Genomic DNA, 228,372 nt, shown 5'->3' on the forward strand with positions numbered 1-228,372 from the left:
TCACCAGGCTGTGATTCCTTCCAGGCAGCAAAGCAGACACCGTGGAGGCAAGACATCACGGACGTGCAATTCCAGGATTTACTGCCAGCAGCGGCAACCCAGGAGCAGGCCAGAGTCACAAACTCTTCTCAAAATTCTCCCCAAATCTGCCCCAAAACGGAGCTAAGAGACTGTATGTGAATCGTGATCCCTCTGGATTCTTGTTGCCACCTCTGACCCATCCCCGTTGCCACCTCTGACCCATCCCCGTTGCCATGGCAACCGGAGGGGGATTCTCCTGGGTTTGTTTTGTGTGTGTGTATGGATTCTCCCTTCATTCTTGGCTTTCCTCACTCTTTTTGACAAAAGAATGCAAACCAGGCCATCCTTCTGCTTCCTTTCTCTCCCTACTTTGCTTCTCTTTCCAAGGTCTGAATCTCCCTAAAAGATCAGATTGACCTCTGTCACCTCCCCCAGCATACTCACTTACATCTTTTAATTCCTCCAGCCAGTGGGTGCCTTTGCCATCTCCTGTAAACAGGCTCTCTCTCGGATTTCTCCTTTAGGTTCCTACCTCCCGACAGTGAGGAGTTTATACTTCACTTCCGGTGGTGAGGAAGTCGCAGGTGGGATTTGAGCCCTATCTGTTTTGGGAGGAGATTGATCTGGCACTAATGGAGGGTCAATAATCACAGCTACAATTTATTGGCCACTTGCTTTGTCATGTGTCTTACATATATTACTTCTAATGTTTTGAGGGAAGCTTTATTGTACCCATTTTACAGATGAGAAAGTTAAAGAGGATTAAGCCAGGTCCCTAGCTGATGAGTGGCAAAACCAGGATTCAACCCCACTTCTATTTGGCTCCAGCATCTGTGTCCTTCCTGTGTCCTCTCCAGAGGGGAAGCTCCTGGGGGAAATGGAGACCTAACTGAGGACAGCACAGTGGGAATCTAGTGCATGTGGAGGGGGCAAGATGTAAGTCCTCGGGAATGTAGTCTGGGTTGGCTGGTGATCCTCAGGAGGGACACACAGGGGAGGGGAGTAACTCCAGTAAATTATTTTTGAATAGCACTTTATAAAACACTTCCACAAATATTAACTTGTTTGTTGCTCTTCACAGATTTGGGAAGTAAATCCTATTATCCCCTTAAATTCAGGTATTCTGATTCAAAAGCTGATGCGTGTATTCCCACCTTCTCACCCTCCCACCCACTACCAGCAGCACAAACTGTAGGGAATAAACTCCTATAAAGGAGATCTGACTCTTAGCTGTGGTGTAATTTTGGGTAAGAGCAGTAGCAGCTATAACAGGGTGGGCAGGATATTTTCCATCCCCCAGACACACCCTCCACCCTTCTCCATCCTTCTCTGTGGAGTAGGCTGACCTTTAGGCATCACATCAGGAGGCTCCGTGACCATCTGGCTTCAGGGGCGTTGACCAATGGGGGGCACCAGGAAGTTAGCTCTTCCCTCTCCTGGTACAGCTGCCCTCATCAGGCCCAGGAATGGCACCCTCCTCTTACCCCTCAGGCCCTGGAGGTATAATGACTCTTAGTCATTCCCAGCCCTGGGGTACCTAGCAGCCTACCTGGCCCACACCTTTACAAATAGTCCCTTTACTAAGTTTCCCTCAAGGACCCCATTTTGAGTGCATCTGCCATCCTTTTACTCCAGGACCTTAATAAGAAAGGTAGACCTGCAAATCTCTTGACCCAATGAAAGGTTATTTCTTGATCATATCACAATCCATTGCGGGTCTGTGTATGTGTACACATGTATAGGAACTCTGGGGAGGAGATGGAGGAAGTTGGGTCAGACAGTATAGAAGAAAAGTTGTGGGTGGAGGGTTTGTTTCTCTGGAAGGCTTAGGGCATGCTGACCCAACTTGACGTTTGGCAATAGCTCAGAAAGTGACTTTGTAGGTCAATGTGCGTTCACTGTAATGAAGGTTTGGCAATCACAGAGAAATAGGAATCTCTTGTCAGCATTAAGCTGTGGAAATGAAAGAGTAATTGCCCTAAAGATGCTGATGTTTGCCCAAAGAAAATAACTTTGATTTAATAATCATTTACTTTAATCTGCAACTTCTAAGCGTAAAGCAATGTACTCACCTCCCTGGGAGTTATCAGTTTCATGTAGACATAGGGTCTACCCTCAAGAAACTTGAAATTTCTTCATACTTTAAATTTATTTTTAAATTTACACACAGGAAAATTCATTCTTTTTGGCCTACAATCCCATCAGGTTTTTAGTTTATTTTAAAATTTGTATTTTTTTGCACATATTTTCATTGCGATATAATTCACATACCATAAAATTCACCATTTTAAAGTACCCAGTTCAGTCATTTTTATTTTGTAATCATTTTTATTTTTAATTTTTATTTTTTTGGCCGCGCTGTGTGGCTTGTGGGATCTTAGTTCCCTGACCAGGGATAGAACCCCGGGCCCACAGCCGTGAAAGCACAGAGTCCTAACCACTGGACCACCAGGGAACTCCCTCAATCCTTTTTAGTATAGTCAGAGTTATGCAACCATCTCCACTAATTCTAGAACATTTTTATCATCCCCCAAAAGAGACACCATACCTGTTAGTACTCACTCTCCATTCCCTTCTGCCTCTGCCACCCCTTTGCAACCTCTAGTGTATTTTCTGTCTCTGGATTTGCCTACTTTGGGCTTTTCATAAAAATGGAATCTTACAATATGTCCTCCTTTTGGACTTGTTTCTTTCACTGAGCATTATGTTTTCAAGGTTCATCCATGTTATAGCATGTTTCAGTACAATTCTTTTTTTTTTTTTGGCTGTGTTGGGTCTTCGTTGCTGCGCACAGGCTTTCTCTAGTTGCGGCGAACGGGCTACTCTTCATTGAGGTGCGCGGGCTTCTCATTGCGGTGGCTTCTCTTGTTGCAGAGCACCAGCTCTAGGCGCACAGGCTTCAGTAGTTGGGACACGTGGGCTCCGTAGTTGTGGCACATGGGCTTTGTTGCTCCATGGCATGTGGGATCTTCCCGGACCAGGACTTGAACCTGTGTCCCCTGCATTGGCAGGCGGAATCTCAACCACTGCACCACCAGGGAAGTCCCAGTACTTCATTCTTTTTTATGGCTAAATATTTCACTGTGTGTACACACCACATTTTGTCTATCCATCCATCAGTTGATGGACATTTGGGTTGTTTCCACTTTTTAGCTATTATGAATAATGCTGCTATATACATTCCTGTACAAGTTCTTGTTTGAATGCCGGTTTTTCAGTTCTCTCAGGTTTGTACATAGGATTAGAATTCCTGAGTCATATGGCAATTCTACGTGTAGCTTTTTGAAAAACTACTGCTGTTTTCCACAGTGGCTTCAGTATTTTACATTCTCCCCAGCAGTGTATGAGGGTTCTGACTTCACATCCTCACAAACACTGTGATTTCCTCTTTTTTAAAAATTATAACCATCCTGGGGAGTGTAAAGTGGTATCTCATTATGGTTTTGATTTGCATTTCCCAAATGGTTAAAGATGTTAAGCATTTTCTTATCGTCCATTTGTATATCTTCTTTGGAGAAATGTCCATTCAGACACTTTGCCCAGTTTTTTAATTGGGTTATCTTTTATTGTTGAGTTATTTATATATTCTGGATACTAGACTCTTGCCAGATATGTGATTTACAAACTTTTTTTTCCCATTCTGTGTATTGCCATTTCATTTTCTTGATGGTGTCCTTTGACACATAAAAGTTCTTAGTTTTGGACTTCCCTTGTGGCACAGTGGTAAAGAATCCTCCTGCCAAAGCAGGGGGCACGGGTTCGAGCCCTGGTCCGGGAAGATCCCACATGCCGCGGAGCAACTAAGCCCGTGTGCCACAACTACTGACCCTGTGCTCTAGAGCCCACAAGCCGCTACTACGGAGCCCACGTGCCACAACTACTGAAGCCTGTGCGCCTAGAGCCTGTGCTCCGCAACAAGAGAAGCCACCGCAATGAGAAGCCTGCGCGCCACAACGAAGAGTAGCCCCTGCTCACTGCAACTAGAGAAAGCCCACGCACAGCAACGAAGACCCAAAGCAGCCAAAAACAAACAAACAAATAAATAAATAAATAATTTTTAAAAGTTCTTAGTTTTGATGACGTTCAACTTATCTATATTTTCTTTGGTTGCTTGTGCTTTTGATATGAAAACTAAGAAATTAGTGCCAAATCAAAGGTCACAAAGATTTACACCTATATTTCCTTCAAAGAGTTTTCTCCCATTCTGTGGGCTGTCTTTTCACTCTCTTTACAGTGTCCTTTGATGCACAAAAGTTTTATATTTTGATGAAGTTCAGCATACCTATTTTTTTTTATCTCCTGTGCTTTTGGTGCCATATCCAAAAATAACTGCCAAATCCAATGTCATGAAGATTTCCCCCGTGTTTTCTTCTAAGAGTTTTGTAGTTTTAGGGTTTTAACCCAGTTTGGGTTAACTTTTGTATATGGTTTTTTGTATAAGGATCCAGCTTCATTCTTTTGCATGTGACATCCAGCTTTCCCAGCATTATTTGTTGAAAAGATTATTCTTTCCCCATTGAATGGCATTGGCACTCTGTCAAAAATCAATCGACCACATATGTGAGGGTTTATCTATTATGGGCTCTCTGTTTTACACCACTTGTCCATATGCCTGTCCTTACGCCATACCACACCACTTTAATTACTATAGCTTTGTACAGACCATTCCTCATTCATCCTGCTTCCCTGTTTCTAATGCCTTCCCTGCCCTTTCAGACTCTCCCAATCCTTCCCCTCCTTCAAAATGATTTCTGTTGTTACCCTAGTCTTCTTCTCCCCCCTGGTTTTCCCCAGATCTTCAAGGGGTACCACAATTCATGTAGGCATTCCCCTTGACTTTTCTCTTTCTCTTACTCTGCGTATGCACTCCATCAGCTAAATCATAGGTGCCACCTCCAAATTATATTCCAAATCCACTTATTTCTCTCCACCTCGGCTGCTGTGTCCAGCCATGGTCATCTCTCTCCAAGACATCATTTTTTGGTTTCATTTTTAATATTTTATTTGTATTCAAGCATTTCACAAAATGACCATGATCATTAGTCACCATGGAAATGCAAATTAAACCAAAATGAATACTCCCCTGTATTGACAAAGATGTGAAGCAACTGGAACTCTTATTGACTGCTGGGGGGAGTATAAAATAGCCCAACCGCTTTGGAAAATGGTTTGGCAGCTTCTACTAAAATTAATTTTATGCTGGTGCAGGCTGGGTTTTCTGGGAAGCACATTCTGCGAGAGAGGTGATCACTTATTGGGAGAGCGCCCTTGGGGTCAGCACCTAGGGAAGGGAAGGAAGCAGGACTGGAGAGAAAAACTGGGGTATAATGCAGTCTCGGTGAAGGCCTCAGCCTGTAACCGAACGCAGGTTCGGCCCCTCACGTCACTAAACAGCCAATTAATCGAGGGGCAAACTTTGGTAGAGAAGAAAGGTACTTTATTCAGAAAAGCCGGCAATCTGGGGAGATGGTGGACTTAATGTTGAGAGACCAACTCCGAAGATTCTGCTCAGCCATGACAATTTTTGAAGGCAAAAAGGGGAAACGATCTCAGTTAATCATTAAGGCAGGAGGTCAGATTCTTTGTCATCTTTCCATTGCATGCAGACCTGCTGACTTCTCTTGGTCTTACTTGGGATGCTGTCTTGTTCGCGTGGCCCGCCTGCAAGTTTACTAAGGGTAAGCTAGGGGTAGAGGGTCAGTCATTCTTTAACTGCTTAATTCTTTATTCTTACTCCTTCTAATTCAGGAAAGGAAGCAACAGGTTAGGAAAAGTGTCATATATATTTTTTTTTCTTTTTTTTTTCTTTTGGCCACGCTGCATGGCTTGTGGGATCTTAGTTCCCCAACCAGGGATTGACCCTGGGCCACAGCCATGAAAGGGCCGAGTCCTAACCACTGGACTGCCTAAAATGTTGTATATATTCAGTAAAGCAGAAATCAGGAGCTAAATTTAATGTTTTCTAATGATCTCATCTCTTTGATTAATGTCTGAAGAAAACAGGGATGATCAAACAGAAAAGAGGCAAAGGAGCTGCTTACGAGTCGACCCCTGGGGAGTTTGAAGCTGCCATGATCCTTCAGAATTGTCACAAGTTGGGGTGAAGGATGCACCTTTATGCTCCCAGTTTATGTCATTGAATGTGGGCCACGCAGAAAAGGGTTGTGACCTCAAGCAAGGCAGCTCTCTTTAGCCTAGCCAATCTCCATAGAGTGCCCGTAGTGGAGGGATTTCTGCAGGTAGCATGCCTAGCAGCTGGGAAAATAGGCCTTTGTTTCTAAAGGGCGACCTGAACGGTACATCAATGTGTCCACCACTTACACCTGTCCTCCACTCCTAGATATAAATACCCAGTGCAGATGTATACACACACACACACACACACAAATCATGTATAAGAATGTTCATTGACGCTTCATTTATAATAACCAAAGGAAAAGAACAAAAAAAAAGGAAAACAACCAAATGTTAATCAACAGGAAAATGGACACATAAATTGTGATTTATTTATACAACCCAGTATTACACACAGCAGTAATAATAACAACAGGACAAACTACTGCTACTTAGAACAATGTCAATGAGTCTCATAGATAATATATTGAATGAGGGAAGCCATACATAAAAGCATACTACTATATGATTCCATTTTTATGAAGTTCAAGAATGGTCAAAATGAATTCATGATAACAGCTGTCAGAATAAAGGTTATGGGGGGGTAGGAGGGAGGGGAACGGCATGGAGTAGGGCAAGGTGGAAACTGAAAAAGGGCAGGAGAGGACCTGAGGGATGCTAGAAATTCTCTTCATCTGGGTGAAAGTCACATGAGAGATATACATACATATATATGTGTGTTAAACTTGCCAATTATACTTAAGATTAACTTTTTACTGTAAGTTAGAGATGCTTTCATTAAAAAAAATTGAGTAAAAATATTTCATTAATTTTATTTACTTTTTAAAATAGTATTACTTGCACATATGTCTTAGTCCATTTGGGCTGCTATAACAAAATACCATACGCCAGGGGGCTTAAACAACAGACACTTCATGGGATTTCCCTGGAGGTCCAGTGGTTAAGACTCCGTGCTTCGAATGCAGGGGGTGCAAGTTCAATCCCTGGTCAGGGAACTAAGATCTAACATCCCTCGGGGCGCGGCCAAAAACAAACAAACAAAAAACCCCAGACACTTCTTTCTTAAAGTTCTAGAGGCTGGGAAGTCCAATATCAAATTGCTGGCAGATTTGGTTCCTGGTGAGGACCCTCTTCCTGGCTTGCAGAAGGCCACCTTCTTGCTATGTCTTCACGTGATTCTGGTCTCTTCCTCTTTTTATAACAGTAATCCCATCATGGGGCGCCCACTCTCATGACCTCATATAAACCTAATTACCTCCCAAATGTCCCACCTCCGAATACCATCACCTTGGGGGTTAGGGCTTTAACATATGGATTTGGGAGGGACACAAACATTCAGGCCATAACAAAATTTTAAATGTACAAAAGAGATTATGAAAGAGCAAGCCCTCCCAGACCTACTACCCAGTCACTCAGTTCCTCTCCCTGGAAGCCTCAGAATTATTCCACGCAGAGTAAAGTGTTCTTTTCTCCCCACCTCTTTATATTTATGGTAGCACACTATATCCACTGATAATAACCTTGCTTCTCCACTCAACAAAATATTTTAGGTATCATTCCATATTGATACATAGCTTTCTCAGTTTTTTGTTTCTTTTTATGACTGTGGAGTATTCCTTTTGAAGGGATGTACCATCATTTATTAATCATTCCCGCAAAGACGGACACCTGGGCTGTTTCCAGTATTTACTATTGCAATCAACACTGCAATAAATAGCTTTTTACGTAAGACATTTTCCACGGATGCAAGTATGTCGGTAGGTTAAAATCCTAGAAGTAGGATTGCTGCATCAAAGATATGTGCATTAGTCATTTTGAAAGATGTTGCCAAACTTCCTTCTACAGAAGTTGTACCAATATTCAATCCTCTCAGCAATGTCTGATGGTGCTCATTTCCCCCACTTTCTAAACCATAAATGGCTGATGACACTCTGTCATAACCCCTCTAAACTTCCCACTTTCGTGGAATAACATCCGCATTCCTCACCACAGCCTGCAAGGGCTTCCACTGTTTGGCTGCTGCCAACCTTTCTTCCCAGACCCCACTGAAGCCAAGTTGGGGGAGATCCAAGGAGGATCATTGTAGAAAATGGGATGCCAGGCAGAAGGGGTCAGGGAACCGGCATTCCTTTCCCTGGGGGGATGTGTGTTTAGGCAGTGAGCTTGCTGCCGTGCACCCCATGCTATGAGTGTGGGAAAAGAGAGGTGGGGCGAGATGGCATGGCACACGAATGCCACGGAGGACTGAAGTTACATTGCTTTGGGGGTAGCCATCCAGGATTTTGGACCTACTCAGCTGTCCCCGAATTAAAACCATCCATCTAGATGTGGGCTGCTTCCCAGGACAGCCAGCAGGCGGGCAGTATTCTGCTTTGGGACGTGGCCTCTTCGCCAACAGACTAGAGGAACCCTACACAGGGTTGTCCACCAGGGGCCAGTAAGGACGTGCCTTGAAGGCTCCACAGCAGCTTATTGAAGCTGGACTTGGGAATTGGTTAAGAAACGTCATTCTGCACCGCTGCCATCCTCCAGGGAATGAGGAGGAAAGAGAGGGACTTACGGGCCAGGAAGGAGTAGCGCTGCTCAGTGGGGTCTGCCCAAGAGTGAACCCAAGGGACCTGCCCTCCTGCGCCTCTGGAACTGCCCTTGGGGATGGATGAGGTCCGGTTCCCACCCTACCCCTAGCCCCCCAGAGCCCTTCGGTCATTCTGTACCTTCTGCAGACATGCACTGGGGGTGGTGGGGGGGGGGGCGGTAAATCCAGGAACACCCCCGCCCCATCAAGTTGGGTGGTTGGCACTGGTCCCAGTGCTGCCTCAGCTGTGCGAAGTGAGACAGCTGGTGTTTGTTTAGCACCTCCTCAAACCCTCCACAGTCTTTCCTTCCCCACACCAGGGACACCAGCTGTGGAGAGCAGGGACTGAACAAGTATTTCTGGGTACCAAGTGTGTGCCAGGCTCTATTCTCAGTGCTGCGATATGGCAGGTCCCTGCCCTCAGGGAGCTTGTAGTCTAGTAAGGGTGACAGTTAGATAAGTAAAGACACAAACAGGTGAGTGCACTGAAAGAAGGAACAGGGAGAGGTGACCTGGGAAGGCCCTTACGAGGAGCAACATCTGAGCTGGAGACCTGATGGCTAAGAACGAGGCCACTATACTAAGAGCCAGGAGAGCATTTCAGCGATGAAAGAGCACGTGCAAAGGCCCTGAAGTGCCAACGGACTTGGCTTGTTTGAAAAACAGAGACCAGGGTAGGGAGTGAGGGAATGAATTCATTTCTTATCGTTGCCATAACAAATTACTATAAACTTAGTGGCTTAAAACAACACAAATTACCACTTCGCACCCATTAGGATGGTTACTATCTAAAAAACAGAAAATAACAAGGGTGGACAAGGATGTGGAGAAATTGGAGCCCTTGTGCATTGTTGGATGGAATGTAAAATGGTGCAGCCACTGTAAAACAGTATGGAGGCTCCTTAAAAAATTAAAAATAGCATGACCATACGATCCAGCAATCTTACTTCTCCGTATATACCCCCAAAGAATTGAAAGCTAAGTCTCAAAGAGCAGCATTATTCACAATAGCTAAAAGGTGGAAACAACCCAAGTGTCCATCAACAGATGAATGGATAAAGAACGTGTGGTCCGTCCATACAATGGAATATTATGCAGCCTTAAAAAGGAAGCACATTCTGACACCTGCTACAACACGGATAAGCCTTGAGGGCATTATGCTAAGTGAAATAAGCCAGTCACAAAAAGCCAAATACTGCATGATTCCACTTATATGGGGTACCTAGAGTGGTCAAATTCATAGAGACAGAAAGACACATAGTGGTTGCCAGGGACTGGGGCGAGTAGGGAGTGAGGAGTTCTCATTTAATGTGTACAAGATCCAAAGAATTACAGAGACGGACGGTGTTGATGGTTGCACAACATTATGAATGTACTTAACACTACTGAACTGTACACTTAAAAACGGTTAAGACAGTAAATGTTGTGTGTACTTTCCCACAATGAAAAAACATTGGGAAAAAAACCCACATGCATTTATAATCTTACAGCCCTGTAGGTAAGAAGTCTGAAATGGGTTTTACAGGGCTACTTCAAGGTGTCAGCAAAACTGAGTTCCTTCTGGAGGATCTAGGGGAGAATCTGTTTCCTCGCCTTTTCCAGCTTCTAGCGGTACCCTCATTCCTTGACTCGTGGCCCCCACCTCCGTTTTCAAGCCTCATAGCTCCACCCTCTGCCTCTGTCATCACATTGCCTTCTCTCCTTCTGACCCTCCTGTTGCCTTAAAAGGACCTTCACAATTCCATTAGGCCCACTCAGATAATCCAGGATAATCTTCCCATCTCAAGATCCTTAACTTAATCATACCCACAAAGTCCCTTTTGCTACATAAGGTAGCCTATACATAGAATCTGAGGATTAGGACGTGGACACATTGCTCGTGGGTTTGATCTAGAAATGTCCACACTGGTATGTGTGCCCCCTGAGAAGTCACCTGTCCCCCAGCCTCCAAGTCTGGCACGTGGAAAACTAGACACTCTCCAAGGAGGAGGATGCTGGTGGAACCATAAACAAAGGCATCTCCAGGTAGCACATTTGAGGCCTGGAAATGTTTGCAGACCAAGAGTGAAAAGATAGGACAAAAAAGATTCATGGTACTGGGTTGCCCCCTCCCCGCGCCCATCTGCTGAAGAAGGCTCTGCTTTGTTCATGCCAGTCCTCTGTCCCCCGAGCTGAAGAGAAGGTCTTGGGGTTTTCTGGGGGCATAATTGGAAAAAATGAGAAGAGGGAGGCAGAATCAGAGAGAAGGGAGACCATTGGGTGATCCTCTGCGTTAGACTACACAGCCCTTGGCTGTAGGATATGTGATGTCACCACAACTCTCATCCTGCCAGGAATCCAAATGCAATTATCCCCAACCCCCCGGTAAGTGGCAAATGTATCAACATTCCATATGCATTTGTTTGTTTATGGAGTCTCAGAACTGAAGGTCCAAAAAGATTTTAAAAGGCATCTAGTTCCACCTCCAAACTGATGTTTGAATCACTTCAGTATTCTCATCAAGTCCCCAGATTGCCTCTGCTTGCACACTGTAGTCACAGGGAGCTCACTACCTATTAAGGCAGCTCATGCCATGGATAGACCATCCAAATTGTCAGAAAGTTCTTTCTTTTTTAAAAAAATTAATTAATTAATTTATTTATTTATTTATTTATTTTTTGGCTGCGTTGGGTCTTTGTTGCTGCACACGGGCTTTCTCTCTAGTCGCGGCGAGCAGGGGCTAGTCTTCTTTGCAGTGCACGGGCTTCTTATTGCGGTGGCTTCTCTTGCTGTGGTACACGGGCTTCAGTAGTTGTGTCACTCGGGCTCAGTGGTTGCGGCTCACAGGCTCTAGAGCGCAGGCTCAGTAGTTGTGGCGCACAGGCTTAGTTGCTCTGCAGCATGTGGGATCTTCCTGGACCAGGGCTCGAACCCTTGTCCGGTGCATCAGCAGGCAGATTCTTAACAAGTGCACTACCAGGGAAGTCAGAAAGTTCTTTCTTAAGTCAAGTGTGTCGCCCTATCATTTCCAGGTCTCCCCTCTGGAGTAACACAGGATAAGTCTACTCCCCCTCTTCAGGAAAGCCCTTCACATAGTTAGAGCCAGTGGTCTGGACCACTGAAGCTTCCCCACAGAAGTCTCCCTGGTCCCTTTAATTGTCCCTCATCAAGTTATGATTTGAAATTCCCCCCTTTCCTCCTAGTCCTAGTCACTTTTTGTTGGACAAGCTCTAATTTTCTACATCCTTTTTCAGAATATGTGTCTGAAAGTAGACCCAGAACTCCTGGAGTGGCCTGATGGGCACAGAGGAGATGGGACCACCACCCCCTTCCTCCTTCCAAGGCCCAGACTTTGGTTCCAGCAGCCCAAGTCCCCACTCGCTATTTTTAGCTGCTCCACCACACTTTTGATTCCTGTTTTGCTTCCTGTTGAGTAAAACCTTAATTTTCATGCCCACTGCTGCGTCGTGAGCAGCATTAGTTTAAATATACGTAGCATTCATTGAAATATGTCCCATTGCTGTATATTTATATCCAGAAAATTACATGGTTATATTTTAGTACTAAACACAAAAGACGAAACGAATCTTAGGTTCTCTTCCTGAGGTTCATGGGCACACAGACATTGCCAGAACTACTGAGGGGGGTAGACTAGGGCTGGGAACGGATCTGAATGTCCAGCACAGAGAGTGAAGCATTTGTTTATTTTTCAGTAGTCGAATTTACATACATGTAGCAGTAGGCAGGATATTAGAGGGAAGTAGTGAAAAGGGAGGAAAATCGGGGCCGAGCAAAGAGGAATTCAGATCCTACTCCTACTGCTTCCCACTTGTGACCTTGGGCAAGTTACCTCACCTTCCAAAGCATCTGTAATCAGGGAAACAATATTCCGGTTGGCTACTTTAAACAACTGCTCTCTGGTGAAGGTGCTTTTCAGACTTTAAGTGCTGAAATAGGCCTTGGTTATCACTGTTGTTGTATTACATCCCTTCGGGGCCTTCAGTAGAATCCCTCCTTCCTCTCCCACCTCTGTTTCTCTAACCCCGGCACCTTGCCAGTAGCCAATTCCAGGCCATAGCAACGGGGGGAACCCGAGTTCTAATTGTCTTTGCCATTTAACTGCATTACCCAGACACCAGTTTCTTCATTGGTATAATGGGGGTAAACACAGAAAAGGGGGGTTGCTGCCGCCAGAGGGCGCTGTCCTACGCGCGGGGGAGACTGGCCAGCGCGACCGGATTGGGCAACTCTGCACGGGGCGGGGCGTCGGGGAGGCGGGGCTTCCGGCCACCTCCTCCGCTGTTGCCATGGGAGACAGCCGCAAGGAGGCGGAAGGAGCCGAGAACCTGTCGGAGCCGCCTAGGGGAGTGGGATCCTTGGCGGCCATGGCGGTCTCGGAGCCCGGGTACCGGAGCTGGTCCTTGTGGCCCGAGGTGCCATCCGCCACCTTCTTCACCGCGCTGCTCTCGCTGCTGGTGTCTGGGCCTCGCCTGTTCCTGTTGCAGCCGCCTCTGGCGCCCTCGGGCCTCTCGCTGCGGTCCGAGGCCCTGCGCAACTGGCAAGGTGAGCAGGGCGGGGCCGGGCCCCCGGGTGCCAGCCCTTTTCCTCCGACCTCGCCAGGCCCTGGGCTCCGCGCCACCCTGTCTCCGTCCGCATCATCATTCTGCCCACCTGGAGGACCAGCCCCATATTCCACGTCTTTGTCTGTGCAGAGCCCCATCTTCGTCATCACTGTAATGCTTCCCTACCCAGATTTGTTCCCTTCCCTGTCGCCATCCGACTGGTCAAGGCCCCCATATCCATTCGTAGCAAATAGGTTTCATTCACCCCTGCTCGATCACCAAGGAGGATTTTTCTCTTCCCCTCCCTTGTCACATTCACACCTACGTCTGCTTTAAGGCCCAACCCCCACTGAAGAAATTTTTTCTCTCGCCTTCGTCAAGACACTTGAGCTTTATCTGTGGCCACCCCTATAAGATCCTGGCTTCCTGGGGTTTAGAATTTCTTGTGCTTCTTCGTTTTTATCTTAATCCTCACTCCGATTTCCTGCTCATAGCGGGAGGGGGTATCTTGTACCTTTGGGAGAGGTGTGTGTTTTCTCGGGGAGGGTGAGAGATTTTGCAGACCAATTAAGTATAGACATCTGCTCACAAAAGATGTTCCTAGTCTCTGCTTCTTCCCCATTCTTTTCTGGGGAGGAAAATGGGAAATTTGTATGACTTGTTGTTTTGCAAAGCACATTCACATGCATTAATCTCATTTAATCCTCACGGTGATCCCATGACGTAATGTAGGCTTTATTGTTGCCCATTATTTAGATGACACTGAGGCTTAATGCGAAGACTCGCAGAGCTATTGAGTTATATAATTGACACAGGAACCCAGATTTTTCTTTTTATCGTGTGATGTGTTGGAACTGGAGCCTTGGGGTTTATGATCCCCAAATTATATAGAATTGCTTCTAGAATCTTCACATTTATACTTGGGATTTCAGTGTCAGAAGTACTCAACAAGCAATGAAGTACTCTTCAGATAATGAAGCCTTACAGAGATGGCCTGACTGAGGTACATGGTTCATAGCCTGCCTCCGTGCTCAAATCTAAAACTGGTCCCTCCCAACCCCACCCGAGATACACACAGCACATCTGTCTACAGAGACAGATGCAAAATGCCAGCCTAAACTGAGCTCCCTTTTTTTTTGTCTTTACTTCACGGCTTCTCTGAGCGTGGGGCTCACGGGCAATGTGAGTATTAGACATGTAAGAGACCCTTGAGGGCCTCGTGTGTATGCCTGTTATTATACAATGAGAGAAATGAAGCCAATAGGGCCTGTGACTTGACTGAGCTCAACCGGCCTTGATGTGATAGAGCCAAGATTCCACTCCAAGCCTTTAGGCTCCCAAGTCCAATGTTACTGCCACTTCACCGGTCCCCCTCCTTCAGTTTAGTATTTTGGCCTGCGGGGATGTAAAAGTACATAAGAGAGAGGACTGGTTCTAGAAAAATAAAAGTGAGATTCTTTGCTGTCTTATTGCATATAGAGCATGGCTCTGCCTCGAAGACTGGATCAGCATTTTCAAGAAAGACTTCTGAGTTCTGTATCTACATTATTAGTGATAGTTTTCTAATCTTTACAGGTGCAAAATAATTCATGGTCCCTTTTTTCTTCCTCTGAACAGCCACTATGGAAGGAGAGGTCAGGATTACAGCCGAGGAGACGGGCACAAAGAGTGTTAAGTGACACCCACCCAATCCACCTGAAGCCGTTACAATTAATTAACTCTCAAACTGCCCGGTGAGATAGGTCAGTATTAAAACCTAAAAAAGGATTATAAAGCACATTACAAATTTAAAGACCATCCCATGCTAAAAAGTGTTATTTTTTTCCCCACGTGGAAGCCAGTCACAGATAAGACTTGCTCCAGGTCTGGGAAAGAGCAAAGATTAGACATCCACGCCTCTACTTTGAGTCCTGGGTCCTTCGTTGTTGCCTCCCTCTGCTTATCCCACTGGCTCCGGGCTGATTTTCACTGGCAATGAGAGCCAGCTACTCCCCGTTTCCTAGGTGGGTTGTAACCTGGCTTTCCCTTCTTGGAACAACCCACCATTGGGCCTCTAACTCAGTTCCCTCTGCAGTTTACAGGCTGGTGACTTACATCTTTGTCTATGAGAATCCAGTCTCCCTGCTCTGCGGTGCCATCATCATTTGGCGCTTTGCTGGCAATTTTGAGAGAACCGTGGGCACTGTCCGCCACTGCTTCTTCACCGTGATCTTCGCCATCATCTGCGCCATCATCTTCCTGTCTTTTGAAGCTGTGTCATCGCTCTCAAAGCTGGGGGAGGTAGAGGATGCCAGAGGTTTCACTCCAGTGGCTTTTGCCATGCTGGGAGTCAATTCCGTCCGCTCTCGGATGAGGAGGGCCCTGGTGTTTGGCATGGTTGTGCCCTCAATGCTGGTGCCATGGCTCCTGCTCTGTGCCTCCTGGCTCATTCCCCAGACCTCTTTCCTCAGTAACGTCTGTGGACTTGGAATTGGGCTAACATGTATCCTTCCTAGAAGGTAATTGTAGAACAATGACATGCCAAAGGGTGAACCAAGTTGTAGGGCCTGGGAAGGGGTCAAGTAGATAGAGCTGTGGGCTCAGATGTAGGTAATCTGTGTGCTAGCTTCACCTTTGAAAACCATGTGGCCTCGGGCAGGTCACTTCCCTTCTTTAGGCCAGAGTTTTCTCATCTGGAAAAGATCACCATAGCTCACTCCTCACACTGACTCAGCACTGCCAGTTAGTAAAATATTCTGTATTGATTTTTTCCAAGGTGTAAACCTACATTTGATTAACTTTTTTTATTGGAGGAACCTGAAATACCCATGGGCTGGAGATGTTCCATGAAAGGAGTAGGAAACAGGTTTGTTTGTTTTTGTTTGGCTTAATCTTTTTCTCAGAAGAAAAAAAAAATTTTTTTTTATGGTAGGCTTTTACCATATGGGTAGTTAAAAACTTAGGATAAGCCTCATATTCCTTGTATAAATATTCTGGCAATTAGGGGAAAGTATTCTAAAATACAAAGTGGATTTTTTTTTTAAACATCGGAATGGTAGTGTTTGGAGTTGGACGAGGTGCATTCCTGACATATCTTACAATTTGTGATTCTATGAGCTGTTAGTGTGGGTAGTGTATAAATCCACATTGATAACATTGTTCTTATGTATCTTACTTTTAAATTCTAGTTTAATTTCATTGGTTTTAAACTTTTTTTCCTAACATGAAAATTTAAAGCTATGCACTCCCCATGTAAGCACTACTTCAGCTGTATCCCACAGATTTTGATATGTTGTGTTTTCATTATCACTCAGTTAAAAGTACTTTCTCATTTTCCTTGGGATTTCTTTTTTGATCCAAGGGTTATTTATAAGGGAGTTGCTTAATTTCTAAATATTTGGTGATTTCCCAGATTTCTTTTTGTTATTGATTTCTTATTTTATTTCATGTGGTCAGAGAAAATTCTTTGTAAGATTACAGTCCTTTTAAATTATTTCTGGCCCAGCATTTGTTACATCTTGGTGAGTATTCTGTGTGTACTTGAAAGAAATGTGCATTCTGCAATTGGTGGGTATAGTGTTCAGTATATGTCAGTTAGGTCAAGGTACTGTATTGTTCAAATCTTGTATATCCTTATAGTTATTCTATTACTGGGAGAAGACTATTGACATCTCCAGCTAATACTGTAGATTTCTCTTTTTTGCTTTCAATTCTTATCAGTTTTTGGCTTCAAGTGTTTTGAAGTTCTGTTTATTGGATACATACACATTTGGAATTGTTATATCATCTTAATGAATTTACCCTTTACTGTTATGAAATTGACCCTTTAAATCTCTGGTAATATTCTTTGCCCTAAATTCTTCATTGTCTGATATTAATTTACTTATTCCAGCTTTCTCCTTTCTTAGAATTAGGATTTACAAAGTATATATTTTCCCATCCTTATATTTTTAACATGTTTATGTCTACATTTAAAGCATATTTCTTGTAGATAACATATAGGTGGTTCTCTATCTGACAGTCTCTGCCTTTTAAAGGCTTGTTTAGCCCATTTGCATTTAGTGTAATTATTGATATAGTGAGGTTAAGTCTACCAGCTTGCTTTTTGTGTTCTGTTTGTCTCAAATGTTCTTTGTTCCTTTTTACCTCTTTTCCTGCCTTCAATTGCATATTTTTTTAGTATTTCATTTTATCTTCTTTGCTTATTAACCATACCTCTTTGTTTTATTTTTTAGTGGTTGCTCTAGAGTTTAAATATGCATTTTTAGTTTATCACAGTCTACGTTCCGATAATATACCACTTTGTATGTAAGAATCTTATTCCATTGTATTTCTGTTTTCCGTCTTTCCATCCTTTCTGTTATTGTTGTTATATGTTTTACTTCTACATATGTTATAAACCTCACAATACATTGCTACTTCTCTTGTTTTAAACAGTCAGTTATATTTTTTTAAAAAGCAACCTTTACTCACATATTTATCATCTCTAGTTTTCTTCATTCTTTCGTGTAGATCCAAATTCCCATCTGGTATCATTTTCCTTTAGCCTAAAGAACTTCCTTTAACATTACAGTAGGTATGCTGGTGAAAAATTCTCTCCATCTTTGGTTCTTTGAAAATGCCTTTAGTTCACTAAATATAGAATTCTAGCCTTCTCTGATCTCCTTTCACTTCTAAAGATGTCCTTGCATTACTTCTGGTTTGTATTGTTTCTGATAAGAAATCAGTAATCATTTTTATTGTTTCCCTGTATAATTCACTGTTTTTCTCTGGCTCATTTCACAATTTTTTCTGTATCATTGGTTCTTAGCTATTTAATTATCTTGTGCCTTGAGGTGGTGTTTTTGTGTTTACCTTACTTGGAGTTTGTTGATCTTGGATTTGTGAGTTTAGAATTTTCATCAAGTCTAAAAAAATTATCGTCATTATGTCTTGAAGTATTTTTTTTCTATCCTCTTTTCTCTTCTCCTTGTAGGTTACCAATTACATATATATATAAGCTACATGGTATTGTTCAGTGGGTCACTAAGGCTGTTTGTGTTTTTTTTTAATTTTTGCCTTTTTTCCCCTCTACATTTCAGTTTGGATAATTTCTATCACACTGCCTTCAAGTTCAGCAATCTCATCTTCCACAGTGTCTACTCTGCTGTTAAACCCATCCAGTTAGTTTTTTATTTCTCATGTTGTATATTTCAGTTCAAGAGGTTCTTCTTTATGGTTTTCATTTCTGTATTGAGATTCTTTATCTGTTTGTTATGTTTATGTTTTCCTTTAAACACATTCACTTACACATTTATAATAGCTGTTTTAAAATACTTGTCTCTTAATACCATCATCTTTGTCCTTTCTGGACCTGTTTCTTTTGACTGTTTTTCCTCTTGATTATGGACCCTATTTTCTTGCTTTGTCCCTTGTCTTGTAATTTTTTATTTTTTGATAAACATTGTGAATACTGTGTTATCAAGGGCTGAATATTGTTGTCTTCCTTTAAAGAGTATTTTTTTTCCTAATAGGTAGTTAATTTACTTGTTAAGGCATTGCCTTTTGGGGGTCTCTTCTGAATGTCCTGGGTGTTCAGTGAAGTCTCTTTACTCTGGTTAGAACTTGAGCATGTCCCTGTCCTGTGGGAGCTCCAGGAGTTGTTAATCTTACAGCTCTTTGATAGTTGTTGTTTCTTCAGTAGCTGTTCTTTGCCTGACTGGAGGAGTCTCAGCCTATGTACGTGTACATTAGTATTTAGCTAAAAACTCGGGGAACCTCTTTGGGCCCAAGGGACTTGTGGCCCCATCCAGAAGAAGAGGAGGAGCTTCCTCTCCCTCCTCTCCATTACTGACCTGTAAATCCCAGGCATTTTTTCCTCCCTGAACTCTTTGTCTCTCCAGCTCAGGAAAAAATACTGTACTCTGCTTGGATTCCCCGTGCTCGCTTTGGCAGCACATATACTAAAGTTGGAATGATACTTGGATTCCCCTTCCTGTGCTGTGGTTTAGAAAGTGCCTCTAGGCAGAAAGCCAGCTTGATCTTGAGGCTCACTTAATTTGTTTCCCTTTTCTTAGGTATCACAGTTTGGTAGTGTTTGTGGTCCAAAGTCTGAAAACAATTGTGTAAAATATTGTATTCTGGTTTATAGTTACATATGTGGGAGGACTAGTCTAGTATTATTACTTCATCAGAGTCAGAAGCAGAACAGATTCTTGAGATCATTCTGAAGTCATCAGCCATGACAACTTTTGACTTCCTTACAGCATTGGTTACCACCTGGAATCAGTATTTGGAAGCATACTGTCATCCCTGAAAGAATTTAGAAATAGCAAGGGCGTATTTGTTTATCACAATGACTAGGTACTACTACCGTTTGGTGGCTGGTGGCCAGGGATGCTAAATGTCCTATAATGAGTGGAACAGCCTAGCCCAGCAGAGAATTATCTTGCCAGTAGTATTCTAGTTAAGAACACTGCCTCAAGGAGCAATGTTCTTTTGGTGCTTCTGTACAGTCTTCTCTCTGTCAGCACCCCTCTTCTAGCTATTGCTACTCACAATTTAGGCTTCAGCATCCATATCACATCCTTAGAGAAAAATTTCTCAGATCTACCTAGGCTAGCTTAAGGTCCCCAGCGTGGTCATCCATCGATAAGCTTTTGCTCGTGGCCACTTATTCTACCCCAGTACTTGGTATACTAGATGTTCAATGAATATTTGTCGAGAGGACGGATGGATGGTTGGATAAAGGCTGACTCTTTTTGGCTGTCTAGGCAGTGATGGGCTGACACAGGTCGGATGACCAGAGTACCATCACATCCCTGGGAGGTGGTGACAGTGTGGGGGAAGGGCTGCCACAGAGGCCCACAGGAAGCTCACTTGGTCACATTGAGACAAGGTTCCTTCTATTTGGGACAAGGTACAAGAGGATGTCAGTCCTCCCAGAAGGTATTAGGACAGCCTCCTGCTTCATCCCACTGGAAAGACAGAGATGTGTGCTGGCTTCTGACTGTGATTGAAGGGGCCAGAGGGGCTCAGGAGACAGGATGGGTGTGTCTGGGGGCAGTTGAAACGTTAGCACCTGTCTGCCCTCTCCTGTTGCTGGGTCATGTTCCCTCTGAGGTACAGGGGATAGAAACTCAACTCTTGGTTTCCCCTGAGCTTGAAACTCCAGTCAGATATTATGGTGCAATAAGCACTAATTCCCCTGTACAATCAATGTGGGTACCTGCATCCTATGGGGAGTGTTCAGCCCTCCTCCCTTTAGCTGCCTCCAGTTTTCCTTAATATGCCAACCTCAGATGGCTTCACTTACTGCTACTCCATCGACCTCCCAGAGCGAGTTGCGCTGAAGCTCGACCAGAAGTTCCCCTTCAGCCTGATGAGGAAGATTTCGGTGTTCAAGTACATCTCCGGCTCTTCAGCTGAAAGAAGGGCCGCCCAAAGCCGGAAGTAAGTTATAGAACTCTGTGCTTTATTCCTAAAGCGATTTCTGGGCCTCTAGAGGGTGTGACTCATTCAGTGTCCTGGGGAATAGGGAAGAGGGTGTGGGCAGCCTGGGCCCAGAAAAATCTGTGCACAAATTTCTCCCGAGCACCCTAGATTCTGCCCAGCTGCATCTGAAGTAGGGACCGAGCTGGAAGGGGCTCTTGTACATACTCCCGAGTGACTTGTGGCCCCATCCAGTGGCGTTAACAGCCCTCAGCGCCGACAAGCACTCTATGCGGGTGGGATTGGGCTCCTGCGTGTGACGCTGGTAAGAAGCGCAGTCCACGCAACTGACTGGGAGCCTTAGGAGGTGGCACGGCCCGAACCTGAGAGGTGGGGTTTTCTTGGCCACCTGGCAGGAGAAGGCGAAGCTTACCGTTTCCCAGTCCAGGCACGTTAACTCTCAATGGAAAGTGCTGGGCAAGCCGCCAGAGCTCACGTAGCCTGACTCCCTCCTTTCAGAGAGAGCGCCCAAAGGGGACAAGGGTCTTTCTCCAGGTAACACAGGGTCAGAAGAGCCCAGTCTAGAGCCAGGGGCCCCTGCTTCCGGGTCCTGCTCACTCGCTGTCGCCGCGGCACACGCTGCCGGCCTCGGGCGGCCTTCACTGGTTTTTGCCGATGCTGACAGTTCACGATGGAGGAGGTATCCTTTCCTTCAAGTCCCTCCCAAAGAAAGGATTGAGTACAAAGTCAAGGTGCTTTGTCAGTGGCCCTTTTCTGCTTCAGCTGTGCAGTACATCTTGCCCCTGCGCTGGCCTGGAGGCAAGACTTTGGCTGAATCGGAGTCTGCTCCTTGTAGTTTATTTTAGGAGGTGGACACTCCCAGCCTTCAGCAGCTCAGAGCCCTCTGACCATTTCTTTTGTATTTTTATTTTTTTCACCAGGCCGCACGGCTTGCAGGATGGTCTTAGTTCCCTGATCAGGGATCGAACCCAGGTCCCCACAGTGAAAGCGCTGAGTTCTAACCACTGGACCGCCAGGGAATTCCCCACTCTGACCATTTCTTAAAGGCAGGGACGGGTACTGGGAAAAATAGAAACGCACACTCACCCATTTTGTTTCAGGCAAGTAATTCCTGGAGTCTAAATGGGTGGGAGGTGTTTAAATTTAGAATTAGGTGTATTGTGGCTTTTTGGCTCTTAATTGCTGTTCTCACAGAATCTAGAGAGAACTTAAGGACTTAAACTCCTCGTTTGCAAACGCTCTCTCCCCCGCCCTGTCCCGTGAAGGAATCCCCTCAAAGACAGCTGATGATGTTCACCCCTGGCAGCTGGGGGCTGGCTCTCCAAGGCAGCCCCTGATGAGAAAGGTCTTCCACGCTGAATCGCAGTTACCTCTCTGTAACTGTGACACCGTGGTGCCGGGTGATCCTGCTTCACCATGACGCGCAGATCTGGCCAGGGGCCATGGTGACTCTCTCAGCTCCTTCTGTGTCCCTTGCATGGCGTGGTGTTCGATCCCTCATTATCCTGGCCTGCTGTAGGCACCCGGAACAGCACGTGATGTTTCGGATGACCTGACAACGGGACACAGGTGGTATTACAACACGCATATTTGTTTCGGCAGCAGACCTGACTGCCTGGACAGCCTTGCCTCCCTGGAGGCTCTTGTCAAGCTTCTTATCGGCCAAAACCTCTATATTTTTAAAATGCCAGAAGTGCTGTTAAGTGTCCTGTATCTGTACTTAAGCAGCTGATTTGTAAGCTTAGGTTTGGATTGAAATGTATACAGGTTTAGTCTAGTTACCTAACACAGGTATCAGTGGTGTTGACATTTGTTCTTCATATTTGGAACTCTGCACGAAGGTCACAGGCTAAAACCCTTAGAATGTGTCCCCCTTTGTGGTCCCAGCCACACGTGTCTGTGGTGGGGTCTCCAACCTCAGCACACACAGCTCCCCACATCTGTCACGTCGGTTCCTGCCTGCCAGGACTTTGAGTTGTGAGTCTTTATTCCTGAAGACATGGGTAGAATATCTCCCAGCAGACAAGGCCTGGGCCCAAGCCCTGTGTTACCCGTTAGAGCCCTCCCCTCCTCCCTCCCACAGAGGTGGATCCATTCTCTCTGGGTCCAGCTGCTGAGCCGACCACAAACACACTGACTGCTGTGATCTGGTCCCCATCTCCATCCGGTCCATCCAGTTTGCAAGCTGCTCTTACACCTCAGGGTGTCTCAGGCATGGGCCCGATACCCCTTCTTCCTGCTGGCTTACTGCAGGACCGTGAGTGGGCCCTGCGCCCTCTGGGCATATGTTTTCTGTCCAGTTGAGATTGACCTTCCTCCCCACTTGGCACTTTTACAGCTGGTTATAGGAACCGTCCACAGCATGTTGTAATAGAAAGCAGTATAGTGACCCACGCTTCGCGCCTGCGGATCGACCGCTGGGGCTGCTGTGTGCCCCGGCATGAGTGGCTGAGTGACCATTTTCTCTCTGTTCCTTTCCAGGCTGAACCCTGTGCCTGGCTCCTACCCCACACAGAGCGGCCACCCTCACCTGGCCCCGAGCCACCCTGTGGCCCAGATGCAGCACACCAGCGGCCAGAAACTGGCCCCCTGGCCGTCCTGGGTCCCTGGGCACACGGCCAGCCTGCCTCCGTACCAGCCCACGTCCGGCCTGTGCTACGTGCAGAACCATTTTGGCACAGTCCCCAGCTCCTCTGGTGTCTACCCGGCTTCTGCGGGTGCCTCCCTGGGGGTCCAGCCCCCCGCCCCCCTCAACTGCCCCGGCACAGTGCATTCCGGGGCCCTGGCCAGTTCAGCGGCTACCGGCTCCAAGGAGTGCTCCAGGGTCCTGATCCCCTGAGAGCGAGTTTCCAGGGAAGCGATCTCCCATCTCGGCCTTCCGAGGAAGGTCCTCTCTGAGCTGAGATGTTCTTGACAAAAAGTTACTTTACTGAACACCTCTGTGTGCCAGGCTCTGTGTTGAGTATTTTGATCTGTGTCCCTATTTCAGTCTCATTCATCCTCATGACAACTTGGTGAAGTACAGCTTGTCGTCCCCAGTTTACAGATGCAGAAAGCGCAGCGCTCTGTGTGGACGTGAGGTCATGTGGCCTTGTAGTGGCGCAGCTGGGGCGCTTGGCTCCAGGCCCCGGCCCCGCCCACCCACTGTCCCGCCCCCCACAGGACACCTGGGAGAAGAGGGCGTTGGTGGTCAGCGGCTCGTTTCAGCTCTCTGTTTCCTTCCTGTCCTCGTACGTCGTGCCCATGGTTATGCCGTGTTCGTGTGTCTGCGCGTGCCCTTTGGGGGCTCCCAGCTGGTGTGCTCGCCAGTCCCCAGGCCTGTGCAGTGTTCCTCCCTTGCGGTGACCCCCCCCGCCCCACACCCAGACTTCTGCCCCGGAAGTGGTGAGACGGGCCAGCGTGAGCCGCAGCAGCATGCTTATGGATCCGTAGTGTTGATTACCTTTGTATAAAGAAACAGCCTCCAACCTGCCCTCGGTGTGTGGTGTCTCTGTGGTCTGGCCGAGCAATACAGAGGGCAGCGAAGAGAAGCACATCCAGGTCAAGTCAGGCAGACGACTCCCCAGCGGGCATCTGACGTGAGGGCGTGAGTTGAGAAGGTCCCCAGAGAGCTGAAAGGACAAACGGGAAGGTTTGGCACCCCTGAGATTGGCAAAAGCGGGGAGCCACCGTGGTGTTCCCAGGGCTCCAGGCTGGGTCACCACGAGAAGGGCTGCCTGCGGGACCTTACACCAGGGAGTGGCACAGGCAGCGGCCGCGGTGGCCTCTGAAGCAAGAGGCGGGGAGGAGAGCCCTGGCTTCTTTGTCACCTGATCTACCCGCAGGGTCTCCTGTGGGCCATATTAACCAGGAAACCTTTGGCAAGTGAGCCCAGGAAATGTAGTTTGCAGGGGTCAGGCCCCCCACACACCACTCAGGGCGGGACAGGGATGTGACTGAGCCAACAGGCGCCCGGCCAGGCCGAGGGGAGCCCCTGGCTCCTGATCAGCCTTCAGCTGAGCTCTTTGAAGTGGGCTCACGTTGAGAAGACACGCCACATGCAGGTGTCCTCACAGATACCAGCGCTCGCGGCCTTCGTTTACTCCTGGAGCTGGATGGCTTGCTCGGGGCTGGCTTTTTGAGAGGCCCTGGGTATTAGAGGTGGATAAGACACACCCACAAATCCGCAGCAGGGGGGTGGGCAGGGCATGAAGCTGAGAGGGTGGCGCCTGAGCGGGATTGTGAATAGGATTCACCAGCCAAGGAGTTGGGGGCCCAGGCTGCAGCTGAGACCCGTCTGCAGCCCCGGAGCCTGGTGTCTCCAGCCACACCCAGCATCTTTCCCGTAGTGTTCACTCGCTGAGTGCAGGCTGCTGCGTGTCCCTTAGACATTTTCCCTCCAGTCCCAGCCTGTATCCAGAAGCAGGTGAGGTGGCCACCTGCTCCGAGTGTGGCACAGTCACCTCCCTCACGTCTGGCCTTCCTGCTGGGCTGTCTGGCTGGAGCTGTGGAAGCCTTGGCCCTTGGGGATGGTCAGGCTCCAGGGCCCTCACGCGATCCCGAGTAGAAAGCTGAAGGGCCCTCAGAGGTCATTCTGTTCAGCCGTCTCCTTCACCCCTGCTTTCCCTAATGGGGTTCCAGGGAGGTAGGATGGGTCTGGCAGAGCAGCTGACAGCAGTGCCTGCCTTGGGCTGCGGCCACAGCTGCTACGCTGAGACTGGTTCTTAGTCTGTTCCCCTGGACTTTGCTTGGGCCGTAGCAGGCAGCCTGGAGCCAGGTCAGAGGGGGCATTTCTCCCCCGAACACGCATATGAGAGGACCTGGAGGGGCTCCCAAACCCCTCCCCAACTTGCCTGTTGAATGATCCGCCAGTGTGCCCCCTTCCGCAAACACCAAGTGTGTGTCAAGCCTCAGGCTGGGCCTGGAAACAGAAAGGTGAGCTCCGTGAGGGTAGAGAACCCCCCCTACACGGGGCTGACACGCCGTAAAGATCTGTTGAGCAATTGAATGAACTGGGATCCCTGCCCTTGGGGAGCTCAGTCTGGGGGTGGGGGGAGTGGACGATTAAAGAACTGTAATTCAGCAACGCTGTTCAGGCGCTCCCAGGAGGCGCCCAGACCAGCCTGGAGAGCTGGGGGTTGGTCTCGGATGCCCAGCGCACACCCTTCCACGGGGGCGGGGGGATGACTTTGGAGGGAGGGAAAGAGGAAGACCCTAACCACTGGCTGTTGTTAGGAGGATGAAGAATACAGCACATTTGGCAAAGGGAAGGCCATTATTCCCCACACGCCAGAAACCTCTCTCCTATCCCCAGGCCAGGCGGGAGCCACTGTAGCCAGAGAAGCTTCCAGACTTCATCCAGTTTCCCCTTTTTCGTCAGCAGGGGGCAGCAGAGAAGCAGCCCCTTGGCCACCTCTGAAACCTTCCCTGGGGCCGGCGCTGGGGGTACAGGAGGAAGAGGGATGGCTCCCGTCCTCTGAGGAGGCCCCTCCCGGGAGGGAACCAGCTTTGTGATTAACCGCGACTCAAGTTAAGGGCCTTGAGAGGCATGGACGCCCTGCCCTGCGAGGCCTCCCTCCTTCACATGCCTGCTCCTTCATTCTTCCGTTGAACAAATGCTTTGTGAGCAGCTGCTGAGTTCCAGGCCTGTGCTTGGCTCTGGGGACGAGAAGATGGAGAAGAAATAGCCAAGCCTTCAGCGCACTCACAGCCCATCGAGGGAGACGTGCTCTATGGAGAGAGAGAGAGAGGAGCCGGGTGCAGAGGTGAGGTGAGCCCAGCTTGCGGTGAGGGTGTCAGAGAGGAGACTTCCGGGAGCAGGAGAGTTAACCAGCAAGGGCAGGGCCCGGAGGAGGACGGGGGGTGACAGTGTGAGCCGAGACAGGAAGGCGCAGGGCGGAGATGTGAGCCCGGAGGCTGGGAGGGCAGGTAGGAAAGAGCTGGACGTGATGGGAGCCCGTCCTGAGGCCCTGGCCGAGGGGTGGGACAGGCAGAAACGGAGCCTAGGGCACAAAGTGACTTTCCGGGGTCACACCAAGCGTGTGGCCGAGCTGAGAGCATGTGCACAGCTCTCCCATCCGAAGTCCAGAGCTCCTGCCCTGCCTGAAGGCGCCCGCTCGCCCTCAGGTGGTGGGATAGGGGAGAGCCACGGGTAGGGGTGGAGGCAGGACAGTCCTGTAGGATGAGGTTCCCCCAAGCGTGGAATGAGGGGACTGGGGAAGGGCAGAGCTGGCCTCGGAGCTGGGTACTGGACCTTGGACTCCTGAGACCCGCAGGGGCACCTCCCCTAGTCTGCATCCCAGGATGCTCCCTGGCCTCTGCTCTGCCCATCTGTGCCTGGACAACCGCCAGCTGCGGGAGCCGCGTCCCCCCACCTGGACCCAAAGCTCGGCTCCTGAGGCGCCTCCACACCGTCTCCAGATCCCAGGCCACCCGGGATCTGGCTCTGTTTTGAGCCTGGAGCCCCTCCCCAAGAAAGGTTGCCTGTCCAAGTCACATCCCAAGGCTGCTTCCTTAATGGAACTCCTCCTCCTGGGGGCCTGGCTTCAGCACCCCCGGAGCCAAGGGTCTGGTGGGCTACCCGTAGAGGTGACACTGGGACAGCTCAGGCCTTCCCAGGGCCCGGGGCAGTTGGGACACAGAGGGCCCACACAAATATGCACACACACAAACACACACACGTACCAACACAGGCACATGTAAACACAGACACGACACTGAACTCACAAACCTGGGCCCTTACCCACATAAATTCAAGTTCAAATAGGTAGGTACCCACCCACAGAAATGCACACATATGTGGTTAAGCCACACACCTATGTGTATTCGCACCCGTACACGCACAAAATCACGCATAGGCGGGTCTGTGCCCCAGTACATGCTGTACAGACATGCGTGTGCACCTGACACGTCACAGAGCAAGGCAAGCCCTTGGGTGGGAACCCCTAAACCCCCCTCTCGACCTTACCCGACGTGACCCTAGCCTCCCTCCCCAATGTCATCTCCCACCACCCTCCTGCTTTCCCCGAACAGACTGTGCTGCTGGCACTACGTGAGGTGACCAGACAGCTGGCAGGAAGCTTCTGGAGACGAGTGAAATCTTTAGGAGCAGGCATGGGTGGTGAGCAGGGCAACAGGAAAAGCCCAGTGGGCTGAACCTCCCTTCCAAGCGCCCATCACACGCTGCCCGGAATTCCACCATCAAAGCCATTCCTGTGGATTCGGCTCCTCCGACATTGAGGCAACCCTGGAAAAGATCCTGAGTCCAGCCCTCACACTGCACTTGGGAACGTGAGCCCCAGAGAGGGGAAGTTACTTGGCTAAGGACACCCAGTGAATCCATGACAGGGCCAGCACAGAACCCGGGTTTCCTAACGCCTGTTTGCTCCGCTGTTCTGGTCGGTGGGTGGAGGAGTGGGCTGGTGGGCAGCTGAGATCACAAGCAGGCCCAGGCAGGGGCTCTCATCTGGCCCAGCTGAGCCCACTCAGCTGTGCTGACGCCAGGAGTGGTGGCATGGCGTCTCGGTCCTCACAGGGTGTCCTGAAGCCCCCTTCAATCAGACTCTCCTGCCGAGGCGGGGTGGCCTCGGTGTACGAGAGCTCTCCGAACCCTTCCAGGACAGTGGCACCTCTCCGGAGAGATCAGGCGCTCAGAAGAGCAGGTGAGACCCCTTCTCCCATCAGGCTGGGCCAGGCCCTGGAGGCAGGACACGCAGGACCCCTTCCCAGCCTCAGCTGCAGCCTGGGGTCTCCTGGGGAGAGGAAAGCAGAGAGTCCCCACCCGCCCCTACCAGGGCTGGACGGGACGGACCTCCGCCTCTCCTGCAATCCCATCCGCACCTCTAGAGAATTCCCTGGCGGTCCAGTGGTTAGGACTTGGTGCTTACACCGCCACAGGTCTGGGTTCAATCCCTGGTTGGGGGACTAAGATCCCACAAGCTGCAAAAAATAAAAAAGCTTACCATCCCCACCTCTAGCTCCCCTCGCCGGGACCACACCCCCGTACACTCAGCCTCCTGAAGGGAGATTTCGGGGGAGGCTTTTAGGGCACAGGAGAAATGCTCCCCCCCACGAACCCCAGCACGGCCCCTTGCCCCCTTACCCTCTGCAGTGGCCAGGCCTCGCCGGGCCTCACCCGGGAGGAAGCGGGTCAGGGTGACGAGGAAAGCCCCCAGCAAGGTGGCCCCACCCAGCACCCACACACGCGGCCACAGCAGCAAGCCCACCGCCCGCGCTGCACCCTGGAGCGCAGCTCGGAGAGCGATCGCCCCTCCCCAGGGCTCGCACCTCGGCCCCTACCCCATCGGGGCGGCAGCCTCCTGGCCCAGCTTCGGTCATCCCCAGGGCCTCCCACCCCGTCGTGCACCCTTTGGTTAGGGTCGTGGGTTGTAATGTGTCCTCCCCACCAAAATATGTTGAAGTCCTAACCCCGGTACCTGTGAATGTGACATCATTTGGAAATAGGGTCTTTGCAGATGTAATTAGTTAAGATGAGGCCATACTGGATTCAGGCGGGTCCTAAACCCAACGACTGGTGTCCTTATAAGAAGGCCACGTAAAGACACAGGGACACAGAGACCCACAGGGAGAAGACAGCCGTGTGAAGACGGAGGCAGAGATGGGGTGGGTGTGTCTGTCTATCAGCCAAGGGGCGCCAAAGATCACTGGAAGCCACCAGAAGCTGAGAAGATGGAAGAAAGTGCTCCTTCCTAGAGCATTCAGGGGAAGCATGGCCCCCTGGACACCTCGATTCTGGACTTCCAGTCTCCAGAACTGTGAAAGAATAAACGTCTGTGGTTTGAAGCCACCCAGCTTGGGGCATTTTGTTACAGTGGCCCTAGGAAGCTAATACGGGCAAGGGTGTCTCCCCAGATGGCTGCGTTCAGCACATTCGGCTGCATTCGGCTCTCTGCCGAACAGCTCAGAATCCCAGGAGCTCCTCACAGCCGGCTCCTCTGCCCGTACGCGGGCTCCCCGCCCCCGCCCCTCGCCGTCTCTCCACCAACAACGTGGTCAGTTGCACAGCATCCTGTTCTCATTCGGTGGCAAGGAACGGGGGGAGGTGAGTAGAAGAGAAACGACATTTTGAACTCAGGTGACTGAGTCCCTGCCGGAAACAGGGAGGCCGGAAGAGGGAGGTGGTCTGCGGGCAGGGGTGCGAGTGGATGTGCCATTTAGGGCCGTGTGATGTTGCAGTCACGAGGTCACAAGGCAGAGACGGCTTGAGGCCTTGGAAAGAGATGGTGCTAGAACCCAGATTCTGGAGAATATAGACTTCAGCCCTGGGCCCCAGGGAGAGGGAAGGGAGAGCTGGAATTATAAATTGAGCCCGAGGAAGGAGCTCTGATCAGAAGGCAGAGGGGGGCCTCCAGGCTCCAGCAGCCTCTCCTGGCTGTGAGGCCTTGGGCAAGTCACCTGCCTTCCCTGAGCTCAGGGAGAATTGCCTGCGCCACACAGGGAGATTATATAGGTAATAAAGAGGGAGGGGGGTTCAAACCATGCTTCTTTCTGGTGCTTGACCTGGGGGCAAGGCACACATCCTCACCTGAGCTTCCTTCCCTCACCTGCCAAGTGGAAACAGTCACCCCTATCTTCAGGGAGGTTGTCAGAGGCACCTGACGTGACGTGAATGCAGCTTCGAGGGGTGGGGAAAAGGCTTTTATCAACTGTGGCAAATTGCATCAATTCAGGTGGCCTTCTCCAAGCAGGTGCCTGTGTATTGCACCTCAGACTCCATGAAAACGGGAACTGTCTGGCTTGGGCCCTCATCCCCAAAGTCTGCGTTCACTCATTCACTGAACATCTACTGAGTACCTACTAGGTGCCAGGCTCTATTCCAGGTGTGGGGATGCAGCAGAGAGCAAGGTGGCCAAACGCCTGCCTTCAAAGAGTTTAATAATCTGTGTGTCAGGGTCAGGGAGGGAGAGAAAGACAATTAGCAAACAGAAAAATAAACAGAAAATAGTAGCTAGTGATAGGGTGGTGCAGAGCATTAAGACAGGACAATGAGGCATAGAGAGGGGTAACCTTAGATCAAGGAAGGCCTCCTGGAGGAGGTGACTTTTCTGCTGAGACTTGATGGAATCCAAGGAGCAGCCATGAGAGGATCAGGGTGCAAGCATTCCAGGCGGACAGAGGGACAAGAGCAGAGGGCCAGGTGGGAAGGGCGGAGCATGAGGGAGAATGACCTGGGGTGATGCACACAGTACGCGCTCAATCGATGCTTGTTGGCCTGGGAATCTGCATGTGGGCAGCCTGGGCTGGGGAGGCCACACCCATGCTCACTGCTTGGTTCTCTGAGCCCAGATGACCTGTCCACCTGGCCCACAGAGAGCTCATTGTCAGGGGCCATAGATCCTGGGAGCCTGAGCCTTCACAGTGCCCACCCTCACTCATTCATTTCTTTCATTCATTCATTCATTCATTCATTCCCTTACCAAATAGTTACTGAGCATCTGCTACATCCTGGGCCTCATCCCAGGGGCTGGGGCACAAAGAGGACCACGGTCCCCTCCCATCGAGGTCTGATGAGGGAGACAGAAACCACAGTAACCCCGGCAGGCCCCAGCTCTGGGAGAGACATCTGCTCACCCCCTGCAGAGCACAGACTAGGGAGCAGCCAGCCCTACAGCACCCAGGGAAGGTGTCCCAGAGGAGGTGATCACCGAACCTGGCCTGGAGGGCAGGCCTCCCAAGAAGAGAACGTGGAGAAGGGCATTCCAGGAGGAGAGGACAGCCTGGGCCAAGATACTTGGCCAGCCCAGAAAGTGTGGTATGGAAGGGCCCATGGGGCCAGGGCCGAGAGATCGATGTGGAAGGGCCGTGGTGGCCAGGGTGAGAAGGGCCCTGAGGCCCGGCCTAAGGCGTCTGGACCGGATCCTGTGGGCGGTGGAGACCTCTGTGGGTTTCCCTGCTTGCGTTACTGTGCAGGGGTCTGAAGGGAGCTGCACAAATTCACATGGCGGAAGCCGGGCTTCTCCCCTGGGGCTGCCCCTGCCTTCCTCGTGTACCCAGGGCTCACGGGGCTGGAGGAGGACATTCAGGGATGGGCAGAGCTGGCCCTTCCACGTGCCTGAGCTCTCTGCCGAAGCCGGCTCTCTGGATCTCCCTGGCCATGTGATGGGGCAGCCCCTCCCCCATCCCACCCCCCACGCCGTCAGGGCATTCCTGTGGCTGGCAGAGAAGAAATCTAAAACCCCTGAGCCTTCTTGTCTGTGCTTTGTTGTTCTCCACTCCCAGGTGTGGTCCCTTTTCTGTTAACGCCCAGGGCTCCAGGTGTACAGAAGTGTTACCTGCCATTCCAGGTGAGGTAGGGCAGAGCCAAACTCCCCACGTGGAAGGATGGAGCCCAGGTGTCCCACTCCCCAGATCCCACCTGCCCCAAGTTCTTCCCCTCTCCGCTGTCTGAGGAAGTGGGCAGATGGAGAAAAGGAGGGTTTTTCAGCCCTCACTTCCTGAGGGCTCTGCCAGGGTGAGGCAAACTCTCTGCCATCTTGGCCGTGGCTGCTGGGACAGCCCTGAGCCCACGTCCCTCCTGGTCCCCAGCTGTAAGAGAAATCAGCTGGCCTCAACTGCAAGTGTCAAATCCTGCTAATCTAGTATCCCTTCTCCTTATCTGGGATGTGAGGAGGGACAGGAGAGACCAGGGCCTCCCCTGGGGCCTGCGGGAGAGGGCGGTAGGCCCCAGTAACAGCATCCCCTCCCCGTCACTCTTCCTTCCCTGGAGGAGCCCAGGGATGGGCGGAGGAGCAATTGAGTGTGTGTACGAGCATGGCGGCTTGGGCAGGTGGAAGGTGGATGCATCGTCGTGTGTGTTCAACGTGGGAGCAGGTGGGTAAGTTTGAAGGTGCGGGCGACACTGCCTATTAGACATTTCTCCGGTGGAAAAGGTCCTTTCCCAGGCTGGTTCGGCCTAGGGCCACTGATGGTCGTGCGGAAAAGGCCCTTAGATCCCCTCTGGTCCTGAGAGGAAAGAAGCCTTTCCCAGGGCTGCACAGGGAGTAGAGGCAAATCCCACACCCCAGCATCCCATTCACCCCCAGAGACTTTCTCCCATGAGTGAGAACTGCCCGGGTCCTGCCCTGCCCTGCGTCGGCCTCCACCCAGGCCTCTCCAGCCAGGGTGGCTCAGTCCCCCTTGGTGTTCAGCCAGCCCTCTGGGATGTTTGAGGTGGAACTCTCTGCTTGGAGTCTAGCCTTAAGCCTTCATGCTGCAGTCCGAAGTCCTGATGGAAGAAGCCCGGGCCTCTCCGTAGGGCCTGGACCCCTCCCTTCTCAAGGGTGCCAGGCCCTTCTGGTGGCTTCTGCACCTGGGAGAGGGTCAGTTTTCCTGAGAACCAAGGTCTGACGGGGTCAGGTTCCGACTTGCACTGGGAGGCTCCGGGTGGCATTAGGTAACGGTTCCAGCCCTCTCCAGCCTTCGGGAGCCGGGCCCATCCCCCTTCACCTGTCCTGAGAGGCTGAGCTAGGTCAGAGTGAGGGCAGAGGACGGTGAGACCTGGCTTCTTTTTCCCCCGCCACCCTGCAGGGTCCCTGAGCCTGGCACCCCACACTGGGAGGCAGGGACTCTCGCTCGCATTTTATGGATGAGCATATCGAGGCTCTGGGAAGGAAGCCACTTGGCCAGTAAGAGCAGAGTCTTGCTGAGCACCCAGGTCTTCAGCCCACTGATCCTGCCCTGCTCACAGCCAGGAAGGGGGCTTGCAGAGAGGGTGGCCCAAAATGCCTGCTGGATGTGGCAGAACGGGCCTGGGTCTTCTCAGAGCTCTGTGTGTGTGTATGTGCAGGCATGCGTGTGCATGTACATGTGTTTCTGTGTGCATGTGTTTCTGTGTGCATTTGTGTACATGCATGTATGCGTGTGAATGGGGTGGGGGGCCGGATTCCTCCATGAACCCCTCCCCTGCATGGAGCCCACTCTCCCCCTTCCCCTCATAGAACCTCCCTGTCAGAGAACTCCCCTCCCCTCCACCCCCTCAGGAGCCCCTCCCTCGCACAGAACCCCTTCCCAACATATATATATATAAAGTTCCATGAGGGACTTCCCTGGCGGTCCCGTGGTTAGGACTCCGTGCTTTCACTGCCAAGGGCATGGGTTCCATCTCTGGTCGGGGAACTAAGATCCCGTAAGCCGTGCAACATGGCCAAAAAAAAAAAAAAAAAAATTAAGTTCCATGAGATCAGAGCCTTGGTTTTGTTCCCAACGTTATCCCCCGTGCCCAGAATGGTTCTTGTTCTCCCAGTCCTGGCACACGGCAGGCACTCAACAAATATTTGCTGGATAAATGTAGTAACTCGTTTAATCATTGCAACGCTCCTATGAGGTAGGAATGACTCTCATCGCTGTTGTCATATAGTAAAACCGACACGCAGAGAAGCAAAGTAAATCATCAAAAGTCATACAATTAAGAAGCGAGGATTGAACCCAGGAGGCAGACGCCAAAGCTCTGGGTTCTAACCTCTGTGCCAGCCCGCTGGGTACGGCCGGGGTCCACTCGGCTGCAACGTGGCGGCGCTGGGAGTGTCGTCATCAGCTGGGGACACAATTCCTGGCTGGAGCCCAGCCTGCTGAGCCTCTCTTGCGGGTCCGCGGGCCCCTCCTGGTCTCACCCCTCCTCTGCAGTGAGAGCCGAGCTGTGCTCCCCCTTAGAGAGGATAGGGCTGCGCCCAGATGGGGACACAGAGAGACAAAAGGAAAAGTCCTGGGGAGAAGTCCAGAAGGTTCCTCGCAAGCCTGTGGAAGGCAAAGGTCCAGCTTCTAGTACAGGACAGGGAGAACCAGAAAGGTCCGCCAGGGTGTCTGCTCCTTCTGCAGCAGAACTTGGTGCTGGAAGTGTGTGTGTGTGCGCGCGCGTGCATGCATGTGTGTGTGCGTGTGTGTGTGTGCGTGTGCGTGTGCGTGTGTGTGTGTGTCTTCTGTTGGGAGAGGTGGAGGAGGGGGCTGACCAGGTGGGGCTGAGCTCTGGAGAGGGAGGGACCACGGGGGTGCTGCCCGCTCTCGGGTGTGGGGGGCACCAGCATGGTCCTCAGGAGACCGGCTTCACTGTGTGACCTTGGCCTCCCAGTTCAGGTCACTCAACTGCAGAACGAAGGTCATGTTGCCCACCGCGGAGCCTGCTCTGGGAGCTGCGTGGGCTGTTACAGCGGCCAGGGGGGCCCAGCTGAGGATGAACTGGCTGCCTTGGAAGACGGTGTGGACCCGTCACCGAGGTGAGCAGACAAGGGGTGCTGTGGAGGCTGAATGTGAGGTGCTGTAGGGTCCTGAAGACCATTAACTCTCTGAGAATTTGGGCAGAATTGGGGCAGATCACAGTCTACCTGGGCCTCGTCCACATAATGGGCATTTCTCCCCACTGCTCGGCTTCTGTCTATTCCCTACTGTGTGAACTACACCTAGAGCCAGCCTTGTCTCTCCTCTCCTCCCTCCCCGCCCTACACCCGATGTGGTGTGCTCCAAGGACAAAGAACAAGGTAAACTCAAGGGGCCAATATTGCTGGAACAAAGATTTACAGGACTCCTATCACTCTGTCACAATGTGACCATTGCAATGTCCCAGAGCCCCCCCAAGCAGCATGTCCTGTCCCTTTCCCATCCCATATAAGGAAAGACATTTGCCGTGTTTTTCTCCCGCTCAGCACACTGAAAGTATACATACTCTGCCCAGTCCGCAGATGACTTGCAGGTTCCCTGGCTATAAAAACAGACCAGCAACCCATGCTCACTGTCGACTTTCCCTGGCTACCAGGAAGTCGGCCCGCTGTTCTTGCAGCGACCCTTCTCTTTAATAAACTCTATCTTCCTTACATTCTGCCTTGTGCCTGGAAATTGTTTTCCAACCCTCCGCTCGGACAACGACACCCGAGTCATCCTTTGCGGGCTGTACCTCCCTGAGGGCTCTGGGAGGGTGGTAGGTGATGGGCGCAGTGGTGTCAACAGACCTCACCTCTCCAGGGGTCTGGATCACTGCTCGGAAGCAAACACAGCTGCACGGTGCCACCCTTCTTCAGGCTCTGGTCCCTTGTTCAGGGCTTTGCTGGGAATTGCTGGGTCTTGAGGATGGAGAGTGGGCCCCACCCTGGACCGGCCGGTGCAATGAGAAAGCTGTGTACACAGGAAGAAGGCCCACTCGAAAACCATGCTGTCCCTTTCTCGGCCGCCTTTGCCCCAAGCTGGCCGGGGAGGGGGCGGCTGCATGTTACCATCCTCTTCCTGCAAGGAAGAAGCCAGGTGCCCAGAGATGAGAAACACCAGGTGGGAATCAGATCTCTTTTTGCCTCAATGGGGGCCCACCCGTACCGGTCTGGGGTCCTCAGAGGCAGAACCAAAGACCTGAAAGCATCCTATCTGGTCTCCCCTTTCCAGCCTGCCTGTACCCATCCCCCATTCCTGTCCCCTCTGATCAGTGGCCAACGGAGTGACTGGAGCACAAGGAAACAAGCCACAGCTCTACCCAGCTCACACCCCTTTGATGCCGTCCCCCTCCCCACCCACCCCACCCCACCCCACCCCACCCCCCGCCCCCGCCATCACACACATTGCCTTTGTTCATCAGCTCATTCAACAGATGTTCAGGAAGGGTCTGCTATGTGCCAGGCGTGGGTGCACAGGATCAGCTTACAGGCTGGAGGGGAGAAAGCCAGTAATCACACAGCCACACAAATGAGTATCTAATTACCAACCGCGGCAAGTGCTCTGGGGTAAAGGAACATGGTTCAGTGGGGCGTTTAAACCGAGGACCCTGGCTGGCCAGGTAGAGGAGCAGGAGTTCACAAAGGACCCTGAGCAGGAGATGAGGAAAAGAGCACCAGAGGGTCACAAGCCACAGAAGGCGAGAGTGGAGGGGCATTCAAAGGGGCCAAATGCCGCTGAGACATTGAGTAAGATGAGAGAAAACTGTTCTTGGGGTAAAGCACAAACTTCTTAGTATGGCCATCAAGGCCCTTCAGGATGGCCTCACTGAGAGCTCCATCCACCCCTGGCTGCAGCAGTCACTGTGCCTACCCTGCAGTTATTTGCACTGTCCTCCCTGCCTGGAATTCCCTTCTCCTCCTGGCAAATGCCCAGTGATCCCACAAATCTCGGCTCAAAAGCCACCTCCTCCGTGAAGCCTTCCCTGACTACCACCCCTCTGGTAGAGCATGTCACTACATCCTTGGGTGTTCCCTTAGCACTTAGTACAAACCTCTGTTGGAACACATGGCAGACCAGTTGGGCCTGCCCAATGCCCTCTCCCCTCATCTTCCTTTGGGGAAACAGTGGTCTCAGCCCCAGCAGTACATTGGGATGGATCTAATCCAATTATGATAATCCTATGGTCTACTTTTCCAGCCTCCCTTGCAGTTAGAGGTGGCCATATGACCCAATTCTGCCCAATAAGACATGAACATAAATCTATTGCAGCAGGCAGGGTTGGAAAACCTTTGCCTTCCACTCTGTTCCATCTTGAACACAGATATGATGGCTGGAGCCATGGCAGCCATCTTGAGACCATGAGGGAAAAGTCAAGGACATTACAGAAATCTTGGTTCTGATACTATTGAACTGCTGAGCCAAAGCTAGCAGCAGACATACTTGGACTTCTTGTTTTGTGTGAGAAACAAAGCCTTCTTCATTTAAGCCATTGTTGATTGGGTTTTCTGTTGCTGGCAGCTGAGTGCCTCCCTGATACCCAGTACTTTACAATTTATTTGGTTGCATGTCTCCTTTCCCTGCTTGAGAGAAGGGGTCCTGCCCCATTCGTCTTCAGGGCCTTCGACTTTAGCAGGGTGTTTGGCAGTGAGTCAGAGCCCGGTAAGGGTCCATTAACTTAAGATTTCTGAGGACCAAAGCCACTCCCAGTTGGAGGTGGAAAGAGCAGTGACTTCAGAGGCTTAGTACTAGAGTTGCCAGGTAAAATACAGGATACCCAGTTAAACTGAATTTCAGATAAATCATGAATAATTTTTAAGTATAAGTGAGTCCCTTGTAATATTTGTGATATACTAAAAATTATTTATTCTTTACCTGAAATTCACATTTAACTGGTAGCCTGTATTTTATTTGCTAAAGTAGTTAGGGCTAAGTAGTTTTGCCTAAGTAGTTAGGGCTATTTTCCACAAGGCACCCTCACCTGTGTTCAGCGGCTCTTCAGTGGGCGTGGGTGGCGGGGCCTTATCCACAAGGGGAGAGGCTATTGCTGGGGCCAGAGCTTGGACGAAATGGGATGAGATGACTCTGGGAGCCTCACCGGCTTTCTGGCTGCAGAATGAGTAAGAGTGAGGCTGGAGAGAAGCCCCACTGTGAGTAACAGCCATTACCAGGAGGACCAGTGGGATATATGGAGATGTTGGGAACAATGGAGCAGACTTTCCAGAAGGGCAGTGCTGAGACCAAGCCCTTCATGTCCACTGGCAGAGGCAAGCACGGAGCCCTCCCCACACTGGCCTGTGGGTTGGAAGTACTGACGAGTTGGTGTCGGGTCCACCCGGCTTCTCCCACTCCAGGGCCTCTCATACAACCCACAGCACCTCCTGTCCTGCTCGGCAGGCTGCCGGCTGTCTGCCTGTCTCCCTGTGTACCCGCAAGTCCCTTGAGGGTTCTTTCTTCGTGGCCCCCCCATCTGGTGTAGCATAAAGGGCTCTGTGATGAAATGTGGAACTTGAGGCCAAGGCAAGGGATGCAGTGCCAGCTTCCTTCAGCCCCAGCTAAGGATGCTCCTGGGCTCCCTCCCTGACTCCTTCATTGCTCATGCGGTTCTCAGAGGATGCGACCAGCCCCTCAGTCCCTGGCCTCAAGGGCTCCTAGGCCTGGAGCTGAGTCTCAGAAAGGAGAGGAAGCTGGGTTCCTTGAAGAGCCACCTAATAATACAGGGGGTGCCATCTGACCCAGGCAGGCCTTCCAAGATCATTGTAAATGCCAAGGCCACCACTGATAGAGCCACCATCCTGGAAATGTCCTGGGAGGCTGGAGCAGCTCCCTCAGCGCAGGCTCCTGTGGCTGGGCCCTCCAGCCTTTTCACCTGGCCAGTCAGGTCGCAGGCTGTGCTGAGGACCTACTGTGTGCTCACTGTTGACCAAAAGAAAAGCACACAACCTAAGAGTTGTAAGTTTCAGTTTTTTCTTCAGGGGGCTTACTGAAGACCATAGCCCGGGAGACAGCCTCTTAGTAGTTCTGAGGAGACTTCTCCAAAGGGGTAGTGGGGAAGAAGCCAGGACACATGTATATAGGATTCTGGCTGCAGAGTACATGCAATCAAGTATACCTTTCGGTAAAAGGTCACTGCTAGTCACAAGAAAGAGATATCTCAGTTAATGATTTTAGTGCTTTTTCTATGCATGGGAAGGTGCAAGAACCTGGGTCCATTAAAATTCTTCCTGAGATGTATCTAACTATCTAAGGGGCCTGTTTTTTCAAAGCACAGAGTGCCTCATCCTGTTCTTGGTGTTGAGTTCCTTTTGGGGTGCACTGTAGGTCAGCGACTGCAGTGGCTAATGACTTGATCCTTGAAGAACTGGATGGCGGGCAACGTTCTTTGTTTTACATCAGGTAGGATGTGGATCCTCTCAGAGCCTGGGAACAGACCTGGTTCTGGTCCAGGCCCTGCCGCTGACAACCTGTATAATCTTCAGCAGGTCACTCCAACTCTCTGAGCCTCAGTTTCCCCCTCTGTAAAGCAGGGATTATAACTACCTCCTGGGGTTGGTTGCAACAGTGAAAGGTTTGCTCATGTAAAAACAGTCTGTAAGCTGTAAAGAGAGGTGGATGAAGGCGTGGACCATGTGGGCTGGGGAGTGCCTCGCCCATTGATAGTAATAGTCTTCCCTCACTCTAGGAAGGACAGGTAGGAAAATAAGATCTTGATGGCTTAAGTCCCAATATTATCTATTGCTGTATAACAAATTACGCCCAGATCTAGCAGCTTAAAATAACAAATATTTATTATCTCACAGTTTTTGTGGGTCAGAAATTTGGGAGCAACTTCACAGTGTGGTTCTGCTCAAGGCCTCTCTTGAGGTTATAGCCAAGGTGTCATCTGAAGGTTTGACTGGGGCCGGAGGATCTGTTTCCATTTCCCACTCATATGGCTGTTGGTGGGAGAGCCCAGTGCCTTGCTGGCTGTTGGCAGAGGGCTCCATCCTGTAGCACCTAGGTCTCTCCGTGAGGCTGCTTGAATGTACCCACAATGTGCCAGCTGGCTTTTCCCCCAGAGCTGGTGATGGAAGAGAGAGTAAGGCAGAAGTTATGATGTCTTTTATGATCCAGTTTTGGGAGTCACAAATCATTCTTTCTGCATATTCTACTGGTCACGTAGGCCAGTCCTGGTACAGTGTAGGTGGGGACTACATAATGACGTGAATATCAGGATGCAGGATCGTTGGGGGCCATCCTGGAGACTGGCTACCACAGTCCCCTGCTCCACGATTTATACAACCACCCCTTCTCCCTCATATGCCAGGAATCTGGCCATCACGTTCCCCTCCCCCTTCACCCTCACTCTCTCCTTCAGTCACCAAGGCCCAGGATTGGGCCTCTACAATACCTCTTTCACCAGTTCCCCCATTTCTCCCCTCTGTTCCCACCCGGGTAAGATCCTTGTCACTTCACTCCTGAACACCCAGGCTCTTCTAATCCAAAATGTACATATTGCATAAAACTTTTGTTGGCTCCCCAGGATACACAGATTCCTGGGCGAGACACTCAGCCCCTGCTCACCACTCCTCAATGGACCTAACTTGAGCTTCACCAATGTTCTCTAAGCAAAGTGGTACCCCTTCATTGACCTTGTTAGCTCTGCCTGGAACACATTCTTTTTGTCTGTCTGTAAAACCCCTAGGCATCCTTCAAAACCCATATCCCATAACCCTTCTCTAACTGCCCAGGACAGTTAGTCTGTCCCTCCCCAGATACCCTCAGCCTCTGCTCACAAGCTTGCAACCATCTATTGATAATTACCTGCCAGGCTCTCCCTTCACAACTATGAGCTTCCCCAGAGGAGGCACAGAGTCTGGCTCATCTCAGGGTCCTTATAACAAAGCCCAGGACTGGGCACATCTGCTGACCAGTGCTGGGAATGATGCAGGTAGGGGCTGGAGAGAACATCAGGCAGGACACGTTTAGCTGTGAGTAACAAAACCCCAACTCAAATTGGCTTAACAAATGAGGACCTTCATTATCTCACACAGAGAGAAGTCCAGAGGCAGGTGGGCAGTTGGTGTGGCATGGCCAGCAGTTCAGGAACCCTCTGCTATACGATCCCCATCATTGGCTTTGTCCTCTGGCCAGTTCCCCTCATGGCCACAAGAAGGCTGCACGAGTTCCTATGTCACCAGTGGACATGACAATATCCAGAGGCAGAAAGAGGCCATTTCCTCTAGTATCTTTCTCTTGGGAGCCAGGAACTCCCTCCCTGCAGCCTCCCAGAAGACCTCCCCTCCTGCTTCATTGGCCAGAGCCAGGTCATGTGTCACTCCTAAGCCAGTCGCCATCAGGGAAACCACCTGGGCACAGGGGCTATTGGGAGGCAACCAGCCAGACCAAGAGGGAGTCACAGCCTGACCATGAGAGGATGTGGGGGACATTTATGGATGGAGCTGGGAAATGGGGAGAGACTTTGGCATGTTTGGATCAAGCAAGGTGAGATGTTGAAGAAATAAAGTTGCTAAGGATGGGTCTCCAGACCCCTCCCAACCTAGTCATCTTTCTATTCATTCATTCATTCATTCCTTCAATAGTGATTGAGTAGCTATGTGCTAGGTCCTGGGTCAATCCTATGAAGTGAGTATTATTATTTCTATCTTAGAGTGAAGAAACTGGGCCCAGAGATGGCATAACTTGTTCAAGCTCCCAGAGTATGTGGGAATTGTCATATCTGTCTGGCTCCTGATGCAGAGGTCTGAGTCCCTCCAAGACAGGACCGCAGGGAGCTGGGGAGGGTGTGTGTCCCGAATGGGCCTCACTCCTCTAGGCCCTGACCAGCCCCCCAGGAAGCCCGGGCCTGGCTGGATGGGGCTTCTGTGCTGTTTGTAAGGGGCCAGGGCCTCAGCCAGGGGAGAAGCTGTCTGGGAATCAGCTCCAGCCTCAGCTGCGGCTTCCAGTGCCTGGCAGGGGCACTCGGCGCGGGGGGGGGGGGGTGGGGGTGGGGGTGGGGGGTGGGGAGGGAGGAGGGGGAGGGGGAGAGGGGAGGGGGAGGAGGGGGGGATGGGGAAGGGGGAAGGGAGCAGGGGGAGGGGGAGGGGTGCATTTCTCAGGTACAGATACCGATACACCAGGCTCCACCCCTAATCCCTCACAGCACACCTCTCTGTCCCATAAAAGGCCACCATGGGCTCAAGCCCTGGGAAGGCAGGACGGTCCTCAGCCCAGGACCTGCCCCAGTTGTTTGGCCCTGCCCAGGGCGCCCACACCTCCAGCTGCCCAGGTAGGTGCTTTCTCAGCATGGGGCAGGGCAGGGGGGAGGGGGAGGGGGCCAGAGGCTAAGCACTGGAGGTGGCAGTCTTGCCGCTCCACCCCTCCTTGGCCCTCCTGGGAAGCCAGGTTCAGGGCAAGGAGGGCAGAGAGCAGGCTGCCCGTTCCTGGCAGGTCAACCCAAACTGAGACTGAGAGCAGCTGAAGGCAGGAGGCGTGAGGAGGCAGAGTAGCTGGCTGGGCTCTGCCCTGCCCTCTGTCCTGTCCCAGTCTGTGGCGGGGGGGGGGGGGGGGGTGGGTAAGGAAAGGGGGGAGAAAGGAGCTGGTGGGGGGCCTATCCCCCACCTGTGTCCAGATCTAGGGGTGCAGCAGGGAAAGTCCTGGGCTCTAGTCCCAGCCCTGCCATTCATTTACTATGTGACCTTGGGCAAGTGCTTCAACCTCTCTGGGCTGAGTTTTCTCATCTGTACCATGGGGAGGTTGCCTGTGATGATCTTGAAGACTCTTCAGGGCTGACCATCTCTGCTTTAAGTTCGTGGTGGGACTGGATGTGGGTGACCCGCCCTCTTCCATCTTCCGCCTCATCTGCTCTCACCCTCATCCCATCCTGCAGCCATTTCTGACTTCCAGCCTTGGGTCTCCAGGCCAAGGACTGGAGACTTTGGGTAACTTTTCAGGGCCTTGTGGGGCCCAGATCTTCATGGTCATCTTCTCTCTTCCCCGGAGGCAGGCTGGGCAGGCATTTTGATCGGAGAGAAGGGGAGCGGAATGCCCAAGGCTGCACAGCTGGGGAGGTACAGGCTTGGCCTGTGAAGGGCGTGGGGCTGAGTCCCTGGAGAACCACCCCGAATTTCTCTAGCTCTGTGCTTCCTGGACCACCAGCAGCATGCAAATGTGTGCACCTACCTGGCCCCTGGCCTCCTGAATGGGACTCCTTGGCATGCACGGTGCCTGGGGGATTCCTCTGCAGAATAGTTTGGAAGCCACTGCTCTGGAAGACCCAGGAAGGGGTAGGTAGTGAGACTGAGTCTCCTTTGCAAGCAGCCCTACGGAGATGGATGGGGGTGACACTTGCAGCCTGGGAGGCTCCTCGACTCTCCGGGAGGTGGGCACCAGCAGCATCTGGAACTGGGGGCCCCCAGGCACCCGGCTTAGGCCAGGAGTTAGGGTGTTCTCTGGAGACCTTTTAAAAAGGGGAGGAGGGGACTCCCCTGGCGGTCCAGTGGTTAAAGCTCCGCGCTTCCACTGCAAGGGGCGCAGGTTCAATCCCTAGTCGAGAAACTAAGATCCCGCATGCTGCGTGGCATGGCTGAAGGAAAAAATATTTTTAAAATAAAAATAAAGGGGAATAAGTGCTCAATAAATATTGATCGTAAAAGATAAATAAAAAATAAAGGGGAGGAGGATGACCTCGACAAAGGAGGCACCCTCTGCAAAGCAGGGCCGGTGGCCATGTGCAGGCTGGGCAGCCCAAGGCAAGGAGGGAGTTTCTAGGGCTCCTTCCTTCTCCTGCTAAACACTCATCCTTCTTGAAAAACACATTCTGGGGAAAGAGGCCAGAGTTGTTTTAATTTCCTGACCTACCACATCCTTTTCTCTTGGCAGACTTGGCAGAGCCAGTGTTGCTAAAATGATTAAAATAATCCTGTTATCATCCCCCTGGCTCCACTCAAGAGGCTTTCCTTCCTTGTGGGACATGACCCCCCAGAAGCGAAGGGTCTCTCACAGGCCCTGGAGAGCTACCTCTGGGGTTGAAAAGTCTCTCTGATCCCAAATGTGGGCAAAGCCCCTCCCCCAAGAAATTGCATTGAGGCCCACTTTGCAAAGAATCCTGTGAAAAATAAGCCTGAAAAGCAAAACCCAAAAACAGTGATGGGAGACAAGGGGATGTTCCATTGTCTTTTTCTAGAGATCTGTCCTCCAAACTCACTGGTTCTACTGGTTCTGTCCCAGAGCTCCAGCTGTGGTCTCCCCCAGGCAGAATGCTAAGCTGGGATTCACTTCTGCCCCTCTTCCCCTCAATAGAAACAATCAACCAGTTTCCCTCATACCCAGACTCCAAGCATTCATCTTTAGAAATCAGATAATATAATAATAATATTAATAACGTAATAATATCTCAGCAGATGATTTCCCCTTCCGTTAGCTTGTTTAATTCTCAGACCAACTTTGGAAGGTGGCTAGGTTCACCCCCATTTTACAGATGAGAAACTGAGGCCCAGAGTCAGAGGCAGATTTCCACGAAGCTGAAGTCGCTTAAGTTTCAAGATCCCCATTTGCTGAAAACAATAATATATGTGAAATGATCACTGAAGGTGCACTAAGTGAGTTTTACCTTTTCTGTCATTACAAACCATCCAACTGTGACTTTATTCAACAAAATGAAAGAAGTTCTGGAAGATCGTATTTGTAATATCGTATTCTTTTTCTCAAAGGGGACTCCTGTGAAAACCGCTGAGGTCCTGCCAGTGTCTCTTGGGGAGGAAGTGGCAAGACGGAGGCTCCAAGTCAGCGATCTTTCCCTCCACCACCTCCTGCCCTTCCTCCTGCCCCTTTCTACTTTCACCTCATCTTGTTGTTCCTACTGTTTTCAAGGTAATGGGTTGGTATGTTCTACCTGCCTTGTTTATCCGCAAAGGTGGGTGGTAGATTCATGGGAAATAATTGGGATAGATATTCTTACTTTAAAATAAGCCTGTAATCTCTGTCACGGGGGATTAGACTAACTCATATCGTAAAAGGTGGAAATTACACGGGGATGGATGTCAGCTCATTCAAAGGGAAACTTAAGCCCGTCAGAGCTTTCACAGATGGATGGGCTGCCTGAAAAGGCAGTGAGTGCCCAGTCATGGGATGTGGGCAAAGAGAGGCTGGAAGTCATTCGTTGCCGAAGAGGTGATTCCAAATTTAGGGAGGCGGATGTTCAGGCAGATGCTGTGTAAGAGGGCACCCTGAGAGTCTGTGGGGGCAAAAGCGAGGGAAGAGACCAACCTAGCATGCAGGTGAGTGAACACAGGAGAGAAGGTCTCAGGATTGGGGTCGGGCTTAGAAGCCTGGATGGCCTCGGCTGGGGGGCGTTATGTCAGCTCAGTGTCCCCACGTTTGGGGCAGGTGGTTGTCACCAGGGCTGCTGTTCTTTCTGACCCTACTCCCAGCTCTTCTCTGCTCCCGTTGTGAGGTTTTCATTTCTGCCTGCATTGTCACTCTGCCCCGACCCTGCTGGACACAGTGTTAAGATACCTCTATGTTTCTCCAGCCAGGATCCAGGAAAAAGTATATCTGCTCATTACTTTATCACAGGTGCTGCAGAGGTAGAATTTGACACCGGGAGGGACCTGAGAATCCAAACCCTTCATAAGCTGTCAGCTAGTCTGCACACAGAGCAGGACAGAGCCTCCGTTCCCTCATCTGTGATACGGGAACAACAGACCCCAGCTCTTGGGATTGGGTGAGGTTTTAATTAGATCTGTGGTCCTCAAACTTCAGCCTGCATCAGCGTCACCTGGGGGGCTTTTGTTAAAAGCCAGATTTCAGGATCCCCTCTCCCCCAGAATTTCTGATTCAGTAGACTTTGGAAGGAGCCTGAAATGTGGCATTTCGAACAAATTCAAAGGTAACGCTGATGTTCCTGGTTTGGGGACCACACTTTGAGAATCATTCAACTAGACCAGTAGATTCTCTACCTTGGCCCGGAGACCACCAGCCCCTTAAAGCCAGGGACCAGCTCTAACTCATTTCCATTTCCGCTAAGGCCCACGGTAGGTGCTCCCAGGCAGTGCCGTTGAACTGAATGTAGATGGAAGCCAAGCAGCCTTGCCCTCAGAGGCTCTTTCTCAATGGCTGTCACTGGGTTCTGGTTGCCGTGTCAACAGCTGGAGCTGCTGCAGCTGGGCGATATGGGGAACGTAATCACGGGGCTCTTTGCAATAGTGAGGAGAGGGGCGGAGGGCCTGACCTAGCAGTACGTGGACGAGAATAGGGAGGTAGGCAGGGAAGACGTGGCTTCCGAAACCTCCCGTTACAGAGTCTCCCTCCCATTGGCTTTGCAGCGGCCCCAAACCCAGGAATAATTTAAACCTTCGTTGCATAACAGAGAAAGGAACAAAGGGAAGGGGGCTGGGCGGGGGAGGGGCTCATATGTAGGAAACAGGAAAGAGGAAGGAACCCTGGTCCCTGAGAACCAACAGACACTTGGCTACTTCATGCCCACTAACCCATTTACTCCTCACCCAGACCCCAAGGGGCCGCATTACAAGGACCCACAGTACCCATCCAAGGTTACACAGCTGTCTGGGCCTTGGCGGCGTCCAGATTGGGAATCCGACCTGCTGTTGCCAAAGGCTATGTTTGTTCTTTCATTTCAGGGCCGCCTCTGAAATTGTTGAACTTTGGACGAGGTTAGAGGACCAGGAGCGTGGGGTGGCAGGGAGGCTGTGAGGAAGGTCTGGGGAAATTTTCACACCCCGGGGAGCCAGGCCAGTCATCACCTGAGCTTCTCCTTCAAAGCAACCACCCCCTCCTCTTTATCTGTTTTTGCGTTTGGGTCCACCTGAGGTGTGCCTTGCCGTGGACATGCCACCCTCACCCCTGTTCTGGCCAAGTGAGCCCCATAAGGCAGTGGTTCTCATATTCCAGTGTGGATAAGAGTGAAGCTTATTTAAAATGTCAATTTCTGCCTTGCCTCTGGAGAGTCTGGTCCAACAGCTGGGGGTAGGGATGCCCTAGGAATTGGCAGTTTTAATAGGCCCCATGATGATTCTGATGTATGGGGCCTGTGAACTGCCCTTTGAGACATCCAGCCAGGGCCTCCGCTATCTCCTGTACTTTCACCGTCCCTTCTGGAAGCCCCCAGGTTTCAGTGACTTCTCATTCTAGCTCCTGCTGCCCCTGCCCTCTCGTCCTCTCAGCTGTTCCCTGGCAACAATTCACGTCGTTGCCAGACACTGTCTCCAGACAGGATATCCACAGCTGCCCCCCGCTGGCCAGCTCACCCTGCAGCCAGCAGGCCCACACACACCCAACTGGCTTAGCAAGCCCTGCAGCCAGGGCCTCTGCTCTTTCTCATAAGGACCTGGCTCCTGACCAGCCAGGGAGCCTTTGGGCAGGCTGAGCCAGCTGCTCCTGAAATCAGAGGGAACTAGGATGTCTGCCCTTTGTAAAAGAGGTTTGGGCAGAGAACCATCCCATCAATGGAGAAAGAACAGACTTTGGGTGCACCAGCCAGATAGAGCTGCTTTATTTCGTTGCCTTAGTTTCCTCATCTGTAAAATGGGGGCAAGACCAAGTGCTCATCGGAGAACTTCAGGAAGTTCAGAGTCCCCCTAGGCCCGAGGTCAGGCATGAGGTTTGGCCAGAGGCTTAGAGGTCGGGGAAGTGTGTCTTCAGGCTCCTCCCCCTGCTCCTCTTTGACAATAAGTCTCACCTGCGTCCCTGCCTTCTGCCCTGCTGTCACAAATCCATCCTTTGGTCATCACCACGAACCTCAGAACACCTGGGAGAAGAGGTGGGGCGGGACAGGGTTTTTCTCCCCATTTTGCTGATAAAGAAACTGATTTCTTATCCAGGGAGGCCGTGCATCTGGTTAGCAGTCAAAGCAGAATTTGGCTCCTGATTTCCAGATGGAGGTTCTGTGCCTCTGTGCTCTGGTGACTGCCGCATCCCTGGCTCTATAAGTAGACAGGGCAGCCCCTTTCAACACACCTGGAGTGAGTTCCTGCTCAAGGCAAGGGGTTGTGAAGCGGATCTTGGAGACTGTAAGACTGTGCACCCGAGAAGGAGGAAGCCGGAGTCAGAGGGAGCAGGGAAGAGTCAGGCTGACTGGGACAGGGGCCCTGAGAGGCTGAACCCTCCAAGGCAGAACTGCCCTGGGTGGGGCTGGGGGGATCCTCCACCAGCGTGAGAAATGGTACCACTCCGAAGCAAGAGTGGCACAAAGCCCCCCTCCTAGGCTGGGTGAGTTCCCCCAGGGGAAAGGACGGCTCCCAGGGTTGGGGTGAAGTGGGAAGGGTTTGGATGTGCTTGACACGCTCACAGGTGGGTAGCAGGCCCCAGTCACAGTTTAAACACTTACTAGTTGTGGGATCTTGGGGAGCTTGGGACACATCCCCTCACCTCTCTGAGCCTCTGTTTACTCATCTGTCAAATGGGAATCATAGTGTATACTTTCGAGAGAAGATTTGCAGTAACACCTATAGACTACTTAGCACAGCGCTTGGGATCTAGTTGGTGCTCAATAAATGGTAATTAGCTCCTCCCTTCTGTCCCATAGCAAGTGGGAGCCCATTGCAAGTGCTCAGTGAACGTTTGGTTCTATAGAGCAAGGAAAGGCTTCAAGGGATCATGGCAATCAAAAGGTATGGATACAGGGTACAGTCCTTAGCTTTGTGGGATGTTATACGTGTAAAAGCTTCTGCTGTGGAGAGAAGCTTTGCTTTAGAGGTCAGTTTCTGGCCCCCCAGCCCCTGAGCTTTCTGTCTGTTGTAGGTGCTCTGAGCTTTCAGGTTGTTCACATTCAGAAGAATCTTGTGGGAAGAGGGTGTGGGACGGCAGAGAAAGGCCCTATCCTGATGGCCCCCATCTCTCCCTTAGAAGACCACATCTTCCTGATGAGTCCTTAATGCAGTGGTACCCGCACCTTCACCTGGACAAACCTTCTTCCATTCTGTTCAGTGGAAGGACACAGCCCTTCCAAAAGCAACAGAGCAGTGGCCTGGACAGGTCACAAAGTCCTTGTTCTGCCCTGACCGCAGTCCATTTCCCTGTCTCCCTCTCATTCCAGCCTTGGCTCTGGCACCCCTGCCCCTTGGACCCTCATTCTCGTTCACCCAAGCCCAAGCCCCTTAACTCCAGGCCGCCTTTCCTGAATCCTCTGTTGCTCATCCCGCAAATGCCTCCATGCTGCCTGCATCTGGCAGAACATGGGGGTTGGGAGGCAGAGAGAGAAGAGGCTTCTGAGACAGACCTGCCCTGAAGACACTTCAGACTGACAAGACATGATTTAAAGTAGGAAATCCTCTGGGCCTTGGAGAGCTGGACAGTAGTGAGGGAGCCATCACTTCTGGAGGGATCAGGGCAGCTTCCAGAGGTGGAAGCATTGGTAGGAGATGGACATATAAACATGGAAGAGAACAACATTCCTAGTGGCTCAGAGGAATAAAAATGCACAGCATGTACAAAACTGGATTCATCCAGTTTTGCTACAGTGTAGAATTTGTGGACGAAAGTTATAAAGATCAAGCTGGAAAGATACGTTGGGGCCAGATTTTGAACGCTCTTTCTGCATTCCAGACTAAGGCAATCCGTTCATTCCACAAACTGTTGTGCCCCTTTATGAGAACCGAAACACAGATAGGAATCAGCCTCGTCCTTTACAGTAACCAGTATGGATGGGGGCTGGGGTGTGCCTGAGAACCTTGGAGGGAGTCTCAGGAAAAAAGCTTGATACACCAGATCCCTGGAGAGATTGAGGATCTGTTTCTTTTAAATTGTGCCGGGGGGAAAAAAATGAACTTTCAGAAAGAGGACACACAGCACGAGCCCTGTAATCATAGGGGTGGTTGGTTCGGCTGTGCATCCCCTGTACAATGTGACAACAAAGTCAGTGCTGCTTGATGACTTGACTTTTAGGCTCAAGGGACAAAGCAAAGAACATATTATGTACAATGCAAATGTTGTCAAGCTCAATAATGAAAATATGGAAGTTCAGACAGCTAAGTGGGGAGACAGAGGCGGGGGTACAGAGCAAAGGGAAGGGCAAGGATGCTGAGAGCTTCATGGTACGGCATGAAAAGATACTGCTTGCGGTGGATGGCTCAAGAAATGAAGGTCCAAGGCTATTATTTCAATTATAAAAATGATTAACAGAGGAAGTAAAATAGGTATATAAATAATTATGTTGACATGTGGGCAGGGGAGGTGGGCTGTGGTTTTAATAACCTAGCTCACCATTAGCAGGACTCTAGAGGTAACACCTAAAATTTCGGACAACATGCAGCCACACAAACATTTATTTACCAGCATGGAAATAAGGACCAGAAGCAAGTGCGAAACGAGGTAAGAAGTGATTCTTTCCGGGCAGTGAAGATGAGGCGCGACAGAGGGGAGTTGGCAGGAAACTGTTGTCTGTAACCCCACAAGTGTTGAATTTTGATTTAAGAAAAATGAAGTGGATAGACACTGTTCTTTACCTATTGGGAGCCAGTCAAAGAGTTGGTTCTTTGGCCAGTGACAAGGTTGTTTGAGTATTTTTAAAAGTATTTACGTATTTGACTTAGAATAAATAAAACATTCATAAGGCACAAAATGTGAAAGATACAAAGGGTGTACAGTGACGCTTCCTTTGCCCTTGGTCCCAGTTCTCCCATTCCTCTAGAGACAACCAATGCTATCTCTTTTTTTCTTTCCACAGAGGTCATACACATACAACCAAATATATATCCACAGTGTGTACATTTTTTCCTCCACTTTCCCCCACTGCAATGCTTTTAAAAACACCAACAGTAGCATTCCCTGCCTATTGGCCATCACCTTGTATTTTTCGTTCATCAATTTATCTGAGAGATTGTTCTGTGTCAGCAATGAGCTTCCTTATTTGTCTTCTTTATAGCTGGATGATATTCATGTTTGGATGGGGAAACAATAAATGACAGTGTCTTTTTCCACACAGCTCCACCGACCCTGTGTCATCAAACTTTCAGATTTTGTCATCATTGTAGGTGGAAACCAGTATCTTGGTCAACTTTTAATTTGCATTTTTTCTACGTGTGGGGTTGAATAACTTTTCATATGGTTAAGGGCCATTTGTATTTTTTCTTCTGTGAACTGATGATTCCTATCTTTTGCCCTTTTATATTAATAAGTCTTTTCTTATTAATTAGTAGAGGCTGTTTATTAGACAAATATTTCCTCCTGGTTTGTCCTTTGCCTTTGGACTTTGCCTGTAGGTCTTTGTCACACATTAAGTTTTGATTTTTTTTTAATCTGTTTACCTTTTTTTAAAAATTTTGGCTGCTTTGGGTCTTCATTGCAGTGCGCAGGCTTTTCATCGCGGTGGCTTCTCTTGTTGTGGTGCACGGGCTTCTAGGCACGTGGGCTTCAGTAGTTGCAGCACGCAGGCTCAGTAGTTGTGGCGCACGGGCTTAGTTGCTCTGCGGCATGTGGGATCTTCCCGGACCAGGGATCGAACCCGTGTCCCCTGCATTGGCAGGCGGATTCTTAACCACTGTGCCACCAGGGAAGTCCCAAGTTTTGATTTTTATGTAGTGGTTTTCTCAGTCATTTATGGCTTCTAACTCAGAAAGTCCTCTTGGAGATTAACACAATTCTCCCATGGTTTCTTGTAGAACTTTTCCTTTTTCTTCTCTCTTTAAAACTTGTTTACATCTTTTATCTATCAGGAGTTTATATTAGTGTAAGGTGTGAGATGTGTCTCCAACTTACATTTTTTTCCCCAGCTGGCTAGTGAGAGTATGTTTTGAGGAGGAAAGTTTAAGGGACAGGAAGGTAGGGCACTGAGCAGAGCAGTATAAGAGGAAGTTTCCCTGGTATAGGTATAGAAGAAACTGGAGGTGGCATTCGAGTCAGGAACTGCTGAGATCATCCAGGTGAAAGGTGAACCCAGGTAGGCCTAAACTAGGGCAGGGAGAGCAGGAAAGATGAGAAAGGGGGAGGGTGGTCCTGGAGATAGAATCCCTAGGACTCAGCTACTGGTTTAATGGGAAAAAGTAAAAGAAGATGCCTGTCTCCTGCCTCAGAGATGCTATCAGCAGAGAGAGAGAATTCAGTGGTATGTGTTCTGGCTTCACAGAAGCAGGGTGCAAGGATTCAGAGGCAAAGTTTGAAGCCTCTCTGGGACACGCAGGGAAGATTGTTCAGCAAGGTGGTGAAAAGGCGAGAGGGAGTATCAGAGATCTGGGGGATGAATTTCCCTACTGCTCTCTTGAGGGCCTAGCATAGGAGTTACACATTCAGTCCCTTAGTTAGACAGAGGTACGCCCCACCCTGAGGGCTACTGCATTCATCCAACCTGTTGGAGGGACTGATTCAATGGGGTGAATCAGACATGTTCCTGACAGACTGGAAAGATGGAAGCCTAAAACTGGGGCCACGGGAATAATCCTCTCCTTATATAGGCCTTTAGTATTTTCAAAGTAATTGGTGGTCGTTGGTGGGTCCCATTTTTAAAGATGGAGAACGGGTTCTGAACGAAGTGAGTTGCCCACTGTTCCAAAAGGAATTCGCAGCAGAGCCTGTAATAACAACAACAACAACAACAACAACAACTTACATTTCTAGAGCACTTACTATCGCACTGAGCTAAATTGTTTATGAACATGAGTTATATCATCTAATCTTCATAATCCTGTAACATAGGAACCACGGCAGGAGGAATAGGTGGGCTTCTTACCCCCGACCAAGACAGCCTATCTTTCCAAACCCGAAGTGCCCTCTGCTCCCTCCTGCCTCTTCGGTCCAGTCCTCGCCCCCTGCCTGCTCACTTCCTGCCCCCCGACCCAAGCAGGCCAGCATTCCAGTCCCAGGCTGGAGGGACCCCGACACTGTTCATGCAGGTTCGCCATTTTCAGGCGAGGGCACTGAGGATCGTGGAGGAGAAAGAGTCGCGAACACATGCGAGCGGCGGCCGGCAGCAGGAGGCCAGACGGCGCGGCCCACGGCTACTGCCCCCACGGAACTGTCAAAGGCGTGAGGAGACTCCCACCCCCTCCCGGACTACACGCTGGGCTCCGAGGTCCCTCTGCTGAGCTGGGACGCTGAGGGGGCGTGGCCTTCAGGGCCGTACCAAGAGCGCAGATTCGCAGGGGGGAGGCCTGGCCCCAGAAACAAGCGCACGGCCGGGTTGGGCGGAGCGGCGCCGCCGTCGGCCACGCTCCCACCCCCGCAGCCGGCGCGGGCGGTGGTAGCGCCTCAGTGGTGTGGGCCTGCGTCCTCCTCAGGTGTCCGTACTGCAGCCGGCCGACCGTGGTGAGTACGTGCGTTCGCTGGTGCTGGATTGGCGGGGCCCGGTCGCTAGGACTCTGGGTGCCCGGGCTCCGGGGCCCGACGCCTTCTGGCCGCCTCGGCCGCCCGGGCCCTAGGCATGGGGGCGGGCTCTTGGGCCGGGTCGCTGCCCAATTCGCCCGACGCCGGCGCGGAAAGCGCGGCTCCCATTTCGGCCCTTCTTAGGGTGGCCCTTCCCCTCGAGCTGACCTCTCGGGGAGGCTTGAGGGTCGTCGTTTCCACGGCCGAAGGCGCCCTACCGGCCCTTCGGCGGAGGATCGGGTCTCGGCGTGAGAGGGCTCCAGCCCCCACGCCGCCACCCTTGGGCTAAGCCAGTTTTCCTCTCCGAGCCTCAGTTTCCCCGTCTGTACAGTGGGCCTCAGGAGGCGGCCAGTTATTGGGTTCACTCACGTAGGACGCGCTCGATGAGTGTGGGTGGGACCCGAATCTGACCCCGCAGCATCAGGTGGGCTTAGTCGAGCCCGCCAGCCCTGCCTCTCCTGGGAAACGTTCTGCGTGCCGGCGGCATCCCTGGGGGACAGTGCTCCTCGCGGGCAGGTGCCTTGGCAGGTGCTTTGCCGGGCTCTGCTGGGCAACCGTGATACCCTTAGCTCGTGGGAGCAATTGGGAAAGAGGTGGAGGTCTTCTGGGCGGCGGGGGCACTTGACCTCGACTTTTTGCTTTTCATTTCTCGATGAGAGTCACCACTGTGTGAGCCGGTGACCAGTACTGAGAAGTTTGGGGCCATTTCAAAGAACGTGGCTGCCTCCTCTCTTAGACCGACAAAATACAGCCTTCCTTCTGAGCTTGGCCGAAGTAGGGAATAGTGCTAAGACCAAGGGAGACAGGTCTGGAATGGGTAGTCCTCGGTTGGAACCTTGGCATCTTGGCAGGACACAACTTCTTGGAGCCTCTGTTTCCTACTCAGTAGCCCAGATAGTGATACAGCCCACCCTGTAGGCCCCCACAGGGTTGAGGTTCTGAGGCTCAGAAGAGAGGGTCTCGGAGGGTGACATTGAGAACTGTGACATTCCACGTAACTTGAGCAGTTAACTAACCCTCTGGGATCCAGTGTCCTCACTGTGCAATGCTGTAATTCACAGGCCCACCTGTCTGGGGAGAAATCATTGATTCATCAACCACTCACAAGTTCTGTCTACACAAGTCCCCTTTGAGTGGTTGTGGGGTTGGCTTGATCAGGAAAAAAGTCCAAAAGTCCCAGTTAGTAAAGCAGTGAACCCAGAAGAAATCACTTTCTTTTCTTTGTGTCCCTCTACGGAGTTCTCATTTTCCTTTTGAGAGAATGGTCAGTTCTTGAGCTTCTCATGATTTTCATACCACCTAGTTTAATCAAGTCTAAAAAAGTGGTCTGCATTTCAGAGAATAGAATATTGGCTTCCAGTTGGGTTGTAGTGTTGAAAACTTCAGAGTGATCGTTAACTCTCCCAAATCCTTCCTGTCTAGCACTTGAAAAAGTTACAGATAGGTTTGAGCACCTGGAAATAGCAACCTTGATTGCAGTCAGCATGAGTAAGGCAGGTGAAACTCCTGAGTGGTATGAGTTTGTAAACAATCATGAGGTGTATGAGGTGCTTGTTGCCAGACAAGCCTTAAATTTTAGGACATGCCAGTGACTCTGAATTGATCCTTCCTTAACCCCTTGAACATCAGGATCTGAGTTCAATAAAGTTCACGTGTACTTAGGAGATAGACTATTTGAAATCAGAACTGCTTGGCAAATCCAGAACATTTACTTGTTAAACTCATGGAACATTTCAAGTTCATAAAAATGTAGCTCTTAAGCAACTTTTTTTTTTTTTTTCCTAATAGAGGCTTCTGTAATTGTGGGACTTTTCGTGGTTCCAGAGGGCCCAGCTGCCCCGGCAACATCTGCTTCCTCATGCTTTAGGAAGGAGGAGAGCCCTGGATGGGGTGGAGGGTGGGGTGTCAGGGGACCTGAGCCCCAGCTCGGGCACTAGCACTGTGTGCCTTTCACCAAACCACCCCAGGCCCGGGGACCTCAGTTTAGTGCTATGGGATTTAACTTACATGTCAGATTCATTTAAAAATTAAAATGAGAAAAAAGTGAAATGGAGAAATGACTTTTTATAAAAATAGATTTTATTCTGTTTACAAAATTACTAAGTGCTCATTATTTTTAAAAATACTCATATCAGAAGGAGAAAAACAAATACCGTATGCTAACACATATATATGGAATCTAAAAAAAAAAAATGGTTCTGACGAACCTAGGGGCAGGACAGGAATAAAGACACAGACGTAGAGAATGGACTTGAGGACCTGGGGAGGGGGAAGGGTAAGCTGGGATGAAGTGAGAGAGTAACATTGACATATATACACTACCAAATGTAAAATAGATAGCTAGTGGGAAGCAGCTGCATAGCACAGGGAGATCAGCTCGGTGCTTTGTGACCACCTAGAGAGCTGGGATAGGGAGGGTGGGAGGGAGACACAAGAGGGAGGGGATATGGGGATACATGTGTACCTATAGCTGATTCACTTTGTTACACTGCAGAAACACAACATTGTAAAGCAATTATACTTCAATAAAGATGTTAAAAAAAAAACTCTTATAGAAGTACTCAATATAATAGTGAACATTCCTCGTAGCCTTACACTGAGACAAAAAAATTACTGCTAGTGGTGTAGTATATATTCTCCAGATATTTTTCTTCACAAATAAAAACATGTATTACCTAGATTTTTTTTTTTTTTTTTTTTACTTAATACAGCAGGAATTTTTTACTATTTAAATTTAAAACACAGAATTAAGATGAAACTAGTCATGCTGTTCTGAGTCTTGCTTTTTATTACTTAACATGATGTCTTTCTATAGCACTATGTAAAGATCCACCTCATTCCTTTTTAAAAACCTCATTCTTTTTAAAAATGACAATATCCCAGTAACCAATATTATTGAAAAAAATGTATGTTGTTTGCAGCCTTTTACTGTTATGAATTCTGCTACAATGATTAGCCTTGCTCTTTATCTTTCAGCGACTGGACAAATATTTTTGCATAATGAATTCTTAGAAGTGGAAGAACTGGAACATTTATGAGCTTTTAAATGTATTCATTTAACAGATGTTGATTACCTATGATATTATCAGGCACTATTTGAGGTGTCGGGCCTATAGCAGTGAACAAAACACACAAGTCCTCCACGGCTCTGACACATGGTTTGTCAAATGATGATATAATTTCAGATTTAACTTTTTACTATGTGTCAGATTCATTTGAAAATTGAAATGGAGAAATGACTGTTTTTTATAAAAATGTATTTTTTCTGTTTACAAAATTATTAAGTGCTCATTATAAAAAGTCTATTACAGAAATGTGCAATATAGACAGCGAATGTCCTTCATAGCCTTACACTGAGACAGTTTTCAGATGGAGAAAAATAGTACAGAGGAGTATGTGTGTTTGTAAAAATGGGGTGACTTTAAACGTCAATAGATATTGCCAAACTTCCCTCCAAAACTGATAATCTTGTTATGTTCCCACCAGCAGAGACTCATCATTTTTTTTTTAATTTTATTTATTTTATTTTATTTTTGGCTGCATTGGGTCTTCGTTGCTGCGCGTGGGCTTTCTCTAGTTGCGGCGAGCGGGGGCTACTCTTCGTTGCGGTGCGTGGGCTTCTCATTGCGGTGGCTTCTCTTGTTGCAGAGCACTGGCTGTAGGCGCGTGGGCTTCAGTAGTTGTGGCACGCGGGCTTAGTTGCTCCGCGGCATGTGGGATCTTCCCGGACCAGGGCTCGAACCCGTGTCCCTTGCATCGGCAGGTGGGTTCTTAACCACTGCGCCACCACGGAAGCCCAAGACTCATCATTTTTTAATTCATAATTCTAGGGCCAGTTGCTAACTGCTAATGGCAGAGATGCTTTTTTTTTTTGGCCACACCGTGAGCGGCATGTGACCTTAGTTCCTGGACCAGGGAATCGAACCCTCGCCCCCTGCAGTGGAAGCATGGAGTCTGAACCACTGGACCGCCAGGGAAGCCCAGAGATGCTTTTATTTCAGGAAAATTTATGTGAGACCCTGAGCTAAGTTTGTATTAGGTATATATATATATTATATTATATATATATATATATATATATATATATATATATAATACATAATATATATATATTTTTTTAAGTTCTTCTGATGACCCCAAAGGCTGGTGTTTCCGTGCCCACTTCACAGCTGGGGAGGCTGTCTCAGAGATGAAATCACTTGCTCAAGTCTATGAGGGTGAAACTAAGGCCTCACATAGGGCTGTCTGCTTCCAGAGCCCTCCCTCCTCTTTTTGTGCAATGTTATCTCACATTTTCTGACTGTAGAGGATTTTGGGGGGGGATGGGGGGAGGGAAATCTAATACATGTAATTGCTTAATAACATGACTGTTCCTCGCTTCCAGTACCGCAGTGCGCAAGGATGTCTATCTTGTATCTCTCACTGTACATTTCATCATAGCGTAAGAAACTTAAATGAGTATCTTATACAGAGATAGACAAAGCCAGTTCTTTTATTATTATTATTATTATTACCATTATTATCATCACCATGATTATATAAGCTACAGGACAAAACTTGTTATCTTGTGCAGTTATCTGGCATGTAATAGAAATGTAGGCTCACGGAGCAGGTGGGGAGAAGCTCCTGGGTCAGAGGTAGCTTTCTAGCTTATACAGGCACCAGCTTATAGTGGTCCACACCGGCCTTACATTCTTCATCCGTCAAGTGTAGGAAAGAATCCCTGCTCCACCTGCCTCCTGGAACCGCTCAAGAAGTATTTATTTTCGGTAGTGAATTCTCTTTGTTCTTGGAAATGTTTCCATCCCTGAGAAATGACATTTTAAAACACGTTTTTGGGCTTTAGGGTCTAAACTTCTGTGTTTAGGGCCTGGTTTAGCATTCAAGCACTCTGACGGGGAGAGGACCAAGCAAAAGTGAACAACGATGACAGAGTGTGTCGAGTTCCTTCTTGAGACAATGCGTGCGAGGCGTGTCCTCTCGGTGCTGAGCCTGCTGTGCGCGCTGGGGAGCACTCAGGACGAGCTGACTTTATTGGGGAGGGCAGGTCCTGCAAGGCTCCACGGAAGACGGGACATTTGAGTTGGATCTTGGAGGGTAGCTAGGAGTTCACGGATCCCACCAAGACACACCTGCTCTGGGGCGTGTACGGGTGTAGGTTGCCTGATGCTTGGAAATGACTGGGGCTTATCTGAAGGGGTCTTGTGAACCATGCTATGTGATGGGAAAGCTTTTCAATAGGTCTGTGATGTGACTAGCACGGAACAGTGTATTCTTTTCTTAGGTTTGCGGACTTTCTTACTTCTCTCTGGATGAATTCATCATTTAGAAATCTTACTCTGCCTAAATCTGTGTCATACCATTTCAGAGCTCTACATCCTGAAAGTGTTTTTCCTCCCCCAGCCCCCTCCCCAAGTGAGGTGTTTACATTAGTTGTGTGCCTGCTGGGATGTGTGTGTGTGAAGGTGGCGGAGGAGTCCCATGGCGCAAACCATGGCTCTTTGCGGACTGGTGGCTCCTGTTGGTTGGGTCCACTGGAGCCAAATCCATCAGCCTCTGTTATGCCTGATGCTGGTTGGCATGGCAACACGCTCGGGGATGTCGTGAACAAAGCAGCTGGGGGACCTGGTCCTTCTTCTGGGTGGCTTGTGGAGAAAGCTGCTGACATAGGGGGCTTACTTGTTTTACTTATAAAGAGGTGATGTGGTGGGGGAACATCTAAGAATTATCCTTTACTTGGAGTGCTGGAGGGTGAGGCATTCTGGTCTGTACGCAGCTGAGAGAATTGTACACGTGCTTCCCTGAAATTAATCTGTTTCAAAGCTAAACTAGAATAAAATGATGAGCCAAACTGTGGTGCCATCGGCCGTAGACTGTTTCTCAGAGAACTGGATTCTTTGGGAGATGTCCTGTAGTAGGAAAATAGGATGGAAAAAGCTGAGTTTTGTCCCCTGGTTGTAATCACGGAGGAAGATGGACTCTGTAAGGACACTCTGATGTGGGGTTGTGTAATCTGCTTCTAGGTGAAAATCAAGAATGGTGTTTAGTCATTTTTTTAAAAAATCTCCCCTAGTTTTGTCTTCAGTGCCTTTTCCTGTGGCCCTGTGCACCCCATTCCTTTTGCCAGAGCAGCCTTTCATATCACTTCTTCCTTTGACGCTTAGGTAAGAGCACTGTGACCGAGGTAACTTTGATCCTCATGGCACACACCATCGTTGCCCTGGGTAGGCTGGGTCTGTACAAAGGTTGGAGGACTGGGTAGGAACACATGAACTCATGCTCGCCTTCCCTGAACCCGGTGTGCTGACTCTGTATCTATAGGTCACTTGGGGTCAGTTTTCAACACTGAAAACAGGGCTGGCGGTTCTCGAAAACACAGGAGAATGGATCAACCAGTTGTGCCCGGCTTCTTTCAGAGGTGGGGTTTCGGGTGGGACTGTGGTCTTGTGAAGAAGGGCATTTGTTGGTTTCAGTTAGGGTTTCAGAACCTTTGCGATTAGGAAACCACATGGCATTACCTGGACATGTTGGACACAGTCCCTTATGTAATGTGACTTGCAAACTCTAAAAGGTCATTGAGCAAGACCATCCCGCCTATCTGAAACCCCCACCCTGCTGGTGACCTCACTGTCCCCTGGTCCCCGAAGCTCTAAGGACAAAAGACATTTTCCACTTTCCCCTTGTCTTCACTCTGGGGTGCCTCCACCACACAGTCCCAACAGTTTTTAGTCTTTGAATCTCCTTCCACTGCTGTGGTCTTATTGTGGCCCCTGTCATTTCCTGCTGTGCCAGCTCTCGAATTGGCCTCCCTGAGTCCATAATTCTCCCTCCCCGCCCCACCCCATCACTTCTCGTGATCTGTCCATGGTACCATTGCTCATGAAGCCCAACTCTTATCAACCCTCCTTTGCTCAAGAATTTACAGTCACTCTCACTGTCTTACTGTTTTCTGTTTATTTTTCCTTCTTCTCCGTCTGCTTCCACCAAGAATATGGAAGTGGCTTATATTAAAAGGAGTCTCATTCTCCCTATCCCTAATGGCAATATGGGGGTTGGAGAAGAATGTGGATTCACTGAGAACAGAGAATCCCCCATCATTTCCACGAGTGTAGGCCAGCGCATAGAATAGTGCCAGGCATGAAGTAGCCCTCAGAAACGCTACCTGGATGAGTGGCGGATGAGTTCTTATGGTTTCTCTCTCCTGAGTGTACTGCCGAGCTTTCTCCTGCATATTGACTGAGGTGCCAATATTGGGTCTGATCTGTGTTTTTTAAGATTATTCTAAGATGCAATATGAACTTTTTGTAGGATTTTAGTTTCCATCTAGGTGTGAAATTTTAAATGTTTCAAGTTCCTCCTGCCATTGATAGTTTATTCAATAATTATTTTTTAATTGAAGGAAAGAAATGACTTGTGTACTGCCCCTCCATCATAGTATTCTATGTCTTTCTGGATATTTCTAGATCAATTAACCTGGATGCCAAAAACATGAATAAATTTGTTTATTTAAAAAATTCTAATGAAATGAATAAAAGGGATCTAATCTAACCTTTGAGTGTCTGCTGTATGTCAGGTGTTTCATATCTCATGTGATGATCATAACACTGTGAGGATGGTCAGCAAGGAGACCGAGGCTGAATAAGCAATGTGCCCAGGGTCCCGTGGCGTGTAGGTGGCACATCTGGGGTTTGAACCAAGGTCTGTCTACCTACAAGGCCCATGTTCTTTTCATGGCTCAACGGGGTTTTATTTTACGTTTGTTGAATTTCAAGGCCCACACCCTCCTCAGCAAAACCAAGAACCGTGGAAAGAACCTAGTAATTGAGAGAAGGCCCCAGGAGGCAGGTAATTATACCAAAAGACAGTCAAGGGAAGTCATTGTGATGGAGCACAAAATTCATCTCAGAGCTTCGTGGAAGGCAAGGAAAGAAGGACAGGATTCACAGCAAACATGATGGAAAAAAGGAAGCGCATCAGTTTATCACAAGAAGCACTTGTCCTTGGGGCTTCATATAACGGTCACGGAGTAAGGCAGGGGGCAGCAGCCTCCGTACTCAGGAGGCGTTTGAAGAGCCCCTCGTGTGTACCAGGCCCCCTGTGAGGTGCTGGGACTGCACTGTGTGTGGACAAGATCGACAGGATTAGATAGATGGCTTAGGCCAGGGTGGAGGGAATGTTCTAAAGAACAGAGGAGTGTGACCACAGGTCACCCTTTCTGGGACCCACTGGGGTAAAGGCAGCGAACTTCACACTCCCTTATAATACTGTCAGGGCAGCTCTTTGGGGGATGGGAGCCAGAGAATAGACCCAGAGTGGTGTATTTTATCAGGCAGGGGTAGAGCGGGGGGATCTGGGAGAGCGAGCGCGGAGAGACCCTTTGCCAGAGGCGGAAGGCAGGCAGTCCACAGTGGAGGCCCTGGGTGCACCCTCCACGCTGTGTCCGGCTATTTTGCCATGGAAGTTGGAAAGCCTGGCTTGGCTTCTTGCCCCTTATCAGGTGACTGGAGGCAGAGCCGGGAGTTCTCAGAAGGCAGCACTGGTTGTGGTTCAGTGCTCCCGGCGGAAGGGCCAGCATCCTGTACCAGCAAGTGGGGAGCGAGAGAGATGCTGGAGCTTTTGTGGATTCAGTCACGCAGCGGGTAGATGGTTAGCTCTGTGTCATGCCAGGCCTCCTGAGCACGAGGGCTCCTGAAATGCAGGGCAGCCCCAGCCAGACACCAGCCCAGCAGTGCTGTCACCTGATGGTATAGTCAGGATATTAAACTGCCAGGTGAACCCCAGGCCAGGCAGTGAGGCGGCTTCTGTCTACAGCTTTGCCTTGTTCTACAAAGGTGGTGAAGGGCATGCAGGTGGATGATTGAGTGGCTGTGACGCCAGTGGGTCTGGGTTTGAATCCTGGTTCTAACGTCTATCAGTTCCCAGACTTTGGACAAGGCACTCTAATCTCTGTGCTAATTACAGCTCCTGTACCTCAGAGCGTTGCTGTAAGGAGGACATTAAGTAGTAGAAAGTCATAGTGTGAATGCTTCATACCTGGTAACGGCTGTTACAATTAGTATTTATTTAGAAAAAAATAGATACGATGGCAGATGGGGACCTAGGGATAAGATAGCGTATGGCTGCTCAAGGCTGTTTGGATTTGTCCTGAGTTTCCTGATGTCCAGAGCAAAGCGTAGGGGGGAGGCCTATAAGGGGTGGGAGTGGCTGCTGATGGGTACAGAGATTTCCTTTGTGGGGCGGGGGTGATGAAAATGTCCTGGGGTTAGCTAGTGGTGCTGCTTGTGCAATGGGTGAACATACTGAAAACCACTGAATCGTACACTTTAAAATGGTGAATTTGGGGTGGGGGGGGCGTGAATTATATCTCGATTTTTTTTTAAATAAATATTTATTTATTTATTTATTCTGGGACCCTGCGTTGGGTCTTCATTGCTGCGCACGGGCTTTCTCTAGTTGTGGCGAGCGGGGGCTACTCTTTGTTGCAGTGCATGGGCTTCTCATTCAGGTGGCTTCTCGTTGCAGAGCACGGGCTCTAGGTGCGTGGGCTTCAGTAGTTGTGGCACGCGGGCTCAGTAGTTGTGGCTCGTGGGCTCTAGAGCGCAGGCTCAGTAGTTGTGGCGCACGGGCTCTGTTGCTCTGCGGCACGTGGGATCTTCCCGGACCAGGGCTCGAACCCGTGTCCCCTGCCTTGGCAGGCGGATTCTTAACCACTGCGCCCCCAGGGAAGTCCCAATATATCTCGATTTTTTAAAATCAGGTTTATCAGTCTCAAGTCCTTGAGCAGCTAGACTCTCACTAGTTCTGCTACTGAGTCACCATCACCTCGAGCGAGTTGTGCACACCTGCGGCAGACACATTCACTGCTCACGGCCTATTTCTGTCCCCACCCTCCCATCCCTTAGCCCTCTGGAAGTTAACCTCAGCTAATGCCCTGTGTGTGGGAGCGTGGTGTGTCCCCTCTGCCCTGAAGCATTTAAGGTCTGGGACCAGTCCCCCCAAGTCTTATCCCCATCACAGAAGCCCTGCAAGTTACGTGTTGAGTTGGTGGCATCACAAGGAAAAAGCTGCTTGAAGCACCAAGTCCCCTTAAGGAGGCCAAGAGCCTGGCAGAGACACCTGGCCTCCACTGGACATCGTGAAAACTTATGCATTACATCACTTGGGGCATAGGGCAGGGCTGGGAGGGGGACACCTTTCCCCGGTGCTGTGGCCTGTGTCCTCATAGCCCCTCCCTCATGCGTGCTGTGTGAGGCGGGTCTTTTCTAACCGGAAGCCACAGCCGATGCACTGGAACCCGAGTGTGTCCCCACTGCTGGCTGCAGCCGAGTTCACAGCCCTGGCTGTCAGCGGGAGCATTCAGCTCAGCCTCTGGGAGCATGTCAAGTGATTGAGTGTACCTGCCCCGAGTGACAGCGTGGTGTAATGTCAGGCCAGCATTTTGTCTGCCTCCCCCCTAAGAGAACATGGTCAGGCAATCAAAAACTCTCAGCAGCTCCTGGTTTAGTGCGGGTGGCGTAATAATCGTGGACACTTTTACGGACGCCGTGAGACAGTCCTCTGTCCCCATGGGGTCTGGTTCTTACTGACTTGCTCATGCTGTTCTGTTGTGACCTTCGATAACCCCACTGCCCACATCCTACCATTTAAAAGCATGGTGTGACTCGGCAGGCAGAGATCACGGAGATGACCTTCAGTCGGTGCTCAGACACACTAGATTGACACCAGCCTTTAACGCATGGCAGTGGCCTAATGTCAAGGCGAAATGCAGGCAGAGCTGGGGATCAAAACAGTGCCATCCAAGGCCCGAGCCTGGTGGCGGTTTGGCCTGACCTCGTGATAAAAGCTGGCCCCTGGGAAGTGCGTGGCCACGTGTCTATCTGCCGTCCTCCGTCAGCGCCTCCATCACCGTGTGTAGCTGCTGCCCGCAGCAGCCTTGTGTGGCTCCTGTCCTCGCCCGCCCCCCGCCCCCGGCAGAGACTCCATCTTCGCTGAAGGGCACCGTCTCCTGCTGGCCAAACCTGGGGTGACAGGCCAGCCTGGGAACCAACCGGGACGAAGATGAGCCAGGAGTTGGGCCACCCCCTTGCTCGTCTGCAGGTAGATGATGACTAGAGCCGTGACAGGCAGTGACAGAGAGGGTCTCGTATGGCCCTTAAATCTCCCTCTTTGAGTTGCTGGCTGTGAGACCTTCAGTGATTTTCTGGTTCCTTAGGTCTTCAAGTCCGTGTCTGTAAAAATGGGTGAAATATTTATCTAAACAGGCTAATCATAAGAGTCAAAAGAAAGTGGTTGTGTAAAGCACCTAGCGCGGTGCTCAGCACGTGGTGGCCGCGGGGTCAGTGCTGTCCCCGTGCCCGCCCCCCACTTAGCGAGTAGGCAGCGCACGAGGTGCTGGTGAGGACTGCAGCCTCTCTCTCCTGCAGTGCTCAGTGCTGGGTTTTTGAGAACCAAGGTCGTTACTCAGGTGACGAGTAAGACATAACTTGAGCTTCAGGAGCTCATAATCAGGTCAGAGAAGCGGACGGGGAGGTAACTGACTATAACCCGAGGCAGAGGCTGCCAGGTGCCGGAGCTGAGTGTGAGCGTGAAGCCGGCAGCCAAGCTTTTATGGAGGACGTAGCATTCGAGTTAACCCGTTAAGATATAGCTTTGATGGCTACGGAAAGAAAGCGAAGAACATTCTTAGGAGGGAGAACAGTGAAGCAGAAACAGGCAGCAGTGTATGAGGTGTGTCTAGGGGGGCTGATAGGAAGGCCTCACAATAAGGATGCTACTGGATTTTTTCTTTTAAACTTTTTTTTTTTAAACCAATTTTTGACTTACAGAAAAATTGCAAAAATATTGGGTCGGCCAAAAAGTTCGTTCAGTTAGCGAATACATTGTTCAATAAAATTCTTGGCGAAAATGAAAAATGTGTCTTTTATTTATTTTTTAAATTAATTAATTTATTATTTATTTTTGGTTGCATTGGGTCTTTGTTGCTGTACGCGGGCTTTCTCTTGCTGCAGCGAAAGGGGGCTACTCTTCGTTGCGGTGCGTGGGCTTCTCATTGCGGTGGCTTCTCTTGTTGCGGAGCACGGGCTCTAGGCGCAAGGGCTTCAGTAGTTGTGGCACGTGGGCTCAGTAGTTGTGGCTTGTGGGCTCTAGAGTGCGCGCTCAGTAGTTGTGGCGCACGGGCTTAGTTGCTCTGCGGCATGTGGGACCTTCCCAGACCAGGGCTCAAACCCGTGTCCCCTGCACTGGCAGGCGGGTTCTTTTTTTTTTTTTTTTTTTTTAATTTTTATTTATTTATGGCTGTGTTGGGTCTTCGTTTCTGTGCGAGGGCTTTCTTCAGTTGTGACAAGCGGGGGCCACTCTTCATCGCAGTGCGCGGGCCTCTCACTATCGCGGCCTCTCTTGTTGCGGAGCACAGGCTCCAGACACGCAAGCTCAGTAATTGTGGCTCACGGGCCCAGTTGCTCCACGGCATGTGGGATCTTCCCAGACCAGGGCTCGAACCCGTGTCCCCTGCACTGGCAGGCGGGTTCTTAACCACTGTGCCAGCAGGGGAACCCGTGTCTTTTATTTTTACTTAAAAGTGAATGAACTTTTTGGCCAGCCCCAATAGTTCAGCGTTTTCTTACATTTCTCACCCAGCTTCCCCTAAAGCTGGGTTAGCTTGTTAGCATCTTGCAAAATTATAATAAAGTTAGCAAGAACAGGCAATTAAGACTGGTAGAGTATCATTAACTAGACACCAGGGGTCGACAAACTTTTTCTGTAAAGGGTCAGATAGTGAGCACTTGAGGCTTTGTGGGGCCAGAAGGTCTCTGTCACAGCTCCCAAGTCTGTTGTTTTAGCAAGAAAGCAGCCATAGATCATCTGTAAATGAATGAGCATGACTGTGTTCCAGTAAAACTTTGTTTTCAAAAGTAGTCAGCAGGGGGGCTTCCCTGGTGGCGCAGTGGTTGAGAATCTGCCTGCCAATGCAGGGGACACGGGTTCGAGCCCTGGTCTGGGAAGATCCCACATGCCGCGGAGCAACTGGGCCCGTGAGCCACAACTACTGAGCCTGCGCGTCTGGAGCCTGTGCTCCACAACAAGAGAGGCCACGATAGTGAGAGGCCCGCGCACCGCGATGAAGAGTGGCCCCCGCTCGCCGCAACTAGAGAGAGCCCTCGCACAGAAACAAAGACCCAACACAGCCAAAAATTAATTAATTAATTAATTAAAAAAAAAAAAAAAGTAGTCAGCAGGCTAGGCTTGGCCTGCAAACCATAGTTTACCAGCCCCTGAACGAAACCCTGCCCCTCATTAGAGTTTCACCAGTCTTTCCTCTCATCTTCTCTCTGCTCCAGGATCCTACCCAGGACCCCGCCTGGCACTGAGTTGTCATGCCTCCTGAGTCCCCTCCAGTCTGTATCAGTTCCTTCGCCTTTCATAACCTTGATGCTTTAGGAGAGGGCTGGTCCATCATTTTGTAGAATGCCCCTAACTTTGGGTTTGGTTTGGTTTTGTTTGTTTTAACATCTTTATTGGAGTATAGTTGCTTTACAATGTTGTATTAGTTTCTGCTGTATAGCAAAGTGAATCAGTTATATGTATACATATATCCCCATATCCCCTCCCTCTTGAGCCTCCCTCCCACCCTCCCTATCCCACCCTTCTAGGTCGTCACAAAGCATTGAGCTGATCTTCCTGTGCTATGCAGCTGCTTCCCACTAGCCATCCATTTTACATTTGGTAGTCTCACTTTGGGTTTGACCAGTGCTTTCTTGTGATTGGAGCGAGGTTCTGCATTTGTGGCAAGAACACCACAAAACTGGTGGTGTGTCCTTCTCAGTGCCTTGTCTCAGGGGTTCATTACAGGTGATGCCTGCCTTGACCTCTTGGTTAGGTTGGTGTCCGCAGGGTTTCTCCACTGCGAAGTTTCTATTTTTCCCTTTGTAGTTAATAAGTATCTTGGAGGAAATAACTTTGAGACTATGTAAATCCTGTCCTCCCCACCCTACCCCACCTCAGGACTTTTTGCCCACTGATTTTTAACACATCCATTGGTAGATCTTGTCTGCAACAGTTCTTACTGTGGTATTTGCCTAATGGTAATTCTCTATTTTCCTCTTTCCTTCTACATTTATTCGTTGGAATTCTACTGTGAGGAAGAGTTGTTCTTTTTCTCCCATTTATTTATTTCATTATTTATATCTGGACTCATAGATGTTTATTTGTTCTGTGGTTAAAAACTCCACTAGCAGTGAACAATTCAAAGAGGAAATTAAGAAAACAATTTCATTTATAGTAGCATCAAAAAGAATAAAATACTTAGGAATAAATTTAAACAAGGAGGTGCAAGACTTTTACACTAAAAACTGCAAAACATTGCTGAAAGGAAATAAAGAAGACTTAAATGGAAAGACATTCATCTTCCTGGATTGGAAGACTTAATATTGTTAAGATGGCCTTATCCTCGTGCTCCCCACCCCCACAAAGCAATGTACAGATTCAGTGTGATCTCTGTCAAAATCCCAATGGCTTTTTATGCAGAAATGGAAAAGCTGATTCTGAAATTCCTATGGAATTGCAAGGAACCCCAAATAGCCAAAACAATCTTGAAAAAGAACAAAATTGGAAGACTCATTAATTTCAAAACTTATTTCAAAGCTACAGTAATTAAGACAGTGTGGTACTGTCATAAGGATAGACAATGGATAGGTCAATGGAACAGAATTGAGAATCCAGAACTTAACTCATATGTATATGGTTAATTGATTTTTTTTCCACAAGGGTGCCAAGGCCATGCAACAGGGGAAAAAATAATGCTGGGACAACTGGATATCTGTATGCAAAATAATGAAGTTGAATCCTTACCCCACACCGTATACAGAAATCAACTCAAGATGGATCAAAGACCTAAATGTAAGAGCTAAACTATAAAAATCTTAGAAGAAAACATAGGGGTTAATCTTCATGACCTTGGATTTGGCAGTGGTTTCTTAGGTATGACACCAAAATCACAAGCAACAAAAGAAAAAAAAAAACAGATAAATTGGACTGTTATGGACTGAATGTTTGTGTCCCCTTAAAATTCATATGTTGAAATCCTAACCCCCAATGTGGTGGTATTAGGTGGGGCCTTTGGCTGGTAATTAGGTCATGAGCATGAAACCCTTGTGAATGGGATTAGTACCTTTATAAGAAGAGACATGAGAGTTTGCTTGCTCTCTGCTCTCCGCCATGTGAGGATACGAGAAAGCAGCTGTCTGCAAGCCAGACAGTGGGCTCTCACCACACACTGGATCTACTGATGCTCTGATCTTGGACTTGCCAGCCTGCAGAACTATGTAAATGTTTGTTGTATAAGCTACATAGTCTGTGGTATTTGTTATGGCAGCCTGAGCTTAGACGCAGACTTGTTGTTTCTGTAGCTGGATAACTTAGATCTTATTCATCGGTCTGCTGAACTGTTCCTTTTTCAGAAACATAGATACCATCCAAAAATTTTTCTGATATCCTTGTTTTTAACTGTTGTGGCTCGTGAATCCAAGCAGCCGACTTTGATACACGTTCACCGCCGCCTCCTTCAAGAACTAACTCATCTTCCTGGGCTCGAGATAGTGAACAGGCGACGCCTGGCCTCATCCGAACCCTGCGGATGTATTTTTTGCCCAAGAAATTTTGGATTTCAACAAGAAGGCTATTCTTTTGAATGATAGTGTGGACGGGGAAGTGAGGGTTCAGAGACCGCATCTTGTAGCGGAAGCCCAGCGTGACACCCTTGATCGTGTTCCGTATGTGACTACAGATAGTGCCAGCGATAGCCAGGTCCTTTCTGTTTCCCCACCATTCGTCACCCCGGAGCCTCTTTCTCTTTGCAGGGAGGCCGAGTTCTACATTAATGTGATTGAAGACCCTCCACAGGGTGCCCCTGGGGCCCTTCACAATAACCGTGTGTCCCTTCAGAGTCATGTCCACGTTTTCTGGAGTGTTAATAGTCTGCTAAAACTGGGCTTCATCCCCGCAGTAGATGCAGCAGAGAGGACACAGCTTTTTTTTTTTTTTTGGCCACACCACACAGCTTGTGAGATCTTAATTCCCCAACCAGGGATTGAACCCAGGCCCTCGGCAGTGAGAGCACGGAGTCCTAACCACTGGACTGCCAGGGAAGTCCTGACATGGCTTATTTTAATCTGCTTCTGCCCTGAAGAATACGAATGGGAGAGAGAAGTAATCCACCAAGGTTCTTTGAGTGCCTACCATGCATTCTGTGCAGTTTTACGCATATTATCCTCCCAGTAGCCCTTTCAGAGTTATCAGTGATGATGGTTCTCCATTTTAGACAGGAAAGCAGCTGAGGGACGTTGAGTGTTGCCCAAAGTCATGGAACTGTAAGTGGCAGAGCAATGTTGAACTCGTTTTTATTTTTCTTTAGACCTATGCCCCCATTTTCCCTTTAGGCCCTTCTGGATCCTCTTCTCCCCCCGCCCCCCATCACTGCCATTTTGCACCCTCTCCCATCAAGAAGCCATCCTAAGCCAGCCTCTGCCCAACCGTGAGCTGCGCTGGCCAGAATCTGTACTGTTCATTTTGGCAAGGAAGTAACTGTGTGTCTTGTCTCTTTCCATAGAAGGGCAGGGGACATCCCCTGACCTAGTTTGTCTTCGCCTGTTTAGCTGGCAGGGTGCTGGGCACGTGACCTACCTGATGGACGTGGAAGAGCCACTCTTTTTTTTTTTTTTTAATATAAATTTATTTATTCATTTATTTTTGGCTGCGTTGGGTCTTTGTTGCTGCACACGGGCTTTCTCTAGTTGCAGCAAGCGGGGGCTACTCTTCGCTGCGGTGCGCGGGCTTCTCATTGCAGTGGCTTCTCTTGTCATGGAGCCTGGGCTCTAGGCGCGCAGGCTTCAGTAGTTGTGGCACATGGTCTTAGTAGTTGTGGCGCACGGGCTTAGTTGCTCCGCGGCATGTGAGATCTTCCCGGACCAGGGCTCGAACCCGTGTCCCCTGCATTGGCAGGTGGATTCTTAACCACGGTGCCACCAGGGAAGTCCCAGAGCCACTCTTGATATGAGTGGAGTGTTTCTCCTCAAGACGATTTCACTTTGGACAGTTGTCTTCAAATCAACATCACCATCAATATTTCTATGGTACTTTGCGGAATGTTTCCACAAGCATTATTTGTGCAAAAGCCAGACAAGGATTAAAGGTCCACCTTGTGGGCTTCCCTGGTGGTGCAGTGGTTAAGAATCCATCTGCCAATGCAGGAGACACGGGTTCGAGCCCTGGTCCGGGAAGATCCCACATGCTGTGGAGCAACTAAGCCCGTGAGCCACAACTACTGAAGCCCGAGTGCCTAGAGCCCGTGCTCCGCAACAAGAGAAGCCACCGCAATGAGAAGCCCGCGTACCTCAACGAAGAGTAGCCCCCACTCTCCGCAACTAGAGAAAGCCCCTGCACAGCAACGAAGACCCAATGCAGCCAAAAATAAATAAATTAATTAAAAAAAAAAAAAAAGCCCACTTTGTTGGCTAAGGCTCAGTGAGAAGTAATTTGCTAAGGTGGTGGTCAAGCCAGTCTCCAAATTTGGTTCTCTGAACTGCTGCCAAGTCCCACACCCTTTTCACTATGTCCCCCTGCCCCAGTTTTTCTGTTTTATAATCCAATGGACTGGAGAGAAATCAGAGAAAAGATGGGGCTGTTTGGTTCCCCTCAATGTTATGGTCCCTTCTCTGTGAAACCACTTTTTAGAAAAGTCATGATTTTTAGTTGAAATTCGAATATTACTTTCGGAAAGTGGTCTTGGTTTCCTACGATATGACTGAAAAATAAGAGTCATATTTCCAGAGTCAGTAGATGATTAAAAAAAAGTAGTTACTCCCTTTCTCTAGGGGATACTAAATGGAGGCATTTGGAAATTTGATGTAATACTGTCATTGTGAAGGAATAAATAAATAAAGGTAGGTAGGTTTTTATTTATTTTGTTTTGTTTTATTTTCCTGTGAAGATGGTTTGGAACAAGGACAGGTTACTCTTCACGCCAGAGCAGACAGGTGAGTTTGGATAGAGGTGCCATCACCTTTCCATTCTGGCCGGTGGAAGTTGACAAAGACTGAGCTGACCTTGTCTGCTGATGGTAGAAAAATGCGGACAGAGGAGCACCGGGGTTTGGCAGGGGTTCCAAGTCCTAACCTGTGTGTTCTTAAAGCCCAGAAGTGCTGTTGCTGTGCCTTTTTGAGTCATTTCAGACCTTCCGAGCTCTCTTCTGGTCTGCCCTCTGCCAGGCACCGTCTCCTGTCTCCTCACAGTAGCGTCTGGGGCCTGTGTCCACCCCACCACCTTCCATCCCTTTAGTTAGAGGACTTGTATTGCATCAGATATAAGGACCCAGATGTAAGTCAAGGTGAGCCCATCAAGAATGGTTGAAAGATGATGAATTGAAACTCAACGTGCTCCTGTTGGCAGGGGTTGGGGGCAGGGCAGTGGGGGAGGGAGGGGTGGTGGTCCTTCCACTTCAGTTCAGCCTGAGGCAGGTCTCTGGACGAGTCCTCTGATGGCTCAGGTTCCCTGAAAGGCGGGACGGGGCAGACTCTGGGAGCTCTAGACGTCAGAACCTAGATGTTTACTTTCCTCTCAGTAAAGGTCGGGTTTCTCCAGAGCTTTTGGGTGTCTCCAGACCATACTTCTCTAAACTCTTAAGGAAATCCAGGAGTTTCTGGGAGTCACCCAGACTGGCTTCCAGGGGCAGAGCTGACGTGTTCTGGCATTTACCCGCATCCTCCTGGGTGTCGCACATCCAGAACACGAGGCACAGGACAGAACAATAGTTAACAACGTCTTTCCTTATGCAGGTGTCACACCAGGCACGTGTATTGTCTTATATAATTTCAGCAACAGCCCCTATGAAGTAGTAATATTATCCTTGTTTTACAAATGAAGTCACTGAGGCTCACAGAGATTTTAAGATTCGTGTGTGTGTGTGTAAATGTCATGACGTAAGGAGTTTAAACGTATGATCTGTTTTTAGACACAAATCATCTGTAAATGATTATTGAAATGTGCTTTCCCAGGACTCTGGTTCTTTCTTTCCGAGTCACCCACTGCCCTGCCTTGACGGTCTCCCCTCCAGCCTTCACACAGAGGCGGGCTTAGGGGACTAAGGAGCCGGTGATGAGTAACTCACAGCAGGAGGAGAGCTGAGAGGTGGAACTAGTGTGTCTCCAGGCTGTGGTCCCCAGGTTGGTGTGTGGTTGTGACCCTGGGCCAGCACCTCCCGCTGCACACCTTTCCCACTTAGTACCATAGAGGGTCTCGTTTACTGGGTATGGTTTCCGTGGTGGAGAGGGCCCATCTTGTCTGTATATCCATCTCTCCAGTTTCTTCTCTTTGCCCATCCTTCTGGGGCACAGGTGTTCTGGCCTCCCTGGAGTGCTTATTGATTCTTATATGTAGGGGTTTTTTTGTTTTTGTTTTTTAAAGAATGGATTTTATTTATTTTTGGGTGTGTTGGATCTTCGTTGCTGCATGCGGGCTTTCTCTAGTTGTGTTGAGCGGGGGCTACTCTTCATAGCGGTGCGCGGGCTTCTCATTGCAGTGGCTTCTCTTGTTGCGGAGCACGGGCTCTAGGCGCGCTTGCTTCAGTAGTTGTGGCTCATGGGCTCTAGAGCACAGGCTCAGTAGTTGTGGCGCACGGGCTTAGCTGCTCCGCGGCATGTGGGATCTTCCCGGACCAGGGCTCGAACCGTGTCCCTTGCATCGGCAGGCGGATTCTTAACCACTGCACCACCAGGGAAGTCCCCATGTTTTTGTTTTTTTACGTTACTTCCCTCCCAGCCTTCTGGGGATGCAGTGCTTTGTGGAGTTACTCTCACCTCCCCAGGTTAGCAATATGTCTTGCAGAGGGAAGGCTGCAGAGAAACGTTGAAAATAAATTGCTTTTTGGAAAATAATTTGACAGTGAGTCAAGAGTCCTAAAAATATTTATTCCCTTTGATTCGGAAATATTTCTAAGATATATTCAGAAACTCAATAATCAGAGGTGCACAAAGATTTATCTTGAAAAGATATCAGTCATCCTGTTTATGGTGGTGGTGTTTATAATAGTGAAAATATCCAGTAAGCTGCTCTATATTCATAGGCTGGAAGAACATTTGAGATTTTTTAAGCTTCACAATTTAATAAATGAAAAAAGCAGGACAAAATTATATGTAGTATAAAACCAATAATGTTAAAAATAAATATATTTTACAATATACACGTAAAAAATGGGTGGGACAAAAACAAATAGGTGTTTGGGTTATGTTTTCTTTATGGTTTTAAATTTAGCATATTTTCTTCAGTAAGCATGTATGTATGTATTTATTTATTTATTTTTAAAATTTATTTATTTTATTTATTTATTTTTGTCTGCGTTGGGTCTTTGTTGCTGCGTGTGGGCTTTTTCTAGTTGCAGCAAGCGGGGGCTACTCTTTGTCGCGGTGTGCCGGCTTCTCATCGCAGTGGCTTCTCTTGTTGCGGAGCACAGGCTCTAGGCGTGTGGGCTTCAGTAGTTGTGGCACGTGGGCTCAGTAGTTGTGGCTCGTGGGCTCAGTAGTTGTGGCTCACGGGCTTAGTTGCTCCGCGGCATGTGGGATCTTCCCGGACCAGGGCTCAAACCCGTGTCCCCTGCATTGGCAAGCGGATTCTTAACCACTGCGCCACCAGGGAAGCCCCACATGTATTTATTTTTAACTTTTTTATTTTGAAATAGTTTCAGATTTACAGAGAAGTTGCAAAATTAGTGCAAAGAATTTTTGAGGACTCTTTACGCAGATTCCCCAAATATTACCATTTTACCTTATACTCTCCCTCTCTCTGTCTTTTAAAATTGAAGTGTAATTGACCTACAGCTCTATGTTAGTTCCAGGTGCACGACATATTCTATACATTACATAATATTTCTATACATTACAAAATGATCATGATAAGTCTAATTACCGTCTGTCACCATGCAAAGACATTACAATATTATCGGCTCTGTTCCGCATGCTGTGCATTTCATCCCTGTGACTCCTTAATTTTGTAACTGGAAGTTTGTTCCTCTTAATTTCCCTCAGCTATTTCATTCATCCCCCCGCCACCCGCCCTCTCCTCTGGCAGCCACCTGTTTGTTCTCTGAATCTGAGTCAATTTCTGTTTTGTTTTTTAGATTCCACATATAAGTGAAATCATATGGTACTTGTTTCTCTGTCTGACTTATTTCACTTGGCACAGTGCCCTCTAGGTCCATCCATGTTGTTGCAGATGGCAAGATTTCATTCTTTCTGATAGCTGAGTAATGTCCATTTCATACACATACCGCCTCTTCTTTATCCATTCATCTATGGATGGGCACTTAGGTTGCTCCCGTATATTGGCTGTTGTAAAAAATGCTACAGTGAACAGAGGGGTGCATATATTTTTTAAAATTAGTGTTTTTATTTTCTTTGGGAAAATACCCAGAAGTGGGATTGCTGGATCATATGGTAGTCCTATTTTTAGTTTTTTAAGGAACCTCCATAGTGTTTTCCACAGTGGCAGCACCAGTTTACATTCCCACCAACAGTGCACAAGGGTTCTCTTTTCTCCACATCCTCGCCAATGCGTGTCTCTCTCTCTTTTTATCGTGTCTTTTCCTGACCTTTTTGAGAATAAGTTGTACATATGGACATATGAATTACTCTTAAGTACTTCAGTGTTTCTTTTCTAAAATTCAAGGGCACTTTCTTACATAGCCATAGTATAATAATCAGTATCGGGAAATTAACATTGATATACTATGTTGTCTAATCATAGCAGTTATTCAGATTTCCCACTAATGTCTTTTATAGCAAAAAAAAAAAAAGACCTTTTTTCTTTTTCTTGGTCCAAGATTGCACTGAACTGTAGCCACTCTTCAGTTTCCTTTGATCTGGAGCAGTTCCTCAGTCTTTTTTTTATCTTTCATGACCTTGACATTTTTCAAAAAGTCAGGCCATCTCTTTATAGAATGTCCCTCAGTGTGGATTTGTCTGATGTTTCCACGTGATAAGATTCAGATTATATGTTTTTTGGGGAATGTCACAAAAATGGTATTTTGTCCTTGTCCCAGTATTGGACTTTGATCCCTTGGTTATGGTGGTGTTAGCCAGGCTCTCCACCAGGAAGTTCTGGTTTTTTCCGGATGGAATCAATAGCTTCTCATCAGACTTTCACCCACAGGTTTTAGTACTCATGATTCTTGTCTGAAACAGTTATTACTATGGTGGCTGCCAACTGGTGATTTTCTAAGCCCTTCATTCTTTCTGCATTTGTTAGCTCACATTCTACTCTAAGGAAGAACTTTCCTTTCTCACCTATGTGTTTGTTTATTCATTTATGTATTTATATCAGTATTGACTCTTGCATTATTCTTTGACCATTTGGGTTATAGTCTGTCACTGACGGTATTTATTTTAATGCTCAAGTTGTCCCAGATTTCCCAGTGGGAACCCCCTCATGTAGACTCCTGTGTTCTTTAGCCATGTCCCTGTCATTCTTCAAGCCCTTCCTTACCCTTTGGCACAGCAAGGTGATCCAGGTTCATCCACTACTTTTCCTGCCCTTGTTCTCGAGTCAGCCATCTCTCCAAGGAGCCCTGGTCTCTTTGGATGGAGAATGATGTTTAGAAACCAAGATTTGGGTGCTAGATGGCTCCTTGCTCCTAGGGTATCATTACTTCTAGGCCCTCTCAGCAGACAAAACTAGGAAATACACACAAATCACATGCATTTCTATGTGCATCTTTATATATTAAGAAACCACTGTGTATACTGGTATCTCCAGTTTCAGTCCAGCCCCACAGCGTTCATTCCCCAGTCTCTCCTCCCGTATTAGTACCTCCCTCCTTCAGCAGTAAGAAATCCAGCTCCCATGTATTTAATTTCAGAAGTAACACGTGAATACCAACCATCTCCTTATAAAGAACAGACAAAGCAAAGGTCCCTTTAGACACCCCAATCACATTCTAGGTGTTTCCTAGAGGAAATCACTATTGTATATATCTTCCTGGATCATATTTCTGGAGAAATACCTAATTTTTCTTTTATTTCATTAATGGTTTCCTAATGAAAATATAACTTTCTTTTTTATTTAATATATTTTGTCAGTCTTGCAATGAGAGTACCATTAGCTCCGCTTAACTATTTTTTAACTGTTGCATAGCATTCCATTACTTGGAATGGAAAACGTAAGCATCCAGTTTGGGGCTGGTACAAGCAGTGCTGGGCTCAGTGAGAGGCACAGTTCAAGAAGAGAGTCACCAGACCCAAGGATCTGGGCATTTTTTTTTCCCCATAAGAAAACAGCTTTAAAAATATTTTTCTGATTAGGTAAATAGCCATTATTTTAAAAGAAGCAAGTAATACATTAAAAATAAAGTGGAAGTCTTCCCTGGTGGCGCAGTGGCTAAGAATCTGCCTACCAATGCAGGGGACACGGGTTCAAGCCGTGGTCCGGGAAGATCCCACATGCCGTGGAGCAACTAATCCTGTGCGCCACAGCTACTGAACCTGTGCTCTAGAGACTGTGAGCCACAACTACTGAGCCCACGTGCCACAACTACTGAAGCCCACACGCCTAGAGCCCATGCTCCGCAGCAAGAGAAGCCACTGCAATGAGAAGCGTGCACACTGCAACGAAGAGTAGCCCCCGCTCGCCACAAGTAGAGAAAGCCCCGCACACAGCAACGAAGACCCAACGCAGCCAAAAATAAATAAATAAATAAATTTATTTTAAAAATAATAATAATAAAATAAAAATAAAGTGGGGGATAAAATTAAAATCTCACCCCTGAGATAATATTTTGGTAATCCTTTCACATATCATCTTATGTATATACATACATAAATATTTCTACATCATTGGGGCATAGTACCTATGCTGTTGTATTGTGGATACTTATTTTGCAGTGTGACTTATATACAGTTATATACAGTACGATCTTTAATGATGAATTCTTACGTAGATAAACTCCCCTGTGACTACCACCACAGATAAGATACTGCACATAGTCCAGCATGCCAGAACCTTCCCTTGTGCCTCTTCCTCCACTTATGACTCTTGACCCAAAGGGAACCACTGTTCTGACCTCTGTCACCGTAGATTTTTTGCCTTTTCTTGAAGTTCAACTATAAATGGAATCCTACAGTAAGGTACTCTCCTGTATGCAGCTTCCCTTGTTCAGCGTTACGTCTGTGAGATTCATCTGTGTTACTGCGTGCAATAGTTCATTCTTTTTCATGTCTATGGGTACTTAATACTTCTTCTTGTTTACTTCTTGTCGTTCAAAGAATTTTTCATAGTAGTAACAGCTACATTTATTACAGCACATACTCTGTGCTAGGCACTGTTCTAAACCCTTTACAAGTTCAGCTTGTTTAAATCCTCACAATAACCCAGTGAAGTGGGTACTACTATTATTATAATAACATGTCCATGACTCTTTATCAGGTTGAAGAAGTTCCCTATTATTCCTAGTTTACTGAATTTTTTCATCATGAATAGATGTTGAATTTCTCCATCCATTGATGATCAGGTGGGTTTTTTAAAAACCTGTTTATATAGTGAATTACATTGATGTTTGGATATTGAACTAACCTTGTATTCCTGGAGAAAACTCCATTTGATCATGACATAGTTCCTTTTTACATATTGCTCAATTCGATTGACTAATATTTTAGATTTTTGTATCTGTGTTCACGAAGCATGTTGGTCTGTAGCCTTCTTTTTTGTACTGTCTGTGTCTGGTTTTGGTATCAGAGTAATACACACCTCATAAAAGAGTTGGGAAGTCTTCTATTTTCTGAAAGAATTTGTACAGAATTGGTATAATTTCTTCCTTAAATGTTTGATTTAATTCACCAGTGAAGCTGTCTGCTCCTGGAGTTCACTTTTGGTGAAGGTTTTAACTAGTAATTTGAATTCTTTTAGAGAGCTCTTCAGCTTATCTGTTTTTCTCAAATGAGCTCTGACAGTTTGTGCCTAAGAAATTTGTCCATTTCATCTAAGTTATCAAATGTTGACATAAAGTTCATAATTTCCCATATTACCCTTTAAATGTCTATAGAATCTATTGATGTCTTTTTCATTCCCTATATTGGTGATTTACGTCTTCTTTTCTTCCTGATCATTCTGCCTGAGGTTGATCTATTTGAGAGCAATGTATGTGTCAAGAGTTCTAAGAATTCAAATCTAGTCAAGAATTTAAGGATTTTTTAAATTAAATTTTTTTTTTTTTTTTAATTTTTGGCTGCATTGGGTCTTAGTTGCTGCGCGCGGGCTTTCTCTAGTTGTGGCGAGCGGGGGCTACTCTTTGTTGTGGTGCACGGGCTTCTTATTGCGGTGGCTTCTCTTGTTGCAGAGCACGGGCTCTAGGCGTGTGGGCTTCAGTAGTTGTAGCATGGAGGCTCAGTAGTTGTGGCTCGTGGGCTCTAGAGCACAGGCTCAGTAGTTATGGCTCACGGGTTCTAGAGTGCAGGCTCAGTAGTTGTGGTGCACAGGCTTAGTTGCGCCGCAGCATGTGGGATCTTCCCGGACCAGGGCTGGAACCCGTGTCCCCTGCATTGGCAGGCGGATTCTTAACAGCTGTGCCACCAGGGAAGCCCTAATTATTATTTTTTAATTTTTAAAATTTATTGATTTTGGCTGCACCGGGTCTTAGTTGCGACACGCGAGATCTTCATTGGGGCATGTGGGATCTTTAGTTGCGGCATGCAGACTCTTAGTTGCAGCATGCATGTGGGATCTAGTTCTCCGACCAGGGATCGAACCCGGGCCCCTGCATTGGGAGCATGGAGTCTTACCCACTGGACCACGAGGGAAGTCCCCAAGGATTTTTTTTTTTTAAAGAGAAAGATTTTTGTTTAAAGATACTTTTCTTAATATTATTTAGGGAAGAAATCAGAATGGACGTCAGTAACAGACACACATTTAATACAAACTGCACCCCTCACCAGCTGTGTGACCTCAGGCAAACCACTCAAACCCACCTGAGTACTGATGTCATCGTTATAAGGAGATAATAGTAATTTCCGTGTAGAGTGGCTGAGACATTGACGTACACCCCAAAAGTGCCAGGCCCCGTGCCTGCTTACATGGGCACCCGTGCATCTGTTACTCAGAGTGAGAAGTTGGAGACAACTCTGCCAAAATCACCCCTGTGTGCAGTGTGCCCACGTTTCCCTGGAGCAGCTACTCACTTCTCCCCTCTGTCCCCACAGCACTTTGTAAACAGTGATTTTATAGCATTTCTCACATTTGACCGCAGTGTCTTCTGTGTTTCCTTGACCAGATTGCGCACTGCTGCACAGCCGGGCCATGTTTTTCTCATCTTTTCTCTCTGGTGCCCATATAGATTTAAGTGCTCAAAAATATTTTAATAAACGCAGAATAGGAAAGTCATTACATAATGGTACGTCAAATCAGTGGACCATCAGGCAGCCAAAGAAAATATCATTATAAAGGATTCTTTAGCAACGTGAAAAACTGTTACAAAGTAGAATACGTTTTATCTACTTTTTTAATGAGTGTATGTAGATGCGTGTGTATAATGTATTTATATATGGAAAAAATGAAAGAAAAGTCTAGAGAGAAAACAGCCCTGTGGGTAGTCAACCTCTGCCTGACCTTTCATCCTTTAAGATAACCATTTGAGCGGGGTGAGACTGAGATGGGAGGTGCTGAGTCCCCTGTCGCTAGAGGCTATACAGGCACAAAAGGAATCACTGGAATCGCGGGGCACAAAGGGCTCTCGAGGTGCCTGGTCCAGGAGGCCTGAGGCAGGCATTCCTTCCCCGCCACGGTTTACCAAGTCCTTCCTCTTGGGGCCAGAAGGAGCAGTGAAGTCCCATCAGGGAGCAGCACTTGTGTCTGTGCAGAGGGAGTTGGGTTTGAAAAGGTGTCATACAGACATGATGGTGGTGTGCTTGGGGGCTGAGAGACTCATTTACCCCTGAAGATGCTCTTCCTTAAAAGCCGAAAGCCCGGCTCTGTGGGAAGCACGGACTGTTCTTGGGACCAGTTTCTTAATCGAAAGAGTTAGTACTTCCCCCTTTTTTCAGAGTCTGCCCTGTGCCTCCCGGTCTCTCTTCCTATTTCCTGAGTCCTTAGGATGTGCCGTGGATCACGTGTCACAGCTTCATTGTCTGCTTTCGCTTTCTATAGCTGCTCTTGTTTAACATGAACTAGAAGCGTGTGTATATGTGTGTGTGTGTGTGTGTGTGTGTGTGTGTGTGTGTGTGTTTCAACGCGCTCAGGGAAAGGAGATCCAGGAATCAGTGTTGAAGTATTAACTCAGGTCAGAGACTAGGGGTTTTCCTCCTGGCATCGTCACCAATCAGCCGGTTCAGTTTAATGATCATTAATTTGGCAGGTCTGTGTCCCAGGCCCCTGGGGTGGCAGGCACTCTGTCATTAAGCACAGTTTACCTAGCCTTGTGTTGACACATCTCCAGTGATGGAGGTGGGGGGGCCACGCCTCACAACAGCTCATTTTCTTTCTACATATTTTTGTCAGAAAGTTCTTCTTGGAGAGTGTGTGAACCTCTGTCCTCCGTTACCGCACAGGGTAAGGGCTCAGGCCCTCAAGACTGCTCCCCACACCCCGCTTCAGATGCCAGTCACAAGCCCAGGTTGTCACCTGTGCTTCTGACCAATCAGCTGTAAATGTGGATTCCCACAGCCGGCTACTCGGGTTTGATGAATTTGCTAGAGCAGCTCACAGAACTCAGGGAAACATTTACTTATATTTACCAGTTTATTGAAGGATATGATGAAGGATACAGATGAACAGCCAGGTGAAAAGATACATAGAGTGAGGTCTGGGAGGGTCCAGAACCCAGGAGTTTGTGTCCCTGTAGAGTGAGGGTCACTCTCCCAGCACATGGAAGCTCTCTCAGCCCCACACTTCTGGGGTTTTAGGAAGGTCTCCTCATGTAGTCATGATCAGTTATTCACTCCATTTCCAGCCCCTCGCCCCTCTCTAGAGAAAGGGGTGGAGGCAGGGACTGACAATTCCAAGCTTCTGTTCATGGCTTGGTCTTTCTGGTAACCAGCCCCTGCGCAGGAGCCTACCCAGAGTTGCATTTGAACAAAAGATGCTCCAAGTGCTCTTATCACCTAGGAAATTACAAGAGTTTTAGAAGCTCTGTGCCAGGGACTGGGGGCAGAGACATATATGTGTGTGTGTGTGTGTGTGTGTGTGTGTGTGTGTGTGTGTGTGTGTGTGTGTACATATATATATGTGTGTATATATATATATATTTTTTTCTGTTATCTCACAGAACTCCTGTGAAGTCTCTTGTACCCATAAATTGCCTTGTGCTAACTTCTAGTAGGGTTACTAAGTTATACCCTCAGAATGCCCCAGAGTACATTGCCTTAGGGGATCTGTGGGTTTGCCCCACTTGGAGTTCAGGCCAGGTGGCCGAGGCCCCAGAGAGGCTGATAGAAACAAGCCCACGTGGCTGTCCACGACCGGCTGCAGTTCCTGTGGTCAGCGCCTGTGGGGCTTTGTCAGCCCCATTTGTGCTGAGTGATGCTAGGTCTTCTGCCTGCTTCTCGCCGAGTCATGCTTTCACAGATCCAGCTCCCCTGGCTGCCTTCCTCTTTCACGTCATTGCATCAGACACAGTGCCAGTCATGCGTCTCCACATCCCACCCGTAAGCCCTGTTAAGTGGGGGAAAGGTCGTCAGCTGAGGCATTTGGGCATCTGCATGGAATGTTGAGAGTGTTCTAGTCTAGGATGCCTTGGTCATAGCTCCATGTCTGCATTGATCCTTTGGGTGTGACCACTGTTCAGGGTTACCACCCTATGACATGGTTCTAATCATGCCACACCCTCGCCCTGTCACCATCTCCAACCAGGGCTCAAAGACCTTAGACACATAGAGGGCTCCTGGGCCCTTTGCAAACTGGTCTTAATCTGTTTTTAAAGGTCGTTCTCTTCCTCACCAGCCTTTTACCCATACATACACATGCATCTCATCATACCACTCTTGAGTCACACTAGATTCTTGTAACTACTGCTCTTTTATCATTTACACCTTGGCATGTGCTTCCTCTGTCTGGAACGACTCTTACCTCCTTTTCTTTTTTTTTTTTTTTTTTGGCTGCATTGGGTCCTCATTGCGGCATGCGGGATCTTTTCGTTGTGGCTCACGGGCTTCTCTCTAGTTGTGTGTGGGCTCTGTAGTTTGTGGCACGCAGGCTCTCTCGTTGAGGCACGTGAGCTCAGTAGTTGTGGCTCACGGGCTTAGTTGCCCTGCGGCTTGTGGAATCTTAGTTCCCTGACCAGGGAACGAACCCATGTCCCCTGCATTGGAAGGCGGATTCTTTACCACTGGACCACCAGGGAAGTCCCGACTCTTACCTCCTTTACCTGACTGTTGGACCCTGGTCATTTTTCATCACCCGGCTCAGAGGTTGGCCCCTGGGTGACCCTTCTTTGACTGTTTGGACTATCTGACCTTCTTCTTCCTCAGAGCTCCATTTTCCCCTACGCCTGGCCTCCCCATGGTGTTGAAACCATTGGGATATGCCTACAAATCACAGCAATGAGTTGGTGCCCTCCATCTCCCACCAGCGCAACGGTGGAAGAGGCCTGACAAAAGAGAGAATTTAAATAAGATTTAGAGTGTTATAATACCCAAAATGTTCGGGATACAATTTAAAAAATCACCATACTGAGAACTAGGAAAATCTCAACTTGAGTGAGAAAAGACAATCATACAAGATATAAAGAAGAGCCAAACAGACATCTTAGAACTGAAAAATACTATAACAAAAAAAAAAGAAAAAAAGAAAAGAAAACCAAAACTCAGTGTATGGCACCACGGCAGAATGGAGACGGCAGAGGGAATCACCAGTGAGCTTGAAGATAGAACAATAGAAATTAACCCAGTCTGAGCCACAGAGGGAAACTAGACTGATAAAACTGAATAGATCCTCAGGGACCTGTGGGACTAATAACAAAACACATTTATGTCATCGTGGTCCCAGAAGGAGAAGAGAAGGAGGGTGGGGCTGAAAAAGTATTTGGAGAAATAATGGCTGAAGAGTTCCTAAACCTACAGATTCAAGAAGCTGAGTGAATCCTAGACAGGATAAACTTAAAGAAAGCCGCCCTGTCTTGTCTCGGTTTAGGTGATTGACGAGGTGGACACTGTAGCCAGAGGGGAATGTGTGCCGGCTGCAGCGCTCTCAGCAGGCTGCCTTGGGGAGGCACTTTCCCCTGAGTATCTCTCAGGCCCTGCAGAATTAGGCAAGAGCAGGCTTGGTTTCCCGGAGGATTTCCCCCTGTCTTAGAGCCACTGAACCATGGACGAGTTTTGTGACTCTGAGCAGACCCTGCTCCCACTGCAGCTGGGGGGGTCTGGGCTGCCTGGAGGTGGCAGTGCCTGTTCGCCTGGGCTCTGTGCTTGCTGAAGGGGCCGACTGACTCACTCGCTGGCTTCCTTCCCTCCTGTTGCTGCATCCATGGCCGGCTCGCTGTGATGTCAGTGCCAGCTTGGTTGATCAGTCATTTACTGACCAGAAGTTACGTACAGCGAAGGCAAAGCCACAGATACTCCCTGGAGGATGATTTTACGCCCCTGGTGTTGTAAACAGTCCGATGGAGAAAGAGCCCTTCTGTTCTTGCCTCGTTTGCCCTTTCAGAAGCTGGCGAAGCTCCCACCATGTTCTTGGCCTGGGCGGCCAGCAATTTGTCCGCCCTGCTCTGCAGGGTGTCTGGCTGCCTGGGGACTGGAGTGGCTGCCTTTGACCTTCAGCATCAGTGGGAACTGGCTAATTGGTGAAATTCAGGAGGAATAGCGCCCGTCTCTCTATCTATCTTAGGTATCTATCTATCTATGCCCGTTTCTGAATGTACATTGTCTTTATGATAAAAGTGAAAACTTACGTACAGACTTACTTTGTAATAAAAGATCGAATCAGACCTGCTCTATTTGGGGTGGGCGAGACCTACTTGGCTAGTCTTTTGATGTACCCCCTTTTTCTGTGTCTAACCTTACAGATGAGGACATGAACGCCTACTGCCAAGTAAGGGATTTGCACAGCTGGAGGCAGAGCTTTGGCAAGAGCCTGGTCTACTTAAGAACGTACTCTATTTTCTCACGGCCGTTTTGGGTTTTTTTGTTTGTTTGTTTTCTGTTGCTGACAAATGTTGCTTTTGGCCCCATGAGCTCTGTAGTGTTTGGCGTTCCTCCTTTCCACTAAGTGTAAAAGAATGGATGATTAATGGGCAGAAAGATCACACAGGGCTCCCAGAGGCTCCTTGGAGGGCCTGTGGGGACCTCAGACTGTCTCATGGTCACCCTACCACACCTGAAATGGAGGGACACTCACCAAGCAGGATGGTCAAAATTTTCCCATCAGAATATTTCACACAGCAGAAGAGAGTGATTTTATGTCACAGGGTCTTGTTTCCCAGACTGTACCGAGGTGCCTCAAGGCACCATAGCCAGCGCCCAGAGGTTCTCGGGGAAAGTCCACGTCTGTCCCCGTTGGTGCAGCTTGGGGTGATTCTCAGTATCAACGTGGGATCTTCTACATTCCTTTGATCTTCTACATTCCTTTTGATACTTTGTGTCTTTGCAAAGCTGGGTTTTCAGGGGTTGTTTGGATCCAACTACTCCTAAATGGAACGATTAGGTATTTCTCTTGGCCTAGGGATACCATGAAAATTTCACTGAAACGCCAGGGGTTCCATGAGCTGAGAAAGCATCCTGGAGGATTGCCACACGGGCACGCTCCCAGTCCCAAAGTTCTTTTCAATCTGCAGGCTTCACATTAGTGGTTCATGCAAATTTTACATTCTGTGTGTCGTAGTGAATTCACTGACTCCCTTCATTCATTCCACGGGGAGTCATGGAGCACTAGATTATGTGCCAAGCACTGTGCCAGGAAAGTGTGGCGCCTGGAAGTGACGGTCGAGCCGAGGTCTGAAGACTGAATAGGAAGCAAGTAGAGGGGGGAGCATGCCAGGCACATGTAAAGGCCCTGGGGCAGGGACGCAGTGACGCAGGCTGGAGAGATGGGTAGGCGTGTTCGTGTGCACTTCAACGTGACAATGATGGTTTAACAGCTTGTTCTCAGCTTCAGCCCCCACGCACGCTGCTCCGCTCCGAGTGGGAAGCGTAGGGTGAAGGTTTTTCCTCCCAGGTTGACTTCCTTCTTGCCAGCCTGCCAATCCTTCCTTCCCACCGTGTGCCAGATGCAGAGGTGCCTCTGACACAGATACCCGTGTCCACTCAGCCTCCCCACTTAAACGGGTAGCGAGCACAGCCCTCCCCTGGGAAGCTGGCGCCCCTTTCTGGTTTGCCGCTTGGGTGAGCTGCTTACCCCTTGGACCCTCCGACTCCCGGTTGTAGATCAGATGCTCTCCAGGGTCCTTTCCACTGCCCTTCTGCAGCTTTTGTCTGTCTGACCTCAGAGTTAATGCTGCTGGGGACATTCTCAGGTCTGTGGAGACCTCAGGTCTGAGTGCTGGCCGTGTCCAGCATGCTGGTGAGGGCCTGCTGCAGGGGGCCAGTCACATTCCCTGTGCACAGCGCCTTGTCGTCTCCACAGTGGGGCAGGAATTCGTGGTGTCCTAACTCTGAGCTCAAAGGGAGAGGCCTGGGATGCTGAAGGAAGCAGCAAGTCAGGTGTTCGAGACAGAGGGAGAGGGGAGAAGGGTGAACATAGCCTCACAAACTGCATTGTAATCACGTGTCTGTGTTGTGCTTTCCAGAATCTAAAACCGCTCCATAATTGTATGCCACGCTTTGCCAGCCCAGCTACTCTAGAATCCGATGCTCATTCATTGAACAGTTCTACCCAGTTGCTATACCTGATGCTCATTATCTGCCCTTGTGGGCTGACCCTGTAGTCAGGGAGATGGCCAGTGGGGAAAACGTATAATATGATGTCAGGTAGTGATCAGGGCTGCGATGGGGGAAGGGCAGGGAGAGTGACCAGATACTATAGCGAGGCCAGGTCTCTCTGAGATGGTGACCTCTGAGCGGAGACCCGAATGAAGCGGGGGAGAGAACCCTGCAGGTAACTAGAAGAGAGTCCAGGCAGCCGTATTAACATGTGCAAAGGCCCTGGGGCACGAGCAGGCCTGGAGACTTGAGGAGTAGTAAGGAGGCCAGCGTGACCGTGAAGTGCGCGGAAAGGGGAGAGCAGTGAGAATCGGGGTGGGAGGGGTACCCAGGGGCGAGATCGATTGGGACTAATTGACCAGGTTAAGGACGTTAGATTTTGTGCTGAGTATGACATGAAGTCGTTTGAGGGTTTTGATTAGGGAGGTGACAGAGTCTGACTTACTTTTTCAAAGCCTCCCTCTGGCTACTGTGTGGAGAACAGCCTGTTAGGTACCTCTCGCAGGGTCGGGCATGCGGGAAGGCCGCCGCGCGGCTCCCCTTGCTCTGCGCGGCGTTGCTTTAGACGCCTCCTCCAGGGCTGCGCTTTCTCTTCTGATTGCTGCGGTCAACTGGCGCGCGTGTCAAGAAACAGTCATTTCGTTTGGTGGGCATCAGTCCCCCCTCGGTAAAGTAAGGGGTCCGGGCGGCCTGAGTCAGAAAGGTGGCCGGACAGGGAGCGGGCGGTCGTTGCTGCGATGTGAGGGGCGCCAGCTGGCGGCTCTCCGGAGTCAGCACATCGGCCCTGCCCGGAACCCCCAGGCTTCCAGCTGGGCTCTGAGATCATGTGGGACAGGTCCCCTCCCCTCCGCTTCTCCATGGCAGTAGGCTTGTGGGCCAGATGACAGTGCCACCGCCAGGGTTGGATAGAAAGATGTGACTAACATTGAATAAGTATTCAGTGTGTTTATAAGTTAATGCTTAAATATAAACAGTACTCTCTGAGCACTAGATTGTCCTTTAACGTCAGATATCGAAAAGGGTAAGCTGAGATGACTCAGGAACTCAGCATGAGGAAAGCCCCTCAGATTAATAACGAAGCCAAGAACCAGGCTTGAGGGCCGTCCTGAACGGCCCGTTCCCGGCGGGTTGCACAGGTCAGCAGGGCTGATGCCCGGCCCTCCGATGACAGGGTGCTCGGCTGCAGGGCCCACCCTGTGGCTTCCTGGAGGCGGTGACAGCTAAGGGAAGTCAGATGTGAAGTAATCTCCCATTGCCCAAGTTGCCGAGCTGTGACTAAGGCATTCCTGACCGAGTCTGGAGCTGTGGTTGCAGTGAGGGCCACCCACTCGGTGACAGGGCACAATGCCGATTCCAGAGCCGAGCCCGGGCCTCGGTGATAAGAGGCAGAAATGCGCTGCTGGGGTTTTAGGTCCTCTCACCTCGGCCTTTGTTGACTCATATCTACATACCCGTCAGGTTTCAGTGGTGGAAGGACCAGTTGAGCACCTTTCAAGGGAACTAAGTAGGTTGGTGTGCTGGGGTCCCAAAGACCACCCTCTGGCTCAGTGATTCACCAGGACTTGCAGAACTCAGAAAAGCTGTTTTACTCCCAGTCACGGTTTATTACGGCAGAGGGAAACAGACTGAAATCAGCAAAGGAAAGACTCCCTAGGACAGAGTCTAGCAGGAGCCAGGCAGAAGCTTCCAGTTGTCCTCTGCCAGTGGAGTCACGTGACAGTGCTTGATTCTCCCAGCAGCCACGTGTGGAAGCCCACTCGAGCCTTGGTGTCCAGGATTTTTATTGGGGGTCAGTCTTGGAGGCAACGGGTGCCCAAGTGCCTAAGCTCACCTCCAGCACCCCAGAGGTGACACCAGTATGATGTGATTCAGAGCCCCAGGTGTTCCCCTAAATCACATCATTAGCATAAGCTATGTGCGTGACCCAAGGTCTCAGGTATATGGAGACATCTTATCAGGCGGCACATTCCGAGGCCTCAGGGGTTATTTCCTTGGAGCCATCCAAGGGCCAGTCCTGAAGACCTTTGGAATGTGCAGGGTTTAGGGCCTGCCGGGCCTGCCACACAGCTGGGGAAAGGGTTTGCTGTGAAGCGGCCCCTCTATCGTGTGGAAGCAGTGCCTCTGCTGTGTCCTTGTGGGGCCGGAGGATGCTGGTACAGGGAGTCTGTGGCTTCCGTTCCCAGTGTTCGCAGGAGGCCCAGTCCTAGTTCCAGCCTTAGCCTGCACCCAGGTGTGCCCAGGGCTGTGCAGGCACTGTGCAGGCCACGTGCCCTCTTAGTCCTGGTCCAAGGCTGCTCTGCTAGTTGCTGCAGCCCCTGGGGCGTGAGCCCTAGACCAAAGCCTTCAGGGGGCTTCCCAGCAGGCCTCAGATGGACCCTGCTGACGTCTGTCGTTCTGTCTCCCAACAGTTTCTTGATCAACATGGGAGACTCCAGTGTGGAGGCTGGCGCCACTGCATCTGACACGGTGGCTGAAGAAGTGTCCCTTTTCAGCACAACGGACATGATCATGTTTTCCCTCATTGTGGGTCTCCTGACATACTGGTTCCTCTTCAGGAAGAAGAAAGACGAAGTCCCCGAGTTCACCAAAATGCAGACCACGTAAGTGACTCACTCAGGATCCCTTGAGAGCACATCTCTGCCATCCCAGCAGTGCTTGGGCAGGAGCGAGCCGGCTGAGAGATGCAGGGTCTCTCGTATCGTGTCGGGCTGCGTCTTGGGTTTTGCCTTATTGATGGGCTCTGCTTTGGATCCACCTTCATAATCCCTTATGTTTACACTGCACTTCACAGTGTTCAGGGTCCTTTGATACCTGTTTCTTATTCAGGCTTCACAGGAACCATTCAGAGTAGAAGGCACCTTGCACAGACAGGTAACCTGAGGCTCAGGGCGTTAAAGGTCATCAGCGTAGGGCAAGGTGTGGGGAAGGGGCACAGAGCTTCCGTGCCCCCTCTGGGGTGCCACCCTCCCAGCACCTCCATGTGTTCGGCAACCCCGAAACTCTCCAAACCCCATCCTTTTGGGTTTTTATGAAGGTTTTGTTATGTAGGCTAATTGATTAAATCATTGACCATTGGGGATTAATTCAGCTTCCAGGCCCTCTCCCCTCCCCGGAGGTCAGTAATCCTAAATGAAGGCAGTGACCCTGCCCTCACCGGGCTCTTGTGGGTGACGTTTATGACGTCACCTAGCACTGGTCCTGCCGCAAGGCAGCTGCTTAGTGTTTGTGTCAGAAAGTATCTCGTACCAAGCACTACGCTGGGCGCTACAAGTATGCAAAGGTGGCCTTTACATTAAAGAGGCTAAGAAGTCAGGACATTGAAAGATACTTTTGAAAAATGGTTTATGAAATGCTTTCGCGTGTATGATCTAATCAGGGCCTCTGCGACAGCAGTGCCCACTCGGTGGTGGGGGGACGGCCTCATTGCTCATGATGGAGGGAGAGGCCAGGCAGCCGGGACACACAGGCTCTGGGGACTCCAAGAAGGAATTTCCCCTTGGAGGGATCAGGAAGGTGTGCTGCTGGAGGGGGGGCCACACCCCGAGGCTTCGAGGGCTTTGTCAGCAGAGGGCCAGAGGGAAGCTGGGAGGCTGTGCAGGTGAGCAGGGTCCAGCCTGTTCCCTCGGGGCTGGACAGGCCCATTCCTGGTGTGGCAAAGTAGTTTTGCTGAAAAGATAATGGCACTCGGGATAAGGGGACCAGTGTCCCAGGGCCCAGTTTACAGTAGCCCTGCGTTTCCTTGTCTGTAGGATGGAGGTGTGTCCCCACCCCCATCCCCGAGTGAGGCTGAGCCGCGGGACAGCGTGGGGCCGCCAGCCTCCCCGTCCCCAAGATCTCTGGCCTCGCAAGATGGACTTGAAACAAAACTCCTGGACTTGTATCGTGTGGATTCTAATTGTTTCTCTTTGCCAGGATGCTGAAGCGATATTTCCCTCTTCATAATCCTAAAATTTTAACCCTATATGTTTAAATCCCCTTCTCATCCCTTATTATATCATGTTGAATACCCCATGGCCAGGGGTTCTACGTGTACACTGTACAGGGAAACTGTTATAGTGCAGTGGTTAGGTTCTAGGCCCTGACACTGGGTAATGAAGGTTTGAGTCCTGACTCTACCATGTATTAGCCATATGACATTTGCCCTCACTTAATCTTTTGAAGTCCGTGTCCTCAACTGTAAATTGGAGATAATAATGGAACTTACCTTATAGGGTTGTAAAAATTAAACGGCATAAACCATCATAGAGCTCTTTGCCCAGGTCCTGGAGCCCTCCAGTGGTATGTATTTATGGTGCGCGGGCTTCTCATTGTGGTGGCTTCTCTTGCTGCAGGGTACAGGCTCTAGGGTGTGTGGGCTTCAGTAGTTGTGGCACGTGGGCTCAGTAGTTGTGGCTCATGAGCTTAGTTGCTCCGCGGCACGTGGGATCTTCCCGGACCAGGGATCGAACCCGTGTCCCCTGCATTGGCAGGCGGATTCTTAACCACTGCACCACCAGGAAAGTCCCTATTCTTATTATTAATACCATCTCCAGTCTTACAAGAGCCCTCCAAGGACACCATTATTACCCCATTTTGCAGAGGAGGAAACTGAGGCACTAGTGATTGAGGAGTTTGCCCGAGGCCACCTAACTCACAAGTAGCAGAGCTGCCTTTTGAACCCAGATCTACAAACTCCACACCCCCTGTTTTCCCCGCTTTGCCATGCTGCCTTCCGTCTCTTAAGAGGTAGTTAATATCCCTATTTCAAAGATGAGAAAACTGAGACTCAGAGAGGTCACTTAGCTGATACATCTGGGCCACCAGCTAGATGGTGGCCGCCACCTCCTGCTAGAAATCCCGCACTGTTGTCCCTGCCCACTTGTACTTTCAGTGAACACAGGTGGTTTTGGCCACGGCACGGTGCCTCCCTTACCCAACCAGGTCAGTGGAGGGTGATTAGTGTGGGGACTGGACGCGCCCAGGGTTGTACCAGGAGTTCTCACCACGACCCCCAGTGGCTTCTAGTTGGTCTTCTAAGGCCTTTCAGGCCTTCACCACCTGGGATGGTGAGTCCAAACCTTGGGGCATGGATGTTTTTTAAAAACTAAGCCAATGAGAACAATTGTGTCTGAGCAGCAAGCACAGGACACACACCTGCAGCCCCCTGACCCTGGACTTACGGGTGCAGGGGATTCAGAAGGAGTCCCTGTGTTCACAGGTGAATCTCCCAGGCATGCTGGCCTCTGGGGCCCTCACCACCAGGCCGGATTTGGCTTGAGAACCTCAGGACCCCAGGGAGGGCTTAGAGGGAAGGTCAGTTCTGGAAGGCCTCCTGGGTTTTTTTCATAAACGATTTACTGAAGTACATAACAGGCAGACATAAAAGTATACAGATCATAAGCACACAGTTTGATTATTTATCACAAAACGGATAGAATCATGTAAGAAACGGCCCCTCTTCCCCCTCCAATCCCACCACCCCCAGGTCACCCACTCTCCTGCCCTCTCGTGACATAGACGAGTGTTGTCTGTGTCCCGGGATGTGTAGTATTTGGCCATTCTTTCTGAGATTTCTCCATGTCGTGTGTAGTCATAGTTCTCTCGTTCTCATTGTTGCACAGTGTTCTGTTGTGGGAATAAACTGTAATTTATTCATTCCCATCATGATGGCCCTTTAGATTGCTTCCAGCCTGGGGCACTGTTACCAACAGTCCTGCAGGGAACGTCCTGGTACGTGTGGATGTGGTTCCCGTGTGGATGTGGCTCCCATGTGGACGTAGCTCTGTTGGGTATGTGTTGGGTGTGGAGTTGGGGGTCAGAGGGAAGGCTCATGTGCAGCTCTGTTAGATACAGCCAGTTTTCCAGCATCCAGTCCCACCCCCAGCATGTGGGGTTTCAGTTGCTGCCCATCCTCACCAACACTTATTTTTGTCAATTAAAAAATTTTAGCCATTCTAGGGAATTCCCTGGTGGTCCAGTGGTTAGGACCCCGTGCTTTCACTGTCAGGGGCCCAGGTTCGATCCCTGGTCAGGGAACTAAGATCGCACAAGCCGTGCAGTGCAGCCAGAAAAAAATTTTTTTAATTGAAATGAAATAAAATTTTAGCCATTCTAATGGGCATGTGGTGGTAATTGTTTTAACCACATTTCTCTGATGTCCAGTGACCTTTTCATATGTTCGTTGGCCACGGAGGTATCTTTTGTGACGGTACATTCAAGACTTGGCCCATTTTTTTCCTGTCGGGCTATTGGCCTTCTTGTTGATTTGTTACAGTTCTTGGTATATTCTAGATCTGAGTCCTCTGTTAGATATCTATGTATTGTCAATATCTTTCTGTAAAGTTGCCTTTTTACTCTCTTCATAGTGTCTTTTTGTGATCAGAAGTTGTGCCTTAAACTGGCCCCGTTTGTCAACCTTTTGGTTGGCCTGCACCTTTATGGTTAATGCTCTTGTGTTCAGTTTAAGAACTCTTATCTTATGGTCATGAAGCTTTTCTTTTGTATTTTCTTCTAAAAGCTTCACTCTTGTAGTTCTTATCCTTAGATCTGCCATCCAGCTGAAATTGATTTTGGTATCAGCAAATTGTCAAGGCGCTTCGAAAATCATTTTTTCCTGTGGTTATCCATCCACTTGACCCAGCACCATTTATTGAAAAGGGTTATTCTTTTCTCACTGCACTAAAGTATCCCTGTAGATATAAATCAGGTGACCGTATAGATGGGGGTTGATTTCTAGACTACTTGTTCTGTTGATCTGTTTTCTGTCCTTTTGCCAATACCACATGTTCTGCTTTCTATGATTTTATAGTAACTCTTGACTTGGTAACTGGTAGTCTAGGTCCTCCAGCTTTGTTCTTCTCTTTTAAGATTCTCTTGGCTTTTTTTGGGCCCTGGGCATTTCCATATAACTTCTAGAATCAGCTTGTCAAAGTCCACCAAAACAAACAAAAAAACCTTCTGGGATTTTAGTTGAGATGGGGTGGAATCTATAAATTAATTGACATCTTCCAGTATTGAGCCTTCTAATCAGTGAACATGATTTTATCCCCCGGGGAGGTCTTTTGAATGGTTTATAATAGCAATTAAACACTGGTTAAAGAGGAGCAGTTACGAGCAGCGCATTCTCTTAACCATAATCATTTTAAAAGTCGCTCTCTCATCTCTCCTCCCACTGGCTCCTCAGCCTTTGCTCAGCTTGTACCTCTGGGCAGAGCACCGGGGCCAGGGCAGCTCCTGATGGAAGGGAGCCCGGGGGGATGGTGGCTCCCAGAGGAGTCTGAAGCTCGGGGAACCTCTCCGTGCCCCCAAGCGCTTTGTTCGTGTGTGTAATGCAACACCCCTCTGGCTGGGTGGGAATTTGTTTCTATTTCTGTCTCCCATAATGCAGAGGGAGCACCCCATTCCTGTCTGGGTCCCTCGCTCTGTGCAGGGCCTGTCGGAGTGAAGATACTCAGAGAAAGGCCGTTGAATTAGTAAATGCTAAACCTGCATGTATGTCTGCCTCTAAGGCAAACTAGCTCACAGTCTGGGTGTGGCTTATGCTAAAAATTTTTTAATTTTCAAATTAGAACATTGAAAACCCTGGCAATTCCACGTAAAAGTCACTTACAGCTTCTTTTGGAAAAAAACAAAACAAAACAGAGGACCTGACCCCATGGAGCCCACCGTGACACATGCCAGCAGAGGCTGAGGCTGAGCGGGGCCACCCTTCTAGATGGGGCTGCACCGCAGCCTGTGCCCCCCAGCCAGCCCTAGCTGTGCTCCTCCTCGGCTCTGCTCACAGCCCCCCACCCCCCTGCACTCTGCTTCACTTGCAGCGCCTGAGTGCTTTAAAGAAAAACAAAGCTTTTTATTATGGAACACTGCAAGCAAACACCAAAGCATGGAGCATAGGAGAGGGAACTCATGCACCTGTCACCCAGTTTCAACAACTATCCACTCCTGGCCAGTCTTGCTTCCTTCCCCTTCCCCACTGTTGCTGGATTATCTCAAAGCAAGCATATAATTTCGTAATTAACCCTATAATTCATATGAATTATGAATAAAGAAATCATATGATTTCCTAGGAAATTGGAAATATTTCCTATGAAATTATGTGGAAATATGAACTATGAGAATATTTCAGTCCTCTCAAATTCAGGGACTCCCCTTTTTAAACCTAACACAGAGCTATCCTCCCACCCCTGTAAGTTCACAGTACGTCTCGGTGTCACTGGATACTCAGCCGCCGTTGTTCATAGCTCCCTGAGTGACTGATGAATTTTTTTTAACCTTTTTTTTTTTTTTTTTTTTTTTTTTTTTTTCACGCACACACACTGTATTTTATTTTTACAAGGGATAAATAGACTGACACCAAGTATTGTACATGGATGACCACAACAAAAGCAACAATGATTGCAATTACCAAACATGAAACACACTCATACTATGTCATAATATTGACATTCAGTCCAGTAATCCTCCACTGTAACAGCTCCTTTACTTTGCAGTGAAAATTGATTTGTATATTCTTTGCCTCTGAGTCCTTGTGGGATTTTTTTTTTTTTAAATTCAGACAGAAAGTCACAAAAATTATACTCATCCTCATCAGTTCACTCAGTCCCATGTAATTAATTTTTTTTTTCATCTTGATATTTTGTTAGCACTTTTATGAGTTCATCAGTTTTTCATTAGAGTTCTGAAAATGCTTATTCATTCAGTTCAGCAGTACAGTCAGTTACCAGAAACCTGTACTTGTCAGAGTCTTTTCCATGAATTTCTTGAAGATGAAACCCTTTTATAGGAACATATTTGCAAAATCATCAGAGTACACCCAGAACTGTCTGTAAATGACAAAAGACTTAAGAATGACCACGGTTAAAGATTTGACGAAAGTTCATAATAATTCAGTATCTAAACCCACACATTGCAATTGGCTACCAAATCTTTTAAGTCTCTCTTTCAGAGGTCAGGTCTATTGAAGTGTAATTTACATGCAATAAAATTCACCTTTTTAAAGTGTACAGTTTGATGCATCCTGACAGCTGTGTGCAGTTGTATAACCAGTGTTGCAGTCAAGATACAGGACGCTCCACACCCCAGAAAGCGCCCCCCCCCCGCCCAGGTCCCATTGCAGTCGCCACCCCCCAGCCCCACCTCTGGCAACCACCCATCTGATTTTTGTCCCTGTAGTTTTGCCTTTTCCAGACTGTCATGCAAACGGGGTTATGTCATCACAGCCTCTGGTGCCAGGCTGCTTCCCCTTAACATAATGTCAGGTCTCTCTCAGTCCGTGGGCTTCCTTCTATCCCTGTGATTCCCTCGCGGCATTTTCGTTGAAGAACCCAGATCATTTGTTTCCCAAAGTTTCCCACAGTCTAGAATTTTGCTGCCTGCATCCCACTGGGGGTTGCTTCTGAGAAGCCACAAAAGAGCTCATTTTCTTCCTCCGTGACCTTCGTTTGACGGCCTGCTCTTGCCAGGAGGGCCGGGAAAGCCAGGAGTCAAGGCTACCGGCATCATCTCTATCCATCTTTATCTCCTTTTTCCACACCCAGCTCAGGGCCACTCTTTCTAGAGAGGGGTCCTTGGCTCTGCCGAGCACGACGATAGAAACACCAATGGGTTTTACAAAGAGAAGAGCGCAAGGAAAGGCCCCTGTGGCCGTGGAGGGTGGACAGTGCCCCAAGTGTCCTGCATCCATGGAAATGGCGAGGCTGTGGGCTCAGGACATTCACGCCGCCCTGCAAGCACAGGCGTGGGTTTTCTGATGCCACCTGACCACCAAGGGACCTCTCCTGTCCCTTGATGAGACTGGGGTAGTTTTGCTGTTCTAGCCGGTGCCCGAAATCTTGAACGTGGCCTGTCTGGGAAAGAGATGCAGAGCCGAGTGTCATCGGACCTTCTGACCTCTCTGGGCATTACCAGGGCACTCGGTGCTGGTGGCTCCATCTCTGTGGGCCGGGCACCAGGGCACAGGGACATGCGGCATCCTCGGGGGCGCACATGCAGTTGGGGCACGTGAGGATGGTGCAGTGATGGTGCTCGAACAGCCCAGGGCGCCACCGGGGAGGGGGCTATGTCAGGATGGAGGTGCCCCCCGAGCTGAGTCTGGGAGGCTGAGTAGGAAGCTGGGCCCGGGCTGCGTGTGCAGAAGCCCAGGGCAAGCAAAGCAGGGCCTGCTCTGGGAAGGACGCGTCTTGGTAGAGCCTGGGTGTAAGTCGCCAAGGGAGTCAGGGGTCATGAAGGGAGCTGAGATAGAGCAGAGGCCAGAGGATGGATCTACAGGGCCTTGGGGTTTTATCTGACCCTCGTGGGGAGCCGACGGGAGGGCTGGTGCCAGGGCAGCCCTGAGACCAGCCATTCCTGCATGCAGTTTGGAGTGGATTGGAGGAAGGTCGTCGGGAGGCGTTGGCACTGACCAGGGACCACGGTACAGACGGCAAGCAGGGCACGGAGAGCAGCAGTGCCAGTGGCCCAGAGAGAGGATGTGTGCTGGGGCTTTCTAACACTTTAATTCTTGCGCCCCTGTTTTACAAGAGGCAAAGCTGATTCGGGGGGAGGTGAGTAGCTTACCCAGGGCTGAGAATGAATAAGCCCCGGAGCAGGACTTCACTCCCCATGCTGTTGCCCCCACTCCTGCTAGCCCCCCGCCCCGGCCCTGTCGTCGTCGCCCCTCCCACCCCACTGTCCTTTCAGGGCCACTTTGTCTGTGACTAGAGCCACGTCATCCCAGTGTCAGAGGACGTGGCTTTTCCTCTGTCCTGGACAGGCTGGGTGACCCTGAGCAGTTTCTTGGGCCTCGGTCTCTGCACGGTAGTGCTAGCCCTGCCTGGCACCCAACTGGCCCAAGAGAGGGCAGGCCACCCGGGCCACGGCACGTTGTGGAGTCCCGACGGGCACGGTGGTGAATACGTGTCGAAGGCTGTGTGGGTAGGGGGTCCACCAGGGGAACAGCAGCCCCCTCGAGCCTTGGAGCACCCTAAGTGACAGGGAGGAGGCTCCCTGGGAAGGGCAGGGAAGTGTGAACGGCGACTGCTGTGTCAGCCTCCTGACCGATGGGGTGGCCGGGCAGGTGCAGCCTTGCTCTGCACAGTGGGAGCAGATGCGAAGCCGCGGGGGCCCTGGGCTTTCACAGGCTTGGAGTTGCTGCTTCAGCCCCGAGCCTCACTCCCCTCCGCTGTCAAATGGGGTAGAATCCTTTGCCACTTCACAGGGTGGGGACAATTAAATGGAGTAAAATAAAAAGCATACAGGAGGCGCTCAGTAAGTCGTAGTTCCTATTCCCTTTTTTGTCTTTGACCAGCGGCCTCTCACACCTGCTTCAAGCTCCCACGTGTCCTCACTGGCCTCCATTGGCACTGGTTCCCATTCCTGGCCCCGTCAGTGGAGAGAGCTGCTGTTTTTTCTTTAAGCTCCAGCGGACCACTTTGTCTTCACCAAAGGCAGCTCTTCCAGACCATTAGCTTTCTGCCACGAGGCTCCGGGCCGGCTCTGCCCCATTCCAGCCGCCTGCTCAGCTCTCGTCCCCTCTCCCGTTGTGCTGCCCTGGGGACCAGAGAACTTGTCGCCACACGCTAGGCTCTGGAAGGGAGCCGTTCAAAAGCAACTGCCCTGTGTGTCGCCAAGGGCAGGGGAAAGTCTCAGAAGAAATCAGTTCCGCTCTGCAGAAAATTTAAATTTCAGAATAATCCTTCTGAGCCCTGCCTGGGACTGGAAACAAAGTGAATCACGCTGGGCCATCGTGGTTCATCTCTGTCCAAGTGACTCAGTGCTTTTGTCCACCCTCCCTCTCGCTTCCCCACCCGGCGGGCCGCAGTTGACTTCCGAAGCCTGAACCAGAGACACTCCTGCTCCCAATTTGGGAGCAGAGAGCCCTAATTGGAACCATTTGTGCTCCATTCTGGAGCCGCGTGGTCTCTGGGCTCCGTGCCTGGGTCGGCTGCGGCCTCTCCTGATGGGCCGTTTGTACTTGGATGCCTTCGAAGGGGGCTCCTCACTTGCAGACGTCTCAGCAGCGAATGCGGTGCCCACCTTGCTGGGCGTTCCCCGCGCTGCGCGACAGGAGGCCGACACGTGCTGGTTCCACAGCGCGCTCTGCCCCCAGGTGACTGGACCCAGCATCGTAGGCTCTGTTACCCACAGTTCTTTTGTAGGGAGGGAGGTGGGAACCAGATCTAATTCAATGTGATCCCGAGGCGCCCCGGCAGCAGGCTCGCTGCGCTCCCTTTATGGGGAAACGGCCCTGCCATAGCAACCTGCACCACCGCCTTCCAGTGTCCAGAGGAGCTTTGTTCCGCCTGCACGACTTACTTTTTTTTTTTTTTTTTTTTTTTTAATGGGAAAGGGGGAGGATGTGGGGAGAAAGGGCTCTGATATAAACAGTTACCAAGGAGACCCGAGCCGGGGTTGGAGAGGTTTCCTCCTTCCCTCGGTCCATACAGAAGGAGGAGGGGTGTGTGCCAGACGCAGGGGCTCACGGGAGGTTCCAGCCCAGAGTCCTGGTTCCTCCCTGCTGGAGCCGCCAGACGCAGCAGCTTTCCCAGGCTGCGGGGACCGAGGCAGGCAGGGGCTCAGCAGGGCTTCCGAGAGGACCGGGGTGTCCGGGAGGATGTTCGGTGTCCGCGGGCCGGTCTGCCCGCTGCCAGCACCGGCGGAGAATGGACAGAGCCCGACTCGCTAGCTGCTGGCTCCCCGCCCGTCTCCAGGAGAGCAGCACGCTGCCTTTTCCCTCCAGTCCAGAGGTGAGAGTAAGAAACCATGGGGTGCACGTACTCATCTCTGCAGGACGAGCCCATCCTGAGAAGGTCAGTTCCAGACAATGTCCGGGCAGACGGCGTGGAGGCCCGCGGGCACCCCTACTCAGTGTGGCTGGAACTTCTTCCCCGGGCAGGGATGCCCGGAGGCACGAGGAGGGCGCTGTGTAGAGTTGACCGCAGACTCGGGGCCAGTCCCGGGGGGCTCGCCCAGGCACGGCCACCCTGGCTCCTTCGGTCCCGGTTTGCAGGCTGCATTTCTCTGCTTCCAGAGGAAGGAGTTTAGACCGGAAACCAGAAGGGCCCCCATCACCCACTCCTCGGCCTGTGAAAGATCGGGTTCCGAGTGCACATCCGGCACGAAGCTGTCAGGAGGGGTGAAGCCAGCCGAGGGCGCCCAGGTGCGGACCTGCTCGGGGCCCGGCAGCCGGGCGTCGCGGTGGGCAGCGGCGGAACCCGCCTGGTGTAACCGGTGGGAACATGGGGAGCTGCCCCGCGCCGGGCAGTGACTAGAGGCACGGACAGTGTCTTCCCCCGCCTCCACGGGTTTCCCTTTTCCCTCAGGGGCTCTGGGCGTGATCCTCCTTTTCCCCACGGGCCGAAGCTAATGACGGGACCGGTGCTGCCTTCAGAAGTGCACGCCCTTCTCAGGAGCGCCCTTCCCCTGGGGGCGGGCGCCCTAGCACCTCCTGCCCGCCCTCCGACACCCCCAGCGAGACCCGCGTGGAGGGTCCCCCCCCCCAGCCCTTGCTGCCGGCCCGGAACATCTGCCCCGTGCAGCTGCATGGGCGCCCCCCGGCCCTCCTCCCCAGAGCTCAGCTCCCACCCGCTGCTTGGGTCTCATCCAGGAGCCCCTCGGCTGCCGCTGCCACGGCTTTCCCTCCTGGGAGCCGCCTTCCTCTCTGAGAACAGAGCGCAGCCCTTCCGCGGGGCCTTTGCTGGGTTCTGCGGCCACAGTGCCTCCTCCCTCAGGAGCCCCGTGGCATGGCGTCCGCTCCGTCCATTAGGTCTTCGCACACTTCACCCTGTTGAAATCACAGAGTGACCCAGACAGCTTTCTTCTGCCCTCCTTATCCTCGAGAGTTAGACAAGTTCCAGGTGCTGAGCGAGACCGTGGGGTGGCTGCAGACGCCGAGATGCAGTGTTTTCCATAGAGGAACCCGAGGCCTCAAGGGGCCCGACTTGTCCGGTCACAGGCCCATTTGGTGGCAGAACCAGAATTTGAACCCAAGTCCCTGCTCCTGGTGCGTGGCCCCTCCGCTTCCTCCGTGATTCTCCTAGGCTCTTTCTCCAGCCTGGCGACGGGCCCTTGGAAGGTAGAGGCTGCCTCGCGTTTAGTCTCACGCCCTCGGCACCGCCCAGAGCACACGTCACCCGGAGGTGGAGAAAGGGCAACCGGGCGCTTCCTGGGCGGTGGGGTCCCTCTGGTCCCTTTCTTCAGCAAGGCCCCAAATCTGCTCAGATGTAGCTTCTGTGGAAACCTCTGTCCTTTGAGAAAAGAGAGCTTCTCTACTGACGTCAGACCCTCTCAGGTGGGTAGGGGGGCCTCCAAAGGCCTCCAGGCCACCTCAGCCAACCTTCTGCTGGGCAGAGATTCAGGACTGACCTCCCAAGAAGCCCATAAAACGTCATGTGCTGAGTGCCGGGCATTGTGCTGATTGCAAAGAGATACACAGATAGCTCCCCCCAGATTGTGAAACCCAGGCCTCAAGTTGAGCAATGAGAATACGCTGAGGCAAGTGCCTGGACGGAGGCCTGAAGACGTACTGAAGACGGTGACAAACAACCTTATGCCTGAGCGGCAGGGAAAGGTGCTCTGGAGAGGAGCTTAGGCCTAGTGTCTTCAGGGATAAGCAGGAGTTGGTGGCAGAGGGTTAGAAGAAGGACACTCTAGGCCAAGGCGTGGTGGGTCCAAGGGCACGATGGAACCAGGGAACGGCGGGCTGGTCATTGTGGCCAGAGCATTTGGAAGGTGGAGGGGGGTGGATTCTGGACCGGTGGGCCCCTTTCTCTTACTTAGAATAGCTTCTCTGATGTGGGTCTCTACCCAGGGTGTAGCTACTCTAGTCATCCTCGCCAGAGCCTTCAAAATCAATCCATCTATATCCACGCACAGCGTTTCTTAAAATAGCAAGTAATTTGTATCTTCTTAGTACAAAAGCCTTACATTTTCATTGTAGGAAAGAAAAGAGTGGAGGAGTTGGGAATAGAAATTAGCGAGAAAAAGAAACAAAAAAGACTCATAATTGCTCAACCTGAGGACAGAACAGCTCTTAACACATCAGCATCTTCCCTTCTGTACCTTGCTTTTACACAAAAACGGGATTGTGTCACCTGTGTTACTTTGTAGCCTGCCTTTCCCATTTGACAGGAAGGTCAGGTGATGGTCTGTGCTGTTCGGTACAGAGCGGCGTGCGTCACAAGGCACTAGGCTGTTCAGCCTCTCCCCTGTCTTCAGACGTCTGAATGTGTATTTGAATATAAAATGTATTTTTAATTATAAAAGTAACAGAAAACAAAAATTTGGAAAATTAGGGAAACCCTCTCACCCGTTATCCTAACGCTCCCGTGTCCTCTGTCTAAGATGCTGGTGTGTTTCTCTTCAGGCCACTTTTCTATGAACAGTTAATCATGTGCGTTCTTCTTCTAAGGACACAGATTCTGCTTTTCCTAGAAGAGGGCAAGTGTGAGGGAAGATGCATTGGTTACCCTGCTGGCTTGTTTCTTGCTTGGCTTTGCGTCGTCTAAATTTCTCCCGGAGCGTCCGCTGTGACCCGTCCACACATGGAGAACTGGCAACGGTCAAGAAATTGACGAAGAAGAGTTCCATATAAGTGAATATTCCAAAACTCAAGCCTGGCCCCTTTTAGGTGTCAACTGAATGCATTTACTGTGTTTTCATTTTTTTAATTGAGGTGAAATTCACACCCCTTAAAATTCATGGCTTTCACCATTTTACAGTGTATAATTCAGTGGCTTTTAGTACAGTAATCGTGTTGTACAAGCATACCACTTACCTAATTCAAAACCTTTCATCACCCCAAAGGGAAACACTGTCACTCCCCTCCCCTCCCCCCAGCCCCTGGCACCACAAGTCCACCTCCCGTCACTATGGATTTGCCTATTCCAGACGTTTCCTATAAATGGAAGTTGCATTTAGTTTTGTACCTGCTTTTTTTCTCATGATTTTTCATCAGAAACATTTGTCTAGGTTGCTGGTATTTAACCATCAGTTTAAATTTACATCTGATCTTATGTTTAGTGGGTAATATATTCTCATGACTCAGAATTCAAAGCTACTCAGTGGTGGAATTCGTGTCATTGTGCGCCTTGCTTCCTTTCCTAATGGTGTGTCTTGGTGAGCACGCCGTGTTAGTGCTCATACAGACAGACAGGGTTGTAGGTTATGTTGTAGTTTAGGCTGCACACAACTAGAGGGTTAGTGAAGACGCGGCTGGGCGCGGGCAGAAGTTGGACATGTGGCCAAGATGCTAGACACAAGACCCCTTTGAAGTGCAGGTTGGAGCTGGGCGTGGGAAGATGGGGCCAGGCCTGAGCGCCTCTGCTCATTTGTGCTCCTGCCCTGGCCCTGCTGAGGTTAGGGATGGGCCAGCCCGGGGATGCCGGGATAAATGGGGAGTCGGGGATGGCCTGCTCTGGGTTCCTGTGCAGCTGGGCCCTCGCTGGGTGGGAAAGTCTGGGTGGCCAGCCCCCCGCTGCCTCCCTGCTGCCCCTCGTGGGGCTGTTGCACCGAAGGGACCTCGGGACGGAGGAGGGAGGCTGGAAGTGGCCAAGCCAGGCACCGGGCCTCACCTCCCCTTGCGGCCTACTGTGATGTTATTTAATGCTAAGACCCTGAAAATAGCATTAGTCCTGCACCTACTGACCTAGTGAAAAACCCAGCGGGGGCCTAGACATGAAACTGCTGATACCTTTATGTTTACGAAATACCTGTCTGAACAGCTTTGCAGGGGCATCCTTAAAAGAAACCTTCACTTACATAAGTTTTTCCACGGACTCCAGGCCTCTAGCTCTGACAGACATTGCTTCATGCTGTTGTGATGAGTGTGTGTGTGTGTGCGCGCGCGCGCGTGTGCGCACACACGTGCATGCTGGCACTTCACTCTGTTACACTCTACTGTGCACAGGAGGCAATGGAAAGAGCAAAGAATGTATGTCTTTCGCTCCCCTGGTATGAATGCAGTCTATGGGGCGTGTACCAGAGAGTGAATTGCTGGGCTGTAGAGTCACAGGAGGTACTGACTGCCAAGCCGCGTTCCAAAGTCGCCGTGCCATATCGCCCTCTCCCAGCTGCGTGTGGGAATTCCCATTGCTGCACAACCTCACCTGTCTGAGATCCTGTCTGTCTTTTCAGTTTTAGCCATTCTTACTGGGTGTATGATAGATCTCACTGTGGTTTTAACTTCCTTTTCTCCGGTATCTAATAACGTCGAGCACCCTTCCCTATGTTCTTTGGCTGTTTAGATGCTCTCTTTAAGAAGGTACCCATTCAAGCCTTTTGACAATATTTCTGTCGCAGTATGTGTCTTTTCTGATTGATTTGTAGGGATTTCTTATATTCTCAACCCTAGTCCTCGTCAGTCAGGTATGTGTGCATTGCAGACACCTTCTCCCATGCTGGGGCTTGCCTTTCATTCCCTTAATGGTGTCATTTTAAACAGAAACAGCGGTATTTTAGTGTTCAGATTTGTCGCTTGGTTTAGACCGGCCATATTTCAAACATCCTAAGTATTTACCATCCAGAGGTAAATCACCTTGCTGTCTTAGGCCTGAGAGTCCCTGGGGAGGCTCACTGGGTTGCTTTAGGTGGCTCTGCAGGCCTGGGGCAAGGACAGAGAAGGAAAAGGACCAGAAGTGGAGAGGGAGGGGCAGGAGGCCAGAGCTAGGAGGTGGAGAGTGGACGGGCATGCGGGGCAGTGGTGCCGCTCTCTGGAGGGGATGGGGTCCAGTTCAGGGCTTTAGAAGGTGACAGGATCACAGAGAGGGGAGAAGGTAAAAGTGGTTCCAGGGCAGGGGAGGACTGGGGGGGGGGGGGGTGTGTCTTGGGAATCCCAAGGGACTTGCTATTCAAGTGGGGCCTTGGTGGGGAACAGGGGTCTGTCAGGTGAGGAACTGGAGTGAGGACGCTCTGGGCGGAGACAGTGGTGTTGACAGAATTCTAAGGACCATCATGGAGGGCTGGTGTGTGGAGGGGAGTGGCAGGCGAGGCTGGGACAGGTTCTGAAGGGACTTGTGCACCCCTGGTCCTGTGGGTCATGGGAGCCATGGAAGGTTTCAGAGCGCAGCAGTAGCACGGTCAGAATCTTATTTGGGAAACTCCTGGTTGCCTTGAGGTGGGGACCATTGGCTGTGGATGGTGAGCGGCCGGGGAGTGAGCTTGACCCTTCGTTCTCGTGTTCTCATGTACCCGGGTGGGTCAGCCCTGGCCCTGCGAGGCGTTGGATTTGGACTTACCAGACCCCGGAGCCTGGGTCCTGCCTCTTCCAGCCCCGGCACTGGACCAGAGGCGGCTGCTGGCGGGGCACCACGGAGTGGAGCAGGCGGAGCTGGAAATGCCCCTCGCTGCTGCCATGTGCCTCCCGTGCCCATCAGACACTTTTATTTTTCAGGACCTCCTCTGTCAAAGACAGCAGCTTCGTGGAAAAGATGAAGAAGACGGTGAGTTTTCTCTTTGTGCTCGGCCCTGGTGGGTGTGCGGGGGCATCCAGAAGGCCAGCTTCACTGGACGGGAGGAGAAGCGGGCGGGAACCCGGCTCAGCTCCCTGTGTGTGTACTTTCTGGGCTAACCAGAGCCTCGAGGCTGCTCTGCTGTTGCTGGGACAGTTTACTCTGCTTTTTGAATGTTTACTTCTTGAACAAACCAAACTGTAAGAACAGACCCTCCCTCTGACTCGGATGCCGCCCCGTCTCCTCCCTCCCAGACCAGGCTGTGTCCATGAGCATATGTAAACCTCACATAGCTGTGGTCCTAGCACAGCTACAATTATTTGTGTTTGTTTCTTGTTTATTTAAGTGTTGAATTTTATGACCAGGTACTTCATTCACACGGTGAAAATCCAAAACAAACTATTTAGTGGAAAGCTTCTCTCCTAGCCCTGTCACCCATCACTGTCCTTAGTATTTTATAGATCCTTCTAGAGCTTCTTTATGCACATATAATAAAAACAGACTTTTATACTTTTTAAACACAAAAGGTGGCATATTACATACACTGCTATAGACCTTCATTTTTTTCCCATTTAATGATATGTCTTGGAGCTCTTTTCACAACAATTCAAAGACACCTCCCGCACTCTTTATTATAGTTGCGTGATGATTCCATGTGTGGCCACAAGTACTATAATTTGTTTTAACACTGCCTTGTTGATGGGCGCTTGGAATACTTCTAATCTTTAGCTCTTACAGACTGTGCTGCTGTGACCATGTAGGTCAGTTTGCATATTTGCAAATACAGTAAAATCCCAGAAGTGGAATTTTTGGATCAAAAGATATATGCATTTGTGATAGAAACTGCCAGATTGTGCCCCACCCCCGTAGAGGTCACACCGCGGGACCGTCACTAACAGTGTGAGAACACCTGTTCCCCACAGCTTTGCCGACAGAGTCTACTATCAAAGTTTGGGATTTTGCCAGTTTTCTAGGTTACAAAAAAGATATTTCTGTGGAGTTCTAATTTGCATTTTTCCTATGAATGAGTTTAAGCGAATTTTCATGTTATGCTGGCATTTCTTTTTTTTTTTTTTTTTTTTTACAGATTCTCTGTTCAAATCTTTTGCCCACTTTTCTGTTGGGATTGATCTTTCTCAAGGAACTCCTTAAACTTATTAGAGTGATTAACCCCTTGTCTGTGATATGAGTTAAAAATATTTTTCCCAGGTAACAGTTTGTGTATCATTCGGCTTATTGTGTGTTTGCTTGTTCGTTTTGCCATGTTAACGTTCCTTAGTCCATTTAACTATTCTGTGACTTCTGGACTTCGAGTCATCATTTGAAAGGCTTCCCCACTCTAAAGAGATAAAGGAATTCTTCCATATTTTTTTCTAGTATTTTTATGATTTTGTTTTCCATATTTAAAATTCAATCTGTTGGGAATTTATCCTGGTGTAAGATGTAAGGTATGGGTCCAACAATTTTTTACACAGCTGTCTAAATTCCGTGTAATAAAGTCCATCTTTTCCCCACTAGTTTTATCATAAATGTAATTCCCATGGGTATTTGAGTGTAGTTCTGTATTTTCCTGTTCTGGTACTTTGATCTAGCTGTCTGTGTATAAACAATATCATACTGTTTAATTATTTTAACGTTGTATAATTATTATAACTTGTTTTAATATCTGTAGCACTAGGCACTTCCTCCCTCCCCCCCATCACTCTTGTTTTTCAGTTTTCCTGGCTGTTCATACGTATTCATTTATTTTAGGTAACAGTTTTATTGAGATATAATTCATATTCCATACAGTCTCCAATTTAAAGTTTACACATCAGTGATTTTTAGTATATTCCCAGTTGCACAAACTATCACCACAATCCATTCTGACACTTTCATCATCCCCAAAAGAAACCCTATGTCCAGTAGTAGTCACTCCCCATTCCCCCACCCTGAGCCCTAAGCAACTATTCATCTTTTTGTCTCTATAGAGTTGCCTATTCTGGACATTTCATGTAAGTGGAATCATACAGTATACGGCCTTTTGTGGCATCTTTCACTTAGCGTAATGTCTTCAAGGTTCATCCATGCTGTAGCATGTGTCAGCACTTCATTCCTTTTTATTGCCAAATGATGTTCCAGTGGATGGATTCGCACTTATTTTTCCACAGGATTTTTAGGATCAAATTGTTGATGGAAAAAGAGCTGTTCAAGTTTTTATTAGGATCGTGTTACATTTCTGTATTGATAGAGGGAGAACTGACATCTTGTACACTGAGTCTTCATGTGCAAAATCAGTGCCTTTCCATTTGGTTGAGTCCTTTATCACTCGGTAGCTTCTCACATGTTTCTTGTATGGCTTATTTCTAGGTACTTTATATATTTTGATGCTACCATAAATATTTAGCTACTGTTTTATATCCTGTTTTGCTCCCTTGACATCATAAGCATTATTTTTAAATACCTTTTTAAATGATTTTTAGATGATTTGTAGAAAATTCAGGAAACGTAAAAGGTATGAGAACACTTTACAGCAATTGTAGTCCCTCCGTTTTATTTTGTCATTTGTACCTGTCAGTTAGGGCTCTGTGCCAGGCCAGAGACCCCTCTAGGCATTTTGGGCACTGGAAGGCTGCCGCAGAGAAACCTCATGTCTACAGAAAGGGACCGGGGAGGTGGCCTGTGCCTTGCTTCCACCTTCCAGATCTTGCAAAGCACATCCAGTTGGCTGGACCTAATTTGCTGCATCCCTGGCTGCAGGGAGTCTGGGGGATGGAGTTCCAGCTTTCCCAGAGCTGCTGCAGTGGGCACAGTAGGAGGGTGGGATGAAGAGCCTGTGAGCCAGTCTATATGGTACCTTTCCGCATTGTCTAGATTTTTATAAAGCATATGCGTTAACTTTTGTAAACATCCAGAAAAACTCACCCATGATTCCCCATTTAGAGACTCTTGGTTTATTTCATGCCATTCTTTTTCCCTGTGCATTTATATGTATAAACACACACATATATGTGGAGTGGGTATGTAACAAAATTGGATTATGCTATACATAGTCTTTGATCACTTTTTTTTTTTTTTTTTTTTTTTTACTGAATGTCATCTCTGCATTTTTACACATGTCCTTTAAAAATCTGCCCACAGTGTGACTTTGAGCAGCTTGTGTGTGTAGGATTATCTTGATGGCTCCAGCTGAAGTCAGCTAGGTGGCCTCTGACCCCATCCGCTGCAGTGGCTGTGGCAGTGAGATGCTAGCCCCAGAGCGACTTAGAAAGGACCTGAAGCAGGCAGGAAAGAGGGTGCCCTTGAGGGACGTGCCTGCCCCTGTGGTCACCTAGAGCCTCCAGTGAAGCCTGTGGCCCTTGGCCCCCCACTGATCCCGCGTGTCTGGCCGTCCCTAGGGCAGGAACATCGTCGTGTTCTACGGCTCCCAGACGGGGACCGCCGAGGAGTTTGCCAACCGCTTGTCCAAGGACGCCCATCGCTACGGGATGCGGGGCATGGCGGCAGACCCGGAGGAGTATGACCTGGTGAGCTCTCGCCGCGCCCTGCCCCCTTCCTCCCATGCAGCGCAGTCCAGGGCGTCAAGGAAGTCTCGTCTGGATCGTGGAGACGCTTAAAGGGCTGAGTTAGCCAAAGGGACAGACAGGAACAGGCGTCTCTTGCCATCTGTTCCAGCAGCCAGGTGGCCCCAGTTGTAAGGACATTAAGAACACCTGGCCCAGGTGAGCGCATACGCGCACTCAGCAGCGCTCACGCTCAGCCTTCCAAGCCCTCCACGCTGCAGGCTTTGCAAGTGCTGGGCAGGTGCCAGCAGAAGGGACTCGGGCACCTAGTGGATTGGTTGTGGCTTAAAAGATGAAAGGGTCTCAGCAAGTCAGGAGGGGAACCGTCTCTCATCTCCCCTCAACCCCCACCCGAGAACTGCAGTTCCAGGGGAGCTGGACCGAGGAGTCGGGGGGTCTGGGCTCTAGTGCCACTCTGCCCTGACTGCCCGTGTGACCCTGAGCGAGCGCCCACTGAGGGCCTTCCTTGACTCGTCTACAGAGAGGCGGTGAGGGTGTTGGGTGAGACATCTCCAGGAACCCTTCAGCTGGGCTTTGAAATGAGGCTGTAAAGCCTCAGCTTTACACATGCTCGCATGTGTGGGCTTGGGGAGGGCTCAAGAGAGCCCAGGAATTGAGGGAAGGGCCCCCATCTGGAGCTGCAGGATCCCCGCCTTCTCCTGTCAGCCATCCTTGGCACGGGGCTCCTCCGGGCCAACACAGGACTGTCTGCAGGACACGGTCCCCACTTCCTGGCCCCAGCTGCACCCAGCCTGCCTCTGAGGGCGGTGGGGACCCGCTCACCTTGCTATCTCTCCTCCGCGCATCGGCTCTTTCGCCAGTCGTGGCTCTCCAAGGGCAGGAAACTTCCAGCAGTCTGCTTGCCTGTTTCTGAGACAGCCAGGCCAGCGGCCCCAGGTGGACTCAGTGGGCAGGGAAGGGGGGAGTGGTCCTTAGGCACCCAGGAGGGGCAGGGCTGGCAGGGAGCAGGCAGTCCTGGGAAGATGCCCCAGGGAGTTGCCTTCCTGCTTCTCCCCTGAAGGGTCATTGCCAGACATCGGGGCGGGGGAGGCAGTGTCGGGCTCTTGCTGCTCCAACAACATGATAAATGAACTTTCCCTTAGAACCACTCTCTTCTGAGGGCCAGCTGCTTCCCACATGTGCCACTCCGTCTCCCAAACCAAACCATCCCCCACCTACTCCACGCCCCTGCCTTCGGTCTTGGGAACGAGCACCACTACCCATCTGTCTTAGGACCTGGGTTTCGAGTTGGCGGACAGTTGGTTAGGAATTAGCGCGAGCGCAGGTCCTGCTGTGCCCCAGGGACTTTGTGGGATGATGAGGTTCTCCGGAGGTGGCCCAGGGCACCATGTTCCAAGTGCCAGCCCGTGGCCTGGAACCCAGCATACTTCTCTCAACACCCCAGGCCCTCACCTGTGCTCTTCTGGGCCTGCTGTTCCCTTTGCTCTTGAAATGCACCCCGTCCACTTGAACCTTGGACTCGCCCATCTGCACCCCTGCTGGGAGCAGGCTTAGTCTTGGTTGCTGGGCCTGGCCCTGCCTTTGTCTCCCCAGGGCGACCTGAGCAGCCTGTCAGAGATTGAGAACGCCCTGGCAGTGTTCTGCATGGCCACCTACGGCGAGGGGGACCCCACTGACAATGCCCAGGACTTCTACGACTGGCTCCAGGAGACGGACGTGGACCTCTCTGGGGTCAAGTACGCGGTGAGTCACCCGTGTGGGCTCATGCAACCTCCGGAACCCCGTGTCCAAGAGGAACTCCTCCAGTTGTCACCTCGTTTGATCAGCTAGGGCAGGCCCAGGCGCCAGGACAGGGGCTTCGAGCTGAGGGCCTGGTAGGGAGCTCGTGGCAGGGAATCCCAGGAAGGCCGCTCATGGGGCGACCCTGTCTTCCGCCCGGGCCTGGCCCAAGAGCTCCCCCTCCCATGCCCCAGCCCCAGCCCCACTTTGCTCGGGAGCATTTGCTACTGGAGACTGAAGGCAAGAAAAGAGCGGTGGGCTGACCAAGATTCTGCTGGGCAAGGAGAATCTTGAATGGGCGGGGTGAAACCCCCCTGCTGCCGCCAGGGTCAAGGCCAAGGTGGTTGAGGAGGGGCCTGGACTGCAGGTCACCAAAACAAAGCCGCCTCTGGGGCCTCACAGTGCAAGGGGTCTGGCAGGGACCGCTGACCACTGGCCCCTCATCCACACAGGTGTTTGGCCTTGGGAACAAGACCTATGAGCACTTCAACGCCATGGGCAAGTATGTGGACAAGCGGCTGGAGCAGCTCGGGGCCCAGCGGATCTTTGATCTGGGGCTGGGCGACGACGACGGGAAGTGAGTGACCCCTCCAGGGCCCACGCCCTTGCAACCCAACCCCCCTCCGCCCCGGCTGTCGTGTGTCAGGAAGCCACAGGTTAGGGCTGGCCGGGGCACAGGAGGGGAGGACAAAGCCATGATGTCAGCGCAACTCCGTGACCCGCCTCACCACGGGGGAGGGAAGGCCATCCCCCCCATCGCCAGTCCCCACCTTCTTTGCTCATCCACACCCTCCCGGCTCACCCGGCTCAGATGGGGCCTCCCGTGGTTACTGCAGACCCTCTGGACGCTTCCTGACGCCCTGGGTTACATCACTGGGCGGGCTGGCGTGAAATGAACCCTCCAGCTTGGAGGGGTGATGGGACAGAGTCCGAGCTCTGCCGGCAGCCCCATCTGGAGCCTGGCTCATCCCCTCTCGTCCCCAGCCTGGAGGAGGACTTCATCACGTGGCGAGAGCAGTTCTGGCCGGCCGTGTGCGAGCACTTAGGGGTGGAGGCCACTGGAGACGAGTCCAGGTGAGTGTGCGCAGGTGGGCCGGGGCCTTGGGTGCTGCCTGCGGATGGGGGGACTGGCCTGGCGGGTGTGGTGGCGCTGGAGGAGGCTTCATCAGGGTGCGGGAGGGACGCGGCCCCAAGCGCTTGGGCTGTGCCTGCAGGTGACGGTCAGGGCGGGATTCCTGGCCTCCTCTGGGCAGAGCCTCGGGCCTGCTGACAGGCCGCCCCGCCCTCCGAGTGCCGTGCTGGCCCCTCCTGCCTCCCACGCTCGCGCATCTCCTTCCTCGTGGGTCACGTCCGGCCCCGCAGCCCTCGCTGCACGTCCCATCGCCTCACAGCCTCACTCCCTCCTTGGCACCCGGCGCCCTCCCGGCCCCCGGCCTCACCCTGTGTCTCCCTTTTGCAGCATTCGCCAGTATGAGCTTGTGGTCCACACAGACATAGACGCGGCCAAGGTGTACGTGGGCGAAATGGGCCGCCTGAAGAGCTACGAGAACCAGAAACCGTGAGTAGAGAGCGTGGCTGGGGCCGGACAGCTGGCCGTCCCGTGCGTCCCCACAGGGCCTGTCCTCCCAGGCCCCATCCTGTGGGGCTTCCTTACCCCCACATCCAGGAGTGGGCCTGGGTGAGGGCACCTACGTTTCCATCTCCACCGCACAGGAGAGGGTGAGGCCTGGAGCAGAGAGAGATGGGAGGCTGCTCTGAGCCCGGGGTCCTGGGGACCCCTCCCCTCCGCTCCCAGCGGTCCCTCCGCCCAGGGCGTGGCCTCGGGGGGACTGGCCCTTGCTCAGCTTGTACTTCATTTGCCCTGTAAATACCCTGGGGAGGGGGGTACCCACCAGTTCCTGGACCAGGACGGTGAGTTCAGCTCTGGGTCGAGGTGGAACTTGGGCAGAAGGGCTCGTGTCCTTAAAATCTGCCTCGATGTCTGGACGTTTTGTCCAGAAACATAGTGTTCCTCTCTGGGGTCCCTGACTTGCCCGTGGGTGCCACCCAGAATCCTGCTGGAGCCGCCCAGGAAAGACCTCCTAGAACCACCAGGCTTTGCGACCAGCAGCCCTGCTGCAGCTGTAGCCGGAAAGCCCGACATTTCAGTGACTTCACAGAGTGAAAGCGTCTCTCCCGTTCACGTACAGTCCTGGGCACCTGGGTGGAGGGGGCTTTGCTCCACACCGTCACTCGGAACCCAGGCCCCGTCCGTCTTGGGGAGCCACCTTCAAGGGCCTGGCCCTCCTTGTGCTCTGCTCACCAACGTGTACAGAGTGTGGGGGGTCCCCCAGGTTTTTAGGGACCAGCCTCAGTTTCCATGTCTGTAAATGGCGACACTGATAACCTAGCTCTACCCCCTTGCGGGGTGCCGGGAGCACCACTGTGGATTAGGCTGGGAAAGCCCACTACCTAATTGGAGAGGTTTCCTCGTGACCCTTGGAGGCCAGCTCTCATGTTTCCTGTGTCCTGTGTGGCCAGAAGTGTCCCTTGGGGTGGGAAGATTCAGACTGAAGGCCTGGCCAGTCACTGAGCTGCTCTCCCCACCCAGCCCCTTCGACGCCAAGAACCCCTTCTTGGCTGTCGTCACCACCAACCGGAAGCTGAACCAGGGAACTGAGCGACACCTCATGCACCTGGAGTTAGACATCTCAGACTCCAAAATCAGGTATCAGCTGCTGCCACCCCCCACCCCCTCAAACCTTTCACTCAGGCCTCCTGTTTGGGTGCAGAGCTGCCTTCCACCCTCCTCCTGAGCCTCGCATCTACCCCAGGTATGAATCTGGGGACCACGTGGCTGTTTACCCAGCCAACGACTCTGCCCTGGTCAACCAGCTCGGCGAGATCCTGGGTGCCGACCTGGACGTTATCATGTCCCTGAACAATCTGGACGGTGAGTCCTGGGATCCAGGCCTCCCTACCTACCTGGGCCTGAGGTGGCTGGTGGGAATGGGCCCCTTGGCAAGGTCCATAGGTTGAGCTTCTGCTTAGGACTAAAGCCTGGTGCCCTAGAAGCCCTCATAACCAAGACCCCAGTTACAGGTTGTAGAACAAACTCGGGGTCAGGGGAAAAGGTAGCTGCAGGGGCTGGCGCTCTCCCTTCTGGGGTTCCCCCATCCCCTCACTGCCATACTCCCTTGAGGGAGTGTGGGTGCCTGGAGACAGAGCCAGCCCCGTGTCCTACAGGGAAGAGAGCCACAACTGGCCACTGAAGGCCCTCTCTGGCTCCAGGGTCTCCTCACCTGTGAACCCAGGGATCCGAGTCAACAATCCTGACGGCCCTCCAGGTCCATTCAGGGTGCTCGGAGTGCAAGGGGCACTACCGTGGGGCAGGGCTGCCCGGCCTGTGAATGCCCCCAGTGCCCCCACTGTCCACTGACCTGGGGCCCAGCTCGGCCTGGCCCTGCCCCGCTCACTCTTGTCCTCAGTGACCTGAGCCTGGGCTGCTCCTTCTCAGCAGCTCGAGTCAGCCTTGAGAGGAGCTGCGTGAAAGGGGGCTGATTTCTATCAGAATTCATCGTGCCGGCAGTGGACGCACGGGAGTGCACGCGTGGGCCTTTCTTGCACTGGGGGGCACGGCTCTTGCGCCATCCGAGGCAGGACCTTGCTGGGGGTCAGGAGGGGTGTTGGTGCTCACTCTCCCCCAGGAGACTCCGGGCCCCTGTGAAGAGCCGTTCACTGCCAAGAGCTGCTTAGAGAGAGGGCTGTGGAGGCTCAGAACCAGAGGCACAAGTGGGGCTGCAGAGGAAGTGCCGCACCTGCCCCTGTCGTGCAAGGCCTGAGCCCTGCTTTCTGGGCTCACACAAGAGGGTGCCTGGGTGCAGGGAACACCTGCTGCTTGATGTGGTTGCTGGGTACACGAGGACTTTCAGTTCATGAAAATCCATCAAGCGTTGCACTGTGACTTGTACACGGTACGCAGGTCATACTTCAGTACCAAGGTCAAACCCCTCCCAAAAACAGACCCAAACCCCTAAAGGCCGAGCCGTCCTGGGCCAGGCCCTCTCCTCTCCATGTGGCTCGGCAGCCTCGCGGTGCCACGGGGCTCATTTGTGCGCAGGAATAAACGCCCCTGCAGTCACGCCTCTAAGAGATGGAGTTGCTCCTGGGTCCAGCCCAGCTCTAGCCTGCTTGTGGGGAGCTGTCAGTAAAGCCAGCCTGTTGACTGTGGTAATGGAAGGCCCCTGGCAAGGGCTGGCGGGGGTGTCTGTGCCAGTAGCTGCCCCTGAGTGTACAGGATGCTGCCCCCAGAGCTTGGCCCTTGGGTGACCCATGCACAGACCTCCACGTGTGTCCAAGCATAAAAAGTGACCCGGAGGGGGCTCTGCTGTCACAGCTGAAGGCCCGGTATTGGCATCGCACAGTCATGAGCCTGGAGCCCCCCCCCACAGTGGACCAGGTCCAGCCCGCAGCCAGGCAGGACACACGTGGGGAGCTCCCCCTCTGCAGCCGTCTCTCTGAGCAGCTCTTGGCAGGGGAAGGGGCCCCGAAGGGGCTGATTCTCCTGGGTGGGGCCAGCGACTGCCAGGCCTGCCCCGGCAACGCCCTGCCTCTGATGAAGACCGCCTGTCCAGCGTGACGCGCGAGGGGGGCCGAAGCCTGAGGCTTTGCCCCCGAAGTCAGGGAAGGACCAGAAAGAGCCGCTCTTGCTTCCAGTGCTCCCTGGGCTGCCCGCTTCCTGAGAGCAGGCCCGAGGCTTTGCCCACCCCATCCCGTGGCACCGCGCCCATCCCGGGGGCGGCCACTGACCCCGAACCCTGCCTGCCCTCTCCTTACAGAAGACTCCAACAAGAAGCACCCCTTCCCCTGCCCCACCTCCTACCGCACGGCCCTCACCTACTACCTGGATATCACCAACCCGCCACGCACCAACGTGCTCTACGAGCTGGCCCAGTACGCCTCAGAGCCCTCGGAGCAGGAGCAGCTGCGCAAGATGGTCTCCTCCTCGGGCGAGGGCAAGGTGGGCCTGCCACTCACACCCCAGCACCCCCAGGCCATTCCCCAAGCTGCCTGGGCCCAACTTCAGCCCTGGCCCCTAGGTCCCCGTGTCTCACCTACGTCTGCCTCTCCCCAGGAGCTGTACCTGAGCTGGGTGGTCGAGGCTCGAAGGCACATCCTGGCCATCCTGCAGGACTACTCGTCCCTGCGGCCCCCCGTCGACCACTTGTGTGAGCTGCTGCCTCGTCTCCAGGCCCGCTACTACTCCATCGCCTCGTCCTCCAAGGTGTGGGCTCCAGGCCTGCCCGCTTATAGAAGACATAGCGTTGGCTCCTTGGAGGGGCCGGGGTCCCTGGGCCGCAGCCCCAGCTCTGCTCCCCGTGGCCAGGGCAGTTCACTTGAGACTCCTGGGCTGTGTGTCCAGAGCTGCAAACTGCTCTCCGGCCCCAGTGCCGAGAGCCAGTCAGGAGAGCTGCCAGGAAGGGGCCTTTGAACAGGTTTGGGCGCCGCGAAGCGTGTAAAGAGGCGCTGAGCAGGGACCCCCGCGGCAGGGTGGGTGGCAGGAGGGAGGGGGGCCTCCGGCACCGCCACATTCACTCCGACCGTGCCGCCCCGCCAGGTCCACCCCAACTCCGTGCACATCTGTGCCGTGGCCGTGGAGTATGAGACCCAGTCGGGCCGCGTTAACAAGGGCGTGGCCACCAGCTGGCTGCGGGCCAAGGAGCCCGCCGGGGAGAACGGCCGCAGGGCCCTGGTGCCCATGTTCGTGCGCAAGTCCCAGTTCCGCCTGCCCTTCAAGGCCACCGTGCCTGTCATCATGGTGGGCCCCGGCACCGGGGTTGCCCCCTTCATAGGCTTCATCCAGGAGCGGGCCTGGCTGAGGCAGCAGGGTGAGTGTACGGGCCCTGGGCGGGCGGGCGGGCAGCAGGGCTGGGACTGGGGTTCCACATCCCCGACTGCTGCCGCCCCAGGCAAGGAGGTGGGGGAGACGCTGCTCTACTACGGCTGCCGCCGCTCTGACGAGGACTACCTGTACCGCGAGGAGCTGGCCGAGTTCCACCAGGACGGCGCCCTCACCCAGCTCAACGTGGCCTTCTCCCGGGAGCAGCCCCAGAAGGTGAGGCCGCGGGCAGGCCCCCGCGGGGCGGAGGGCGGGCGGTGTGAGCAGCCCTCCTCACAGGCGCCCCCACCCTCAGGTCTACGTGCAGCACTTGCTGAAGAGGGACGGGGAGCACCTGTGGAAGCTGATCCACGACGGGGGCGCCCACATCTACGTCTGTGGGTGAGTGAGGGCAGAGGCGGGGCGGGGACGGGGCCTACCTGCCCGTGGGGGAGGGGGGGCCCCCTGCCCGGCCCCCAGCGCCACCTCCTTCCCGCCCGCAGGGACGCTCGGAACATGGCGAGGGACGTGCAGAACACCTTCTACGACATCGTGGCCGAGCAGGGGGCCATGGAGCACGCCCAGGCCGTGGACTATGTCAAGAAGCTGATGACCAAGGGCCGCTACTCCCTGGACGTGTGGAGCTAGAGTCACCCGGGCCCACCCTGCTTTGCTCCTCACGCCCTACAGACTTGCTCCCCCATGTAATCGCTTTCCTCACTCCCTTCTGCCAGTCGCCTGGGTGGGTGCTGCTGGGCCCTGCCACAGGAGGCAGGCCCAGAGACTGCTCCAGGCCTGAGGCGTACCCTCGGACCCGCCGGCCCCAGGGGGCGTGGCTGAGGGTGACCGGGCCGATGCTGCCCGAACACCTCGGGCCCTCGGTGGCTGAACGGAAGGGGCTCCTCCTCTCAGCCGGGTGGGGCCTGGCCCCGCCCCGTGATTGTCAATGAGTGTAAATAATTTTAAATAACCTCTGGCCCTTGGAATAAAGTCGTTTTCTGTATTTGCCTGGTATTGCTTGCATAGATCTGGGGCCTCCACCTGGGTCTCCTTAACTCAGACCCCAGAGAGACCTCAGGAACCCCCAGACCCCTGTCTTACCAGCAGGAGAACACACACCAAGCCCCTCTGAGCCTCTCGCCCTTTATTGAGGCCGCTGGCCCCCGGCTCCCGCAGGCGGGGACACAGGCCCGGGTCTTCCTCTCCAGCGCCGCCTTCAGGGCCCACAGAGCCCACAAAACCCAGGGGAGAGCAGACAGACCCTCCCAGACAAGAGGAGCCCCCACCCCCTCAACATGTGGCGTTCAGAAGCCCCTTCCAGGCCGGGGGTGCCGTAGAGAGCTGTGCCGGCAGGCAGGGAAGGCCCAGCCTCATTCTTTCTTGCTCCCGTGCTGCTGGTGGTGGAACTTCTGGTGTACAACCCGCAGGGTGGTGAAGAAATTGCCGAGGAAGAGGAGGAGGAAGGGGAAGCCACACATGAGCACCTAGGGGAGGAATCGGGGTCAGGACAGAAGCCAGGCCCGGCCCTCCCGGCGTCCTCTCCAGGGGCCCGGCTCACCTGCCACTCCTTGCACTCGGGGTCCCGGGCCAGGTTGAACAACGTCAGCGCATTAAAAAGCTGCCAGAACTGGGAGGGAGGGCGGTTTTTACACACAGTCCCTGCTCGAATCAGAGCCGGGGACGGACAGCCCGATGGACAGGGACACAGGTACAACTTACGTGTCCAAAGAAGAGGAAGGGCAGCAGGAAGGTGAGGCCCCGCCACATCCAGGACTGGAAGCCCTCTGCAGGGGGCACAACCAGGACAGAGACGACCCCATCACTCAGACCCAGGTCAAGAGGAAAGGACTTTGCCCTTCCAGCTCCCCCGTCAGGATTCCAGAGGGGCGGCCACGCCCGACTCACCCACAGTGAGGTCCATGGTGTGCCTCTCGCCCAGGGCCCGCAGGCGGTACAGACAGCCGCTCTGGTAGTAATATTGGAGGAACTGCACAAAGCCTGGAGGGCAGGGGGACATCAGGACTGGGCTGGAGTCCCAAGTCCCTTTCCCGACCCTCCCGAGGGGGGCCAGTCCTAAGCTCAGCAGGACCTCTGAGACACTCACTCTGGTACATGGAAAAGGACAGGAACTGGTTCCGGAACTTCTGGTACATGAGGCCGTCAGGCCTAAGGCAGAGAGCAGAGGGAGGGGTCGGGGCTCGGGGATGCCACCTCTCCCTGCCCCGGCTCCCCCGGAGACCCTGGGACCAAGCCGGCCCACTCACCAGGTCAGCATGACTCCTGACAGGAACGTGGACACGTAATGATGGAAAACCCACCAGCCTTTGATCCTGCATCAGGAAGCCACCGTCACTCCTGTCCCCTCAGCCCCCAGGATCAGTGCTCCGGGACAGGAAGTGGGAAGAAACCAGTACCCCAGCCAGTTCCCGCTTCTCAGAGGGCCACGGCACCCGCCGCCCCCCCCACCTCACTTTCTAGGGCAGCTCCAGTGTCACCCCCCCACCCCCATCCCCAGGAGCCAGGCTCCGGCCTGCGCCCACCGGGAGCCGTTGTTGATGAGGATGCTCTCACGGATGGTCAGGGTGCAGTAATACCAGACCAGCAGGAAGTTGAAGGCAGCGTCTGTCACCCTAGGGAGGGGTACAGAAGGTTGGTGCCAGAGCCTGGAGAGGGCACAGGGTCCAGCCCCGTGCAGCAGGACACCCACCTGGAGTTGAGGAGGAAGCGGCAGGTGAAGGAGATGAGGATGAGGATGATGGTGAGGTAGAGCTTGAACTTCTCGTACTCGTCTTTGTAGGCAAACCTGGGGAGGGGGGAGGGGTACACACTCGTGGGACACGCTGGGATGCTGGCAGGGCCCACCCACGCCTCTGGACACACTGCTGTGGTGGCACGGGGCCAGCATGGGGGAGCAGCCCCTGAACCCCAAGCTTAGCCAGGGAAGCTGGGGCAGACTGGAAGGGACCTGGGGCAGGGGACGGGGAGTAGGGTTGAGACCCCGCCCACAACAACAAATTACTTAGCCTGCTTGCTCAGGAGTGTCACGTTGACATTGCCCAGAACCAGGCTCAGATACAACCTGCGGGAGGGAACACCAGGTGAGGAGAGGTAGCCTTCAGCCCCAAGTCCACTGCAGCAACCCACACCTGTGACCACACCACCCTCCTCCCAACCCAAAAGGGCCTCCTCGGAAACCCTGGCTATATTCTGACCCCCGAGCGCCCAGCCTCCCACCCACAAGGACCCTCTCCCTCACTGACGCTCCCAGGCCCTCCTGACCCTGGTCTCCCTTCCCGAGCCAGCTGAGTCACCAAGCCCTCCTCCATTAACACGGAACCACTTTCTTGCCAATCCTTGCATTGCCATCACCTCACCATCTAAGCTTGTCTCGTCCTCTGCCAGAGGAACTCCGTGAGGTGACTGTAGGTTACAGTCGTATTAAGCAGCTGTTCCCACATGGGCTCTTGTTCACACTCGAGCCGTACGCACAGGCTCAGAGGGGTTCAGGGACTTGCCGGAGGCAGTGAAGAGGTTATGGGGCACAGCTGGGGCTGGGGCCGGGCTCCCTCCCCCGTGCTCAGCTGTGGCCTTGTCCAACCCTCTCCCAAATCCTCCATCCTGTCTCCCTCCGGGCAGGTGACATCTCCGCTGCCTCCTCACCCTCATCTCTGCAACCCCCCTCATCCCAGACAACAAGGGCCTACACCCACCCTTTCCCACCTCCCCAGGGACTTCCCTCCATTGTTTAGTGCACCTCTTCTGGGTCTCTCCCTCTGCTGGCCCACCTCTCAGCAGGTAGATATGCTCAAGTCTTTCCTATGTACAAAGTTACACCCACATCCAAACAAAAGCCACTCCTCAACTCTCACGCCAAGTTCTAGTCACTGGTTTCTAGTTACCAGTTTCTCCTTCCACTCACAGCCAAGCTTCTGAAGCACGGCCTAAACTTGGCTGTCTCCTCAGCTCTTCTGTCATCCCCAGTATCAACTTCCACCCCTACCCTCCTGTGAAGCGGTTCTCTCCAAGGTCACCCTGACTTCCAGGAAACATTTCCCCTTCTGTACTGCATTTGACTGCCTCCCACGCTGCCCCGGGCCAACTGATCTGAGGCTACTGGCCAGTCCTTCCTTCCTTGTCTTCCGGGACACGCTCTCTCCCAGTTGTCTTGCTGCCTGCAGTCTCTGCGGGATTGTTTTCCCTAAGCCTAGGCTTCTGCCATGTCCTCTGCTGTGACTGCAGCTGATCTAAGTGCATGATTGACCTGTCACTCTCCCCTGCCCACTGGGCCAGAGGGAAGCTCTGCAGGCTGGCTCCCCCTCTGGTCTCATTGCAACCTCTTACCCCCTACTGTGAGCTATAGCCATGACACCTACTATTTCTGCCTTCCCATGTCTGCCTGGCTCACTCCTCTTTATCCTTATGACTCAGCTCAGGCACCACCTACTCCAGGAGGCTTTCTCCGACCTCCCAAGCGGTTAGGTACCCCTCACTGTGCTCCCCCCATTCCCTATACTTCCCGCACAAAGCACTCATTGCAGTGAGCTGTCACTGTCACTCAGGCTGTCCCTGAGACAGGACTGTGTCTGACTGGTCAGCCCAGAGTGGGTGCAGGAAACCAAGCAGAGGAAGACGGTGCTTCAGGCCTCCCTCTCAGAAATGCCTGTGAACTGAGCTTGGGGGAGGAATCTTACCCATTCTGCTTGGGCAAGTAGGCCTCCATATCAAAGAAAAGGCCTTGTCGCTCCTTGATCTGGTTTTCCAGCTCCTGCGCAGCTTTCTCGGCCTCTGACGGGAGGGAGGGTTTACATCTGCAGATGCGGCCACAGAAGCCAGAGTCAGAACAGGGGACCCCCACGTGTGATATCACAACTGACACCTGCGCGGCAGGAGAGCAAACGCAACCCAGAGAGGGGAAAGGCCGTGCCCAGGGACATCTGGGAGTCAGTGCCAGCTCTCTACCCCACCAGGTCAGACACCCACCCCCAGTCCGAGGCCACAGGGTATGGGGGGGGCGGGGTGGGTATGATGAGGTATGGGAGGGCATGAGGGAGTATATGGGGACAGGTCCTAACTTCTTCAGGACAAGGGCCAGCTCCTGGAGCTGCTTCTTCTGCCGAGTGATGGAGCTGGTACAGTTGTTCTGCAGCTTGGTCAGCTCCTCCAGCTTCAGGCGGTACAGCCGGTGGGTCTCCTGAGAACCAGGTCGGGGTAAGGCTCAGGCTGGCTAGGGGGCTCCCGAGCCAGAGCCTGCTGGGAAGGAGGTGGGGCATGGACTCCTCCAGGGCTCCTTGGGAGGGTCTCAGCAGGAAAGGAGACAGCCAGCTGTGCCAGCCCAGGGAACTCCCTGAGGGTACTCTCTCTCCAAGGCAGGCAAGGAGGCAGGGGTCTCCCTGTAAGCCCAGAAGCCCCCACAGTACCCCTCTCCCAGAAACAGGAGTTCTCTGAAGGTTTTCTTAGTCTCAGCCCATCTACTAGTTGTTCCCACCCCTCTCTGGCTTATCCTGAATCTGGATTCTAGGCTCATGGATCTACCTTCTGGACCAAGCAGGCTACCTAAAGCCATCCCTGGCCCTCTCAGATCCTCCTGCCTAGACAGCCTGCAAGTGCAGGGGAAGATGAGGCTGTCCAAGATGCCTGCTGCTCTGGCACTCCCAGCATCTTCCTCCCAGAGTAAAGGTCATCAGGCTTTTAGCCCTTGGACCTCTTGCTATAAGACCATTCCTCTACCCTTCCCCCAACACCTTTGACCCAAGGCTTCCCAGAGCACTTTGCCCCAGTGGGTAAGTCTCGAGAAGGAACAGCCTAGAGATGGGGCAAGGGGCAGTGTGAGGAAGGTCAAGCAAGGGCTGAGACCAGGACAGTGGTGACCAGGCTGGGAAGCACTAATGGTAGCAGCTTGGCCGGGCCAGGGGCAGTCAAGCTTCAACGTGGACAGGAAAGGGCTGGAACCAGTCCAGGAGAGGCAAAGTCCTGATCAAGTGCCCAGCTGACCTAGGCTCTACCCTGCGTGGGTCTTGTTTCTCATGCCCAGGAGGGGCCACCTCAGCCTACCCCCAGCCACTACACTCTCCTGTCTGCCTTTCCACAGAACAGCACAGTGGCCCATACCAGCCAGATCCAGACGATTCCTCCCTTGGCTTCCCACTGGTCTCAGAGAGATTCCAATCCCTGTCGAGCCCCGTGAGGTCTCTTGGCAGGGTCTGGCCCACCCACTTTTCCCCTCACTCTCCGCAGCAGCCACGTGGTCCTGTCTCGGTGGGAGCTGTCCTTCACCCTGGATGGGCCCCGCCCCCATCCAGGGACTTCACCTAAACACCACTTCCCCCGACCTAGGCCAGGCTGCCTCCCGGACTGCTCCCCAGCCACACTCAGCCCAGACCGCGCGGCCCGAGGGCGGGGAAGGCGCTGCTCGCCGATCCGGCCCGGCCGGCGCCCACGGCGCATTTGCTCAGTGACTGACACAAGACTGGCCCCGGTCAGCTCGGACTCTCCTGGGAGGGGACCGGGTCGGAGTCGGGGCATCTTTCCGAGGCCTCAGAGGGAGGCCGGAGGTCCGCCTGGGTCAGTGGGGTCACTCTGGGGTCGCGGCGGCCGCGCGGGGAAGAGGTACCGCCGCCGAACATTCATTTGCGGCCGAGAGGAGGGTCCAACCGGGGACACCTGGACCCGGGGCCTCGCCGCCGTCGGGAGCGACACCAGGGTCCCCGACCCCTGACCCCGAGCTCCCCGCTGCCCGACCCGGGGCTGCCCGACCCTTGACCCAGAACCAGATAGACATGGCTCGGAACCAATGGGGGCCCGCATCAGCACTTACCTGGATGCCGAGGAAGTCCTGCTGGAGCTCCTCCCAGTCCCGCAGGCAGTCGCCCAACGGGCCCGGAGGCGGGGGATGCATTGCTGCCGGGCCGTGAGCCGGACGAGCCGAGAGTCGAGGACAGAGCCGCAACCCCGGCGGGCCCGAGGCGCCTCCGCCGCCTCCACCGCCTCCGCCGCCCCCGTCAGCTTCCGGGCTCGAGCCGCAGCGACCACCAATGCGGAAAAGCCTGGAGCGGCGAGCGCGCTGGCCCCGCCCCCTGTCTGAGCCAATCCGGGACAGGGGCGGGGCCGGGGCGGGACCACGTGCTCCGAGGGCCGCTCGCCCGGCTGCTCCCAGCTTGGAGGGCGGTGGCAGCCCCCAACCGGGGCACTGCCGGTGGCGCCAACTGTGTGGTGCAGCCAGCAGTGTCCTTGCCTGTCAGGCAGGGAATAAACCAAGGCCCAGGGAGGTGCCACCTGCCTCACTTTCTCCCTTGGGAAGCTGCTCTTTGGCAGGGAGGGAATTGCGAGCCTCTTATCTCGCTTGGATTTTTACAAGGGCCCCTTTACTGTCTCCCTGTCTCCAAGTTCACCGCTAGTGTCCCTTCCCACAGCCACCAGACTGCCCTGACTAAAACACAAAGCGAATCCCCACCATGTCCCTGCTGAAAACTTTCCAATGGCTCTGCCCTTCCTGCCAGGAGGTCCCTAAGCCATCGCTCTGCAGCCACCCCAGGCTCTGTTCCAGTTCAAGTCCCGACTAAAGCCTGCACTGCCTGAAAAGCCCTTACCCCTCTGGCAAAACCCCACTCTTTGAGGGCATGGGCTCCTGTTGGGGCACGGGGGAGTGCTACTCTAACCCTCTGCAAAGAGTCCTAGGAGGCAACATGGCGTTCACCTGTATGTCCTCAGCCCTGCCCAGGTGTCAGGGAATGTTTGCTGGATGAACATGGACCGACATGTTAAATTCTCCATCAGTCCCCTTGTCTCCTGACTCCAGGCTCGTTCTGTGGGCGCTGCCAGCACTCAGAAGCACAGTCACAGGAAAATTCCTTTTGAGACCGGAGGAATTTCTAGAAACCTGGTTGTGAGGGATGGGAGGGTGAGAATCTCTTCTTGGTGAACACAGCCAGGCAAAAATGAGTGAGGAGCAAGGAAAGGACATCTGTACAGGTGATGGAGCAGTAGGGAGTGCTGAAACTGGGGATGAGGCAAGGGTATGCCCTTGTGCCAGGAGCCTCTCAAAGCTGTAAAGCCTGCAGCCTGAGCCAAGGCTGAGCTTGGCATCTCTGGGGCTGGGGGATCTCCACCCATGGATGGGCATTGTGACTGTGGAGCAACACAAGGCTGGGGGAACCCTTGGAGCTCCCACCAGGCAGCCTCCAAAGGGTCCACGTTATGGGGGACATGAGTGGCAGCTGCTCTGGCAGCCAGATGCTCCTCCAGAAGCAGCCTCAGGAGTGCAGTGGGGGTGGGTCCAGGATGCCCCAGGGATGGGGGTTCTCGCTGAGTCTGAGCACCTCCTGTGCTGGCACAAATGAGGAACCTGGGAAGAACCACTGAGGCAGGCTGACACAAGGCTCCAGGCAGCAAAGGCCTTCTCATTCCTGGTTACACACCCTGGCCCACTACCCACAAAAAGCTCCCAAGGCAGGTTCTTCTGGACCCATAGCTGAGCCACAGAGAAAATCAGTAGAGTGGATCCAAGATGTCTGTGACGATGTCTCCAAGGACAACCTTCTCCCACTCTGACAGCTGAGCCACCAAAGCCCGATTTGGACGCATGTTGGTTTTACACTTCTTGACGTAGGCCCAGGACCTCTGTGAACCCAAGGAGAGAAAAGCAGGCTTCAGGATTGGACCTGGGCCCTTTCCACCTTGATCACAGCCAGCTCAGGAGGGACAGGAGGCACTTGCCCAGGGGTCAGCAACATAGCTTAAGGGCAGGACAAAGAAACAGCAGCAGCTTGGGGTTAAAAGATTAGGGCAAGGAGTTGTAGGAGCTGGCTCTGCCTGGGGCAAGCCCCTCTGCATTCTGAATATAGAGACAGAAATCATTCTTATGTCAGATGGCTCCTGTGAAGGTTGAGAAAACATACGTGAAACCTCCTGTGGACAGGAAAGCACCATGCCCGTGCCTGGCACTCAGTGCTGCCTCAACAAAGATTTGCATTGTAAGTGGATAAATGAATGGAAAGGGGAAGAGAACTTTGGCAAATTCTCTGAAGAAGAAAAACTGAAGCTGCCTTCTTTTAGGTGCCCACCCCAAAATGCAGGAAAGGTTATTACATGAAGGAAGGTGACCAGCTGGTCTCCATCTGGATTGAGGATAGAGGAAAAAGGAAAAGGCAAAAGCAGTTCCTCAACAGACTGTGGAATAGAAGGAAACTATCTTAATAAAGGTCATATATGAAAAGTACACAGGTAACATCATAATGGTGAAAGACTGAAAGCTTTTCCTCTGAGATCAGGAACGAGGCAAGGATGCCCACTTCCACCAATTCTATTCAACGCTGTACTGGAAGTTCTAGACAGAGCAATTAGGAAAAAAGAAAAGGCATCCAAATTGGAAAGGAAGAAGTAAAATTATTTCTGTTTGCAGATGATATGAACTTAATGATCTTGTATGTTGAAAACCTTAAAGATTAAACACAAAAAAACTGTTAGAATAAACGAATGTAACAAAGTTGCAGGATACAAAATCAGTTGTGTATCTAACTAACAATGAACAATCCGAAAAGGAAATTAAGAAAATTTCATTTACACTAGCATCAAGAGAATAAAATACTTAGGAATAAACTTAACCAAGGAGGTAAAAGACTTGTACCCTGAAAAATGCAAAATGTTGCTGAAAGAAATTAAGGAAGACTAAAATAAATGGAAAGACATCCCAGGTACATGGAATAGAAGATTTAATATTGTTAAGATGCAAATACTACCCAAAGTGATCTAAAGATTTAATGCAATCTCTATCAAAATCCCAACAGCGTTTTTTGCAGAAATAGAAAAATCCATCCTAAAATTCATATTGAATCTCAAGGAACCCCGGAATAATCAAAACAATTGTGAAAAAAGAGAGACAAAGTTGGGGGTCTCACACTTCGTTATTTCAAAACCTTTTAAGTTATTACAAAACTATGATAAAAGAATGTGGTACTGGCATAAAGACATTTAGACCAGTGGAATAGAATAGACAGCCCAGAAATAAATGCTCACATATATAGTAAAATGATTTCAACAATGGTGCCAAAACTATTCAATGGAGAAAGGAGAGTCTTTTCAACAAATGGTGTTAGGAATACTGGATATCCACATGTAAAAGAATGAAACTAGTGTAACCTTACACCATGTACAAAAATTAACTCAAGATGATGGAAGGCATAAAGTAAGAGCTAAAATTATAAAACCCTTGAAAGAAAACATAGGGGAAAAGCTTCATGATATTGGATTTGGCAATTATTTCTTGGATGTGACACCAAAAGCACAGGCAATAAAAGAAAAAACAGATTGGTTTATATCAAAATAAAAAACTTCTGTACATCAAAAAAAAAAAAAAAACCTTCTGTGCATTAAAGACAAAATCAACAGAGTGAAAAGGCAAGACAGAATGGAAGGAAACATTTGCAAATCATATACCTGTTTTATGTTTCAACCTTATTTCAAACCTTTTAAGTTATTACAAAACTATGATAAAAGAATGTGGTACTGGCATAAAGACAGACATTTAAGACCAGTGGAATAGAATAGACAGCCCAGAAATAAATGCTAACATATATAGTAAAATGATTCCAACAAGGGTGCCAAAACTATTCAATGCAGAAAGTGTTAATATGAGGAATATATAAGGAACTTCTAAAACTCAACAACAAAAAACCAAACAACCCAACTAATAAATGGGCAAAGGACTTTGAATAGACATTTCTCCTAAGAAGATATATGAATGGCCAATAAGCAGGCAAAAAGATGCTCAACATCACTAATCATTAGGGAAATGCAAATCAAAACTACAATGCTATACTTCCTCAAACTGATTACGATGGTACTATAAAAGGAAAGAAAGAAAGGAAGAAAGGAAGGAAGGAAGAAAACAACTGTTGGCAAGGATGTGGAGAAATTAGAACCCTTGTGCACTATTGATGGAATGTATTAAATGGTACAGCCTCTGTGGAAAACAGTATGGAGATTCCCCCCCACCCCAAAATTAAAATAAGAACTACCATATGACCCAGTAATTCGTCTACTGGGTATATACCCAAAAGAGTTGAAGGCAGGGTCTCAAAGAGATATTTGCACAACCATGTTCACAGCAGCATTATTCATAATGGCTAAAACGTGGAAGCAATCCAAGTGTCCATCAATGAATAAATGGATAAGCAAACTGTGGTATATACATACAAGGGAATATTATTAGCCTTAAAAAGGAGGGAAATTTTGACATATGCTACAATATGGTTAAACCTTGAGGACATTATGCTAAGTGTAATAAGCCATTCATGAAAAAACAAATACTTTATGATTCCACTTATATGATGTACTTAGTGTAGTCAAAATTACAAAGACAGAAAGAAGAATGGTGGCTACCATGGGCTAGGGGGAGGGGAGAATAAGGAGTTATTGTTTAATAAATATAGAGTTTCAGTTTTACAAGATGAAAAGAGTCATGGGGCTAGGTGGTGGTGATGGCTGCACATTATGAATGTATTTAACACTACTGAATTATATTCTTAAAAATGGTTAAGACAGGGGCTTCCCTGGTGGCGCAGTGGTTAAGAATCCGCCTGCCAATGCAGGGGACACGGGTTCGAGCCCTGGTCCAGGAAGATCCCACATGCCGTGGAGCAACTAAGCCCGTGCGCCACAACTACTGAGCCTGAGCTCTAGAGCCTGCAAGCCACAACTACTGAGCCCTTGTGCCACAACTACTGAAGACCACATGCCTAGAGCCTGTGCTCCGCAACAAGAGAAGTCACCGCAATGAGAAGCCCACGCACTGCAACAAAGAGTAGCCCCCGCTCACCACAATTAGAGAAAGCCCACATGCACAGCAACAAAGACCCAACACAGCCAAAAAAATAAATAAATTTATTTTTAAAAAATTATTTTAAAAAATGGTTATTAAGACAGTAAGTTTTATGTTATGTATGTTTTAATGCAATAAAAAAGAGAAAAAAACTACGAGATAGGGCTTCCCTGGTGGCGCAGTGGTTGAGAGTCCGCCTGCCAATGCAGGGGACACGGGTTCGAGCCCTGGTCTGGGAAGATCCCACATGCCGCGGAGCGGCTGGGCCCGTGAGCCACAACTGCTGAGCCTGCGCGTCTGGAGCCTGTGCTCCGCAACGAGAGGGGCCGCGATAGTGAGAGGCCCGCGCACCGCGATGAAGAGTGGCCCCCGCTTGCCACAACTAGAGAAAGCCCTCGCACAGAAACGAAAACCCAACACAGCCAAAAATAAATAAATAAATAAAATAATTAAAAAATAAAACAAAACAAAACAAAACTACGAGATACCACCTCACACCCATTAGGATGGCTACTATTTAAAAAAAAAGAAAATAATAAGTGTTGGTGAGGAAATGGAGAATTTGGAACCTTATGTACCATGTATGGGAATGTAAATTGGTGCAGCTGCTATGGAAAACAGTGGTTCCTCAACAAAGTAAAAACAGAATTACCATATGATCTAGAAATTCCATTCTGGGTCTATACCCAAAAGAATTGAAAGCAAGTGGCCAGTGGGGCTTGTGTTCATGGGTTTAACAGGACAGTAGTAAACAAATAGTTCTTAACTGGATTATCAGCCCAGGGCTAAGTGCAAAGAAAGCATACAGAAACACCCTTTTTCCATTCTTCCCCTGAAAGAGATATATTTGCGTACTTTAAAAGTTGCTGCCTGAGGGTCTGGCTTCCAATCAGCCTGAATCTAGGTGCAGACTGAGATCCTTCCCTTTGGAAGGCTGACAAGTCTTGGCACACGTGTCCTCAACTACTGGGAACCACTAAGAACAAAGTAGCCTGCTTGAACAATCACAAAAGTGTGAGAGATAACAAAGAGATAGGGAAGCGTTGAACAATACGTTCATCTTTTACATGAGACACTAGGAGAGGTGGCTGTTTTATCTAATGCATAGAAACCAACACTGAGGGTTAAGGAAAATGAAGAAACATAGGAATATGTTCCAAATGAAACAAAATGAGAGACCCTCACAAAAACACTTTAATGAAATGGAGATAAGTGATTTACCTGACAAAAGTTCAAAATAACAGTCATAAAGATGCTCACCAAGGTCAGAAGAATGCCTGAACAAAGTGAGAATCTCAACTAAGAGATAGAAAATATAAGAACGTACAAAATAGAAGTCTCAGAGCATGCAATAACTGAACTGAAAAATACAATAGAAGGATTCAACAGCAGACTAGATGAAGCAGAAGAAAGGCTCAGCAAACTCAAAGACAGTAGAACTCATCCATTCAGAGCAGCAAAAGGAAAGAATAATTAAAAACAGTGAAGATACTGAAAAAGAATATATACATGTATAACTGAATCACTCTGCTGTACACCTGAAACTAACACAACATTGTTAATCAACTATACTCCAATATAAAAGTTTAAAATTAAATTTAAAAAATCAGTGAAGATAGATTAAGGGACTTAAGGGACATCAAAATGACCAATATTCACATTATAGAGATCCCAGAGGAGAAGAGAAAGAGGAAGGGACAGAAAACTTATTTGAATAAATAATGGCTGAAAACCTCCTTATCCTGGGGAAGGAAACAAACTTCCAGATTCAGGAAGTCCAGGGAATCTGAGAAACCCACACCAAGACATTATACTTAAATTGTCAAAGTTAAAGACGAGGAAAGACTCTTAAAAGCAACAAGAGAAAAACAACTTGGGAACCCCCATAAGACTGTCAGCAGATTTCTCAGCAGAAACTTTGCAGGCCAGGATGGAGTGGCATAATATATTCAAAGGGCTGAAAGAAAAAAATTGCCAACCAAAAATTGCTTTACACCTGGCAAAGTTGTCCTCCTTCAAAATTGAAGGAGAGGTAGAGAGTTTTCCAGACAAGCAAAAGCTGAAGGAGTTCATCACCACTAGGCCTTGCAAGAAATGTTAAAGGGACTTCTTTAAGCTGAAATAAAAGGGCAGTAATTAGTAACAGGAAAACATAAGAAACTATAAATCTCATTGGTAAAGGTAAATATATAGTAAAATTCAAAATAACCTAATGTAAAAGTGGTGGTTTAATAACTTCAGATGTACGGACACACACAGACTGAAAGTGAAGGGATGGAAGAAGATATTCTATGCAAATGGAAACCAAAAGAAAGCTGGGTTAGCTATATTTATTCAGACAAAAATAGACTTTAAGACAAAGACTGTAGTAGACACAAAAGTAGGTCACTATAAAGGGGTCAATCCAACAAGAGAATATAACACTTATAAATATGTATGTGCCCAATATAGGAGCATCTAAATATACAAAGCAAATATTAATAGTCCTAAAGGGAGAAGTAGACAGCAATATAATAATAGTGGGCTTAATACTGCACTTTCATCAATGGATAGATCATTCAGAAAGAAAATCAGTAAGGAAACACTGGACTTAAACTACACATGGACTTAACAGACATTTACAGAACACTCCATCCAAAAGCAGCAGAATACACTTTCTCTCAAGTGCAGATGGAACATTCTCCTGGATAGACCATATATTAGACCACAAAACAAGTGTTAATAAATTTAAGTAAAAAATCACATCAAGCAGACTTCCCTGGTGGCACAGTGGCTAAGAATCCGCCTGCCAATGCAGAGGACGTGGGTTCAAGCCCTGGTCTGGGAAGACCCTACATGCCGCAGAGCAACTAAGCCCGTGTGCCATAACTACTGAGCCTGCGATCTAGAGCCCACGAGCCACAACTACTGAGCCCGCGCGACACAACTACTGAAGCCCGCCCACCTAGAGCCCATGCTCCGCAACAAGAGAAGCCACCGCAATGAGAAGCCTGTGCACCGCGACGAAGAGTAGCCCCCGCTTGCCACAACTAGAGAAAGCCTGCACACAGCAACAAAGACCCAGTGCAGCCATAAATTAATTAATTAATTGATTTTTTTAAATGTCAAAAAAAAATTTTTAAATCATATCAAGCATCTCTTCTAATCACAATGGTATGAAACTAGAAATCAATTACAAGAAGAAAACTGAAAAATTCACAAGTATGTGAAAAGTAAAGAACATGCTACTTAACAACCAATGGGTCAAAGAAGAATTCAAACAAGAACTCAAAAAATATCTTGAGACAGATTAAATGGAAATATAACATACCAAAACTTATGAGATGCAACAAAAGCAGTTCTAAAAGGGAAGTTCATAGCAATAAGTGCCTACATTAAAAATAAGAAAGATCTCAAATAAATTACCTAACCTTACACCCCAAGGAACTAGATAAAGAACAAACTAAGCCTAAAGTGAACAGAAGGAAGAAAATAACAAAGGTCAGCATGGAAATAAATGAAATAGAGACTTAAAAGACAATAGAAAAGATCAATGAAACTATGAGCTATTTTTTTGAAAAGTAAAACAAAATGGACAAAGCTTTAGCTAGATTCACCAAGAAAAAAAGAGAGAGGACTCAAATAAATAATACCGGAAATGAAAGAGGAGACATTAAACTGATAGCACAGAAATACAAAAGATAGTAAGAAATCAGACAACCTAGAAGAAATGGATAAATTCCTAGAAACGCACAACTTACCAGGACTTAGCCATGAAGAAATAAGAAAATCTGAACAGACCAGTTACTAGCAAAGAGATTGAATCAGTAATCAAAAACCTCCCAAAAAACAAAAGTCCAGGACCAGATGGCTTCACCGGCAAATTCTACCAAACATTTGAACAAGAATTAATACCAATCCTTCTCAAATTCTTCCAAAAAACAGAAGAGGAGGGAACACTCCCAAATTCATTCTATGAGGCCAGCATTACCCTGACACCAAAACCAGACAAGGACACCACAAGAAAAGAAAATTACAGGCCAATATGACTGATGAACATAAATACAAAATCCTCAACAAAATTTTAGCAAACTGAATTCAACAAGACATTAAAAGGATCACACACGATGGTCAAGTGGGATTTGTTCCAGGGATGTATGGATGGTTCAACATTTGCAAAACAATCAATGTGATACATCACATTAACAAAATGAAAGATAAAAATCATATGATCACCTCAAGAGATGCAGAAAAAGCATATGACAATATTCAACATCGATTTATGATAAAAATTCTCAACTAAGTGTGTACAGAGGGAATGTACCTCAACATAATAAAGGCCATATATGACAAGCTGACAGCTAACATCATACTCAACAGTGAAAAGTTGGAAGCTTTTCCTCTAAGATCAGGAACAAGACAAGAATGCCTACTCTCACCACATTTATTCAACATAGTATTTCAAGTCCTAGACAGAGTAAGAAAAAGATATCCAAATCAGAAAGGAAGAAGTAAAACTGTCTCTCTTTACATACAACATATATATAGAAAACCCTAAAGACTTCACAAAAAAACTGTTAGAACTAATAAACAAATTCAGTAAAGTTACAGGATACAAAATCAATATACAAAAATCAGCTGTGTTTCTATACACTGATAACAAACTATCAGAAATAGAAATTAAGAAAATAATCCCAATTGCATCAAAAAGAGTAAAATACCTAGGAATAAATTTAACCAAGGAGGTGAAAGACTTGTACACTGAAAACTATGACACTGATGAAAGAAATTAAAGAAGACACAAATAAATAGAAAGATATTCCATGCTCATGGATTGGAGGAATATTGTAAGAATGTCCATACTACCTGAAGCAACCTACAGATTGAACACAATCCCTATCAAAATCCCAATGGTATCTTTCAGAGAAATAGAATAAACAATCCTAAAACTTGTATGGAATGACAAGACCCCAAATAGCCAAAGCAAATTTGAGGAAGAAGAGCAAAGCTAGAGGCGTCACGCTTCCTGATTTCAAACTATATTACAAAGCTATAGTAATCAAAGCAGTATAGTATTGGCATAAAATATATACACATAGATCAACAGAATAGAATAGAGATCCCAGAAATAAGCCCATACATATATGGTCAATTCATTTAGGACAAAGGAGCTAATAATATGCAATGATGAAAGAATGGTCTCTTCAATAAGTAGTGCTGGGAAAACTGGACAGTCACATGCAAAAGAATGAAACTGGTGGGAATTCCCTGGCGGTCCAGTGGTTAGGACTCCGTGCTTCCACTGCCAGGGGCTCAGGTTCAATCCCTGGTTGGGGAACTAAGATCCCGCAAGCCGCACAGTGCAGCCAAAAAAAAAAAAAAAAAAGAAACTGGACCACCATCTTACACCATACACAAAAAAGGCTCAAATGGAAGACCTGAAACCATAAAACTACTAGAAGAAAACATAGGTGGTAAACTCCTTGACATCAATCTGGTGGTAACTTTTTGGATTTGACACCAAAAGCAAAGGCAACAAAAGCAAAAATAAACAAGTGGGACTACATCAAACTAAAAGGCTTCTGCACAGCAAAGGAAACCATCAACAAAACGAAAAGGTAGGGGCTTCCCTGGTGGCGCAGTGGTTGAGAATCTGCCTGCCAATGCAGGGGACACAGGTTCGAGCCCTGGTCTGGGAAGATCCCACATGCCGCGGAGCGACTAGGCCGGTGAGCCACAGTTGCTGAGCCTGTGCGTCTGGAGCCTGTGCTCCGCAACGAGAGGGGCCGCGATAGTGAGAGGCCCGCGCACCGCGATGAAGAGTGGCCCCCACTTGCCACAACTAGAGAAAGCCCTCGCACAGAAACGAAGACCCAACACAACCATAAGTAAATAAATAAATAAATAAATAAATAAATAAATAAATAAATAAATAAATAAATAAATTTAAAAAAAAAAAATGAAAAGGCAACCTAAGAAATGGGAGAGAATATCTGCAAGTCATGTAACTGATAATGGGTTAATACCCAAAATATATAAAGAACTCATACAACTCAATAGCAAAAAAACAAAAAATCTGATTTTTAAAAGGGCCAAGATTCTGAATAGACATTTTTCCAAAGAAGACATACAGATGGCCAACAGGTACATGGCAACAGCCAAAATGCACCTCCCTTGGAGAACCCTGAACGAACACTGGTACACAGACTGACAGTACTGGGGGACACACAGATGGTGCTGCTGGCCACAGCCTTGCCCAGCCTGAGTTCCTGGGCCTGCCCTGTGTGCCCAGCCTCAGGTCTCTAACCCAGATCTCGGGTTCCTTCCCTTGGATGTGGTATGCTGGGTAAAGCCCTGGACTTGGGGCTCCCCTCCCTGACCCTTCCCTCCCAAACCCCCCACCCCCAATTAAGGCCCCAAATCGGTGCTGGAGACCCATTCCTCTGAGGTGCAGCTCTGACCCCACCTCCTGGACCAGGGAATACATACCTTCAGGGTCTGCTCATGTCGGTGCATAAGGTAGGCCAAGATGGCCGCACAGCTGCGACTGATGCCCATGGTGGAAAAGACCAGGATGACAGAGCCAAGCTCCAGGTGAACTTCTGCAAATGGAAGGAAAGGTGTGAGGTTGTGCGTGGCCCCCTTCCTTGTGGGTCTGTAAGATGACTGGCCTCAGTGGGTCCAAGAGTAGGTTCAGAACCAGCACACCATGGTCTAGGCAAGTCACGTGACATCTCTAGGATACTGTTTCATTGCCTGGCAAACAGGGATCCTCAGACCTAGCTGGCAGTTCACGAGAATCATGCCTGGGCGTTCAGCATTATCATGCAAAGGCCTTTTCTGGGCTATGCAGCCTTCCATCCCAGGAAGGTCTGCTACCAGTTGACCTCCCCAGGTGGGGATAAAAGGACTATACCCCAAGGGCATTTGGGTGCTGATAGAGGCAGGGTAGCCTGAATGTGAATCACAACCAGTAAGTACTGGCTGTCGGGCTTGGGCACTCTAACCCACAGTTTCCTCATCTGGAAAATGTGATAACAGTATACTACCTACCTGATAAGATTTTGCACTGTGCTTAGCCCAGTGCCTGGCACACAAGTGTCAGCTAACCACACTCAATAACGCCCCGGGACTGTCAATCTCACCCATTGAGGGATGGGAAGGAAATCTAAGCTGGCATCTTAGGCTGGTTGGTAACCCCCAAGAACTGAAGATAAATATACCAATTGCAAAATCACAGACTGTCAGAGCTGGAGGAGGACTCAGATGATTAAGGCCAACTGCCTCATTGTATGGATAAGGAAACTGAGGCACAGAGAAGTTAAGGGTTGGCTCAGAGCCACCCAGTGAGGTGGGGCTGGAGAGGGGGCTTCTTTGGGCCACAGGGCTCTGCCACCCCATGATGGGACCCAGGGCAAGTCTCAGTCTCAGCTCCTAGGCAAGTGATAGTTACAACCTCCCAGAAAAATACAGGATGTCTGGGCCAAAATGCCATTCTCGGGCAGGGGGCTGTGTTGGTGCTGAGCAGGCCATCCTGGGGTGGGCCTCTAACCGGACACAACCTTGCTCTCTCCAGCGATCTTGCTCTCCTTAGGATGACTGAAAACTCCACCCTCAGTGAGGCAAGCGGCTGGTGGGCACTGCTGTGTGAGGTAGGAGAACAGAAGGGGCACTGGGCCCACACACTGGGGACCATGGAATTCAGAGATGGAAGGGCTCTGGAGTCTTCCTTCTACCCCACCACACCGACCAGATAGGAGGGCCGGGACAGAGTGATGCCGAGACTGGAGCTTGGCCAGGCGTGAAAGGGCATAGCGATCCATCCAGGGCCAGAACACAGGGCACTCAATCCACAGTCTGGGGCTCTCATTTGGCCCCACTGCTCCCAAGGTAAACGCGTGGCTGCCCATATTGCCAAGGACCCCCCCCGGGAGGCAGGCTTGTCCCGGGGCTTGGCCACACCTGGCTGGGCATGTGCTGGGCCCTGCCCTTTTTCTCCTGAGTGCTGGGAGTGGCAGTCAGCAATAGGCATGTGGATGAGGTACCACAGCCCCTCTGCTCCCTGGGCACAGAACAGTTGCTGCCTGGTTAAAGAATGCTCCTTACCAATGAAGTGACAGAGGTGGCGTAAAAAGGGTGTAATGTTGGCTTCCAGGGAATCTTCTATCTGGATGTGCAGAAGCTTGTCGGCGTCACCTACAAAACTAAACGGAAGAAAAGCACAGGTAATCAGGCAAACTCACACAGAGCCCTACTGTGGCATCCTTCACCCACAGCAATGGGATCATAGGGGAAGGAGGCTGAACTAGCATCAGGGAGATCTGGGCAAATAAATGAACCCCTCTCAAAAAAACAGCACCTACCTCATAGGGGTGTTGTGTAGATTAAGTCAATTAATCTATGTAAAGCATTCAGCAATCTGCTTGGCACACGGTAGTGCCCAATAAATGTGACATTATTATTATTAAACAAACCTGGTGTTTTCCTAGAATACAGTGAAGATAGTGAGGGTGGAAAGGAATATGTAATGAATCTGCTATGTTAAATGGAGAAAGCAAGGTGAGAAGGATGGAGAGTGGTGGGCCTGCTGTTTTAGATAGGATGGTCATGGAAGGCTTTACTGAGGAGGTAACATTTGGGCAGAGGTTTAAAGGAGGTGACAGAACAAGCCAGGCAGTTATATGAGGAAAGAGTGTTCCAGGTAGAGAATACAAGTGCAAAGGCCCTGAGGGCAGTATGTTTCATATGTTGAGAAACAATAGGGAGATCAGAGTGGCTAGAGCTTTATGAACAAGGGGGAAAGAGGAGGGAGATGAGGCATGTGGCATGTTTAATGAGAAGATGCCCGCAAGGATCTTGGCACAATGTCTAGTGTGCAGTGAGCACTTGGTAAATGTTATTTATGAAGACTAGGGCCTACTGGTGACATTCATTCACTGTGGTATGCAGAAAGTTGCAGTAGATTCAGAAATGAAAATATCCTGGTTTAGTTTCTGCATGAGCACTTGCTGTGACAAATACAAGCGCAATTCACCCTGCATTCATTCATTCGTCCATCCATCCTTCCCTTCCGCCTCATCCCTCTCTCCCTCCCCACCTGACCACCAATCCACCATCCATTCATCCATCTATCCCCAACCATTCATTCTTTCCTCAGATACTCACTCAATGCCTATTGTGTGCCAGACCTTGAGCTGGACCCTAGTGGACACAAGATGAATCAAATAGGGCCCCTCCCAGCTTCAAGGAGCTCCCAGTCTGATGCGGGAGGCAGACACATAAACAAATGGCCCCAATCCAACTGGCTAGGTTTTAGGATAAAGACCTGCACATGCTACTGAAGAGGAAGGGCAGGGAAAAGTCGAGGGAGCTGGGGAAAGCCTTACAATGGAGGAGACATCTGGGTGGAGAAGACTGAAGGATACAAGGTTAATATATACAAATCAACTGGATTTCTATATACTAGCAACAATCAGAAATTTAAATTTTATTTGATTTTTCTTGGCTATGCCGCGCAGTTTGCGGGATCTTAGTTCCCCAACTAGGGATTGAATCCAGGCCCCAGGAGTGAAAGCATGGAGTCCTAACCACCAGCGAATTCCCAAGAAATTTATAATTTAAATATACCATTTATAATCACATCAAAAATATCAAATACTTAGGAAGAAATCTGATACAAGATGTGCAAGAACTGTACACTGAAAACTATAAAACATTGCTGAAAGAAACCAAAGAGCAAAGTAAACGGAAAGATAGACCATATTAATGAATCAGGAGATTCAACATTTTTAAGATGTCAATTCTTCACAAATTGCCCTATGGAATCCATTCAGTCCCAGTCCAAATTCCAACAAGCTTCTGTATAGAAACTGACAAGTTGATTCTAAAATTTATATGGAAATTCAAAGGAAACAACTTTGAAAAAGAACAACAAAATTAGAGGACTAACACTACCTGACTTCAAGATTTATTATAAAGCTACAGTAATCAAAAGTGTGGAACTGATAATAAGGTCCTACTGTATAGCACAGGGAACTATATTGAATATCCTGTGATAAACCATAACAGAAAAGAATATGAAAAAGTATATCTATAACTGAGTCACTTTGCTATACAGCAGAAGTTAACACAACATTGTAAATCAACTATCCTTTTTTTTTTAAATTTATTTATTTATTTTGGCTGTGTTGGGTCTTCGTTGCTGCGTGCAGGCTTTCTCTAGGTGCGGCAAGTGGGGGCTACTCTTCATTGCAGTGCGCGGGCTTCTCATTGCGGTGGCTTCTATTGCTGCAGAGCACGGGCTCTAGGCGCGTGGGCTTCAGTAGTTGCAGCATGTGGGCTCAGTAGTTGTGGCTCACGGGCTCTAGAGCACAGGCTCAGTAGTTGTGGTGCACGGGCTTATTTGCTCCGCGGCATGTGGGATCTTCCCGGACCAGGGATTGAACCCGTGTTCCCTGCACTGGCAGGCGGATTCTCAACCACTGCACCACCAGGGAAGCCCCAATCAACTATACTTTAATAAAAATTTTTTTTAAAAGAGAAAAACAAGTGTGGGAAACTGGTATAAAGAAAAACATAGATCAATGAAAAAGAACAAAGAATCCAGATATAATCCTGTACACGTATAGTCAACTGATTTTCAACAAAGGTATCAAAGCAATTCAACAGGAAAAGGATCACCTTTTCAACAGTGATGACTTCCACATGCAAAACAATGAACTTTGTCCCATATCAGGCACCATATACAAAAACTGATTTCAAAATGTATCACAAGGGACTTCCCTGGTGGTCCAGTGGGTAAGATTCCGCGCGACCCCGCACTCCCATTGCAGGGGACGCAGGTTCGATCCCTGGTGGGGGAACTAGATCCTGCATGCATGCCACAACTAAGAAGTCCACATGCCACAACTAAGACCCGGAGCAGCCAAAATAAATAAGTAAATATTTTTTTAAAAATGTATCGCAAAACGTGAAGGTTAAAACTACAAAACTTTTAGAAGAAAATATAGGAGAAAATCTTTGCATAATTCAAGTGTTCGTATATGCATGGGTCTGTGTTTGGACTCCATTTTGCTCCATTGGTTTAGTTTTCTATCCTGCACCAGTATCACAATGCCTTACTTGCTGTGGGTTTTTTTTAAGTCTTGGTATCTGGTCAAGTAAATTTTCCCATTTGTTGTTATTCACTATTCAGCTATTTTTGCCCTTTGTATTTCCATATAAAATTTAAAATTACTGTATCAATTTCCACAAATCCATTGGAATTTTATTGGCATTCCATTGAATCTATAGATCAATTGGGCAAGAATCAACATCTTTACAAAATTGATTCTTCTAATCCACAACTACGGTACATCCTCTGTTTATTCAGGTTATCTTTACTAACATCCTCTAGCTATTCAGATAATCTTTAGTAATTCACAGTAATGCTGTATACTTTTCTGTGTAGAGATCTTGCACGTCCTTCAATAGGTATAATCCTAGATATTTAATATTTTTGTCCTATTGTAAATTATATGCTTTTAAAACTTCAGCAAACTTATTTAAGTCCAATAATTTATCTGCAGGTCGTTTTGGCTTTTCTGTGTATACAATTAGACTGTCTGTATATAATGAAAGGTTTTTTTCCCTTTTGATTCCTATTTTATTTCTTTTACTTGCCATATTTCACCAACTAGAACCTCCAGTACAATGTTAAATAGAAGTGGTGATAGTTGCATCTTTGTCTTGTTCCCGGGCTCAGAGGGAAAACTTTCAACATTTCATCATTGTGATGTTTGCTACAGAGATTTCTGTAGAATTTTATTTTCAGATCAAAGTTCCCTTCTATTCCCAGTTTGCTAAGATTTTTTTTAAATCATGAATGTATGGTGAATATTATCAAATGCTTTCACTGCATTTACTGAGATAATACTGATTTTTCCTCTACATTATCGATGTGGTAAATTACATGGATGGATTCTTCAGTGCTAAAACCACCTTGTATCCTTGGAATAAACCCAATTTAGTCATCATGCATTATCCTTCTTATATATCTCTGTATTCAATGTGCTAATATTTTACTTTAGGATATTTACATCTATATTCATGAAGAAAATTAGCCTATAATTTTCCTGTATTATAATGTCTTTCTCAGGTTATGAAATCAGAGTTTATGCTGGTCTCATACGACAAGTTGAAAATTATTCCTCCTTTTTATTCTTAAAAAAAATTTTAATATTGGGTTTATTTCCTCCTTAAATATTAGGTAGAATTCATCACTGAAACTATCTAGACCTGGAGTATTCTCTATGAAAAATTTATATTAGTTATTGATCCTAATAAAATTTTCTATTTTGTCTGATGTCAGGTTTGATAGGTTGTATTTTTTTGTTCAATACATCTAAATTTTTATGTTTATCACAATAAAGTTTTTATAATACCCTCAAGATATTTTTTATATCTGTAGGATATGGTAGAATCCCCTTTTACAGATGGTTATTTGTGCTTTCTCTCTTTTTTGCCAAGGGTTTATCAAATTTATTATTTTTGTAAAACTATTTTGACTTTCTAGATCCTATTTTATTGTTTCTAGTTCATTTTATCTGCTTTTATTATTCCTTCCTTCCTTATTTGAGTTTAGTTTGCTGTTTCTTTGGTAATTTCTTGAGATAAATGCTTAACTAGTTGATTTTTAGCCTTTCTTCTTTTTAATAGATGCATTTAAAGCTATAACTTTCCCTCTAAGCACAGCTTAGCTACATTCCACAAGTTCTGATATATTCTATTTTCATTATCATATAGTTGAAACTATTTCATAATTTCCATTGTGAGTTCTTTTTTGATCCATGAGCTGTTTTAAAATTTATTTCTAAGCTTCTAGGAATTTCCTAGTTATATTTTCAAATTATTGCTTTCTACATTAATTCCACAGTGGTTGAAGGCCAACTCTATATGATTTGAATCTCCTGAAATTGGATGAATCTTGTTTTAGGGACTATCATATTGTCAGTTTTTATAAATCTATTTCTTTTTAAGTAAGCATTGGTAGCTTGAGTCTTTTGAGGAAATTGTTAATTTTTCAAATGTATTGACATAAAGTTGCTCATAATCTTCCAAATTATTCTATTTTTAATTAAAAATTTTATTGAGATCAGTGTAGATGATCATTTATAGTTTTTATCAAATTTGGAAAATTTTGGCCATTATTTCTTCAAACGTGTTTTCTGTCTCCCCATTCTCCTTTCCTTTGGAGATTCTAATTACACATGTTAGGCCACCTGACGCTGTCTCAGTCTTACTGAAGTTCTATTCTAGTTTCTTTTTTTAAGTCTTTTTCTTCTCTATGTTTCATTTTGTATACTTCTATTGCTATGTCTCCAAATTCAGCAATCTTTTCTTCCACAGTGTCTAATCTTTTAATTCCATCCAGTATATTTTTCATCTCAGACTGTACTTTTCATCCCTAATATAGGGCTAAGTTTTTCCTCACTACTGAAGCAGTAGTCTTCTGAGTACTCTGTATGATGCACTGTATGTTGTGAGTTTTGTTTAATCTGAGTGGAAACACAAACTACTCCTGGTCCCACATCATCTCTGGGGATTGTACCACCTGTTCATTTCTATTGGTTTTTCTCCCTGCCTTGAGTAGTTTTCTCACATGCATGTGCTTATAAGTACTTAGCTGAAGACACAGGAGGACTCTCTGCAGATGTCCAGAGTCTTTCTTTGTACTCAGCTCTCTATTCTTCATGCAGGTCTCCTGCAAATTCTAGCCAACTCAACAGCTCTGAGTCCTCAACTCTACCCTCAACTCAGAAAGAATAATAGGATCTGCGTTGGCCCCTTCCCTGGACTGTGACCTGCAAACAATCTCCAAGCAATAAGCTGGTTCGATTGTGGAGCCCACCTTTTTTTTTTCCTCTCAGGAATCATTGTCCTGTGCTGTCTGTTGGCCATTGTCTGAAAAACCCTTGTTTTAGATGCTTTGCCTGAGTATTTTTAGTTGTTTAAGGTGGGGTTGTAAATCTGGTGCCAGTTACTCCATCATGGCCAGAAATGGAAATTCTTCTCACTTACATCCTTTTTCTTAAATTTATTTTTGGCTGCACTGGGGCTTCATTGCTGCACGTGGGCTTTCTCTAGTTGCAGTGAGCAGGGGCTACTCTTCATTGCAGTGTGTGGGCTTCTCATTGCAGTGGTTTCTCTTGTTGCGGAGCACAGGCTCTAGGCGCATGGGCTTCAGTAGTCGTGGGACGCGGACTCAGTAGTTGTGGCTCGCGGGCTGTAGAGCGCAGGCTCAGTAGTTGTGGCACACAGGCTTAGTTGCTCCATGGCACGTGGGATCTTCCTGGACCAGGGCTCGAACCCGTGTCCCCTGCATGGGCAGGCAGATTCTTAACCACTGTGCCACCAGGGAAGTCCTCTCACTTACATTATTGAAGGATATATTCTCTGGGTACAAAATTGTGGGTTAGCAGTTATTTTCTTTCAGTGCTTTAAGATTCTATTATTTATTGCTGGATAACAAAATGTCCTAACACTCAGTGGCTTAAAACAATAAAAATTTATTATCTATCAATTTCTATGGATCAGGAATCTGGGAGCAGCTTATCTGGGTACCATTGGCTTAAAATCTCTCATAAAGTTATAACAAGCTGTTGTCATCTGGTCTCATCTGAAGGCTCAATTGGAAGCTAATTCACATGACTGTTGGCAGGATTCAGTTTCTCACAGGCTTTTTGACTGAGGGCCCCAGTTCATCACTAGCTGTTGGCTGAAGACTGTCAGGTCCTTGCCACGTGGACCTCTCCATAGGACAGCTCACTGCATGGTAGCTGACTTCCTTCAGAATGAGTGAGCAAGGGAGAGTGAGCAATACTGATGCCACAGTCTTTCTGTGACCCAATATCAGAAGTGACAGCCCATCACTTTTGCTTTACTCTATCCATTAGCACACATCAGTAAATCTAGCCCACATTCAATGCTGTGAATGGCAGGAGGTGGGGAATCACCAGAAAGGCTACCGACTACAAAGACACATTCCATATTTCCTTCTAGTTGCAGTGATTTCTGTTGATGAGTCAGCTGTCAGTCTAATTATTGCTCCTTTGAAAGTAATGTCTTACTTCTCTGCTTCTTTTTTTTTAATATTTATTTATTTATTTATTTATTGGCTGTGTTGGGTCTTCGTTGCTGAGCGCGGGCTTTCTCTAGTTGCGGCAAGCGGGGGCTACTCTTCGTTGCGGTGCGTGGGCTTCTTATTGCAGTGGCTTCTCTTGTTGCAGAGCGTGGGCTCTAGGTGCGCGGGCTTCCGTAGTTGTGGAACAGGGGCTCAGTAGTTGTGGCACACGGGCTTAGTTGCTCCGTGGCATGTGGGATCTTCCCGGACCAGGGCTCGAACCCGTGTCGCCTGCATTGGCACGCAGATTCTTAACCACTGCGCCACCAGCAAAGTCCCTCTGCTTCTTTTATTTTTATTTTTTTAAATTAATTAATTTTTTTTTTTGGCTGCATCGGGTCTTCGTTGCTGCATGCAGGCTTTTCTCTGGTTGCGGCGAGTGGGGGTTACTCTTCGTTGTGGTGTGTGGGCTTCTCATTGCGGGGGCTTCTCTTGTTGTGGAGCATGGGCTCTAGGCGCATGGGCTTCAGTAGTTGTGACACACGGGCTCAGTAGCTTTCACTCGTGGGCTCTAGAGCGCAGGCTCAGTAGTTGTGGCGCATGGACTTAGTTGCTCCGCAGCATGTGGGATCTTCCCGGACCAGGGCTCAAACCTGTGTCCCCTGCATTGGCAGGCGGATTCTTAACCACTTCGCCACCAGGGAAGCCCTCTGCTTCTTTTAATATGTTCTCTCTTTCTTTGGTTTTCAGCAGTCTCACTAAGTGCCTAGATGTGATTTTCTTTAGATTTACTGATTTTTATATAGTATTTTTTATGACCAGATGCCTTACTGAATTCTTGTGTTATTTATATAAATTCTCTCTGAGCTGAATTTTATTAGCTTTGATCAGGAGCTAGAAGAGGTAGGTTGTACAGTGCGGGGCCTTGGTGATCATGACTGGACACAGCTGGGAAGACACAGGCTGACAAGCAAGGCTGTGCAGAACTTTCCTGCTCTTTGAACAATGATGAGTGAGGGTGTGTGTGTGTCTGTGTATGTATGTTCCTAGCACCAAGGAAAATCTGAGGCATAAAGGTTGCTGTATCAAATGTTTCTGTCCTCTCAAAATTCATATGTTGAAACCTAATCCCCAAAGTGATGGTATTTGGAGGTGGGGCTTTGGGGAGGTAATTAGGTCATGAGGATAGAAATTGAAACCCTTATGAGTGGGATTAGTGCCTTTATAAAAGGGACCCTAGAGAGCTTTGCTCCTTCTGCCACGTGAGGATGCCATCTATGAACCAGAAAGCAGGCCTTCATCTGACACTGAATCTGCCAGTGCCTTAATCTTGGACTTCCCAGCCTCCACACCAGGAGAAAAATTCTGTTGTTCATAAGCCACCAGTCTACAGTATTCTGTTACAGCAGCCCAGACAGACCAAGAGAGGGGTCACTTCTCAGAGGGCCTGAGACAGGAAAAGCAGGGTAAACCAGGATATTTTACATCAGAATGTTAAGTACCAAGAAAGTATTACTTTTGGTAAGATTTAAGTATGGGGTATGGGGCAAGTGTGGGGTCTCAGTCAGGGGCAGAGGATGCCATGGCCATGCCAGGCAATGAAGTGCAGGCCAGGAATAGATGAAAATAAATGCAGACCCTACTCCAGTGTATGCTGACTTCTAAAAGCCCTTTCAATTCTGTCAATGCATGCCACTAGGAATCTTATATAAATAAATGATACTAATATAAAAAAAAAAAAAAATGGTGTTTCTACTTACAACGGCCCTGTCTCCATGGAGACGTTGACATGTGCTTTGATTTTCAAATCCTTCTGAATTTTAGGGTCGCAGGCTTGCCTGAAATTTCCCAGGTAGATCCTGCCTGGCATTATCTCAACAGGGTACGGTTGGAAGGCATCCAGTTCCTGAGGTGGAGAAGGAGAAAGGCTGCTATGATAATAATCCCCAGAGAAGAAGTTGCTTTTGTTTCGTCTCTTGAAATGTGGCTCAGCAAACAAGCTTAGAAAGACAAACTGGGACAGTGAATGAGACTAACCCAATGTTCATTGTGGCACTATTTATAATAGCCAAGACATGGAAGCAACCTAAATGTCCATCGACAGAGGAACGGATAAAGAAGATGTGGTACATGTAACACATGGAATATTATTCAGCCATAAAAAAGAATGAAATAATGCCCTTTACAGCAACATGGATGGACATAGAGATGATCATACTAAGTGAAGTAAGTCAGACAGAGAAAGACAAATATCATATGATATCACTTATATGTGGAATCTAAAAAGGTGATACAAATGAACTTATTTACAAAACGGAAACAGACTCACAGACATAGAAAACAAACTTCTGGTTACCAAAGGGGAAAGGTAGAGGGGGGAAGGATAAATTAGGAGGTTGGGATTAACATATACACACTATTATATATAAAATAGGTAGTCAACAAGGACCTACTGGATAGCACAGAGAACTCTGCTCAGTATTCTGTAATGACCTATATGGGAAAAGAATCTGAAAAAGAATGGATTATATGTATATGAATAACTGAACCACTTTGCTGTACACCTGAGATTAACACAGCATTGTAAATCAGCTATATCCCAATATAAAATAAAAATTAAATTAAAAAAATTAAAAACAGGGACTTCCCTGGTGGTCCAGTGGTAAAGAATCCACCTTCCAATGCAGGGGACACGGGTTCGATCCCTGGTCAGGGAACTAAGATCCCACGTGCCACAGGGCAACTAAGCCCAAGCACCACAACTACTGAGCTCACGCACCTCAATGAGAGAGCCTGTGTGCCACAAACTACAGAGCTTATGCACTCTGGAACCCGCGCACCACAACTACAGAGCCCACACGCCCTGGAGCCTGCACGCCACAACTAGAGAGAAGCCCGCGCGCCGCAACGAACAGCCCACGCCCCAACGAAAGACCCCTCATGCCTCAACGAAGATCCCACGTGCCACAACTAAGACCCGACACAGCCAAAAATAAATAAGTAAATTAATTAATAATTAATAAAGCTTTTTTAAAAAATTAAAAACAAAACTACCCTTTGATCCAGCAATCCCACTTTTGGTATATATCTGAAGGAAATGAAATCACCATCTTGAAGACATATCTGCACACGCCCCCAACCCCCGCCCGCCCAGGATCATTTGAGCATTTTTCACAAAAGACACAGACATGACCTAAGTGTCCATCAATGGATGAATGGATAAAGAAAATATGGCATATATATACAATGGAATGTTGTTCAGCCATAAAGAAGAAGGAAATCCTGTCATTTGTGACAACGTGAATGGACCTTGAGGCCATTGTGCTAAGAGAATAAGTCAGAAAAAAACAAATATTGCATGATCTCACTCATATGTAGAATCTAAAAAAGTGAAAGTTGGGACTTCCCTGGAAGTCCAGTGGTTAAGACTCCACACTCTCAATTCAGGGGGCACAGGTTCTATCCCTGGTCAGTGAACTAAGATCCCACATGCCACACGGCGTGGCCAAAAATAATAATAATAATAATAAAATAATAAAATAAAATAAAAATAAAAAAGCGAAACTCATGGAAACAAAGAGTAGAGTGGTGGTTGCCAGGGTCTGTGGGGGTGAGGGAAATGGGGACATGTTGGTCACGGTTATAAACTTCCAGATATAAGGCAAATAAGTTCTGGGGATCTAATGTACAGCATGGTGACAACAGTTAACAACACAGGGCTTCCCTGGTGGTGCAGTGGTTAAGAATCCGCCTGCCAATGCAAGGGACACAGGTTCGAGCCCTGGTCCGGGAAGATCCCACATGCTGCGGAGCAACTAAGCCCGTGCGCCACAACTGCTGAGCCTGCACTCTAGAGCCCGCAAACCACAACTACGGAAGCCGGCGCGCCTAGAGCCCATGCTCTGCAACATGAGAAGCCACTGCGATGAGAAGCCCGCGCACCGCAATGAAGAGTAGGCCCCGCTCGCCGCAACTAGAGAAAGCCCGCGCACAGCAACGAAGACCCAACGCAGCCACAAATAAATAAATAAATAAATAAAATTATTAAAAAAAAAAAAAAAACCAGTATTATGTACTTGAAAGTTGCTAAGAAAGTACATCTTAAATGTTCTCATGGGCTCCCCTGGTGGCGCACTGGTTGAGAATCTGCCTGCCAATGCAGGGGACACGGGTTCGAGCCCTGGTCTGGGAAGATCCCACATGCCGCGGAGCAACTGGGCCCGTGAGCCACAATTACTGAGCCTGCGCGTCTGGAGCCTGTGCTCCGCAACAAGAGAGGCCGCGATAGTGAGAGGCCCGCGCACCGTGATTAAGAGTGGCCCCCACTTGCCGCAACTAGAGAAAGCCCTCGCACAGAAACGAAGACCCAACACAGTTATAAATAAATAATTAAATAATTTTTTTAAAAAAAGTTAAAAAAAAAAAAATGTTCTCATCTCACACACACACAAAAAATGGTAATTATGTGAGGTGACAGATGTGTTAATCTTACGGTAATCATTCTGCATATGTGTATCAAGTCATCTTGTTGTAAACCTTAAATTTACACAATGTTATATGTCAATTATATATCAAAGCCGGGGGAAAATTACAAAATTTGATCGTTTCCAAGGAAAGATTATTAGAGCACCAATCAGGTGTTTAGAAACAATTATCATCAAATAATAAGACTAATCTTATAAACAAGTTGGAAAACAGCCAGAAAAGCATGCCAGTCTAAGACTGTTCTCAAAGCATGCCTCCAGGAGACTGAGAACTAATGAAAATTCCCCTAACGGTTTCCTGGGTGACCTATTACAGTTCAGATGTCTGTAATAAAACAGTGGCTACATATTTGTTGTTGGCATGGATTGAAAACTTACCTGTTACATTTAGTAAAATAAAACCTAGGCATAACCCCAAAAGAAAAAAAAAAGAAATTCACTAACATTGTATGAACTGATGTTTCTAATATGATCTGTTTAGAGACCCCTTTTTTCCCATCAGTTTTCCATGGGAAATGTTAACCTATATAATTTCAAAGGTCAAACCAGCTCTAAAATGCCTCTGGCTCCAAGTCTGACTCAGAAATAACATGTTAAGTACCTCAAGCTATTTTGCTGTCCACTTGAGCCTTTCAGAGCCTTCTGGCTTCAGCACACCTCCCCTCACCGTGAACCTACCACAAGCCCACATTCCTCCCAAACTGTTAGCCTCAAAAGCCTTTATCAATGAGCAGACACCACGCTGAGCCAACCCTCAAGTCTGTGAGACACACGGCCCTTCTACATGCAGGCAGGCCCACTACTTGCGGCTGTGACCCAAAGCACTCCCCAGGGTTCAGGGTGACCCCGCCCAGGACGCTCAGCTTGCCGGGGGCCAAATGAAATCCTCCTGGTTTCATTCGGAAAATCTCACGCAATACCCACCACAAATCTGTCAACTCTTCCTGATGCTTTCGACCCAGCTTCCTTTCCTGTGGTTGTAACGGCTGTGGGGGAGAGGGTGTGGGACAGATAACACATGCTCTGCTGTTAATTCTAGAGGACACGATTTTGACAACCACATTGACAAATGTAAAAGAAACTGGTATCACAAATTAACATGCCCAAACCGAGCCCACTGCCTTCCCCCGACACTACCACCACCTCCTCCTGTGTCCCCTTCTCAATGAGCCACACCACTGGCCACCTGTCACCCGCACCTGAACTGTGGCATTATTCTAGACTCCTCCCTCTCCCAGGCCCCCCGCCCCTTGTCTAATCAAAGCCGTTTCCTAAGTATTTCTTGAATCTGTCCTCTCCTCTTCAGCCCTGCCTCCAGGCAGGTCTCCCCAGACCCACCTTGCCCGCATTGGTCTGGGCTCTGCTCTGCAATCAGAGTTGATCTTTCTAAAGGGCAATCTAACCAGGTGCCCCTCCCCGGACTTAAAAGCACTCGGTGGCTCACCAGCATCTCTCTCTCTAGTGTGGTCTTCACACGTGCCCTAGTCACAGAACCCCTTTGCTCAAAGTGAAATCTTATTTAAGGGGTGCCACATATAAAACGGGAAATTAGAAATTACTGTGTCTAAAGGAGAGGGGCAGTCTCAGAGCCCAAATTCTGTGCCTCCACCTCCCCTCGCAGGAGTTCCTTGGGGAGCAGTAGGGACACTCCTGCTTTACACTGTGTCAGAACACGTAACAGGAAGGGAGGGGGGCTTTCACTCTTACCCCTGAATTAGTAACAAAGGTCCCAAAGCAGGGAGTGGCAAATGCTTGGAACGTACATTCTAAAGAGGGAACAAGCAGAGTAGAACTCACCCATCCAGGCCCTGCTGGATACCACCAGCCACCACCTACCCCTCTTCCCAATCTACTTAAGAAGACTGGGGGCAAGGACAAGTCTCAGGTGTATACACGTCAAAACTGACCAAACTGTACATTTTAAATAGGTGAAGTTCATCCTATGCCAATTCCACCTTCCTAAAGCTTTAAAAGAAAAATAAAGAAGGTGAGGTATCAGCATGTGACGTCTGCAGACCAGAAAGACTCCCTCCCATCACTGCAAAGCCAGTAAGCATGCTCCTCTAGGAGCGAGGAGGAGTGCCTGGCAGGACGGGGAGGCTGGCTGTACACCTGTTGAGCTGAACATCATAGCTCAGTGGAAGAAGGAGAAGAAGGCCTTTGGGGAACTTGACATATATACCCTGCATTTGAGAACCGGTATGACCCCAGACACAGGTCCCTACCTTTTCACACAGGATGACTGGAGCAGCCAAGCCAGCAAGGCAAGAAGGGGCCTCCTTCCCCACTGTCACACTCCCCTGTGGCTCATTCTGGGATTCAGGTGAAAGAATGTGGATGCGGTGGGAGGTCATGAGCTACCAAGGGAAGGGAAGGGCATTGGGGGTACTCCTGTCAGGAATTCTCAGCTGGCTCTCTCTGAAGGATGCTCAGTAACAGTCGGGGCCCCCTGAACACAGCCCCAAGAAAACCAGCAACAAAGGCCAGCAGCAGCACACAGAACCTGGCTGGAGCAGAATGAGAAGGCGGCACTTCCCCACCACTGACAAATAGCCAGGGCCACAGTGGACCCCCAGCACCAAAGGGACCAGACCCAGAAGAGGGGACGTAAGGAGATGTCCATAAAGCTATCCCACACCCCTCCCTACTCCCAGCCCTCAGCCCCCAGCAAATGGAAGGCTGCCCAGCTCTGGAAGATGAGAAGAGAGGAGATTTGAGTTGAGATTGGAATGTTAAAGTAGCCTAGATTGTACTGGACTGTTTTTATGCCCTTTTCAAAAAATTACTTCAAAAACACACAAAAGTAGAGAGAATAGTATAACAAACCTTGGATCTATCACCCTTCTGCAAGCATTATCAACTAATGGCCCATTTTGTTTCATCTATACCCCTGACTTCCCAACCTTCCCCAGATTATTTTGAAGGAAATTCCAGACATCATATCATTTTAATTATAACTATTTCACTATGTATCTCTAAAAGATAGCGACTCATATTTTTAAAAACATAGCCATAATAATGTCATCACAACCTTAAGAAATATATAACAATAATTCCTTACTATCATCAAATTCCAGTTCATAGGCACATTTCCCCCGTTGTTTTATAATATGACTAGACTGAAATTTTCCATAACCGGAAGCGGCCAGAAAGTATGGAATCTGCCCACGATGCTGCAAAGGGCAAGAATGAGAGCACAGTTGAAGGCAATTGCTGGAAAGAATGAAACCTCTGCAGGTTCACATTCCATTACATTCAGACCCTTCAAGAAACCAGATACTATAAAATGCCCCCAGGGACCAGTCCCTGCCTGCCTATCATTGCCACCCAGTGCTTGCCTTACCCTCACCCCATTCCCTTCTGGTTTGGCTCCAGGAAGTAAGTGCTCCTCTGGGCTCCAGACATCTGGTACATCCCTTGGCCACACCTTATTACAACCCCTGTCTCCCCCTTTTTACTGTATCCTCTGGACCCAGCCAGGGTTTGTGTGGCCAGACGGCTAAGGATGGCGAGGCAGCCTCGAATCATGATGGCCCTGCCTGCCCGTGTGACTTTGACTATGACCCACCATCCAGAACACCCTGCCCCGGATCCCTGCCCTCTGAACCAACCTCATCTATTAAACACTGCCCTGGATTTTGCCTGAACCTGGCGATTATAAATTCATCATACTGGACTGGACCTCCTGGCTGCCCCAGGTTCATTCCCAAGCCATCTTTGACATCTCTTCCATCTTTTCGATGTCATCTGTCTCCTTCTTCTCTTTCTCCAACCCTGCTCCCTGCCCCTCGGTCCCCAGGGGAAGGCCATGCTCCCATCCAAGCCTGCCTGTGCTCAGCACCCTGCCCTACCTGCGGCATCCAGATGATCTTCTGTGTCCGGAAGAAGTGGTACATGGCCGAGAAGCTCTCGTAGCCTCCTCTCAGGATATGGATGGGGTGGCGGGTGAGGTGAGTCAGGGTTCTGCCACACTCAACGGCAGCTCCAAGCACAATTCCTAAGAGTAGAGACCAAAGAGATGAATGTCCCCTGTGTGCTCACCATTTGCCTAAAGGCCCGGTGGATAGGCACTCCATTCTGAAAAGCAATTGTCTAGAAAGCTGAAGCAAATATAAATAGAGATGAATGTTACGATTAAAATTTAAAAAGCAATTCACCACCAAGTAAGCTGATCTTTTTCTGTAAACTCTGAGATTTCATTTTTTTTTTTCATATTGTCATAAGGAAGGATGATTCAACATGAGGGGAATGTGTATGTATATATACAACATCACATATTATATACCATACAATTCATCTATTTAAAGTATATAAATTAATGTTTTTTAATATATTTACAGTTGTGTAACCATCACTGCAGTCAATTTCAGAACATTTTAATCACCCCCAAAAGAAATCATGTACCAGTTATAGGGTTTCATTCCTCATTTCCCTCCAAACATCCAGCTCTAGGCAACCATTAATCTAACTTCTACGGATTGACCTATTCTGGACATTTCATAGAAACTGAATTATACAATACGTGGCATTTTGTGTCTGGTTTCTTTCACTGAGCATAATGTTTTCAAAGTTCATCTATGTTGCAGCAAGTGTCAGCACTCCATCCTTTTTCATAGCTGAATAATATTCCACTGCATGGCTCTCCACCTTTTGTTTACCCATTCATCTACTGATGAATATTTGGATGTTTCCATTTTGTGGCTATTATGAATAAGGCTGCTATGAACATCCACGTGCGAGGTTTTGTGTGCACATGTTTAATTTCTCTTGGTATATACTGTGGACAAAGAATGTTGCTTGCCATATCAGTAAACAAAGGATGCTGCGGCCATCAAGCCATCAGCCACTGCAGCTGCCCCCGACTGTGCAATTTGCCATGAGCGGGCAAATTATACGCGTGTGGTTTTTGGTTTTTGTTGTTCTGTGGTTGTGATTTCTTACCGAGTGAGGATGGGGGCTCCATAGCACTAAAGTGAGGTCAGGTATAGACTGTAGAGGGCGTTGTCTTTACTGACCAACATTTCCTAGGATTTCAGGGTCCAGCCGACAATCCTAGGATTGCAGACTGGAGCCCAACAGGATGAGCTTCGGGAGGAGGGGACAATTTCCCGGCTAAGGACCTCCTGAGAAGACTGGTTTTATTAAAGGTGGAAGCCTAGCGCCACCCAGTGACCGCTGGTGTGAATGCCCAACCCATGGAACTCCACCCATACATATTAGTCACTGAGCCACAAGCAGCAGCAAGGGGTGGTCAGCCCAAAGCAGGGGCTGAATGGAGAATGCAGTGGAGCCTCAGTGAAGCAGATTAGAACTGACCACGTTCCAGCGTGTGGCTGGAGTGACTGCACTGTTCTCCAGCATCACTACCCTGGCCTTAAGAGACCAGACAGAGCCAAACTGCCCAGGTTTGAATCCTGGCCCCACCACTTACTAGGTGTGGTGGTTTAAAAACTCTCTCCACAAACCTAGAAAAATGGTACACATGAACTGGTTTGCAGGGCAGAAGTTGAGACACAGATGTAGAGAACAAACATATGGACACCAAGGGGGGAAAGCCGTTGGGGGGTGGGGATGGTGGTGTGATGAATCGGGCGATTGGGATTGACATGCATACACTGATGTGTATAAAATTGATGACTAATAAGAACCTGCTGTATAAAAAAATAAATAAAATAAAATTCAAAAAAAATTTTTTAAAAAAAACTAATACTAAACTTTCTTTGGGTTATTTGTATGGAAATATGTTAATATAAATGTTTCAGACATTACATGAAATTCCTAAAAATCTTATATGTTCTGGTATAATGTTATAAGTCATAATTCTAGTAATTATTTTAAAATGTATGTCTCAGAAATAACTAAATTTCCCTGTTAATTGCATTATTATGAACTTTCATCAAATCTTTAACCGTGGTCATTTTTAAGTCTTTTGTCATTTACAGACAGTTCTGGGTATACTCTGATGCTTTTGCAAAATTGTTCCTATAAAAGGGTTTCATCTTCAAGGAACTCATGGAAAAGACTCTGACAAGTACAGGTTTCTGGTAACTGACTATACTGCTGAACTGAATGAATAAGCATTTTCAGAACTCTAATGGAAAACTGATGAATTCATAAAAGTGCTAACAAAAGATCAAGATAAAAAAAAATTAATTACATGGGACTGAGTGAACTGATGAGGATGATTATAATTTTTGTGACTTTCCGTTTGAATAAAAAAAAAAAAACTCCACAAATTCTTTCAAATGCCTCCCTTTAAAAGGTTGAGTTTAGGGACTTCCCTGGTGGTGCTCCCAATGCAAGGGGCCCAGGTTTGATCCCTGGTCAGGGAACTAGATCCCACATGCATGCTACAACTAAGAGTTCGCATGCCACAACTAAGGAGCCCGCCTGCCACAACTAAGGAGCCCGCCTGCCACAACTAAGATGGTGCAACCAAATAAATAAATAATTAAATATTAAAAAAAAAAAAGTTGAGTTTTAATTCCCCTCTCCTTGAGGGTAGGCTGTACTCAGTGACTTGCTTCTAATGAATAGAACGTGGCAAGAGTGGCTGTTTAAGTCCCAAGACTAGGTCATAAAGGGTACATGGCTGTCCCTTTCTCTCCCTCTTTCTTGGATCACTCGTTCTGGGGTACACCGGCTGCCCTGTCGTGAGGCCATCTAAGCAGCCCCATGCAGAGGTCCATGCAGTGAGGAACTGAGGACTCCTAGCTATTCCCATGTGAGTGACTCATCTCAGAGGCACATTATCCTGGCCTGGCCAAACCTTCACATGACAGCAGTTCTGGCTGACATCATGACTACAACCTTAGGACAGGCTAGAACCTACCAGCTAAGCTACTCCTGAATTCCACAGAAACAAATAGATAATTAATGTTTATGGTATTAAACTACTGAGTTTTGGGGTAATTTGTTACACAGCAATAGATACCCATGGTCCCACACCTGGGGAATGAGTTACTTCACCTTCCTGGACCCCAATTTCCTCATCGATAAAGTGGGGATGTTACCTATTAGGGCATAATTCTCCATGGTCTTTCATGTTTCTACATATCCTCTGAACAAAGGCACTGGCTTTTCAAGGATATGTGTATAACAAACAGCCTTGGATGATAGAGACAGTTTCTGCCTCTAGAGCCAAGGGTGGGCAGGCTTTCTGCCCATTTGTTAAAAAAGATTCAGGCCCCCTAAGCTCAGAGTTCTCCATAATACCACCACTGCATTCTGGCTACTCTTATTGCTCTGAGAAATAAAGCCCTTTGTCTCTGACCCAGGAGCCTCATGTCTTTTGCCAGCATCCATGAAACCATGGCAGGCTCACTTGTCACCTTGCAAGGAAGGAAAAATCCCAGACCCTTCCCAGTTCCTGACATCGCCATCCTCATCGGGTTGCTCTGCAGATGGCATGAGGTGACCCAGGCAGAGCTCCTGGCCTGTGACCACAGTGCTCAATAACTTAGCTCATATTCTTGCTGCTACTGTAAAAGCCCACCTTGATCGCCTTCATCAGTGTTGTCACCACCACTGTCACCTTTTAGGATTCCCTTCAGGGAGCTGGTGCTGTTATCATACACCACACAGTATTCCGCACACTCCAGATCCACAGACTCCGGGACAAGATATTCACCTGCCCTCTAAAGAAACCACAAAAGAAGGCTATTGGCGGGTGGGTTCAGCTGAACCCATATTCCCTGTACACCAGCACTGGGAGGAGCCAGAGGCAGGACGGTGTCCATCTCCCTGACTGCACACAGGCACGGAAGCACTGAGAGTGGACCAGAGAGTCTGCTGAATTCCAAGGATCTGCCACACCCATATTCCCTCCTGGGGGAAGCTGACCACAGCTCACTGGGCCAGAGATAACTGCCTGGCCAAAGAACAGTGGTCTATTGACCAGCCCACAGCCCATTAGGTGCCCTGGCATGAGTGCTCTGAGAGCAGTCGTGGCCACCTTAACTAATGACATTCCTGTCTGGGGGACAGTGTTGGCGTTGGGGACCGAATCCGAAATCTGCCATGAAGAGGGCAGTAAGCAGAAGCCTTGAATGGACAGAAGTCATAAGCAAGCAGGTATAATGAGGCAGACTGTAAGCTCAAATGGAAGCTCTGAGAGAGCAGGAACTTTTGTCCCTTTATCGCCACTGATGTATCCTGAGCTTCCAGCACAGTGCCTGGCACACAGTAGGCCATAAATATGGTTAAAGGAAGGAATGGGCGAGGAGGAGCTGGGGACTGGCTGAGTCACCATTATGCTGGACCACAAGGGCAGGAACAACAGGTGCCTTCTGCCAAGGAGGTGATGACCTCTCCCAGTACCACAACTGCCCAGGACTCCAAAGGCTGTCCCAGAGCTCGGGAAGGCCCAGCTGGTAGCAGCAGAGAGGTGAGTCTTCACTTGTTCGCAATGCTTCCTGAAAGCCCCCACTACTCAGGGGAAACTGAGCCTGGCTCTGTCCCTTGTGACCTGAACTGACTGTCGTAGAGGCCCTGACAGAGGACATTCAGGTGGGATAGGACGAGTGTGCATCTACTGTACTTCAAGGCAGAGCGGTAAGGCCCCTGGAAGTACAGACCCGGGACGTTCTCCAGGATTCTAAGGAGAGAAATCATATTCGTCTAACAAAATTGGGAGACAGATGGCGCTCAGAGGATGAGCAGGATTTAGACAGGTGATAATGAGGGGGTAGAAGGCTCTGGGTATGGAGGAGAGCATGAGCAAAAGGGGAAAGGTGAGCACAGCCCCTAGAGGCTTGAGCAGGTGGGAGCACAGGACAGTTGTGGCCGAACATCCATTTTTACTTAAAAAACATTCGTTGAGGACTCACTTTGCACTTACACTGTGCTAGGTTCTGAAATACGGACATACAAAAAAAAGAGAAAAAAAACAAAAAGGGAAATGCCTGAGTTGGCCTGGAGGACTCAGAAGGGCCTCATGGGACAGGAGGCATTTGAGATGAGGCTGTGAGGGCAGGTGGAAGTTTGCCAGATGGACGAGGGCTGGGGGAGCATTCCAGGCTGAGGGACAGATACCCATCATTCATTTTTTAGTTAACAAATAGGTCCCAAGCACCTACCAGATGCCAGGGACCAGAGTGAGCACCCGGGATACAATGATGAACAAAGCATACACGTCCCTGGGTCACAGAGAGCAGTGTGTCCAAGGGACCACACATATTGTCATTTCCTAGATTGTAAGAGACCATTGGTTGTAAGATGCACCACCAATGTCATAACATCTGCAATCAGGAGTGTACACAGAAGGAGAGGTGTGTTGGCACATAACGCTACTTCAGGCAGGGCGGGGAGCAAGTGGTCCTGGGAAGACCTGAACTGGTGATCTAAAGCCCAGACCTCCCTCTTGGGCCCTGTTGCTCTCTGTGTCCCCTGCACACTGGGTTCACCTTCTCAGACCACTTTGTCCTGAAGCCTGAGTCACGACCACCAGCGACGCTCAGACTCCCATCCTCCAAACTCCACCACCAGAGTAGAAGGAGCAGCCTTCCCTAATGCCAATTCTGATTTGCTGTTTTCTTCCCAGGCCAATCACCGTGGCCAGGGTCTGGATGCTATTCTAGGGAGCACCACTAGACCCCCATGATTTAAGCAGAGAGAGGAGGAGTTCCCCTCAAAAAAGTGGAAGTGCCAGGCAGAAAACCAACAGATGTTGGCCACGTTCACTTTTGGGAGAAAAGACTTTGTCACTTTAAGGTGCAAATCAATTGTAGGATATATTCCAACCTCAGAAGTGTTAAAATACAAGGACAAATGAGCATCTTAGAACCCAGGAAACGCGGCAGGACAAGGTTGTGGAGGTGTCAGGGGAGAGTGGAAGCATGCCGGATGAGGCTGGAGAGGGAGGTGGAACCAGATCCGGTGTGTGAACACCGACTTGGGGGGGCTGTGTGTCCTGCTGATGCTGGGGTTCCCTTCCGGCCTTCAGGCCTGTAACCTCCTGGCCAGAAAGTAGGGGAGGGGAGGTGTGAGGTGTCAGCCTGGCTGAGGGGCTGAGGCAGAGGGAATGCCTCTTTTCCAGAGCTGGGGGTACTGCCAGAATCAAAGGAACACACAGATTTGAGAGGTGAGTTGGAAGCGGAAAGCCATACAGGATGAAGGGGCTCTGAATCAGCTGCAAAACACCAAGGAAGGCCTGAAATGGAGATGAAGAGCTAGAGTATGGAGCCGGAAAACTGAAAATCCAGAGAGGAAAAAGCAGATAATGACACACTAGGGTGGGGAAAGGGAGGTGTTAGGAGCAAGCTTATCCCAGAAAAATACTTGAGGCAGGGCACAGGCTCCCTGGCAAGTTGTGTGGGAAAGGGCCAGAGGTGGAGTGCATAGCAGCACGGTGGCAGTGGGAACAGGGAGAAGGGGGAAATACTGCAAGACAGAATTTTGGAAGTAAAACTGACAGGATGGCTAACTGCATGTGAACAGCTGAAGCTGTAAGCTTGGATGAAGTCTCTGAAGAAAGTATACTGACCGACAGATATACAAGAACAGAGTAGTGGTTTCTTCAGGCGGCAGCAGGAGAAAATGAAGCTGAACCAAAGAGGCAGAGAAGAAACCAGGGAAGCAAGGGAGAACCTGGAAGTCAGGGGCAGAGAATGTGGTCAGGATGGGAGGGGTCAAGGTGGAGCCCAAGTGAAGGCTGCCAGTCTCAGCAGTGACCAGAGAGAGAAGACTCCCCACGGGGCTGGAGGGAAGGGCTTCCCTGCAGGAGCGAGGCCGGTGACCGCCTGCAGGGCCCAGTCATTATAAAAGCTGGACCGGGAATAGGAAGACAGGATGGAAATGGAAGGGAGGGGAGGGAAGGGGCTTCCGTCTCTGGGTTATACTAACTATTTCTATGGCTTGTTGTCTGTTGCCCGAGTAGGACAGATGCACCATGAGGCAGGGAGAATGAATTAAGGGCATCTTGTATTCTGTTGTATCCCCAGGGTCTGGAACATTGCCTGGCAAGTCAAGGAATTAAAGCAACATTTGCTTAATGAAGCTGTTGACCGTGGGGGGCAGTGGGGAGACCTTAAGGAGTGTGAAACAGTGTAGGAGACCCTCATGGTGGACGCACAAGGGCAGTCCTGTCTCTGCCGCCCACAGTGTCCAGTAGTAGCTGCTGCCTCCTGGACCTCGGACACAATCTCCCATTCTCCCCACCCTCCTGTAAGGTAGCCCCAGATTCTGACTCTGCCCATATACCTTCTTCATGAGACGGGCTGTAATCACATGGCTTTCATCATACTCCCGTTTGGAACGCACATCTGAAAAGGAAAAGTATTTAACTAATAACTGCACTTGCAAAGGAACACATGACCAAACTAGAGCACTTACATCAGCATTAACGTATATCTGTTTGGCAGTTAGGCAACAGTTGTCGCGAATTTAAAATTCAAAGCGTGTAGTTGTCCTATTCTAGGCTGCCCACATAACTCCCCTGCCCCCTCATATCCACACCCATATCCCCCGTAAGGAACAGTGAGACTCCGCATCTATGATTTAGGGGGAGCTCTCTCTGAGGCTGAAAAAAGCAGGGAGGGGAGAAATCAAAGTCAGGGTAGCCTCATACTAAATGCCCCATGGAATTTTAGACCCAAATTCAGACTCTAGAGCCTAGGAGTTGAGGTTCTAATGCCCCTTTGAGGACAGAAGTTGTGGTATTGATGTCCTCTAAGTTGGGAGGATCATGGAACATAAATCCTAAAAAGAACCGTTATGCATAAACCTTAAAAAGGACTGTTATCCAAAAGACACCAAGGATTCTTAAAATACAAGAAAACAATCAACTCAATTTTAAAATGGGCAAAAGATATGAACAGACACAGCATACCAAAGATAAATGGCAAATAAGCATATGGAAAGGTGCTCCACATCATATGTCATCAAGGAAACGCAAACGGAAACACGAGATACCACTACATGCCTATCAGAATGGCAAAAATTCAAAACACAGAACACCAAATGCTGGTGAGGATGCAGAGCAACAGGAACTGTCATTTGTTGCCGGTGGGGATGTAAAATGGTACAACCATTTTGGAAGACAGTTTGGCAGTTTTTAATAAAACCAAACATTCTCTTAACAGCAGTTGTGCTCCTTGGTATTCACTCAAATGAGTGGAAAATGTATGACCACAGATGCTTACAGTAGCTTTTTCATAACTGCCAAAACTTGAGAGCAGCCAATATGTCCTTAAGTAGGTGAGTGGATAAATAAACTGTGGTACATCCAAACAATGGAATATTAATGAAACTGAAAAGAAAAGAGCTATCAAGTCATGAAAAGATATGGAGGAAAGTTAGATGCATATATGTGACAGAAGCCAATCTGAAAAGGCTTCATTTCACACTGTCCAATTCCAACTATATGACATTCTAGAAAAGGCAAAACTGTAAAGATCAGTGGCTGCCAGGGGTTAGTGACAGAGAGGGATGGATAGGCAGAACATACAGGATTTTTAGGTCAGGAAAACTATTCTGTGTGATATTATCATGATGGACATATGTCATTATATGTTTGTCAAAACCCACAGAATGTATCAATACATCAACCTTAATGTAAACTGTGGGCTTTAGGGCATAATGATGTGTCAGTGTAGGTTCAACAACTGTAACAACTATACCACTCTGGTCTGGGATGCTGATAGTTGAGGAGGCTGTACCTGTGGGGTGTGGGGGGAGTCAGGGGTTATATAGGAACTCTCTGTACTTTCTGTTCAATTTTGCTGTGAACCTAAAACTTCTCTAAAAAACGTCTATTTTTTTAAAAAGACATAAGCAAGCACTAACCACAAAAGAAAACATTGATAAACCTAATCCTATTAAAATTAAAAACTTCTCTTTTCATTAAAATACAACATTGAGGGGACTTCCCTGGTGGCACAGTGGTTAAGAATCCGCCTGCCAATGCAGGGGACACAGGTTCAATCCCTGGTCCGGGAAGATCAACTAAGCCCGTCCGCCACAACTACTGAGCCTGCACTCTAGAGCCCACGAGCCACAGCTACTGAGCCCACGTGCCACAACTACTGAAGCCCACACGCCTAGAGCCTGTACTCCACAACAAGAGAAGCCACCGCAATGAGAAGCCTGCGCACCGCAAAGAAGAGCAGTCCCCGCTCGCCGCAACTAGAGAAAGCCCGCACACAGCAACGAAGACCCAATACAGCCAAAAAATAAATAAATAAAAAATTTAAAAATACAACATTAAGAAAGCAAAAGGGCAAGCCAGAGACTGAGAGAAAATATCCCTAATACACATAACTAAGAAAATATCGTATCCAGAATTTATAAAGAACTTACAAAAATTCAGACATCTGAAGATATCTTTATCTGAAGATACCTGTATTATGAGACACATTTAGAAACAGCTCAAGACCACATCCCTAGGCTGACTCCAGCCCAGTAAAGTGCCTGCCTGAGGAAACTCAAGGCTTCCAAAGAACTTACTGTTTATTCCAGCCAACACCTGAAGATAGGACCCCTGTCTCCCAGGCCCTGTGGAGGGTAAGAACCTAACTCGGATAAGCACCAGTTAGCAAACCCCCTTGGGTTTCACATGGTCCAACTCCCATCCCCTTTTTGTAGTTTTTCGCTTCCCTGACTGAGTTCCACTCATCTCCCTCCCTACTCCCTCACTCTCCCTTTAAAAGGCCCACTTGCCTCTGTGCAAATTGAGGTGGAGTTCCATTCACACTGGACTCTTCCCTAGGGCAATAGTATACTACCGATTAAACTCTGTGTTCACCACTCTGACTAGTGTCTGGCTTTGTTTATCTTTAACATGATTTAACAACAAAAATGAACAAACTACAGTATAGCTACATACCACAACATAAGCGAATCTTAATCATAATTTTGAGCAAAGGAAGTCAGAGACATGGTCTATATGGCTTAAAAACAAGTGAAACTGAGTATAGTATATTACAAGCTTGTTTCACTCATAAATATACGTGCGAAAATCTGAAATGAATAGGAAGCTAAACCTAACAGTGTTCACAAAAAATAATATAACATGGTCTAGTAGGAACTCTGTCATACTAGAAAATCATACTAGAAAATCTTTAAGATATTAAAGAAGGGACTTCCCTGGTGGTGCAGTGGTTAAGAATCTGCCTGCCAAAAAGTTAAAAAAAAACAAAAAAAGAATCCGCCTGCCAGTGCAGGGGACAAGGTTCAAGCCCTGGTCTGGGAAGATCCCACATGCCATGGAGCAACTAAGCCTGTGAGCCACAACTACAGAGCCTGAGCTCTAGAGCCCACGAGCCACAACTACTGAGCCTGTGTGCCACAACTACTGAAGCCCGCGCGCCTAGAGCCCATGCTCCGCAACAAGAGAAGCCACCGCAATGAGAAGCCCACGCACCACAACGAAGAGTAGCCCCCGCTCACCTCAACTAGAGAAAGCCTGCGTGCAGCAACAAAGACCCAAAGCAGCCAAACATAAATAAATAAATAAATAAATTTTTAAAGATATTAAAGGAGAAAAACTATGTTCATTTTAACAGATTAAGAAAATTTTCAATTCATGTCATGAAAAAAATTCTTAGTACATTAGGTATATATGGTAACTTCCTTAACGTGATAGGTAAATTACTCAGTATATACAGTAAACATCATACTGATTGATAAAGTGAGAAACAAGACCAAATGCTCACTATTACTGTAACAGAGAAGAACAAACCTGACTCCATATTGGATCTATTCCTTTATCTCTAACCTTTGTGCTCTGTTGCCTGTGCTTAGTCATGCTGGCTCTACACCTTTGTAAAGGAATGTTGCCTATAGCATGAAATATATATAATAGCCCTTTCTCAAGGTTCTGACTCCCAGGCTTGACCTTTAAAAGGTATAACATTTGTCTTGTTGGAGGTTTACAGGAACATTGTGACCAGACCTATGTGGACAGCTGCAAGAAGAAAGGATTATTATTAATAATAATTATTATTATTATTATCCCCTCTGGAGTCTGGCCAGCACCAAGAAGTTTGCAATAACCAGCCACATGCCCTCCCCTTTTAATATAAAAGGGGCCTGAATTCTAACTCAAGTAGGATGGTTCTTTGGGACACTAGTCCACTATCTTCTCAGTCTGCTGGCTTTCCAAATAAAGTCACTATTCCTTGCCCCAATAACTCATCTCTTGATTTACTGGCCTGTGGTGCAGTGAGCAGTACGAGCTTGGACTTGGTATCATCACTGTTCCTTTTTTTTTTTTTTTTAAACATCTTTATTGGAGTATAATTGCTTTACAATGGTGTGTTAGTTTCTGCTTTATAACACACTGTTCCTTTTTAACACTGTACTGGAGGGCAAAGGGTATAGCAATGTAGTGAGATAAGAAAAAAATAAGTATAAGAATTGAAACAGAAGAAATAAAACTTTTGTTATAAGCAGATAAATGATCGTTTTACATAAAATCCAAGAGAATCACAAACAATTAGAATTAGTAGGAGAGTACATCAAGGTTGCTAGATACAATATATTTTAAAAATCAATAATGGTCTGAAAGTGAAGAAAAAAGAGAATGTTTTAAAAGAGAAAAAGGCTTGTAGTAATGTCTCAATGATCCAAGTGTCTACCAAAACTTGCAAATCAGCAACAGAGACTAAAGATGTGGATGTGCATACCGGCAATGATTCAGAAATCCTGTAAAACCAAGAAAAGTTACAAGAAAATAGAAGCTGAAGCCCATTCCATAAATGATCCTGTGAATGATGAAAAACCTATGACAAAAAAGAAAAGGTTTCTACCAAAATAGTCAGGAAGTGCCAAAGGGTGACAGCAAAGTAGAGGAGAATAAAAAGAAAAATACCTGCATGAGATAAAAAAGTAAAATGATAACTCTGGAAAGTAAATCAAGTTAAAAAAGCAGCAAGACTGCTCAGAAGGGGCCTGCTCGGGTGAAAACAACTCCTTCTACAGATCTTCTTCTTTACATGGGGCCTATTCCCAAAAATGTCTCCTTTCCAAAAAGATAATAAAAAGGAAAAGTCCAACATGCAGAGTGAACCTAAAGTAAAATGCAGCATCTCTAGGAAAGTGCAGGTGCACAGGATCTCTTATCACCATCACCACTGCAGCCAAAGGAAAACTTAAAAGAGGAGGAGTCAAAAGACAAAAAATTACTCTCCAAAGGGAAGAAAACAGGCTCCCTTTCAGAAAATAGCAGCAGAAGGGGCAGATAAGAGTCTTGCTGGTTTTGCTGCCAGTATAAAGGAATCTACCGGTACTTCATCCTCTGAATAAAACCTGAATTTCACCCAGAGGGTGAAATTTCAGATAGTTAACATCAGGCTGACGTTATGCGCTGTAAAATGGAAAATGATCAGACCACAACAGAGAACCTCCCTGGTAAAAACTCAGCAGGTGGAGAACCAGTTTCACCACTGCTTCTTCTCCCACCAATAGAAGTGTCTAGAACTACACTGGCATCACCTCCTGTTACCATGTCAATAGATGAGTCTCAGGATACTGATGAAGATGCATGCATCCACAGTCATGATCGAAGTGACCTGAGTGACAACATGTCAGAGGGTAGTGATGATTCTGGACTGCACAGGGCTCAGCCAGTTCCACAAGAAACTAGTAGAAGAAACGCAAAGGAGGTCTTGGCAGTCTAAGGGACTGAAGGAGATTTTGTTTGTATCTTCTATGCTCCTTTTTTTAGAAAAGAAAAAGATCAGAGCAAACATTTCAATCATCCTTTGGTTAGTGTACACGTCCTTGAAAAAGCAGCTAAAGGGAGAAGTAATTAAACTTTGGACAAGGCTTTAGTTCCTAGTCTGTAAATCTATTACATTTTATATTCATTCACAGTAATAGACAATCTTTTATTTTGAAAACTGCTTTGATAGTTTCCGATGTTGATTTTTAAGTGGTACTCTTTTCCTTAGGACTTTATGTATACCTATTGATTGTTGTATAAATTTTAGCAAATCCAAGGGAGTTAGTATGCTAAACCAGCAGACATCTAATCTGTTAGCTTCATGCGTTTAACTGAAATGAGAAGGCCAAGATGGCATTTTATTGCCTTGTGCAGCCACAACTTGTTTTTCCCCATGTCTATCTTTTCCTGTTTCACTTTAACTTATTCTCAGTTCCTTGTTTAGCATATTGGCATACTTAATAGCAAATTATTTGAAGAATTTGCCTGCTTTATATAATTTTAGCACTTAAAAAAATTTTTAGAGATGATAAGACATTTAAATTGAAGTAAACGTAAACCAAAATGTGAGTAATGGAGACCTGATTGAAACAAAAAGGTGCTTATTTGGGCTTTGTTAGGACTGCAGCCCAAGAGACACCGATTCAAGAAGCACTTGAATTGTGTTCCGCCAGATTACAAAATGGGGGAGGCTTATAAAGGGCAAAAAAACTTCACAAGGTTACATACATTGTTTGTCAAGAATTAGGATTGGAGTTGGCAAGAAGTAAGGGTGCTTGTTAAGCAAGGATTGGTTGGGGATTGAGATGATTACATAGTTTCAGTGAGGGAAGAGGGGGCTCAGACTTTGACACTACAAGGTTGAAGCTAGCAGCTGCTAGCAGATACTGTTTTGAAAATGCTGGTGGTATCCGTGAGTTTTATACGGTTCAGAAAATTCAAGTTCTCAGTGATGTAGGAACATGTCTAAAACCACATCCACAGTGGCCACCCAGATCCATTTTGGATGCCTGAACCAGAGATACTCCATTTTCACTTTTAAATGATCTTAAATATGTCATCAAAAAGTTTTTCCAACAATTGACATTGTATCAGTCTAGGCATTTACTTCCTGAGTTTTGATCAATATTTCTTATCTGGGTACATTAATCACCATAAAAACAGTGATTTTGATCCATTTTTGCTGTTGTTGCTGCTATAATGGCTTAAGATGTTGCACATTGTCATAGTTTTAACCTATGTAGTTTTTTGTAGAAATAACATGTGTTGAACAGTAACACTTTATACCTATATACACATGTTTACTCTGGTCTCTTTGGAGGAATGCTTTTAGCCTTATTTGCAAAAGGTCATTTTTCTTTGCTGCAATTATCTTTTGCAGAATATTAGTGTGTGCAAGTTTGAGCAATGAAACACGAAATGTGCAAGTTCAATCCACTGAATTGATTTTCACATCTTTTCTCTATGCCAGAGTCTGTATTTTGTACGCTACTTATTTTGAATGGATGTAGTAAATTCACAGCTCTCAGCTTTTATTTTGCAATAACTCAACCCCTAGGCTCTATAGTGAAAGGATTTTCATCTCAAATACCAGCCATCAGTAATTTCTTTTTTTTGGTTGTTCCTTTTTGGCCTGTTTTGGTACAGCTACTTCCTAAATGACAGTGTTAAGTCATATATTTGAGAAAAATGGTTGGTGTCTATATGGCTACTCAACTGAATAAAGAACTCTAAGTGATATTTGGAAAGTGCAAACCTGGAATGATGAGACATGATTATTCCTTCAAACTACACAGAATCTCACTTGTATAATAGCTACCTATGGCTTCAGAATTTCACAACAAACTCAGGATAAGAGAGACAGTATGACTGCTGGCAGACCAGCTGCAACTTCCTCTGAACACAATAAAAAAGGCTAGTGAAACTCAAGTACATTCTAGATTAAAAATCCACCCTTTCCCAGGGATCTCCACAAACTAGTACGTGTCCTGGTTGTCCCATTGAGACAGGCTGGAACCTGGGACCCTTTGCTGCAGTACTTGCACCTGGACAAAAGTCTCCTCAGCAATAAATACAAAGAAACTATAAGGGACTAAAAATAACTACATGCATGCCCAGTTGGGGAAAATTATGAACAACAAGATACAAAAAGACCAAAAACCCAGTTGCCACTTCTGAGGAGTTGGGAGCAAAAGCAGGGTGCTACACATGTACCCTGCACACAGCACTAACAAGGGGGCGGGCAGACCACCTTATTATTATAATTCAAATATATACTCTCTTACTGACAGAGTTGACACAAAGCAGAATTATAAGCCAAATATAGAAGATTGGTTCAAGATGGCGGAGTAGAAGGATGTGCTCTCACTCCCTCTTGCGAGAGCACCGGAATCACAACTAACTGCCGAACAATCATCGACAGGAAGACACTGGAACTCACCAGAAAAGATACCCCACATCCAAAGAAAAAGGAGAAGCCACAATGAGAGGGCAGGAGGGGTGCAATCACAATAAAATCAAATCCCATAAATGCCAGGTGGGTGACTCACAAACTGGAGAACACTTATACCACAGAAGTCCACCCACTGGAGTGAAGGTTCTGAGCCCCACGTCAGGCTTCCCAACCTGGGGGTCCGGCAACAGGAGGAGGAATTCCTAGAGAGTCAGACTTTGAAGGCTAGTGGGATTTGATTGCAGGACTTCGACTGGACTGGGGGAAAGAAGAGACTCCACTCTTGGAGGGCACACACAAAGTAGTGTGTGCACTGGGACCCAGGGGAAGGAGCAGTGACCCCATAGGAGACTGAACCAGACCTACCTGCTAGTGTTGGAGGGTCTCCTGCAGAGGCGGGGGGTGGCTGTGGCTCACCGTGAGGACAAGCACACTGGCAGCAGAAGTTCTGGGAAGTACTCCTTGGCCTGAGCCCTCCCAGAGTCTGTCATTAGCCCCACCAAAGAGCCCAGGTAGGCTCCAGTGTTGGGTTGCCTCAGGCCAAACAACCAACAGGGAGGGAACCCAGCCCCACCCATCAGTACTCAAGCGGATTGAAGTTTTACTGAGCTCTGCCCACCAGAGCAACACCCAGCTCTACCCACCACCAGTCCCTCCCATCAGGAACCTTACACAAGCCTCTTAGATAGCCTCATCCACCAGAGGCAGACAGCAGAAGCAAGAAGAACTACAATCCTGCAGCCTGTGGAACAAAAACCACATTCACAGAAAGACAGACAAGATGAAAAGGCAGAGGGCTATGTACCAGATGAAGGAACAAGATAAAAGCCCAGATAAACAACTAAATGAAGTGGGGATAGACAACCTTCCAGAAAAAGAATTCAGAATAATGATAGTGAAGATGATCCAGGACCTCGGAATAAGAATGGAGGCAAAGATTGAGAAGATGCAAGAAATGATTAACAAAGACCTAGAAGAATTAAAGAACAAACAAACAGAGATGACCAATACAATAACTGAAATGAAAACTACACTAGAAGGAATCAATAGCAGAATAACTGAGGCAGAAGAACGGAAAAGTGACCTGGAAGACAGAATAGTGGAATTCACTGCTGCGGAACAGAATAAAGTAAAAAGAATGAAAAGAAATGAAGACAGCCTAAGAGACCTCTGGGACAACATTAAATGCAACAACATTCGCATTATAGGGGTCCCAGAAGGAGAAGAGAGGGAGAAAGGACCAGAGAAAATATTTGAAGAGATTATAGTCAAAAACTTCCCTAACATGGGAAAAGAAATAGCCACCCAAGTCCTGGAAGCACAGACAGTCCCAGGTAGGATAAACCCAAGGAGAAACACGCCCAGACACATAGTAATCAAACTGACAAAAATTAAAGACAAAGAAAAATTACTGAAAGCAACAAGGGAAAAATGACAAATAACATACAAGGGAACTCCCATAAAGTTAACAGCTGATTTCTCAGCAGAAACTCTACAAGCCAGAAGGGAGTGGCATGACATATTTAAAGTGATGAAAGGGAAGAACCTACAACCAAGATTACTCTGCCCAGCAAGGCTATCATTCAGATTTGACGGAGAAATCAAAAGCTTTACAGACAAGCAAAAGCTAAGAGAATTCAGCACCACCAAACCAGCTCTACAACAAATGCTAAAGGAATTTCTCTAAGTGGGAAACACAAGAGAAGAAAAGGACCTACAAAAACAAACCCAAAACAATTAAGAAAATGGTCATAGGAACATACATATTGATAATTACCTTAAACGTGAATGGATTAAATGCTCCAATCAAAAGACACAGGCTCACTGAATGGATACAGAAACAAGACCCATATATATGCTGTCTACAAGAGACCCGCTTCAGACCTAGGGACACATACAGACTGAAAGTGAGGGGAGGGAAAAAGATATTCCATGCAAATGGAAATCAAAAGAAAGCTGGAGTAGCAATACTCATATCAGATAAAATAGACTTTAAAATAAAGAATGTTACAAGAGACAAGGAAGGACACTACATGATGATCAAGGGATCAATCCAAGAAGAAGATACAACAATTATAAATATATATGCACCCAACATAGGAGCACCTCAATACATAAAGCAACTGCTAACAGCTATAAAAGAAGAAATCGACAGAAACACAATAATAGTGGGGGACTTTAACACCTCACTTACACCAAGGGACAGATCATCCAGACAGAATATTAATAAGGAAATACAAGCTTTAAATGATACAATAGACCAGATAGATTTAATTGTTATTTATAGGATATTCCATCCAAAACACAGCAGATTACACTTTCTTCTCAAGTGCACACAGAACATTCTCCAGGATAGATCACGTCTTGGGTCACAAATCAAGCCTCAGTAAATTTAAGAAAATTGAAATCATATCAAGCATCTTTTCTGACCACAACACTATGAGATTAGAAATCAGTTACAGGGAAAAGAACATAAAAAACACAAACACATGGAGGCTAAACAATACATTACTAAATAACCAAGAGATCGCTGAGGAAGTCAAAGAGGAAATCAAAAAATACCTAAAGACAAATTACAATGAAAACACAGCAATCCAAAACCTATGGGATGCAGCAAAAGCAGTAATAAGAGGGAAGTTTATAGCAATACAATCCTACCTCAAGAAACAAGAAAAATCTCAAATAAACTATCTAACCTTAAACCTAAAGGAACTAGAGAACGTAGAAAAAACAAAACCCAAAGTTAGTAGAAGGAAAGAAATCATAAAGATCAGAGCAGAAATAAATGAAATAGAAACGAAGAAAACAATAGCAAAGATCAATAAAACTAAAAGCTGGTTCTTTGAGAAGATGTACAAAATTGATAAACCTTTAGCCAGACTCATCCAGAAAAAGAGGGAGAGGACTCAAATCAATAAAATTAGAAATGAGAAAGGAGTTACAACAGATACTGCAGAAATACAAAGCATCCTAAGAGACTAGTACAAGCAACTCTATGCCAATAAAATGGACAACCTGGAAGAAATGGACAAATTCTTAGAAAGGTATAACCTTCCAAGACTGAACCAGGAAGAAATAGAAAATATGAACAGACCAATCACAAGTAGTGAAATTGAAACTGTGATTAAAAATCTTCCAACAAACAAAAGTCCAGGACCAGATGGCTTCACAGGTGAATTCTATCAAACATTTAGAGAAGAGCTAACACCCATCCTTCTCAAAGTCTTCCCAAAAACTGCAGAGGAAGGAACACTCCCAAACTCATTCTATGAGGCCACCATCACCCTGATACCAAAACCAGACAAAGATACTACAAAAACAGAAAATTACAGACCAGTATCACTGATGAATATAGATTCAAAAATCCTCAACAAAATACTAGCAAACAGAATCCAACAACACATTAAAAGGATCATACACCATGATCAAGTGGGATTTATCCCAGGGATGCAAGGATTCCTCAATACATGCAAATCAATCAATGTGATACACCATATTAACAAATGGAAGAATAAAAACCATATGATCATCTCAATAGATGCAGAAAAAGCTTTTGACAAAATTCAGCACCCATTTATGATAAAAACTCTCCAGAAAGTGGGCATAGAGGGAACCTACCTCAACGTAATAACGGCTATATATGACAAACCCACAGCAAACATCATTCTCAATGGGGAAAAACTGAAAGCATTTCCTCTAAGATCAGGAACAAGACAAGGACTCTTGTCACTATTATTCAACATAGTTTTGGAAGTCCTAGCCATGGCAATCAGAGAAGAAAAAGAAATAAAAGGAATACAAATTGGAAAAGAAGAAGTAAAACTGTCACTGTTTGCAGATGACATGATACTATACATAGAGAATCCTAAAGATGCCACCAGAAAACTACTAGAGCTAATCAATGAATTTGGTAAAGTAGCAGGATACAAAATTAATGCACAGAAATCTCTTGCATTCCTATACACTAATGATGAAAAATCTGAAAGAGAAATTAAGGAAATGCTCCCATTTACCACTGCAACAAAAAGAATAAAGTACCTAGGAATAAACCTACCTAGGGAGACAAAAGACCTGAATGCAGAAAACTATAAGACACTGATGAAAGAAATTAAAGATGATACCAACAGATGGAGAGATATACCATGTTCTTGAATTGGAAGAATCAATATTGTGAAAATGACTCTACTACCCAAAGCAATCTACAGATTCAATGCAATCCCTATCAAACTACCACTGGCATTTTTTACAGAACTAGAAAAAAAAAATCTTAAAATTTGTATGGAGACACAAAAGACCCCGAATAGCCAAAGCAGTCTTGAGGGGTAAAAAAGGAGCTGGAGGAATCAGACTCCCTGACTTCAGACTATACTACAAAGCTACAGTAATCAAGACAGTATGGTACTGGCACAAAAACAGAAATATAGATCAATGGAACAGGATAGAAAGCCCAGAGATAAACCCATGCACCTGTGGTCAACTAATCTATGACAAAGGAGGCAAGGATATACAATGGAGAAAAGACAGTCTCTTCAATAAGTGGTGCTGGGAAAACTGGACAGCTACATGTAAAAGAATGAAATTAGAACACTCCCTAACACCATACACAAAAATAAACTCAAAATGGATTAGAGACCTAAATGTAAGACTGGACACTATAAAACTCTTAAAGGAAAACATAGGAAGAACACTCTTTGATATAAATCACAGCAAGATCTTTTTTGGTCCACCTCCTAGAGTAATGGAAATAAAAACAAAAATAAACAAACGGGACCTAATGAAACTTAAGAGCTTTTGCAAAGCAAAGGAAACTACAAACAAGACTAAAAGACAACCCTCAGAATGGGAGAAAATATTTGCAAATGAATCAACGGACAAAGGATTCATCTCCAAAATATATAAACAGCTCATGCAGCTCAATATTAAAAAAACAAACAACCCAATCCAAAAATGGGCAGAAGACTTAAATAGACATTTCTCCAAAGAAGACATACAGATGGCCAAGAAGCACATGAAAAGCTGCTCAACATCACTAATTATTAGAGAAATGCAAATCAAAACTACAATGAGGTATCACCTCACACCATTTAGAACAGGCATCATCAGAAAATCTACAAACAAAAAATGCTGGAGAGGGTGTGGAGAAAAGGGAACCCTCTTGCACTGTTGGTGGGAATGTAAATTGATACAGCCACTATGGAGAACAGCATGGAGGTTCCTTAAAAAACTAAAAATAGAATTACCATATGACCCAGCAATCCCACTACTGGGCATATACCCAGAGAAAACCATAATTCAAAAAGACACATGCACCCCAATGTTCACTTGCAGCACTATTTACAATAGCAAGGTCATGGAAGCAAACTAAATGCCCATCGACAGACGAATGGATAAAGAAGATGTGGTGCATATATACAATGGAATATTACTCGGCCATAAAAAGGAACGAAACTGGGTCATTTGTAGAGACGTGGATGGATCTAGAGACTGTCATACAGAGTGAAGTAAGTCAGAAAGAGAAAAACAAATATCGTATGTTAACGCATATATGTGGAACCTAGAAAAATGGTACAGATGAACCAGTTTGCAGGGCAGAAATAGAGACACAGATGTAGAGAACAAATGTATGGACACCAAGGGGGGGAAGTGGCGGGGCGGGGGTGGGGGTGTGATGAATTGGGAGATTGGGATTGACATGTATACACTGATGTGTATAAAATGGATAACTAATAAGAACCTGCTGTATAAAAAAATAAATAAAATAAAAATAAGCCAAATATAGTATGGGCACTGAGGCTTTTCCTTTCTCTGTAGCCTCCCCAATCTGTTACCCTGAAAGGGCCTTTCCCACATCTAATTAACCAATAGCTGCTCTCAGGAAAGGATCTCATCCACCACTCCTTGGGAATATAACACTTAAGAATTCAGTGTATCATTTATTGTCTTGAAAAATGATAATAAACTTCTTGAAATTTATGACCTGGATATCTATTCATTCTCAGAGGGAATTATCATGTGTTTACTAAAATATAAATGTTTTAGGCTGAAAATAAAAAAGCCCTGAACCTGATAGATTCACTGGTGAATTCTACCCAACATTTAAAGAAGAATTAATATCAATCCTTCTCAAACTTTTCCCAAAAGATTGAAGAGAAGGGAACACTTCCTAACTCATCGTATGAGGCCAGCACGACCCTGATACCAAAGTCAGACAAAGACACAGCAAGAAAAATACAGATCATATTCCTTATAAACACTGATGCAAAAATCCTCAACAAAATGCTAGCAAACCACATTCAGCAGGATTATACATCATGATCAAGTGGAATTTATTCCTGGAAGGCAAGAATGGCTCAACATTCAAAAATCAATTTAATTTACCACTTCAAACGAATGAAGGAGGAAGAAAAACTACATGATTATCTCAATCAATGCAGAAAAAGTATGAAAAAATTCAACACCCTTTCAAGATAAAAACACTTGACAAACTAGGAATAGAAGGAAGTTACCTGAACATAATAAAAAAACATATATGAAAGACCCACAGCAAACATTATACTCAATGGTGAAAGACTGAAAGCTTTTCTTTAAGGAACAAGACAAGGATGCCCACTTTCACTACTTCTATTCAACAGAGTGGTGGAAGTCCTAGACAGAGCAATTAAGCAAGAAAAAGAAACAAAGGGCATCTAAATTGGAAAGGAAGAAGTAAAATCATCTAAGTTCACAGAAGATATGATCTTATATGCAAAAAAATCCTAAAGATTCCACACACAAAAAACCTGTTAGAACTAATAAATGAATTCAGCAGAGCTGCAGGACAGAAAACCAACACAGAAAAATCAGTTGTACAGTTGACCCTTGAATAACATGAGTTTGAACTGCATGGGTCCACTTACATGCAGATATTTTTCAATAATAATTACTACAATACTAAACGGTCCATGGTTGGTTGAATCCACGAATGCAGAAGAACCACAGACACGGAGAGCTGACTATAAGTGATACACAGGTTAATCCCCACGTTGTTCAAGGGTCAATTGTATTTCTGTATACTATCAATGAACAATCTGAAAAGGAAATTAACAATTCCATTTTCAATAGCATTAAAAATAATAATATACTTGGGAATAAAATTTAACCAAGCACGTGAAAGATTTGTATTCTGAAAACTACAAAATGTTGCTGAAAGAAATTAGAGGCAAAAAAAAAAATTCTATGTTCACAAACTGGAAGACTTAATATTGTTAAGATGTCAATACTACCCAAAGCGATCTACAGATTCAATGCCATCCCATCAATATTCCAATGATGTTTTTTGCAGAAATAGAAAAATCTATTCAAAATTCATGTGGACTCCCTAGGGACCATGAACAAGACAGTCTTTTCAACAAATGATGCTGGGAAAACTGGATATCCACATGCAAAAGAATGAAATTGGATGCTTATCTAAACATCACATACAAAAATCAACTCAAAATGGATCAAGGACCTAAATGTAAGGCCTAAAAGTATAAAAATTGTAGAAGAAAACATAAGTCAAAAGCTTCATGACGTTGGATTTGGCAACAATTTCCTGGATGTGACAAGCAACAAAAGAAGAGAGAGACAAATTGAACTTCGTGAAAAATTTTAAATGTTGCATATCAAAAGACAATATCAACAGAGTAAAAAGGTAACCCACGGAAGGGAAGAAATTATTTACAAGTCATTTATCTTGTAAGGAATTAATACCCAGAATATATAGAGAACTCCTAAAACTCAACAACAACAACCCAATTCAAAAATGGGCAAAGAACTTGAATAGACATTTCTCCAAAGAAGATATACAAATGGCCAATAAGCACGTGAAAAGATGCTCAACATCACTAATCATTAGGGAAATGCAAATCAAAACTACAATGAGATACCACCTCACACCCATTAGGATGGTTACTAAAAAAAGATAAAAACCCAGAAAAATAACAATGTTGACAAGGATTTCGAAAAACTGGAACCCTTGTACACTACTGGTACAAATGTAAAATGGTACAGCTGTTACAGAAAACACAATGGTGGTTCCTCAAAAAATTAAAAATAGAATTACCACATGATCCAGCAATTCCACTTCTGGGTATATACTGAAAAGAACTGAAAGCAGGGTCTCAAAGAGATATTTTGTACACCCATGTTCATAGCAGCATTATTCACAACAGCTAAAAGGTGGAAGCAACCCAAGTGTCCATCGATCGATGAATGGATAAGCAAAATGTGGTATATACATACAATGGAATATTATTCAGCCTTAAAAATAAAGGAAGGATGTGGAACCTAGAAAAATGGTACAGATGAGCCAGTTTGCAGGGCAGAAGTTGAGACACAGATGTAGAGAATGGACATATGGACACCAAGGGGGGAAAACTGCGGTGAGGTGGGGATGGTGGTGTGCTGAATTGGGCGATTGGGATTGACATGTATACACTGATGTGTATAAAATTGATGCCTAATAAGAACCTGCAGTATAAAAAAACAAACAAAACAACTAATACTAAACTTTTATTGGGTTATTTGTATGGAAATATGTTAATATAAATGTTTCAGACATTACATGAAATTTCTAAAAATCTTATATTTGTATTTGTATGGGAATATGTATGGAAATATGTTAATATAAATGTTTCAGACATTACATGAAATTTCTAAAAATCTTATATTTTGTATTTGTATGGAAATATGTATGGAAATATGTTAATATAAATGTTTCAGACATTACATGAAATTTCTAAAAATCTTGTATGTTCTGGTATAATGTTATAAGTAATAATCCTAGTTATTACTTTAAAATGTATATCTCAGAAATAACTAATTTTCTTGTCAACTGCATTATTATGAACTTTCATCAAAAAAAAAATAAATAAATAAAGGAAGGGCTTCCCTGGTGGCGCAGTGGTTAAGAATCCGTCTGCCAATGCCGGGGACACGGGTTCGAGCCCCGGTCCGGGAAGATCCCACATGCCATGGAGCAACTAAGCCCGTGCGCCACAACTACTGAGCCTGCGCTCCAGAGCCCACGTGCCACAACTACTGAAGCCCCTGCGCCTAGAGCCCGTGCTCCGCAACAAGAGAAGCCACCACAATGAGAAGCCCACGCACCACAATGAAGAGCAGCCCCCGCTTGCCACAACTAGAGAAAGCCCATGCGTAGCAACGAAGACCCAACACAGCCAAAAATAAATAAATAATTTTAAAAAATAAAATAAAATAAAATAAAATAAAGGAAATCCTGACACATACTACAACATGGATGAACCTGGAGGACATTATGCTAAGTGAAATAAGCCAGTCACAAAAAGACAAATACTGTATGATTACACTTATATGAGGCACCTGGAGTAGTCAAAATCAGAGACATAAAGTAGAATGGTGGTTGCCAGGGTTGCAGGGAGGAGGGAATGGGGAGTTATTGTTTAACGGGTATAGGGTTTCAGTTTTACAAGATGAAAAGAGCTATGGAGATGATGGTGATGATGTACCACCGAACTGGATATTTAAAAGTGGTTAAGATGGTAAATTTTATGTGTATTTTAATCACGATGTTTTTAATTGTGGGGAAAAACATCACAATACAAGTTCACGCCAATCAGAGGGCAAAAAATTTAAAGGGTGACAAAACCAGGTATTGGTAGGTATGTTTCTTTCACTGCTGATTGGAGTATAAAATTGATACAATGTCTTCGGAGGGCAATTTGACAATAATGTAGTGAAGGTGAACGTGCAACTTGGTACTTCCATTTCTGGGAATATATCCTGAAAAAATTCTTGCACATGAATAGGGAGAGAGATACAAACTGTTCATGCAGCACTGTTCATAATAGCAACACAATGCAAGCAACACATCACAATCAATTAGGAATGGATATATATTGCAACTACCAGTTAAAATAAACTAGATCTTCATATACAGAAATGGGAGAAACAGATGAACCAGTTTGCAGGGCAGAAACTGAGACACAGATGTAGAGAACAAACGTATGGACACCAAGAGGGGAAAGCAGCGGGTGTGGGGAGGCGGTATGATGAATTGGGAGATTGGGATTGACATGTATACACTGATGTGTATAAAATGGATAACTAATAAGAACCTGCTGTATAAAAAAATAAATAAAATTACATTTAAAAAAAAAGTAAGTTGCAGAATCACTGTACATTATGGTACTGTTTATGTAAATGTTTGAACCATACATTACTTTGGGATGCCTGCCTATGTAGTAAACGTGTAAAAATACAGAAGCAGTCATCTTCGGGGCGAGAAAGGAAGAGGATCAGGATGGAGTACAAAAGAGGGGTACATTTGCGTAACTTTTTATTATGTTAAATCTGAATGGTGGGTACATAAGTGTTTATGTGTATTACTATGTGTTTGTTAGATGTTTAAAATATTTCACTAAAAACAATAGTAAGAGGACTCAAACATGAGTCTTCCGGGAACTTTTCTTCTAGATTTATTTAATCTGGCAATATTCCAAGTCATGTTACAGTTAATAGTAGCATTTTGAGCTATGCCTAATTAGTTTAATAGTTTTCTAAAGTAATTTATTACCCTTCAAAGTTTGTTAATTCATGAAAAAATAATCTTTGAAGGACACTGTTCACAACATTTTTTAAAGTACTTACCCAATAAACAGAGATAGTTGGGTTCAGTTAATCTGGATAGTTTTGTGACCTGATTCAAGATGTTGTAAAGCTCTGTTGGTTCACACAAAACCAAACCAGTCATCCTACAGGGAAGAATCAATCATGTAAAAGCTTAGTGCATCTTTCTATTTTAGACGAATGACCACAAAGTAAGATAATTAAACTCTTTCTTAACATGCCTTCAAACAAAGTTGAAAATAATCATGATCGTGATCAGGGAAAATTCCAAAATTTATAGTGAACTGTGTGTAGGGGAGATAAACATTGCACATGACATATCTGAACCATATAAATAGAAAGCAGGCTGTAAAATATTCACCAATTCACTCTTTCTTTCAGTAAATTATTACTGAGCACTTACCACATGCCAGGCACTGGAAATAACTATGGTAAACTAGACCTACCCTCATGAAGGTTACAGTCTAGCATGGAATGCAGACATTGGACAAAAAAATACATTGTAAGTAGGAAAAGCGTTATAAAAGAGTCAGCATCCAGTGTCATGGGAGGTGCTAATAGGAGGGCCTCACCTAGCTGGGATCAGAGAAGGGCTGTCTGAGATGTGATTGCTAAGCTGAGACAGGAGGTTAGGCAAGACCTAGGCAGGTGGAGGAGAGAGGGAGGATGGAGGAGGTAGGAACTGAGAACAGGAGGGAACTTAGTACCTGAGAGATTTCAAAAGGAGCCTGGTGTGGCAACAGTGGGAAGAGAGTAATGAGTGAAGACCCTGGGGAGGCCGACGCAGGTGCCCTTGTGAGGGGCCTTTAGGGTTATGATGAAGATCATGATGGTCTGTGGAAGGAGGAGAATGGCTCACTTGTACTGACAGAACTGCCCAGCCAGCCTGGGCTCTGGCTCCTGATTACAGGGCTGCTCTTGGGACACTTGTTCCTTGGCACAACTGTCTCTGGTGCCCCATGGACACTGAGGGGGAAGGCTGGGCCTGTGCAGCAGCTTCCAGCAGGGAGGCTACCTTTTAGCTGGGGTGGGGGCAGCCAGAAGCCCTCTGAAGGCCAGTCAAGTCCGGGGGTAATCCTGCTCAAAATAGTTAGGGTTCCCTTCAGAATTACCAGAACAATGCTCCCCAGAAAGGCTAACCCCTGGACTTGGGCCCCGGATCCTTCTCACTTCCTCAAGGACTTCAGCTCTCAGCCTCCCCTCCAGCATCATCAGTTTCACCCTCCATACAGGTCATTCCTAGTGGCACGCAAACATCCTCTGTACCAGTCTCTGTTCTCCTTTACAGCCAAGACTTCTCAAAAGGGTGGTGTTGACACTGCCTCTATTTCCTCACCTCCAAACTCTAGGTCCAAACCCCTGCTGTGCCACCTACTATTGGCTGCCTGACTTGGGGGAATAATTAGCCTCTCTGTGCCTCAGTTTCCACCTCTGTAAAATGGGGGTAAAAATAGTATTGCCATTTCGGTAAAACAAGGATAATAGCACTTGTTGTGTGTGGAATAATTACACATGTAAGACATTCTGAGCAGGGAGGAAGTGTTCAGTAATTGTTAGCTATTGGTACAACCTTCTCCCCTGGAACTTCTGACCCCAAACCACAGAAACTGCTCCTATCAAGGTCATCAAAAATACTTATCTTGCCTAATCCACTAGTCATTTCTCTTTGTGCTCAAACATGGAGCCTCAGTAACCCAGCTGAGCGCTCCTCCTTCCCCAAACACTCTCCACTCCCAGGACACCCCACTCTCCAGGCTTACCTCCTACCTCTCAGACAGTTCCTGCTCTAACTCTCTCCATGATAATGCCCTTGGGCATAGTCATCTCTTTTCTTCTCTATCTACACTCTCACCCTGGGACAGAGCTTCTCAACCTCAGCACCACTGACATTTGGGGCCAGATAATTCTTTGTCGTGGGGCCGACCCGTGCATTGTAGGATGTTCAGCAGGATCCCTGGCCTCCACCCAGTAGATGCCAGTAGCAACCCCACCCTCCAATTATAACCACCAAAAATGTTTCCAGACTTCACCAAATGTCCCCTGGAAGAGGGGCAAAGTCACTGTCAGTTGAGAACAAGCATCTAAGACCTAGAGTCTAGGTGATTCATCTAGTCCCTTGAATACCCCCTGTATAATAACGACTCCCCAACTATGGCCCCTACTTGACCTCTCCACTGAGCTCCAGGCTCCACTTGGATGCCTGATGGGCATCTCAAATAAAACACGGTCAAAAGAGAATGTTTAAATTACACGTGCCCATACCTCCAATATGTCTTTTAGTCTTCCCTGTCTCAGTAAACAGCACCATTTAGCCACCTAGTTACTCAAGGTCACATCCCTAATCTCTCTTTCCCTCAGTCCCTCACATCCAATCTATTAGCTCTGCTACTTAAATATATTCCAAACCCAACTCCAGGGCTAGCATCCTAGACCAAGGTACCAGCATCTCTCTCCTGAGGATGCAATACTTCCCAACTGGGCTTCTTGCTTTCTCCCTACAGTCGAATCTTCACATGGCAGTCAGGGTGATCTTTGCAAAATATGAGTTTATCTTCACCTGCATTATTGCACTCATTTGTTTGCTTGTTTTATCATCAGTCTCCCCACAGTGGAATATATGGCTCCTGAGGGTGCGGACCTTGCCCTTCTTGTTCACTGCTGTGTCCTCACCCAGTGCCCAGGATTTCTGATGCAGACTAGTGCTCAGTAAGCACGTGTTGAATGACTACATTATTACTAGTCACCATTCCTGCCTTCACCAATGGGGCCATCCTGACCTGAGGCCATACTTCTAGATGCTACATAAAGATCCCTCCTAAGGACATCCCAACTCGTACCCCCAGGTCCTCTGCCTCTGAAAGTCCTGATCTCAGGCCATTCTGGAGGTGGTGAGCATAGGGGAGAGAGGATGGGTTTTGTGTCTAGTCCCACAACTTTGTTAAGCCAACCTAAAAGCTGGCTCCTAAACTATCTGGTCTATTGCTCAGAGCCCATCCTCACACTCCCACCCGCTTTCCCATTACAACCTCCATCTCTTTATTCACTAGCCAAGGGATTGTCTCTGGGCGTTCAGGTAAAAGCCCAGTCCATGGGCTTCCCTGGTGGCGCAGTGGTTGAGAATCTGCCTGCCAATGCAGGGGACACGGGTTCAAGCCCTGGTCTGGGAGGATCCCACATGCCACAGAGCAGCTGAGCCCGTGCGCCACAACTACTGAGCCTGCGCGTCTAGAGCCTGTGCTCCGCAACAAGAGAGGCCGCGATAGTGAGAGGCCTGCGCACCGCGGTGAAGAGTGGCCCCCGTTTGCCACAACTAGAGAAAGCCCTCGCACAGAAACGAAGACCCAACACAGCCAAAAAATAAATAAATAATTAATTAATTTAAAAAAAAAAAAAAAAAAAACCCAGTCCAGCCCCAGCAATCAACTCCTTCAGACATCTCCTTCCCAAAGGGGGCACTCTCCCTTGTCAAGCAAGAGCTGCCTCACTGGGACTTCCCTGGTGGCACAGTGGTTAAGACTCCGCCTGCCAATGCAGGGGACACAGGTTCGAGCCCTGGTGCAGGAAGATCCCACATGCCACGGAGCAACTAAGCCCACGCGCCACAACTACTGAGCCCGCGTGCCACAACTACTGAAGCCCACGCGCCTAGAGCCCGTGCTCTGCAACAAGCAAAGCCACTGCAATGAGAAGCCCGCACACCGCAGCGAAGAGCAGCCCCCACTCGCTGCAACTAGAGAAAAGCCCGCGCGCAGCAACAAAGACCCAACGCAGCCAAAAATAAATAAATTAATTTATTTAAAAAAATAAAAAATAAAAAAAGAGCTGCCTCACCTGCTGGTAAACTTCAGGAGGGTAAGTACAGTCCTGAACCTAATGGCACACTTCTGAGAGAAGACGCATCCCTGTGAGCCGTGATGAGGAGGGCCACCAGCCCAGGTGGGTGGAGGACTGGACGTAGCTAACAGCCCTTTCAGCACTACTCCAAATTCTAAAAGGTGTAAGATGTTCTTGGCTCCACCATTTGGGCCCTAAGAATATTTTGATGTTGAGCTTTTATATAGAACCATTAAACAAATGTTGATGAGGTTTTGCAAAAAGTATTTTTCTTAGATGAATTCCACTAAGCCAATTTAATCCCTTAATTGATTTTCTATATTTCACAGTTAACCAATTCCAATTTTTTCACTTTCAATTTTGTTTAGCCAAAATTATTTTTCCCAAGATCAAGTCTTGTTTCCCTGTGAATTTTACAATAAATATCTGATTCCTTAATCAGATTCTTATTGTATCGGATTTTACTGAGTATGGTTTCTGCCACTGTGAGTTTCATTTGTAATGATTATTTCTACCAAGTCTCATTCCCTGGTGATCTATTCAAAACAGTGGAGCCAGGATGGCAAGTTTAAGACATCCCCCTTTGGGCTCTTTTAGCACAGCACAGCTCTTAAGACACTTTCAGGGCATTTAGTGCAATAGTTCTTGCAAGGGTGATGGGGCAGGCAGGTGGGAAGGGAGGTCAAAGGGAGCACCTCCTGGGGATCTGGCTTAATAGGGTGAGAGGATACCAATCTTCCTATGAACTGACCCATCTGGGAAATCCACACAGATTTTTGGGTGGCAAGGAGCCACCTACTGTCAAAAGAGCAGGGTGCCAGCACAGGCCTCGTCTCTGCACACTGGACACCCACCAGCAGGAAGGTTCTTCACCCTCCCTGTAATGACCTGGCCTGAACTTCAACCTAGGGGGCTCGTGTGGGGCTCTCTCTCCGGGTCCAGACACAGCTGGGCTGGCGAGCTCAGCTCCAGTGAAAGACCGTGTCTACCTTTGAGAAGGGATATTTCATTAGGGGTCATCATAGCCTGAGACTAAGGGGAAACTGGCCAGATCCAGGCCTTCTTGCCTCCTTGTGCCTGACCAATTCCATTCTGACTGACGGCGTCACTGTCAGAGGCTGGGCCTGACCCCATCCTTCTCACAGGCATTCCAGGGTACTGAGAGCTTGGTCTAGTGCTCAGGCCCAGACAGTCCAGGTGGACACAATTGATGGGCATTTGCTTCTAGTGGAAAAGAGGCATCACTCAACGCTCCTGGAGAAGTCAGACCGTAAGCTTTACTCTGGGTTCCTGGCTCAGGCTGACCAGGGACCAGAGGACTGCACAGATATGAGTCAGGGTCCACAGCCAACCCCACTATGCCCTGGTTCTGTGTGGGAAACTGAGGCTGTGCCAGGATGACCCAGGCTTAAATACAGTGACAGGCATCAATGCTCTCACCTGTAAACTGAGGCAATAATACACACTGCAAAGGCTGTAGGAATGTTATGTTGAAATAACAAACATAAATTGCCCAGAACTGGGCCCAGCACAGAGCAGGAGCTTAGGAAACAAATTCCTTTACTCCTACTTTCTCTCTTTTTTCAATTTCATCTAGGAGCCTCCAGATGTCCAGTAGACAGAAAGCACCATTCAGAAAACCTCAGGCCAAAGACCAGAGCGGGAGCTGGCCAAGTTTGTAAGCAGGGGGGGATCCAGTGACGCTGCCTGAGGGCCAGGCTCCTAAGGGATCTGGTATAGTCTTTCCTCAATCCCAACCAGACACCTTCCTTGTGGCCTGAACCCTGACAAAGCCAGAGGACACAGTCACAGGCCGCAGCACCCCAGAGCTGTGGAGGCTGCAGAAGCGGTCCTGAAACCATTTCTCAGCTCAGAGAAGCTCCAGGTCCTGTGGCTACTGAGCACCAGTATCTCCAGAGGCCCAGACCCAGCCACCACATCCCTGTCCCTTGTCTATCTTGCCTTCATTCCCATGGCCCCAAACCTAGGCCCACTACACCCCCAAGAGGTACCTTAGTGGTCCTGGGAGGGTGACAGGCCTACCCATGCAGCAATTCGCACGTCAAAGGTAGCGGCTGGCGAACTGCTACACAAAGGCTGTGTGGCCACCAGGTCTGGTCTCACCTCCTCCAACTCTGTCTCCAGCACTTGTTTCTTCTCTGCTCAACTGGGCTAGTGCCCCACCTTCTGCACCTGACATGGGTTATTGGACATGACCAACCTCTGGACTCAGCTTTGTTCTCACTTCCCTGACCTCTGGCTGGCCTGGAGGACTGCAGGCTTTGCTCCCGACTCAGATCTGCCACCATCGGCGACTCTCAGCTCTTGGGAGCTCCTTGCCAGCAGCTTCTTGCTGCCTCTGCTGTCACCAGTGCACCATCTCCTAGTTGCTCTGCTGGCATGTATCTTGGAAAGCCACACCCTTTGACTTCCAGCTGGGCCACAACTGAAAGTTAAGCTATATATCTAAACAGTTCTGTTTTAAAATTTTATGTCCCCATTTGCCGATATTCTAGAGAACTTAGAGCAAAATAAAGAAAACTCTCATGCAGGTAGGATGATTACCACCTTTCTAATTCTTCATTTTATCTCCAGGGATCTGAAAGGAAAGATTTGAAATACTGCACTTTGAGGTACGATTTTAGGGTTGAAGAGAAGGTAGGTTAGCATAGAATATGTGCACCTAAGAGCAAAAATCTGACAGCTCGACTGCGGCCTCAGCCTATTGTAAGGAACAAAATGGTCAGTATAGGCGCACGTGTGCGGCTTGTGTCGGGGTGTGGCAAGGAGGACATCAATGTATTTCTATACTGTGTATAAAAACATGCAGTGAAGAACTAGTGAAATTAATCTATGGTGATAGAAGTCAGGAAGTAGCTGTCTGGGGGACTGGGGCATAAGGGATCTTTCTGGAATAAAGAAAATGCTTCTATAGCTTGTTTTGGGTGGTGGTTAGAAGACTGCAAACTGTCAAAACTATCCAATGCACACTGAAGATCTGTATACCCTACTGTATGTAAACTATATGGCAATAATTGTTTTTAATCCCCCGTATAGAACCATGTGTTTATGTGTTCAAGGATACAAATGTGTGGGTGTGTGGCCCACCTGTACATCCATGAACTTGGTGTGGGGTCTGGGCTGTGAAAAGCCACATGAGCTTGGGCACACAGAAAGGACACACTGCAGACCTTAAGCTGGGCCCCCAGAGCCACCAACGAATCCTTTTCTCACCGTTCCTGATTTTCCCAGCATTTCCCCAATGACTACAACTGTTATCCAAACCTCCTCACCATGCAGCAACTTCTCTCATTTTCTAGGTCTTGCCTGGGAAGGCTAAGGCCATGGGATGCAAACTGCCCTACCTCACCAACTGCCCGCTGGGTGCCCTTCAAGCTTCTTCCCAAAATCAAAGGGATTAAGTGTCCTCTGACCTCATCTTTTCCCACCTAATCCTCTTCTCTCTCAACTTCTAGCATCTCGAAGCTCTTCACCTCTACTATAGCCTCTTTCTCCCTGATTTCAAATTCACAAGTCTCAGCTTTCTTGAAGCAGTTCACGAAACCAGAAAGAAAACCCCTAGAATAGCTTGGCCTGTGCCCTCTGAAGCTTGTGCAGGCATAGAGGCTGGTGGTGGGCCCCTGCCTGGAAAAATCGGAGGCTGGTTAGCTGTTAGCAAAGAGCAGCAGCTGCATTTGAAACAGCCTACACCCCCAGAATTTGTTGGGGTGAAGGATACCTATGTGTCTCTTGTAGACCAGATGTGGGCCAGGCAGGAGAGAGGGCCAACTAGAAGCAGTCTTCAAGGGACTTTGCCCAAGAGGGCCCCTTGGGCAGACAATGGACCAATCTCAGATACCGGAGGATTCCAGAAAACAGGGGTTGAGGCAGCAACTGGAAACAGCAAGGCTGAGGTGTAACCACCCAGGTCAAGGGAACTGCAGGTAAGAGAGACCCACAAAAGCACCACATGGAAGTGTCAGCCACAAACTCCTGTCAAGCTCAGAGAATTCTTACTAATGCCAAATGGACCTTTCCTGCCCTATCTTTATTCTCACAACCCCCCTCCACCAACACTGATGGGCCTGAAGCCTCAGTCTTCAGGGATGAGGGGTAGTGAGGAAGTAAGATGGAGAAATGGAGAAGTCAACCACTCTCCACTCCCAAGGTGGGAGCCTGAAGCAAGCTCAAGAGGGGAAGGGGAGAAGCCTTAACATTGAATTAAAGTTCAGAGTTTTGACTATTAACGTGAACAGGACATTTAGGCTATTGCAACAAATCTGTCCTAGTGGCTAGATGTAATCCAAGGGCAAGCAAAGATTTAAAGGAGGAACGGGGATGAACACATACAGCCATTTTCTGACTGCACTAGGCTTCCTGAATGAGGCCGTGCATGTTCACTGTAACAGTTACACTTGCAAAGCAGGGCATGGTGCCTGGCACAAAGTCAATGCTTGATACAGTAGCTGCTAAGAGCGTTATGAACCATTTTGCGATTTAAAGGGAAGCAACTAGGAGCCGAATGTGAGGACGTTTTTCTAACAGTCAAGTGGCTGGGATTGCCCAAGTAGAGGACTTGGGAGGTAGTGATTCCCTGCTGTGGAGATGCTGACAGGGGCTGACTGACTTGGCAGGGATGGGGAGGAGTTCCAGCCCCAGATGTGGGAGTGAGCATATGAGAATGTGACTCTAGCTTCTCTCCCTTGGCCTCAACTCTCCCCTCTATAGGGATGACTTCAGCCCTGGCCTCTCTCGGGGGTTTCACAATCCCATATTTCCTCTTGGAGTAATTCCCCAAGTGTCCACTGGTATTTCTATATGGACAACTCCCCATCCCTTCCAATGCGGCCTATCTAAAACAGAGCTCTTTACTTTTTCTCCAGCCAGCTCTCCTTCCACACAACCCCTGAATTCCCTGTTTCTGTACATATACACTTCTCTCAGGCTGGTTTCCCACATCACTGCCATTTGTTTCTTAAACCCAGATGGGCACAAACGCTTATCAATTCTTCCCTCTCCCTCATTTGGCCCAGCTTCACCATTTCTAAAACCATCACCGTAACTCAGATATTTATCATCTCATTAGATAGCCTCCTGAACAATCTCCCTGCCCTGCACATTTTTCCCTTGGAATCTTTAACACACCAAAGTCAGTCTAATCTTCCTCAAACACAGTTCTAGTGGCATCACAAAAGCCTTTGATAAACACCTGCTTCCCGAGGAATAAAATACAAACTTCTCAGCTAACTTTCGTTAAGTCCTGCACAATCTGGGTTTTCCAGCCTCGTATCTAAAACCACTCAACTCTCCCAAAATTCAGAAACCCACTCTCAGCCTGGTCAGGTGCTGGACAATAAAGAGATGAAAGAACCTGACTGTAAGATGCTTTCAGGTCTAGTGGTAAGATAGAGGGGTAAATAATCAGAGAGAACACAGTCAGTGATAAGATAAAGAACACTGTTTGTCCTCATGTCCCCTCTCCAACAGAAATCATCTGTTCACCGTCCCTTCCTCCAGGTTTTCCTTTGGGCTCTTTTCCCTTTCTTTCTCATCTGGACACTTCCCATTGTTAAACGCCCAACTCCTAGTGCCCCCCCCCTTTGGGAGATCCAAAGCCCAGGCAAGGATCTCTCCCTCCTGTGGAGGAGAATGGTCCCACTGAGAAACTCCTGCTCTTCCTTTACATCTCAGCTTAGACGTTTCATCCTCCAAAGTCCTCTCTCACACGGCCCCCACCTCCACCCCAAATCTGGGGTAGATGGACCTCCTTTGTGTTCCCACAGCCCCTCATAATTCTCCTAGTGTTGGCCATATCATGCTGCTTGCAGTTTACCTGTCTCCCCACTAGACTCTGAGCTCCCGGAAGGCAGAAAATGTCTGCATCTCGTTCACAGTTGAACACCCAGCTCCAAGATTGGACTGGCACATCTTAGTAGCTCAATAAACAAGGTAAAAAAAGGAGGGAGGAAAGAGTAAGCCAGTCACCATGCACTCCCTCCTATGGATAGGTTCTTCAGCACCTGTGCTAACTGTTCTTTTCACCGCTGGTTCCCCGACCACTGTTCCCAGGGAGGCGGTCACTGGTCCCCCCACTGGGTTTGTACACTCCTCTAAGGTTAACAACCTGCAACACACCTACCTGTCCCACGTGACCCTGAACTTTTTGTGGGCAAGGAATTCTCTGTATGCCCAGAAAACAGCAGTGGGGCAAATGAAGCTTATAAGGATACTGATAAATAAGCTTCTTGTGAGTAGAAACCGTATCTTTACTTTCTTTCTGGTAGACTCTGAACGAATCCACTTAACTGACCTCAGCCATGGTTTCTTGGTCCCTAAAACAGAAACAGTGTGGCCGGGTTCACAGCACGGCTGGGCAGACCTGAGGGGCAGGGACTGAGTGACTTCGCAGGTTATCACCTGGATACCTGTTTCCTCATCTGTAACGCGGAACTGCTTTCCTGTAAACTCGTACAACAGTGTCTCAGGGTCGGCCATTCTTGGTAGGGGTGTCTCTAAAGCTTTGTAAACTCTACTAGAAGGTCCTGGGCACCAGGAGGGACGACGACACTGGCGGGTGGACGGGGTGTGTGCGATCGGGGTTGGGGGGAGGGTGCACGGGAGCGACTGATTAGAGGAGCCTTCATCCTCCACCCCAACACTCTCAACCTCCCCTCCCCCTTTCCTTTTCAGAGCTTTCCACAGCTCGGAGCCCCTCCCGCCTCCAGGGACAGGTGGGGTGGGTTGGGCTGAGCTCGGGGGGCTCGGGCCGCACCCATTCTGTCCGGCCTGCGGCGCGACCTCAGCCGGTCTCCGTGTCAGAGCCTCTGTCTGGGGCCCCCACCTGCAAAATCGCTCCTCTAAGGCTCTTCCAGCCTAAAGCTCGTCTTCTTCCACCTCTAGGGTGCGGACTCTCCCTCCCACTCCGACCGCGTCTCCCCCACGGGCCGCACGGAGCCTCACCGCACTACGACCCACCCCAAGACTGCGCACGGCGAGCGTCCCTCCGCCGGCCTCCGCGACAGCGCGGACGCGGCCGAGATACCGCGAGATCTGGGAGGTGGGGCGCCGGAAGCCAGGCCACTCTCGCGAGGCCAGGCGGAGCAGAGCCGGGAGGTCCGGTGCAGCGTGGAGGTCGTTGGAGACAGTGTCCTGCTGCCAGCTCCTTCGCCGGCCAGTCCGCGCCCCGCCCGTCTCAGCCATGCTCTCCGCCCTCGCCCGGCCTGCCAGCGCCGCTCTCCGCCGCAGCTTCAGCACCTCTGCCCAGGTAGGTCCTGCGAGGGGCTGCCTGCAGGTGGAGGCTCCCTGACCTAGGCCACGTGTGTTCCTGGCTCGCGAGCAGCCTTGACCCCCGGGCCAGCCTGGACCGCAGGGCCGCCCGGTGCTGGTCCTCGGCTGTGGCGTCCTGGGCCGGCCCTGATACCGGGCAGGAGGTGCGGGGGAGAAAGCCCAGGAGTCGGGGGGTGGGGAAGTAGTCCAGCTCCAGGACCGGGGCGCTTCTCCGAGCCTCCCAGTTCGCCCCCGGGCCTCCCAGAGGGTCTGCTCTTGACCTGTGCTCCTTCAAGGTGGAGAAGCCAGGGCTCTAGGGCCGAAAGTAACTTATTTTCCATAGTATTTTGAGAGACTAACCTCGTTCTTGCAGCGTCCGTACAAGCACTGTGTAATTTTTTAACTCCATAGTGCAGACAGGCAGAGATACCGAGGGCAGAGCACTGGTCCAAGGTTACACAGTGTTTTGGCCAGAGGATTAAAATTCAGCTCTCCTGACCACTGTGAGTGACTTTTTTGGATCATCAAGCCTTTGCTCTAAGAACCTGAAGACTCTGCTTCCTCTTAAGGACCTTTTGAAGGCTCCTTCTTGCGGTGGGCGGACTGGGCCTGCCCCCGGGTGTTGTTAACTGCGCGGCTTGGCCTGGGACTACTTAAGCCTAAGCTATTTTTAGCTGTCTTCTAGGGTAGCGATTCTCAAACGCTGGTGTGTCAGAATCACCTGAAAGCTGGTAAAGATCAGAGGCCGAGGCTCATTGAAGGAGGGTAGGATCTGGGCCTCCGTGTTTTTTACCAAGTTCCCCAAGTGATTCTAATACAACCAAAGTTAGAACCCAGGAGATGCCCACATTGCCTCTTAGAGTACCACACCCCAAAAGGGAGGTGATTATTAAATGAGGTTCCACATTTCTTACTTAGCTTTTGTTCTTCAGATCAGTTTCCTGTGCATTCAGTTCATTCGAAAAAATAAATATACGAATGAGTACATTTGAGTATCCGTGTTGCCCAGAACTGTGCTGGGTGCTGCAGGTGAAACCAGGATGAGTGAGAAGTGGCACTTAAGCCAACAGTGAGTAAATAAATGTAGGACAGGTGGAGGTGATGAAGATTGATGCTGAGTAGTGGGGGAAGGGGGATTAACTGCAGGTAAGACCGTGGGATTTGCTGATAACGATTTCATGAGGTGTATGGAGAGAAAGAGGAACATGGAGAAAACCAAGGCTTTGGGGTTTGGAGTTGAGATTTGCTGAGGTGGGAAATACTGCTAGAAGAGAGTGATTGTAGTGGGGTGGGTATCAGGAGCTCAGATTTGGATATGTTGAGTTTAAAATGCCTATTGGACATACAGGTGGAGTTGTTGAAGTATATAAGTGTATAAGTCAGAAAGATGAGCTTGAGCCAGATGGTACATTGGCCTAGGGAGACTTCAACCTCAGTGTATTTTTATGTCTCTCCGTATGTACTAAGGTACTAATATGTATGACACAAAAAACAGAAATTTAAAAACCATAACAGATTAAAAAAAGCAAACTTACAAGTGAAGGAAGTGTTACTATATATCCATTTTCAAAGCCCCGTTGCTAAACAGTGTGCTGTTGACAACCACTCCTCAACGTGGAAAAAGATATGGAGTTTGGAAACAGCTTGTTTACAAAGAGATCATGAGCTAACCTGCAATACCAAAGATTCTTCTCATCTCACTGTAAAGATATCACCACTTACAAGTTATGTTTTTATAAATATTAACTAAGTTGATGAAACCTTATAATATACAAACAATAACATCACTTCATCACACTGAAAGCAATCCCCTCTTCCCTCTCCCTGTGTTGTGTTCATCTTGTGTGTCACATAGGACTGATTCACTTAAGGACCCTAGTTGAGAGCACCAGGTCAGTCAGTTTCTTGGTAGAGTTTAATTCTTCACCTGATAGATAAAAATAAAGACACAGCCTTGACATTGACATCCTGCACACCAAGGGAACTGTCTTATGCGCCCCACATTGGAGCCCTGGTCAGCCTTGGGAGCCAGGCTGAGTAATCTGGGCATGAGGAACTTGACAAGATTTTTACTCAAGGAAATGATTAAAACTTTGAATTTTTGGAAGGGTGGTTGAGAGGTGGAGCTGAGGACCTAAGTTAGATAATGGAATCAGGATGGAAATCAGGGGCAGGTTGGGAAGATGTTTGAGATGCCAAGTCCTTTTGTGTCCTAACTGGGTGTCTCCAATAAGGGAGGAAGCAGAAGATAGCTCTAAAGTTTTGAATTTGGTTGAACACACGTGCCATTTGGGAACAGGGATGGGAGAGGTAGTAAGGACAAATTTATTTACACAGTTGGGTTTGTGGGGCCAGTGTTATGCCTAACAGAACTGGGAATGTGGAGTTGGAATTTGAGAGTTCCTAGGATTCGGGACAGGATGTGGGAATGATAACTGAAGGTCTGGAGGTGGGTGAGATTACCAGACCTCAGGTTCTGGGTTGGTCCAGCTAGTTTTCTGTGAAGTCAAGGGTCCACCTTTAAAGCACCAACTTAAAAACAAACAAACGAAACGTGAATTTCAATCTTAGATGTAATATATGCTTTTTAGAGTTTTAGTTTCCTCGAGCAGATTACACTGTGTGTGGTTGTTTTGGTTTTGGCTTGAGTTTTGGTTTGTTTGGTTTGATATTTGGTTTTGATAACAGAAGCCCGTTATTACTAGCATCCATTGCTGTGGAACACAGCGTGCAGTGATAATGTAAAGACCCAGAGTACACGGCTGCCCTAGAGGACCGCACGCCGTGCTTTGAGTTCTTGTGGCTGCTCTTCTCTCGGTTTGTCTTCTCCCCTGGCAGCTCCCTGCCTGCTTGCCAGGATAGGCTCCCCTTCTCATTTGTGAGTTTAGGTTAGAAACAGCCTCACTCGCAATGGTTAAGAATCCGCCTGCCAATGCAGGGGACACGGGTTCAAGCCCTGGTTCAGGATGGTCCCACATGCCGCGGAGCGACTAAGCCTGTGCACCACAGCTACTGAGCCTGCGTTCTAGAGCCCGTGAGCCACAACTACTGAGCCCATGTGCCACAACTACTGAAGCCCGTGCGCCTAGAGCCCGTGCTCCGCAACAAGAGAAGCCACCACAATGAGAAGCCTGCGCACCGCAACGAAGAGTAGCCCCCGCTCACCGCAACTAGAGAAAGCCCGTGCGCAGTAACAAAGACCCAATTCAGCCCAAAATAAATAAATTTATTAAAAAGAAATAAAACTGCACATTGAAGGAAAGACTTCTGTTACCAGTCCTGGTCGTGATTGAGTGAAGTTTGCTCCCCTTTCAGAGGGTACAGGAGTATGCCCCTGATGGTCACAGCATCTAGAGACATGAGTTCTCCCCCATTTTCCTGAGGCAAACCTCTGAACTTCAGAAGGAAAGGGGACCTTTGGAATGGTAGGAATATGATTGCATCTTCATTTGGGACTGCTGCAATAAAAGAGACCCAGTGCAGTACTCTGCAGTTTACCATGTGAATCCTTTTAATGCTGATTCCATCTTCACAGTCCTCTCTCTCTGCCTCTTTCTAGAACAATGCTAAAGTAGCTGTGCTGGGGGCTTCCGGAGGAATCGGGCAGCCGCTTTCACTTCTCCTGAAGAACAGCCCCTTGGTGAGCCGCCTGACCCTCTACGATATTGCTCATACACCCGGAGTGGCCGCCGATCTGAGCCACATAGAGACCAGAGCGACGGTAAAAGGTATTGAGCACGCCAACCCTGGAGAACTTACATCTCTCCTCCCCCGTAGGCCAGGATTCAGGTTTAGAGTGAGATTCTTAAGTGAAACTAGGTGTTCAGAGACTTGGGGTTTCCATGTTCATTTTACAATTAAATTTTATATAAATTATTGCACCTTTTTTGACTTGAGTCTACAAAAATTTAAATAGTGTCTTTCAGAATAACAACGGTGGTCTCATCTTCCCATTTTTAGTTTTTTATGATTTAACAAGTAATATGAGGATGGGGAAGAGGCAGCCTCCTGCAGGGGTGCGGGGGCAGTAAGAAATGCTGCCAGTTGCTCCCCACCCCGGGCCATCCCTCCACCCCAGGGTTTCCTTTGCCAGCTTCTTCAAAACATGGCCACCTTAGGAAAATCCAAGGGAAATCTAGGTATGTCATCCAAGAAGTCACTCATAATTACATATAATTATATATATCCTGCTTATTTTACCTTCACATTATAGCAGCATTCTTCCATGTCACCAGATTCTTGGTAAAATCATTTTTAAAGATGTACTATAATTTATCACTTATTTATTATTATACCCACACTGTTGACCATTGGGCTGTTTCCTGTTTTGCTCTACTGTAAATAGGTAAGCTGTGTAAACATCGTTATCTTTACATCTTGTTTCTTAGAATCCTTAAAAAAAAGAATCCTAAAAGTGGAATGAGTAGGTATGACCATTGTAAAGCTTTTACTATAAAGTATCAGATTGCTGTGCAGAAAACTTATACTGCTTTCTGTCTCTGCTGTCAGTGTGAGACTGTTTGATGGTGTTTGCATGTATCTTCATTTGGTGTAGACAACACAGGAGATTGACTGTCAGCTCATTTGTTCGTGTGCCTTCCGTGGTCCCTCTGAATTAGTTTGCTCATTTTCTTTTGGGCTGTATATTTGAGTTTCCAAAAGCTCCCGCAATAAGGGAGAAGTCAAATCAAAGCAGATTTTGGCCGATTTCCCTGAGATCTTTGAAAGTGGACCTTCTTTTCCTCAGATGATAGGAGTAAATAGAATGGATGCTGATATTTAGTCCCTGTTTATCAGCACGGGGATTTTCTCTCCTGGCCTCCACGGTGCCTTCTGATCTGACTCCGAGACAGAGCTTTTTTTTTTTTTTTTTTTTTTAATTTTATTTATTTATTTATTTACTTACTTATGGCTGTGTTGGGTCTTCGTTTCTGTGCGAGGGCTTTCTCCAGTTGCGGCAAGCGGGGGCCTCTCACTATCGCGGCCTCTCTTGTTGCGGAGCACAGGCTCCAGACGCGCAGGCTCAGTAATTGTGGCTCACGGGCCTAGTTGCTCCGTGGCATGTGGGATCTTCCTGGACCAGGGCTCGAACCCGTGTCCCCTGCATTGGCAGGCAGATTCTCAACCGCTGTGCCACCAGGGAAGCCCCGAGCCAGAGCTTTTGTTAGGATGACCATGACGTGGAATAAGCAGCTCTTACTGGGAGCCGAGAAGGACTTAGAAGTGCTGGCGAGTTGGGTTGGATAAGGAAAAGCAGCCGACTTGGCTGATTCTGTGGGAACTTGGGCGGTTACTCTGTTCCGAATCGGGGCTGGGCCAGTGAGGCTGGAGGAAAGTGGAGTGAAAGAGACTGTCCTGCCAGCCGGTGTCGTCAGGCCCACAGTGGTAGTTCTCCAGAAGAGGAACCCCTTCATGGGCGGGCCTTCCAGCCTGTCTTGAGGCCTGTGGCCGGCCTTGGACTCAGGTGGGCCCGTCCTACCCGGGCTCTGTCCCCACAGACATGCTGGCCTCTCCAAGTCGGAAGTGGTGAAATTGCTCACGTGGGTGTTTTTTCCAGGCTACCTCGGACCTGAGCAGCTGCCAGACTGCCTGAAGGGCTGCGATGTGGTGGTGATTCCAGCGGGAGTCCCAAGAAAACCAGGTGTGTGTTGAAAGCCTTGCCTAGCATCTCCGCACAAGTCAGCTGAGGATGTAGTTTTCCATGAAAAATGGATCTGGTCCGATCTCTGCTGCAGAAAAAATGCCAAAGGCTCCCCAGTGCCTGTGGGGTACAGATGAAGCCCTCCACCTGTCACTGGGTCCCCTCGCCCAGTCTCATTGTGTTCTGTGTGCACTTTTTTTGCGTGCAACGCCCTTTCCTCCACCTGCCTCCACCTTAGAAGCTGTACTGATCCTTGGTGATCCTCCTCGGGTATAACCCCCCTCATTCCCCTCCCCACGCTCCACCCTCACAGACCTCTATCTTGGCACTTGTCACACTGGGCCGTTTTCCCTACAAGATGGATTTACTTGAAACAGGGGCCCTGTCTCACTCATGTTTGAATTTCCCATAACAACAAACACAAACAACTTGGTACACGTTTGGAAATTCGTCCTGTGCTTTATGAACACCTTGAATTGGATCGTTTGCAGGCATGACCCGGGATGACCTGTTCAACACCAATGCCACAATTGTGGCCACCCTGACTGCTGCCTGTGCCCAGCACTGCCCCGAGGCCATGATCTGCATCATTTCAAATCCGGTGAGTGCCGGCTGCTGATGCCGCATGAAAGTCCACAGTTAGCAAAAGTGTGCTTCTGTGCTTAGAGGGAGAACAATCAGGTTCATGTGCTGAAATGGATAAAGTGGATGAGCTAATAAAAGGCGCTTAGATTTATTTCCTAAGGATTCCTTCTGGCATAGACCAAGTGAGTTTTAACCTGGTTTTCCCATCAACCGTGTGCCTTTGGGCAGATCGCTTCCCCTCTCGGTATCTTAGTTTTTCCACCTGGAAAATAAGCCCATTCCTGAGGCTGCTTCAGCCCTGATTGTGGTAGCCTGTTACCTCCTTTTACTGTGTTCTACTTGGGGTTTGCAATTCCTGCTTCCTGGCGTCCCCTCCCTCCTCACACTCACACATGACCCCGTACGCAGCCCCCCAGGCCCTGCTTGCTGGTTTTTGCAGGAAGCTAGTTCTCCAGTTCAGAAACTCCAGGTGCTGTGTCCCTCCTGAGAAGTCGGCTGTGGCTCCCACACCCGCCCTAGCAGGGCCTCAGGTTGCATTTGACAGCATCTCCTCCGGTCCTCCCTGCTGGTTGATCTGGACTCTGGTCTCCCAAGTACAAGAAGGATCTGGGTGAAAGTGCAGTGACACTGATGTTGACTCAGGAACGTGGCCGCTGATAAACACGCAGAGCTTGTGCCCGTGGCCTCTGAGAAGAGGATCCTGCCCTTTCCAACCAGCTCACCTTTCCTTGGGGGCAACTGGTCAGAAGTTCTTGGGGGGCTGATTAACCGGTGCCTGATATAAATCTCGCTGTTTTTGTCTTGTTTTTATTCTTTCTGTGTACCAGGTAATGTGTTAAGCACTTGCCATGTATTAAGTCACTTAATCTTCACAACAACCTCATGAGGTAGTTGTCTCCCGTTTTAAGAAACTGAGTTCTAAGGAGTTGAGGTAACTTGGCCGGGGTTACGACACAGAGTGACAGAGCTGGGACTGAGCTTGTAGCTTGTAGCTTCTTGCTAGGCTGTCTTTTTTTTTTTTAATGGCCATTCGGGCTAAGTCCCAGCTGGAGCAGAAGGTGCCTTGTGGAGCCTTCATCACATTTTTAAGTTGATAGTTGAAGGGTCACGTGCATGTTTGAACTTTGGACGTGCACGTTTGAACTTTGGGCTCGGAGGCCACCAAGGGGAAGAGTGCCTCCCTCAGTGAATGGTTTCTTCTTTCTCATGGCGGGGAAAAGAAGCAGTCTTTTAGAGTAGGGGGCCTTCCGTCGTGAAGGTCGCTTATATCAGGGCAATTTAATGTGACAGCTTAGGGCTTGTTAATGGTCTGACGAGAAGATTTTTCCTTCTGTCGCATGGCTCTGCTCTCAGAACGCAGGCAAATTGTGCCCCTCTCTCTTGGATTTACTAGGTTAACTCCACCATCCCAATCACAGCAGAAGTTTTCAAGAAACACGGAGTATACAACCCCAATAAAATATTTGGGGTGACAACCCTGGACATTGTCCGAGCCAACACTTTTGTTGCAGAACTGAAGGTAAGAGCTGCATCAGGCATCTTTCAAGTTACCTTTCTGAACCTGTCTGGCTATTCTTGGCTCATTTACGGGCATGGAAGACACCGGGGCCCTTACAGGTCACGTGTAACTGGAGGGTTTAAATGTCTTTATAGCTCGCCTCCTTGGTGGGAAGCAGCTTGTGCGTTTTCTTGGGGAACGCAGACGCAGGCCCCTGCAGGCTGAAACCGGCCAGCTTCCGTGTTGACCAGCTCGCTCTTCTCCCCGCTGCATCAAGGGTTCGGCTTTCCCTGGGTTTCTCACTGGCTAGGCTGGGTTGTGCTCTTCGTGTTCATCGGCTCGGCTCTGAAAACTGGTCCTAACAGGTTTTACCCGCTAATCATTAGACGAACGATAAAATCAGCAAACGTGAAGAACTTGGGAAAGTCCCTGAAATCACGTCAGAATTCTTGTCCCTGGTCTGTGTTCTGACTCCCTTCCTGGGTACCTGCAGTGACTTACCTCGGTTCTGCTCCCGCTGGCTGCCTGCTTCTTCCTGAGCCGCCAGGCTCGTCCCGAGGGGGGGTTTGGCACCAGCGCCAGGTCTGGAGTCCTCGGTACCTTTCACAACTCGCTGTCTAGTCTGTTGGGTTATGGGCCCAGCAGAACCACTTCCTCTGGCCCAAATACATGTCCCTCCTGAGCTTCAGGCCATTTTTCGTGAACTTATGGGGGAGGGGGTCCTCCCAAGTTGGGAATAATTGTCGTGCACACAGCTTAGTGAGAAGGGCGCACGCAGGACCGTTGACCTTCCTCTTCCTCCCCTGCGCCCAGCACTTCTCTTCTAGGGTGTGGACGGTACGGTGCCCCGCTGTGATTCATGCTCTGCTGTGTTCCTCAGGATCTGCTCTCCGAGTGGGGTCAGATCCCTGAGATGTGGCCCTGGGGCCTGGGAGCTCTGTGAGTGAAGCGGAAAGAGACACTTTAATTCCAGAGACAACTGAATCACCATTTCAGCGCACGTGTGTTTAGACTGTGGTTGTCTTTGAGTCAGGAAAGGCTTTGCGGAGCGGGGCTCGGTGAAGCCGAGTTTGAACGCGCCCAGGCCAGGAGGCGGGGGTTCCGGCTTCCCGAGGCATACACCCCCGGTTCCTGGAAGCAGCAGTGCTCGTTCTCGTAGGGCTCCCGTGGTGCTGCCAGCTCCGGGGGAAGCACGCGTTTCCCCGGGGCCCCTAATCCTGCTGCAACAGTAGATACCTGTGGCTGTTTGAATTAATTATAATTAAATTAGAAACTGTGGTCCTCTGTTGCACTAGCCACACTTGAGATGCTCCAGAGCCCCACGTGGCCGCTGTGATCCCACAGAGAGTTCTGTCAGACCGTGGAGGCTTGGCCTCGAAGCTTTGCCACGTGAGGCGGGGAAGCATGTCTCCGCCCTGGCCGGAGGATCTAGCGCTGGATGCGTCAGTTAAGGAATGCGCCCTTTACCTCAGGCTGCCTGGCATTCTGAAAAGTTCCTGAATTGCACGGAGAATGAAAGGCTGCCCTTAACCTCGCAGCCTCTGGCTCCCCCCTCGGCCGTCTCCATCCCCGCCTTCCACTGGGCTTGCCCTTTGCACTTCATGCTCTGCTGATGGGACATGTTCTGTGAACCCCCAGGTCTTTGTTCTTTCTGCTCCTTTTGCCTAGAATACGCTTCCCTTGGTGGAGTCCTGCTCCTTCCCAGATGAAGTTAGGTCTGCCCCAGGAGGCCTTCTCCCAGGTGCCTTACAAAGCCACTCTGTGGCTGGCTTCACCCATCACATTGGAGCGTCTGTTTGTATCTGTCTCATTTTGGACAATGAGCTTCTCAAAAGCAGGGGCCCTTTCTGTTCGTGCCTGTGTCCCTGGTGACCGGCATGGTGCCCTGGCCTGTAGACACTGCCGTGCGTGTCCATTAACTCTGTGCTGCTGGGTCTGCCCACCCTTGTGGCTGGGCTCCCCAACCTAGGCAAGGCTGGTTCCTAACTTACGGTGTCTCTCTCTAGCAGCTGCAGCATTTGGGGAAGGTGGCAGCATTTTGGGGCTGCTCACCCCCTCCCGTTACTCCCACCAGCTTCTTTTTTCGACTGTGTTAAGAAACACCTGGTTCGCAGATTCTTGGGGGCATCGTGCCTCCGGTTTAACAAATGAATCAGCCGTCCCAGCAAGCCCCGCTTAATGAACCGTGGCGTTGTGACCCCTTTCAACTTGGTTTCCTTCTTTCTGTTCGAATCACTGTTGGAGTTGACAGCCTTCTCACCCCTGGGTGTTCTGAAATCTTGCTCTGATACGAGGGATTTGTTCTCTGTAACAAAGTGTAGGTACGTAAGTCTGAGCTAATGCGTGGGGATGACATCAGGTGTGGGAAAGAGGATTGTCATCCTCTGATTCCAAGAAGCTATCGGACTGATGGGGACCAGTTGGGACCCTTCAAGGAGGCAGTTTTCAGCACATTGTGAAGGGAAAGCCTCAGAGTGACCTCACCAGACACCGAGTTACTCACTGCATGTGTTGAAACTGACGTTAGGCCGTGCAGGGGGGCCTAGTGGGACACGTGAGCACGGCTGGAGTCAGGCGGCCTCTTGCCTGGTTTTGTTCTGGGTTCTGTGGATTTTTCCGGTATTGGTGCTTTAGGCGCATATGACATGTGTTACACTCAAAGTGCTTGTTAAAAGTTAATCAAGCTTTACACTTTTGGTGACCAGGGTTTGGACCCGGCTCGCGTCAACGTTCCTGTCATTGGCGGCCATGCTGGGAAGACCATCATCCCCCTGATCTCTCAGGTGTGTGTGTCACCCTGCCCGGAAGCCTCAAGACCACGAGCACCGTTCAGAGGTTCACTTTGGGGCCCTCGGAGCAGGCTGACAAGGCTCTCACCGTCTGTTGGTATTTTGAAGGGATTCCTGCTGTGGGGCTGTGGTCAGCATCCACAGCTGTGGGAGTGAGTGTGGTCAGAAGGTGTTCAAAACGGCCAGTTCCTACACAGTGAAAACTGCCGGTGGAAACATCACTGCCTTCCTGATTAGGTCAGAGCAGGCAAAGCTGCTTTGTTTAAAAATGAGGAGAGACAAGGTAAACACCACTGAGAATAAGATAAATCACCTCATAACCTCAGGAGAAAATACTGAGGAAGCACCTTTTAAATCTAAGTTGGTGGACATCCTACAAAGCGAGCATTCAGTACCCTTGACAGATGTCCTGAAAGCCAGGGGAGGACTGCGGAAGCAGTCAAAGGCGAGATCCCTGGGTGCTGGTGGGTCCTGGGCAGGACCCTGAACAGAAGGGACGGTAGTGGAACAGTCGGTGACAGTTGAATAAGGTCTGTGGTTTAGTTAATTTCCTGTTCTTCATAATTGCACTGTGGTTATGTAAAATGTTACCAGGGTAAGCCGGGTGAGGAAAATCTTTCTGCTATTTTTACAACGTTTCTCTAAGTCTAAAATTAGTCCAAAATAGAGAAAGTTTTTTTGAAATGAGTAGAGAACTCGCTACACCTCCCAACAAAGTCGGCTTTTTCTTTAAAGAAAAGGTCTTGATCTCCCACGTGGCAGCGATGCCGGGGCTCGCCGGGCGTGGGGCTGGGCGGTGCCCGGAGCCTGGCCCTGCTCACATGATCCCTGTGACTTCCACTTGCAGTGCACCCCCAAGGTGGACTTCCCCCAGGACCAGCTGACCACCCTCATCGGGCGGATCCAGGAGGCCGGCACGGAGGTGGTCAAGGCTAAGGCCGGAGCAGGTAGGCTCTCGGGCAGCCCCGGGCTTTTAGAGGCAGAGCCGAAGACTCATGAGGGCCCAGCAAGGAGCGGGTCCTTTTCTAAGTTTCACGTCCATCTGCTTGATAAGCAGCCCCCCAGTCAGAGGGCAGCGCAGCTTGCTGGGGGGCGTGGAGTAGTGTTTGAGGTCAGCAGAGCTAATTCCATGCCATTTGCGGGTCTGTCATTTCAAGGGATGCTGACCTAAATTCCTGATGAGACTGGAAAGCTGGAGGTTATGCAGATGGGGTTTTAGCTGGCGGGGAAGCTCACCTGGATCTTACGGTCGCCGCGCTAGCTTGGCTGACCTGCCTTTGTCCTCCTAGGCTCTGCCACCCTATCCATGGCGTATGCTGGAGCCCGGTTTGTCTTCTCCCTCGTGGATGCGATGAACGGAAAGGAAGGAGTTATCGAATGTTCCTTCATTAAGTCCCAAGAAACGGACTGTCCGTATTTCTCCACACCGCTGCTGCTGGGGGTATGTATCCTGGAGGCCAGGTCTTGGCCGGAAGGAGGAGCATTTTCTGTAGCTGAGACTCAGCAGCTGTGCTCCGTGCGTTTGCTCCATGATTCAGATTTCCGTGTGCAGTAACTGCATCTCACCGCCTGGCCTGTGCTTGGATATTTGAGGGTAGAAGCATCACAGAATCAGGAGCGGGGAGAAGCCTCAGTCTGTGGGGCTGACGGGAATCTCACGGCTCCAGCAGCTGGTCAGCAGCGGCCGCCTGGGTATGCTCCCCGATGAGACCCTCGTTGTGTCCCGAGGCGGCCCACGGACAGCCCTCACAGAAGAGGCTTCCCCGCACCAGGCTGTGCTTGTTAGTTCTCGTTCTGACCTCAGGGCCTGCCGAGGCGTGTGCAGTTGGTAGGCTTTCCAGTTCAGGCATTCCTGGGTCCTGCTCCTCGTCCCACTGGTTTTCCTTCTTGAAATGCGCTGGGACGGGGCCCTTCTCGTCACCTTGCTGGCTTCAGCCAGGCTGGTTTTGGGCAGCCCTCTGGTCTGCTTGACTCCTACCGAGTCTTCAGTGAGCAGGTTTCCACGTCTTAGCTGTGGGCACCTGCTGGAATCAGGCAAATGTGTGCTCGCCTTCCTCTCATGCCCAGAAAGAAGCCCTTCCCACAGACACCCTGGTGTCCAAGATCCCTGAGACCGACACTAGTCTCCAGAACTAACTGTGGTTAGCTCCAGAAGCAGCTGAGTGCAGGTGTGTGCAGCCTGGTGCGGCCTGCAGGAGAGGCCCCCGAGGCTGACGGTCCCGGTCAGGGAGGCTCCGAGAAGGCGGCCTGGACGCCAGCCTGCTGTTTTCCTAACGTCCGACCTGTATCTCCTTAATTACGTTGGATTCAGGTGGCTATTAAAGTGTTTCTTCAGTCCTTCACCAACTTGGGAAAAAAACTAGATCCCAAAAGTACACTCTGTGTCAGGGAGAATAACTCAGGTGCTACTAATTATTGAGTTCTTTGTGTGCCAAGCAACCCACATTTGTCCTCACAGCCTCCTGTGGGGTCGATAAGGAAACAAACTTGGTGGGTGCGTGACAGGTGCACACACAGTGAGTGCCAGAGCCCGGCTCCCAGCCCAGGGCTGAATGACAGAAGCTGAGCTCCTGGCACGGCTCACACCCATCCTGCCCCATCCTGCCCCATCCTGCCCCGTCCCCGGGGTGTGTGGCTCCCTCAGCAGGCTGCCCAGAAGCCACCGGTTAGACAGGCGAGGCAGGGCTGATGAAGTTACAAGCGGGATTTTCTGTAACAAACCCATTCATGGAAACTTTCTTGTAAAATCTTACCACCTCCCCTCTCTCCTTCAGAAAAAGGGCATCGAGAAGAGTCTAGGCATCGGCAAAATCTCCCCTTTCGAAGAGAAGATGATCGCCGAGGCCATTCCTGAGCTGAAAGCCTCCATCAAGAAAGGAGAGGAGTTTGTGAAGAACATGAAGTGAGAAGGTGGTTAACGAGCAGGCCGTTTCCGTAACTTACTAAGGCGTCGTGTCACCGTAAAGCCACTTCAGACACCGTTGTCTTTTCAATTTGCTTTGATGATGAGTATTGTATTAACGAACTACCCCTTCCAAATCTCGGGTCAGTCTGTCGGTGCATCAATAAAAGCAGGCTTTGATTTTCTTTTTTCAAGGTCTCCAATTAAATACTGCGCTTTCAGAACCCCGTTGGAACTGACTGCAGAGTGTGTGTCGGGCATCTCTTCCCCCCGAGTCAGAACTAGGGGTTATTTAAAAAGTAGACTGAAACGTCATGGTCTCATCCGTAGCTTCAAGTCTGTAATCTTCATCAGTAAGTGCTTCTCCCAGCCCTGCTCTTTGCACCATCGTGTCCCTCAGGTGTGTGAGCTGAAGGAAGGGCCAGCTTGGGTCTGATTCCTCGGTGTCCTCGCGCCTGTGCGGGTGGCAGCTCAGTGGCCGACGCTGGGCCGCTGTCTTCTGTCCCGGGGTCTTTCTGTGTGGTTTTCCTGGCCAAGCAAACAGCACCACTGGCTGGATTTCGTCTTCTTCTGATCGAGCCCTGATACTCAGTGGCAATGACTAGCCAAAGCCAGAATTGTGAGGAGGGCTGGGCAGGGGCAGGAACAACCAAACCAAAACACCAGCTGCAGCCGCAGGGCTGAGGACACAGGGGAGGTGGCTTCGTGTCTTAATCAGTGGCCAGAAGGGACTTCGTTGCATTAGCTGGGCTTAGGATACACGTGGGGAATTAAAGGGAGACCTGATTCCCTTCGGGTACAGTTTGCTCCCCAGAAGCCGTGGCCTCTGAAGTGGAAACTGAGAGCTCAATACCTGAGAAAGAACTTTCTGACAACAGGTGATGACCTTCCAGTGAAAGGGCAGGTGGTGATCGAGCTACGCCCAGTAGACAGAGACCCATTTATCTGCAGCTTTTTTTTTTTTTAACTAAAACTGAAGTGGATTTTATCAAGTATGACATCATTGTTTTCTTATATAAGTGATAATGTTCGTTGTTTAAAACCTGAAATGTAGCCAAATAATGCAGGAAATTATCGCCGATAATAGTATTTGTGCTCCTAATTTTGCATATTTCAAAAGTTGAGATAAAGCTTCTTGTGCCATTTTGCAACCTGTCCTTCTGGTTATTGCTGTGTAACACACACAATTCAGTTGCTTTTAAGCCAATGTTTTATTACGTCTCACGATTCTGTGGTTGGCAGGGTTCCGCTGGAAGGTTCTGCTCCTCCAGGTGTGGGGGGCTGGCCAGTCTGGCACGTTCAAGATGACGGCTCCAGCGCATGGCTGCTGTTGAGGGGACGGTGGGACAGCTGGGCTCCACGAGGCCCCTACAGCAGGGCGCTCAGACTTCTTACTTGATGGCCTGGGGTTCCCAAAAGTGCAAAAGCAGAAGCTGCCAGGCGTTAAAGCTCAGGCTCAGAACCGGCACAGCATCACTGTTGCGAGATCCTCGTGGCTAAAGCGAGTCACCAGGCAAGCCCAGGTCCATGGTGGGAGGGGCCTCAGGGGTCCTTTGGGAGCCAGCTCCGGAGATTCTCTACCACACGCACACAATTCTTTTAAGTGTACCCGTGTCTTCCCATATCGCTTGTTTAATAGCTGGATGATCCTTAGGGTGAATGTACTATAAAACGTATTCCACTGTTGGATCATTAGGTGGTTTAGGTTTTCACTACTATGAAGACCATGGCTCTGAACGGCACGGTGCTGTCGGACTAATGCCTCCTGGAGGTTCTGTACCTGAAGCACTGTGCCAGCTCTGGGGTGCATTTGCTGCCTCCTGGCATCCTTGTCACAACCCTGACAGGCAGGACCTAGTGCAGATGACTCCGCAAGTGGTCTTGGTTTAGGGTGGTCAGGTCGGTGCCGGTCTCCGTACACAAGTGGTTACCACATAAGGCCCGTCCAAGGGGTTTGCTTAAAATGCAGCCCCCTCCTACACTGTTGGTGGGAATGCAAGTTGGTGCAGCCACTGTGGAAAACAGTGTGGAGGTTCCTCAGAAAACTAAAAATAGAATGACCGTATGATCCAGGGATCCCCCTCCTGGGATATATCCAGACAAAACTATAGTTTCAAAAGATACATGCACCCCTGTGTTCATAGCAGCACTATTCACAATAGCCAAGACATGGAAACAGCCTAAATGTCCATCAACAGAGGAATGGATAAAGATGTGGTACGTATATACAATGGAATACTACTCAGCCATAAAAGAGAACAAAATAATGCCATTTGCAGCAGCATGGATGGAGCTAGAGACCATCATACTAAGTGAAGTAAGAGAAGGATAAATACCGTATGATATCACGTATATGTGGAATCTAAAATATGACACAAATGAACGTATCTATGAAACAGAAACAGAATCACAAACAGAACAGACTGGTGGTTGCCAGAGGGGAGGGGTTGGGGGAGGGATGGAGTGGGAGGTTGAAGTTAGCAGATGTAAGCTTTTATGTATAGAATGGATAAACAACAGGGTCCTACTGTATAGCACAGAGAACTATATTCAATGTCTTATGATAAACCATAATGGAAAAGAATATGTTTAAAAAAGAATGTATACATATGTATAACTGAATCACTTTGCTGTACAGCAGTAACTAACACAACATTGTAAATCAATTATACTTCAATTTTTTAAAAAAATTTTTTAAATGCAGGTTCCTGTGCCCACCCCTCAGAAGTTCTGATCTAGCAGTCTTGAGAGGAAGGACCAAGAACCTATAATATTCCAGATTCCTCCAGATTATGCTGAGGGGGATTGGGGTAGTCAGTGACCGCACTTTGGACACTGGCTGCCCCAGAGCTCTTTTCACTATATAAGCCTCCTGCCTTTCAGGGCTTACAGATAAGTCAGGGACGGACGAGAGAATCAGAAAAATGCAGATCAAGTACCACAGGACTCAGAAGAGGACTAGGTTACTTCTGGACATCTTGGCGGAGGCCAGGATCAGAGAAGACTGCCCCATCAAGATAGCCGGGAGGGAGGAGGAGGAGATGGCATTTGAGCTGGCCCTGCAGGAGGGGTAGGATTCCAGCCGGCCGGGAGGGCAGTGTGGTCGTGGCAGGCAGGCAGGCAGGCAGGCAGCAGAATCAGGCTAGGCTTAGGAGAATGGGCTCGAGAGGGTTTGAGGAATAGCCAGTGTTCTCACGATGAGGGGAGTGAGGCCATTTGGGGTTGGGGGGTGGGGCTCTTGAATGCAGGCTGCAGAGCTCGGACCTTGTCCTGTGGGTGGTGGGAACAGGGAGGGTAAAGGCGCTGAGCAGGCTGGTGACACGATCCTAGGAGGGGGCTTGTTAACATACAGACTGTGGCCCAGGAGCCTGGGGAGGGGTCCAGGTGATGTCCTTGCTGCTGGCCACACTTAAGTAGGAAAGATGTGGCAGCAGGGACTGCTCGGGACGCTTTGGCAGCAGAAGGGACAAGGGCCGGAAGCGGGGTCGCAGTGAGTGGGAAGGGAAGGATGACGGGGACATGGAGAAAACACCGGTATCTCCCAGCCCCATCTCTACCACCCAGAAGTCCATCAGCCCATTGGCAGCGTGGGTTAAACTAACCACACCCCCACTTTCAAGCTCCAGTTATACACCTCCCAGTCTGTGAACTGGCTGTCATCCCCACCTTCCGGTGGCCTCCTGACACACGACTCCATCCCCCTCAGCAAGGAACAAAAACCCGGGGACTGAGTGGATGGTGTTAATGACCTTGATGAGCTGGCTGAGCCTTTGCCGGGGGAAGCCAAGAACCAGGGCCAACTATTCCTGGCAGCCCCTGGAAACCCCTATCGACTAAATCATCCCCCGAGTATGCAAGCTGTGTGCCCCTGTCCAGGCCGTGAGCACTTTTCCCTCTCTCACATTTGCTGAGCGCTCACTACTTCCCAGGCCTCCTAGTAGAGGCAGAATAATGGCCCCCAGAAATGTCCATTTCCTTATCCCTGAAACCTGTACATATGTTACCTTCCAAGGGACTTTGTAGATATGATGAAGTTAAAGATTTTAAGATGGGGAGATTCTCCTGGATTATCTGGGTGGGCCTAATGTAATCACAATGGTCCTCCTAAGAGGGAGGCAGGAAGAGCGGAATCAAAGTCAGAATCCAAGCAGTGGCTGTGATGACAGAGGTGGTCAGAGCCAGAGAGATCTGAACATGCTACATTTCAAGCCTTGAAGAGGGAGGGAGGGAGGGCGGGGCCACAAGCCAAGGAGTGTAGGCAGCCTCCAGAAAGTCAGGCAAGGAAGTATTCTCCCCTAGAGCCTCCAGAAGGAAAGCAGCCCTGCTGACACCTTGATTTTAGAAAGTCTGACCTCCAGAACTGTTAGATAATAAATGTGTGTTGTTTTAAGCCACTAAGCTTGTAGTCATTTGTTACAGCAGCCATGGGAAACTGGCACACCCTCCTAGGCATTTTGCACACATATTCCCTTTTATCCTCATCACAGTCCTCTAAGGTGGCTACATTAGCAAGAGAAGTGATGCCCAGAGAGGTTGAGTAACTTTCCAAGGTCACACAGCAGGTAAAGGGAGCTGGGATTTGAACCTAGGCATTCTGGCTGCAGAGCTTCCCCTGCCCCAGTCAGCAAGGTGCCTGCAGCCTTGGGGAGGGCAGGGCCGTCTGAATGTGGGGCGGTTCTGTGCCATGAAACCAGACCCTTGGATTTCTTGGGTTCTTGGCTCACCACGCTCTGATGTTTTAGGTGCTTTGGGAGTTGGGGGGTTGCCCCGTGTGCCCCTCACTGCGAGACAGGATCTTGGGGGCACCCCATAGAGGATGGGGCGAACATTGACCCCAGATCGGGAGCCTGAATGGAGGGGACCAGCCATTCCCAAAGGAGCTGGTGTGCCCTCAGGAAATCACAGACCCTGCCACTGCCCAGCTGCTCTCAAGGCCTGACGGAGAAGCCCCGCCCTGCTCCCACCCTGTGTGTCTGTCTGTGGGTGGGAGGAGGGGCTGTCAGCTCACACTGAGCCTTCTCCCCGTTTTAGAGCCATTTCACATTCTCCCAGCTGGCAACCCAGCCCAGTGGGACAGCTCTGGTAGGAAGTCTTGGCAAGTCCCTCTTTCCTTCTCTCTGTCCCCTCCCCTCCTGCCTAAGAGCTGGCCTGGTCCCCCTTAGGAGAGGCCACAGCCAGGCTGCCTCAGCCCCTGACCTGAGCCCTCCATCACTCTGTGATGACTGCCCCCTGCTCCCTAAGCCACCAGCCCAGCTCAACTACAAACCCCACCTCCGTTGCCTAAAAATAACTCCTCCCCGCCCTGCTCTCTCCCTCCCAGGCTCCTGCTGATGCTAATATTCTCCCAGCCAGGCTGAGAGCCTCTTGCCAGGCAGACGCAGGCCAGTAATTAGGTTAACTCCCTTCCTGCCAGAGATGGAGGTCGGCTGGTTGCGGCTGGGGTAGGGGTGATTGGGAGTGCTTCTTTCCCGGGCTGGGGTGATTCTGCGTGATGTGTGTGTGGGGGGGGGGGGCTGTGTGTGTATGTGTGGGCTGTGTGTGTATGTGGGGTGTATGTTTTGGGGGACTGTAAGCTCTGAAAGCGGTGGCCGATGCCAGATGCACCTGGCCCGGGCTCAGGGAAAAGCTCTGGCTCAGGAAAGGGGTGGGGGGCAATGGGACCCTCAGGCGCCGCCCACTGAGCGCTTGGAGCGGACCAGGCAGTGCCTGTTTGCATCACAGAGCATCGTGTCCTCACCTGGAACCTTTCACATCTCACAGCTGTTACAGACGGGAAAGCAGGGAGGGGCTGCCCAGGAGCACCCCCCATTCCCCCGCCTCCCGATGCGAGCCCAGTGCGGCTTCAGCCGCCTCTACCGGACGGCTACTCTGTCCCAGGCACCTCCTGGGCACGGGTACGTGTAGGATAATTAACAGACTGAGGCTCAAGTCAGGTGACCTTGTGGGTGGTGATTGGTGGGTGGGGCCGGAGCAGACCCCAGCCCGGGGCACTTTCCATGGGGGAGGCGCAGGGTCGTCCGCCAGCTGTTGGAGGGGGGACTGTCCCAGCAGCTGTGGGAGAGGCTGAAGGAGGAGGCCACCGCCCAGACCAGGCCTCTCCCAGGGGCCCTGACCTGACTTAGGACATTTATTGTGACGAGTGTCTCAATGTCGGAAACGAGCTCATCAAGCCTGCCACACCCTGGGCAGCATGGCTCAGACAAGGCTGAGTACAAACAAGAACTGATTTCAAGAAAGAGTTAAATAGCAGCGCAGAAGGCACTCAGAGGAGCAGAAATGTGGAGACAGGACAGGAATTGCGGAAGTTTCAGTGGCACCGTGCTACGTTACAAATTTGACTCCATGCTTCCCAGTGCAACAGAACCTTCCAAAAGGGGAGTACAACAGGGCTGGAGTAGTCTAGAAGGACAGCCTGGGAGGTGAGGCTGCTGAGGGCCAGCAAGGGGTCACCTCACTCCAGACCCCAGACCTTCTCCCCATGCCCAACCCCCCAAGGCTGTGGAGCCTTGAGCAAATTACTTAACTTCTCTGGGCCTCGGCTTCCTCACTAGTAAAATTATGCCCATTCCCAGGCTTGCTGAGAGGATTTAGTGTCTAAAGTCCACAGCAAGGACTTCCCTGGTGGTCCAGGGGTTGGGACTCCGCCCTTCCACTGCAGGGGGCACAGGTTCGATCCCTGGTCAGGGAAATAAGATTCCACATGCTGCACGGTGCGGCCAAAAAATTTTTTTAATTTAAAAAAATAAATAAAGTCCACAGCACACAGTAGGCGCTCAATAAATGGTGACCATCCTTGCCATGTTCCTCACTTGGAGGTCAGGGCACTGCTGGGGCTCCAGGTCTGAGGGTGAGGGCTACTGGGAGAAGGGCTCTGGCGGGGCCAGGCGGGAGCCAGAGATAAGGAAGCCGGGATCCTGGGGACAGCCCCAGGCAGAGCACATGCGCGGGGCCCTCCCACCCCGCAGGGCTGGGCCAGCCTGGGCTTTGTCTGAGCTGGCCTCAGCTCAGGAAGCAAATTTAGCCTGCTGGGGTCCCCGGAGGGATCATTAAACACGGCCAGGGGAGAGAAAGAGGGAGGCTTTTTGGTAGTGTGCAATTAAATGCATCACATCTATACCAATCTCTGCGTGTGTGTACACACACAGGTCCCCCTGCCTTTCCCAAGTAGCCTGCTCTTTCGCCGTCCCCGCCTGACAGCCTGTGCCAGGCCCGCTGCCCTTTCCCCAGAGCAGTCGGTGTGGGCAGGCCCAGGGTGGTCCAGTCTAGGACCCTGGAGTTCCCCAGCTGCTCCCACCTGGCTCTGCCTTCCAGCCCTGGCCCCAGCTCACTCTGGCTGCCACTCCAGCTGGGTGGGGCTGGGGGGCTTCTCTTGGGCCACTGAACAGTCAGGAAAGCCCCCATGAAAGAGATGGCGCCCAGGTTAAGACCCCCCTAAAGAGACCCTCAGTTGATCCCCTCCTGCCTCTGGGTGCCTCGGGGGTCAGGTTCAGCGTGGGTGCACGCCTCCTACAAGCCGTCTCTAGCCATCTCTGTCCCAGGGTCTGACGTGTTGGTGGGTGTATTTATGCACGGACGCACATGTGTGGGGCCCATGTTGATGCGGGAGTGTGTGTGTGCTGTGTGTGTCTGAGGTTTGGGTCGTCCAGGTGTAGAGATGTAACAATGTTCCTGAGTGTGTGTGTGTATGAGTGGATATGACATGTGTATGGGGCTGTGTACGGGACTTAGTGTATGGTGGGTTCAGGTGACTGGGATCACTTCTGCTGGCAGACGAATGTTGGAGAGGAAACTGGGTCACAGCCTCCAAGACAGCCTCAGCTGCCATCTCTGCAGCTGCATCCCCTCCCTGCCCGCCCTGTCCTGATCGGAACACATGGACCCAGGTGTGGCGCTCAAGGCCTTTAAGAAGAGCTCACTGCACCCTCCTTGGGGTGGGGGTTCCCAGGCCAGGGGACCTGCCCATTGGGACAACCTGGATTCTTCCTGGACCTGGATGCAGTAGGTGCCCAGTGTAGGATGGAGAGACGATGGGTGTTGGGTGAGGGCCTATGGTGACCTGCCAAGAAAAGAAGGGAGGTGTACATCCCAGGCTACAGTGATGGGTGAAGGGGCAGGGCCGCCCTCTGCCCACCTGCACCCCTCCTGTCCCTCTGCTGACATTCTCCTGTCTTCTTTTACTCTTTTTGTCTCCTCACCCTAACCCTCCCTTCTCCTGGGCATTTAAAATTTTTATTAAAATACAATAGTACATAAAGTATGGAAATCATACATATACAGCTCAATGAATTTTCACAAACTGAACACAGCCATGGACCAGCATCCAGATCAAGAAACAACATTACCAGCCCTCCTATACCCCTTCTAGCCACGCCCTCCCCAAGGACAACCACTATCCTGACTTCTAATTCTATAGTTTTGTCTAAATAGTCACTTTAATCCCAGTACCTGCCTGAGTCCCTCCCCCAACCCCAGAGCAACGTTAACTCCCCCCTGAATGGGAGAGGTGAGAAGAAAGCTGTGAGGTCACACTGTCTGTCCCCACCACCAGCAGGCAAAGGATGGAGCACCTACTGGCCCTTGTCACAGATGCCTGTCGAGGGTCTCCACAGCCCCTGCCTAAGTGTTTCAGGGATGAGTTCCATAGCTTGGCAATGAATAATTAGCTTCTGTGAGTGTGTCACTTAAGGAAACGCTAGCTGCTATAACAAATAAACTCTAAAATTTCAGTAGCTTATCGCTACGTATTATTTCTCATTCTCTAACAGTCCTAGGCTGATGTTCCTGGTCAGCAGGCAGCTCTCTTCCTCATGATGATACAGTGACTCAGGCTCCTTCCATCTTGTGGCTCCCTCTCCCCTCCCCCCAGGGCCTTGGAGTCCTGTACAACCTGCCAGCAAATGGGGGAAGAGAGGGGAGAGAGGAAAGAGAGGGCACACCTGCTTCTCAGGTGCCTCTTCCAGGAAAATGGCACTTCTGCCTGCACATCATTGGTGAGAACTGGTCACATAGTCTATCTGTATGCAGGGAATGCTGGGAGATGTAGTCCCTGGATGGGCATTCACATCCCATTGACAACTTGGTGGGCATCTCTGTCACAGTGGGCCTCATGGGGAGGCAGAGCCCAGAGAGGACACAATCTCTTTGCTCCTGCCCTGACCTTGCCTGGTGGACGGAGCTCACTGACTCAGTGCCTCATTCACGGATACATGTGAATGACTTCTCATTCATTCACTCATTTACAAATTTATTCACTAAGTTATTCACTCACTCATCTATTCCCCAGGCCCTTGACACACATTGTATCCACCCATCTGTTCACACACATCCATACACATATCTACACCTCCTGTACACCTGTAAGACCCCAAGGGGCAAAGTAGCTGGGCCAGCCAGAGTCACACCCACCATGTGGACAGCTCAGGGTGGGTTTAGGCTCTGGGCTCCCAAAAGGTCCAGGGGGAAAGGGGGACGCATTGAGGAGCCAGGGAATTGGCAACCTGGCTCTGGGAGGTCTGTCCCTCCCACAGGGCCCACACTGGAGGGTGAGTTGCAGCCTCAGGGAAGCGGAGGAGCTGTGTGCCCTGGTCAGGAGCAGGAAGAAGCAATAAGACTGTGCTCAGCTCTGAGGTCAGTGGTTCAGGGGACAAGCTTGGCTTTGCGTCGGACAGATGGTGGCTCAAGTCATCGCCCAGGTCACCGACGGGCTGGGTGGCTGCGGGCAGCGCTGAACCTCTCTGATCCTCAGTGTTGTCATCTGTGAGATGGGACAGTGACCCCCAGCTCAGGAGCTCATTGTGACAATTAGAGGTAATGAGGCTGAATGCAATTGCTGGGATAAGGCAGTGTTCAAAGTGCGGGTCCCTCTCACTCCGGCGCTCAGGCTGAGTGGGACCTGGGTCTGTGGGGGACTTGATTCCAAGTACCCAAGTGGGTGAGGCCTAGACTGCTGATGACGCCCCCCAACTCCAGCCCAGGATGGCCTTGGGCCGGGGGGGGAGGGGGGGGCTGAACCATTGAGAATATTGTGAGGCCTCGGTGGGAGGGGGATTCTTGTGTAAAGCTCTAAGGCAGAGGCAAGCAGGGCCCACAGCCTCAGAGTATAGCCCCTTCCCCTCCTATACCACTTCTTCCCGCGCCCCCCATCCCAACAAAAACTTCCTTCCTTCGCACTCCCACAGCCCAGGGATTTGCACCCTCTAAAAGGACCCTGATAAAGGCGATGCTTAACCCAGAGCAGTGGCCCCTTATGGTAGATTTACAGGCGAAGGAGAGGAGAGCCCAGGCTGGAGGGGAGGAGGGGAGGCAAGGGAGGCAAGCTGAGGAATGGGGGAGGCTGCTGTCTCTGCTCATTTTTTATTAAAGATCTGCTTCAAGGTCAGCCCTACCCATCTGCCACAAGGGACTCCTCAATTTCCCAGGCTCTGCAGAGAAAATGAGAGTGATGCGCTGCGAGGAGGGTAGGGAAATGGAGAGGAAGAGGCCTGGGGTGGGCCAGGCAGAGAGGCACCGAGAGAAAGGTCTGGTGGTCCTTGAACGCAGAGTGGACCCAGCAGAGTTCTGGGCTCTGAGGGGGCCCCCGTGCGACAGGGAAGGGAGTGAGGAGACAGACAGGATAACAGTAGGGAAACGCTTTGGGGTTGGACCAGGGGAAAGGAGTGAATAACTAAGGTATCAGGACCCCGACACCCAGGTTTTGTCATTTTCCAGATAAAAGACAGCAGAACATCATTGGCCTGTCACCTACCTTACCAATTCGCTGCAAGCTATGACCACGAGATGATTTATAACAATTAGAAAAGGAGCACAACCCTCAGAGACAGGTATTACTAGCCCCATTTTACAGATGAGGAAACTGAGGCTCAGTGAGGCTTAAATCACTTTCTCAAATCCACAGTTAGTCAGCAGCACATCTGGGCGTCAGACCTGGGTCCTGACTCCAGAACCCACTCCTCCCACTGGGTCAGTCATACCTTCTCCACCCTTTGGATTCAGCTCGATTCTCCCTCCCAGGTTGTTCCAGTAACCGTGAGGCAAAGGAACAACCCAGGGGATGAGGAGTACAAGTTCTAGGGCAGATGAGGGCCACAGCAGTCTTCAAGTTCAGGGGCATGATTGTGGGTCTACCCCAAAGGTGTGACTCAGTAGGTATGGCTGATTAAATATGGCCACCAGGACGTCCCTGGTGGTGCAGCGGTTAAGAATCCGCCTGCCAGTGCGGAGGACATGGGTTCGAGCCCTGGTCTGGGAAGATCCCACATGCCGTGGAGCAACTAAGCCTGTGCGACACAGCTACAGAGCCTGTGCTCTACAGCCCACAAGCCACAACTACTGAGCCCGCGTGCCACAACTACTGAAGCCCACATGCCTAGAGCCTGTGCTCCGCAACAAGAGAAGCCACCGCAATGAGAAGTCCGCTCACCGCAACGAAGAGTAGCCCCTGCTTGTGGCAACTAGAGAAAGCCTGTGCTCAGCAACAAGACCCAACGAAGCCAAAAATAAATGAATTTATGAAAAAAAAAAAAAAAAAAGATGGCCACCAACTCCTTGCCCCTCCTCCCATCAAGAGCAGGGGATCTATGTCCCCTACCTTTGGATATGAGTGAGGAAGCACTACCTTAAATGGAGTGGGCTCCGTAACTGCTTTGACCGCTAGAAAATGGGGAAAGTGCTGTGCCTTCTGAGCCTCGGCCTGCCTTAGGAGTTTGGTAATGTCTACTTCCTCTCTTTTGGAACATTTGCTCTCAGAGCCCTGAGCTGCTGTGTAAGAAGTCTGACGACTCTTCTGGAGACACCATGTGGAGAGCCCCGAGATGACCCAGAGAAGGAGAGAAGTGGAGCTGAGCCCAGCCCTCCAGCCATCCCCACCAGGGCCTGAGACATGGGAAAGAAGGCATCCTGGCATCCTGGACCTTCCAGACCACAACACATCCATCAGCTGAAAAGCACCTAGTGACCCCATTTAATGCCTCGTGGAGCAGAAGAATCACGTAGTCAAGCCCACATTTCTGAGCCACAGACTCGTGAAATACAGTAAAATGGTTGCTGTTACGCAGCAGTAGATCACCATTAGAGTAGGTCTGGAGAGACTCAGATAGCAGCACATTCAACAAGCACTTCAGGTGGTTCTGATGCAGAGGGTAGAGGAAACACTTTGAGAAGTGCCAGAAGAGAGGGGCTGACTCCAAGGCCAAGTGCCCCAAGGTGCATGTCTACGTCACATCATACAGAAGGATAAGTGGAAAGAGACAGAGCCAGAGAGAAAGGGAGGAGTCGATTGTTTGAGGAGTGGAGAGGCAAAAAAAAAAAAAAAGTGGGAGATGGGGACGGGGAACGGAGAACAGCTTGGAGGCAGGCAGAAAACCAGACAACTCAACTCAACAAGCAATGATCCTTGCCTCCTCCGTGCTAGGGTGGGAGATGGGAGATAGGCACAGTGCATCCCCGCCGTCATAGAATTCACATTCTAGACACAGGTTGGCACAGAGAGAGGGTGTCAGAGACAGGGCAGAATAAGAGAGAAAGGGAAGGGCCAATTCTGAGGTCAAAGCCACTGTAAGCCACTCTCTGGGCCTGGGAACTCTGGTGAGTGAAGCACCCCAGCCTGGCCCAGCCTGGCCTCTCATCACAGGGTCTTTCCTGCTCTTGCCTCTGGACATGAGGCCCCTAGGAGGGGTGATCAGGCATGTAGGAGGGTGGGCGCCTGGAAGGGGAGCTCCCCCTGGAGCTGAGTGTTGAAGGACAGAGGAAGTAGGGAAAGGTGCTACCATTGGGAGGACAGCAAGTATAAAGGCCAGTGGGGGAGGCAAGGGTTGCTGGGGAGGTGGGCAATGTCAAATTCAGCGACAGATTGAAGGCCAGGGAGTCTGGCTATGGGGGGAATGGGAAAATATGAATCTGCTGCAGGTGCAGGGCTCTGAATCAGACCCTGGATCCCGTGTCTGGAAAAGCTTATTCACGGCACTATTGTTCTCATAATACAAATGGCAGAATGGAAGACAGACAGAATTTTGGCTGGTGAGGCTCAGCAGAAGTGGATGGAGAAAAGCATCAAGGGGAGAATTTAGACATTTGATCAACAGATATTTATTGAGCATCTACTATGTGCTGGAGCTGGGAAGACAGCAGTGAGCAAAGGCCTTGCCCTCGTGGAGCTCAAGGTCCAGAGTGTGACAACAGGAAAAAACACAAGTGGATGAGTAATACGACGGGTGGGGATAAGATAAAAAATAAGGGAGGGTACCCCACAGAAGACAGACAAATAACCAATAAGCACACAAAAAGATCACATCACTGATCATCAGGGAAATGCATCAAAACCACAACGAGACACCACTTCACACCCATTAGGATGGCTATCCTAAACAACAACAGTGACAGAAAATAATAAGTATTGACAGGGATGTGGAGAAATTGGAACTCTTGTGCATTGCCGGTGGGAATTATAATGGTGTAGCTGCTGTGGAAAACACTATGGCAGTTCCTCAAAAAAATTAAACATAGAATTACCATATAACCCAATAATTCCACTTCTGGGTATTACCCAAAAGAATTGAAAGCAGGACTCAGACAGCCATTTGCATATTCATGGTCAATGAAGCATTATTTACAATAGACAAAAAGTGAAAACAACCCAAAGGTCCATTGATAGATGAATGGATAAACAAAATGTAGTCCTTCCATACAATGAAATATTATTCAGTCTTTAAAAAGGACATTCTGACACATGCTATGGCATGGGAGAAACTTAAGGACATTCTGCTGAGTGAAATAAGCCAGACACAAAAAGATAAATACTCTATGATTCCACCTATGCAAGGCCCACAGAGTTGTCAGATTCATAGAGATAGAGAGTAGAATGGGGGGGTACTAGGGGCTGGGGGAGTTTCATGGGTACAGAGTTTCAGCTTGGGTTTGGGTGATGGTTGCACAACATTGTGAATGTACTTAATGCCACTAAGCTGTAAACACTTAAAATAGTTAAAACAGCCAATTTATGTCATGAATATTTTACCACAGTAAATTTTTTTAAAGGAGAATAAGAGGGAACAAGAGCGCTGGGCTGGGAGACGCTATTTTATGAGGTTCATTGGAAGGGTTCATTGATCGAGTGCTATCCAAGCAGAGATGTATGTTTCAGCGGAGAGTGAATGGGGAGGGAGCAGGCACTAGGCCGGGGTCCAGGACCAAGGCTTGGGCTAGGCAGATACCCTGGGGGTGAAGAAGAAACACAGTTCCAGTAGGTAGAAGGTCTGCAGGGAGAAGGGGGAATTGTAGGGCTCAAGGACTCACAGGGCTCTGGCTTAGAGACTGGACTTGAGAGGGAGGGTGCATGGGCCAGGGACCCAGAATGAAGTCGACAGCACCTCCAAAGGTTTAACAGAAGAGAGCCTGATGAAGGGATTATGCACTGAGATGGGGTGGGGATACGAGAATGGACCACCAAGGGATAGAGAAGCACCCAGAGACTTATAACAGCAGGAGCCATTACCACCTGTGGGCCTGAAGTGTCACAGGGAGGAAACTTAATACCAGAGCTTGACTAGAAGAATGGAGCAGTGGATGAGGGGACACTGGACCAGAGCTGGAGAGGAACTCGGCAGGAGAATAAATACTTAACTTCTTTCTCCTCCCGCCCTTCATTCTCCTGGTGATGCTTCCCCTTGGATGAACCCAACCAGAAGCCAAGAACAAGGGAACCTGGGTAATCAGTCTGCAGAGGTCAGTCTCCCAAGACCCAGAACAGGGCAGAGAAGGATGGGAATGGACCAGAGGGCCAAGTGGAGAAAAACCAGGGCAGATGGTGATGCCATTTGTTGAAATAAGTAACACAAAGGAAGGAGCTCTTTTTGGAAAGTTAGCAGGCTGGTCGGGAAACCAAGATAGAGGTCTATTCCTCTGAGCCAGGGCACAAGAGTGCAAGGGGTGAGGGGGCTACTGGGGCTGAGAGGCTGCCTAGGCTTCCAGGGCTCCCCCATCCCAGGTCTGGTAGAAGAGAGGGCCCAAGGCAGCTGGGGAGGTTTGCTTGCAGCCAGCTCGCAGGCCCCTCTCCCCTTCTCCCCTAAAGCAGCTCCCACTGTGAAGCCAGGGAGCAGGGGTTGCAGAGGCAGATGAGGGGAGGGCAGGAGGAGGTGTGCCCAGCCGGGGCAAAGTGTTCCCAGGCACTAGTCCCAAACAGAGTTGAGGCGGGGGCTGATCAGGAACCAAATCCTGCGGTGAGGTTTCAGAAAACTAATTTGACTTCATTTAAGGCATGGGCTTCACTCTGGGAGGATGCCGCCTCCCTGCACCACCTCTGGCCTCCTCCCCCACCCCCGCCCTCCCCTCCGCACACCCAGCCAAGGCTCCCCAGGCACGGCGAGGCCGCAGGCCCTCCAGGGGGCCCTCTCCCAGCCCTTGATCTGCCTACTACCCCTCTGCCTCGGGAGGCCCAGCCAGGCAAAGGGGGCAGCCCCTCCCAGGCAGGGGGCGCAAACACACTGGTGCTAGGCCAGCTCAAGGCCCCAGCACATGAAATATTCATGCATCCAGAAGGCAGGAGACCAGCAGAGGACTCACCCCTGGGGCTATGGGGCTGCAGTAATGGCAGCAGCAGCTGTAGCCCAGCCCTCTCCCCCCACCCCAAGCTTTGTTCTGCAGACTCAAAGGGCCTGCAGTGCCAATATCCCAACCACACACACACAGACCCCAATATACACTCCAAGGACACAGGTAGGTGAAGAAACTTGGGGGAAAAGGAGAGAGGAGGGGAGGAGGGCACACACAGACAGGAATATAGAAACAGACACACGTATACACAGCTGGGTGCACACACGCATAAACACGTGCAGATTCATAACAAACATTCACTTGAATGGCTCCCAGGGTCGTGCAAAGTCCTTCTTATAATCTGTGCCCCAGGTGCCTCGCTTGCCTCATCCTAGTCCCTGCCCTGCCTCAGGTTTGCTCTGGCACTTCAGCCCTGCTTCCTGAGACAGCACGGGGATACCACTGGTGGCTCCAAGCAAAGGGCTCGTCGTTCCTGGCCTCCTTCCTACGACAGAAAGGTCTCCGTGCTTTCAATGCTCCTTGCAGAGCCCGCCCCGCCCGAGCTCCCTTCACTCCACCGGCTCACTGTTCAGCCAAGGAAACGGAGGCGGGAGCTGCGGGACAACAGGCTACCAAGGTCCTGACTTGAACTCAGGACTCCAGACGGCCAACCCAGCACCACAGAAGGTCCAGCGATTCCAGTCTCAAAATCCTCTCCCCTTTTGGATGTCTCCCACCACCCCGCCTGGCCTCGGTCAGGCCACCAGAATGCACGATGAAAGAGGGCATCCCAGCGGGATCCCTTGCCCCGGGCGCCTGCCCCCACCCCCTACCCGTAAGTCGTGGAGCAGGTCACTGCCGTGGAGGCTCCGGCCCCCGACAGACGCCCAGTCCCTTGGCTTGGCTGCTGTCGGCCTCCAGGACTGTGGGGGGCGCTGTGGACGCCGGGCCGCTCTGGCCGGCAAGCGGGCAGGGAGGCCGCCTCCATGGTGGTGCGCTGTCCAGCATTTCAGCAATCGGCGGCGGCGCCCGCGGGGAGACGGAGGGCGCGGGGCCGCGGGGGCGGCAGAGCTGCCCTGCCGAGCCGAGCCGAGCGGAGGAGGCGGCCCGGAGGCCGCCCAGACAAGCGGGGCCAGAGGGCCTGGCTCCAGCGCCCGGCGGAGCGCAACGATCAGCAGGGAGGTGAGAGCCCCTGGCGGGGCGGGGGCATTTCCCAGAGGGGCTGCGGCTGGGTTGAATCTTGGGCCTCCCCAGACGGGCCGGGGCCCACGGTCCACAGACCCCAGAGCAGAGGGTAGAGGTTGGGGGACTGTTAGTGTGTTTGGTCGTGGGTGCGAGGCACCTGGGGAACAGAGATGAGAAACGCTTTTCATTTCGCTGAGAGGGATGGAGAAAGTGAGAACCCTGCCGGGTCATGGGCAGGACTCCACTGAGCATAAATGACCATGGCCTGGCCCATAAGGATGCTAGAGAGGCACCCAACTGCAGTCCAATTGCCCTCCCCCAGCTGAGGAGAAGGACCTGCTCCCGAGGGAAGGGAAAGACCAATGAAGGACCCTGTGGAGATGCTGGCCACTGGGAGGGATGAAATGAGCAGGCCCCCACCTGAATGCTGGGCTTCTGTCCAGCACAGGGTGGCAGCATAAGGGACAGTCTGGCCCCTTTCCCAGCTGTCCAAATGCCCCTGGGGAGGCAGAAGCTGGCAACGAGAACTGGGTCTCACACAGGATGGCATTTACTCTCTCACTGGGGAGAGAATGGAGGGCACAGAAGAGATGATAGCCAGTAGGAATTTAGGGGGGTTCTCCGTGGTCTCTCTGGATGCCCAGGGAGAGTTTCTGGAGCTCAGAGTGGGCCCAACCAACCCCAGAGCAAATTCCTGGTTAAAAAAAAAAAAAAGGAGAGATAGAGAAGAGACGCAGCCTCTTTCTTGTATCCTCCTCCCCCTCCATCCCAGAGCTCCTGCTTGGAAAGTGTTGAAGCCTCCTGCAGTTCCTGCTCCTGGCAGCAGGTCCATTGTGGGGATGGATTGGAGGTGGAGCAAGAGGAGTACTGGTACCCTGGTAACTGGTACCTGGTACCAGGAGTACCTGGTACTCTAATGCCTGTGCTCTATCCCAGCCATAACTTCTCACTCTCCTAAGACCTCACTCACTCATCCACTTCTGGCATCAAGGGGCCTGGGCTGGTCTTTCATCCTGTGACAAGAGAAAAGGCAGGTACTTTGATGGAGAGCAGGGCAGGGTTTGGAGAGTTTCTCTGTCTAGGGGGCATCTTAAGGTCACGGTCCCAGCATGTGCCAGATCCTTCCCCAGGCAGAAATAGGACCAAGCTGGCTAAGAAATTGCTCCCACACATCAGCTTTTTGGTTCCTTAACTTTATGCCCCATCCCACTCTCCCATGAGGGATGGAGGAGGAATTCTTGAAGAGCGAATAAAGAATGGTTTGGATTTTAAAAGGTGGGGTTGAAGGGGTAGGGAGTCATGGACTTTGAAGTGTGAGAGACACGGGTTCATATCTAAGCTATGTGACTTCAGGTAAGCCACTTAACCTTTCTGAGCCTGTTTCCCAATCTGTAAAACAGGTATAGCGTTAACAGTATCTACTTTGGTGGTCAAAGAAATAATCCAGCTATTAGATAGGAAACTAGCTGTAAGCTGTAAAATGCTGAGCAAGTGTTAGCAAATCAGACACAAGTAAGAATTTCTTATGGAGGAGCTAGACAAAGGTAGAAAAGTTTCCAGCACTGTTTGAAGTATGTCTTTCTCTTCCCAGAGGAGGTGGACATTGGCTGAGGGCCTCATACCAGGCTCCATAATAGGCACATATGAGGCTACAGTTAACTCAGTTCATCCTCACGAAAACGTGACAAGGAAGCCATCAATGTCCCTATTTCACAACTGAGAAATGAGACTTGAATGACTTTCCCAAGGTCATGAAGCCACCCAAGCTGTCTTCCCTGGGGCAGTTGTGGAGCTGATAACCTGTCCTGGCCCCTTGATATCAAGACCCAGTTAAATGCCAGTTTCTTGATTCATGAGGCCAGCTTTCCAGGTGAGGAGCCTGAAGCATATGGGTGAGGGTGTGCCGTGCAGTGAGGCACTGACTCCCCCAAGGTCACTGGGATATTTGCAGGTGGAATGTGCTTTGAATTATCCAGCTGGGTGCTTCCACCACAACCCACCCCCGCCACCATCATGCCTGCCAGAGGGGGAGTCTGGGTCTGGCAGGCCCCATCTGCTCACCTCCGCACCCACTCTCACCTTCTCTGCCTGCCAGCCTCTTGCTGACCTTGGCAAGCCGGTCACTGCCTGTTCCTTTCTGAGCAGTGAGCCCTCACCCCCTGTGATGGGGCCACGGTCACAAGCAACCGCCGGCAATGCTGGGGTCAGCCTCGCCTACTGACTTTTCCTCCACCTGCTTCTTGCTGCCAGTGGGGCAGAATTACATCTCCTCCTGTCCCAGTAGCCAGCCATGGGTGCTGCTGAGGTGACGGCGGAGAGCCCACCCTCTCTCTCTTAACTCCTACACACACTCTGAGCCCCTGCCATGGGCCTGTCACTTCACATACAGTATCTCATTTCATCCTCACATAACCTGGTGCCAAAGGTGCCACTGTCTCCCTTTCACAGGGGAGCAAAACAAGGCCTGAAAGTGACCTGACTTTCCCAAGGTCACAGAGCAAGGTCTTGGTGCAACTCTAGCCCACTGCCTCAGGGGCCCAGTGTGGCTTCCACAGCACCACTCTGCCCTCAATTCTCCAGGCTCTCCCGAGTGAGGATCAGCCAGGGCACTGTGGGCCGGTAGGGGTTGGGGGGTGGCATGTGATGGAGTCCAAGGACCTTCTTTCTGGGCCCATCTCTGACCCTGACTCCTTGTGTAACCTTGAACAGGTCTCTTCCTGTCTCTGGGCCTCAGTGTCCTCAACCATAAAATGATGGGGCTTGACCAGGTGACCCCACCGAAGGCCCTGCCAGCATTAAGGTTTTAAGATCTCTCTGCTCCATAAATCTGTGCATCAGGAAGCCTGTGGTTCCATCAGCAGAGGTAGAATTCACCTCCAGTGTTTGAAGCTTAGGTTTATTAATTGCAGCTGAGATTTAAAATTCACCCATCCCTCCTAACTACAAACTTGTGGTCTTAACTCAAAATGGGAAACTATGGCTTGGAGAGGCCCAGTGGCTCACCCAGAGATCCCAGGACTCTGTGGCAGAGCCAGGATTGAGCCCTCCTGGCCCAAGATTTAAGGTGACCTGCAGGGACACTGAAGATGCCCTCCACACACCTCCCAGTGTTGTTCAGCAATTTCCAGGAATCCCCCAGGACACATATGCTCAGGTCCCACATCCAGGGAAGCAGCAGCAGTACGGTGGTGGAGGCTTATTCATAGAGTCTTGGGGAGAGGGAGGGATTTTTGCAGCTGACGCTCTAAAGAGAAGATCAGGGCCCTGCCACGGGAGTGGGTCGGTATGGACACTAGTCCAGGCTGTATTGGGGCAGGAGCAGCCAGGCAAGAAATGGGGAAGTTCCTTCTCAATTCTAACACCTGGGCTCAGCGAGAGGGGGAAGCGTTTAAGGAAAGAAAGGAAGAGGTCACTCGCTGAAGGAAGGGGCCCCGTGGCGTCTTGGAGGCTCCGGGAGGGGAAGGAGCTCAGGGAGGTGGTACTCAGAGAAGGGAGGGCAACCGATGAGTGGAGTGGAGTTAGAAGAGGGGATGGGGGCTCAGTAGGGGGGAGTGAGTTCAGAGAGGACGAGGCCGTTAGAGAGGAGAGAGAGGCGCATGAGAGCGTGGGAGGCCCAGAGGAGCCCATGACAGGGAGGGACCATTACCAACAGTAATAGGCCCCAGCCTGGCCCAGCCTAGGTCTTCGCTGTGGCTTAGTGCCTGCTGACACCTCTGGGTTCCTGTCTCTTCACCTTCTTCTGGGTCATGAGCACAGGAGGGTGACAGCTCCATCCCCAGAGGCCAAGCCCTGTTGACTCTGTGTCATCCAGAACGGGGCTCTCAGGGGGCCTGGGCGGGTGAGCCAGGCCCAGGCTGCCCAGGCTGCCCGCTGATCTGGGAGAAAGGCCTCAGCGGACACGTGTGCCTGGGCTCCAGAGCAGCCCCCAACCCCCAGGGTCTCCCCGCTTATAGCTAAAAGCCGCCAGCCCATCCGTCTGTGGTGCTGCTTCCTAGGCAGTCAGCCTGGCCTCAGCATCCTGCCGCCCCCGCCCTGGCCTCCTGCCCACTGCAGAGGCTGCCGTGCCAGCTGGAGCTGGCGGGCAGGGCCACAGCTCGCTCAGCATCCCGCCGGGGCCTGTGAGGACTAGAGGGGGGCCTGAGCCCAGGGAACCAGACCCTGAGGTCTGGCAGCTTACTGAGCTGGGGCGCTCTTGGCCTGCCTATTTCTAGTGTTCGGAATAGCCCGTGGTTCTGAGACCTCTCCCTATACTGAACCCCATTCCCACCACCATTCCCCAGAACTCCCTAGGATGGAGACAAGTAAGGGTCATTGAATTCTTTTGCTTTTAAGAATGGCACATCCTCACTGTGCTAGACTTGAGAAATAGAAAACCAAGGAGAAAAAAGTCATGTGTGGTCCCACCACCCCGAGACAGCCATTGTGAACACAGAGGGGTATTTCCTACCAGGATTTTGTCCATGCGTTCATAGATACCTAGCATTAAATAACTGGGAACACCCTGTTGAGGGAAGTCGGCATGCTGTTTTTTACTCTATAGTGAGAATTCTCTGATGTCTTTAAAGACTCTGCAAAAAGCATACTTTTCAAGGCCATATGAACACTGGGCACAGGCGGACCAGCTTCCCAGGGAGCCAGTGAGAGCTGGGGGGAGAACTTGCCCCTCCCCTGCCCTCTTGGGAGGGGCACACCTTGGGGATCTGCTGTGGGCTGTGGGTTTCCCTTGGAGAGGATGGCTCTGAGGCCTGTGACAGGGTTAGCCGGGGACTGAGGTGGGCCTGCTTCCTCAGTACACCCCTCTGCCAGGGACCGAGGTGGGGAGGGCCAAGGCTCCCAGGGGAGGGGAAGCACGAGAGAGTCATACATCCCCTGCGCGGGGTGAGAACTTGGACGAACCCAGACCTTAGAAGAAGGAGCTCAGAGCTGGGAATCAGGCGACTGCCAATCTCCTGGCCTCTGATCACATCTAGGCCCCAACCTCCACGATCAGATCTGTTTCTCCCTCCTGTGAAATGGGCATAATAATACCCACCTCCAGGTGTGCTCTGACACGTGATTCAGGTAATGAGTGTGAAGACACCCAAGGAGAGATGAAACCCAGTGCACTGCCCAGAGGTGGCGGTCATCTGAATGTGTGAGGCCACACCGTTAACATCTATTGAGTGCTTCTGATTTTCTGGGCATTGTATGAACACCGGGGACATAGACGTGAATCAGACACCAACCCTGACCTTGAGGAGCTCCCAGACTAGTGGGAAAAGGAGGCGTGAGTTAACTGACAGTGATGACCATTGATGTTCTGCTAGGACTAAGATGTCCACAGTGACGTGGGCAGCCAGAAGAAACTGAGGAGAGAGACCTTTAAGTTGGGCTTTGGAGAATGACAGGAAGGGTGCCAGACAGAGAAGGTAGAGGCAAGGCACTCCAGACAACAGCGTGGGCCATGGCACAGGGGTATGAAAAGTCCTAGTGAACTAAGGGGATAGTCAGTGATCTAACAGAGCCATGGCACAGAGGGCATGCCCAAGGATAGAGCGCAGCCCCGGGGGCATCGTGAGCCACGGCAGGTCTTGAAGGACCTCGAAAACCACCGTAAGCGCTGGGAGTCTATTTGGAAAGTGATGGGAGTCAAGTAGCCTTTGGAGCAGTGTCATGAAATGATCAGATTTGCACTTAAGGAAGCCTACTCTGGCTGCCTTTGGGAGGAGGAGGAGGATGAAGAGAAAGAGACCAAGGGCGAGAGGCCGGGGAGGAGGTGATGGCGCAGCTGCAGGTGAGACGGGTACCGGAGATGCACCACTGGGAGGTTTGACAGGGGATGTGCACGTGCTCCAGGCTGGGCTCACCCGGGGCAGGGGCAGGGGCAGGGGCAGGGTGAGAGGTAGGGCAGCTTTGGCACAGCCGTCAGCACCAGAGAACCAGGTTGGGGAAGCGGGCTTCAGGACGGGCAGAGGGGCCCAGCCTCCTCTTCTCCCAACAGGGGGCCAGAGGGGGCCTCTGGGATGGAAGGGAAGCTGGAACACTCGGCAGGTCCTGCCTCCGGGCAGCCCTGCCCCCCCCCCCCTACCTGGCATAGTCTAGCACACGCTTCTTGGTCCCTGTGACCCATACATTATTGTCCCCAGAACACCTCTCTTATCTGCCTCCCGAATTCTCTCTTCCTCTGTCCTCTGCTCCTCATACATCAGAAAGCAGAGACGGTCATTCCTTCATTCAGCAAACATTTGCTCAGCAGCTCCTCTGAACTGAAACCTCGGTTATCCTTGCCATCCCCAAGCCCTGTGCTCAGCACTGGAGAAAGGGAGGAGCCGCCCTCAGTCTAGTGGGGAGCAAGGCCCATGAGCTGGTGAATGTTTAGGGATGGAATATGGGTTCTGTGGCACCATCCCGGGGGCTGCCTGGGCACCGGTGGTTGGGGGTGGGTAGTTGCCTGCCTGATGGACTTTGGAGCCAGCGTCACAGATGGTCCTCGTAGGATGAGTACAGGTTTGCCAGGGGGAGAAAAAGGGGAAGGGCATTTCTGGCAGAAGGAACAGCATGAGCAGAGTCATGGAGGAGGAAAGAGCCCTGGCACTTAGGGAATAGTGTGGCTGGAGAGTCCAAGGAACAGAGGACCAGGCTGGAGAGGGAGGCCTCGTGAGGGGCCTTAATGCCAGTCAGGGGAGTCTGGCCTTTCTCCTGAAGGCAGCAGAGAAACCAAGGGATGTTTCCAGCAGGTAAGCACACGGCCAGAGCTGTTTCAGGAAGGTCACCCCTGAAGGGCGAGCATGATCGGACAGATGGAGAGAACAGGGGGGCCTGCGGTATGGGTCACATGGCCCGGGGCCTCTCCTGATGCAGCTCTGCTCCTCCCAGCCTGGGACACCCAGAAACCACGGCAGCCATGGTCTCTAGGTGCAGAGTACCTACCTGCCTTGGTATTTCCAAAACAGTCCATGAACAGCAGGTTCCTGGGACCCACCCATTCAGAATCTGAGTGTAGGACCTGGGAGGTCAGGATTTTTGAAAGCTCCCCAGTGACTACCCATGCTAGCGGGGAGAATTGGTGCCTCATTGCTTTGCAGATGCTGTTCCCTTTGCCTAGATGCCCTTCTTCCCTCTTCCTCTACCTCCTTGACCTTCAGCCTCTACTCCCACGTCTTTTGTGCGATGCCTCGTTCCAAGCTCCCTCTGTGTGCCCCCAGGTGCCTGGGACCACCTCTTTCTCAGCCGCTTTTATACTCTGTCCTGATGGTTGCTTACCCTTCCATCTCCCTCGGTAACCATCACGAACATTTGGAATCTCCCGTGTGACTGGCACCGCTGCAAGGGCTTCATGTGTCCTAACTCATTTAGTCCTCACAACATCTTACGACGGAGCCAGGACACAGCAGAGGCTATTGAGGCACAGAGAGGTGTTTAACGTCGCCAGCAGCACCCAGCTGAGATGCAGTAGGCTGCACTGTTCTGTGACGAGGAGCTCCTTGAGGGCAGCCACTGTGTGCTGTTTATCGTTGCAGGTGCTCAGTGCAAGCACAGGGCCTGGCATATGGGAGGTGCTCAGTTTCCGCATCCGGGCTTAAGGATGACAAGTCCCCTCCAGGGCTGCTCTGCAGCTTGGGAAAGTCCATGGCCCTGGTGGGGGTGGTAGGCTATGAGGTGTGTGGTCTGGGCTGGGGGTTGGGATGGCAGCAGAGGCAGGGACTCCTCGCTAGGATTTTGGGGTGGAACAACTTCCCAGACAGGAGGCCTTTCTCCCTCCTCTGCTGTGCTGAGATTCAGCCTTTCTTATAGAAATCAGACCCTCTCAAACCTGGTCAGGGGCCGGGGAAGGGTTTGTGGCCGGGGTGGGGTCGGACGCCCTGATGAAGATTCTGGGCCTGATGGCAGAGCAAGGCAGAGACTCAGAGAGGCCACAGCTGCACGAGTAGCCCCCCACTCTCAACCTGAACTTAAGGGGCTCGCTTCTTCCCAGAGCAAGGAGGGCCCCCGCCCCCTGCCATTCCTACCTCCCACCCACAATCCCTCGGGAGCCATAGGTTATTGTCAATGATGTCGTTAATTAACTATTTAGGCTAATCAGATTAATTGACATTAATTGGTTACCATTTGTCAAGGACCCTGGAAAGCTGTGCCTCTCAGAGTTGGAGTGTGTGACTGGGTCTGGGCAGGGGAGGCGGGGAGGAATTGTCATTGCGCTGTGGAGCTGGGGGGAGCAGGTGGCAGGCAGTGGCAGAACCGAGGGCACCAGGACGGCTGCCCAGGGACTGTGCATCTCCCAGCACCTCTCAGGGCTGGGTCCTTGGACTCCTGAATTCTGGGTCTTTACACTTTGGGAAGTGCATCACCTCTTCCTATCCCTTAGTTGCATTTTTTAAAAAAAGGTCTGATGAGGGACCAGAGGCAAGAGTGAGATACTTTCCATCCCCAAGGACTGTAAAGACCTCAGAGAGGGGAGAGACCTTAAAATCCTAAATAAGCCACGATATAAGTAGGTCACCACATAACAACTGTGGGGATGACTTGCACATACTCAGTTTTTTAAAAAGAGAAAGATGAGCAGTATAGGGTAGATCAAATATGCAAAATATTAAACTGTGATAAAATGCTCAGATCTGCATTATTTAGTCAATTACAGCCCCCCAAACCCACAGTACATTTTTATGCCTGTTTTAAAATACAACTACAGTTTTAAATTATAGCACTTGAAACAAAAAAGAAAAAACTACTATGAAATGCATCCTACGTTTTGGAAAAAGAAAAAAAAAAAAAAGCCAACCCACTCAAAACTGGGAGTGTGAATTTGTCTTCAGTGCCATTCTCTCAAGATTACATGATTCCCACATCGAGTCCAATGCTGGGCTGGAAGACGGTAGCCTGCAGCCCCATCTGGACTTTTTCACTGACTCCTACCCCACACCCCCAAGGGTCCCTTCCCCTCTCTGGTGAATCCCTGGCCTGTCTTCCTGATAGAGTGCTTACATGGGACATAGGAGGTGTGGATTTTGAGTATTCTGGAGATGAATACAAATGTGAGAAGAGAAAAGAGGTCTGTTTCGGTGGGAGGGTCAAGTTCCCAGGATGGGGGGCCCTTCCTGGGCAGGAGGAGGGCTCCCGGCTTGATGACAGAGATCTCTAGCTTGGCAAGGAGAGAGCTAGAGAATGAACGTGGGGTCTCTCTCCCCCTTTACTGCCCGATTCTGCCGCCCCTGGGGGAGGAAGGACCAGGAGAGACTGGAGACTGTTGCCTAGCAACAAGAGGCGCATCTGGATCGATGGGAATGGCAGATGAGGCTCTAGCCCCCAGCCCGGCTCTCTCTTTGATCTCACCCAGCCCAGCAGAAACCTGGTTGGGGGGGAAGCCCAGGGCAGCCTGCCTGATTAAAGCTGAGTCAATAGAGGGAATTTTCCATAATGAGATTGTGTGGGCAGTGGAGGCAGCTGCCCTGTCTCCCCACTTCACCCTCCCCAGTGGGTGGAAGGGGCTTGTCTGTCTGTCCAGCACACACCCTTCCTGCTGATAGCTCCTGGGAGGGCAGGCACATCACCACCCAACTTGGATTCTTCCAAGTGTTGGGCTGCCAGGGACTCAGAGCCCAGCCCTACCCTGACCCCACTAGTATCCAGGCCCTGGCACTTAGTCCAGATGGGGAAACTGAAGCCTGAAAAGGGAAAGAAATCTGGTCATACAGCTTCTAGCCCATCTTCCCCTTCCTCAGCCCAGCTCCCGGGTGTGAACCTGGGCGGGTCTGATCTTTTCCGGGAGGAGAAGCGGGTAAAGGACGTAATGAAGCTGATGACAGCACAGGGCTCCTCTGATTTTACTCCAGGGTCAGCCCTAGAGGCCAGCTTGGGAGAGTCCTCAGAGAGCATGACACCTAGGTGGCTCTCTCTAGGACACCTCCCCAAGGCCGTCTGGCTTGGACCCTCCCCAGGACACAGAGATCACCACCTCCCTGGCAGCCCAGGCCATCAGTGGCAGCTCAGCCATGAAAACGTTCTTTCTCAGTCTTCTCCCCGCAATCCCAAATCTCCATTGGAGCTCAGGCAACCACAGGGAAGCTGCCTGCTCCCTAGCTGGAAGGCTACAGCTCCCTGAAGGCCACTGAGGGCCCTAAAAAGGAACAGAGTGGGCTGAGTGGGTGCAGGGATTCCTTTGTTCCACCAGAACGCAGGGGAGGGGAGACTAAAACACTGCTTGCTGTTTGATGTCAGTACTGGTCTATACAGCCTGCCTCCTGAGTTAAACTGGTCTGTATTATTTTCAATGACCAGTACTGTGTGTTCTGCTCTATTCCACTGGTCTAGAATACTGGTCTGCATTGGTCTGTGGGTTCCCTGATGTATCCAGTCTGAATTCCTGGCTCCTCTATGGCCTCTCCTGGGCTGCAGTGGTCTGCACTGGTCTCATTTAGGCTATATTGCCTATACTGTGGGCCCCTCTGTAGGGAGCAGACAGCTGAGGCCTCTTTGTCCCTGGGGACCTGCCATCCAGATCCTCTGCTCTGGGAACCCAAATCAGAGCCAACAGGAATAAAGACAGGGCCCTGGCTT

General features: G+C 49.2%; 5 protein-coding genes, 1 long non-coding RNA gene and 1 pseudogene across 18 annotated transcripts; 3 read left to right on the forward strand and 4 right to left on the reverse strand.

The window, feature by feature from the left end:
* The first annotated feature begins 12,995 nt into the window (after positions 1–12,995).
* On the forward strand, positions 12,996–24,154 carry RHBDD2 (rhomboid domain containing 2). Its single transcript, XM_068566023.1, has 4 exons — positions 12,996–13,273; positions 15,347–15,754; positions 20,532–20,682; positions 23,164–24,154. Exons 1-4 carry the CDS (start codon positions 13,018–13,020, stop codon positions 23,519–23,521), a joined length of 1,173 nt encoding a protein of 390 aa, XP_068422124.1. The 5' UTR covers positions 12,996–13,017; the 3' UTR covers positions 23,522–24,154.
* A 28,775-nt stretch (positions 24,155–52,929) lies between these two features.
* On the forward strand, positions 52,930–116,498 carry POR (cytochrome p450 oxidoreductase). 8 transcript variants are annotated; one of them, XM_068565956.1, is made up of 16 exons: positions 52,930–53,022; positions 88,364–88,555; positions 104,299–104,347; positions 107,734–107,862; positions 109,453–109,602; positions 110,091–110,215; positions 110,623–110,712; positions 111,098–111,196; positions 112,229–112,345; positions 112,452–112,570; positions 114,456–114,637; positions 114,752–114,901; positions 115,235–115,505; positions 115,587–115,732; positions 115,812–115,897; positions 115,999–116,498. In XM_068565956.1, the coding sequence occupies exons 2-16, from the start codon at positions 88,377–88,379 to the stop codon at positions 116,141–116,143; spliced, it is 2,037 nt and encodes a 678-aa protein (XP_068422057.1). In that variant the 5' UTR covers positions 52,930–53,022; positions 88,364–88,376; the 3' UTR covers positions 116,144–116,498. The 8 variants fall into 8 exon arrangements, with proteins under 8 accessions (XP_068422057.1, XP_068422051.1, XP_068422050.1 ...); XM_068565950.1 differs by having other exon boundaries at positions 52,950–53,022; positions 114,459–114,637; XM_068565949.1 differs by lacking the exon at positions 52,930–53,022 and adding an exon at positions 67,849–67,974.
* LOC137750446 (large ribosomal subunit protein uL6 pseudogene) lies at positions 68,500–71,832 on the reverse strand (annotated as a pseudogene).
* LOC137778710 (uncharacterized) lies at positions 107,148–111,190 on the reverse strand. The gene is made up of 3 exons (XR_011076979.1): positions 110,441–111,190; positions 108,682–109,394; positions 107,148–107,610 (listed from the first exon to the last, which is right to left on the reverse strand). It is a non-coding gene; the product is annotated as an uncharacterized lncRNA (long non-coding RNA).
* Positions 116,499–116,622: 124 nt separating the features above from the next.
* On the reverse strand, positions 116,623–122,497 carry TMEM120A (transmembrane protein 120A). The gene is made up of 12 exons (XM_068565957.1): positions 122,310–122,497; positions 120,568–120,686; positions 120,187–120,303; positions 118,515–118,574; positions 118,203–118,298; positions 118,036–118,125; positions 117,760–117,825; positions 117,600–117,661; positions 117,401–117,493; positions 117,215–117,279; positions 117,054–117,122; positions 116,623–116,979 (listed from the first exon to the last, which is right to left on the reverse strand). Exons 1-12 carry the CDS (start codon positions 122,388–122,390, stop codon positions 116,866–116,868), a joined length of 1,032 nt encoding a protein of 343 aa, XP_068422058.1. The 5' UTR covers positions 122,391–122,497; the 3' UTR covers positions 116,623–116,865.
* A 136-nt stretch (positions 122,498–122,633) lies between these two features.
* STYXL1 (serine/threonine/tyrosine interacting like 1) lies at positions 122,634–187,463 on the reverse strand. 6 transcript variants are annotated; one of them, XM_068565959.1, is made up of 9 exons: positions 187,424–187,463; positions 176,636–176,739; positions 158,073–158,134; positions 154,369–154,510; positions 150,725–150,870; positions 144,150–144,295; positions 135,396–135,493; positions 133,779–133,891; positions 122,634–123,371 (listed from the first exon to the last, which is right to left on the reverse strand). In XM_068565959.1, exons 2-9 carry the CDS (start codon positions 176,736–176,738, stop codon positions 123,216–123,218), a joined length of 966 nt encoding a protein of 321 aa, XP_068422060.1. In that variant the 5' UTR covers position 176,739; positions 187,424–187,463; the 3' UTR covers positions 122,634–123,215. The 6 variants fall into 6 exon arrangements, with proteins under 6 accessions (XP_068422060.1, XP_068422059.1, XP_068422062.1 ...); XM_068565958.1 differs by having other exon boundaries at positions 187,290–187,463; XM_068565960.1 differs by having other exon boundaries at positions 123,248–124,111; positions 187,290–187,463.
* Positions 187,464–187,533: 70 nt separating this feature from the next.
* On the forward strand, positions 187,534–201,314 carry MDH2 (malate dehydrogenase 2). The gene is made up of 9 exons (XM_068565939.1): positions 187,534–187,712; positions 191,274–191,442; positions 193,272–193,355; positions 193,847–193,956; positions 195,334–195,459; positions 198,144–198,221; positions 199,075–199,174; positions 199,517–199,668; positions 201,002–201,314. Exons 1-9 carry the CDS (start codon positions 187,647–187,649, stop codon positions 201,131–201,133), a joined length of 1,017 nt encoding a protein of 338 aa, XP_068422040.1. The 5' UTR covers positions 187,534–187,646; the 3' UTR covers positions 201,134–201,314.
* The last annotated feature ends 27,058 nt before the right edge of the window (positions 201,315–228,372 follow it).

The sequence above is a fragment of the Eschrichtius robustus genome, chromosome 16 (assembly GCF_028021215.1).
Source record: "Eschrichtius robustus isolate mEscRob2 chromosome 16, mEscRob2.pri, whole genome shotgun sequence".
NCBI lineage: Eukaryota > Metazoa > Chordata > Mammalia > Artiodactyla > Eschrichtiidae > Eschrichtius > Eschrichtius robustus.

What these genes read in the sequence shown, in the direction of transcription:
- RHBDD2 (XM_068566023.1), top strand. Translation starts at nt 13,018, where the DNA reads ATGGGAGACAGCCGCAAGGAGGCGGAAGGAGCCGAGAACCTGTCGGAG. An exon ending in GGCCCTGCGCAACTGGCAAG is followed by an intron (nt 13,274 to 15,346) that starts GTGAGCAGGGCG and finishes TTCCCTCTGCAG; the next exon opens with TTTACAGGCTGGTGACTTAC. An exon ending in ACTTGGAATTGGGCTAACAT is followed by an intron (nt 15,755 to 20,531) that starts GTATCCTTCCTA and finishes TGCCAACCTCAG; the next exon opens with ATGGCTTCACTTACTGCTAC.
- POR (XM_068565956.1), top strand. Translation starts at nt 88,377, where the DNA reads ATGGGAGACTCCAGTGTGGAGGCTGGCGCCACTGCATCTGACACGGTG. An exon ending in TTCACCAAAATGCAGACCAC is followed by an intron (nt 88,556 to 104,298) that starts GTAAGTGACTCA and finishes TTTATTTTTCAG; the next exon opens with GACCTCCTCTGTCAAAGACA. An exon ending in CCTCCTCGGGCGAGGGCAAG is followed by an intron (nt 114,638 to 114,751) that starts GTGGGCCTGCCA and finishes GCCTCTCCCCAG; the next exon opens with GAGCTGTACCTGAGCTGGGT.
- TMEM120A (XM_068565957.1), bottom strand. Translation starts at nt 122,390, where the DNA reads ATGCATCCCCCGCCTCCGGGCCCGTTGGGCGACTGCCTGCGGGACTGG. An exon ending in AGGACTTCCTCGGCATCCAG is followed by an intron (nt 120,687 to 122,309) that starts GTAAGTGCTGAT and finishes CCTGGTTCTCAG; the next exon opens with GAGACCCACCGGCTGTACCG. An exon ending in CGCTTCCTCCTCAACTCCAG is followed by an intron (nt 118,126 to 118,202) that starts GTGGGTGTCCTG and finishes ACCCCTCCCTAG; the next exon opens with GGTGACAGACGCTGCCTTCA.
- STYXL1 (XM_068565959.1), bottom strand. Translation starts at nt 176,738, where the DNA reads ATGACTGGTTTGGTTTTGTGTGAACCAACAGAGCTTTACAACATCTTG. An exon ending in CAGCCCGTCTCATGAAGAAG is followed by an intron (nt 154,511 to 158,072) that starts GTATATGGGCAG and finishes TGGTTTCTTTAG; the next exon opens with AGGGCAGGTGAATATCTTGT. An exon ending in CCACCTCTGTCACTTCATTG is followed by an intron (nt 133,892 to 135,395) that starts GTAAGGAGCATT and finishes TTCCATTTGCAG; the next exon opens with AAGTTCACCTGGAGCTTGGC.
- MDH2 (XM_068565939.1), top strand. Translation starts at nt 187,647, where the DNA reads ATGCTCTCCGCCCTCGCCCGGCCTGCCAGCGCCGCTCTCCGCCGCAGC. An exon ending in GACCAGAGCGACGGTAAAAG is followed by an intron (nt 191,443 to 193,271) that starts GTATTGAGCACG and finishes TGTTTTTTCCAG; the next exon opens with GCTACCTCGGACCTGAGCAG. An exon ending in CTTTTGTTGCAGAACTGAAG is followed by an intron (nt 195,460 to 198,143) that starts GTAAGAGCTGCA and finishes TTTGGTGACCAG; the next exon opens with GGTTTGGACCCGGCTCGCGT.